The sequence below is a fragment of the Ranitomeya imitator genome, chromosome 3 (assembly GCF_032444005.1).
Source record: "Ranitomeya imitator isolate aRanImi1 chromosome 3, aRanImi1.pri, whole genome shotgun sequence".
NCBI classification, from domain to species: domain Eukaryota; kingdom Metazoa; phylum Chordata; class Amphibia; order Anura; family Dendrobatidae; genus Ranitomeya; species Ranitomeya imitator.
The window spans coordinates 415,800,513-416,088,870 of NC_091284.1; the positions used below are offsets into that span (position 1 = coordinate 415,800,513).

Sequence of the window (288,358 nt, forward strand, 5' to 3'; positions counted from 1 at the left end):
CTCACATGACTCTGTGGGCCAAAATATGGATAAATTATAGCTCTCAAAATGTGGTGATGCAAAAACTATTTTTTGCAATAAAAAGCGTCTTTTAGTGTGTGACGGCTGCCAATCATAAAAATCCGCCAAAAAAACGCTATAAAAGTAAATCAAACCCCCCTTCATCACCCCCTTAGTTAGGGAAAAATAATAAAATGTAAAAAAATGTATTTATTTCCATTTTCCCATTAGTGCTAGGGTTAGGGCTAGGGTTAGGGCTAGGGTTAGGGCTAGGGCTAGGGTTAGGGCTAGGGTTAGGGCTAGGGTTAGGGCTAGGGCTAGGGTTAGGGTTAGGGTTGGGGTTAGGGTTTCAGTTATAATTGGGGGTTTCCACTGTTTAGGCACATCAGGGGCTTTCCAAACGCGACATGGCGTCCGATCTCAATTCCAGCCAATTCTGCTTTGAAAAAGTAAAACAGGGCTCCTTCCCTTCCGAGTTCTCCTGTGTGCCCAAACAGTGGTTCCCCCCAACATATGGGGTATCAGCGTTCTCAGGACAAGTTGGACAACAACTTTTGGGGTACAATTTGTCCTGTTACCCTTGGGAAAATAAAAACATAGGGGATAAAATATCATTTTCGTGGAAAAAATTTTTTTTTTTTATTTTCACGGCTCTGCGTTATAAACTGTAGTGAAACACTTGTTGGTTCAAAGCTCTCACAACACATCTAGATAAGTTCCTTTGGGGGTCTAGTTTCCAATATGGGGTCACTTGTGGGGGGTTTCTACTGTTTAGGTACATCAGGGGCTCTGCAAATGCAACATGACGCCTGCAGACCAATCCATCTAAGTCTGCATTTCAAATGGCGCTCCTTCCCTTCCGAGCTCTGCCGTGCACCCAAACAGTGGTTCCCCCCAACATATGGGGTATCAGCGTTCTCAGGACAAGTTGGACAACAACTTTTGGGGTCCAATTTGTCCTGTTACCCTTGGGAAAGTAAAAACATAGGGGATAAAATATCATTTTCGTGGAAAAAAAAATATTTTTTATTTTCACGGCTCTGCGTTATAAACTGTAGTGAAACACTTGTTGGTTCAAAGCTCTCACAACACATCTAGATAAGTTCCTTTGGGGGTCTAATTTCCAATATGGGGTCACTTGTGGGGGGTTTCTACTGTTTAGGTACATCAGGGGCTCTGCAAATGCAACATGACGCCTGCAGACCAATCCATCTAAGTCTGCATTTCAAATGGCGCTCCTTCCCTTTCGAGCTCTGCTGTGCACCCAAACAGTGGTTCCCCCCAACATATGGGGTATCAGCGTTCTCAGGACAAGTTGGACAACAACTTTTGGGGTCCAATTTGTCCTGTTACCCTTGGGAAAATAAAAACATAGGGGATAAAATATCATTTTCGTGGAAAAAAAAATATTTTTTATTTTCACGGCTCTGCGTTATAAACTGTAGTGAAACACTTGTTGGTTCAAAGCTCTCACAACACATCTAGATAAGTTCCTTGGGGGGTCTAGTTTCCAATATGGGGTCACTTGTGGTGGGTTTCTACTGTTTAGGTACATCAGGGGCTCTGCAAATGCAACATGACACCTGCAGTCCATTCCATCTAAGTCTGCGTTTCAAACGGTGCTCCTTCCCTTCCGAGCTCTGCCATGCACTCAAACGGTGGTTCCCCCCCACATGTGGGGTATCAGCGTACTCAGGACAAATTGGACAATAACATTTGTGGTCCAATTTCTCCTGTTACCCTTGGGAAAAAAAAATTGCGGGCTAAAACATCATTTTGTGGAAAGAAAAAATGATTTTTTAATTTTCACAATGCTACATTCTAAACTTTAGTGAAACAATTGGGGGTTAAAAGTGCTCACCACACATCTAGATAAGTTCCTTAGGAGGTCTTCTTTCCAAAATGGGGTCACTTGTGGGGGGTTTCCACTGTTAAGGCACGTCAGGGGCTCTCCAAATGCGACATGGCGTCCGATCTCAATTCCAGCCAATTTTGCATTGAAAAGTCAAATGGCACTCCTTCCCTTCCGAGCTCTGCCATGCGCTCAAACAGTGGTTTATCCCCATATATGAAGTATCGACGTACTCAGGACAAATTGCACAACAACTTTTGGGGTACAATTTATCCTTTTACCCTTGGGAAAATAAAAAATTTGGGGCAAAAAGATCATTTTTTGTGAAAATTAATAAAAAATTTTTTTTTACGGCTCCACATTATAAACTTCTGTGAAGCACTTGGAGGTTCAAAGTGCTCACCACACATCTAGATTAGTTCCTTAGGGGGTCTACTTTCCAAAATGGTGTCACCTGTGGGGGTTTCCACTGTTTAGGCACATCAGGGGCTCTCCAATCGTGACATGGGCTCCGATCTCAATTCCAGCAAATCTTGCATTGAAAAGTCAAATAGCGCTCCTTCCCTTCCGAGCTCTGCCATGTGCCCAAACAGTGGTTTACCCCCACATATGGGGTATCGGCGTACTCAGGACAAATTGTACAACGACTTTTGTGGTCCAATTTCTCCTGTTACCCTTGGTAAAATGAAACAAATTGGACCTGAAGTAAAAATTTTGTGAAAAAAAAGTTAAATGTTCAATTTTTTTAAACATTCAAAAAATTCCTGTGAAGCACCTGAAGGGTTAATAAACTTTTTGAATGTGGTTTTGAGTACCTTGAGGGGTGCAGTTTTTAGAATGGTGTCACTTTTGGGCATTTTCTGTCATATAGACCCCTCAAAGTCACTTCAAGTGTGAGGTGGTCCGTAAAAAAATGGTTTTGCAAATTTTGTTGCAAAAATGAGAAATCGCTGGTCAACTTTTAACCCTTATAACGTCCTAACAAAAAAAAATTATGTTTCCAAAATTGTGCTGATGTAAAGCAGACATGTGGGAAATGTTGTTTATTAACTATATTATGTGATATAACTCTCTAATTTAAGGGCATAAAAACTAAGAGTTTGAAAATTGCTAAATTTTCATAATTTCCGACAAATTTTTGTTTTTTTCACAAATAAATGCAAGTCATATCGAAGAAGTTTTACCACTATCATGAAGTACAATATGTCACGAGAAAACAGTGTCAGAATCACCAGGATCCGTTGAAGCGTTTCAGAGTTATAACCTCATAAAGTGACAGTGGTCAGAATTGTAAAAATTGGCCCTGTCACTTAGGTGAAAACAGGCTTTGGGGTGAAGGGGTTAAGGTCAAAATAGGCTGGGTCATGAAGGGGTTAAAATTGTGAATTTATCACGTTTCAATAATACATTTTATATATATATAATATAGCACTGCGCACTTTTTTACTGTTTTTATATAACTTTATGTAGTATTTGGTTTAACACTTTGCACTTTTTTGCCAGTAATCCCTGCATGTGACCTCTACATACAATATAAAAATAGGAAGTCAGCTCCTTATTAGCATTAAGCACTTTCTGGACATATTTTTGTATTTTCTTTGGAGAATATATATATATTTTTGAGATTTATTCCAACTTTATATAAATTTGACTCTTTTATGTATATGATCTTAGCCTCTATATTTTTTAGTTTTTTTTGGGGTATCCAGTTTATATACCTATATAGTTTTTTAGACCTGCCCAATATATTTTTATTTTTATGTGCACATAAGTAAATACATATACATAGTATTTTTATCTATTTATTTTATTGATGCTTTGTTGCTGCTATACATAAATAAAAGCAATTTATTCAAATATTTCCTGTCATTATCTTCCTTTTTGGTCTAATCCAGATTCAGTGTATGCTTCCCAGGGTGCTTATAATCTGATTTACATCCGTGATGGGGACGAATGGAAGATGGTTTTTAACCCCTTCCCGACCCATGACGCCACGTAGGCGTCATGAAAGTCGGTGCCAATCCGACCCATGACGCCTATGTGGCGTCATGGAAAGATCGCGTCCTTGCAGATCGGGTGAAAGGGTTAACTCCAATTTCACCCGATCTGCAGGGACAGGGGGAGTGGTAGTACAGCCCAGGGGGGGGTGGCTTCACCCCCCCGTGGCTACGATCGCTCTGATTGGCTGTTGAAAGTGAAACATTCCAGCCATGGCCGATGCTGCAATATCATCGGCCATGGCTGGAAACACTGGTCTGCCCCCCCCCCACCGCCACCGATCCCCCCCCAGTCCTCCGATCAGTCCTGTACACTGCTCTGCTCCCCTCCATCCTCCTGTCCGCTCCCCCCGTGCTCTTGTCCGCTCCCCCCGTGCTCCAATCCCACCCCTGTGCTCCAATCCAACCCCCCTGCACTCCGATCCACCCCCCCATGCTCCGACCCCCCCCCACGCTCCGATCCACCCCCCATGCTCCAATCCACCCCCGTGCTCCCCCCACCCACCCCATCATACTTACCGAGCCTCCCGGGGTCCGTCTGTCTTCTCCATGGGCGCCACCATCTTCCAAAATGGTGGGCGCATGCGCAGTGCGCCCGCCGAATCTGCCGGCAGGCAGATTCGTTCCAATGTGCATTTTGATCACTGTGATATAACCTATCACAGTGATCAAAATAAAAAAAATAGTAAATGACCCCCCCCCCCTCTTTGTCACCCCCATAGGTAGAGACAATAATAAAATAAAGAATTTTTTTTTTTCCACTAAGGTTGGGGTTAGAACTAGGGTTAGGGTTAGGGTTTCGGTATGTGCACATGTATTCTGGTCCTCTGTGGATTTTTCCGCAGCGGATTTCATAAATCCGCAGTGTTAAACTGCTGCGTATTTATGGCGGATTTACCACGGTTTTTCTGCGCATTTCACTGCGGTTTTACAACTGCGATTTTCTATTGGAGCAGTTGTAAAACCGCTGCGGAATCCGCAGGAAGAAGTGACATGCTGCGGAATGTAAACCGCTGCGTTTCCGTGCAGTTTTTCTGCAGCATGTGTACAGCGATTTTTGTTTCCCATAGGTTTACATTGAACTGTAAATGCAGCGCCCCAGAGATCTGGTCGTTGCAGTATGACACTCTGCCGCTAAGGGGAGTGATGGTACGTCTGATGGCACTAAAGGAGTTCTGACCAGGTATCACAAACACACATGACACTTCACACTCCGGCCACCAGGGGGAGTGGTTCTATCTAGTAGGCCACTCTTCACACTCTGGTAAAACTGGGGGTTGGACAGGAAGTTAGACAGAAAGAGCCCGGGAGAGTTTGGGAGAGGACCTGTCAGGGGTGAGATCCTGACAGCGGTCTAGAAAGAGAACAGATCGTTACGGAGCCGCGCCTGCACTACTTGCGGCGGTATTCTAAGAGAGGACACGAAGCGAAGTTGATTGTGGAGAAGTGAGAAGCGGGATCACAGTGAAAAAGGAGATAGAGCCAGTAGGAGTCGTGCCGTGAGACCGAGGCAACATCCTACTGAGGCGCATAGCGGTGGCCGGAGCACCGAGAAAGTAAGAGACTTTACGCATTACTTCAACACGGCAGGACAGTTAATTATAGGTTGGCTGTCTCACCTAAAACACCTAAGCAGACAAAGGAGGCAACCGTGGGAGAGGGGCATCTCTAGGGTCCCAGAATAACTCCAGGCTTACCCGTCATACGGGTGCGTCCTAACCATATCATCTGGGGGACGAAGAGAGAGAGAGCAAGAACAACGAACACAGACATAACAGTTGTGAGGACTATCCCGTGGTGCAGGGAAGGACTACAACATACAGGCGCTATTTGGTAGGCACTGATTTCCACCTGCAAAGGGAACTCTGGATGTGCCTTCGGACCGGCCGGTCTCAGCCAGCCCTGTTAGCAGTGCTCTGGATTGAGGATCCCAAAGCCTTCAGTAAAGAGGTAAAGAGACTGCTGCAACCCTGTGTCGTTATTCATCGCGCCTCGCACCACGCATCACACTATCACCTTTCATTGGGCGCCCCTTAGCAGGGTCACGGACTGGGTCTAGCCACCGTGACGACCCCAAAAACTCGTGGCCCTGTGTCTGGGGGCGCTCCATAAACTCATGGAAAACTGCTGCGGATCCGCAGCGTTTTCCGCAATGTGTGCACATACCTTTAGAATTAGGCTATGTGCACACGGTGTGGATTTGGCTGTAGATCCGCAGCGGATTGGCCGCTGCGGATTCGCAGCAGTGTTCCATCAGGTTTACAGTACCATGTAAACCTATGGAAAACCAAATCCGCTGTGCTCATGGTGCGGAAAATACCGCGCGGAAAATACCGCGCGGAAACGCTGCGTTGTATTTTCCACAGCATGTCAATTCTTTGTGCGGATTCCGCAGCGTTTTACACCTGTTCCTCAATAGGAATCCGAAGGTGAAATCCGCACAAAAAACACTGGAAATCCGCGGTAAATCCGCAGTTAAAACGCAGTGCCTTTTACCCGCAGATTTTTCAAAAATGGTGCTGAAAAATCTCACATGAATCCGCAATGTGGGCACATAATCTTAGGGTTAGGGTTGGAATTAGGGTTGTGATTAGGGTTATGGCTACAGTTGGGATTAGGGTTAGGGGTGTGGGGGGGGGTTAGTGTTGGAGGTAGAATTGAGGGGTTTACACTGTTTAGGCACATCAGGGGTCTCCAAACGCAACATGGTGCCACCATTGATTCCAGCCAATCTTGTATTCAAAAAGTCAAATGGTGCTCCCTCACTTCCGAGCCCCGACGTGTGCACAAACAGTGGTTTACCCCCACATATGGGGTACCAGCATACTCAGGACAAACTGCGCAACAATTACTGGGGTCCAATTTCTCCTGTTACCCTTGTGAAAATAAAAAATTGCTTGCTAAAACATCATTTTTGAGGAAAGAAAAATGATTTTTTATTTTCACGGCTCTGCGTTGTAAACGTCTGTGAAGCACTTGGGGGTTCAAAGTGCTCACCACATATCTAGATAAGTTCCTTGGGGGGTCTAGTTTCCAAAATGGGGTCACTTGTGGGGGGTTTCTTCTGTTTAGGCACACCAGGGGCTCGTGACGCCCGCAGACCATTCCATCAAAGTCTGCATTTCAAAAGTCACTACTTCACTTCCGAGCCCCGGCATGTGCACAAACAGTGGTTTACCCCCACACATTGGGTATCATCGTACTCAGGAGAAACTGGACAACAACTTTGGGGTCAAATTTCTCCTGTTACCCTTGGGAAAATAAAAAATTGCGGGCTAAAAAATCATATTTGAGAAAAGAAATTTGTTTATTTTTATTTTTATGGCTCTGCGTTATAAACTTCTGTGAAGCAGTTGGGGGTTCAAAGTGCTCACAACACATTTAGATTAGTTCCTTTGGGGGTCTAGTTTCCAAAATGGGGTCATTTGTGGGGGATCTCCAATGTTTAGGCACACAGGGGCTCTCCAAACGTGACATGGTGTCCGCTAATGATTGGAGCTAATATTCCATTTAAAAAGCCAAATGGCGTGCCTTCCCTTCCGAGCCCTGCCATGCACCCAAACAGTTGTTTACCCCCACATATGGGGTATCAGCATACTCAGGACAAACTGGACACCAACATTTAGGGTCCAATTTCTCCTATTACCCTTGGCAAAATAGGAAATTCCAGGCTAAAAAATCATTTTTGAGGAAAGAAAAATTATTTTTTATTTTCATTGCTCTGCGTTATAAACTTCTGTGAAGTGCTCAATATGCATCTAGATAAGTTCCTTGGGGGGGTCTAGTTTATAAAATGGGGTCACTTGTAGGGGAGCTCCAATGTTTAGGCACACAGGGGCTCTCCAAACGTGACATGGTGTCCACTAACAATTGGAGCTAATTTTCCATTCAAAAAGTCAAATGGCGCGCCTTCCCTTCCGAGCCCTGCCGTGTGCCCAAACAGTGGTTTACCACCACATATGAGGTATCGGCGTACTCGGGAGAAATTGCCCAACAAATTTTAGGATCCATTTTATCCTATTGCCCATGTGAAAATGAAAAAATTGAGGCGAAAAGAATTTTTTTGTGAAAAAAAGTACTTTTTCATTTTTACAGATCAATTTGTGAAGCATCTGAGGGTTTAAAGTGCTCACTAGGCATGTAGATAAGTTCCTTGGGGGGTCCAGTTTCCAAAATGGGGTCACTTGTGTGGGAGCTCCAGTGTTTAGGCACACAGGGGCTCTCCAAACGCGACATGGTGTCCGCTAACGATGGAGATAATTTTTCATTCAAAAAGTCAAATGGCGCTCCTTCCCTTCCGAGCCTTACCATGTGCCCAAACAGTGGTTTACCCCCACATGTGAGGTATCGCTGTACTCAGGAGAAATTGCCCAACAAATTTTAGGATCCATTTTATCCTATTGCCCATGTGAAAATGAAAAAATTGAGGCGAAAAGAAATTTTTGGTGAAAAAAAAGTACTTTTTCATTGTTACAGATCAATTTGTGAAGCACCTGAGGGTTTAAAGTGCTCTCTAGGCATCTAGATAAGTTCCTTGGGGGGTCCAGTTTCCAAAATGGGGTCACTTGTGGGGGAGCTCCAGTGTTTAGGCACACAGGGGCTCTCCAAACTCGACATGGTGTCCGCTAACAATTGGAGCTAATTTTCCATTCAAAAAGTCAAAAGGCGCGCCTTCCCTTCCGAGCCCTGCTGTGTGCCCAAACAGTGGTTTACCCCCACATGTGAGGTATCGACGTACTCGGAAGAAATTGCCCAACAAATTTTATGATCCATTTCATCCTGTTGCCCATGTGAAAATGAAAAAATTGAGGCTAAAATTTTTTTGTGAAAAAAAAAAAAGTACTTTTTAATTATTACGGATCAATTTGTGAAGCGCCTGGGGGTTTAAAGTGCTCACTATGCATCTAGATAAGTTCCTTGGGGCGTCTAGTTTCCAAAATGGGGTTACTTGTGGGGGAGCTCCAATATTTAGGCACACGGGGCTCTCCAAACATGACATGGTGTCCACTAAAGAGTGGAGCCAATTTTTCATTCAAAAAGTCAAATGGCGCCCCTTCCCTTCCAAGCCCTGCCGTGCGCCGAAACAGTGGTTTTACCCCCATATATGAGGTATCAGCGTACTCAGGACAAACTGGACAACAACTTTCATGGTTCAGTTTCTCCTTTTACCATTAGGAAAATAAAAAAATTGTTGCTAAAAATAATTTTTGTGACTAAAAAGTTAAATGTTCATTTTTCCTTCCATGTTGCTTCTGCTGCTGTGAAGCACCTGAAAGGTTAATAACCTTGAGGGGTGCAGTTTTTAGAATGGTGTCACTTTTGGGTATTTTCAGCCATATAGACCCCTCAAACTGACTTCAAATGTGAGGTGGTCTCTAAAAAAATGGTTTTGTAAATTTCGTTGTAAAAATGAGAAATCGCTGGTCAAATTTTAACCCTTATAACTTCCTAGCAAAAAAAAAATTGTTTCCAAAATTGTGCTGATGTAAAGTATACATGTGGGAAATGTTATTTATTAACTATTTTGTGTCACATAACTCTCTGGTTTAACAGAAAAAAAAAAAAATGTGAAAATTGCAAAATTTTCAAAATTTTCGCCGAATTTCCATTTTTATCACAAATAAACGCAGAATTTATTGACCTAAATTTACCACTAACATGAAGCCCAATATGTCTCGAAAAAAAAAACTCAGAACTGCAAGGATCCGTTGAAGCGTTCCTGAGTTATTACCTCATAAAGGGACACTGGTCAGAATTGCAAAAAACGGCCAGGTCATTAAGGTCAAAATAGGCTGGGTCATGAAGGGGTTAATACCAGTAATGGGCACTATGAATGCCCTTCGGGCTCTGTAATGCCCCAGCCGTTTTCCAAGACTTTGTTAACGATTTCTTTCGGGATATGCTCTCCACCTCGGTCGTAGTCTATCTGGATGATATTCTCATCTTCTCTCCAGATATTGACTCCCACAGGAGAGATGTTTGCAGAGTTTTTGACCTCTTACGGGCAAATTCCCTCTATGCAAAGATGAAGAAGTGTATGTTTGAGCAGGAGTCTTTACCTTTCCTGGGCTATATCATCTCCACCCAGGGATTGGCTATGGATCATGCCAAACTACAGGCTGTGATGGACTGGCAAGAACCCCATTCTCTTAAAGCGGTGCAGCGCTTTATGGGGTTCATTAATTACTATCGCCAGTTCATTCCCCACTTCTCAACTTTGGTAGCTCCCTTGGTAGCCCTCACCAAGAAGGGAGCAAATCCCAAATTGTGGTCTGAAGGGGGTCTCCAAGGCTTTTACTTCTATTAAGTCTCATTTTGCTAGCGCTCCCATCTTACATCATCCCGATGTTGATAAGCTGTTTATATTGGAGGTGGATGCCTCATCCGTTGGTGCTGGAGCAGTCCCCTTCCAAAAGGATTATCAAGGTCGGAAGCATCCTTGCTTCTTCTTCTCCAAGACCTTCACACCAGCGGAGAGGAATTATTCCATCGGGGACAGGGAGTTGCTAGCAATGAAGTTGGCCTTCTCGGATTGGAGACATCTTTTGGAGGGGGCTCGCTTTCCCTTCCAAGTCTTCACTAACCACAAAAATTTGGTATACTTACAAACAGCCCAGTGGATAAATTCTCGTCAGGCCAGATGGTCCTTGTTCTTCTCCCGGTTCCTTTTCACCCTCCATTATCTCTCTGGGGAGAAGAATATTTGTGCTGACGCTCTCTCTCGCTTCGTTGTGTCTTCTGAGGAGGAGGAAGGGGAGCCTCGGCTTATAGTCCCTTCTGAGATCCTGAGAACCGTAGCTCCGGTTTTGCTAGACTCAGTGCCTCCGGGCAAGACTTTTGTACCTACTAATTTGCGACCGGAGGTTCTCTCTTGGGCTCATTCGTCCAGGGTGGGTGGACATTTTGGGACAAAGAGGACATCTGAGCTGCTGGCGAGGATATACTGGTTGCCGCATATGGTCCGTGACGTCGGAGATTATATTCGGGAGTGTGTCTCCTGCATCAAAAATAAGTCTCCTCGACAACGGCCAGCTGGGTTACTTTATCCTTTGCCGGTGGCAGACAGGCCCTGGGAGATGGTCGGGATGGACTTTGTGGTGGACTTACCCAAGTCTCGTGGCTGCACCATCATTTAGGTTATCACCGACCATTTTTCTAAAATGGTGCACTTGGTACCGCTTGGCAGCGTTGTTTATAAAACACATCTTCCGCCTACACGGTATGCCAGACAAAATTGTCAGTAACCGGGATCCCCAGTTTGGGTCTCGGTTCTGGAGAGAGCTTTGTCGTCTTCACAGCATTGAGTTGAATCTCTCTTCTGCATATCATCCCGAGACGAATGGGTTGGTAGAGAGGGCCAACCAGACCTTGGTCACATTTCTGCGACATTTTGTCTCAGCCATGCATGATGACTGGGCATCCTTGATATCATGGGCGGAGTTTGCACTGAACAACGCCGTAGCTGACTCCACTGGACAGACTCCATTTCTCCTTAACTATGGTCAGCATGCGCGGGTTCCTATGCCTATGCCCGTGTCTTCCGCCGACTCCAGGGTGGCAGACTGGGCTGTGGAGGCACGGGACATTTGGGACCGCACTCAGGATGCCATTCAGGCCTCCAAGGAGAGAATGAGGTCCTTCGCCGATGCACACTGGCGCCCCGCTCTGACCTTTGCTTCTGGCGATTTAGTGTGGCTCTCCGCTCATAACATCAGGCTGCGAGTTGAGTCCACTAAGTTTGCACCTCGCTTCTTGGGCCCTTTCAATGTCCTTGAACAGGTTAACCCTGTGGTCTACCGTCTGGCCCTTCCGCCACGCCTGGGTATCACGACACCTTTCATGTGTCCCTCTTGAAGCCCGTATACATGTCCCGGTTTTCCGAGTCATCTGCCGGGACATCGGGTTCGTCTAGGGACGATTACGAGGTGAACGCTATTTTGGGGTGCAAGGTGCTACGTGGCAAAAAAATTTATTTGGTGGACTGGAAGGATCCTGAGAGCCTACTGAGCGCATTCAGGCTCCGCAGCTCATTGTTGCCTTCGAGCGTAGCGAGGTCCAAGGGGTGGGGCCCTAGGAGGGGGCGTAATGTTAGGGATCAAGTTCCCGCCTCTGTACAGGGGGAATCTCGAGCCATCTCCGCTGCGGTTTCCCATTCTTCTCCTGCTGCAGTGGAGCCTGCTCAGCGGAGGCGTCGGTCCCAGCGTCTCGCTCAGTCTGACACTGTGCAAAGGGTTACTGTTGCCTTTCCAGCTTCTGCCATTGTAGCCAGTACTGGTCAGCGGCGAGCAGACGTCCTACTTTTCCCCTTCTGAGCATGCCCAGGGTAAGATCTCTCATTGGAGATCAAGGGTCACTGTTATGATCTGGTGGCCTAGGAGCAGCATGAGACGGACTCTGGAGAAGGTGGTCCCTTGTTGTGAATTCCGCTCTTGGGCTCCCTCCGGTGGTTGTAAGTGGCACTTTTGTGAGTTCTGCTCTTGGGCTCCCTCCGGTGGTTTTAGGTGGAATGGCTGCTCCTTGGATTTAGCAGTCTGCAGCTGCTTCCACTGATTGTCTTTCTGCTCGGCTATTTATGCCTGGCTCTTTCCTTCAGCCAGTGCCACTTGTCAATGGTTCCTGGTTGGATTTACATCTCTGCTTGGATTTCCCTGATATCCTGACCAGATCAGCAAAGATAAGTCCTTGCTTGGCTCTTTTCTGTCCACATGTTGTGGACTTAATTGTTCTGTACATTCTATGTTTTTTGTCCGGCTTGTCAGTATGGATTTATTCAGTTAAGCTGGAAGCTCTGGGAAGCAGATTTACCCTCCACAACTTTAGTCAGGTGTGGAGATTTTTGTAAACTCTGTGTCAATTTTTCTAGTTTTTTAATACTGACCGCACAGTATTCTGTCCTGTACTATCTATCTAGCTAGACTGGCCTCCTTTGCTACATCCGGTTTTCATTCTACGTATGTCATTTCCCTCTCCACTCACAGTCATTATTTGTGGGGGGCTGTCTATCCTTTGGGGATTTTCTCTGAGGCAAGATAGCTTTCCTGTTTCTATCTTTAGGGGTAGTTAGTTCTCCGGCTGTGACGAGATGTCTAGGGAGTGACAGGAACATCCCACGGCTACTGCTAGAGTTGTGTTAAGCTTAGGAACTGCGGTCAGTACAGGTACCACCTCCTTCAGAGCTTGTCCCATGTTGCTCCTAAACCACCAGTTCATAACAGTACAAGTGGCCAAACTGAGCGAACTAATCAGACCTTGGAAACCTATTTGAGATGCTTTGTGTCTGCTGATCAGGATGATTGGGTGGCTTTCTTGCCGTTGGCCGAGTTTGCCCTTAATAATAGGGCTAGTTCGGCTACTTTGGTTTCACCTTTCTTTTGTAATTTTGGTTTTCATCCTCGTTTTTCTTCGGGGCAGGTTGAGCCTTCTGATTGTCCTGGTGTGGATTCTGTGGTGGACAGGTTACAGCAGATTTGGACTCATGTGGTAGACAATTTGACGTTGTCTCAGGAAAAGGCTCAACGTTTTGCTAACCGCCGTCGGTGTGTTGGTCCCCGGCTTCGTGTGGGGGATTTGGTTTGGTTGTCTTCTCGTCATGTTCCTATGAAGGTTTCTTCCCCTAAGTTTAAGCCTCGGTTTATTGGTCCTTATAAGATTTCTGAAATTATCAATCCGGTGTCTTTTCGTTTGGTCCTTCCAGCCTCTTTTGCCATTCATAATGTTTTCCATAGATCTTTGTTACGAAGATATGTGGTGCCCGTTGTTTCCTCGGTTGATCCTCCTGCCCCGATGTTGGTTGAGGGAGAGTTGGAATATGAGGTTCAGAAAATTTTGGATTCTCATTTTTCGAGGTGGAGGCTTCAGTATCTTGTCAAGTGGAAGGGTTATGGCCAGGAGGATAATTCTTGGGTTGTTGCCTCCGATGTCCATGCCGCCGATTTGGTTCGTGCTTTTCACTTGGCTCGTCCTGATCGGCCTGGGGGCTCTGGTGAAGGTTCGGTGACCCCTCCTCAAGGGGGGGGGGGTACTGTTGTGAATTCCGCTCTTGGGCTCCCTCCGGTGGTTGTAAGTGGCACTTTTGTGAGTTCTGCTCTTGGGCTTCTCTGGTGGTTTTAAGTGGAATGGCTGCTCCTTGGATTTAGCAGTCTGCAGCTGCTTCCACTGATTGTCTTTCTGCTCGGCTATTTATGCCTGGCTCTTTCCTCCAGCCAGTGCCACTTGTCAATGGTTCCTGGTTGGATTCACATCTCTGCTTGGATTTCCCTGATATCCTGACCAGTTCAGCAAAGATAAGTCCTTGCTTTGCTCTTTTCTGTCCATATGTTGTGGACTTAATTGTTCTGTACATTCTGTTTTTTGTCCAGCTTGTCAGTATGGATTTATTCAGTTAAGCTGGAAGCTCTGGGAAGCAGATTTACCCTCCACACCTTTAGTCAGGTGTGGAGATTTTTGTAAACTCTGTGTGGATTTTTCTAGTTTTTTAATACTGACCGCACAGTATTCTGTCCTGTACTATCTATCTAGCTAGACTGGCCTCCTTTGCTACATCCTGTTTTCATTCTACGTATGTCATTTCCCTCTCCACTCACAGTCATTATTTGTGGGGGGCTGTCTATCCTTTGGGGATTTTCTCTGAGGCAAGATAGCTTTCCTGTTTCTATCTTTACGGGTAGTTAGTTCTCCGGCTGTGACGAGGTGTCTAGGGAGTGACAGGAACATCCCACGGCTACTGCTAGTGTTGTGTTAAGCTTAGGAACTGCGGTCAGTACAGGTACCACCTCCTTCAGAGCTCGTCCCATGTTGCTCCTAAACCACCAGTTCATAACAGTCCCTGTAATGACCGCAAACCCTGAACCTAGCAGCGCAACTAGAAGTAGCCGTGGGGGGTACCTAACACTCCCCAGACCCCTCGGCACAGCCTAAGATCTAACTTCCCCTAAAGACAGAAACAGGAAACCTATCTTGCCTCAGAGAAAATCCCCAAAGGATAGATAGCCCCCCACAAATATTGACTGTGAGAGGAGAGGGAAATAACATACGCAGATATAAAATCAGATTTCAGCATACGAGACCATACTAGCTAAAAAGAAAGAATAGAACAGAGTACTATGCGGTCAGTATAAAAACACTAGAAAATATCCACCACAGAAAATACGAATCACCACATCTGACTAAAGACATGGGGGGTATATCTGCATCTCCAGAGACTCAGCTTGGCTGCAAAAAATCCTTCACAGACAAAGCTGGACAAGACAAAAACATGTATATGCACAGAACTATAAGGTCCACAGCAGGTGGACAGCAAAAACAAAGCCAGGACTTATCTTTGTAGAAAAGCACAGCAAACTGGAGAGACCAGCAGGGAAGTGAATCCTCCAAAAACAATGGACAACTGGCAGGGACTAAAGAGTCCTGCAAAGCTATATACCCCAGTCAGTTTTGCAATTAGTAGATACACCTGTCCACTCCTGCAGTCCAGGCACAACTGCATTACCCTCTACAACCACCGGAGGGAGCCCAAAAGCTGAATTCACAACAGGTCACATGCTCAGGTACTGCAGCAACTCCCATTGGTCCTCTAGGAAGGTCATGAAGTTGCTCAAGTTCTGTGGCAGCCTCCCATTGGTCCTTCTGGGAAGGTCCTGTAGTTGCTGCAGCTATAAAAGGTTTGTATGACCGCACGGCAATGCGCTAGTATTAATCCTTGTTATGTGCTTTGCGCCAGTGTGGTCATGTATGCCTGTGGTCAGGGTTGGCTGTAAAAGCCATTAGAATACCGACACCTCCGGTCAGGAGTTTGGTTGCATGTATTCAGGGCCTGGCTGAAATAAGCCACTAGAATACCGGCTCCTCCGGTGAGGAATTGGTTGTGTGCTTTCCTGACTGCATGACCACTGACTGCTATCTGCTTAGCAGTTATGTGTGCTCCTGTGAGCTTAACAGGACACAGTCCTTTTCTATATCAGCGACTCTGTGAGGTAACAGACTTTGCGTATACCGCCATATAGTGCCATTTAGTAGCAGCAGGTTCCTCCTGCACGGTGGACCCCGGGCTGCAAACACACCAATAACTTCATCTATTTACTCGGTGCGTTCCGCTAGCCTTAACAGAGAATAACCTGAAACAAACCCCGGCCTGGATCATGACAATAGGTTTGGTCATTTCATTAACCCCTTTCCGACATCGGGTGTAAATGTACGTTGATGTTGGACTTCCTTGCTTTGATGTGGGTTCCGGCACTGAGCCCACATCTTTCCTGGCAGATGTCAGCTGTTTAGAACAGCTGACATGTGCCTCAACAGTTGCCGGTGGAATCATGGCAAGTCAGAAATTCTGCTATATACAGGCGATCAGATCATCGCCTGTATGTAGCAGAGCCGATCAAGTTGTGCCAGCTTCTAGTCTCCTATGGAGACTATTGAAGCATGCCAAAAGTAAAAAAAAAAAAAAAGTTTTAAAAAATATTTTTAAAAATATAAGATTTCAAATCACCCCCTTTCACCTCATTCAAAAATTAAAAAAAAAAACAATAAAAAAATCAAACATTCACATATTTGATATTGCCGGGTTCAGAATTGCCCGATCTATCAATATAAAGATAGAATTAACCCGATCGCTAAAAGGCATAACTAGAAAAAAGGTCAAAATGACAGAATGACTTCTAGGATTGTCAGCTGTTCCATGACCTCTTTTTTCTTTCTTTATTATACTTGACACTTGATTCTGAGAGCAGCTGAATTCCATAGATACCTCTTTTTGGCTTTTACCTGAGGTCACTCTCAGAATAATAAAGCTTCCTGACATCTGGTGATAAATTTGGCATTGTCTTTGCCATGTTTTAACACAAAAACAAAGAAACAAAAATTTTTTTTTGCAAAACTCGACTACCCATGACAAAATATGCAAAACATTTTGCCCAGCAAATGTTGAAAACTGACACATAAAGGAATAAAACATTGGCACAAAAACAATATTCATCCTTATAGCTGATAACCATTTGCTTCCGGTTTACTAAAATCACCAGGAAAATGGCAACACAATAACTAGACAGAAGTAATCACACTTTAAAAAAAATGCTAAACTTTTGGACGCCACTGTGTATGGAATTTCTTATGCAAATATGCAAATTATCTCTTAAGAGAGGAAGAGGACTTGCACTCTAGTGCCACCTATTGGAAGTAGCAATCCTACAAGTCATTATCAACCTAAATATGACTTAGGATAAAAGCCAAATCAGAATCTCAATTTGTAGGCACAGTGTTTTGGGGGTACTGTCCCTCGTCAGTATAAACTATGGGATCTGATTTGGCCACGTCCTCTTTCTCTCTGAAGAGACAATTTGCATATTTAATTTCCCAGAGGAGCATGCAAGGCATTTACCGTAAGTCTCCTCATACTGGTGAGCCAGACCTGACATATCACTCTTCACAAGGAGATACCTTACCCCTTATGCAAAATAGAAAAAATAATGTGACCGTGTGAACGAGCGCTGACATTTATTTGCATAACTATTGTCAATAAAATTTCAATGAAAGAACCATATCTCAATGTTAAAACCAACATCTCTATCATAGACTTTGAACAGTTTCTTTAATTTGGCTCATAGGCGACTCCCAACAATTTTTTTTCTTTTTTTTAAAACCCCTCAGAATTTCCCACATTGAATCAGATTCATCTTTGCCTTGTAGGAGGTATACTTGGGGAGCGGTTCATGGATAATTGCTAAATAATGCTATATAATGGTAGCTCTGTGTAATATTATACAGTGGAGGGTGTGGTATTGTTTTTTAGAAATAAAAAAAGTAAAATAAAACCGCTTTTTCGGATTGCTGCAGAATTTTGTACAGGGATCATTTTAATGAATGTTTAGATTGAATGACTGCTTTATTTTGTTGGAGTCCTATACATCTGCAGTTTAGTTGGTTCAGTATATTTTAGCATTGTTTATTCACAAAAGTATATTGAAATCTATATTTTCATATCTTTGGACCATGCTGCACCCTGCTGGTGTTTGGTTTAATGCACCCACTTTTAGCTGCGATAGCGAGCAGAGGATTTCATCAGACACCACCGACCAGAACAGGACATTTTATTGAATTAGATTTATAAGAGGAACCATCAGAGAGAAGCTTTAATGTCTCGCGACCCACAGAGCCCGGCAGGAGTCCTTGTAAGAGTGTCCATGTTCGTGTATTCTTTGTACTCTGACAAATGTTACATCTCGGCACGTGTAACACGAAATTACATGACTTTGATATATACAGTGTCCACACACGCACACGCACATATATATGTAGAACAGGCTGGGGGATGGCATAATCCACTATTCTACTCGATGATGGATTTTTGTGCATATTTCTGTTTTTGGTTGAAATTCTTGATCCAGGTTTAAAGACGAGGCCTTATCACCAACCAACATATTGCGAATAACATGGAAAACGCTGGACATAGTGTGCTTGTAGGTATATATACAACTCGTCATACTGCGCTGTTTATTATAGTGTGCCCAGCACTCGCAGGTCTTCCATTTGTGTCTGCTCACTGGCCATCCAACATATTGTACCTTGCTTTTAGGAAAATGATGACTCAGAGTTGTATTCATACATAGGACTATAAAGGGCTCAAAGAATAACCACAGAACTCTGTGCTGTGCGGAGGACTATGGAGGACGTAGTTGTGACATGGCTGTGGACACCAATACGAAACTTGAGATTCCTCCTTAAATTACAGTGACAGTTACTGACCCATAAATATAGATTTAGCCCTTTCGCATATGCAGCAAGGGGCAATGCATGGAGATTGTATACGTTGTAAAGCTATTGTACAGAAATAGTTGCAGATGTCTTTGCAGAACAGTAATTGACCTGTAGGGACATGGATGGCTCTGGTACTCTGTAGTAAAGTCATGAACACAGACCACAGTGAAGCACTGATAAAGGCCTTTTCAAGGATCATTGATGTTCACAACCTCACTACATTAGATGCAGGGTCAAGGCATTTGATCGATTAGGAACAGAGCCCATCTTCTCTCTTACACAGTGTTGGTGCATGGGGACACATGCAATGGCTCATTGTAGGAGAGCTCTGATCTGTTTAGATGTGGTGTCGTCATGGAGGTGACGGGTTGTATATCTAAAAAATAAACAGAAGAGTTGTCATGAAACATGGCCTTTTTATGGTCTCTAGCCAAGTTACTACTGTAAAGCCCCCATCACACTTTAGATAGCTGTTGGGTCATTTAGCTGAAAGCCCAACTCCTCATTGCATTGTCTTGCAAAGAGGACACTCCTTTGTCCTTCATGAGAGACATTTTTAGCGGCAGCTTATCTCTTAGAGAATCAAAGGATCAGCTATCTGAAATTTGGCACGCCAGATACTTGTGTCCCCCAAGATCATCTGGAAGCCTCCACCAAATCCATCAATATTGTTGGGATTGGCCGACATTAGTCTAATTGAAAAGGTCCTGTCTCCAGACCAAAAGTGGCCTTTTTTTGTTTTTATTTAATTCCCGCTGCTCCCCAGTAGATTTTTTTTCGAATCCAACATACAGTTCCATATATATGGATCTTTTCATGTAGTGATAATTTTTGTATTCTTTACAAGGGGTGTTGCTTACAAAGTAATAATGCAGAGCATCCTAAATACACGTCCCCAAGGAATACTGTGACCAACACCCTCTCGTAAAGACCGTAAAAATTTGCACTAAATAAAAATTCTTATATCTCTGGAACCATATGGCGGATTTAAAAAAAAAAAAAATGGATTACTCAGGGTAGCAGAGGGAATAAAATTAGGCAAAAACTAGACAATATTGATCTGGTGCCGAGACACTGTGCATACCTGAGAGCATTGAGTAGACCTTCTGTGCTTGTTGATGGCTGGTCTTTTAGCACCTTGATACAGCCTTTCATCTATAAACAAGATAAATGGATACGTAGATATGAGATTTATATTACCAGCCTAAATAAATTGTATGAGAATATTCACATAGTTGCATCTGAGCTTCCTATTCCATAGCTTTTTTTTTCTTGTTTTTACAACAATGTTGGACACCAATAGAGTGAAGAAAGCTAAACTTTGGCAAAAGAAACTCAAAATGGACCCAAGATATGATTTTGACAACGAACCATAAAAACTATTTATTTTCTATAGTATGTTAAAACACATAGACAGTCAATGAGCTTTACTTTACCAAAAAAATACAAAAAAAGAAAACTTTTACTTCAATTGACTCGTGTCTTTAGCAGTGAAGATCATTTTTGCATTTACGCTTTTTTTTTCTAGTTTCTGGAACTTTTCGCCTGTTTTAGTTATCTAAAGTCTATTTTCTATGTATTCACCTATTTTTTTTTTATTATGTTTGCCACTGAGAGTGAGTTTTGGGGTTTCCTGATGTTTTTAGATGATTCATCACTTGCGACTTCTCAAAAAGTCTCAAAAAAGGGACACGAATGTACTCCTGTTACCCACTGGAGTGATATTAGGTATGCCAGATATTTTTTTTTAACAAAACGTGCAATTTTTGCTCTAAAATGTAATAAAACAGTTGAAAGCCAAAAATAAAGAACATTTCTTTTTTATTTTGAGTAAAAATTCATGAACTAGGAATAAGTTAGTGTAAAAAATGTCAATGACACAAGACGAAGGACAAAAAAAGGAAAATGGACTTAAAATAACGCACAAATAATGAATCATGCCCCATGAGTTCAGCTGCAGTAAAGCGTAAAATTGAACAACGCTTAAAGTGTTAAAATAGCCTTATGTTGATAAGATCTGATCTTGAAACCCATGACTGACAGAACAGAAACCAGCGGGAGGCGACTCCTTTCCGGTCATGTGAGGACAGTCAGTAGGCACTACATGCAGCATCCTCAGATGGTGCTCATGTAGCGGGTTAGTTATTTCCATAGTGCCACTGCTGGAATGATGAATTAGTGGTAAGATGTACCAGCATCAATCACACATCTGACATCACTCACATGCTCCAGTAATTCCATTTATTAGATCCCTCACCCATATTTACTTTAGCACTGATTTCTGTGACGCCTGGTATAATAAGAAATAGTGTTTTATAATGTAAGTAATAAATATATCATTTAATTATTATTCTAGAGCTGTCAGCATCTCAGTCACATACATATTTATAATTAGTAGAGACACCTAGAGATTGATACAAATTCTTTTTACATATGTTTATCGTCATATGCACCATTTATGAAATATTAATAACATTTATATGCTTTTTGATTATTTGAGCTGGAAATACTTATATCAATTTGTGACCAGCCTTCTAATATGTTCCCTGTATAAATATCTTTCTAATTTCTTCATAGCATTAGAGCATGGGCGGACATGTAGCCTGTGCAACCTGTGGAGAAGAAGGGGGAACCTTTCCAACAATATTTTTAAAAATAAAAGATTTTTGCACTTGGGCTCCACCAGTGCATTAGGTAACTTATGACCCCAGGAAGTTAAAGTGTTTGTACCAGAGGAATAACACCCACAAGGACTCACAGCGATTTTGAGAAGGGGCTCTGAAGAATCCCCATATGGTATGAAGCAGAGGTCGAGCATGTGCACCTCTGATCTATTCATTCTCAATGAGACTGCTGGATATCATTGAGCTGTCTCCGTTAGGCCTCCTTCACTCGTCCGTGTAAAACCGGTAAAGAAAAAACAGTATTGGTGTCACCTGTATGTCATTCGTGTGTCATCAGTGTGTCATCAGTATGTCGTCTGTGTGTTGTCAATGTGTCATCAGTGTGTCGCTAGTTTGTCATCAGCGTGTCGTTAGCTTGTCATCAGTGTGATATCAGTTTGTCATCATTGTGATATCAGTTTGTCATCAGCGTGTCGTCAGTTTGTCATCAGTGTGTCATCAGTGTGACGTCAGTTTGTCGCTAGTTTGTCATCAGTGTGTCGTCAATGTGTCATCAGTGTGACGTCAGTTTGTCATCAGTGTGACATCAGTTTGTCGCCAAGTTTGTCATCGGTGTGTCACCAGTTTGTCATCAGTGTGTCGTCAATGTGTCATCAGTGTGACGTCAGTTTGTCGTCAGTGTGTCATCAGTGTGACATCAGTTTGTCGCCAAGCTTGTCATCGGTGTGTCACCAGTTTGTCATCAGTGTGTCGTCAATGTGTCATCAGTGTGACGTCAGTTTGTCGTCAGTTTGTCATCAGTGTGATATCAGTGTGTCGCTAGTTTGTCATCAGTGTGCTGTCTGTATGTCATCAGTATTTTTCTGGTATAACATGAGAAAAAGAAATTACAAAGTTTCTCCTACACTTTGCAATGTTAAACAGGTACAGCACATGGATGGCGCACGGATCCCATCCGTATGCTGTACTTGGTTTACATGGACCCAAAGACTTGTATTAGCACTTATCATCCGTGTTGCCAGTAGAAAATTGACATAACTCCGTGTAGTTTATAGAGACACATGGTCCGTGTAAAAACACGGTTATGTGCCCCACAGTAGCATTACTTACAATGGGTCCGAGAAAAAAACGGAGATACCTCATGTACTGGAAACACGGACATATGAAGGGGGCCTTAGGGTGGGGTCCTGCACACAATTCTTACACAGGGGCCCTTTTTCTCCCAATCTCCACCCCTGCAATATTATTTATAAGCATGGCCGCCCATGTGCTTTTATCTAAGATGATTAATTTAATTAGTAATGCCCAAGGAAAATGTAAAAGAAGCCTCAATTCAGTAACGAAGGTGCGAACAAATTCCCATCATTGGAAACATATGCATAGAGCTAACTTTAATTGTCGTGTCACAGCTTATACAGTGGTAAACTCATACTCAAACGATGGTTCGGGCAATTGGCAGCAGCTATAACGGCCGTCCCTCCCATACATAGAAGCACTCCCGTTTTCTCTCTCAGATATCCTATGCTAGACATCTATGGAGGCAAAAAACAAAAGAATCGGCTGTCCAAAATCCTACATGCCAGATCCTTAACTCTCCTGACATAATCTGCCTGGGACCCCATTACACTGCCTCTATCGGCATGTTCGGTTGACTGTAAGAGGGTTTACATCAGGGTTGCTGACCATCCAGAACTTTATGATTATGGTTTTACAATGAGTCTGTATATTGGCTGTCTGTCATTTTTGTATTAGTTGTCAAGAAAAAAAAATACAATAAATTTAGTAATCCTGAGTGAACTGCAAAATGTCATATACTTACATCAATTTTGGAGGTTTTTGCAAATGCTCCAACAGGATGCACATGATCATACAGAATGATAACGCCGACCATCACTCTCATACAGAACAGAAGTGTCTCAGTGCTGGTAAATCTGCTGCGGTACCCTCTGCGGTGAAGGAAAAAAATAAAATGAATAGCATCTTACACAATAATCCCATTGTGTGGTCTGGCAGCTGAAACCATGATGAAGAAAAAAAGTTTATTTCTGGGGGGTCCCTAGCTTTTAAAGGGACGTACCTAAAAGGGGGACTCTGCTTTGTGATTTTCATAGGGAATGTGAAAGCTGTTTTCTTAATAGGACAGGCCTTCTAATGTCAATTCACATCTGCTTTATATTGCCTAATAAATTATATGCACACAAGGAGGGGAGAAGCTTCCTATAAAAAAAATATTAATTTCACAATTTTTAAGATTTTTGCTTGCTGTCAGTGGATGAAAAATTTGTTCTTTTCATGGAAAGGCTGTAAACCTTTTCAGAGCTAGAATTATATGTGAGCTGCAGTAAGTCCATCAGTTCTATTTTTTATAATATGTCATTATAGACTGTACAAGTCTAGGTTGTTTTGCTGACAACAGATTGCTTTGATTGGATAAAATTGGAACAAACGCACAGTATTAGGGCTCACTCACACGATTGTATAACTTGGATGAGTGCTATCTGATGTTTTATCGGATAGCACTCAGACCGGTTATCCTATGGGGCAGTGCAGATCTACATTTTTTGTCTTATGCCAATTAGATAACAGTCGCTGCATGTTGCGAGTGGCTCTGCAAATCTGATTTTTTTTCACCCATTCAAGTCTATGGGTGCGTGTAAAACATCAGACTACACTCGGATGTCATCTGAGAGAATTGGATCACAGTAAACTGCCACTTGGCTCAAACTCTGATCATAGTTTGAGCCGAGTGTCTTTACCGTAATTGATCAGATTCTCTCGGGAGAGAGAATCATCAGTTGTTTCAGCGAGCTCAGATGTGTACTGACAATGGTGCACTTGCCAGCCTCAAAGGCATACAGTGTGGGAAATAAGTATTTGATCCCTTGCTGATTTTATAAGTTTGCCCACTGACAAAGACATGAACAGTCTATGATTTTAAGGGTAGGTTAATTTTAACATTAAGAGACAGAATTTCAAAAATAAAATCCAGAAAATCCCATTGTATAAATTATATAAATGTATTTGCATTTTTTCAGTGAGAAATAAGTATTTGATCCCTCTGGCAAACAAGACTTAATACTTGGTGGCAAAACCCTTGTTGGCAAGCACAGCAGTCAGACGTTTTTTGTATTTGATGATGAGGTTTGCGCACATGTCAGGAGGAATTTCGGTCCACTCCCCTTTGCAGATCATCTCTAAATCATTAAGATTTTGAGGCTGTCGCTTGGCAACTCGGAGCTTCAACTTCCTTCATAAGTTTTCTATGGAATTAAGGTCTGGAGACTGGCTAGGCCACGCCATGACCTTAATGTGCTTCTTTTTGAGCTACTCCTTTGTTGCCTTGAGTGTATGCTTTGGGTTATTGTCTTGCTGAAAGACCCAACCACGACCCATTTTTAATGTCCTGGCGGAGGGAAGGAAGTTGTCATTCAGGATTTTACGGTACATGGCTCCATCCATTCTCCCATTGATGCGGTAAAGTAGTCATGTGCCCTTAGCAGAGAAACATCCCCAAAACATAATGTTTCCACCTTCATGCTTGATAGTGGGGTTGATGTTCTTTGGGTCATAGACAGCATTTCTCTTCCTCCAAAGACGGTGAGTTGAGTTAATGCCATAAACCTCGATTTTTGCCTCATCTGACCACAGCACCTTCTCCCAATCACACACAGAGCCATCCAGGTGTTCAAGCTCAAACTGGCCCATAGGGTAACAGGGGAATCCCCCGGTGGGCCCCTGCACAGACCTGGGCTTCCAACCCCACTGTATGAGCAGTACTTGGCATAATTCACTTGATTCACTCTATACAGAAAAAAGCAGTATTATTATTATTATACATTTTTATAGCGCCATTTATTCCATGACGCTTTACATGTGAAAAGTATGGTATATCATCATTCCTTAAGCAAACTACCCAGTTTATTATTATATAGAGATATAGGTCAATTTGTGAATGAGAGTAGCGTAATATTTGTGTGCAGGTGAAAAGAGAGCCCCCTCAAAGTCAATGTCGCTGATCGGCTGTTGGCATCCCAGTATAATATGAAATCCACCGCACTCCCTATGTGGAATATCTTAAAGCAGAAATGTAACTTTTGAAATTTGCTAATTTATTCAAATAAAGAAATAACATTGAATCAAAACACAAGGCAATTGTCACAAATTGTGTATGCGACTCAGAATGGTGACGTTTCGACCCTCCCGGGTCTTACTCTAGGGTCGCACTAAATCCAGGTTTAAGTAGAAAATAAATAGAAAAGACGTTGTCCCTGTGATGTCCAGGGGCAGGTATTGCTTTCTAATGAGAGTAGCCTAATGAATGATACGTCTTTAGGTGCAACCTTAAAGAAAAAAGACAACGGTACAACAGCGTCTTGCTGATAGATTGATGGTGAATACGGTCCACGAGATAAACTGTATATGGATACTGCCTTAATAAGAAATAATGAAGGTGCATCTACATCTCATTGGTGGTGGGGACCATAAATATAGCCTAAAGGGGGGTCCGTATATAGGTATAGCCTTGAAAAACGGCGACGCGTCTACGTCTTGTAAACGTTTTTCAAGGCTATACCTATATACGGACCCCCCTTTAGGCTATATTTATGGTCCCACCACCAACGAGATGTAGATGCACCTTCATTATTTCTTATTAAGGCAGTATCCATATACAGTTTATCTCGTGGACCGTATTCACCATCAATCTATCAGCAAGACGCTGTTGTACCGTTGTCTTTTTTCTTTAAGGTTGCACCTAAAGACGTATCATTCATTAGGCTACTCTCATTAGAAAGCAATACCTGCCCCTGGACATCACAGGGACAACGTCTTTTCTATTTATTTTCTACTTAAACCTGGACTTAGTGCGACCCTAGAGTAAGACCCGGGAGGGTCGAAACGTCACCATTCTGAGTCGCATACACAATTTGTGACAATTGCCTTGTGTTTTGATTCAATGTTATTTCTTTATTTGAATAAATTAGCAAATTTCAAAAGTTACATTTCTGCTTTAAGATATTCCACATAGGGAGTGCGGTGGATTTCACATTATACTGATATTAGACCCGATGGTCTGTCGCACCAGCACCCCGACTCAATACAGAGTGCAGGCCAATACCTATATTTAGGCATCCCAGTATGACACTGCAGGTGTTCATTGGCAAACTTCAGACAGGCCTGCACATGTGCCTTCTTGAGCAAGAGGACCTTGCGGGCACTGCAGGATTTTAAACCTTCACGGCGTAATGTGTTACCAATGGTTTTCTTGGTGACTGTGGTCCTAACTGCCTTGAGATCATTAACAAGTTCCCCCCTGTAGTTTTAGGCTGATCTCTCACCTTCCTCATGATCAAGCATACCCCACGAGGTAAGATTTTGCATGGATACCCCAGATCGATGTCGATTGACATTTTGTCATTTTGAGGATACACTAGGAGAGAGTAGAGCTGGTTGTGTGGTGATTCAGTAGGTTGAGGAACACTGCAGGCTGCGGCTTGTCGGAAGAGGTGAGTCTTCAGGTTCTTTTTGAAGGTTTCCGTGGTAGGCGAGAGTCTGATGTGTTGGGGTAGAGAGTTCCAGAGTATAAGGGAAGCACGAGAGAAGTCTTGGATGCGGTTGTGGGAAAAAGAGATAAGAGGGCAGTAGAGAAGGAAATCTTGTGAGGATCGAAGGTTGTGTGAAGGTAAGTACCGAGAGACCATGTCATAGATGTATGGAGGAGACAGGTTGTGGATGGCTTTGTATGTAATAATAAGGGTTTTAAACTGGAGTCTCTGGACGATAGGAATCCAGTGAAGGGCTTGGCATAGGGGAGAGGCTGGGCAATAGCGGGGAGACAGGTAGATTAGTCTGGCAGCAGAATGAAGGATGGATTGGAGTGGTGCCAGAGTGCTAGAGGATAGGCCATAGAGTAGGAGGTTGCAGCAGTCAAGGTGGGTGATGATAAGGGCGTGCACTAGTGTTTTTGTGGTTTCGTGTCAAGGAATACGCGGATCTGGGAAATATGTTTCAGTTTGAGACGGCAGGAGGAAGCAAGTGCTTGGATGTGTGGCTTGAAAGAGAGGGCAGAGTCGAGGATCACCCCGAGGCACCGAGCATGTGGGACTGGGGAAAGTGAGCAGCCATTGACATTGATGGATAGGACTGGTGGAGGGGTAGAGTGAGATGGGGAAAGATGATGAATTCTGTTTTGTCCATGTTTAGTTTTAGGAAGTGAGCAGATAAGAAGGCTGAGATAGCAGACAGACAGTGTAGGATTTTGGTGAGTAAGGAGTTGAGGTCAGGTCCAAATAGGTAGATCTGCGTGTCATCGGCGTAGAGATGATACTGCAAACCGTGGGAATCTATGAGCTGTCTGAGGCCGAAGGTGTAGATGGAGAAGAGTAGGGGTATTAGAACTGAGCCTTGAGGAACACCGACAGACAAGGGGCAAGTTGAGGAGGTGGTGTGGAAGAGGGACACACTGAATGTTCAGTCTGTTAGATATGACAAGATCCAGGATAGGGCTAAGTCTGTGATGCCAAGAGATGCTAGAATCTATAGCAGGATGGAATGGTCCACAGTGTCAAAGGCAGAAGACAGGTCCAAGAGAAAGAGGGCAGAGTAGTGTCGCTTGCTCTTGGTGGTTAGTAGGTCATTGGTGACTTTAGTTAGGGCAGTTTCAGTTGAGTGAAGGGGTCGGAAGCCAGATTGTAACCGGTCAAAGAGGGAGCAGGAGGAGAGGTGGGAGGACAGTTCAAGACGGATATGCTGTTCCAGTAGTTTTGAGGCATAAGGGAGAAGAGATATCGGGTGACAGCTAGACACAGAGGATGGGTCGAGGGAGGGCTTTTTGAGAATGGGAATGATCAAGGCATGCTTGACGGATGAGGGGAGGACACCAGTTGTGAGTAGGAGGTTGAAGAGGTGTGTTTGGGTTGGGATGAAGACTGTGGCGAGGTTTGGGATAAGGTGGGACGGGAGCGGGTCGAGTGTGCAAGTGGTGAGATGTGATCTTGACAGGAGGGTGGAGAGCTGATCTTCTGTTATGGTGGAGAAGCTGGTTTTGGAGGAACAGGGTTGAGCAGCTAAGAGTGGCATTGGGTGCTGCGGGCCAAAGCTTTCTCTGATCATATCAACCTTCTGTTTAAAGAAAGAGGCAAAGTCTTCAGCAGAAATCAGAGGAGAGGGAGGAGGTGTTTGCAGACAGAGTAGAGAATTGAAAGTGTTGAAAAGCTGTTTAGGATTGTGAGACAGGGAGGATATGAGAGATGAGAAGTAAGTTTGTTTTGTGGCAGTGAGCATGGACTTGAAGCTGGCGAGGGACTGCTTGTATGCAATAAAGTGGTCGGCAGAGTGGGATCGCTTCCAACTCCGCTCAGCAACCCTGGAAGCCCGTCTCAGTTCTTTGGTCAGGCTGGTCAGCCAGGGCTGCCTGTTGATTGTACAAGTTTGGGTATGCATGAGGGGGGCAGCCGAATTGAGTGTTGCTGTTATTGTGGTGTTATAAAAGTGGCAGCAGCATCTGTGTCATGAAGGGAAGCTATGTCTGTAAGAGGGAGAAGGGACTCAGAGAGTGATTGTAAATTGAGGTGTTTGAGATTTCTTTGAGAGTGATTGAGTTTATGGAGTGGGGGTTGTGCACTAGGAGAGGAGAGGGAAGAGAATGTCAGTAGGTTGGGGTCAGATAGGGGGAGGGGTGAGTTAGTGAGATTAGTAAGGAAACTGAAGCAGGTAAAGATAAGGTCCAGTGTGTGACCATCTTTGTGAGTGGCCGCAGAGGACCATTGAGTGAGGCTGAAGGAGGCATTGAGTGATAAAAGTTTAGAGGCAGATGAGGTGGAAGTGTCAATGGGGATATTGAAGTCACCCATGATGATAGTGGGGATGTCAGCAGAGAGGAAGTGAAGTAGCCAGTTGGTGAAGTGGTCAAGAAACGTGGAGATGGCTAGTTCTGGGGGGTAGTAGATGATAGCCAGCTGGAGGTTGGAGGGGGAATAGATGCGGACGGAATGCACCTCAAACGAGGAAAGAGTAGCAGAGGGTGGTAGCGCTGCGGGATTGGGGTAAAGGAGCAGGTATCTGATAGGAGCAAGCCAACTCCTCCACCGCATTTATTGCTGGGGCGAGGGGTGTGAGAGAGGTGGAATCCGCCATAGGAAAGTGCAGCTGGAGAGGCTGAGTCAGAGGGGATGAGTCAGGTTTCAGTGATGCCAAGGAAGGAGAATTTGTTGGTGATGAAGAGGTCATGGAAAATGGACAGTTTGTTGCAGAAGGAGCGTGTGTTCTATAGTGCTCCAGGTAGAGGGACCGGGGGAAGTGGGCGCTGGATGAATGGGTATGAGGATATAATGATTGGGAAAACGTGTAGAGGATCATGGCAGGGGTATTTCTTTCATCTTCTTACTATTGCACCAACAGTTGTCTCCTTCTCACCCAGCGTCTTATGTATGGTTTTGTAGCCCATTCTAGCTCTGTGCAGGTCTATGATCTTGTCACTGACATCCTTATAAAGCTCTTTGGTCTTGCCTATGTTGTAGAGGTTAGAGTCTGACTGATTAATTGAGTCTGTGGACAGGAGTCTTTTATAAAGGTGACTATGTAAGATAGCTGTCTTTAATGCAGGTAATGAGTTGATTAGAAGCGTCTAAATGGTTTGTAGGAGCCAGAACGCTTAATGGTTGGTAGGGGATCAAATACTTATTTCTCACTGCAAAATGCAAATAAATTTATATAATTTATACAATGTGATTTTCTGACTTTTATTTTTCATATTCTACCTCTCAATATTAAAATTAACCTACCCTTAAAATTATAGACTGTTCATGTCTTTGTCAGTGGGTAAACTTACAAAATCAGCAAGGGATCAAATACATATTTCCCCCACTGTATGTGAGATAGTTGAGTTCAGAGTGGGAGACCTGTGTCAAATCAGTACATCATTGTCCATACACATGAACAGAAATGTCTTTAACCCCTCTGTGACCTTAGACGTACTATCCCGTCGAGGTGCCCTGGGCTTATCTGACCCTGGATAGTACGTCATAGCCGATCGGCCGCGCTCACGGGGGGAGCGCGGCCGATCGCGGCCGGGTGTCAGCTGCTTATCGCAGCTGACATCCGGCACTATGTGCCAGGAGTGGTCACGGACCGCCCCCGGCACATTAACCCCTGGCACACCGCGATCAAAGATGATCGCGATGTGCCGGCGGTGCAGGGAAGCACCGCGCAGGGAGGGGGCTCCCTGCGGGCTTCCCTGAGCCCCCCGCAGCAACGCGATGTGATCGCGTTGCTGCGAGGGTCTCCTCACCTCCCTCCCTGCTCGAGCCCCGGATCCAAGATGGCCGCGGATCCAGGTCCTGCAGGGAGGGAGGTGGCTTCACAGAGCCTGCTTAGAGCAGGCACTGTGAAGGCTGCAGCGCTGCATGTCAGATCAGTGATCTGACAGAGTGCTGTGCAAACTGTCAGATCACTGATCTGTGATGTCCCCCCCTGGGACAAAGTAAAAAAGTAAAAAAAAATTTTTCCAAATGTGTAAAAAAAATAAAAAAAAATATTCCAAAATAATGAAAAAAAAAAAAAATATTATTCCCATAAATACATTTCTTCATCTAAATAAAAAAAAAAAACCAATAAAAGTACACATATTTAGTATCGCCGCGTCCGTAACGACCCGACCTATAAAACTGTCCCACTAGTTAACCCCTTCAGTAAACACCGTAAGAAAAAAAAAAACGAGGCAAAAAACAACGCTTTATTATCATACCGCCGAACAAAAAGTGGAATAACACGCGATCAAAAAAACAGATATAAATAACCATGGTACCGCTGAAAGCGTCATATTGTCCCGCAAAAAAAGAGCTGCCATACAGCATCATCAGCAAAAAAATAAAAAAGTTATAGTCCTGAGAATAAAGCGATGCAAAAATAATTATTTTTTCTGTAAAATAGTTTTTATCGTATAAAAGCACCAAACCATAAAAAAATGATATAAATGAGGTATCGCTGTAATCGTACTGACCCGAAGAATAAAACTGATTTATCAATTTTAGCAAACGCGGAACGGTATAAACGCCTCCCCCAATAGAAATTCATGAATAGCTGGCTTTTGGTCATTCTTCCTCACAAAAATCGGAATAAAAAGCGATAAAAAAATGTCACGTGCCCAAAAATGTTTTCAATAAAAACGTCAACTCGTCCCGCAAAAAACAAGACCTCACATGACTCTGTGGACCAAAATATGGAAAAATTATAGCTCTCAAAATGTGGTATTGCAAAAAATATTTTTTGCAATAAAAAGGGTCTTTCAGTGTGTGATGGCTGCCAATCATAAAAATCCGCTAAAAAAACTCGCTATAAAAGTAAATCAAACCCCCCTTCATCACCCCCTTAGTTAGGGAAAAATAAAAAAAATGTATTTATTTCCATTTTCCCATTAGGGCTAGGGTTAGGGCTAGGGTTAGGGCTAGGGCTAGGGTTAGGGCTAGGGTTAGGGCTAGGGTTAGGGCTAGGGCTAGGGTTAGGGCTAGGGTTAGGGCTAGGGCTAGGGTTAGGGTTAGGGCTAGGGTTAGGGCTAGGGTTAGGGCTAGGGTTAGGGTTAGGGTTAGGGCTAGGGTTAGGGCTAGGGTTAGGGCTAGGGTTAGGGCTAGGGTTAGGGTTAGGGCTAGGGTTAGGGCTAGGGTTAGGGCTAGGGTTAGGGTTAGGGTTGGGGCTACAGTTAGGGTTGGGGCTAAAGTTAGGGTTAGGGTTTAGATTACATTTACAGTTGGGAATAGGGTTGGGATTAGGGTTAGGGGTGTGTCAGGGTTAGAGGTGTGGTTAGGGTTACCGTTGGAATTAGGGTTAGGGGTGTGTTTAGATTAGGGTTTCAGTTATAATTGGGGGGTTTCCACTGTTTCGGCACATCAGGGGCTCTCCAAACACGACATGGCGTCCGATCTCAATTCCAGCCAATTCTGCGTTGAAAAAGTAAAACAGTGCTCCTTCCCTTCCGAGCTCTCCTGTGTGCCCAAACAGGGGTTTACCCCAACATATGGGGTATCAGCGTACTCAGGACAAATTGGACAACAACTTTTGTGGACCAATTTCTCCTGTTACCCTTGGGAAAATACAAAACTGGGGGCTAAAAAATAATTTTTGTGGGAAAACAAAAAGATTTTTTATTTTCACGGCTCTGCGTTATAAACTGTAGTGAAACACTTGGGGGTTCAAAGTTCTCACAACACATCTAGATAAGTTCATTGAGGGGTCTAGTTTCCAATATGGGGTCACTTGTGGGGGGTTTCTACTGTTTAGGTACATTAGGGGCTCTGCAAACGCAATGTGACGCCTGCAGACCAATCCATCTAAGTCTGCATTCCAAATGATGCTCCTTCCCTTCCGAGCCCTCCCATGCGTCCAAACGGTGGTTCCCCCCCACATATCGGGTATCAGCGTACTCAGGACAAATTGGACAACAACATTTAGGGTCCAATTTCTCCTGCTAACCTTGGAAAAATACAAAACTGGGGGCTAAAATATAATTTTTGTGGAAAAAAAAATATTTTTTATTTGCATGGCTCTGCGTTATAAACTGTAGTGAAATACTTGGGGGTTCAAAGCTCTCACAACACATCAAGATGAGTTCCTTAGGGGGTCTACTTTCCAAAATGGTGTCACTTGTGGGGGGTTTCTACTGTTTAGGTACATTAGGGGCTCTGCAAACGCAATGTGACGCCTGCAGACCATTCCATCTAAGTCTGCATTCCAAATGGCGCTCCTTCCCTTCCGAACCCTCCCATGCGCCCAAACGGTGGTTCCCCCCCACATATGGGGTATCAGCGTACTCAGGACAAATTGGACAACAACTTTTGGGGTCCAATTTCTCCTGTTACCCTAGGGAAAATACAAAACTGGGGGCTAAAAAATAATTTTTGTGGGAAAAAAATTTTGTTTTATTTTTATGGCTCTGCATTATAAACTTCTGTGAAGCCCTTGGTGGGTCAAAGTGCTCACCACACATCCAGATAAGTTCCTTAGGGGGTCTACTTTCCAAAATGGTGTCACTTGTGGGGGGTTTCAATGTTTAGGCACATCAGTGGCTCTCCAAACGCAACATGGCGTCCCATCTCAATTCCTGTCAATTTTGCATTGAAAAGTCAAACGGCGCTCCTTCCCTTCCGAGCTCTCCCATGCGCCCAAACAGTGGTTTACTGCCACATATGGGGTATCAGCGTACTCGGGACAAATTGGACAACAACTTTTGAGGTCCAATTTCTTCTCTTACCCTTGGAAAAATAAAAAATTGGGGGCAAAAATATAATTTTTGTGAAAAAATATGATTTTTTATTTTTACGGTTCTGCATTATAAACTTCTGTGAAGCACTTGGTGGGTCAAAGTGCTCACCACACCTCTAGATAAGTTCCTTAGGGGGTCTACTTTCCAAAATGGTGTCACTTGTGGGGGGTTTCAATGTTTAGGCACATCAGTGGCTCTCCAAACGCAACATGGCGTCCCATCTCAATTTCTGTCAATTTTGCATTGAAAAGTCAAACTGCGCTCCTTCCCTTCCGAGCTCTCCCATGCGCCCAAACAGTGGTTTACTGCCACATATGGGGTATCAGCGTACTCAGGACAAATTGGACAACATTTGAGGTCCAATTTCTTCTCTTACCCTTGGAAAAATAAAAAATTGGGGGCAAAAATATAATTTTTGTGAAAAAATATGATTTTTTATTTTTACGGTTCTGCATTATAAACTTCTGTGAAGCACTTGGTGGGTCAAAGTGCTCACCACACATCCAGATAAGTTCCTTAGGGGGTCTACTTTCCAAAATGGTGTCACTTGTGGGGGGTTTCAATGTTTAGGCACATCAGTGGCTCTCCAAACGCAACATGGCGTCCCATCTCAATTCCTGTCAATTTTGCATTGAAAAGTCAAATAGCGCTCCTTCCCTTCCGAGCTCTCCCATGCGCCCAAACAGTGGTTTACTGCCACATATGGGGTATCAGCGTACTCAGGACAAATTGGACAACAACTTTTTGGGTCCAATTTCTCCTGTTACCCTTGGTAAAATAAAACAAATTGGAGCTGAAGTAAATTTTTTGTGTAAAAAAGTTAAATGTTCATTTTTATTTAAACATTCCAAAAATTCCTATTAAACACCTGAAGGGTTAATAAACTTCTTGAATGTGGTTTTGAGCACCTTGAGGGGTGCAGTTTTTAGAATGGTGTCACACTTGGGCATTTTCTATCATATAGACCCCTCAAAATGACTTCAAATGAGACGTGGTCCCTAAAAAAAAATGGTGTTGTAAAAATGAGAAATTGCTGGTCAACTTTTAACCCTTATAACTCCCTAACAAAAAAAAAAATTGGTTCCAAAATTATGCTGATGTAAAGGAGACATGTGGGAAATGTTACTTATTAAGTATTTTGTGTGACATATCTCTGTGATTTAATTGCATAAAAATTCAAAGTTTGAAAATTGCGAAATTTTCAAAATTTTCGCCAAATTTCCGTTTTTTTCACAAATAAACGCAGGTACTATCAAAGAAATTTTACCACTATCATGAAGTACAATATGTCACGAGAAAACAGTGTCAGAATCACCAGGATCCGTTGAAGCGTTTCGGAGTTATAACCTCATAAAGGGACAGTGGTCAGAATTGTAAAAATTGGCCTGGTCATTAACGTGCAAACCACCCTTGGGGGTAAAGGGGTTAATCATTGAAAGTAAAGACAAATTTTGAAAATGATGCACTGTTAAAATACAAAGTATATTTAAAAATCTGCTGAAAACTATGATTAAAATATTTAAATTTAAATTGAAAACTCCACATTTTTAACTTAGATAGAACACGTATGTGCAACTCAGACGTGTGAATGGGACCTAACATTTCTCTTATTCGTGGATCAATCAGGCTTTTGATTGCAGTGACAGGATGAGAATGTACATGCTACGTATGTGTGACTATCGGCTTTTATAACAAGATCATGTCTGAGTACTTACGGAGTCTCCAGCATGACTCTGCACACGCATGCCATTGTGCTCAGGCAGTCTGTTGTGTCCTCAATAGGCAAAGACTTGTTCTAAACGGAATTACAATAAGTATATTAAGTATCATCAGCTTATGTGTCCAGGCATCACTTGGTCCCCCAAGCAGATGTATTCCAGCTAGTATATACATCGCTCACTCTCCGGAAACCTATATATCCAATACAACCTATATATCTACTTAAAACAATTTTCTGTTTGCAAATAAGACCTGAAGATCCCAATTTACTACCATGCAATGTTAATAGTTATCGCTTTTGTACTCATTATGCTCACCTCAGAGACAAACTTAGTGGTTGCATTGCTCAGAGTTTTCAGCATAGGAGTGGCATCCGCATAAAACAGGGACATGCGATTGGCCATCTCATTGTTCACATCACAGTCAGAGTCCACCTGATAGACAAAGAAAACTCCTGAGAAATAATAACATACATATAGGAAATCTATCAAAAAATTTTTGGCACCTAATAATGTAGAGACCGAGACTCAGATTGCAGCGATGTGTCACGTGTTAGGCTGCTTGCTGTAGTTTTGATAAAATCACTGCTTTATCAGCATGACGTTATAACTAGAAGACTAGTAATCTTGCTTTATTGTAGTTCTCCATATTCATGAGCTCTATATAACATCACCCCTATCACTGATTGGCAGCTTTCTGCCTATGCACACTGTACACAGAACTCTGCCAATCAGTGGTGTGGGTGGGATTATTTAGATCTCTCAGAGAACTAGTAGAACTGCAACAGATAAAAGAGTGACTTTAGCAAAACTAAAGCAAGCAGCCAAGTAAGTGATACATCGCTGGATTCATGGCCTCTGCCCCTACATCATACTGCTCTCAGATAGGGTAGCTTAAACTGGTTACAGATTCCCTTTAAGTTGAGCAGCTCATAAACAAGGTGGACATTACCTGGAAATTGTTCAGCCGGTTGCGACTCACAGTCCTTCTATAGTAACTAAAGTCATTTTGTATTGCAGGATTTGTCATCTAAGGGAAAAGAACAGGCACATTATATGAGAGACTAGTAAATAATAAGACAAAAATACCCTAAAAGAGTAATAATGGTTAGTATTAACTGAAACATGTTGTATGGGAAATCATTTTAGGTTACAGTGATTACATTAAAGTAAGTAGCTAGAGAAGAAGGGCTCTCCTGAAAAGTCTTATGGTGCATTTACAAAAGGCTAATATGGGCAGCATGTATCAGACACTGACTGCACAATTTCATCTATATATGTTTAAAGGGACACTGTCACCTGGATTTGGAGGGAACAATCTTCAGCCATGGAGGCGGGGTTTTGGGGTTTTTGATTCACCCTTTCCTTACCCGCTGGCTGCATGCTGGCTGCAATAATGGATTGAAGTTCATTCTCTGTCCTCCGTAGTACATGCCTGCACAAGGTGCAATCTTGCCTTGCGCAGGCGTGTACTATGGAGGACAGAGAATGAACTTCAATTCAATATTGCCGCCAGCATGCAGCCAGCGGGTAAGGAAAGGGTGAATCAAAAACCCCAAAACCCCGCCTCTATGGCTGAAGATTGTTCCCTCCAAATCCAGGTGACAGTGTCCCTTTATCTCTGAAACAGTTGTGGCGTTTCAGAGAAGAACATAGTTTTAATACAGGACAAGACTGAGCAGCACGGGAGACTAGTCGGCCAGGTGGGTCCTTGGCATCTTCTCCCTGCCGGTTGCCCTGGAGTGATACATTTCAAAAACCTGACCTGCACATCCAAACATAGACTAAGTGTGAACAGGTGCTGAACCTAGAGTCGCCAACTCGTATATATAGTTAAATAAATAAGGCAGCACACTGCAGCGCTAGAACATACAAACTTGAAATACGAAATTTGAACTGCATTACTGCACTAGAAATATGAAAAATGAGAGCGTTTAGCGCATAAAAATGGCCAATTTTATGTGTACCTGGTAGCCACTTTACGGCATCTCTCTTATACCAGGTCCTACGCTTGCCCTACCTCGCTGAGGCCTAAATGAAACTCTTAGCTTCTCTTCTTTCCTTTGAATCATCAGCCCTTGTTTTTAAATTGGCTTTTTATGTGTTTTTAATTGTCTTATTTTCTACCTTCTTTTAGCCTTTCTGGATGTCAATACTCTACAGTCGCTTAGGAAATATATCTGTGTCCTTTTCAGCGGAATGAACATTTTCGATATCTTGCTTTGCACATTTTTTTGATACCTTCATGGGAGTCCGAGTTGTTTGCATGTTTTTGTATGTTATTTATTTAATTGTTCTCTGTATATTTGTATATTTATTATGTATATGTAATGTATTGTCTTTTTTTATATATATGGATATTCTTGTCTGGCTTTTGCTGATTTATGATCTGTATTTTTCTATGTACACATGCCTTTTTTTGGCACATTGCACTTTTGTGCACTCATATGGTATTTATGGCTTTTATATTGCTGTATATTTTTACTCATGCCTCTTTGGCTAGATTATATAGGTTTTTCATTATATATATTGTGTATACCCATTCTTGGTCACTGTGCACTTTTTGGTCGGCTATTCAGCCTTTACACAATATCACTCACCTGCTTCTTTCAATGCGGGTTTTATTGTTCTCGGTCCCCTCCACTAGTGCGAAGTTTGGTTCTGTTGCCGGGCAACGGTGTGGGCGTCTCCTTTGGGTCGGACGCGGGGATCCTGTTTGTGTCCGTCTCGCGCTTTTCCGGTGGGCGGGATGCGGACGATCCCCGTGCCTTCTCTTCTGACGCCTTCATCGTTTCCATGGCAGCGCTCGGACCTTTTGCGCAGGCGCTTCTGCCTGCTTGGCTGTCTGGCAGCAGTGGCCTGATTGTTTTTTTTCCGCAGCTTGCGCTCTCAGAGTTTTACTGTTTGCGCATGCGCGCTTATGGAATTAGCGTTCCAGTATGGGCTTTCTGATTGGTTCTTCTCGTTTTAAATACCTCATGATTTTTGAAGTACGCCACACCCCCGGAAGAAGGCATTGCGCCGAAACGCGCGTAGGGGCTTGTCGGCAGTGTGTTTCCAGCAGGTAAAGTTATGGTCTCTTTATGGGTTTCACTCCTCCTGTACTTCTTCTTTTTATGGAGCACTACATAATCTTGCAGGTTCAGCTTATACTTGGCACTTTGCCCTTTTGTACTAATTTCTGGACACTTGTTATTGTGATTAGCTCATACACAGTACTTTTGTATGGGAGGTAGTGTATGCCTATCTATGCACTGCGTGTTACTGCCTGTTGGTTTCCACATTGCCTGTTTTTTGGTGACCACTTGTCATCTCCTGGACTCCCTTGTGTACTACTACTTTTATGTTATTTTCAGTTTGCATTTAATAAAGATTATTTTACTTTACTGGTTCGTTTGAGTGCTATCTTTCTAGGTTCTCTATTTACCTTTGGTCGCACTGAACCCTGTGTATATCCGAGCACCCGTGGTACTTTATATTGGGGATGCATATATGGTCTGGTGTTTTTTGGTTTTGCTCTCTCTGTACAGGTACGCTACGACAGACCTGTCACTCCAAGGCAGTGGGTGGGTAGAAGCCACCAGGGACCCACCAGTCAACTTGTCTTTGGTGCGGATCAATTCTGCCTCAGTTTCAAACTATGTTTTTCTCTGAAATGCCACCGCGCTTCAGAGTTAAACATATATGTCTGAAATCCCGCAGCCGGCATCTCATACATGCTTTCCATGGATTGGGTAGCACGTATCAGCAGTCAGGTTCACTTTAATTTTTTACAAAAGTAAAAGTACCTAATATTAGTATTATTGAATAAATTCTAGTGATGAGCGAGTATACTTGTTACGCGGGTTTCCCCGAGCACGCTCGGGTGGTCTCCGAGTATTTTGGTGTGCCTGGAAATTTAGTTTTCATCGCCGCAGCTGCATGATTTGTGGCTGCCAGACAGGCTGAATACCTGTGGGAATTCCCTAACAAACAGGGAATCCCCACATGTATTCAAGCTGTCTAGCAGCCGTAAATCATGCAGCTGCGGCGAAGAAAAGTAAATCTCCGAGCACGCCAAAATGCTTGGAGCATGCTCGGGGAAACCCGAGTAACGAGTATACTTAACGAGTATACGAGTATAAAATCTTCATTGTGGCCGGTTACTTCATACCTTGAGCTCATCGAAGCTGAGGGTGAAGTGCAGGATTTCAGCAAACTGTTTGGCCAGGGCCTGCTCTCTCTCCAGGTGCTGTGTCGGAGCATATGGGGGTGATGTAAGAGCTTCTAGAAGGCTGTGCAATGCGTTTTCTGTGAAGAACAATAAGTTAATGTCAAACTTTTGAGGAAATGTTTGCATTTTAGAACATTAGTTAAGTTACAGCCATATAATACTATAACAACTTTCACTATACATTCAGATTGTTCACTTTCTTTTTGTTCCTTCTCTTTATTTCTTTACTTTAAAGGATATTACTAACTCATTTTGCTTCAGTGCATTTACATTGAAAACCAATTAACGTTGTTCGAAATAACCTGTTTAGCAGATGATGTCTCTTCCGACCGCAGGAGCAAAAGGTCCATTGCGGTAGAATCACATGACCTTCTACAATGTAGGCTAGCCTAGTGGACACAGGAACCTAAAAGATACATCAATCCTCTGTCTCCTACTCCATAAATATGTTCGGGATGGACCCGAGACTGAATCTATAAAACAATGTTTTTAGAAAATGATTATTCTGCAAACTTCTGCCCTATAATGTTAATGTTCTCAATAAATAATTGGAGGTACACTTTTAGCAATATTTTTTTGTTTTACATGAAAAAAACATGTAAATCTAACCATGTACTAACCAACTTACCAAGTCGTAGAGAAAATTCATAGAAGCGTTTTAGCTTAGCTACAAGAGGACAAACAGCTCTCCATGCTTCCTCTTGTAGGTGCACATCTGATGGATTCTGGATGGCCTAGGATAGGAGCATGATAACAGTGAGATGCCTATATGTTATCCATATTAGGCCGGGGTCACACTTGCGAGTTCAATGCGAGAAACTCGCACATCAAGTCCCTGCACTGTTGCCGGCACTCGGGAACAGAGCGTTCAGCTGCATACAAATACATGCATCCGCAAACTCCAGTCCCGAGTGCCGGCGGCAGTGCCGAGACTTGATGCGAGAGACTCGCGCGATTTTCTCGCATTGAATTCGCAAGTATGACCCCGGCCTTATCCATATAATTGCATTAACTACTATGCCAATCAATCAGAAGGAAATAGTCCTAATGATCAGCATACACAGTATTACAATGGAGAGCATAGTCATGGCACTGAGACTAAAATACATTGATCTCTCCACCTTAAGGCTTATATACACAGTGGGCACCATGCAGGGCTGGACTCTGATGCATGATGTGTGCGGTTGCGCAGGGTGAATAAGCTGCTCATGCTAAAGGGAACCATTCAGATTTCCTTCTAGACAAGGCCTGTGACACCAGAAATTGTAAACATTATATTGTATAAATTAGATTACTTTAGGTATTGAATTTTTCTTTGGTCACCAAGATTGGACAGCAATGCATGGATTGGTTGCGACTCTCCTGACCGAAGCATAACAGCTTCATGGAAATATATGAAGCTGTCATGGTAGGGTTGGGAGAGCTGTCGCCAGTCTGAATGAGCATTTAGTAGTATGGTATAATATCTTGGCAGTGTATGGTGGTGACTGCACTGGCCAATGTATCTAGCTGATATTTAAGGCAAACCTGTCAGCAGGATTTTGCTAAGTAAACTACAGGCATTGTCAGGGTGGCAGTGTTAAACTGATTTAAATGACACCTGGAGTGAAGAAATCAGTCTTGTAGTTCTTGTTCAATCTGTGTGCTTTGGGCGGGATTGTAGGCAGAGTCTTATCTTCCTGCTCTAAGCCAGAGAAACCAAGGAAAACCTGCCCACAGGCCGCCCTGAAGCACAAAGGTGTTCCTCATCATAGAGACATACTGTTTGTGTTTCGGGGGGCCTGTGGGGAGGTCTTTCCTTGGTTTCTCTGGCTTAGAGCAGGAAGATAAGACTCTGCCTACAATCCCGCCCCATAGCACGGGCATATCATTCACTGAAAATTTCTAACACTGATTACACAAGAATCAAAAAACGGATTTCTTCACCCCAGGTATCATTTTAATCATTGTGACAGCAGCAACATGACAATGCTTGTAGTTTACTTAGCACAATCCTTCTAATAGGTTTGCTTTAAGGACTGTACTGTGTGCCACTTATGGTGGGGCACTTTATGGTATGGGTATTTGAAGACTGTACGACACACAACTTATTGTAGGGGTGACACTATAAGAAGGTAGGCAGCATCCAATGTAAGGCTAGCTGGAAACAATGGATGAAATGCAAATCAGGCTATGGACACAGAGCATTTATGGCAACTGTTGGGTGCATATACTCAGGAATTACACTTAGGAAACATCAAAATATAATTTCACGTTAGGGATTTATTGTAAAAAAAAAAAATAAGTATACTGGATGTAAGGCTACGTTCACATTGGCGTTCCGCCAATGTGCGTCGCTGTTGCGCCGGCGACGCAGCGGCGACGCGCCCCTATGTTTAACATAGGGGACGCGTGCGTTTTTTGGGTGGCGTTTTTTGACACTTGCGTCGTTTACGACGCTAGCGTCGGACGCAAGAAAATGCAACAAGTTGCATTTTCTGTGCGTCCGATTCTCGTCAAAAAACGACGCACGCGTCGCAAAGCGTGCGTTTGTGCGCGTTTTTTCGTGCGTCGCGCATTGCGTCGCCGACGCAGGGCGGCGCAACGCTAGTGTGAACGTAGCCTTATGTGTGTTTTTGTGGTGGCATGCTCTACAGTGAAGCCAGTCTGCAGGTCTTTCCCATACAGCTAAACAAACAGTATGCAGATGCATATCAGTCAAACGGAGTCCAAAAGAACACACTTTTGTCCTTCTTCTGGTGAATGGATGCTTATGAGAATGGTAAAATATTAACCCCCTAACCCCCGGAGCTTTTTCGGTTTTGCGTTTTTGTTTATCACTCCTCTTTTTCACACAGCCATAACGTTTTTATTTTTACGTCAATATAGCCATGTGAGGGCTTATTTTTTTGCGGGACGAGTTGTACTTTTGAACGATACCATTGGTTTTACCATGTCTTGTACAAGAAAAAAGGAAACAAATTCTAAGTGCGGTGAAATTGCAAAAAAAGTGCAATCCCACACTTGTTTTTTGTTTGGCTTTTTTGCTAGGTTCACTAAATGCTAAAACAGACCTGATATTATGATTCTCCAGGTCATTACGAGTTCATACACCAAATATGTCTAAGTTCTTTTTTATCTTAGTGGTGAAAAAAAATTCCAAACTTTGCTAAAAAAAAAATAAACACAAAAAATTAAGCAATTTTCCGATACTCGTAGCGTCTCCATTTTTCGTGATCTGGGGTTGGTTGAGGGCTTATTTTTGGCGAGACGAGCTCACGTTTCTAATGATACCACTTTTGTGCAGATACATTGTTTTGATCGGCCGTTTTTGCATTTTAATGCAATGTCACGGTGACCAAAAAAACGTAATTCTGGTGTCTCTATTTTTTTCTCGCAACGCCATTAAGCGATCAGTTAATCTTTTTTTATTGATAGATCGGGCGATTCTGAATGCGGCGATATCAAACATGTGTGTTTGATTTTTTTTTCTTATTGTTTTATTTTGAATGGGGCAAAAGGGGGGTGATTTAAACTTTTATTTTTTTAAATTTTTTTATATTTTTATAACTATTTTTTTAAGTTTTGGCATGCTTCAATAGTCTCCATGGGAGGCTCGAAGCTGCCACAACTTGACTTGCTCTGCTACATAGAGGCGATGCTCAAATCGCCTCTATGTAGTCGAATTACAGCATTGCTATGAGCGCCGACCACAGGGTGGCGTTCATAGTGATCCAGCATCAACAACCACAGAGGTCTCCAGGAGACCTCTGGTTGTTATGCCGATGAACCAATGACCCCCGATCACGTGACAGGGTCAGCGGTGCGCGTATTTCCAGCCTGATGGCCGGAAGGATGATTTAAATGCTGCTGTCAGAGTTTGACAGCGGCATTTAACTAGCTAATAGGCGCGGGTGGATCGCGATTCCGCCCGCACCTATTGCGTGCACATGTCAGCTGTTCAAAACAGCTGACATGTCCCGTCTTTGATGCGGGCTCACCGCCGGAACCCACATCAAAGCGGGGGTACTGCCATGGGATGTACTATCCCATCCAATGGCAGTAAGGGGTTAAAAATGTTTAAATACACAGATGCATTGTGCATTTAAAGTTAGACATGATAGCACATTTTCCATTCTTTTCCACTAGTTGTAATAAATAAGACATGCTGTACTTTTATTAAAATGAATCTGTAACCAGGTTTTTGCCACACAATCTGAAAGCAGCATAACGTTGGAGCAGAGACCCTGATTTCAGCAATGTATCACATACTGGACTGCCTTGGGTAGTTCTTATAAAACTATTGTTTTATCAGCAGGTGATTATCACTGGAGGACTACTTGACCTGCTGCCAGGTAGTCTAACCCCACCCCAACTACTCATGGCAGCTTTCTCCCTATGCACAGTGTGCTGAAAAGCTGCCAATCAGTGGTGTGGGCAGGGCCGCCATCAGGGCATTACACCCGTGACTGGCGTATGGGGCCCAGTGGGCAGAGGGGGCCCGCATCGGGCCCCGTCTCATTTGCTCACCGGGCCCCTACCGGCAGCCGCAGGCTAAACCGGGCCCTTAGCGTCAGCACTGCAGCTGTTTAACGCTATTGACGTGTGGGCCCGTGCCCGCACGTCAATAGTTAACAGCCGCCAGCCAATCTGAGGCTGGCAGCTGACATCTGCCGCAGCGTGCATCTCGCCGGCATCTGACGTCATTGTCAGTCGCCGGCGAGTGCGAGCTTCACTCCGTGGAGAGAGCCAGAGCTTCGCCCACCGCAGGAGCACGGTCAGGTGAGAAGAACTTGTTTGTTTTTTTTTATTGAGAGCGGCGATGCGGGGGGGCCCAGGGCAGAACGCTGGACACAAGGGCAGTATGCTGGACACAGGGGCAGAATGCTGGACACAGGGGCAGAATGCTGGACACAGGGGCAGAAAGCTGGACACAGGGGCAGAAAGCTGGACACACGGGCAAAAAGCTGGACACAGGGGCAGAATGCTGGATATAGGGGCAGAATGCTGGACACAGGGGCAGAATGCTGGACACAGGGGCAGAATGCTGGACACTGGGGCAGAATGCGAGACACGGGCAGAATGGAGATACGGGGCATGATTGGAGACACTGGGCAGGATGAAAGATATGGGGGCATGGCTGGAGACAGATGGGGCAGGATTGGAGACAGATGGGGGAGAATGGAGACACAGGGGGCATGATTGGAGACAAGTGGCAGGATTGCAGACATGGGAGCATGATTGGAGACACTGGGGGCAGAATTGGAGACAGATGGAGCAGGACTGGAGACAGATCGTGCAGGATCATGGGGCAGGATGGATATGATGGAGACAGATGAGGCAGGATGGGGAGATCATATGGGGCAGAATGGATACTCATGAGGGCAGGATGGGAGAACATATGGCTGACACCAGGAATGAAACACACGGGGCCAGGATGGCGAATATTATTTCCATAGGGGCTAATTAAGGGATATTATTACTGCAGTGATGTATTTATTTTATTTTTTGAGTATACTGTTTTAAATGTGGGGGCGGTTCTGTTACTGTGTAGAGTGACACTATGTTGCCTTTTTTTCTTCATGTGGTGTAATGTAGAAATTGGGAAAAATTAAGTAATGTGTTCTGCAAGTGGAGCTCGAGATAACTGTGCTATTTCCTGTAGAGACGAGTCCTGGCTGGAAGAAATGATGGCGGTCTGTGCTGGATGAAAGATGAAGGACTTCACCTAGAGACGTCACTGGTGAGTCAGTGTTACCTATACACTGACACTATACACTGTATACTATATACAGAGGTCCTGTGTATAATTTCACTAGTGATCACTGTATTATCTGTACACAGACACTGCATACTAAGTACAGATCTCCTGTGTATAATGGCACTTATGGTGATAGTATGGTGCTTTTTTTTTTATTACTGATCAGTATTGTAGTATTCAGTCACTATGTGGTGGTAACATGTGGTCTGGACATGGTGCGGTGGTATTTGTTCCTCGTATGTGATATTATTCGGTCACTGGTGTCAATATGTGGTCTGGTCATGGTGTAGCGGTATTTGTTCCTTGTATGTGATATTATTCGATCACTGGTGGTAATATGCGGTCTGGTCATGGTGTAGCGGTATTTGTTCCTTGTATGTGATATTATTGGTCATTTTAAAAATTGAAAAAGAAATAAAAATATACCTAAATTGTATTGCATATTTTAACAAATATTTAGTAGGTTACAGCAGAGTAGGGCCCAGCCAAAAGTGTCTACCGTGTTATGGTGGCGGTTTAAAAAATCTTTTGGCCAAAACAAAAGCTGCCGGCTATATGTGTGATCTGGTGATGGGAACTGTTAATGTGTGATAGGTGAGAAGTGGAGATTTTCCAAGAGAGAGCGGTGGGACTGTGGACAGTTCGAGGGGTGGAGCGTGGAGGCGGGGCTGGGGTGGAGCCTGGGCGGAGTCTCAAGGGGGCCCTGAAAATTTTGCCAGTTTGGGGTCCTGAAATTTCTAGTGGCAGCCCTGGGTGTGGGGAAGGGTTATACAGAGATCAGCGCTCAGAGTACTACTAAATCTTCAGCAGATAAAAGTCTTTAATCAAAATTGCAGAAACCCGTAAAGTGAGTGAAACACCGCTCCTATCAAACGTTCCCCCTACATTATGCTGCTCTCAGATGGGGTAGCAAAATCCTGGCGACAGATTCCATTTAAGCCAGTAGTATATGTGTCAGTTTGTTAAAAGCCAGATTTTAATGAACCGTATACTGATATCATGAAAGCATTTCTGAAGGCACAAGAAAGAGGCCAACAACTCCTCCTGTCTTATGTGTAATTATGCACTGAATAAACTGTAATTAGCCACAAGCACCATAATTAAATAATTGTTTAGTATAAGGCTATTCTGGATGGAATGTAATAACTGCCACCTTCACATCACTTCCAGCTATCCACCCATACAGAAGACAGTGATCATTACAAAAGGACGTCAAGTCTCACCTGTCGTATTTCCTGCCCAGCTCCCCGGTATGACTGCAGCTCAGCCAAGATCCCCTGGGCCTCTTCCAGAACGGAGTTGACTTGGTTCCACACTACAGTCTCTGCCTCCGTAGGCTGAGCATCTGCAGGCACCAAACACAGTAAGACAATGTATACTGGTAGCAATACAGAACCTGTAGTAAAAGTAAATGTTTGTGGGTCTATGTCTCCCTCGAGTCGTAACGGTTTAGGTGCAAAGATCAGCAAATAATTTATCTTTTTGTAAATGTATAAGACAGAAAAATATCAGTTAGTGACCTTGGGAATGTCTATAAGAAAAAAGCAGATATCACCTTATCATTACTCTAAACCACTGCTTTGTCTCCAAAAATATTTAAACCACTCTTCATGTGCCTGCAGGTTAAGACCGCAAACGAAGATCCCACAGCGGCGTTACAATTACATGACCTGTGTGTTATAAGAGCATATTGTGCATATCTAAGGCTGGGTTCACATCATCCTTAATGTCCCAAGAGCAAAGTTCATTTTAATCAATAGGTCTTGGAATAATAACAAGTTCCACAATTGTGTTTAAGAAAAAATGTTCCTGTGCTGAGATAATCTTATAAATGTGCCCCTGCTGTGTACTGTGTAATGGCTGTGTCTGACCATGCAGGAACATGGTCTGATCACACCACATCTCCTGGGCAGGGGAGGAAGCAAAAGAGTATACAGGCAAGACAATATGAGATCGCAGATGATTTTTTTTTTTTAGGTAAAACATTGTATAAAAACAAGCAGGGAAATGTTTTACCTCACAAAAAGAATCATCTGTGATCCCATGCTGTCCTGTCTGTATACTCTTTTGCTTCTTCGTTTGCCCAGGAGATGTGGCATGATCAGACCGTGTTACTGTGTGGTCAGACACAGACATTACACAGTAGGGGCATATTTATAAGATTATCTCAGCACAGGAGCATTTTTTAAACACATCCAATTGTGGAAATTATTATTATTCCAAGGTCTAGTGATTAAAATGAACTTTGTTCATGGGAAAAACCCCGTTAAGTGCAATTGAGGAAGTCTGCCAAACATATGTCCTGGACATACATAAGTCTATTCCTATGCAAAGTGGCTCCTCTGTCCACCCGCCATGCTAGGGAACAGCAACACAGTGCTATTCATTCAATAGGAACATTTATTTCCAGCATCAGCAGCGTTCCACAAGCCATTCCCCAACCACCCCAAGCAAAATGCCATCGCATTTTAAGTTTAAGATATATGACTGTAGTATATATATCCTCTTTTTATGTTACTAATGGTAGGGGTATGACAAGGGTTACATGATGGTTATGAATGGTTATGATCTGGGCTAAAGCTGGACATAGACATCACAATTATTCTTATCTCTATGGCACAAAACCACTAATTGAAATGAGGCCAACAGACACAATACTTAGGGCCTGTTCACATGTCTGTTTGGACATTTTATTTTGTCTATTTAGGAACAGAAAACACAATAAGTGATTTGTTGCATTATTAGATATGCAAACAGAAGCAGAGAGGTGCCATTGACTATCATGGGGTCCTTTTGGTGTCCATTTTTTTTTTAGAAAGAATAAAAAAGTCTTCCATGTTGAACTCTCATTTTAAAAACAAGAACCCATTCCGACCCCATAATAATCTGGGGGGCTCTTCTGCTTCCATTTGTGTAATTGATGCAAGAAATCATTTGTTCCTGTACAGTCAGACAAATAGAATATCAGATGTGAACAGAGTCTTATAAGTTATGCTTTACGATTTTTCTAAAAAAAAACCTCATATCTTGGAAGAGATATTGTTTGGTGCATGTTTCTTTACAAGTGTTAAAAAAAATTGAAATAAAAATGCTGGTATCTGGCAAATAGTTTTGTTGGCAAATCTTTATGATCAGCTTTAGTTGGAAGGAAATTATTGATAAAGTGATTTTAAGGGGGTCAAAAAAATTAAATATATTTCATTGCAATTCATTTTCAGCTTTATATCTCATATTGTAAATTGTCTCTTCAGAGAGGAAGAGGACTAGAACTCTAGTGCCACCTATTGGAAGTAGCAATCCTAACAGTCAATGTCGACCCTTTACCGAGCCTTGTCACATGACTTAGGATGATAACCAAACCAGAATCTCAATTTGCAGACACTGTGTTTCGGGGTACTGCCCCTCGTCAGTGCAAAGTGGAGATCTGGTTTGGCTGATTGAGAGGCATCTGACCGGGATCCAAGAAGTATTGTTTCTCCTTGCGGAGAGTGACATGATAAGCATGTCGAGGTGAAGAGACTTAAAGCCTCAATGCTACTCTGGGAAATATGCAAATTGTCTCTTCAGAGAGGAAGAGGACTAGAACTCTAGTGCCACCTATTGGAAGTAGCAATCCTAACAGTCAATGTCGAACCTTTAACGAGCCTTGTCACATGACTTAGGATAATAGCCAAACCAGAATCTCAATTTGCAGACACTGTGTTTCAGGGTACTGCCCCTCGTCAGTGCAAAGTGGAGATCTGGTTTGGTTGATTGAGAGGCGTCTGACCGGGATCCAAGAAGTATCGTTTCATTAAAGGGTCGACATTGACTGTTAGGATTGCTACTTCCAATAGGTGGCACTAGAGTTCTAGTCCTCTTCCTCTCTGAAGAGACAATTTGCATATTTCCCAGAGGAGCATTGCGGCTTTAAGTCTCCTCACCTCGACATGCTTATCATGTCACTCTCCGCAAGGAGAAACGATATCTCATATTGTGAAATCCAAAAATGACAGTGTTGCATATATTCAAAAAAGAAAATTAGCAACACTTGCAAGTCTAGAAGTAGGAAGATATAATAATAGGCTTGCAATGAATTTTGAGCTATGCTACCAGCTTTTAGCTGCACAACCACAGATCACTTTGAGTTGAGGTTAAATGTGTCTGAATGAGTCATTCTGAAGTTGTCTTTTACTGAAAGCAGACAGACCTGTAAATGTGCCACCTCTGATTTAATGCCAAATCAAACACGTTTGGACAAAGTAAAGGAAATAAAGCTGCAACTATATAAGACAATACTGGGCAACTTGCGTTAGACTACTTGAAGAGCTAACAGCAGAAGTAGAAGTGAAATTTATGAAACTGAAATTTTATTTATTTATTTTTACTCATAGCAAGCTAATACATTGCAGTTTTGTTATTGTGCTTTAGTAAAATAAAAGCTGCCCTGTGACCGGCTTTTCTTTTAAGTTCCGTATTTTCCGGCGTATAAGATGACTTTTTAACCCCTGAAAATCGTCTCAAAAGTCAGGGGTCATCTTAAACGCCGGGTACAGCGTGTACAGCATGTGCAGGGAGCGATCCTGGATGGTTCCCATGGTCTTAAGGAGAGGAGACTCTCCTTCAGGCCCTGGGATCCATATTCATGTAAAAAATAAAGAATAAAAATAAAAAATATGGATGTACTCACCCTCTGACGGCCCCTGGTTCTCAGCGTTGCAAGCAGCAGCCTTCGTTCATAAGAATGTATTGAGCATAGGACCTGCGGTGACGTTGCGGTCACGGGACCAGTCACACGACTGCGATGTCATCGCAGGTCCTACGCTCAATGCATTCTTCTGAGAGCCAAGGACCGTCAGAGGGTGAGTACATCCATATTTTTTTGTTTTTACTCTTTATTTTTTACATGAATATGGATCCCAGGGCCTGAAGGAATGTCTGCTCTCCTCCAGACCCTGGAAACCATATGCACCGCACACGCCGTATAAGATGACTTATACGGCGGGTATATCCCAAATTCCATATTTTATATGGAAAAGTTGGGGGTCGTCTTCTACGCCCATTCATCTTATACACCAGAAAATACAGTCGTTTTCATAAATTTGCTTTTTAGACTCTCTTATGAGGTATTTAGATAATTAAGAACATTTTTGGAAATATTACCAAACAGATGCTATCTTTTGTCCCTTCCATATTCAATGGATCTCAGTCTGCATGTTTAAAGGTTGGAAGATCAAAGGATCGCTTTGGGAAATCCAACATGCCAAAGCACTCCAGGTTGGGAGGTGGTCAGTCAACCATACACTTAGGATTGGCCAACATACAGTGGGTACGGAAAGTATTCAGACCCCTTTAAATTTTTCACTCTTGTTTCATTGCAGCCATTTGGTAAATTCAAAAAAGTTCATTTTTTTTCATATTAATGTACACTCTGCACCCCATCTTGACTAAAAAAAAGAAATGTAGAAATATTTGCAAATTTAATAAAAAAGAAAAACTGAAATATCACATGTATCCTTTGCTCAGACACTCATATTTAAGTCACATGCTGTCCATTTCCTTGTGATTCTCCTTGAGATGGCTCTACTCCTTCATTGGAGTCCAGCTGTGTTTAATTAAACTGTAAGGACTTGATTTGGAAAGGCACACACCTGTCTATATAAGACCTCACAGCTCACAGTGCATGTCAGACCAAATGAAAATCATGAGGTCAAAGGAACTATCCAAGGAGCTCAGAGACAAAATTGTGGCAAGGCACAGATCTGGCCAAGGTTACAGCAGAATTTCTGCAGTACTCAAGGCTCCTAAGAGCACAGTGGCCTCCATAATTCTTAAATGGAAGAAGTTTGGGACCACCAGAAGTCTTTCTAGTGGGGGGCTGCAATATGCACAGCTAAAAGAAAGCCTGGCGACGCTGCTTGGAGCACAAGGAGCCCAGGGCACCAGGACAAGGAGAACCCGGCTACCGGAACATCTATCGCCTGAGGCAAGTACGCGTGGTAGACGCCAGCCACGGAGCCCCTCCGGGGACCCTGCAGAGGGTACAGGCTGCAATAATGGTATCCGGCCTGACCCACCCTCTGGCAGGAATCCATCGGCTGGCGCTGCTGGCGTGGGTAGGCGGCCTAGGGCTGCGGCGGTGCAGGCGCACCCTGAAGCGATGGCTGCACATGGTGTGGCCATGGAGGTGGGACACGTGGCAGCGGTGAGGAGAGGCAGCAATCAGAGGCAGGGTGCGGCACTGACGGTGGCTCCGGCGCCGACGAGGAGGAGGAGCAGGAATGGAGCGTCGGGTCAGCAGCAGCCCGGAGATGTGTGCACTGCGGTGGGTGACCCTGGAACAGACGCTGCGGGGGTACCTGGCAGGTCCGGTGCACTGAGCAGCAGATCGGCGGGCAGGCAGATTCCTGGCCCTCAGCCTGGCCCTATGCGGCCGGGGCGTACTGTGACGGCGGCGCACAGACGAAGTCAGCAGGAGGCTCAGTAGGAGGGCATGCGTGGGGACATACAGGTGGCAGACAGGTCGAGGTTGGCGAGGAGATCAAGGAATAGATCATCTTCTCCTGCTTCGGTCCCCCCCCCCCCGGTGACGAGGAGGCCGGGGGCGCGGGCCTGGAGCAACAAAGCGGCGCGGAGGATTCCGGATCCTGCAGTGACCTACGCGGCTATCGCGAACCACTGTATTCTGGAAGCACGGCTGGTGGGAACACAGCACCTACGCAGCCTCGTGTGTGTGAGTATAGTCCTTGTATGCCTATTAGTGGGGTTCGGTCGGGGGAATTAGGGGAGAACTGTGGTGAGGCTGGTAATTTTGGGATTCCCGGGGTGAGAGAGCTTTTGTCAAGTATGTCACAGATTTTGAGGAGGCTGGATGGGGGGGGGGGGCGCAGATAGTTTACGGGCATCCCCTGTGGGAGCGTGGTTACCTGCTTTGGGTCAGGGTTCAGTAGAGCCTTTGGGTTCGGACATGTTGAGTGGGGGGAGCAGTCAGCGTCGGGTGGGGTGTCAGTGGCTATACGAACTGGAAAGGATAAGGCTGATACGGTTAAATTGGATGATAGGGCAAGAGGGGAGGTTTACGTTTGTTTTGAAGGGCCTTTAGGCGCTCATTTAAAACAAGAAATAAAGGAAAAAATTTGGAAGGATGAATATGTGGAGATTTTCTCTCTCCTTCCTTTGGAAAAATTTAATCTAGAAAAGGGGAATAACGATGATAGCAGAAAAGAGGAGGAGGAAAAGCGTAGGTGGCGTTTGATTCCGCAGACATTCGTTAATTGGCAGCAGGCGTTTGCTATTCCGGCGAGTGTTATTGGTGAAAAGTTTCCGGAAAATTGTTTGTGTCTTTTTTGTTACTTGGATACTATTGGTGAAGCATATAGGGCGTACGGTGGCCTGGCGTGGCTGCGGTACGATGAGCAATTTAGGCAAAGGAAGGCGGTTAGGCCTGAGATAAAATGGGACCAGAAAGATATAGGGTTGTGGTTGAAAGTTATGGCACCAACACGGTTTGGGCAGTTCTTTCAAGGGGGTGGAGGGAGTGTTGGGCAGCATCCGGGATATGGAGGTGGGGGTCAAGGGACTCAGGGGACAAAAGACAAAACAGGGATGTGTTGGCAGTTTAATGACGGCCAATGCAAGTACGGTAGCACTTGTAAATTTAAGCATGTATGTTCCCACTGTAATGGGGCCTCACATGGAGCGGCCAAATGTTTTAGAAAAGCGAGGGGTAGACCTGCAGTGGGTTTTGGTCAAAGGGGTGACACCAGTGAATGTACAAAAGTTGGCCCCTTATCTAAATAGGTATCTGGATCGGTTAAAGGCGAAGTTACTTTTCGAAGGTTTTTATGAGGGTTTTCGGATTCTGAGAATCTGAGGTCGGCTGATTTACATGCAGACGTAGTTACGGCAAAATTAGCGAAGGAGGTGGATTTGGGGCGAATGGCAGGGCCGTTTAGTTGTTTACCTGGGGAGGGAGTGATAGTTTCGCCCTTGGGGGTTGTTCCAAAGAAGGAACCTAACAAGTTTCGTTTGATTCAACATTTGTCATACCCTAAAGGGCTATCTGTTAATGATGACATTGCTGAGGAGCTGTGCTCCGTGGTATACACATCTTTCGATGCAGCCGTGCAATGGGTACGTAGGTATGGCGCTGGTGCGTTAATGGCTAAGACAGATGTTGAATCGGCTTTCCGATTGCTTTCGGTTCACCCCGATAGCATTCCTCTTTTGGGTTGCTTTTGGAATGGGGGTTTTTATTTGGATAGGTGTTTACCCATGGGCTGTTCGATTTCTTGCTCACTATTTGAGTCTTTTAGTACTTTTTTAAGGTACCGTCACATTAAGCGACGCTGCAGCGATATAGGCAACGATGCTGATCGCTGCAGCGTCGCTGTTTCGTCGTTGTGTGGTCACTGGAGAGCTGTCACACAGACAGCTCTCCAGCGACCAACGATGCCGAAGTCCCCTGGTAACCAGGGTAATCATCGGGTTACTAAGCGCAGGGCCGCGCTTAGTAACCCGATGTTTACCCTGGTTACCATTGTAAATGTTAAAAGAAACAAACACTACATACTTACATTCCGGTGTCTGTCGCGTCCCTCGCCGTCACCTTCCCTGCACTGTGTAAGCGCCGGCCGTAAAGCAGAGCGGTGACGTCACTGCTGTGCTCTGCTCTATGGCTGGCCAGCGCTGACACAGGATGCAGGAGGAGTGCAGGGAAGAGGACGCCGGGAGACGCGACAGACACCGGAATGTAAGTATGTAGTGTTTGTTTTTTTTACATTTACAATGGTAATCAGGGTAAACATCGGGTTACTAAGAGCGGCCCTGCGCATAGTAACCCGATGTTTACTCTGGTTACAAGTGAAGACATCGCTGAATCGGCGTCACACACGCCGATTCAGCGATGTCAGCGGGTGATCCAGCGACGAAATAAAGTGCTGGCCTTCTAGCTCCGACCAACGATCTCACAGCAGGATCCTGATCGCTGCTGCATGTCAAACACAACGATATCGCTATCCAGGACGCTGCAACGTCACGGACCGCTATCGTTATCGTTCTAAAGTCGCTCAGTGTGAAGGTACCTTTAGAGTGGGTTGTGCGCGATGTTTCGCAGGTTCCTTCAGTCATCTACTACCTGGATGATTTTTTGTTTGTTGGACCGCCAGATTCATTAGTGTGTAGGAATTTGTTGGCTGCCATGGAATGGGTGTCGGGACACTTTGGTGTTCCATTAGCACAGGAAAAGACGGAGGGCCCATGCACGGTGTTGAGTTTTTTGGGAATTCTTATCAATTCTGAGAGAATGGAGTGCAGGTTGCCCGAAGATAAGTTGTTATCTCTCCAGCAGGAGGTGCTGAGAGTTGAAAAATTGCGCAAGGTTACATTGAAGGAGTAAGGGTACCGTCACACTATAACATTTCGATCGCTACGACGGTACGATTCGTGACGTTCCAGCGATATCGTTACGATATCGCTGTGTCTGACACGCAGCAGCGATCAGGGATCCTGCTGAGAATCGTCCGTCGTAGCAGATCGTTTAGAACTTTCTTTCATCGCTGGATCTCCCGCTGTCATCGCTAGATCGGTGTGTGTGACACCGATCTAGCGATCTAGCGATGCGATCCAGCGATGCGTTCACTTGTAACCAGGGTAAACATCGGGTAACTAAGCACAGGACCGCGCTTAGTTACCTGATGTTTACCCTGGTTACAAGCGTTAAACTAAAAAAAAACAAACAGCACATACTTACATTCTGGTGTCCGTCAGGTCCCTTGCAGTCTGCTTCCAGCACTGTGACTGCCGGCCGTAAAGTGAAAGCAGAGCACAGCGGCTGTGCTTTCACTTTCACTTTACGGCTGGCAGTCACTGAGTGCGGGAAGCAGACTGCAAGGGACCTGACGGACACCAGAATGTAAGTATGTGCTGTTTTTGTTTTTTTAGTTTAACGCTTGTAACCAGGGTAAACATCGGGTAACTAAGCGCGGTCCTGCGCTTAGTTACCCGATGTTTACCCTGGTTACCCAGGGACCTCGGCATCGTTGGTCGCTGGAGAGCTGTCTGTGTGACAGCTCCCCAGCGACCACACTACGATTTACCTACGATCACGGCCAGGTCATATCGCTGGTCGTGATCGTAGGTAAATCGTATAGTGTGACGGTACCCTTACAGTCGCTGTTTTTTTCGTCGTTTGAATTTTGCATGTCGTATTATGCCTATGGGTAGAATTTTTTCCAGAAGATAATCCAGAGCGAATTCTGGAGTGCGGTCGGCGCATCATTTCATTCGATTGAATAAAGAGCATAGAGAGGATTTAATTGTGTGGAGGCGTTTTTTAGAAAAATATAATGGAAGGTCTTTGATTCTACAGGAGGAACTTATTGATTTTGATTGTGAGATTTTTATGGATGCGGCGGGCAGTGTTGGTTACGGCGCCTATTGTGGAGGTAAATGGAGTGTTGGCGTTTGGCCCGATTGGTGGTGTAAAATTGATTTACAAAAAATTTGGTGTTGCTGGAATTGTTTCCAATCGTTGTATCTGTGTTTATCTGGGGCAACATGTTTAAGGATAGGCGGGTGCGTTTCCAAATTCTATTGCGGATGCTTTGTCTCGTTTGCAGTGGGAGCGTTTCCGGGAGTTGGCACCATACACAGAGGAGGCAGGAACAGGATGCCCTTCACATTTGTGGCAGATTGTTGCGGACGAGGTGGACGTTTGATACAGGATTCGGTGTCAGGACAGACTTGGTCAGGTTACGAATCGTCGTGGCATGCTTGGGAGCAATGGTTAGATCAGTTGGGTACGGTGGTGTCTGACAGTGATAAGATAATGGCGCTTTTGTTATTGATAGGGTCAGCCGAGGAATGGGGTTGCTCAGTGTCAAAGTTGAACAAATTTATAGCTGGTGTGGCTTTTGGTCTCAAGCTTCAGGGTTCTATGGATGTTACGAAAGACTTTTTGATGTGACAGGCATTAAGAGGTTTTCGTAAAGGATCCTCGATTTGCGACAAGCGCAGGCCCATAACTGTTGGGATGTTGGAACGTTTGGGGGGGCTTTGGGGGAGATTTGTAGTTCTCATTTTGAGGCCGTTCTGTTTCGCTTGGCTTTTTCTTTGGCCTTTTTGGGGGCATTGAGACTTGGGGAGCTGGTGTCCCCTACAAAGGATTTGGCCGGGGGCTTGTTAGCCGAGGATGTAGATTTTTGGGCAGGGGGTATTACCTTTTGGATTAGACGTTCAAAGACTGATCAGCTGGGGAAGGGAAAACGGGTGGTGTTAGGGAAGGTGGTGGGTGGTTTGATGTGTCCACATCGTTATTTGGAGGATTATTGGGGATTGTGGTATGGTAGGTACGGTCCACTGTTGAGGCACCGTCAAGGGGAGTATTTGTCGCGGTTTCAATTTACGGCGGTGTTAAAAAAAGTCTTAGTGTTGTTAGTTCTTGACCCCTTTTTCTTTGACTCACACTCATTTAGAATTGGGGCAGCGTCGGAGGCGGATGGCTTGGGTTTGGGTGTGGATGTAATAAGGCGTATAGGAAGATGGACGTCTAATCGATATTTGTCTTACTTGTCTTACGTTTGGCGTTGAAGGGAGTATCTTGATCGAGGGTGGACATTTGTTATTTTGAAATTAATTGTTGTTGTATCTTGCAGGTCGGACTCATCTGTTGGCTTGGAAACATGGACATTCCTTCGTTCATTGGGGAGCGATTCGGGATGGGTTTTTGCAGAGATACAGTGGTTGTTCGTTGGTTGGGATTTCGGGGCATGTTGTGGTGCAGATTGTTGTCTGAATTTGCCCGCGCTGCTCGGTTGGATCGCGCACCGGATATAGTGGTGGTACATTTGGGAGGGAATGACTTAGGGTCTAAGCCGGTGAGGGAGTTGATTCGGGATATCCGCTTTGTCTTTCTGAGATTGTGGGTATCTTTTCCTGGGATGGTGACGGTTTGGTCTGAGGAAGACTTGGAGGGCAGCACATTCTCATAAGGGTATTAATAGGGCACGGGTCAAGCTGAACAGGGCTGTAGGAAGTTTTGTTTCCTAGAATGGGGGTGTGGCGGTTCGGCATTTGGAATTGGAAGATGGGATGGGGAACTTTTGGAGGAATGACGGTGTTCATTTAAACGATATAGGTTTGGACTTGTGGGCGCTAGCCATACAGGAAGGAGTTGAGAGAGCAGTGGCGGTGGTGGGGCACTCGCGAGGCTGAGGTTGTCAGGGCTGCTCATGGTTGGCAGGGGGTTGGGTTCTTGGAGTTGATGTTTTATGGGGTTGAACTGGCTTTGGTTTACGGGCTCTGGACGGGGTGTTTACCTCGGGAGCTTTTGGAGTTGGTTTGCCCGGAAACGGGTTACATGGTGCCCTCAAACTGGTGGTTATGGCTGAGGGTAAAGAAGGTTAGGTTAAAAAAGTTTGTGGGGGGGCTTTTTGCCCATGGTATGCCAGTTTTGTTAGCTCCAAGAACCCTTGGATAATAGGGACTTACATTAGAGCCAACACTTCAGCAGTGAAATAAACACAAACAGCTGAAGTAGTGCTATAAAAGAAATCAGATGATATTTAGCCTCCCCTCAAGTTTTTTGCACAATTGTATAAATAGTGTTATTATGTTTGTTTTGTTAATAAACGGCTGCTGTGGCCAATTTATCCAAAGAAAAAATGGTCATGTGTTAATTTGTTCAGTAATAAGTTTTGGTTTTATGGAGAATGTGGTATGGTGGGATTATGATGTCATGAGAGAGAAGGGCCAATCTTGGCAATACGCAGTCAAGCGGGAGGGGGGGGCTGCAATATGCACAGCTAAATGAAAGCCCCCCATGACTATGGTGCCAAGGGAAGTGGGAACATTTAAAGGCAGTCCAGTGGGATTGGTTGAAAGGGGACAAAGGAGGGGGCAGGTGTTTAGGCTGAGGAGGGTGTGGGTATAAAGAAAAATGTGTGGTTAGGGACAGTACATGTGGCATTAGCAGGGAAAGAAGAAACCAACCCACCCTCCCTTGTTTTTGTGGGGATTAGTGATTGGTGGGGGTTGGGGCATTAGGTTTTAATGGGATTATTTTACTTCTAGGGAGTTAAGGTACCGTCACACTAAGCGACACTGCAGCTATACCGACAACGATGTCGATCGCTGCAGCGTCGCTGTTTGGTCGCTGGAGAGCTGTCACACAGACAGCTCTCCAGCGACCAACGATCCCGAGGTCCCCGGTAACCAGGGTAAACATCGGGTTACTAAGCGCAGGGCCGTGCTTAGTAACCCGATGTTTACCCTGGTTACCAGTGTAAACGTTAAAAAAACAAACATTACATACTTACATTCCGTGTCTGTCCTTCGGCGCTGTGCTCTCCTCTGCACTGTCAGCGCCGGTCAGCCGGAAAGCAGAGCGGTGACGTCACCGCTGTGCTTTCCGGCTGGCTGGCGCTGACACAGGATGCAGGAGGAGTGCAGAGAAGCAGAGCGCCGGAGACAGACAGCTGAAGGTAAGTATGTAGTGTTTTTTTTTTTTAACGTTTACGCTGGTAACCAGGGTAAACATCGGGTTACTAAGCGCGGCCCTGCGCTTAGTAATCCGATGTTTACCCTGGTTACCAGTGAAGACATCGCTGAATCGGTGTCACACACGCCAATCCAGCGATGTCAGCGGGAAGTCCAGCGACGAAATAAAGTTCTGGACTTTCCTCAGCGACCAACAATCTCCCAGCAGGGGCCTGATCGTTGGTCGCTGTCACACATAACGATTTCCTTAACGATATCGTTGCTACGTCACAAAAAGCAATGATATCGTTAACGATATCGTTATGTGTGACGGTACCTTTAGTGTTAGGTCATTGTCACAGTGGCTACGTGGGGGGGGGAGGTTGAGTTCTTGGAGTTGATGTTTTATGGGTTTGAACTGGCTTCGGTTTACGGGCTCTGGACGGGGTGTTTACCTCGGTAGCTTTTGGAGTTGGTTTGCCCGGAAACGGGTTACATGGTGCCCTCGAGCTGGTGGTTACGCCTGAGGGTAAAGAAGGTTAGGTTAAAAAAGTTTGTGGGGGGGGCTTTTTGCCCATGGTGTGCCAGTTTTGTTAGCTCCAAGAACCCTCCCCTCAAGTTTTTACACAATTGTATAAATAGTGTTATTATGTTTGTTTTGTTAATATACGGCCGCTGTGGCCAATTTATCCAAATTTATCCAAAGAAAAAATGGTCATGTGTTAATTTGTTCAGTAATAAGTTTTGGTTTTATGGAGAATTTGGTATGGTGGGATTATGATGTCATGAGAGAGAAGGACCAATCTTGGCAATACGCAGTCAAGACCTGGCCTTCCAGCCAAACTGAGCAATCATGTGAGAAGAGCCTTGGTGAGAGAGGTAAAGAAGAACCCCAATATCACTGTGGCTGAGCCCCAGAGATGCAGTAGGGAGATGGGAGAAAGTTCTACAAAGTCAACTATCACTGCTCACTGCAGCCCTCCACCAGTCAGGCCTTTATGGCAGAGTGGCCTGACAGGAGCCTCTCCTCAGTGCAAGACATATGAAAGCCCACATAGAGTTTGCTAAAAAAAAACACAGGAAGGACTCCCAGATTATGAGAAATAAGATTCTCTGGTCTGATGAGACGAAGATAGACCTTTTTGGTGATAATTCTAAGCGGTATGTATGGAGAATACCAGGCACTGCTCCTCATAACCTGCCCAATACAATCCCAACAGTGAAACATGGTGGTGGCAGCATCATGCTACGGGGGTGTTTTTCAGCTGCAGGGACAGGAAGACTGGTTGTCATTGAAGGAAACATGAATGAAGCCAAGTACAGAGATATCCTGGATGAAAACCTCTAACCAGAGTGCTCTGGACCTCAGACTTGGCCGAGGGTTCACCTTCCAACAAGACAATGACCCTAAGAACACAGCTAAAATAACAAAGGAGTGGCTTCAGAACAACTCTGTGACCATTCTTGACTGACGAAGCCAAAGCCCTGACCTAAACCCAATTGAGCCTCTCTGGAGAGACCTGAAAATGGCTGCCCACCAACGTTCACCATCCAACCTGACGGAACTGGAGAGGATCTGCATGTGAAGAATGGCAGAGGATCCCCAAATCCAGGTGTGAAAAACTTGTTGCATCATTCCCAAGAAGACTCATGGCTGTACTAACTGAAAAGGGTGGTTCTACTCAATACTGAGCAAAGGGTCTGAATACTTATGACCATGTGACATTTCAGTTTTCCTTTTTAATAAATTTGCAAAAATGACTACATTTTTGCATTTTTCAGTCAAGATGGGGTGCAGAGTGTACATTATTGAGAAAAAAATGAACTTTTTGAATTTACCAAATGGCTGCAATGAAACAAACAGTGACAAATTTAAAGGGGTATAAATACTTTCCGTACCCACTGTATATCTAAAACAGTGTATCCCAAAATGTGAGGCTCATCAGTGAGTGAGGGAGTTTGAAGTGATTATGTTCTGCATGTCATTTCAATAGTTGCAGCCACGTTTAGTTTAACAAAAATATTTGACTCATTATGTACTTATTGTAATGACTTAGTGGTTTCAGAAGAAAAAAAGAGAAATGTTTTGAATTTTATTATGGAGTTTTACTACACATGGTGAAGCCCAGATGTCATCTTGGCCTGCCTGGTGAGAACTGAGCATTATATTGTTCTGATGAGGTTGTAATATAAAAAATTGATAAGTCCTGATCGAATGTGTATGGCCAACTTATCAGGCAGCTGTGATGACCGCTATAAAAATCACAGTCTAAAATTGGCTTATAAACCTTTACTCATAATTACCCAGCAAAATATCTCAAAGGGTCCTTAATAACATGAGCTAAGGTGCATTTTAAAACAATACTTACAGTTAAAGAACCATTCCAGTGTTTTTTTTATTTTTTGTTTCAGTGCTGGAGTGGTGGTAGTAATGTAAGTTCCCTGACCCTAATGTTCTACTTACCAGCCGCTGTCTTCAGCTGTTCCCAGTGCCGCTCTGGTCCTGATTTGCCATCTTGTGACTGCAACTTCTGAGTGACCGGTAGTCAGAGGTAACGGTCATAAGCTATCAGTGTAAGTCTATGAGACCCTCATTCTGGCCTTGTTCTGGCTCTCATAGACTTACATTGAGAAGTGACCAACAGCTCACCCCCGCAAACAGTGGAGCGATCCAATAGGTCACAAACTGCAGAAGATGACTGGAGTGGCACAGAGAACAGAAGATGATGAATGGTAAGCATAATAGGGACAGGAAACTTACACTAGAGCCAACACTTCAGCAGTGAAATAAAAACAAACAGCTGGAGTAGTGCTATAAAAGAAATCAGATGATGTTTAGCTTCAAGGGATTAGTCAGATATACTGTAGATAGAGAATGCAAAGGGGCCATATTTCTGCTCTTAGGTGTTATCCAGTTACGGAAAAATTATATTTTTCTATTTTGCTTTCAAGTTCTTTTAACAGCCTATTTTACTTATGATTTGCGGAGGTATAAAGAAATGAACTATAACCACAAGAATAAAAAAAACATAATGGCATGTTAAAAATGAGACTGTATGTGTGCAATTTGTGAAATCCCTCTAGCTTTTAGTAACCCATGTTATCTTGTAGCATGGGACCATATATGTAAATAATGAAACCTTATCAAATGAATCATCACAGTATAAAACCGCAGTGCTTTATGATGACATCAAATAAAAACAACATAAAAATAAAATGAAAGCAAAATAAAAAAAAAACATGGAAAAATAAAATGATCTCACGTTCAAAGTCAAGGAAAAAAGTGGGACACTGTTCTAGGTCGCTATAAGACAAGACTTTTAGAAGGTTCCCCATCTGACACCTAGAAAAAAAGACAAAAAAAAGGAGGGAATGATGGAGGGAAACAGTGTGGTAAGCAGGGGAAAGAGTGCCTATAAATTGGTTCTCCAGGATTTGGAAATTGAGGATATTGATTTCAGCATGAAGTGTTAATGCTTTTCATGATACAAATACTTTAACTCTACAAAACCCAGAGAACGCTACAACTTACAGAGATTTTACACAATACCTATAATTTAAAGCAGATCTGTCAGCAAATTTCTGAATACAAACTACGTACATTATTAAATAAATCTCATAGATCTTTTGGAACTATTGTACTTTCTTTTGAAAATCCATGTCATAGCTGTATAATCCTGATATTAAAGCGAGCACTTTATGAAGTGCTCATAGGTCCGAGTTTATTCAGTCTCTGCCCACCCTGCCTGACTGACAGCTGCAGTTTGTACTAATCGCTGTGAGATCTCAGCAGTAGGGAGGAGAGACACTGAGGAGCTGTCCCTCAGGCCAGGTGGGCAGAGATTTTGTTTAAACATGCAAAAATGATTAGCCATTCTTATTTATTTGTTTTACTCACGTATGTACATTCTGTCGTGTATTTTCAATGTAAGTACACTATTCTGATAAAGTCTAGGCAATCAATTTAATAATGTGTGCATTTTGCATTGTGAAATCTAGTGACGATTAAATAACAGCCCTCTTACATACAACATATCACATTTATTAACTATATTTTCACACCTGAGAGCAGAAAACTTGGAGTGTAGTCTTTACCTGTTTTTTATTTATCTAAAAAAAACCTAATATCAGTATTAAATTACAGTAGCACATTTTTTTTCCTGTTCTGAGGGCCTGAGGTCAGAGTCAGACTGGCCTACCATATCAACAGAGAAACCTTGGTTGGCCCAGGCACTGACACAGGAATGGGATCACCTAGTCGAGCAGACGACAACGCCATTTAGATCTGACTTTGGAGCCAATTATTTGTCGCTAAGGTTGAACTTTTGGGGGTTGATTCACAAATAACTTATTAGATCTTACTGATGATATATCTGATCATTTTACAACTGGACATGTTCTTCATTTCAGTTGGTAGCCCATAATTTTCTTGAGCCCAAACCTGAGTATGAGTGTAATCTGTTGTGCAAGAAACCCATATAAAGACAAATGCCGGAAATAGAAACATTTTACATTTCACCTTACCAATAATTTCCTGTAGTCACCACAGCCCTGGGCCCATACACTGATTGAAGCAACGTCCTCTACATCACTTATTCATAGAATCCTAGAATGTTAGAGCTGGAAGGGACCTCAAGAGCCATCGTGTCCAACCCCCTACTCAATGCAGGATTCACTAACCCATCTCAGACAGATGTCTGTCCAGCCTCTGTTTGTAGACTTCCATTGAAGGAGAACTCACCACCTCTCGTGGCAGCCTGTTCCACTCATTGATCACCCTCACTGTCAAAAAGTTTTTTCTAATATCTTATCTGTATCTCCCTTTTATTTTCATTTTTATTTGCAATCAACCTATGTCTATGGGCTTATTCATATGTTACAGTCAAATTTCATAGTACAAATCGTGACTGAATGATGCTTACAAGTCATGTATGTGTCTACAGATGGGAAAGCGTCATTAAGCTCTTCCTACTGGGAGTCAGTCATACCCCAACCACAATTTAAAATAAGCACATTATAATATAGGGGACTTGAGACCTATAAAAGTGATACCCTCACTGTATAATCTGTCCTACATTGTGCAAAATATGTTCTTTATTCTCAAACGCTAATAGGGTACTTGGTTCTCCCTTTGTGTGGCTTTAGTACATTTTTCTGCTGCCCGCATTTGGATGCCCCACTGGAGTTTCTGGATCGCAGCATGCCACCACACAGCTCCCTCATCTCTCCTCCTTTACACTGTGTGTAGTGGAGACAGAGGTAGCCAAATTCAGGGCAGATTTTTATAGGGGATAAGTGCCTTAAAGGACTTTGGGGCTGGTTTAAATTGTGTTTTTGTGGAGACAGACTCCTTTTAAAGCTAATACACTTTTTGATTATTTTTTTCTCTCAGCCAAAGCCTATGGTAGTAGTTTTCTACTTCTCTTTTTTTTGGTGACAGACAAAATGTTTCCATCTTCCTTGACTGCCAACAGCACAGAGCATCCAAACATAGCATTTCTTTCTATACCGCATACTACCCTTTCAGAGCTGATACAAGCGCAGTAGCTGCTTCTGCTTCTTTTGGTCTGGCAAAGAAGACTGTAAATGATTATATCAACTTATGTATTGATATAACAAAATCTACAGTCAAGGAGACAGAGGATTGAGAAGTTCTTTGGCACACCCTCCTGAGCACTTAAAGCTCATTTACATATGAAATTAAAACAGCCGTTTTTTTTTTCAATCAGGAAGCAACAGATTGTATAAGAAAATGTGTGGATGACATTATCGTTCAGAGTAACATAAACATATGAGCAGTTTAGGGATGGATTGTGCTGACAGATTCCCTTTAATAGAATCAGTTGCTGTCTCTTGTGTAGGCAATGCTGTCCACACCATAGAGGCAGAACGGGGAAATACTATAAGGTCCATTGTGAAAAAAAAGCCTCATCTTCATGTTGACAACCTCTTGGGTTCCAATTACCAGAAAGAGAATTATTTATTATTATTATTATTATTATTATTATTATTATAAAGAGAAGGTAGTCAGAAGATTATGCTGTCATTTTCTCCTAAAATGGAAGAGGTAGGAGCAAACAAGGTTTCGATGGGGTATGTAGTAGAAAGGTGAGACCACAATCAAATGTTTGCTTCTACGCTATTGCTAGTGGGGATTAATAGTCTAAATTCCTTTATTTGGCACACATATACATTAATACCTATTTTAAAGAAGGCTAATGAAATTGCTAGTACATTTTGGTGTGTGGGTGACAACTACAGCACTTAGAGGAAACCCACATAAACATGTGAACTGCATGCACAAGTTAAACCAATTTAGACTCTGGACCCTAGTCCCGAAGGCCAACTATCATCTCAAACTCAGGTGAATCCTGATTTAGAATTCTCCCTTTACAAACTGAACAACACTCTTCCACATCCCCCATTAGATTCTTCTCTTGGGTCCCTTGGGTCAGAGAAAAGAGCCCCTGTATATTGCAACTCCTTTTTTGGTCATTTTGCACAATAGCACACTATGGCAATTAGATGATTGCTGGGAAACGCCATCAAAATCAATATTCCTCTGCTGCATGATTGGCACCGGTTAGCAGAAGCTGGGCGCTACTGCTAAGATTGCCTTACTGGTTCCGTCTTGTTAAATAGGTTCTGTGGTCAGCAACTTTATCAGAATGTAAGGATGAACTAGGCTGCCGGCCACTACGCAATGGTAAGAACAGTAGAAGAAAGAGGAAACAAGATGAGCATAGAAGTGTATTTTTTGGCAGATCTCTAATTAAAGGGAACCTGTCAGTTCAAAATTAGTGTAAGAACGGACCATGTTAGAGGTGATTATTAACACCCAAAACATGTGTCTGTCACAGGTGGCAGCTATTGGTGAAAGTAAAAAACAATGTTATAATTGTACTTCCTTGCCATGCTCCTTTCCACTCAATGGGATGGGTGGCAGCAAGGAGCAGTCATGTTTTTTCTTCAGTGATGCTTACTTTCAGTTGAATAACATCCCAATTATGCGATGAACATGCTGACTGGGACATCAATCAGCTGAACATTGGGAATGATTGGAGAACAGCCGTGACTGGTCATTGGAGAAGAACACAGCAAGGAGCAGTCATGGTTGTTCTCCAATTATGCCTACTGTTCAACATTGTGTGTGAGGGAACAGCAAGGAGGGGACAGAATGACGAGAAGGCAGAGTATGAGACAGGGGCACAGTATAGAAACTGGGCCATATAGAGGGAGACACAGTGTCAGAGGACAGTATGACAAGTGACACCCAGTATGAAAAGGAAAGGACAGTGTGGAGGGCATGTGCAATAAGAGGGACAGTGTGTGGGATCATATTTTTTGCAGGGAGCATAGAGAGGGACAGACATCTTTATTCAGGAGCACTATAATCACGCTGTTATTTTATTTGTTGGGATGAACTGCAGAAGACTGTAGAAGAGAGAAGTCTGTAGAGACAAGCTGTGGATGTGAAAACTCATCATGCTGTCTGGATAAAATGGAGAAGAAAAGAAGGAGAATTCGAGAAGATGTCACCTATAAGGTTCCTGGATGAAAATGTTGATTTGTGATACTGAACGTGTCTCATCAGTACTGGGGTTCCGGTATAGTCTGCAGTCGAATAAAGACTGATAACAACAACTCCCAGTATCTCCTTACCAATGTTAAAGACATACTGGGAATTGTGATCATGTAATACAATTGTATATGGGGCTGACTAGACATTACAATTGATCGCTATAGTAATTTGGTGCTGTATTCATGCACTGATGGTGGATTTGGTGATGTATTTCTGTACTGATGGTGGGTCTGGTGATGTATTTTCCGGTACTGATGTTTGTTCTGGTGATGTATTCCTGTACTGATGATGGTTCTTGTAATGTATCCATGTACTGATGGTGGTTCTGGTGATGTATTCATGTGCTGTTATTGGTTCTGATCCTGTAGACATGTAATAATCTGTCACTTCTAAGATTACATGACCCTGTTAATAAAGTATTGTGTCGTTTAACAACATAATGTTTACTACATTTGTATTTATGTTGGGAGCATTAAAGGGTTTGTCCAGGTTTGTGATGAAAGTCTGCAGTCACCATACGTAACTGCAGACGTATGAATCTTCACAGAGTGCACACTGCACGCTGATAGGATTCTTCAATGCCGGCAGCGAGAGTGAGAGGTCATATAACCCCAAGTATGTGATTTGCATACATGCGGTCCTGTGCCGGGTAGAAACATTCTGTGAATTGAGTGGGGCCATGCACATCTAGTCGGAGTATGGCCAGATGTATGCAAATTGCATACTTTCATTGAAATGACTGCCTGCTACCAGCTCGGGAGAATCCTGATAGCATGCAGTACGCAAGTTGTGAGGATTTGTAAGTCTGCAGTCACATACAGTGGGGCAAAAAAGTATTTAGTCAGTCAGCAATAGTGCAAGTTCCACCACTTAAAAAGATGAGAGGCGTCTGTAATTTACATCATAGGTAGACCTCAACTATGGGAGACAAACTGAGAAAAAAAAATCCAGAAAATCACATTGTCTGTTTTTTTAACATTTTATTTGCATATTATGGTGGAAAATAAGTATTGGGTCAGAAACAAAATTTCATCTCAATACTTTGTAATATATCCTTTGTTGGCAATGACAGAGGTCAAACGTTTTCTGTAAGTCTTCACAAGGTTGCCACACACTGTTGTTGGTATGTTGGCCCATTCCTCCATGCAGATCTCCTCTAGAGCAGTGATGTTTTTGGCTTTTCGCTTGGCAACACGGACTTTCAACTCCCTCCAAAGGTATTCTATAGGGTTGAGATCTGGAGACTGGCTAGGCCACTCCAGGACCTTGAAATGCTTCTTACGAAGCCACTCCTTCATTGCCCTGGCGGTGTGCTTTGGATCATTGTCATGTTGAAAGACCCAGCCACGTTTCATCTTCATTGCCCTTGCTGATGGAAGGAGGTTTGCACTCAAAATCTCACTATACATGGCCCCATTCATTCTTTCATGTACCCGGATCAGTCGTCCTGGCCCCTTTGCAGAGAAACAGCCCCAAAGCATGATGTTTCCACCACCATGCTTTACAGTAGGTATGGTGTTTGATGGATGCAACTCAGTATTCTTTTTCCTCCAAACACGACAAGTTGTGTTTCTACCAAACAGTTCCAGTTTGGTTTCATCAGACCATAGGACATTCTCCCAAAACTCCTCTGGATCATCCAAATGCTCTCTAGCAAACGTCAGACGGGCCCGGACATGTACTGGCTTAAGCAGTGGGACACGTCTGGCACTGCAGGATCTGAGTCCATGGTGGCGTAGTGTGTTACTTATGGTAGGCCTTGTTACATTGGTCCCAGCTCTCTGCAGTTCATTCACTAGGTCCCCCCGCGTGGTTCTGGGATTTTTGCTCACCGTTCTTGTGATCATTCTGACCCCACGGGGTGGGATTTTGCGTGGAGCCCCAGATCGAGGGAGATTATCAGTGGTCTTGTATGTCTTCCATTTTCTAATTATTGCTCCCACTGTTGATTTCTTCACTCCAAGCTGGTTGGCTATTGCAGATTCAGTCTTCCCAGCCTGGTGCAGGGCTACAATTTTGTTTCTGGTGTCCTTTGACAGCTCTTTGGTCTTCACCATAGTGGAGTTTGGAGTCAGACTGTTTGAGGGTGTGCACAGGTGTCTTTTTATACTGATAACAAGTTTAAACAGGTGCCATTACTACAGGTAATGAGTAGAGGAAAGAGGAGACTCTTAAAGAAGAAGTTACAGGTCTGTGAGAGCCAGAAATCTTGATTGTTTGTTTCTGACCAAATATTTATTTTCCACCATAATATGCAAAAAAAATGATTAAAAAAAACAGACAATGTGATTTTCTGGATTTTTTTTCTCAGTTTGTCTCCCATAGTTGAGGTCTACCTATGATGTAAATTACAGACGCCTCTCATCTTTTTAAGTGGTGGAACTTGCACTATTGCTGACTGACTAAATACTTTTTTGCCCCACTGTACAGTGACTACAGTTTTTTATCACAAACCTGGACAAACCCTTTAATTATAAAATTAAGCAATGTAGCATGCTCAATGCTAACAGAGTGTGATGTGCTCACTGTCATGATTCGGCTCTGCTTGCCAGTTCCAGCGGTCATATCATGAACACTCATATGTGACATTCATACTTAGGGCTTAGGGTCACATGCTGACTAACCTCTATCTGCTTCTCTCAATGAAGCATGGATAGCAGTGTTTCACTAAACATTGAAAGAATTATGAAGAGCAGCTAGTCAGCAAATTATTGCAAGCATGCAAATCGCATATGAGCGGTCACATGACGACTACTCAAACCACTTAAACTGAGTATAGGAGGGGGCACCAAGATTAATTTTTGCCACGGCCCGGGTGCTGGAAAACCTAGATCTGCCTCTGTCCTATAGTATGGTCTTCCTTTATGGTAGATACACCACTGCTGATTCCTTTCATATAAACAGTTTGTAAATGCATACATCTTAACATCGACTGTGGATGTAGGTCTACAAGCTAAACATTAAATATTCTGGCTAAAGACAATTTCATTTCATAGCAGCAAGTAGTATTGTAAGACGTAGAATATATCATTACAAAATTAGCATAGTAGCATTTACAGTCATGGCCAAAAGTATTGACACCCCTGCAATTCTGTCAGATAATACTCAGTTTCTTCCTGAAAATGATTGCAATCACAAATTCTTTGGTATTATCTTCATTTAATTTGTCTTAAATGAAAAAACACAAAAGAGAATGAAGCAAAATGCAAAACATTGATCATTTCACACAAAACTCCAAAAATGGGCCAGACAAAAGTATTGGCACTCTCAGCCTAATACTTGGTTGCACATCCTTTAGCCAAAATAACTGCGACCAACCGCTTCTGGTAAAAATCAATGAGTTTCTTACAATGCTCTGCTGGAATTTTAGACCATTCTTCTTTGGCAAACTGCTCCAGGTCCCTGATATTTGAAGGGTGCCTTCTCCAAACTGCCATTTTTAGATCTCTCCACAGGTGTTCTATGGGATTCAGGTCTGGACTCATTGCTGGCCACCTTAGAAATCTCCAGTGCTTTCTCTCAAACCATTTTCTAGTGCTTTTTGAAGTGTTTTGGGTCATTGTCCTGCTGGAAGACCCATGACCTCTAGGGAGACCCAGCTTACTCACACTGGGCCCTACATTATGCTGCAAAATTTGTTGGTAGTCTTCAGACTTCATAATGCCATGCACACGGTCAAGCAGTCCAGTGCCAGAGGCAGCAAAGCAACCCCAAAACTTCAGGGAACCTCCGCAATGTTTGACTGTAGGGACCGTGTTCTTTTCTTTGAAAGCTTTTTTTTTTCTCCTGTAAACTCTATGTTGATGCCTTTGCCCAAAAAGCTCTACTTTTGTCTCATCTGACCAGAGAACATTCTTCCAAAACGTTTTAGGCTTTTTCAGGTGAGTTTTGGCAAACTCCAGCCTGGCTTTTTTATGTCTCGGGGTAAGAAGTGGGGTCTTCCTGGGTCTCCTACCATACAGTCCCTTTTCATTCAGACGCCGACGGATAGTACGGGTTGACACTGTTGTACCCTTGGACTGCAGGGCGGCTTGAACTTGTTTAGATGTTAGTCAAGGTTCTTTATCCAACATCCGCATAATCTTGCGTTGAAATCTCTTGTCAATTTTTCTTTTCCGTCCATATCTAGGGAGGTTAGCCACAGTGCCATGGGCATTAAACTTCTTGATGACACTGTGCACGGTAGACACAAGAACATTCAGGTCTTAGGAGATGGACTTGTAGCCTTGAGATTGCTCATGCTTCCTCACAGTTTGGTTTCTCATGTCCTCAGACAGTTCTTTGGTCTTCTTTCTTTTCTCCATGCTCAATGTGGTACACACAAGGACACAGGACAGAGGTTGAGTCAACTTTAATCCATGTCAACTGGCTGCAAGTGTGATTTAGTTATCGCCAACACCTGTTAGGTGCCACAGGTAAGTTACAGGTGCTGCTAATTACACAAATTACAGAAGTATCACATGATTTTTCGAACAGTGACAATACTTTTGTCCACCCCTTTTTTATGTTTAATGTGGAATTATATCCAATTTGGCTTTAGGACAATTCTTTTTGTGTTTTTCATTTAAGACAAATTAAATGAAGATAATAATACTTGTGTTTGCAATCATTTTCAGGAAGAAAATGAGTATTATCTGACAGAATTGCAGGGGTGTCAATACTTTTGGGCATGACTGTATAAGCCTGGACATAGCCATCTTCTGTGATTTAATGGAGCCAAAATCAACCTGGCTATGAAATCACATGGATTGATTAGCTGCCACTAATCCAATTTATTGCTTGAAGCTCCTTTCATTTATTTTATTTCAATTTGGTGTTTGATTTTCAAACTACTGACTGCATTTCTTCAATTATCATTAATCCACATGTGTAGCCTGAATGCATAATCCTATTTACGGTTGGCAATCCTGATCCTATCATTGGATTAAAAGGGTCAGGCTTTTAACTTTTTCGTTGCTCATTTTAGGCTGAATTTTGCAATCAATGAGATGGGTTTCCCTGTCCGCTTATCACTATTAGGCTGCGGTCACACTATCAGTATTTGGTCAGTATTATACATCAGTATTTGTAAGCCAAAACCAGGAGTGGAACAAATAGAGGAAAAGTATAATAGAAACATTTGCACCACTTCTGTATTTATCACCCACTCCTGGTTTTGGCTTACAAATACTGAGGTAAAATACTGACCATATACTGCTAGTGTGACGGCAGCCTTAGGGAAGTATGCTGCAATGTCAGAAGTTTAGTCTTCTCTGTTTAACAGTGTAATAAAAAGTATAATATATAGTGTATGTAATAACAAGTGTAACGTATAGTCTATGTAATATGTGCAATTTATAGTTTATGTAATCAAACATGTAAGATACAGTTAAAGCAATAATTAGTGTAATGTATAGTCTATGTAATAACATGTGTAATGTATAGTTTATGTAATAACAAGTGTAAAACAGTTAATAAAGGCTTTGGGAAAATGGCCGCCGGAAAAGCAAGGCACTCCACTCTGCCTCACCGCCGACACTGCGCATGCAGCATCAGCTCTGCTTCACTGCTGACACTGCGCATGCAGCATCAGCTCTGCTTCACTGCGACACTGGGCATGCAGCATTGTATCGCTGGGGCACCCACTTCTCCCACCCAGGGCCTGCATTGCTCCACCATGCTTCCTGTGACCTCGCTCCACCATCGCCGCCCCCCAGGTAAGATACCTTAAATTCAGACTATAAGAGAGACCCCCATCTTATAGAAAACATTTTTTTCCTATTTTCCTCCCCAAATTGGTGTCTTATGGTCCGGTGCATCTTATAGTACGAAATATACGGTAAATATGGACATCTATGGTTTGATTTCTTTGGATGTGCGGATTAGATCGGTAGTTATCAACATCTGGTGAGAATTTCATGTCAATAAGACCTTTAGAAAAATATTTACTTAGAAAATTGGTTGCGTGATCAATACTTACTTCACCCGCTGTATATACTCTAGATAATAACAAATGTAATGTATAGCTTATGTAATAACAAGTGTAATATATAATCTACATAAAACAAGTTTAATATATAGCCTATGTAATCACATCTATAAGGTACAGTAAGTATTAATATGTGTATTGCATAGTCTATGTAGTAATTTGTGTAATACATAGTCCATCTAATAACAAGTGTAATGTATAGTTTACATAATAAAAATGTTATTATGTAGACTGTGTAATTTAATAACATGTGTAATGTACATTGTATGTAATATCAAATGTAATGTATAGTTTACGTAATAACAAGTGTAATGTATAGTCTGCATTATAACAAATATATATATATAATATATTTATTTATTTATTATGCTTTGCTTATATAGCGCTATCTTATTCCACAGCGCTTTACAGACATTATCATATACATAGTCTATGTAATAAGTGTAATATATAGTGTATATGATAACAAGTTCAATATATGTATAGCCTATGTAATAAGTGTAACATATAGTCTAGGTAAATTGGGACATGGAAAATGTGAGTAGTATAGTGTGGTAGTGTTATTATTACACATATTACTCTAATGCTTAACAGAAATAGATAACTGACCACAAATGGTGGTTATCCTATAAGTTTTACCCTGATGCCCATTTATATTCAGCTTCGTACAACATCTAAATGTTATCTACAGAACTTGTCATGTTAATGACATGTAAATGATGAATACATTTTGGTAACAACATTTTCAAAACATTTTGACTCATTCAGTATCAAGTATGAACACCATATACAGAAATACATGCACCTACCAGCCTTTGAATGCTATGAATGAGGTTATTAATGGTCTTCTGAGGAATGTTCTGCCATGCTTAATGCAGTGGGGTGCACAAATCATCAGGATGCACTGTTGGCAGCTTCTTTTTCAATTGCCAATCAATGCCTTCTATGGGAGACAAGTTCAGAGACATTGCTGTAGTAGCACGTTTAGGCCACGAATACTGCTCAAGGTAACACAAGAAACACGTGGCCTGGCATTACCATGTTGAAAAAATGATCTTGGTACACTTTGGAGTAATGTCTGTACCACTAGTTCCATGACCAAATCAGTGTAATGTTGTGCTGCTACTGTGCCTGCAGAGAAGACTATAGAAGTCTGAATGTCATACTTTAGGCATGCCCACGCCATAATCCTGGGAGTGTGATTGGTGTAACGTTCCCTTGAGAAGCCATCTTAATGGTGTTGCCCATGTGGTTTCTAGACCAATCTCTGACTATCACTGTATTCAAGGTAAAAGCAGGACTCACTGCTGAAGAGGTTAGACCTCCATTCCAGCTTCCATTGCTGTCCTGCTCTGTACCATGACAGCCTTTAGGGCGGTGTGAAAACAGTGAATGTCAGGTTTATAGCCCAGTGTTGTGCAAACACCTTCTGATGGTTTCTTTTGACACTGTTTGATGCATTAGGCTTGGTATGCAACATCCAATTTCACTTTACAGAATTAGTCAATCATAAAACCAGTGGTTCATCCATTTCTCCAAAGAGTATCAGGAGCCGTTTTTCAACACGATAATGCCACGCCGCATGTTGCCTGTGCTACTGTGAGCAGCCTACATGGCCTAAACATGCTACCATGGCCTGCCTCATCTGCGGACTTGTCTCCCATCGAGCATATCTTGGACTATCGACAATTGCAAAAAGAGCTGACAGCAGCTGCTCTTGATGATTTGTGTTCATTCACCGTGGCAGAACATTTTTCAGGCAACCATTAACAACCTCATTGATAGCATGTCACGGCATTTAAGTGTGTGTATTTCTGCGAGTGGCAAACATACTGAATAAATACTTAATAAATCAAAATACTGAATAAATAAAAAAAAAAAAAATAAATCATACTGAATAAATCAAAATGTTTTAAAAATGTTTGCTTCATTTTTTTTAAATAATTTTCACATTATTAATATGTCTATTCGTCCTGTGATTTGCATAATTCCACGACTTTTCCTTCTTCGTGTAGCAGTTTCAGTGTTGAGGAATGTAAGTGAAGCATTATCATACAATTAAATCTCATCAGTAAGTGGTAGTCTGGATGAGGTGACAATAAAATCTCAAATCTTTGGGGTCGAAGGTAGAAAAAGTGCAAGTTACTGTGGTCTTCATACTAGTTTTGTGTAATATACAAATACATAATACACAATTTGCCTGTATGAATTAGGAGAATTATCCTCATGCCCACAATGCATATTTGTGTCCATATGAGAACAGATTTGTGTTAATTGATTACTAGATCATAACACAAAACACACTTTGATCACAGTTCTATAAACTTGTTTGTACCACCCTCTCGTCCCCACCTCATATTTCAAACCCACAAAAAACAAAAACATCACATTTCTATAAAATATATACGTAAACTCATGCAAATTTTAAAAGGATTTTCCAGGATGATATTATTGATGGCCTATTCCTGGGATAGACAATCAATGTTTTATTTTGTGATTCTGACTTGCTAACCAGCTAAATGATCATTTGATCACTCGATTATTTAAATAGGCACAGTGCTGCACATTCATTTGTGGCTTTGCCAGGTACTGCACCCCAGTCTTATTGAAGTGAGGAGAGACCATCAAGTTTGAAGTACCTTACAATAAAATATACATACATTAATAAAAAATCTTGCAAGAAAAATGTAGTGGTAGAATAATCCCAATACAATTGCCGCTATAGGAGGGTTGGTCAGACGACAAAACGTAAACCTCAAAAACGTCAAAACAACAACTCCTCCATGTGAGACTGACCCAGTCTTTCTCTTCCATTATTCCACCAACTGAGATCTCTGCTCTTTTTTGTGGTACCGCTTATAACAGACCAGATTTGCTTTTCATTCCCTTTCCCTATGAATTCTCGGTATCTATGGTTCCCTATTTTTCCAGTGACTGTCCACAGTTCCTGTTTAGAATTTTTATTAGTCCTGCCTGCACTTATAATTCTACTCATTAACATGAAATATAAGCTATCCATTCTCCCTACTCTGAACGATGCATTACACTGGTATTCACCCACTATTTGTAAGGGAACTGTCTTGTCTCTGCTTTTGTCTGGTTTCTGGCAATAACAGTTAACGGCTTTTTTATTATAATGCTTAGGTTAAAATATTATTTTGCTTGCTTCTATGCTGGGAGGAAATCTCCTGTGAGCGATGACTTACACCGCTCCAATCTCCATAACACATGAGTACGTTTAAGAATATAGAGGCAGATTTATCAAAACTGTCTTACGCCAGTTTCACTCATCAGTTTTTTTTCTCCTATTAAAAATATTCCGTGTGTCAGTTTTTGCAATACTTTTGCATCTGCTTTTCTCACATGATATAAAAATTCTTAGCTTCTTCTAGCTATTAAAGGGAATATGTCACCTGAATTTAGCAGGCTATGTACCGTAAATGCCCTGTTTTCAGTCCGATGGGCGGTATTTGTTTTTTTTTCCTCCACCCCATCCTTCCCCACTGTCCGCAATATTTTCCGGAATTGGAGTAGGTCATCTCCATAGTTCGTGAGTGCGCAATGCAATCTTGTCTCACGCACGCGCAGTATGCTTTGCCCATCTGCGGGCAAAGCCGAAAAGCATTACTGCGCATGCGCCGGTGCACTATGTTCCGGAAGTATTTCTCTGTGTTCCGGGACATAGTGCGCTGGTGCATATATTGTGGACAGCGGGGAAGGATGGGGTGGAGGAAAAAAGAATAAACACCGCCCATCGGACCGAAAACAGGGCATTTACATAGCCCGCCAAATTCAGGTGACAGATTCCCTTTAAATAGTTAAAGGAAACTTGTCATCATGAAAATGAAGTCCAGTCCTCAGGCATTATGTTATAGAGCAGGACGGGCTGAGTAGATTGATATATCATTTTGTAAGATAAGATTCAGTGTAGTTTTTATTTTATCAATTTAAGCCTCTGACCTTACTAGGATTTTTGGTCCAGTGGGCGGTCCTATCTCTGTATGGACCCTTATACAAATAAGCTGTCACTCACTGATAGGACCGCCCCCTGGACCAAAAGTTCCAAAAAGAGCAGAGGTTTAAATGATTCAAATTCAGATTATGCTGAATCTTTTCTCACAAAACTATATATCAATCTGCTCAGCTCCTCCTGCTCTATAACATGGGGCCTGTAGATTGAACTGTATTTTCATGGTGACAGGTTCCCTATATATACAAACAGCACAAGGATGACATTCATACGCGATACGCTTTTGTTTCACAGCACCATTGACTTGCATTGGCCAGTTTGATCTGCAACATTGATTAAAGTAGAACTGACTTTGATTTTTTATAAGGACAGTCAGTTAACAAAAGAAAAACCAGGACATGTGCATTCACTGTACTGGGTCCAAGATATATCTGCAAAAAAATAAGAGATAGCACATGTGCCAAAATATCTGGAACCGGTCTTATTTTTACACTTTGCAAGCTCAGAATAAACAGTAAAATACATCAAACTTATGACAGTGGCTCATGCTGGTTGTTAAATTTGGTGCATCTTTAGATTACCTTGGCTATATTTACACCACTAATTAGTTGTCTTACTTAGTGCCCAAAATTTGTGGAAAAATTTGCTCCTCTTTTGGCTCAGGGTATCACATAATAGACCAGACCCTTTGCCATTAAACCATGTTCCTTGTCAGTTAAACTATGGAATGAGTCTAAAGCTCTTAATGAATGTGGTGAAAGGCTTGGATTCCGGCACATTTTACGTAGTAATTCTCCCTCACTGTCTTGCTTCTTTTGCGTTGGTCCGGTTTTACTCATTGCCTCGATTTTTGCTGGTTTCCTGACGCCATGGAGCGGTCGGCTGTGATAACTACTACAGATTGGGCTACGATGTTGGTTAGGCAACATTTCTGACATTGGAGCGGATATACACCACTTTCTGTTTACAGGAAGATCTAACAGAATTAAGAAGTTTGGAATCTGAATATGGAAACATATTGCAAATTAGATAAAAATCTAGGAATAAAACAGCATACAGGAATAGTAATCTTATTTGTAGAAATGGTCTTCTTCCTCCTGATCTTACACCAAATATCTCACAAGAGCCCTACTAGTTCTTGCATCAAAATCTTGCACTCGAACATGTAGATAAGCAAACAACTTACTTTCAAAATCCAAGAAAAAATGTGGACAATTTTCTAAGTCTTTGCCCAGAACCTTAATGAGATTTCCCATGACCCGTCGACCTACGAAAGATCATAATAAATAATTTAAAGTGACTCACATGTATAAAAGTATTCCTCTGTGTCAGTCCTAAGGTGTATGCAGGTCCTGAAATTGGCAAACTAAGGTAACCATGTAGATCTGTCAGGCTTACATGATGAGTTAGGTGTAAGTTTCTCTCATACTTTCTTCGCGGAAATGCAGCTTTTTGTCTTACCACTTCTGTTTTTGTCTATTTCTGAGCAGCAGGAGGAAGCTGGGAGTCAGTTTGTATTTTTCACACTTCCTGTGTGAGATATACTAAAATCACCGTGGTAAATTCTATATACTGATAAGTAGATTGCTATGCGCTCTATATTACATGGCTACTAATAAGTTTAGTCATTCATTCAACTGAATTGACATGGGAAGCACCAGTTAAAGGACAAATCCAGTTTATGACATACATTTTCTTAATAATTAACAAGACTTTACCATGGACATTACTTCTGCACCTATTTGATACATGTTTATTGTGTTAAAGCTTTAAACTAATGATAGTATGGTTTTGAATTAACTTTAAGGGGGCCGAACCAGGTTTGGAAGATATCCATAATATAGGAGATAACTTGCAAATCACTGAGGGTCCAATTGCTGGGACCCCCACCAAATCCAAGAACCGGAGCTTTAAAATGCCCTGTCAGAATGGAGCTCTCATGCCCCGATCATGCGCACCTCTGCTGCATTCATTCTCTATGAGACTGCTGGAGCCAAGTGCAGTATTTAGCTGGTAGATGGATAAGGGATAATTCAAAACTTGGTACAACTCCTTTAATGGCTGAGATGGTTTGGAGATATACTACTGTGGCATACTGTATGTTTGATGCTTCTAAGGCCTCTTTCACACTTCAGTTGTTTGGCGTCAGTCACTACCGACATAGTGACGGATTGACGGATCCGTCACAATTGTTGAGAAAACGGTTCTAACGGATCCGTTTTTTTGATGGATCCGTTACTTGGGGGTTGTCTGGGAAAAGTATCTACTTTTTGGAGCATGCGCAATTGAAAAAACGGATTGGGGCGACGGATCCGCCGAAAAAACGGTTGCGGCGGATCTGTCGCCCATAGGCGGCCATTCTATGGAATGGCGGACGCGACGGATCTGTCGCGATCCGCCATTTCGGCGTTGACAAAAAACGTTTCAATGTCCGTCTATTTTCAGAAAACGTCCGCCAAATTTCGACGGATCCGTCGCATGGCGGATGGAACGGACGACCATCCGTCACAATCCGTCGCTAATGCAAGTCTATGGGAAAATAACGGATCCATCAAAAAAAATTGACGGATCCGTTATTTGAGGAAAATGGCGGTTTTAGACTGACGTCAAACAACTGAAGTGTGAAAGAGGCCTTAGGCTGTAGTCACACACAACGTATAAAAATATGTCCGTTTTTTACAGACCCTGAATAGTGATCTGTATGTCATCCGTAGGCAAGGTGTGGCTGCGTATTTTGCGCATGTAAACCTCCGTATGTAATCCGTATGGCATCCGTACAGCGAGATTTTCTCGCCGGCTTGCAAAATGGACATAGAATGGATCCATGGGCTCAAATATTCGTGAAAACGTATATACAGTCTATATATATATATTTCAGTGAGACATATTTATATTTAATACAGTGCTAGAAAGCTTAAAAGCCGGTAATTCAATTACCGGCTTTTGCTATCTCCTTATCAAACCCAACAGGATATGAGACATGGTTTGCAAACAGTAAACCATTTCATATCCCTTATTTTTTACATATTCCTCACTAATAATGTTAGACGTGTCTGTGTGCAAAATTTGGGGGCTCTAGGTGTTAAAATAAAGGGTTAAATCATGGAAAAAACTGGCGTGGGCTCCCGCGCAATTTTCCCGCCAGAGTGGTAAAGCCAGTGACTGAGGGCAGATATTAATAGCCTGGAGAGGGTCCATGGTTATTGGCCCCCCCGGCTAAAAACATCTGCCCCCAGCCACCCCAGAAAAGGCACATCTGTAAGATGCGCCTATTCTGGCACTTAGCCTCTCTCTTCCCACTCCCCTGTAGCGGTGGGATATGGGGTAATAAAGGGTTACTGTCACCTAATGCTAATGTAAGATGACATTAAGCCTGGTTAATAATGGAGAGATGTCAATAAGACACCTATCCATTATTAATCTAATAGTAGTACATAGTAAAGGGTTAATAATACACACTCACATTATGAATTAAGTATTTTAATGAAATAAATACACATATGGGGTTTTAAAATCTTTATTGTACGCTCAATCCATCTGAAGACGCTCGTTCTGTAAAAAAAAAAAAAAAAGCAACAATATCCCATACCTGTCCGTCATACTGTCATGTCCTACGCTGTAAATCCATCTGAAGGGGTTAAATAATTTTGCAACCAGGAGCCTTCTAATGCAGCTGTTGTTTCTGGTTGTAAAAACTGGGAAATGAATGGAATGCAGGGGAACGTAGCTTCGTAGACATGCGGTGATGCGCCCCCTGGTGGTATAAACTCATATGAACTATAGCGTGGGAAAATATTCAGAAAAATTCAGTTCATATGAGTTTATGCCACCAGGGGGAGCGTCACCGCAAGTCTACGAAGCTACGTTCCCCTGCATTCCATTCATTCCCCAGTTTTTACAACCAGAAGCAAAAGCTGCATTAGCAGGCTCCTGGTTGTAAAATTATTTAACCCCTTCAGATGGATTTACAGTGTGGGACATGACTGTACGACGTACAGGTAAGGGATATTGTTGCTTTTTTAGTTTTATTTTTTTTACAGAACGAGGGTCTTCAGGTGGATTCAGCGTACAATAAAAATTTTAAAACCCCATGTGTGTATTTATTTAATTAAAATACTTTATTCATAATGTGTGTATGTATTATTAACCATTTACTACTATTGGATTAATAATGGATAGGTGTCTTATTAACATCTCTCCACTATTAACCAGGCTTAATGTCACCTTATATTAGCAAGGTGACATTAACCCCTTATTACCCCATATCCCACCACTACAGGGGAGTTGGAAGAAAGAGGCTAAGTGCAAGAATAGGCGCATCTTAAAGATGTGCCTTTTCTGGGGAGGCTGGGGCAGATGTTTTTAGCCAGGGGGGCCAATAACCATGGTCCCTCTCTAGGCTATTAATATCTGCCCTCAGTCACTGGCTTTCCCACTCTGGCGGAGAAAATTGCACGGGAGCCCACGCCAGTTTTTTCCGTGATTTAACCCTTTATTTTAACACCTAGAGCCCCCAAATTTTGCACACTGACACTTCTAACATTACTAGTGAGGAATATGTAAAAAAAATAAGGGCTATGAAATGGTTTACTGTATGTAAACCATGTCTCATATCCTGTCGTGTTTGATAAGGAGATAGCAAAAGCCGGCAATTGAATTACCGGCTTTTAAAGGGAACCCGTCACCCCGTTTTTTGAGATTGATATATAAATACTGTTAAATAGGGCCTGCGCTGTGCGTTACTATAGTGTATGTAGTGTACCCCGATTCCCCACCTATGCTGAGAAATACATTACCAAAGTCGCCGTTTTCGCCTGTCAATCAGGCTGGTCAGGTCGGGTGGGCGTGGTGACATCGCTCTTTTCTTCCCCAGCTTTCCGTTGGTGGCGTAGTGGTGTGCGCATGTCCAGAGTTCCGAATCCCCTGCGCGCACGTGAAGCAAAAGCGCGCGTTCTGCGCTATTGCCCCTGTCATCGGTGGGAGCGGCCATCTTCCTGGGGCCGCGCGTGCGCAGATCGAGTGCTCTGCTGCACGGGGCTTCAGGAAAATGGCCGCGGGATGCCGCGCGTGCGCATTAGAGATCGCGGCGGCCATTTTCCCAAAGCCGAGATGCAAACTCGGCTTTGGGAAAATGGCCGCCGCAATCTCTAATGCGCACGCGCGGCATCCCGCGGCCATTTTCCTGAAGCCCCGTGCAGCAGAGCACTCGATCTGCGCACGCGCGGCCTCAGGAAGATGGCCGCCCCCACCGATGACAGGGGCAATAGCGCAGATCGCGCTCTGTGTCTTCACGTGCGCGCAGGGAATTCGGAACTTGGACATGCGCACACCACTACGCCACCAACGGAAAGCTGGGGAAGAAAAGAGCGATGTCACCACGCCCACCCGACCTGACCAGCCTGATTGACAGGCGAAAACGGCGACTTTGGTAATGTATTTCTCAGCATAGGTGGGGAATCGGGGTACACTACATACACTATAGTAACGCACAGCGCAGGCCCTATTTAACAGTATTTATATCTCAATCTCAAAAAACGGGGTGACAGGTTCCCTTTAAGCTATCTAGCGCTGTATTAAATATATACAGTTAGGTCCATATTTATTTGGACAGAGACAACATTTTTCTAATTTTGGTTAAAGACATTACTACAATGAATTTTAAACAAAAAAATTCAGATGCAGTTGAAGTTCAGACTTTCAGCTTTCATTTGAGGGTATCCACATTAAAATTGGATGAAGGGTTTAGGAGTTTCAGCTCCTTAACATATGCCACCCTGTTTTTAAAGAGACCAAAAGTAATTGGACAATTGACTCCAAGGCTATTTCATGGACAGGTGTGGGCAATCTCTTCGTTATGTCATTCTCAATTGAGCAGATAAAAGGCCTGGAGTTGATTTGAGGTGTGGTGCTTGCATTTGAAAGGTTTTGATGTGAAGTAAACATGCGGTTAAAGGAGCTCTCCATGCAGGTGAAACAAGCCATCCTTAAGCTGCGAAAACAGAAAAAACCCATCCGAGAAATTGCTACAATATTAGGAGTGGCAAAATCTACAATTTGGTACATCCTGAGAAAGAAAGAAAGCACTGGTGAACTCATCAATGCAAAAAGACCTGGGCGCCCACGGAAGACAACAGTGGTGGATGATCGCAGAATAATCTCCATGGTGAAGAGAAACCCCTTCACAACAGCCAACCAAGTGAACAACACTCTCCAGGAGGCAGGCGTATCAATATCCAAATCTACCATAAAGAGAAGACTGCATGAAAGTAAATACAGAGGGTTCACTGCACGGTGCAAGCCACTCATAAGCATCAAGAATAAGAAGGCTAGACTGGACTGTGCTAAAAAACATCTAAAAAAGCCAGCACAGTTCTGGAAGAACATTCTTTGGACAGATGAAACCAAGATCAACCTCTACCAGAATGATGGAAAGAGAAAAGTATGGCCAAGGCGTGGTACAGCTCATGATCCAAAGCATACCACATCATCTGTAAAACCCAGCGGAGGCAGTGTGATGGCTTGGGCATGCATGACTGCCAGTGGCATTGGGTCACTAGTGTTTATTGATAATGTGACACAGGACAGAAGCTGCCGAATGAATTCTGAGGTATTCAGAGACATATTTTGTGCTCAGATCCAGACAAATGCAGCAAAACTGATTGGTCGTTGTTTCATACTACAGATGGACAATGACCCAAAACATAAAGCCAAAGCAACCCAGGAGTTTATTAAAGCAAAGAAGTGGAATATTCTTCAATGGCCAAGTCAGTCACCTGATCTCAACCCAATTGAGCATGCATTTCACTTGTTAAAGACTAAACGTCAGACAGAAAGGCCCACAAACAAACAGCAACTGAACACCACCATAGTGAAGGCCTGGCAGAGCATCAAAAAGGAGGAAACACAGAGTCTGGTTATGTCCATGAGTTCAAGACTTCAGGCAGTCATTGCCAACAAAGGATTTTCAACCAAGTACTAAAAATGAACATTTTATTTAAAATTATTGAATCTGTCCAATTACTATTGGTCCCTTTAAAAAGAGGGTGACACATGTTAAGGAGCTGAAACTCCTAAACCCTTCATCCAATTTTAATGTGGATACCCTCAAATGAAAGCTGAAAGTCTGAGCTTCAACTGCATCTGAATTGTTTTGTTTAAAATTCATTGTGGTAATGTCTATAACCAAAATTAGATAAATGTTGCCTCTGTCCAAATATATATGGACCTAACTGTATATATATGTGTGTCAATGACATATATATATATATATATACCTATACTATGTGTAGACATTTATTCTATCTATTCTTTTCTAACCTGTCAGTGTGATTTTACTGTACACCGCGCTGAATTGCCGGCTTTTCTATAGAACACCGCTGCGTATTTCTCGCAAGTCACACTGATGGTCCGTGTGTAATGCGTATTTTTGTCACCCCCAAAGATTTTCATTGGTGGAATTTTTGCGCAGTATGCTGACAAACGCAGCATGCTGCGATTTTCTCAGCCCGTAAAATACAGCTGCGAAATATACTGCCGATAGGATCTGCCCCATAGAGAATCATTGGTCCTTGTGCAATGCGTTGTTTTTGCGCTTCTCATACGTCCATAAAACTCTCTAGTGTGACGCCGGCCTTATTTTGTAATACAAGATATTCATTTTTATATTATTTTATTATTTTCTCACCAATAACAGCTCTAAGACCAGCAGCTGGAGAGCAGATACCTGGAATCACTTCATTAGAACAAAGATCTGAAAATGAAAAATTTGCAAAGATCAGGCAACATGTACATAGGATAAAAAGCCTTATATCTGTTTTTCAGTTTATGCTACATGAAATAAAATACTGGGGCATAACAATCAGAACCATTTACACACGGAATAACGGCAGAAAAAAAGTCAGTTTTCAAATGTATTTCTCTCTCCTCTGATATGATCTAGCAGATCAGAGGAGAGAAAAATGGGGTCCCCTCTGGCCCCTCCTGCATTCCCCGGTCCTGTCCCCCCAGCCCTCAGTCTCTTCTTCCAGGAAGAAAATGGCAGGCACATGCGCAGTGCGCCGCTGAGATCTGCTGGCCAGCACTCGGCAACAATAGATTTTTCCCATTGATTAATTTTGATTATTTTGATAGACCTTATCACAGTGGTCAAAATAAAAAAAGTTAATGAAACCCCCCTTTATCACACATTTAGTTCTATGATTTGCTGCCCACTGCATGTATAATGTGAAAGGTTCAATCTATAAATTATACTTTTTCCATCAGTCCACGGTATTGTGGCTCTTTTCCAAATATAAGCACTAGGACATATCAATATACAATGCGTATCTTACTCCTGGGTTGAGCACTGTATACGTGAAAAAAATGGCTTGTGAGACTGAAATCAATGCATTATTTAATGCTATTGCACTCCATGCATGAACAGAAAATTGCAGAGGACACTAAAGAAGGGGGGCTGTAATGGGCGCAGCTGGATGAAAGCCCCCACATGACTGCGTTGCCAAGAAGGGAGTTTTAGAGTTTTGAATAAAAAAAGGGATCTTATAGGTGATTGGTGGAAATTTTTGAATAAGGGGTGGACCTAGTGGGGAAAGGAGGCAGGGGCTGGAGAAGTGCGGGAAGGATCACTTGTGAGGTGAATCATCAGGAGAGAAGAAGTGTGCAGCTACTCACCATGGCCTCCATAGACAGCCTCGTGGAGCAGCTGCGCAGGGAATCCAGGTCCAGGAGCGATGGATGGCTGGAAGAGCAGCTCACCAGGCTGCTGGGCGACTGCGGGAGCCGGGGCAGCAGGACCAGGAGAACCCGGCCCCCAGAAAGATTGTCCCCCGACATGTCACCGCGCGGCAGGCGCAGGCCGCGGAGCCCCTCCGGGGACCCTGCGGGGGCTGCGGGACGCGGCGCGACCATCCTGCCCGTCCCCCCCTCCGGCAGGAATCCACCCGGCGGCTCTGCCGGCGCGAGGCGGCGACGTGGAGCGGCGACCAGCCAGGCACGGCCCGATGCCAGGGCCGCAGCGGAAGCCAGGGCCGCAACGGAAGTGCGGCCTAGTCCGGGAGCGAGCGGCGGTGCGGCGCCCTCTAGCGGTGCCAGAAGCAGCCGGAGCACAGCGCGGGCAGCGGCGGCAGAGTCAGGAGGAGAAGGGAGCACAGCGACGTCAGCGGTGAGGGCCGCACAGGTAGTGCGGCCTAGTCCGGGATCGAGGGGAAGTGCGGCGCCCCCCAGCGGCGCCAGGAACAGCAGACTTACAGCACAGTCAGCGGCGGCGACAACAGGAGGAGCCAGGAGTCCAGCGACGGCAGCAGTGAGGGGGAGCTATGGAGCAGCGGTGACAGCGGCGGGCTCACCTCCCCTAGGTGGGCCTGGCAGCGGCACGAGACGACAGAGTAGGGCGACGGGCAGGCTGGCATCGGTGGTTCAGCTGGGCCCGGGACGCGTTGGTCGTGGGGCAGGTGCCGGTCGGGCAAGTAGGCCAGGAGGCCGAGGTGGATTGCAAACAGCCGTCAGGTCAAGATCCGCCAGGAGGTCCAGCGACAGGAGTGTATCGCCAGTCTCGGTCCCCCCTGGTGACGTGGAGGCCAGGGGCGCGGGCCTGGGGCAATTCAGCGGCAGCGACGACCCCGGATCTGAGAGCGAACATCCAGAAGATGGCGAACAGCGGGATTCCGGAGACACGGCTGGTGGGGACACAGCACCTGCGCAGCCTCGTGAGTACATGTCTATTCCTATTTCGGTGCCGGGTACGGTGGGGTTAGTGGAGGGGGTAGGGGACGCTGGTTCTGGGCTTCCTGGCGTTAGAGAGCTTTTGGCAGGTATGTCGCATATTTTGAGGCGATTGGACGCGGGGCCAGCAAGTAATATGGGAGGGTCACCTGCTGGGGCTTGGTTGGTGGATCCTGTTAGTACAGCCGGGGGAGGGGGCTCCGGTGAATTAGTGAGGTCTGGGGCGGCCGCGTCGGCCCAGGCAGCTGGGGTGTCAGTGTCGGTTCAAACGGAGACGGGTAAGAAGGATGAGATAAAGTTGGATGATCGGGCAAAAGGGGAGGTCTTTGTGTGCTTTGAGGGTCCCCTCGGTGCCCATTTAAAGAAGGAGGTGAAGGAGAAGATCTGGAAGGATGAATTTGTCGAGATTTTCTCCCTCCTCCCTTTGGAAAAATTTAATCTGGACAAAGGGAAAAAAGATGATAGCAAAAAGGAAGAGGAGGAAAAAAGGCGTTGGCGCCTGATTCCGCAAACGTTTGTTAATTGGCAACAGGCTTTTGCTATCTTGGCCAGTGTGATAGGAGAAAAATTCCCGGAAAATTGCTCGGGTCTTTTCTGTTACTTTGATTCTATTGGTGAGGCACATCGTACGTATGGGGGCCAGGCTTGGCAGCGTTACGATGAACAATTCAGGCAGCGGAAGGCGGTTAGGCCTGAGATAAAATGGGAGCATAAGGACATTGGATTGTGGCTGAAGGTGATGGCCCCTGTGAGGTACGGGCAGTCCTTTCAAGGGGGCGCGGGGAGTAGTAGTCAGCAATCAGGACAAGGGGGAGGAGGAGGACAGGGGTATCAAGGGGCGAAGGAAAAAACGGGAACGTGCTGGCAGTTCAACGACGGCCAGTGCAAGTATGGCAATACCTGCAGGTTTAAGCACGTGTGTTCCCATTGTAGCGGAGCTTCACACGGGGCTTCAAAATGTTTCAGAAAAGCAAGGGGCAAGCCAGCAGGGGGTAGCGGTCATGGGGGTGACGCCGGTGAGGCTTCAAAAGATGGCCCCTTATCTAAGTAGATATCCGGACCGGTTGAAGGCGGTGGTGATTAGGGACGGTTTTGCTGAAGGTTTTAGGATTCCTCACCCGAATCATACGGTCCCCTTTTCTACAAAAAATCTGAGGTCAGCAAGTTTACATGCGGATGTTGTTTCGAGTAAGTTAGCAAAAGAGGTGGAGTTAGGAAGAATGGCGGGCCCGTTTAGTTCGCTGCCTATGGAAGGGGTGATCGTTTCTCCATTGGGGGTGGTGCCCAAGAAGGAGCCAAATAAGTTTCGTTTAATCCAGCACCTATCGTACCCAAAAGGTTGTTCTGTTAACGATGGCATTGCGGAGGAATTATGCTCGGTTGTATACACGTCGTTCGATGCGGCAGTGCAATGGGTTCGTATGTACGGAGCGGGGGCCTTGATGGCGAAGACAGACATCGAGTCTGCCTTTCGGCTTCTGCCGGTACATCCGGAGAGCATTCCGTTACTAGGTTGTTTTTGGAATGGAGAATTTTATTTAGACAGGTGTTTGCCGATGGGCTGTTCCATTTCTTGCTCGTTGTTTGAAACTTTCAGTACTTTTTTGGAATGGGTTGTTAGAGACGTTTCTGATGTTGCTTCGGTCATTCATTATTTGGATGACTTCATGTTTGTGGGCCCCCCGGACTCTGCGGTTTGCGGTAATTTATTGGCCACCATGGAATGGGTGTCCGGGCATTTCGGGGTCCCTTTGGCGCAGGAGAAAACAGAGGGTCCCTGTACGGTCTTAAGTTTTCTCGGGATTCTTATCGATTCTAGAAAGATGGAATGCAGGTTGCCCGACGACAAATTGTTGTTGCTGAAGCAGGAGGTGTCCAGAATCGGAAAATTGAGGAAAGTGACGTTGAAGGAGTTACAGTCGTTGCTAGGGCGCTTAAATTTTGCGTGCCGGATCATGCCTATGGGCCGGATTTTTTGCCGAAGGTTGTCCAGAGCTACGGCGGGAGTCCGTGCAGCTCATCATTTCATACGTTTGAGCCGGGAGCACAAGGACGATCTGTTGGTTTGGCAGCGTTTCTTGGAAAATTATAATGGCAGATCATTGATTCAGCAGGAGGATTTGAACGCCTTTGATTGTGAAATTTATACGGACGCAGCAGGGGGAGCCGGTTATGGCGCCTACTGTGCAGGCAAATGGAGTGTCGGAGTGTGGCCGGAAGAATGGCGGCAAAACGGGCTAACCAAAAATTTGGCATTGTTGGAGTTGTTCCCAATTGTAGTGGCAGCGTTTATTTGGGGCGAGAATTTTAAGGATCGTCGGGTACGATTCCATTGTGATAACTTGAGTGTCGTGTCAGTTATCAACAGTTTATCTTCCTCTTCTCCCCCCGTGATTAGGTTGGTTAGGGAATTGGTGTTGAGGTGTTTGGAATTGAATTCGTGAATTTCGGCGGTGCATGTACCAGGTGTCCAAAACAATATAGCTGATGCTTTATCTCGTTTTCAGTGGGACCGATTCCGGGAACTGGCGCCAGATTCGGAACCTACAGGAGCGGGATGTCCTTCGCATCTGTGGCAGATTGTTGCGGAAGGGGAGGTCGCTTGATACAGGCCTCACTGTCGAGCAGGACATGGTCGGATTATGCAGCGGCGTGGGAGATGTGGGAAGGTTGGTTGGTCCAATGCGGCCCAGTGGAATCCGACGGCGATAAGATTATGGCTCTGCTGGCTTTGATGGGTAAGGCGGCCGAATGGGGATGGTCCGTTTCGAGGTTAAACAAAGTTGTTGCGGGTCTGGCCTTTGGTTTTCGGTTGCAAGGTTCAGCTGATCTGACAAAAGATTTTTTGATAAGGCAGGCTTTGAAGGGTTTTCGGAAGGGCAATGTGTCTTTTGATAAGCGTAGGCCGATTTCTTTTGGTATGCTGGAACGGCTTGGGGAGGCTTTGGGCGGTATTTGTAGTTCGCAGTTTGAGGTTGTATTGTTTAGGTTAGCCTTCTCTTTAGCGTTCTTTGGCGCTTTGCGCCTGGGGGAGCTGGTGTCCCCAAATAAAAATAAGGTGGGTGGTCTGTTAGCGGAAGATGTTGACTTTTGGGCAGGAGGTATTGTATTTTGGATCAGGCGTTCTAAGACTGATCAGCTTGGTAGGGGTAGGCGAGTGGTGCTGGGGAGAGTTGACGGTAGCGGGATGTGCCCGCAGCACTGTTTGGAATCTTATTGGCGTCTGTCGGCACTGAGGGCAGGCCCTTTGTTACGACATCAGAACGGGGAATTTTGTCGCGCTACCAATTTACGGCGCTGTTGAAGAGGGGTTTGGGATCGTTGGGTGTTGACCCGAAGAATTTCGGGTCGCATTCATTTCGAATTGGTGCTGCGTCCGAGGCGGATGGTCTGGGCCTAGGCGTTGATGTTATCAAAAGAATAGGCAGATGGAGTTCGGATCGATATCTGTCTTATATTAGGAATTAGGTCTGTGGGGGAGAGAGCCTTGTTATGGTGTTAATCATTGTTGTGTTTTTTCAGGTCGAACCTCCCTCCTGGCATGGATTATCGGACATTCATTTGTTCATTGGGGTGCGCTTCGTGCGGATGTCAGGCGAAATGGTAGGCAATTAGGCTTTGTAAGGGATTCGGTGGTTATTAGATGGTTGGGATTCCGGGGTATGTTATGGCGGAGTTTGTTGCCGGCAGTTGCCAACGCCGCTAGATTGGATCGACCCCCGGACATTTTGGTGGTTCACCTTGGAGGAAATGATTTGGGAGTTAGGCCAGTGAGGGAGTTGATCAGAGACATTCGTTTTGATTTTTTACGGTTGTGGGTATCTTTCCCGGGTGTTGTGACGGTGTGGTCGGACATTGTACCAAGGCGGAAGTGGCGTGATGTACGGTCCCATAGAGGGATCAATAGAGCCCGGGTGAAGCTGAATAGGGCGGTGGCAGGATTTGTGTCTCGGAACGGGGGTATTGCCGTTAGACATTTGGAGCTGGAGGATGGGATTGGCAATTATTGGAGGGATGATGGAGTGCATCTTAATGATGTTGGTATGGATTTATGGGCACTCGGGCTACAGGAAGGAGTCGAGAGAGCTTTGGTGGCGGTGGGGCACTCACGAGCCTGAGGTGGTCAGGGCTGTTCGTGTGTGGCGGGGGGTGGGGTTCTTGGAGGTGGTGATGACGTTTTTACGGGGTTGATCTGGCTTTTGTTTACGGGCTCTGGACGGGGAATTTACCTCGGGAGCTTTGGGGTTTTGGTTTGCCCGAAATGGGTTACATGGTGCCCTTGAGCTGGTGGTCACGGCTGAGGGTAAAGAAGTGTTTGGTTTTAAAGTTGGTGGTGGCTTTATGCCTATTTTTGAGCCAGATTTCTTACCCCCAAGAACCCTCCCCTCCAGGTTTTTACATATGGTATATATGTTGTTATTTATGTTATTGTTTGTTTAATAAAATGGCCGCTGTGGCCAAAATTATCCAAAGAAATTTACGTGTTGGTGTTTAATTTAAATTTACAGGAGAAGGGGAGAATGGCCCCCTGGGGATGGGGTGGGGGTCAGGAAGATTGAGTACGGGAAAGACCCTGTTTTGGCGATACGCGGTCAAGAAGGGGGGCTGTAATGGGCGCAGCTGGATGAAAGCCCCCACATGACTGCGTTGCCAAGAAGGGAGTTTTAGAGTTTTGAATAAAAAAAGGGATCTTATAGGTGATTGGTGGAAATTTTTGAATAAGGGGTGGACCTAGTGGGGAAAGGAGGCAGGGGCTGGAGAAGTGCGGGAAGGATCACTTGTGAGGTGAATCATCAGGAGAGAAGCCCACCCTCCCTCCCTTTATTGTGGATTAGTTTAAGTGAACAGTTTGATGGAGGGGTAGCCGGGGAGTTGGGTTTTTTCTCATCTCGGTTTTTTAATCAGTTATTGCCAGAGGGGAGTTTTCGTTATCATTGTCACAGTGGCAGTTTTGGCGGGGGGTGGGGTTCTTGGAGGTGGTGATGACGTTTTTACGGGGTTGATCTGGCTTTTGTTTACGGGCTCTGGACGGGGAATTTACCTCGGGAGCTTTGGGGTTTTGGTTTGCCCGAAATGGGTTACATGGTGCCCTTGAGCTGGTGGTCACGGCTGAGGGTAAAGAAGTGTTTGGTTTTAAAGTTGGTGGTGGCTTTATGCCTATTTTTGAGCCAGATTTCTTACCCCCAAGAACCCTCCCCTCCAGGTTTTTACATATGGTATATATGTTGTTATTTATGTTATTGTTTGTTTAATAAAATGGCCGCTGTGGCCAAAATTATCCAAAGAAATTTACGTGTTGGTGTTTAATTTAAATTTACAGGAGAAGGGGAGAATGGCCCCCTGGGGATGGGGTGGGGGTCAGGAAGATTGAGTACGGGAAAGACCCTGTTTTGGCGATACGCGGTCATGCTTTGCACGAGGGTGCTTTGGTTGCCTCTGTAGATTGCCGTTCCTATTTGTAGCTACACTTCTTTAAATGTCACAGGACTGTAACAACACAGTGGAAGTGGCCTGAGCAGGACCAATGGCTTCTTTATTCACAACTCTCACTTCTCCTTTTTACCCAAGCAGTGCACAGTGTCTTCTCCCTTTCTTATTTGAAAACATGAATCGCATTTCTCTAATTTATATTCATTGTAAATTCTACTTTATAAAGAGGAATTAAAACCATGTAATGGAAAAATATTTAGTTACAAATCCATTCATTCTATATTTTCATCTTTCAGGCTTTCCTATCTCTATGACCCTTATTATCACAAACAATTTTTGTCACTACTAGTTACTGTTTGGTGCAGCAGGGACACTTCTATTTCAACTAATGACTTGTATTAAAGGGTTATTCTCAAGTTGTCTCTTGAGCAGCTCTCAGCTCTGCAGTCTCCTTGCTTCCTGGTTTCTGGGGGCGGACACTACTCCTTGAGTGACAGTTCTGATGAATAACAGAGCTGCTGTATTAGAACTATAAACTATAAAGCTCACCACAAGTTCTGCTGTAACACATCAAGCTGTCAGTACTTTGTTCGGAGCCTATGCTGTTTTTATTTAAATATAGAGATGAAATGGCAATTGATAAAGCACAGGAAAATAAGAGCCATGATTAAGAGACCTGCTTTGGAAACTGCCAATTGGCGGGGGCTGATCATTTTGTCAAATTTGTAGTCTTGTTGGTAATTCTGTATTAGGTTGTGATTTTAGCTCAATACTGCAATACAGTTGTGTTTCAGGTTAGAACCAACAATCAGGTGATCAAAGGTTTAAGTCCTCTATGAAGACTATAAAAAAGGAAAATTTGGTAAAAATGTTAAAGTCATTATTACTTTTTTTTATAAAGTAAAGACATTAAAAAATGTATATTCGATGTTGCTGCATATGTAAGCAGGTTGAGGGATGCAGTGACGGACAGGAGGCAGAGCAAGGGTTACCAAGTTTAAAGGGAACCTGTCACCCCCGTTTTTTGAGATTGAGATATAAATACTGTTAAATAGGGCCTGCGCTGTGTGTTACTATAGTGTATGTAGTGTACCCCGATTCCCCACCTATGCTGAGAAATACGTTACCAAAGTCGCCATTTTCGCCTGTCAATCAGGCTGGTCAGGTCGGGTGGGCGTGGTGACATCACTCTTTTCTTCCCCAGCTTTCTGTTGGTGGCGTAGTGGTGTGCGCATGTCCAGAGTTCCGAATCCCCTGCGCGCACGTGAAGCAAAAGCGCGCGTTCTGCGCTATTGCCCCTGTCATCGGTGGGAGCGGCCATCTTCCTGGGGCCGCGCGTGCGCAAATCGAGTGCTCTGCTGCACGGGGCTTCAGGAAAATGGCCGCGGGATGCCGCGCGTGCGCATTAGAGATCGCGGCGGCCATTTTCCCAAAGCCGAGATGCAAACTCGGCTTTGGGAAAATGGCCGCCGCGATCTCTAATGCGCACGCGCGGCATCCCGCGGCCATTTTCCTGAAGCCCCGTGCAGCAGAGCACTCGATCTGCGCACGCGCGGCCCCAGGAAGATGGCCACCCCCACCGATGACAGGGGCAATAGCGCAGAACGCGCGCTTTTGCTTCACGTGCGTGCAGGGGATTCGGAACTCTGGACATGCGCACACCACTACGCCACCAACGGAAAGCTGGGGAAGAAAAGAGCGATGTCACCACGCCCACCCGACCTGACCAGCCTGATTGACAGGCGAAAACGGCGACTTTGGTAATGTATTTCTCAGCATAGGTGGGGAATCGGGGTACACTACATACACTATAGTAACACACAGCGCAGGCCCTATTTAACAGTATTTATATCTCAATCTCAAAAAACGGGGTGACAGGTTCCCTTTAATAACAGGGGAATACTCCAGGCAGGGATGTAAAGGGTTAAACAGGGGATTAAACAGTTCAAATGGCAAAGGATATTGTGAATTGAAGAATAACAGTTCAGATGACAGCAGTTCCTGTGAATTACTTAACGTGACAGTAGTTACTCAGACTGTGAATTCTGCTAAGAAGTCAATGGCTTGTGCGGTGCTGGTACAAGAAGGTTCAGCTGGTAATGGTGGTCCGTCTTCTGGCGGCAGTGGTCAGTGTCCGATGCCTTCCACTGAGCCCCTAGTCGATGAACATATGCGGCCGCAGCACACAAGGCCGCAGCACAATCAGGGTCTCCCGTGGGCAGGAAAGTATATGCTGGTAAGGTGGGTTACAAAAGTTTATTCAGTACTCGGTTCTCTCTCTGCGGCACGTGCGCTGTACTCACGGTCACGAAACACACTGCACCATGATCTCTGTCAGCTACGGGATGCGCTGCACTTCTCTCTCTATGCTGCGCGCTGCCTGTTCCCACCAAGACTGTAGTGCTGACAACCACTTGTGCGCTGCTTCTCCAGCGGGGTACTGCAGGCCACGGTCCGAGAACGAGGGCAGCAGTGAACAGTCCTGAACTCTGCCCTGGCTCTTAAGCTGGCGTCCAGCACTTAGCTGAATAGGGCTTCCAACTCTTTCCTTATTACTGCGGTGAGCTCCGGCAGCATCCTCGCATCAGATCGGCCTCGCGTTGTCGCAACCTGCAAGCGCACCCCTTGAAGCCCGCTGCGAACGCACCTTGCCTCTGTCCACTGCCGGCAGGAAACTGCACCACGCTGCGCGCACTTTCACAACAGTTCCAGACCTGGTTCAATACAGTTACTTGGTCCTCCTCCTTACTCATACATAAAGGTCTGATCTATCAAAAAATGAAGTTATTTAATTCATATGATAAAACGCTGAAGGAAAACAAATCAAAACACCAGATTTTAGTTTTTTTGCTACACCTCTCCCAAATAAATAAGTGATCAAAACACATTGTACGTATGTAACGTGGCATGGGGCAGTAGCTGTCAGCGAGGTTCTCATCTCTTGCACCCCACCACAGTTCATGAAAGTGGGGGTCCTGGATTGGTGTGTGGACTTTTGCTTTGTGATCACTACACCTGTGCAAGTCATATGTTATCGATGAAATTGGTTTGCCAGGGCCAGGTGTTGGACAGTTCAAGGAGGCAAACCATTTAGAAATAAACTTTTTACTTAACTTGGTAGGGAATATTACAAGAGATATCGAGTACACTGTTTTATGGATGTTTCCTTTACAACTCAGAGCATTTTCCACACAGTTTCCTTCCCTTTTTTCTCTATCTTCAACTTTCTTCTTTACTTGTCCTCCGTATTCACTTTTTTCTCACTATTTGGCTGGTGTCACACTAGCGTGTGCAATGCGAGAAATTCGCGCGAGTCCCTCTCATCAATTCCTGGCACTGCCGCCGGCACTCGGGACCAGAGCGTTCAGCTGCATAGAAATATATGCGGCTGCACCCTGCGGTCCTGAGTGCCGGCAGCAGTGTCAGGTATTGATGCGAGAGACTCGCGCGAGTTTTTCGTATTGCACACGCAAGTGTGACCCCGGCCTTTCACCACAACCCAACTTGACACTACGGTTTTGTTTAGCAAGGATCCTTTACTCGACCCGCGGTTCTATGTCTTTTTTCCCCTCTGGGTGCCAATATGGTCGGTACTTAATGCAGCGCCCCAGAGACCTGATCGTTGCAGTATGACGCTCTGCCGCTAAGGGGAGTGATGGTACGTCTGATGGCACTAAAGGAGTTCTTCTGACCAGGTATCACCAGCACACATTACACTTCACACTCCGGCCACTAGGGGGAGAAAAAGGCTTTATTTATTGGGCCACTCCTCACACTGGTAAAACTAGGGGTTGGATAGAAAGTTAGTCAGAAGCTGACTGGGTTGGATTCAGGCAACATCCCGTGGCAGGGTGTGTTGCATGGAGAAGATTCAGGGGGGGGGGGTCCCTGTCAGGCGTGGGAACCTGGCAGGTACCTAGCGACCAGAATAGAACGTTACGGAACCGCGCCTGCACACCCCGCGGCGGTATCCTAAGAAAGAGACACAAAGCGAAGGATATTGTGGAACAGTGAGAAACGAGATCAAGCACAAAGGAGAGCCAGTAGGAGTCGTGCCCGGAGAACGGCAACATCTTACTGAGGCGCGTAGCCGGTGGCCGGAACACCGAGGAAGTAACTGACTCTATGCCTTACTTTAAACTCCGCAGGACAGTTAAAGGGACACTGTCACCTGAATTTCGAGGGAACAATCTTCAGCCATGGAGGCTGGGTTTTTGGGTGTTTGATTCACCGTTTCCTTACCCGCTGGCTGCATGCTGGCTCCAATATTGGATTGAAGTTCATTCTCTGTCCTCCGTAGTACATGCCTGTGCAAGGCAATCTTGCCTTGCGCAGGCGTGTACTATGGAGGACAGAGAATGAACTTCAATCCAATATTGCAGCCAGCATGCAGCCAGCGGGTAAGGAAAGGGTGAATCAAACACCCAAAAACCCCGCCTCCATGGCTGAAGATTGTTCCCTCCAAATTCAGGTGACAGTGTCCCTTTAATTATAGGTTGGCTGTCTACCTTAAATTTCCTACGCAGACATAGGGGGCAACGCGTGGAGAAGGGCGTCTCTAGGGTCCCGGAAGAGCTCCGAGCCTTCCCGTCATACGGGTGCGCCCTAGCCATAACATACCTGGGGGACGAGAAAGTAGAAACATCTGGAACGAAAGAGAAAGAATTAGAAAGAACTTGAACGAACGAATGAGAACAAAAGTTGTGAGGACTATTCCGAATGCTCAGCAGGGTAGCACTACAACACACAGGCGCTATTGGTAGGCAACGATTTCCACCTGCAAAGGGAACTCTGGATGTGCCATCGGACCGGCCGGTCTCAGACAGCCCTGTTAACCGTGCTCTGGATTGAGGATCCTGAAGTCTTCAGTAAAGAGGTAAAGAGACTGCAACCTTGTGTCCTCGTTATTGTCTGCACCTCACACCATCACCATCCACCTTACTGGGAAGCCCTGGGGACATACTTCACCTGTGGGAAGGTATACCATCTAGCTGCCATTCCATCACCCCAGCGGACCCCAAGCAGCGTCGGTCACCCTGACCGAACACCACAGGTGGCGTCACGAAACCTTGACAAACTGCCATCACCCCTTCTATTGGACACCCCTTAGCAGGGTCACGGACCGGGTCCAGCCACCGTGACAACCCCAGAACTGAGACAGAAAAGACCGGTACCGAGTAACCTGTGGCCCTGTGTCTGGGGATGCTCCAACTTGGCGTCACGAACAGGATCGTACTTAAGCCTGAAGAATTGGGTCATGTGTGCCTTGGAACTGTGATTGAATTGTGCTTGAACCGTGATGTATTGCAAGGACTGTGTATTGCTGATTGCCGCAAGATTCCCGCCAAAACCGCCGCCATTACAGCGCCACGAGGAGCGCAGGAGAAGAAGAAGGGCGTGGAAGTGGGTGTGAAAGAACTGAAGAGCGCGAACGACAATGACCGCCCAGTCTAAATATTTCTGTACCTTGAAGACATGTCCGTCAGCGGCCGAGATCCGCCTCCTGATTCTCAATGGATGGCAGAGACAGAGAAAACGGAACCGCCCATGAAGGAGAGAGCGGGAAAGAGACCAGGAAGCGACCCACGTGGAGGACGCCATGGCCAGTCGCTCAGACCCAGAATGCGGGGTTGAAGCAGAGGGCTCCCCCAGCTACCCGGACGAGCACAGCAGCCAGATCTCCATGGCTGGGACCGGTCTCCTGCAGGGTGAGATGGAGGATCTCATGGAGCAGCTTCTCCAGTGGAGGCTGGAGACCAAGGCCTCGTGCCAGGAGGCACTGGCGGAGGAACCCCCGACACCGGATCCTTTGCCATCACCGGAGCTGGCTGCAAGGGAGGAAGCCGCATCGGCCGGTGAGTCTGCTGACCCCGTCTCGCAAGCGGAGGACCTGCTGATAGGCCTCGTCGCGGCACCCCCTTCCCCTGGTCCCCACACCCGTCAGCGCCTTCCACACTGGGACCGGGCCACGGGCATGGAACACTTCCTAAAGGCCCCGATCTCGCCGATCACCATGCCAGGCGAGGTCTATGCCGAGCGCACAGTATGCCGCTGGGTGAACCCGGGACCTGACTTCATGGGGTTCCCCGGGGTGAAGACGCAGGAAGGGGAGGTGGTGGAGGCCCTTAGCTGGGAAGAATACCAGGCCCAGCTGGATCAGCAGTGGGTGGAGCAGGAGAGGAAGTACCAGGCCCAGCGAGAGGCCCATTATGGGCGGGACCTTGCGGTGAAGGACCGGGCCCGCAAGGACCGTACCGCCCACCAGGCCCCGCGCAGCCAGGGCACCTTTGTGGATTTCAAGCTCCATGGGGGATGGGGCTTCATCAAGGAGCTGGACCTGTATTCCGAGGTCTTCGTCAATCGGAGGGATGTGGAGTCCCACCTCAGAGAGGGCCACCCGGACTGGGATCTCTACCCAGGGGACGAGGTAACCTACACTCGACACTTTGGGGAAAGAGGGTGGTTCGCCCTGAATGTTCACAAGCGGCAGGGCCCCGAGACACCATCAGACAAAGCGTCGGAGAAGCTGTCCCCTGTGGCAAGGGTGCCCCCTTGTGACCGGACCACTGCCATCACCAAAACTACGGTGGTGACCCCCACGTGCACCATCGTTAAGACCACCACCTGCACCGTGGACACCACGACTACCGTGGTGGCGGAAAGCCCCGCCTCAGCAGTGGTTAGTACCCCGGCTGTTGCGAGGTTCAGAACAATCGCCACCCAGACCCCTGTCTGGAGCAAAGGATCTCCTGTGACCACGCCGAGTGCCCACAGGTGCCTGGGTGGGTGGCCCCGCCCACTACTGCCTGCAGAGCTACAACCACCAACATCAAAGAAATAAACCTTGAAACCCCGATAAACTGTAAATTGTTAACTGTTTGTCTTTCTACTCTTTTCCTACCTAAACCCGTAGGGGTTAGAGAGAGAGTCCTCCTGAGAACCGTAGAACGAAAGTTGGTTGCTGATAGAAGACAATGACAGTAGGCCCAGCCAAGGAGCTAGGTGGTCCTGCATTGGTGAAGCTAGAAAGAGAAGAAAATTTGAGTTTGTATTGTAGTACTTTATAGTAGGCCTTTAGTGGGTTCAGCTTATACGCCCTTAAAGGAAAAGTTAAATTATGGTTCAGAATTTGCACTTAGTAGAATACCCGGCAGGGTACCAGAAGTTATTTATAGTCAAAATGTTATTTAAAAATATTTAACCTTGTTTTGTTTGTAACGTTCAAGTGTCCTCACCTCCCATAAAGGGAAGCTTTGTTTTATTTACTTGTTTCAAGCATTCCAAAATTTTGTATGTCTTTTGCTGACATGTGTTGTTGTTCTTCTTCCCAGTCCAGGAGTACTGGATTTAACCGGGGGGAGTGCAGCGCCCCAGAGACCTGATCGTTGCAGTATGACGCTCCGCCGCTAAGGGGAGTGATGGTACGTCTGATGGCACTAAAGGAGTTCTTCTGACCAGGTATCACCAGCACACATTACACTTCACACTCCGGCCACTAGGGGGAGAAAAAGGCTTTATTTATTGGGCCACTCCCCACACTGGTAAAACTAGGGGTTGGATAGGAAGTTAGTCAGAAGCTGACTGGGTTGGATTCAGGCAACATCCCGTCGCAGGGGGTGTTGCAGGGAGAAGATTCAGGGGGGTCCCTGTCAGCGTGGGAACCTGGCAGGTACCTAGCGACCAGAATAGAACGTTACGGAACCGAGCCTGCACACCCCGCGGCGGTATCCTAAGAAAGAGACACGAAGCGAAGGATATTTTGGAACAGTGAGAAACGAGATCAAGCACAAAGGAGAGCCAGTAGGAGTCGTGCCCGGAGAATGGCAACATCTTACTGAGGCGCGTAGCCGGTGGCCGGAACACCGAGGAAGTAACTGACTCTATGCCTTACTTCAAACTCCGCAGGACAGTTAATTATAGGTTGGCTGTCTACCTTAAATTTCCTACGCAGACATAGGGGGCAACGCGTGGAGAAGGGCGTCTCTAGGGTCCCGGAAGAGCTCCGAGCCTTCCCATCATACGGGTGCGTCCTAGCCATAACATACCTGGGGGACGAGAAACTAGAAACATCTGGAACGAAAGAGAAAGAATTAGAAAGAACTAGAACGAACGAACGAGAACAAAAGTTGTGAGGACTATTCTGAATGCTCAGCAGGGTAGCACTACAACACGCAGGCGCTATTGGTAGGCAACGATTTCCACCTGCAAAGGGAACTCTGGATGTGCCATCGGACCGGCCGGTCTCAGACAGCCCTGTTAACCGTGCTCTGGATTGAGTATCCTGAAGTCTTCAGTAAAGAGGTAAAGAGACTGCAACCTTGTGTCCTCGTTATTCTCTGCACCTCACACCATCACCATCCACCTTACTGGGAAGCCCTGGGGACATACTTCACCTGTGGGAAGGTATACCATCTAGCTGCCATTCCATCACCCCAGCGGACCCCAAGCAGCGTCGGTCGCCCTGACCGAACACCACAGGTGGCGTCACAAAACCTTGACAAACTACCATCATCCCTTTTATTGGACGCCCCTTGGCAGGGTCACGGACCGGGTCCAGCCACCGTGACAACCCCAGAACTGAGACAGAAAGGACCGGTACCGAGTAAGCTGTGGCCCTGTGTCTGGGGGTGCTCCACTTAACTTCTCTAGTGCTGACGCCCTGGAACTCACGGCCAGGGCTTTCTACTCTTCTCACATACCCAGCGTTTTTTACTGTGCTGAAACGCTGCAGATCCGCAAGTGATTTACAGTACTATGTAATTCAATGAAAAAAAAAATGCTGTGATAATGGTGTGGAAAATTCCGTGCTGAAACGCTGGGGATTAAAAGAAGTAGCATGTCACTTCTTTTGTGCGGATCTGCAGCGTTTTTGTACCCATTCCATTATAGAAATCTGCAGGGGTAAAAACGCAAGAAACCCGCACAAAATCCGCAGTAAATCTGCAGCAAATCTGCACAAAATTATAGTCAGTCATATGCACCCCATTACGCCTTGGAACCCATATTCCCCAGCCTCTCCCCTATGCCAAGCCCTTCACTCGCTTCCTATCGTCCAGAGACTAAAGTTCAAAGCCCTTACTATGGCATACAAAGCCATCCACAACCTGTCTCCTCCATACATCTGTGACCTCGTCTCCCGGTACTTACCTACACGCAACCTTCGATCCTCTCAAGATCTCCTTCTCTACTCCCCTCTTATCTCTTCTTCCCACAACTACATCCAAGACTTTTCCCTTGCTTCCCCATACTCTGGAACACTCTACCCCAACACATCAGACTCTTGCCTACCATAGACACCTTCATAAAGAACCTCTTCCGACAAGCCTACAGCCTGCAGTGATCCTCAGTCTACTGAACCGCTGCACAACCAGCTCTACCCTCTCCTAGTGTATCCTCACCCATCCACTGTAGACTGTGAGCCCTCGCGGGCAGGGTCCTCCCTCCCTCTGTACCTGTTAGTGCCTTGTTTTGTTGCTCATGTTTATTGTATATGTCTATATTTGCCCCCTTTTTCACATGTAAAGCGCCATGGAATAAATGGTGCTATAAAAAATGAATTATATATATATATATATATATATATATATATATATATATATATATATATATATATATATATATACATACAGTGAAGGAAATAATTATTTGATCCCCTGCTGATTTTGTAAGTTTGCTCACTGACAAAGACATGAACAGTCTATAATTTTAATGGTAGGTTAAATTTAACATTGAGAGATAGAAAATCAAAAATAAAATCCAGAAAATCACATTGTATAAATTATATAAATTTATTTGCAGCTTGCAGTGACAAATAAGTATTTGATCCCTCTGGCAAACAAGACTTAATATCAACCCTTGTTGGCAAGCACAGCAGTCAGAGTTTTTTGTAGTTGATGATGAGGTTTGCGTACATGTCAGGAAGAATTGTGGTCCACTCCTCTTTGCAGATCATCTCTAAGATTTTGAGGCTGTCGCTTGGCAACTCGAAGCTTCAACTCCTTCCATAGGTTTTCTATTGGATTAAGGTCTGGAGACTGGCTAGGCCACTCCATGACCTTAATGTGCATTTTTTTGAGCCACTTCTTTATTGCCTTGGCTGTATGTTTTGGATCATTGTCTTGCTGGAAGACCCAGCCACAACCTATTTTTAATGTACTGGTGGAGAGAAGGAGGTTGTCACTGAGGATTTTTCTGTACATGGGTCCATTCATTCTCCCATTGGATGCGGTGAAGTAGTCCTGTACCCTTAGCAGAGAAACACCCCCAAAACATAATGTTTCCACCTCCATGCTTAACAGTAGGGGCGATGTTGTTTGGGTCATAGGCAGTATTTCTCTTAGTCCAAACATGACGAGTTGAGTTAATGCCAAAGAGTTCAATTTTTGTCTCATCACCTTCTCCCAATCACTCACACAATCATCCAGGTATTCATTGGCTAACGTCAGACAGGCCTGCACATGTGCCTTCTTGAGCAGGGGGACCTTGCGGGCACTGCAGAATTTTAAACCTTTACGGCGTAATTTGTTAGCAATGCTTTTCTTGGTGACTGTGGTCCCAGCAACCTTGAGATCATTAACAGGTTGCCAATGTATAGTTTTAGGCTGATCTTTCACCTTCCTCATGATCAAGGATACCTAACGAGCTGAGATTTTGCATGGTGCCCAAGATCAATGTCGATTGACAGTCATTTTGTATTTCTTCCATTTTCTTACTATTGCACCAACAGTTGTCTCCTCACCCAGCATCTTACGTAGGTTTTGTAGCCCATTCCAGGTTTGTGCAGGTCTATGATCTTGTCCCTGACATCCTTAGAAAACTCTTTGGTCTTGCCCATGTTGTAAAGGTTAGAGTCTGACTGATTAATTGAGTCTGTGGACAGGAGTATATTTTTCAGTAAAATGTAAATTGTTAATTTATTCTATAAACTTCTGACAACATGTCTCCGAATTTCCAAGCAAAAATTTTTTAATTTTTTTTCTGACAAAGAAAAATGGTCAAAATTGAAAAAAAAGCCCAGTGCTTTCAGACCTCAAATAATGCAAAGAAAACAAGTTCATAATAATTTAGAAACAACAATGCTAATGTTTTAACTCAGGAAAAGTTTAGAAATCAATATTTTCGGATGCCTTGGAAATTATTTGTTTCTACGGTCTCTGATAGGAGGCTGGTGGCAGCCGGAGGAATAGGAAGAGAGGTTGGAGAGCTACAGTGGAATGTAAAAGCTTGAACACCCCTGGTCAAACTTACTGTTATTGTGAACAGTTAAACAAGTTGTAGATAAAATGATCTCTAAAAGACCTAAAGTTAACTATTACACATCACCTTTGTATTTTAAGCACAAAAAAAAATATGCAGAGATGTGGGGACCACAGATTCGCCGTTTCAAAATCTTTCAGCATGTATACAGCCTCCATGGGAGGAGTCATTGCTTTATGACATCCTGCCACATGACTATGGTCACTAACCCACATGATGCAATAGAGGCACATGACCTCAATGTAGTGACATGTGATCACATGATATTCACATCAGAGCAGCAGGCATACACACAGCTGGTGTGGGAGGATGCACCCATATACTAAGCATCAATGCCTGATACACTGACATGGGGAGTTACACCTAAGTTTGAGAGATATTCCCTGATTGGTGTTTCCATAACAGGGGTCTTCCCCTTCCTTTTTGAATTATGGCACAATATACTACAGCAACATGGACATGAGCAAAGTATCAAGGTGACTTGGTACTGCACATCACTGATACTTTTCTTACTTTCCTATGTGATTTTATGTAAGTATTGTTTTTAAATTGCATTATATTTTAATGCTATATCTTTCAATTGTGTACAGACTCCATGGTAACATGGGAGGGACCTGCGGGAGAAATCAGAAGGAGTGGCCCAATAGTTCCCAGATATAACATGGATGAGGGTACATTGCTTTTATGATGCATTTTGGATGAATACAGGACTAGAATCATCTCTCTGGTGCCTTGAAAATGATTTGTCCCTGATTTTGCTGATAACTTAGGGGATAGGGGATAATATGTTTAACTGGGATAAGAACTACCTCAGTGATAGGAAACAAAGGGTGGTTATTAATGGATCACACTGGGACTGGGTAGTGGTTAGCAGTGGGGTACCACAGGGGTCAGTATTGGGCCCGCTTCTTTTTAACATATTTATTAATGACCTTGTAAGGGGCATACCAAGTAGAATTTCAATTTTTGCAGATGACACTAAACTCTGCAGGGTAATTAATACAGAGGAGGACAATTTTATATTACAGGATAATTTATGTAAACTAGAAGCTTGGGTTGATACATGGCAAATGAGCTTTAATGGGGATAAATGTAAGGTCATGCACTTGGGCAGAAGAAATAAGATGTATAATTATGTGCTTAACTGTGAAACACTGTTTGCCACGTGTTTTTTTTTTTTTTTTGCCTTCCTCTGGATCAACATGTTAGGGCATGTTAGGCTATGTGTTGAACTAGATGGACTTAAAGGGACACTGTCACCTGAATTTGGAGGGAACAATCTTCAGCCATGGAGGCGGGGTTTTTTGGTTTTTGATTCACCCTTTCCTTACCCGCTGGCTGCATGCTGGCTGCAATATTGGATTGAAGTTCATTCTCTGTTCTCCGTAGTATATGCCTGCACAAGGCAATCTTGCCTTGCCCAGGCGTGTACTATGGAGGACAGAGAATGAACTTCAATCCAATATTGCAGCCAGCATGCAGCCAGCGGGTAAGGAAAGGGTGAATCAAAAACCCCAAAACCCCGCCTCCATGGCTGAAGATTGTTCCCTCCAAATTCAGGTGACAGTGTCCCTTTAAAGTCTTCCTTCAACCTTAAAAACTATGTTACTATATAACTTGGTGTGAAGTTGCCCCAAGGAAGCACAGAGCCTGTGGAGTGGTGCAAAGGGAGCTACCATTATGGACACTGTAAGTTTTCTTATCAGTGACTGACAGGTCATTCTTCTCTGTGACCTGCTATCCCAGCTGAGATCTCACGCATGCGTCATCATTCCCAGGGGTGGCGCATGCACAGGAAGCTCCTGGTGATGTTGAGACAGTTGAAATATTGATCGGCACATGAGATCTCAGGCCGGTTTTCAAGTCACAGAGAAGAGTGACTGTTATTTACTGACAGGGCAGGAGACTAGTGACAGGACTGGAAAGAAGGAGAGAGGCCAGAAAGCTCTAAGTGAAGGTCAAGCCTCCTGCATTTAAAAGCTCATTTGCATAAATATTCACCAATGGATTTCCATAAAATGGAGAGCAGTACAATACAATGGTACAGACCTAATCAGCATTTCAGATGCTTTACATGCAGTAGATGAATTTAATTTAGGGTTTAAGGACCTTCCAACAGGTTTTCTTCAACTTTCTGCCAGTTTTCCCCATGTCTATTGAGAATATCAACCAGCTTTCCCTCTGCGCATCTCATCCAGACCAACCTCCCCCTATGTATCTTTTTCAGTTCAGGGTGTACTTGGGTATGACATTCACCTTGAAACAGAGACACCAAATGTTTGTTTGAAACACAAGTCCTTTTATAAGTTCACAATTTCAAGAGCCAGGACACAGGGCACTCTCCCAATGGGACACAATCCCTACCCATGTAATTATTGTCATGCCTGCGATTTGGACCCATCGCTCATCCTCCACCACTATACAGGTCTCCATATATATTACACCAAACTCCGCTAAACCCACTGATATAGCATGGATCGGCTAATATTCTAATCATCTAATTCTACCTGAATGAATACATGATGTTGGGGAAAAGAATTTAATTGGCCAGTCGTTTTGTTTTCCATGAGATGACCCTCTACCAGTGGAGTCTTGCAGTAGCATAGCGAACACAGAAGTACCGTACTTAACTGAGTCGAGAGGTTCCTTGTTTGGAGCAGACAGGGAAGATAATGTGTATGTGGTTGTAAGGAGCTCTAAGGACTGTTAGTCACCCTTACCCCTTTAAGAACCGACTCGGTTCTCATTTTAAGATGTGGATGATTATATAACTGTAATTGCTAATATGTTCATGTGTATGCTATGTTGTCATATTTAGATGCCATTTTATGTGCTGCTATTCATTGTGGATTACTTTGTTATAGGGAAAGAGTAGTGCCATAGTTTAGGGTAAGTGCAGTACTCCAGGGTGGACAATAGATGGGGCACGTAGCGTATAGCTAACTCATAGGAGGGGTCACTTGAGATAAGATAGTAGGACTTCCTGTTTAGAGCTCAGTGAAGACTGGGAGCTGAGACAGCTCTGAGGCCCAGGGAGCCCCAGGCGTCCCAAGGGGCTTGAGAGACCGAGACAGCACAGCAGCTACACAGCATTCTATGAAGGGGGACCAGCCGTTCAGTGCCAGTGGGTCAGAGATTTACAGTAAAAGAAGTGCAGCAGGATAAAGATGCAGGTCGCTCCAAAAATGTGGCAGCTATCTACATGGGTTGAAGTCCTTCTGTCTGGGGCAAAACAGATGAGGCAACTCCTAAGAGTAGTCATGCTGGACCGGGAGGACGCTGCAGTACTGAACGGTTCTGTACGACCTGGGGAAGCCCTGGAAGGAATAAGAGAAGACACAGGGAAAGTAAAAGATGTGAACGATGCCGTGCTCTATGTTGATACTGTAACTGATGTGGATGTGTCTCTTTGTGCTCAAGAACACCAGCAGCCGAACTTCAGCAGCTCCGATGGGACCTTGACGGTGCATCAGAAGGTATGCAAGAAAAGGGACATTGTTTATATGTGACTGGAGGCCAGGGCACGCTTAACCAGATATACTCAGCCACGACTACGGCTCTGCCTCTGCCTCTCACATGGTCATTAATCCTTTTGTAAAGAGGTGTTCTTTCACCCGCTTTCTGGTGATAGCAGCTAAAGCATGTATTCTTTTGGAAAAACAGACTGTCACTATTGTTCTTTAAAGTCAGTGACCTAATGTACATGAAAAATTTGACGTTTTCACTGCATAATTAATTTCACAGAATTTGGTATCACTGGATAAAAATGTAAAAATCTGAGGAGTGCCAGGTAATTCTTTGAGACTCATTCTGAATGCTAATTTCCCTTTGTGACAGTACTTATTTTCCCTATTTAATTGACCAATCCCCCCTATTCTTTGTTTTTCTTTTCCTACCTTTTCTGTCTTGCTTTCCTTTCTTTGTATCTGCCTTTACCCCTATCCTTCTCTTCCCTTTTCTCTCTCCTTATCCTTTGCTTCAAGCAATTTGGAGGTGGGTCATCCATGCTGTGTTTTTTTCCGCTTCTTAAAGGAAATCTGTGACCCAATTGACCTTTCAATATGGGCATACAGGTTATAGACTGCTGAAAAAAGTCCTACCTGTGTGTCTCATATCAGATGCCCTGTTGTTGTTAAATCTTCGTTTATCACTCTATATATTTATGACCTGTTCCAGGATATGGGGAGGACGGTGTCTGGAAGATAACTGTCTCGGCACTTCATCTACATATTTCTCTCCTCCCATCAGCCTTACACCATCCTTGTGATATTGGCTACTTGAGAGGAAATCTAGCACATGTGCATTACTGTTCTCTTCTTTCCTCTTCAGTCTTCTGGCCTTCTATGGACAGGTGTCGTTCCCAGTGTGATCAGACGTGCGTGTCGGAGAACATTAGGAACGTCATCTGCCTGGAAGGGGTCATATACATACACAAATAAATGTTGATTTATCAACAAAAAATGCATCTGATATAAAGCATATAGGTATCAATTGTTTCAACAGTCTACAAACTGTATGCTTATATAAATAGTTTAGATAGGTCAAATGTGGTCACAGATTCCCTTTAATATGTTCAGAATAATTCTGATTGCTATGCTTTGTCTCTCACAAGTGTTACGTTATTAAATTTATTCCTCAGTCTTTTTACATTGCGAGGATCAGATCCTATTCTGTGATACTTAATCGTTATACAAAAATAATAAAATTAAGAAAAACAGCTGTTTGGTTGTCTTTCATATTTAGCAGTTGGCTATGTTGTGATAACCCACTTAATGAGAGGGGTAGACTTGGAAGATAAAGCGTATAAAGGAGGTGAATTTTCTGATGAAAATACCCACTTCACCTACCCTTTGTCCAAAGAAAAGGAACTTAATCACATAGATGTATTCCATATATGTAAACTGGAAAAATCTAAACTCAACTCTTATCAACACACAAAAACAAAACAAGATCCAGGTTTTTTTTCTATAGCTATTGATTTGCTTGGTTTCAGATCTCATTTTGCCTTCGCATTCTTCTTTTTGCTGTGCCTACCTAGGACAGAGGCCTTGGACACACATCCAGAGCTTGAGACCGTGCTTTACACATTAGACTATCAGCCAGTTCAGGTGATATTGGTGGCTTTGGACATCTTTACTCCACTGTGTATGGTCAATTTAAGGGCTGTGCTGTAGGGGATGCGATAGTTTGGTGCCTTGTTCCCCCAACCCCCTGTTCACATGTCATGTGATACTGCTACATTGTTTAATGTATTATCACTTTTCGTATTGAGTACTGCTACACATAAAGCGTATTACTGTGCATTTATATACTTGTCTAATGTATAATATGTTTTGCCATAATTGAAAATGTACTGTTGTAAAGGAAAGTAAGTGCCCCGGGCCATATAGTGTTAGGGGAGAAGTACCCCAAGTTGGCCACTAGATGGGGGCATCATAGATATTAGGAATTGCATAGGAAATAGTTATGATAGGAGGGGCACGATGCGATAAGACAGTTACGTCTTCCTGTTTCAGTTTAGTTGGGACCTGGGTGCCCACACAGCTCACAGAGGAGCTGGCTGGCCCAGGGCACATCGTTCCCCGCAACGTTCTTCTAAGAAGTGTGGGTCCAGCAGTAGTATCCTGGGGGCCAGAACTAAAAACAGAGAGTACAACAGCTATAGAATCAGCGGAGCAGTATTAGTGGGACTGTGGCTGCTGGACAGAAGAAGGCAGAGCAAAGTGGAAGAAAGTGCCCAAAGATGTGGCAGATTTTGCGTGGGCTGCCATTCTCAGGACTGAAACGGCAAGGAATGCCCCCACAAAATGCTGAAATACTGGACATTGGGGACACTGCACTACCGCATAGTACGGACTGTCCTGAATGCAGGCTTAGCGACAGGCAAGGATCAGAGATATCGGTGCCCGATGCTGTAACATGGTGTGCCCTGGATGAAAAGTTGCTGAGTAAACATGTTGAAGTTGAAGTGAAACCGGACTTTTGCTCTTTATTCTTGCAATCGTCTGCAGAGGTAACTGTCCCGTACTGGGAAAACCCTGATGGCGCAGAGGAACAGCACCGAGGTACTCAGAAAGATATACATGTTTGTATGAAGGGGGAAGGCCAGAGAGTGATAAAGGGATTGCTATCGGCCATGACAGCAGCCCTGGCCACTCCATCCTACAGTGCTATTAGCATCAGTAAACCGTGATGAGCTCCCCTACCATACACACTAGAAGCACTTGCAAGCAGCTACTAAAGCTATAAGGAAGGGCAGTAAACCTGGTTTAGATTTTGTTCAGGAGATAACATAAAACTAGGAGAACTGTAGAGGCTTACTATAAACAGAGTCATGTTAATATACAGTGTATACAATCACTACACTGCATGTTAAACGTGCTCAGGTCTAATGACGAGATCTGTTGTTTAATGGAGCTTAGGAGCCTTGCTGCATGTCTATATGATATATCATGCTAGTGTTATGGCTATCCTATTCTTAAACTAACATATGAACACAACTGTTTCAGAGATTTACAATTCTTCATTACCATGTTTGTTATTGCTAAACTAGAAAACTAGATGAGCTTACCATTGTAGGCATCCACCAATGCCATAGGTGGATTATAATGAGGGCAATCTGGGCTACTACTCAGGGCCAGAGGCTCTGAGGAGGCCCATAGCCAGATTGCCCTCATTATAATGTTTTTGCACCACCATCAGCAGTGCACATATCCCGGCAGGAAGATTTTCTGGAGCTCCAATGCAGACGATTCAGAAAAGCAGCAGCTCCCGTCGCCTCTGCTTTGACGTACTGGCGAGATGATGTCATCAGCTGGCGCGCACCAGCATGTACGAGCCACAAGTACACGTGAAGCACCGTTGGAATGGGAGCGAAGTATGTGTTTTTTTTTTATTAATGTGTATGGCATGTGTGCCTATATAAATGGGCTTGTACTGTATATAGGCTGCTGTGTGGGGGTGCATAATGTATATAAGAGGCTATATTAGGGCTCATACTTTATATAGAAGGTTATATTGGGGCTCATACTGTATATAGACGGCTATATTGGGACTCATACTGTATATAGGAGGCTATATTAGGGCTCATACTGTATATAGGAGGTTATCTTGGGCTCATACTGTAAATAGGAAGCTATATTGTGACTTATACTGTATATAGGGAGTTATGTGCAGGCTCATATTGCATGTAGGAGACTATGCGAGCTCATACTGTATGTGGGGGCTCATACTGTATATTAGGGCCTATGTGAGCATTCATTCTGGATGTAGAGGGCTGTGTGTGGGCTTATACTGCATATAGGGGGGCTGTGTGGGGGCTCATATTGTATGTAGGGGCTATGTGGAGGCTTATAGCCTGGACCTGTGAGCTGTTATCCTCATTGTAGTAAGGCTTATAATCTCTTTCTCTTGTCCTGAAGGAATTTCCTGATGAACCCCCTGACCAAAAGAGGGGGAAAACGCATCAGAAGAAGATGCCAGTAATTTAAGTGCACAAATGTTCAGGCCATATAGAATATACTGTGTGTGTATATATATATATATATATATATATATATATATATATATATACATATATATATATGTATATATACCGTATTTTCTGGTGTATAAGACGACTGGGCGTATAAGACGACCCCCAACTTTTCCATATAAAATATGGAGTTTGGGATATACTCGCCATATAAGACGGGGGTCATCTTATACGCCCCGTCATCTTACACGGCGTGTGCGGTGCGGATGGTTCCCAGGGTCTGGAGGAGAGGAGACTCTCCTTCAGGCCCTGGGATTCATAATCATGTAAAAAAAAGAATAAAAATAAAAAATATGGGATATACTTACCCTCTGACGGCCCGCGGCTCTCAGCGGTGCAAGCGGCGGCCTCCGTTCCTAAGGATGCATTGAGCGAAGGACCTTTGATGACGTCATGGTCTGGTCAGGGTTATGGTTAGGGTTGGGATTAGGGTTAGAGGTGTGTTCGGGTTAGGGGTGTGGTTAGGGTTATGGTTGGGTTTAGGCTTAGGGGTGCGTTGGGGTTAGAATTGGGGGGGTTTCCACTGTTTAGTCACATCAGGGGCTCTACAAACACGACATGGTGTCTGATCTCAATTCCAGCCAATTCTGCGATGAAAAAGTAAAATGGTGCTCCTTCCCTTCCGAGCTCTGCCATGCACCCAAACAGTGGTTCCCCCCCACATATGGGATATCAGCGTACTCAGGACAAATTGAACAACAACTTTTGCAGTCCAATTTCTCCTGTTACCCTTGTGAAAATAAAAATTTGGGGGCTAAAATATCATTTTTGTGGAAAAAAATATATTTTTTATTTTCACGACTCTGCATTATAAACTTTAGTGAAACAATTGGGGGTTCAAAGTGCTCACCACACAGTAAGTTCCTTAGGGGGTCTACTTTCCAAAATGGTGTCACTTGTGGGCGGTTTCCACTGTTTAGGCACATCAGGGGCTCTCCAAACGCGACATGGTGTCCGATCTCAATTCCAGCCAATTTTGCATTGAAAAGTCAGACGGCGACCACACAACTACTAAACAGCGACGCTGCAGCGATCGGCATCGTTGTCTATATCGCTGCAGCGTTGCTTAATGTGACGGTACCTTTAGTGTAGTGCAGCCACAATGAACTGGGCAACATGATTTTCGACAATGCCCAGTTGGAGTTGATGGGGAGCCATCCAGTGTGAGATTTGCTGCTTGATGCAGAGGAGCAACTTGTTCACTGTATTGGTTTGGTTGGCCATGCTCATAAGGTCATAGCATTGCAGCGCTTAAACCTACAAGAACAAAAAGACTGATGGTGTGGAGTGGATGCAATATTCTACTCTTTTGCTGTTGGGGAGGATGTGGAGGAGGAAAATAATTACTGCTGAGCATTGGAACCAGATCTAGCACCTAAAAGTGATTGCCTTACCATCTGTCCTGGTTGTGGCTGCCAGTCAAAAATTGACCCAGTGGGCCATTAAACATATTTGCTGCCACTATCCATAATTGGTACTACTAGTTACTACTTAAGGATGCGGCCCAGCTACCAGAAGGAATTGTGAGCGGAGAAAGGGCAGGAGGACTTCTCACATTGTTGGTCAGCTTGTTTTTTTCCAGGAGCATGGATTGTTGCTTCATATGCTGTCAGAGAACAAAACTTACTAGTTACTCTCTTTGAGCTGAGAAGTCCACAGTTTCTTTTCTTCCTGCACAACCTGCACAATGCAAAAGATTTGTCAGCTAGCAATGTGGAAACGAGTTCCCACACTCGAGATGCCTACACACGACTCACCATGACTATGACCAGAGCTTTCAGACACTGTTGAACCTCCTTCATCCACAGCAGTTTTGGCATCACCTGCTCCTGATCTGACCTGATCTGATCTCCCCTAGATTTAGCTGGACATTAGGACTGATCTTTATCGCAAATGCTGCTACTCCCATACTCTTATGACATCACCTCCTTGTCACCCCGATCTGGTTCCCAGGTCCTGTAAACTATGCAATCACCATCATTATCATGATCTCTGTCTTGGCTGACAGTTGTTTCAGTTTGGAAACAACTACCACGTCGACTGCCATTGTCCCTACCACAGTGGCTGACAGAGTGACCAACATGGCTAGGCATCTGTGTCATGCCTGCCATCTCAACCGGCACAACTTATCTGAGACCAATGCTGACGATTTATGTCATCTTATGCACCAACTGGAAGAAGTTCATGTTGTGAAATATATTCCATAGTCCCTATTGTTATTTGGCTTAGGTGACTAAGAGGCAGAAAGTTTCACAGAGGTGTAATTGAATGAATTGAACTTTCATAATGTAAAAAATTAAGGTGGAGGAGGAGGACTTTGACTGTGTCACTGTCAAACATAACATAATCCTGCTGTGAGTGAGACCAGTGATGGACCATGTATTCCATATTGTCTTCCACTCCCTCCTCACCAATACGCTTGCCAAGGCAATAGAGGTCAATTGTGAGCTGCATTTGGTTGTACTAAATATTGCCCTAACAGCTGGTGCTTCTTGCAGCTCCTGCATTCTTATTGGCAGGTGCTGCAGTTTCTTTTTTTCTTCCTTTACATTACTCTGCCATATTTACTTCTACCACACATTTTTTACCACACTAAAATTAACTTTTGTCATTGTTTTCAACCACATTTCTGTTATGATTAGGCAATTCAGTACCACAGTGAACATAGAGGTCAGAGCACATACAGTGATCTGACAATAATCCAAAAACATAGAACGAGCTCTGAGACGTGGGAACTCTGTTGACCGCAATCCCTAATCCTATCCAACAACACTAGAGGCAGCCGTGGATTGCGCCTAATGCTACCTATGCAACTCAGCACAGCCTGAGAAACTAGCTAGCCTGAAGATAGAAAATAAGCCTACCTTACCTCAGAGAAATACCCCAAAGGAAAAGGCAGCCCCCCACATATAATGACTGTGAGTAAGATGAAAAGACAAACGTAGAGATGAAATAGATTTAGCAAAGTGAGGCCCGACTTTCTGAACAGAGCGAGGATAGGAAAGGTAACTTTGCGGTCAACACAAAACCCTAAAAACCACGCAAAGGGGGACAAAAAGACCCTCCGTACCGAACTAACGGCACGGAGGTACACCCTCTGCGTCCCAGAGCTTCCAGCAAACAAATAGATAAGCTATACAGAAGAAAAGCAAACAAAATAGCAAAGGAAAACTTAGCTATGCAGAGCAGCAGGCCACAGGAACGATCCAGGAGGAAAACAAGTCCAATACTGGAACATTGACAGGAAGCCAGGATCAAAGCACTAGGTGGAGTTAAGTAGAGCAGCACCTAACGACCTCACCACATCACCTGAGGGAGGAAACTCAGAAGCCGCAGTACCACTTCCCTCCACCAACGGAAGCTTACAGAGAGAATCAGCCGAAGTACCACTTGTGACCACAGGAGGGAGCTCTGCCACAGAATTCACAACAGTACCCCCCCCCTTGAGGAGGGGTCACCGAACCCTCACCAGAGCCCACAGGCCGACCAAGATGAGCCACATGAAAGGCACGAACAAGATCGGGAGCATGGACATCAGAGGCAAAGACCTAGGAATTATCTTCCTGAGCATAACCCTTCCACTTAACCAGATACTGGAGTTTCCGTCTTGAAACACGAGAATCCAAAATCTTCTCCACAATATACTCCAACTCCCCCTCCACCAAAACCGGGGCAGGAGGGTCAACAGAAGGAACCATAGGTGCCACGTATCTCCGCAACAATGACTTATGGAATACGTTATGTATGGAAAAAGAATCTGGAAGGGTCAGACAAAAAGACACAGGATTAAGAACCTCAGAAATCCTATACGGACCAATGAAACGAGGTTTAAACTTAGGAGAGGAAACCTTCATAGGAATATGACGAGAAGATAACCAAACCAGATCCCCAACACGAAGTCGGGGACCCACACAGCGTCTGCGATTAGCAAAACGTTGAGCCTTCTCCTGGGACAAGGTCAAATTGTCCACTACCTGAGTCCAAATCTGCTGCAACCTGTCCACCAAAGTATCCACACCAGGACAGGCCGAAGACTCAACCTGTCCTGACGAGAAACGAGGATGGAACCCAGAGTTGCAGAAAAACGGCGAAACCAAGGTAGCCGAGCTGGCCCGATTATTAAGGGCGAACTCAGCCAAAGGCAAAAAGGACACCCAGTCATCCTGATCAGCAGAAACAAAGCATCTCAGATATGTTTCCAAGGTCTGATTGGTTCGTTCGGTCTGGCCATTAGTCTGAGGATGGAAAGCCGAGGAAAAAGACAAGTCAATGCCCATCCTTGCACAAAAGGCTCGACAAAACCTTGAAACAAACTGGGAACCTCTGTCAGAAACGATATTCTCTGGAATGCCATGTAAACGAACCACATGCTGGAAGAACAATGGCACAAAATCAGAGGAGGAAGGCAATTTAGACAATGGTACCAAATGGACCATCTTAGAAAAGCGATCACAGACCACCCAAATGACTGACATCTTTTGAGAAACGGGAAGATCTGAAATAAAATCCATAGAGATATGTGTCCAAGGCCTCTTCGGGACTGGCAAGAGCAAAAGCAACCCACTGGCACGAGAACAGCAGGGCTTAGCCCGAGCACAAATCCCACAGGACTGCACAAACGAACGCACATCCCGCGACAGAGATGGCCACCAAAAGGATCTAGCCACTAACTCTCTGGCACCAAAGATTCCAGGATGACCAGCCAAGACCGAACAATGAACCTCAGAGATAACTTTATTCGTCCACCTATCAGGGACAAACAGTTTCTCCGCTGGACAACGATCAGGTTTATTAGCCTGAAATTTTTGCAGCACTCGCCGCAAATCAGGGGAGATGGCAGACACAATTACTCCCTCTTTGAGGATACCCGCCGGCTCAGATACACCCGGAGAGTCGGGCACAAAACTCCTAGACAGAGCATCCGCCTTCACATTTTTAGAGCCCGGAAGGTATGAAATCACAAAGTCAAAACGGGCAAAAAACAACGACCAACGAGCTTGTCTAGGATTCAACCGCTTGGCGGACTCGAGATAAGTCAAGTTCTTATGATCAGTCAAGACCACCACGCGATGCTTAGCTCCTTCAAGCCAATGACGCCACTCCTCGAATGCCCACTTCATGGCCAGCAACTCTCGGTTGCCCACATCATAATTTCGCTCAGCAGGCGAAAACTTCCTGGAGAAGAAGGCGCACGGTTTCATCACTGAGCAATCAGAACCTCTCTGCGACAAAACAGCCCCTGCTCCAATCTCAGAAGCATCAACCTCGACCTGGAACGGAAGCGAAACATCTGGTTGACACAACACAGGGGCAGAAGAAAAACGACGCTTCAACTCTTGAAAATCTTCCACAGCAGCAGAAGACCAATTGACCACATCAGCACCCTTCTTGGTCAAATCGGTCAATGGTTTAGCAATAGTAGAAAAATTGCCGATGAAGCGACGATAAAAATTAGCAAAGCCCAGGAACTTTTGCAGACTTTTCAGAGATGTCGGCTGAGTCCAATCATGGATGGCTTGGACATTAACAGGATCCATCTCGATAGTAGAAGGGGAAAAGATGAACCCCAAAAATGAAACCTTCTGCACACCAAAGAGACACTTTGATCCCTTCACAAACAAAGAATTAGCACGCAGGACCTGAAAAACCGTTCTGACCTGCTTCACATGAGACTCCCAATCATCCGAGAAGATCAAAATGTCATCTAAGTACACAATCAGGAATTTATCCAGGTACTCTCGGAAGATGTCATGCATAAAGGACTGAAACACTGATGGAGCATTGGCAAGTCCGAATGGCATTACTAGATACTCAAAATGACCCTCGGGCGTATTAAATGCAGTTTTCCATTCATCGCCTCGCTTAATTCGCACAAGATTATACGCACCACGAAGATCTATCTTGGTGAACCAACTAGCCCCCTTAATCCGAGCAAACAAATCAGATAACAACGGCAAGGGGTACTGAAATTTAACCGTGATCTTATTTAGAAGGCGGTAATCTATACAAGGTCTCAGCGAACCATCCTTCTTGGCTACAAAAAAGAACCCTGCTCCTAATGGCGACGATGACGGGTGAATATGCCCCTTCTCCAGGGACTCCTTCAAATAACTGCGCATAGCGGCGTGCTCAGGCACAGATAAATTAAACAATCGGCCTTTTGGGAACTTACTACCAGGAATCAAATTGATAGCACAATCACAATCCCTATGCGGAGGTAGGGCATCGGACTTGGGCTCATCAAATACATCCCGGTAATCAGACAAGAACTCTGGAACCTCAGAAGGGGTGGATGACGAAATTGACAGAAATGGAACATCACCATGTACCCCCTGACAACCCCAGCTGGACACCGACATGGATTTCCAATCTAATACTGGATTATGGACTTGTAGCCATGGCAACCCCAACACGACCACATCATGCAGATTATGCAACACCAGAAAGCGAATAACCTCCTGATGTGCAGGAGCCATGCACATGGTCAGCTGGGTCCAGTACTGAGGCTTATTCTTGGCCAAAGGCGTAGCATCAATTCCTCTCAATGGAATAGGACACTGCAAGGGCTCCAAGAAAAACCCACAATGCTTAGCATACTCCAAGTCCATCAAATTCAGGGCAGCGCCTGAATCCACAAATGCCATGACAGAATAAGATGACAAAGAGCAGATCAAGGTAACGGACAGAAGAAATTTTGACTGTACTGTACCAATGGTGGCAGACCTAGCGAACCGCTTAGTGCGCTTAGGACAATCAGAGATAGCATGAGTGGAATCACCACAGTAGAAACACAGCCCATTCAGACGTCTGTGTTCTTGCCGTTCAACTCTGGTCAAAGTCCTATCGCACTGCATAGGCTCAGGTTTAAGCTCAGGTATCAGGTAATACCGCCAAATGGTGCACAGATGTACGCTCACGCAAGCGTCGACCAATCTGAATGGCCAAAGACATAGACTCATTCAAACCAGCAGGCATAGGAAATCCCACCATGACATCCTTAAGGGCTTCAGAGAGACCCTTTCTGAACATAGCTGCCAGCGCAGATTCATTCCATCGAGTGAGCACGGACCACTTTCTAAATTTCTGACAATATACCTCTATCTCATCCTGACCCTGACAAAGAGCCAGCAAATTTTTTTCTGCCTGATCCACAGAATTAGGCTCATCGTACAGCAATCCGAGCGCCAGGAAAAACGCATCGATATTACTTAATGCAGGATCTCCTGGCGCAAGAGAAAATGCCCAGTCCTGAGGGTCGCCACGCAAAAAAGAAATAATGATCAAAACCTGTTGAACTGGATCACCAGAGGAGCGAGGTTTCAAGGCCAGAAATAGTTTACAATTATTTTTGAAACTCAGAAACTTAGTTCTATCACCAAAAAACAAATCAGGAATAGGAATTCTTGGTTCTAACATAGATTTCTGATCAATAGTGTCTTGAATCTTTTGTACTCTTGCCGAGAGCTGATCCACACATGAAGACAGACTTCTAATGTCCATTGCTACACCTGTGTCCTGAACCACCCAAATGTCTAGGGAAAAAAAAAGGCAAAACACAGTGCAGAGAAAAAAAATGGTCTCAGAACTTCTTTTTTCCCTCTATTGAGAATCATTAGTACTTTGGCTTCCTGTACTGTTATGATTAGGTAATTCAGTACCACAGTGAACATAGAGGTCAGAGCACATACAGTGATCTGACAATAATCCAAAAACATAGAACGAGCTCTGAGACGTGGGAACTCTGTTGACCGCAATCCCTAATCCTATCCAACAACACTAGAGGCAGCCGTGGATTGCGCCTAACGCTACCTATGCAACTCGGCACAGCCTGAGAAACTAGCTAGCCTGAAGATAGAAAATAAGCCTACCTTGCCTCAGAGAAATACCCCAAAGGAAAAGGCAGCCCCCCACATATAATGACTGTGAGTAAGATGAAAAGACAAACGTAGAGATGAAATAGATTTAGCAAAGTGAGGCCCGACTTTCTGAACAGAGCGAGGATAGGAAAGGTAACTTTGCGGTCAACACAAAACCCTAAAAACCACGCAAAGGGGGGCAAAAAGACCCTCCGTACCGAACTAACGGCACGGAGGTACACCCTCTGCGTCCCAGAGCTTCCAGCAAACAAATAGATAAGCTGGACAGAAGAAAAGCAAACAAAATAGCAAAGGAAAACTTAGCTATGCAGAGCAGCAGGCCACAGGAACGATCCAGGAGGAAAACAAGTCCAATACTGGAACATTGACAGGAAGCCAGGATCAAAGCACTAGGTGGAGTTAAGTAGAGCAGCACCTAACGACCTCACCACATCACCTGAGGGAGGAAACTCAGAAGCCGCAGTACCACTTCCCTCCACCAACGGAAGCTTACAGAGAGAATCAGCCGAAGTACCACTTGTGACCACATGAGGGAGCTCTGCCACAGAATTCACAACACATTTCCCTCCTTCACAAAAAAAGACTGAACAAGAAATACTTGTTGCATGTCCAAAAACAGCAGTGACAACAGACTTCACTATTGATGTGGAACGTATGGATGTCATATTTGACTTATCAAATGGGTGTGCAAAACTATTAATTTTTTACATATGTGGCGCCCCAGGGTCCTGGTTGTCACAGTAGCATTGCTCACCTCACGGGGAGAGTGATGTTACGCCGCTTGAAGGCAAGAAGGGATAACTGCAACCAGATACCACAAAAATGCAAGACATTCACACAACAGGGGGAGCTTTTAATCCTACTTGCTATATATATATATATATATATATATATATATATATATATATATATATATATATATGGTAGTCTGTAGGGAAAGTCAGTTCAGTCTTGCCAGGAAACAGACTGGACCAGTCTGAGGCAGAGGAAGGTTTTACGGAGCTGTGCCGCCGCAGTGCAGCAGTTCCTGGAAAGAGACATTTAGAGGGCCGAATTGATTGCAGCGAATGTGCAGGAGAGCAAAGCACAGGACAGAATACCAGGGGGAGACCAGCCCTGAGCAGGCTGCCTCCTTCTGAAGCGCAGAGACCGGTAGCCGGAACACCAAGGTTGTAAGGACCTCTTTGACATGCATCAGAGACCGGCAGGACAGCTGAACTCCTACCTGTCCGACCTAGCACCACCAAGGGTACTCCTAACTTGCCTTCAAGCCAGCCAGACCCTGCCTGCCCTGTGATCTGATGCTCTGGACTGTGGATGCTGAAGTCTTCAGTAAACCAAGGTAAAGAGACTGCAACCTTGTGTCCTTGTTCTTTATTGCACTCCTCACCATCTTTCATCTACACCACAGGAGCCCTGGTGATACACTTCACCTGTGGGAAGTTATACCATATAGCTGCCATAACATCACCCCAGAAGACCTCTTAAAGCAGCGTCGGTCCCCATTGACCGAACACCACAGGTGGTGTCACGAACATAAACTTTATTCCCTTTAAAGACCTTCCCCATTAACGTTGATGCCCAGGGCCACAGACCGGGTCACAGCCACCGTGACATCCCCCTCTGCAACCGGACCCGGTACCGAGTACCCCACTGCCCTGTGGGCGCATCACATACATACTGTAAGATAGACAGTCGCTGTTAAATGGCTGGATTTTTTTAAATTCTCTTTTGCATTTTTTGACACAATTATTCCCCTCTTTCTAAAAATGATTGAACAAAAAATGGGTACACATCCAAATAACAGCAGCCATAGCAGGCCGCAGATTTGTGTTAAGTGTTAGGACATCAAATTAAACTAATATAACAGGCGTGCAAAAACTTAGTACAGTAGTTTGTGACAAATACACTTTTGTCTGGCAGACACTAAGAAAACACATTGCGGTAAAAAAAGCAGCATGTTCATTAATTTTGCGGATTTTCTGCATTTTCCCGCTATTCTATGCATTTGGGAAAAAACGCACAAAAAACGTGAAAAAAAAACGCATGCGGATTTCTGGCAGAAATATCCATTTTTTGTCAGGAAATTTCTGTTAGAAAATCCTGACGTGTGCACATACCCTAATAGAATTTTCTCTCTTTCTGCAATATTTTTGGCTTGAATAATGAAAAAGATGCAAAGAATAGCAGCTACAAGCAACACTAAATCTTTGTTTGATCAAACACTGCTGCCAGTTCTCCTCATTTTCATTCTTTCTCCTTATCAACTGAATTTATGTTTTCTCTTTTTTACAGACCACTAATTTTCATCAATACTGCTATTGTACAACACACTCTCTATAGAATGTGCTTTCTATTTCATGACATTCTCTCTATTTCTATTGCTAAGCTGTGAGCTGAATGCATCCTCTAACTGTCCAGATTCACCCCAAAATGGATGCTACATTCCCTGCCTCACTTTTATACAAAGTGTGATAGTCCCTCCTGATTGGCTGTGCTATACCATGTGATGCTATAATTGTAAGGCATTATTGGGAAGTCCTCCCAGCCATGTCACAGTTCATGTGAGCTTTGTCAAGCTGATGTAATCTCCTGCGATATGTAAAATGGTAATAGCCATTTTAGGGTATTCGCGCAAAGCAAATTACAATTTTTTCTACTTCGCCAAGTTCATCAAATTCCTAAAAATGTCACAAAAATTTAGTTTGCATTGAATTGATTCGTTCATCTGGAGATGCTATGCAATTTGAAACCAATGGAAAAAACCTGATGTGATGGACATAGGAAATGTGCAAGGATATGGCAAACTAATCGCTCTGTGTTTGTCACATGAATCTCCTGTAGCATCATTGTACATTTAGAAGTTTTCCTTTCATAAACTACAGAAAATTCTGTTAGACCAATCTTGTATAATTTTTCGGTCGTTGCTTTCTGGTCACACGCACTTGTTAGATGAAATCAGCTTTTGCACCACTGACTTCCTTTCAAGATTTTTGTGGGATTTCTATACAAACCTTCTATTCTCAGAGATAAAACTGTACATAGCGCAGCCCCTTTACAAGATCTGGTTTCTATCAAGGTTTATTGAATATACTCACAAGGTTAAAATCCAAATTCTGCATAAGTCATTGAAAACAGCAGCACGTCTTACACAAGTCCAACCCAGGGTTTCGCCTTTTGGCTTCAATTGTGAATATAAATTCTGAGTTGGGTTTGTGCAATGCGTGTCAAGGTTTTTTAATGTTTTATGTTGAATTTGGATTTTAATCTTCATTGTACGGGGATGTTTCTGATTGAAGATGCTTCGGGACAGTTTCATGTGACAACATAAAACAGCGAGGTGTCTTTTTATAATTGCTGTTTTTGGAAATAATTTTAGACTTTGGTATCCAACCCCTGCCAGCTCTGTGATTATTCCAGATTCTGGCTGATATATCTTCATACACATAGAAAATCGCAAGTTTGTTTCAGTTTACTAGTGACAAATGAAGGGTGTTTTATTGGTCTTTGAAATACCCCTTAAAGCATACATTCACATTTGAACATTATTTTACATTTCTACATAAAAAAAGTTGACTAACTTTTTACATTGCTATACTACAGCCTGTATTACACCCTAAAGTTGCATTTAGAATTTGCAGACCTTAGATCATAAATCGGCTAACATACTTTGCTAGCTAAATGTACACAAATAGCTTGTCCTGGAATTTTTGTATACTACAAAGTGTAGTCTTAACAACAGGCATTTTGCAGTAATCTGGGTAATGCAGCGGTAGGACCATACACAGTGAAACTGCAGTGACCCAAGCAAGTTCAAACAAAACGTTTCTTTATTGTGCTACTTCACACAGTCTTTTAGCAATACATAGTAAATGACTTCTTCATCCAGGCCAAAGGAAAATATACAGTACACGGCTTCTTCACATAGTCTATCAGAAGTACACAGTAATCGGCTTTACCTTTGCAGTCCCCACACAGACCGGACTTCCCTCTGTCCAGTTTCCCTGGGGCGACCGTCCACCGATACCAAGTCTCTACTCACGCCATGCACATCACGCTATCCACCGGATTGCAGCCTGGCAACACAAGACAGCCTGGGACGCAGGGTGTCAGTTCCTTTTGCCCCTGTGTTGCTCCACACACAAAGAGCTCTGCAGACAACTTCTCTGCTTCCCAACCAACACTGACACACCTCCCCCTCTACTACAGGGATTTTAATCAGTCACTGCATCACTATTCTAATTACAGCCACACCTGTGTCTGCAGTAAGCTATCATGGCCTCACTACGCATTCATGCATATTCTGGAGAGCACATACAGTGCCCCCTATCTGTAACAGGGGTCACTGCCCCACATATCCTCCCCCCCTGTTCACACCTGTGGGATTGAACATTTGTTACCCAGTAAGGGCGCGAGACAGGGTATCTGTATGCCCCTGTGACATCCCCACTCGACACTGCACTAAGAAACCAAAGTAGGGACTGGAACCATCGATTGGCGCATGCATCCCTCCCCTTTGCGGTTCTCCTCCACACTTCATTACGGGACCACCCCCTTGTTCTCCATTACAGAAGCCAAGCCCTCTTTTCTGTTTAACCATAGATTTGGGCCAGTTTTGGGTGGTCTCGACCTTGTTTATTTTGGGCACACTAACCCCACGGGTCATCCTGTCACTTAAGTATCTGCTTTCGAGCCCCTGGTACCGTTTCCTCTGTACCCTTATCCGTGCCTCAGTGGCTATATCACGCTGAAATGCCATGGACCGCACTGGCAACTCTGAGCATATATCTGTACTACGCCGCACCAGAACCTGAGCCTCCCGGCAATGCTGTTTAGTGAGCGCTCTACCTAATTTACCCTGACCCCCGGCCCCATCCTTGATCGTGCCAGAGGGTTCCTCGTGCGCATGTCCCCAGTCGCCTCTGCGAACATACACTCCCGGCTCTTCTCATACCTGTGTCTTTTATATCTGCATCTCCGTGTGGGACCCAGGATCTGAGCGCTCCCAACCTTACCAGGGAACACCTCCAGCTTAGGATTCAATGGGGTCCCCACAAACTCTACTGCCACAACCTCTACAGTGAGTCTATCGGGATTACACTCTAACCCTAAATTGGTGACCCCTGTGGCATACATCTTAGGATCTTCGGGTTCTAAGCCCGAAACAACATCTTTAGTTTCTCCTGCCATTACCTTTAGGGGGAGCCTTTCGGGATTACACTCTGTCCCTAGGTTGGCGACCCCTATGGCAGGTATCTCAATATCTTTGGGTTCTGCACCCGGTACAACTTTTTCCGTGAGAGGGTTGAACCTAGTCTCCCACAGGGATCAAAACGGGCAAATCTCTCCCCAACACAGCCCCATATGGAAGGGTCTTTGCCACTCCCACCACATGTCTAATGTGCCCACACAGTGTAGAAACATTGACCTCCGCGGTCGGGTACTCCCGGATTTCCCCATGGATGCCCATCACCTTCACTTTCGGTTTGTTGGTGTTGTCCTCCCCAGCAACAAGGGAATGATGGACCAGAGTCACTTTACTCCCCGTGTCCAAGAGAGCCTCTGTTTGGCTCCCATTCACAAGTACCTGGCACAATTCTGGTTTGCTGCCAGCTGTGCCCATAGTGGTGATACAGACAGACTGGGCACACATAGACTCCTGACCAGTGTTCCCACAGTCCATGGGCTGAGATGTTCCTGAACAGTTACTAGCCCCATGCCTGGGCTCTGGTGCAACATCCTGAGTGGACTTATACCGCTCAATCAATTCTATCAGCAGTTCCAGGTGGCCTAGGTCCCTCAGCCCGACCCAACGCTGCATGGCGGCCGGCAGAGCCCTCGCCATCCAGTCAGCCACGATTCTCTCCATCATCTCATACGGAGAACAGAACTCAGGCTGGAGCCACTCCTCCACCAATTGCAACAAGTCATTTGCTTGAGACCTGGCAGACCGAGTCTCTACATAGGACCACTGGTACACCCAATGATCACCCCTTACCTTTGGGGTCTTTTCAGCACCCTGCTGTTCACCCCCCATTTTAGGGGTCTCCATTTTAACATGCTGAATCTCTGCTAGCTTCCACTGTAGTGCCTCCTGCTGCTGCTGAAACTGCAGCTCCTGCTGCTTCAGAACCTCTTGCAGCGAACGCTGAAACTGCAGCATCTCTTGCTGAAGCCTTTGCTGATTAAGCACAACCTGCTCCAAAAGTTTCTCAATTTCTCCAGCAAACTTGCACAAAAATCTGCAGCACTCTCTGGGGTATGCCTTAGTTCACATGGCCCGCATTCTTTCCACCATATGTGATGCAGCGGTAGGACCATACGCAGTGAAACGGCAATGACCCAAGCAAGCTCAAACAAAACATTTCTTTATTGTCTTACTTCACACAGTCTTTTAGCAATACATAGTAAATGGCTTCTTCATCCAGGCCAAAGGAAAATATACAGTACACGGCTTCTTCACATAGTCCATCAGCAATATAAAGTAACCGGCTTTACCTTTGCAGTCCCTACACAGGCCGGACTTCCCTCTGTACAGTTTCCCTGGGGTGTCCGCCCGCCGATACCAAGTCTCTGCTCACGCCATGCACATCACGCTATCCTCTGGATTGCAGCCTGGCAACACAAGACAGCCAGGGATGCAGGGTGTCATTTCCTTTTGCCCCTGTGTTGCTCCACACACAAAGAGCTCTGCAGACAACTTCTCTGTCTGCTTCCAAACCAACACTGACACACCTCCCACTCTACTACAGGGATTTTAGTCAGTTACTGCTTCACTATTCTAATTACAGCCACACCTGTGTCTGCAGTATGCCCTCATGGCCTCTCTACGCTTCCATGCACATTCTGGAGAGCACATACAGCGCCCCTTAGCTGTAACAGGGGTCACTGCCTCATATCTGATATAGGAAAAAGTACAGTTAGGTCCATATATATTTGGACAGAGAGAACATTTTTCTAATTTTGGTTATAGACATTACCACAATGAATTTTAAACAAAACATTTCAGATGCAGTTGACATTCCGACTTTCAACTTTCATTTGATGGTATCCACATTAAAATTGGATGAAGGGTTTAGGAGTTTCAGCTCCTTAACATGTGCCACCCTGTTTTTAAAGGGACCAAAAGTAATTGGACAGATTCAATAATTTTAAATAAAATGTTCATTTTTAGTACTTGGTTGAAAACCCTTTGTTGGCAATGACTGCCTGAAGTCTTGAACGCAAGGACATCACCAGACACTGTTTTTCCTCCTTTTTGATGCTCTGCCAGGCCTTCACTGCGGTAGTTTTCAGTTGCTGTTTGTTTGTGGGCCTTTCTGTCTGAAGTTAAGTCTTTATCAAGTGAAATGCATGCTCAATTGGGTTGAGATCAGTTGACTGACTTGGCCATTCAAGAATATTCCACTTCTTTGCTTTAATAAACTCCTGGGTTGCTTTGGCTTTATGTTTTGGGTCATTGTCCATCTGTAGTATGAAACAACGACCAATCAGTTTTGCTGAATTTGGCTGGATCTGAGCACACAGTATGTCTCTGAATACTTCAGAATTCAATCGGCTGCTTCTGTCCTGTGTCACATCATCAATAAATACAAGTGACCCAGTGCCACTGGCAGCCATGCATGCCCAAGCCATCACACTGCCTCCGCCGTGTTTTACAGATGATGTGGTATGCTTGGGATCATGAGCTGTACCACGCCTTCACCATACTTTTCTCTTTCCATCATTCTGGTAGAGGTTGATCTTGGTTTCATCTGTCCAAAGAATGCTCTTCCAGAACTGTGCTGGCTTTTTTAGATGTTTTTAAGCAAAGTCCAGTCTAGCCTTTTTATTCTTGATACTTATCAGTGGCTTGCACCATGCAGTGAACCCTCTGTATTTACTTTCATGCAGTCCTCTCTTTATGGTAGATTTGGATATTGATACGCCTACCTCCTGGAGAGTGTTCTTCATTTGGTTGGCTGTTGGGAAAGGGTTTCTCTTCACCAAGGATATTATTCTGTGATCATCCACCACTGATGTCTTCCGTGGGCGCCCAGGTCTTTTTGCATTGATGAGTTTCCAGTGCTTTCTTTCTTTCTCAGGATGTACCAAACTGTAGATTTTGCCACTCCTAAAACTGTGGCAATTTCTCGGATGGGTTTTTTCTGTTTTCGCAGCTTAAGGATGGCTTGTTTCACCTGCATAAAGAGCTCCTTTGACTGCATGTTCACTTCACAGCAAAACCTTCCAAATGCAAGCAACATACCTCAAATCAACTCCAGGCCTTTTATCTGCTTAATTGAGAATGACAGTAAAATATCGATATTTGCAGATGATACAAAACTATGTAAAGCAGTTAATACAAGAAAAGATAGTATTCTGCTACAGATGGATCTGGATAAGTTGGAAACTTGGGCTGAAAGGTGGCAGATGAGGTTTAACAATGATAAATGTAAGGTTATACACATGGGAAGAAGGAATCAATATCACCATTACACACTGAACGGGAAACCACTGGGTAAATCTGACAGGGAGAAGGACTTGGGGATCCTAGTTAATGATAAACTTACCTGGAGCAGCCAGTGCCAGGCAGCAGCTGCCAAGGCAAACAGGATCATGGGGTGCATTAAAAGAGATCTGGATGCACATGATGAGAGCATTATACTGCCTCTGTACAAATCCCTAGTTAGACCGCACATGGAGTACTGTGTCCAGTTTTGGGCACCGGTGCTCAGGAAGGATATAATGGAACTAGAGAGAGTACAAAGGAGGGCAACAAAATTAATAAAGGGGATGGGAGAACTACAATACCCAGATAGATTACTGAAATTAGGATTATTTAGTCTAGAAAAAAGACGACTGAGGGGCGATCTAATAACCATGTATAAGTATATAAGGGGACAATACAAATATCTCGCTGAGGATCTGTTTATACCAAGGAAGGTGACGGGCACAAGGGGGCATTCTTTGCGTCTGGAGGAGAGAAGGTTTTTCCACCAACATAGAAGAGGATTCTTTACTGTTAGGGCAGTGAGAATCTGGAATTGCTTGCCTGAGGAGGTGGTGATGGCGAACTCAGTCGAGGGGTTCAAGAGAGGCCTGGATGTCTTCCTGGAGCAGAACAATATTGTATCATACAATTAGGTTCTGTAGAAGGACGTAGATCTGGGGATTTATTATGATGGAATATAGGCTGAACTGGATGGACAAATGTCTTTTTTCGGCCTTACTAACTATGTTACTATGTTATTATGTTACTATATGACATAACGAAGGGATTGCCCACACCTGTCCATGAAATAGCCTTGGAGTCAATTGTCCAATTACTTTTGGTCCCTTTACAAACAGGGTGGCACATGTTAAGGATCTGAAACTCCTAAACCCTTCATCCAATTTTAATGTGGATACCCTCAAATGAAAGCTGAAAGTCTGAACTTCAACTGCATCTGAATTGTTTTGTTTAAAAGTCATTGTAGTAATGTCTATAACCAAAATTAGAAAAATGTTGTCTCTGTCCAAATATATATGGACCTAACTGTAATTCTCAATGTGCTAGTAAGCTTTTAGAGATATGTCTGTCAACAAGCTTGTTGACCATTTTGAACAGCAACTAACATACAGACTGCTACAGAGGCATACATAGAAATCATGGGACCTCATAGCAAGAGTTTGCCTTTTTCAAAGTACATAAATGCAGTCACAGAAAGGAAAATATATTCCAACCTTTAAACACAGAAGAGAGACATGTTTTGAAGCATGTGTACAAAAATTGTGCCACTGCTGAAGTCCCCATACCCAGTATGATGCTTCACAGTGAATACACCCACATAAATTGTTTCCACAGTACCACACACACAGTATGATGACCCCATTAGCAAGACCCACCAATATGATGCATCCATAGTTCTCCCCTTCAGTATGATGATTCCATAGCCCCTCCACACAAAGTATGATGGTCCCACAGCTTCCGCATACAGTATGATGCCCCTCCACAGTGCTTTCACACAGTATGATGGCCCCACAACCCTCTCCACAAAGTATTATGGTTCTCACATTATTATGCCCTCATAGCCCCACACAGCATATATATCATGGACCACCACAACTGCTCACACCATTCAATGGTCCTACAGCCCACCATACAGCGTGATGCCCCCCAAAGTGCCCTCACATAGTATGATGGCTGCACAATCCACTTCACACAGTACAATAGCCCCCACAGCCTCCAACACAGCATGATGGCCTCACAACATGAATGATGTCTCCCACAGCCCCCCACATTTTATGATGTACCCCTTAGCCCTCACAGCATGTATGATGGACCCTATAACTCCTCACACACAGTATGATGGTCCCCACTCCCCAAAGCCATATATGATAGCCCCCACAGCCCGACACACCAATATATCTCACCATACACCACTGCTTTGAATGTGAGCCTACCATCATTTTATGGACAATCATCTTGGCTATCTCATGCATAAATTTTACTTGTAAATATTTTGCATATAATTAGTTATACAGATACTTTTTTTATGTCACTGCATTTTTACTGTTTTGCTGCCAAAAATCGGAATTTTTAGTTTATTATTGTGTTTTGTATTTTGTAAATCCACCTTTGGCTTTCAACACTGCCTAAATCCTTCTGAGCATGCTCTCATCAGATTCAAGCATGTCTCAATTGAAATGTGCTGCCAGGTCCCTTCTACATGTTTCCAAAGTTATTATTATTATTATTTATTATTATAGCGCCATTTATTCCATGGCGCTTTACATGTGAGGAGGGTTATACATAATAAACAAGTACAATAATCTTGAACAATACAAGTCACAACTGGTACAGGAGGAGAGAGGACCCTGCCCGCGAGGGCTCACAATCTACAAAGTTGGTGCATACTGGTTACTTGGCTATCTAAACAGTTTTATATTAAACTCTACCCACAAGTGTTTGATTTGGTTGCAGTCTGTGGACTCTGGGGGACCAATCCAGCACCTCTATTTCATTGTCGTTGAACCATTTCTTTACCAATATAGATGTATTCTTTGGATCATTGTCCTGCTGGAACACTATGTTGTCCATTTCATACCCATAGTACTCGAGTATACAAAGTAACTCGTCTTGTAGGATACTCACATATAGCTCAGCATTGAGACCACCATCGATCCTGGTGAAGTATCCAACTCCTTTAACTGTCATACAACCTCATATCATTATGTTCCTCCACCAAACTTTACACCTCTTTCAATTTATCAATCCATTAGCCCCTTTTTCCCTTGTTCATTTGCACCCATCAGAGCCTAGTTTATTGACTTTTGTTGCATTGCTTCAAATCACCTGTTTCCAATCTTCTACTGTCCACATTTCATACTTTTTTGCAGACTCGAGCCAAAGTTTCTTATGACAATATTAATTGGAGGCTTCTTTTTTCGGGCCACTATTCCAGACTTGTGTAATGTGTGTCACACGATGCTTGCATGGACATCTGTGATCTCACTATTGCAAAACATACGAGCCACCTCCACTGCTGTGTTTGTTGCGCCAAAACTGCTAGACCTTGTGATGACCCGACTTGCCTGAATGTCCACCTCTTGGCTTTTTTTTGGATAGCTGGACATCATTTGTATTCTTCCAACTGTCATGTCACTCACATGATGTAGTTTGGCAATTTTTTTGGCAGAGTGACCGCTAACGATGAGCTGGGTGATGTTATTTCTCTTTTCTTGGGAAATCTGCTTCATGGCTGCTCCTCAATTTGAACCAGTGACCTTTCAATTGGGAATCAACCTGATAACACACTGAACTATTAAGGAATGTGAGAACAGGTTGTAATTTGTAGTATTCAGGAAGAAAAGGTTTTTTTCCCACTACCAGGAGCAACACAGTAACAATGCAGTGACATGTCAAGAATCTGCATAACTAATCACATGCTAAGCAACCATCCAGTTAACAGCTGTCTGAAAGTGGGGCATACAACTTAAAGATATGTATTGTGGTGCATGAAAAATGTAAATGTCCTTTATTTAAAGTTGCAGGACAATCGTTAGGAAAGCAGGACACTGCTCCTTCTCTTCCCCGCTCCCCCTGCTTTCCTAAGGATTGTCCAGCCACATGGAATAAAGGACGTTTACATTTTTTAAGTTATGGTGAGTGATGTTTTTTCTGCATATCTCAATTTTATGTATTAGATAACCAAGATGATTGTTTATAAAATAATGGTAGTCTCACGATCAAAGCAGTAGTGGATGGTGAGATATGGAGCTGGCATAATGTAGTAATGTCATCACGCTTGCCAAGCTGAGATGTCAGAGCTCACACACACAGGGTGAATGATGGAGTAGTGAGTGATGGCTGTTGTATTCAATGGTATTTGCATCCTGAGGATGGGGGGCAGTGTTGCTTAGCACTGGTCCTCCCAGCTCATGGGACCTACAGGTCCTTCTCAAAAAATTAGCATATAGTGTTAAATTTCATTATTTACCATAATGTAATGATTACAATTAAACTTTCATATATTATAGATTCATTATCCACCAACTGAAATTTGTCAGGTCTTTTATTGTTTTAATACTGATGATTTTGGCATACAACTCCTGATAACCCAAAAAAGCTGTCTCAATAAATTAGCATATTTCACCCATCCAATCAAATAAAAGTGTTTTTTAATAACAAACAAAAAAACCATCAAATAATAATGTTCAGTTATGCACTCAATACTTGGTCGGGAATCCTTTGGCAGAAATGACTGCTTCAATGCGGCGTGGCATGGAGGCAATCAGCCTGTGACACTGCTGAGATGTTATGGAGGCCCAGGATGCTTCAATAGCGGCCTTAAGCTCATCCAGAGTGTTGGGTCTTGCGTCTCTCAACTTTCTCTTCACAATATCCCACAGATTCTCTATGGGGTTCAGGTCAGGAGAGTTGGCAGGCCAATTGAGCACAGTAATACCATGGTCAGTAAACCATTTACCAGTGGTTTTGGCACTGTGAGCAGGTGCCAGGTCGTGCTGAAAAATGAAATCTTCATCTCCATAAAGCATTTCAGCCGATGGAAGCATGAAGTGCTCCAAAATCTCCTGATAGCTAGCTGCATTGACCCTGCCCTTGATGAAACACAGTGGACCAACACCAGCAGCTGACATGGCACCCCACACCATCACTGACTGTGGGTACTTGACACTGGACTTCAGGCATTTTGGCATTTCCTTCTCCCCAGTCTTCCTCCAGACTCTGGCACCTTGATTTCCGAATGACATGCAAAATTTGCTTTCATCAGAAAAAGTACTTGGGACCACTTAGCAACAGTCCAGTGCTGCTTCTCTGTAGCCCAGGTCAGGCGCCTCTGCCGCTGTTTATGGTTCAAAAGTGGCTTTACCTGGGGAATGCGGCACCTGTAGCCCATTTCCTGCACACACCTGTGCACGGTGGCTCTGGATGTTTCCACACCAGACTCAGTCCACTACTTCCTCAGGTTCCCCAAGGTCTGGAATCGGTCCTTCTCCACAATCTTCCTCAGGGTCCGGTCTCCTCTTCTCGTTGTACAGCGTTTTCTGCCACATTGTTTCCTTCCAACAGACTTACCATTGAGGTGCCTTGATACAGCACTCTGGGAACAGCCTATTTGTTGAGAAATTTCTTTCTGGGTCTTACCCTCTTGCTTGAGGGTGTCAATGATGGCCTTCTTGACATCTGTCAGGTCGCTAGTCTTACCCATGATGGGGGTTTTGAGTAATGAACCAGGCAGGGAGTTTATAAAAGCCTCAGGTATCTTTTGCATGTGTTTAGAGTTAATTAGTTGATTCAGAAGATTAGGGTAATAGGTCATTTAGAGAACCTTTTCTTGATATGCTAATTTATTGAGACAGGTTTTTTGGGTTATCAGGAGTTGTATGCCAAAATCATCAGTATTAAAACAATAAAAGACCTGACAAATTTCAGTTGGTGGATAATGAATCTATAATATATGAAAGTTTAATTGTAATCATTACATTATGGTAAATAATGAAATTTAACACTATATGCTAATTTTTTGAGAAGGACCTGTATAGGGGCCATTTGATCTGCCCTTATGGGAAGTACGCACCTGGGCTATTATTTGGGACCAGTGGAAGATGAATAAAAATAAATTTCTAAGAAGGTTACTCATGTATATTCAAATAAAAAATCCGGACTACCAATTTATGCTACAGTCCACATGAAAAGAAATATCTCCCCAAAATATATAAAATACAATATTTAACATCTTTGATAGTAGATCCTTCTATATTACTTCAAAACACTCTTTTTCAGTGATTACTTTGTATCTCCGTTCATACTGCACCCACACATACAAATGATACACCATTTGAATGGTAAACTTGCCCCCTTCAGCAAGAAAATAGCCAAACAAACCACACATCCATGATGTGATCACAAAATACAGTTTAAAAGTTAATTTTCATAAACCTGCAGTAAGGAAAAATGACCTGCAGGTGGCACCACACAACCCCAGAGCACACTACCACAAAGCTGCTTTCAGACATCACAAACAAATCCAAACAGATTTCACACTTCACTGCAGGTGAGTCACATATGCAAACACATTTGGAAACATGCACTGCTTATTCTATTGGAAACATGCACTACCTATTGTACATTTCAAGCTGCATTTGGAGCGCAGACCTGACATTGTTTTGGTTTGGAATTACTTTGCAGGGTGACTAGGAAGAGGTGTATAAAAAGCAGGCCTTGAAGCAGGCCAACACGAACGAGACGTCCCAAACCTCTTCAGACACCATCTCAGCGAACATCAAACAGACTACAACCTCATGAACAAAGACAACAAAGACTTGAAAATCACAGACAGGCTCAACAGAAGCACAGACAACAGATATTATATCAGCGTAGAACACTACTGCAAGAGCACTCTATTGATTTAGTTCCACCTTATTACTTCCTGCGTCTACAAGTCATCTGTGCAATGAGGTGCCAACATTCACTTCCAAAGACATACTGTTGTGCTCACTTATTACTTCCAGACAATGAAGTTAAAATCCACAGTGTTAGGAGTATGGATAAAGTATGTCCACATTGTTCAGCAAAGCTCTATTTAGGTGAAGTTGGTAGTGACCAATCTGCTTCCATCTGTTGCCTCAAGGGAAAGGTTAAATTACATGCCATGTTTGAAAAGAACTTCAGACACTTATTGAAAAGAATGATCACGTAGCTCAAAACTATTTGCAAAATATACGGCAATTTAATAATGCTCTGGCTTTTGCATCAGTTCAAGTGAACTCTGTCAATATTCCTGGCAGGGGGCCATATTGTTTCAAAATACATGGCCAGGTTTATCACATGGTGGGAAGTTTACAACCACCTGAAGGGGTTAACCCAACTTACGCAGGCCTTTTCATTCTCAATTTTGACTCTGCGTTGCAGCATCGTATTGACAATCCAGCCAATAGAAAATGTTGACAAGATTTAATGGATAAATTGCAAATAATGCTAACAAACCATAACCCTTATGCACAGATGTTCAAGTATATCAAAGATGTCTCACACGATGCTTCTCAGTTGCAATTACATATATAAATACCTGTCTGTGTTTATCATCTCATTAAATACATTTACATTTGACCAGCTTGCTTTTCCGGAAATTGCCTGCGCCCCCGATGACCAATGTGCGAAAATCTTGCAAGGGCCAACTAGTATTTAGATATTGTGTAGCAAATATTTTTTCAGGCTTAAAGGACAAGACAAAGCTAGGATATAAGAAGAACATGATAGATTTTCATGAATGTGAACGGTGTATGGAAATATGGTTGTGGACAACACAGTGTTTGACATGGTCATGAGTTTTCTGACAATAAGAAAACCCACTGGCACTCTTGCAAATGGAATAACAATTGATTGCGTATTATACTTTCAGTTTACATTCTGCTTTATAGCCCAGGTGTTTAGATTCTGGAATAATGAATTGTCATCCATAATAATATTACACCACAGGAACACAGTTGTCAATCGGTCAATCACTGGCATAAGACATTACCATTGATATGGAGCTATGCTAACAGGTACTTCACTAACTTCTTGATTTCTTTTCAAATCACATACAGTGGGGAAAAAAGTATTTAGTCAGCCACCAATTGTGCAAATTCTCACACTTAAAAAGCAACACTGACTTTCAACTCCCTCAAAAGGTTTCCTATGGGGTTGAGATCTGGAGACTGGCTAAGCCACTCCAGGACCGTCGTATGCTTCTTACGGATCCACTGCTTCATTACCCTGGTGGTGTGCTTGGGATCATTATCATGCTGAAAGACCCATTCACGTTTCATCTTCAATGCCCTTGCTGATGGAAGGTTTGCACTCAAAATCTCATGATACCTGGCCCCATTCATTATTTCATGTACACGGATCAGTCATCCTGGTCCATTTGCAGAGAAACAGCCCCAAAGCATGATGTTGCCACCCCCATGCTTCACAGTAGGTATGGTGTTCTTTGGATGCAGCTCAGCATTCTGTCTCCTCCAAATATGACGAGTTTTGTTTCTACCAAACAGTTCTACTTTGGTTTTATCAGACCATATGACATTCTCCCAATACTCTTCTGGATAATCCAAATGCTTGCTAGCAAACTTTAGATGGACCCGGACATGTACTTGATCTGAGTCGCTGGCGGCGTAGTGTGTTACTGATGGTAAAAACAAAACAAAAATACAGCAAAAAGGCAGAAATCGTTACCTGCCCAGGCCTCCAAACAAATGCACTATCCGTATGCAGTAGACCCGTATAGTTAAGATGGCAGTAACACAAGTGCAAGAATATCGATGAGGCAACACTTACAGCCTACCAATTCATGGAGGGTGCGGTTCACAACTATGTGGGTCCACTGCATCCGGATAGTGCATTTGTTTGGAGGCCTGGGCAGGTAAGGATCTCTGCCTTTTTGCTGTATTTTTGTATTTTTGGAGGATGTTCCAGTCCTCTTTTTGTGCTATTGCTGTTACTGATGGTAGCCTTTGTTACCGTGGTCCCAGCTCTATGCAGGTGATTCACTAGGTCCCCCCATGAGGTTCTGGCATTTTTGTCACCGTTCTTGTGATCATTTTGACCCCACAGGGTGAGATCTTGCGTGGAGCCTCAGATCGAGGGAGATTATCAATGGTCTTGTATGTCTTCCATTTTCTTATTATTGCTCTCACAGTTGATTTCATCACACCAAGCTGCTTGCCTATTGCAGTTTCAGTCTTCTCAGCCTAGTGCATGGCTACAATTTTGTTTCTGGTGTCCTTCAACAGCTCTTTAGACATTCCTCACCATAGTGGAGTTTGGAGTCAGACTGTTTGAGGTTGTGGACAGGTGTCTTTTATACTGATAACAAGTTCAAACAGGTGCCATTACTACAGGTAATGAGTGGAAGACAGAGGAGCCTCTTAAAGAAGAAGTTACAAGTCTGTGAGAGCCAGAAATCTTGCATGTTTTAGGTGACCAAATACTTATTTTCCACCATAATTTGAAAAATAAATCTGGCCAAATCAAAGTGATTTTCTGGATTTGTTTTCTCATTTTGACTCTCATAGTTGTGTTCTACCTATGATGTCAATTACAGGCCTCTCTCATCTCTTAAGTGTGAGAACTTGCACAATTTGTGGCTGACTAAATACTTTTTTCCCCTCTCTAGTGTAGAACCTATGGTATTACAATTTAGTAGATCCAATGTGGCTTCTTTCCGGCATGTTATTCCTGCAGTGGAAGTGGCAGTACTCTATATGGTAACACTGCTCTCCTCTCAGATAATATGTTACGTAGTTTTTTTAACAAAGCAGTTAATATATAAGAAATTACCTATTTTAAGACCCTCTTTAAACCCAAACCAGAACCATATAAGGTTTCCTTCACGCCACGTTTATGGTCAGCGTCACCTGTATATATTTAGATAGCAAAATAAAATATCCAAATGTATTCTGTAAGGTATAAACAGCTTTTTTCCTCCAAACACATGCCATAACGTAAGGTTATTTAGGTAGGTATGAAATAACTTTATGTTTTTAAGGTGCATCTTTAACAGATAAAATATCTGGACACTGTTCCTTGACAATACTGTAAAGAGTAGCCTAATATGCTATATACTACAGTATATACTATCTTATAGTGGGTCAATGGCATATATTGTACTACCAAAACCATGACTTTACATAAAAAAACAAACCTCTATGCTGTCAACCTGATGTGATTGGGGTAAAAAGCTGCCTGCCACTACAATGAACAAATATACTTAGATGGGTAAAGGCCCTAGATTTATTATTCTTTTTTATCTAGCGGCATCATATACCGCAGCAGTTTACAAACACCATCCATCTATAATGTAATTACCGTACAAATGTTTTTTTCAGCTTTGTAGCCTATTGGAAAACTATGTTTTGGTTCAGGAGAACAATGGACGTGTTGGGATGTCGCAACCACTGTGAAATCATCTGTGAAATTATAAATCGATAATACAAATGAAAATAAGCAACTTTGCCATATATCTTATCAGAGAAATTAGTTTCTTTCTATTCCTAAATTAATCTTTCATGCTCAATTCATGGATAAAATGTGTAAAATCTGCAGTCAGTGAAAACAGATTTCCCCATTGCTGATATAGGAGATGACTAGGGTTGAGCGAAACGGGTCGTTCATTTTCAAAAGTCGCCGACTTTTAGCAAAGTCGGGTTTCATGAAACCCGATCCGACCCCTGTGCGGGGTCGGCCATGCGGTACGCGACTTTCGCACCAAAGTCGCGTTTCAATGACGCGAAAAGCGCCATTTCTCAGCCAATGAAGGTAAACGCAGAGTGTGGGCAGCGTGATGACATAGGTCCTGGTCCCCACCATCTTAGAGAAGGGCATTGCAGTGATTGGCTTGCTGTCTGCGGCGTCACAGGGGCTATAAAGGGGCGTTCCCGCCGACCGCCATGTTACTGCTGCTGATCTGAGCTTAGGGAGAGGTTGCTGCCGCTTCGTCAGAAGCAGGGATAGCGTTAGGCAGGGTCCATTAACCACCAAACCGCTTGTGCTGTAGCGATTTCCACTGTCCAACACCACCTTCGGTGTGCAGGGACAGTGGAAGCTACATTTTTTTTTTTTTCCCTCAGCGCTGTAGCTCATTGGGCTGCCCTAGAAGGCTCCCTGATAGCTGCATTGCTGTGTGTACACCGCTGTGCAAACCAACTGCTTTTTTCAAAGCACAAATCCTCTTGTTCCTTCCTTTCTGCACAGCTATCTTTTTGGTTTGTACACACTTTTTATTTAATTTGTGCATCAGTCCACTCCTTATTGCTGCCTGCCATACCTGGCTGAGATTACTGCAGGGAGATAGTAATTGAAGGACACTCCCTGTTTTTTTTTTTTTTTTTTGTGGGAGATTAAGATTGACATTTCTGCTAGAGTGCCATCCCTGTCTGTGTCATCTCTCACTCAGTGGGCCATAGAAAGCCTATTTATTTTTTTGCTTGATTTTGGTTCTAAAATCTACCTGAAAAAATCACTACATCAATCAGTGGGAGAAAAATATTGGCCTCAGGGCTTGTGTGCCACTCCTGACTCCTGTGTGCATCATCACTCACTCAGTGGGCCATAGAAAGCCCATTTTTTTTTTTTTTTGCTTTATTTGGGTTCTAAATTCTACCTGAAAAAAATCAATAAATCAATCAGTGGGAGATTAATATTGGCCTTTGGGCTTGTGTGCCAGTCCTAAGCGTGCCATCTCTCTCTCTCAGATAGTGGGCCATAGAAAGCCTATTTATTTATTTTTTTTTTTATTGGGTTTATAAATTTTCCCTGGAAAAAAAAAAAAAAGTGGGAGATTAATATTGGCCTCTGGGCTTGTGTGCCAGTCCTGAGCGTGCCATCTCTCTCACAAATAGTGGGCCATAGAAAGCCTATTTATTTATTTTTTTTGGTTTTATAAATTCTCCCTTAAAAAAAAAAGGGAGATTAATATTGGCCTTTGGGCTTGTGTGCCAGTCCTAAGCGTGCCATCTTTCTCTGTCTCTCAGATAGTGGGCCATAGAAAGCCTATTTATTATTTTTTTTATTGGGTTTATAAATTTTCCCTGGAACAAAAAAAAAAAAGTGGGAGATAAATATTGGCCTCTGGGCTTGTGTGCCACTCCTGACTCCTGTGTGCGTCATCTCTCACTCAGTGGGCCATAGAAAGCCTTTTTTTGTTTTATTTGTTTTCTAAATTCTCCCTGAAAAAATCATTTTATTTTCTTTGGTTTCTAAATTCTTCCTGAAAAAATCATTTTATTCTATTTTTTTTTTCCTAAAGTCTCCCTGAAAAAAAAACAAAAACAAAACAAATCAGTGGGAGATTAATATTGCCCTTTCTGCTTGTGTGCCAGTCTTGACTCCTGGGTGTGCCATCGCTCTCTCTCTCTCCAATTGTGGGCCATAGAAAGCCTATTATTTTTTTAGCTTGATTTGGGTTCCAAAATCTACCTGAAAAAATCACTACATCAATCAGTGGGAGATAAATATTGGCCTCTGGGCTTGTGTGCCACTCCTGACTCCTGTGTGCGTCATCTCTCACTCAGTGGGCCATAGAAAGCCTTTTTTTTGTTTTATTTGTTTTCTAAATTCTCCCTGAAAAAATCATTTTATTTTATTTGGTTTCTAAATTCTTCCTGAAAAAATCATTTTATTCTATTTTTTTTTTTCCTACAATCTCCCTGAAAAAAAAACAAAAAAAAAACAAATCAGTGGGAGATTAATATTGCCCTTTCTGCTTGTGTGCCAGTCTTGACTCCTGGGTGTGCCATCTCTCTCTCTCTCTCCAATTGTGGGCCATAGAAAGCCTATTATTTTTTTAGCTTGATTTGGGTTCCAAAATCTACCTGAAAAAATCACTACATCAATTAGTGGGAGATAAATATTGGCCTCTGGGCTTGTGTGCCACTCCTGACTCCTGTGTGCGTCATCTCTCACTCAGTGGGCCATAGAAAGCCTTTTTTTGTTTTATTTGTTTTCTAAATTCTCCCTGAAAAAATCATTTTATTTTATTTGGTTTCTAAATTCTTCCTGAAAAAATCATTTCATTCTATTATTTTTTTTCCTAAAGTCTCCCTTAAAAAAAAAAAAATCAAATCAGTGGGAGATTAATATTTACATTTGTGCTTCAGTGACAGTCCTGCGTGTGTGGCATCTCTCTCATTTGTTGCCACCAACAACAGAGTGTGTAACATTGTGCCTGATTTTCGTTGTGGTCTCACTCACCTGTAAAGGGGTAGCTAAATCATACTGAAGTTATAGCTCACCGTGTAATTTGTGTGACAGCAACAAATACCGTTAGTTTGTTTACGTTTTTAAAACAATGAGGAAGTATGGTGGAAGAGGTCGTGGCCGGGGGCGTTCATTGTCAGCTGGTAATGAGGGTAGTGGTAGTGGTGGAGCATCAGCTGGTCGTGGGAAAAAAAATATTGCACCTAAGTCTGGAGCTGTGGAGCCAGGTTCGTCGTCTGGCTACACAAGGCCTCGAACGCTCCCTTTTCTGGGAGTAGGAAAACCGCTTTTAAAGCCGGAGCAGCAAGAGCAAGTTTTGGCTTATCTTGCTGACTCAGCCTCTAGCTCTTTTGCCTCCTCTCGTGAAACTGGTAAATGTCAAAGCAGCGCGTCGTTAGTGGATGTTCACGGTCAGGGACAAGTCGCTTCCTTGTCCTCTTCAGCAAAAACAACAACAGAGAAGAATGCAGCAGGCGACACAACGGGTTACTCCATGGAGCTCTTTACACATACCGTTCCTGGCTTAGAAAGTGAAGCAGTTAACAGTCCATGCCCATTACAAGTTGAATCTGACATGGAGTGCACTGATGCACAGCCACAGCCAGACTACTATGCTGGTCCTTTGACTCAGACCACAACATTGCCCTCGCAGGGTGCTGATCAAGAATCAGACCCTGATGAGACTATGTTGCCCCATCACGAACGCTATACCACCGACCGACACGGTGACACAGACGAAGTTGCACACGAGCTACAAGAAGAGGTAATAGATGACCCAGTTCTTGACCCCGATTGGCAGCCATTGGGGGAACAGGGTGCAGGCGGCAGCAGTTCTGAAGCGGAGGAGGAGGGGCCGCAGCAGGCATCAACATCGCAACAGGTTCCATCTGCCGGGCCCGTATCTTGCCCAAAACGCGTGGCAAAGCCAAAACCTGTTGGAGGACAGCGTGGCCATCCGGTTAAAGCTCAGTCTGCAATTCCTGAAAAGGTATCCGATGCTAGAAAGAGTGCAGTCTGGCATTTTTTTAAACAACATCCAATTGATCAGCGCAAAGTTATCTGTCAAAAATGTTCAACTACCTTAAGCAGAGGACAGAATCTGAAAAGTCTCAATACAAGTTGCATGCATAGACATTTAACCACCATGCATTTGCAAGCCTGGACTAACTACCAAACGTCCCTTAAGGTTGTAGCACCCTCGGCCAATGAAGCTAGTCAGCAACGCAACATCCCTTCCGGCAGTGTAGGGCCACCATTTTCCGCACCACCTGCAGTATCTGTGCAGGTTTCTTTGCCAGGCCAAAGCAGTCAGGGTCAGGGAATCACCAGTTTCGTAGTAGGAAACACTGCATCTAGGGCACCGGTGGCAACAATACCATCTCCCACCGTCTCATGTCCACCGGCACCCCCGCTAGTTCCACGATCTTCAGCTCTCCAGTCCAGCTCAGCCTACATGAGACTATGGTTAGAAAAAGGAAGTACTTAGCCTCGCATCCGCGTACACAGGGTTTGAACGCACACATAGCTAGACTAATCTCGTTAGAGATGATGCCCTACCGGTTAGTTGAAAGCGAAGCTTTCAAAGCCCTGATGGACTACGCTGTACCACGCTACGAGCTACCCAGTCAACACTTTTTTTCCAGAAAAGCCATCCCAGCCCTCCACCAGCATGTTAAAGAGCGCATCGTCCATGCACTCAGGCAATCTGTGAGCACAAAGGTGCACCTGACAACAGATGCATGGACCAGTAGGCATGGCCAGGGACGTTACGTGTCCATCATGGCACACTGGGTAAATGTGGTGGATGCAGGGTCCACAGGGGACAGCAAGTTTGGGACAGTTCTGCCTAGCCCACGGTCTAGGAAACAATTGGCTGTAGCAGTTCGCACCCCCTCCTCCTCCTCTTCGTCCTCCTGCAGAAGCGAGAGCTCGTCCACAGACCGCAGTCGCACAACCACTCCATCCGCAGCTGCCACTGTTGCACACCAGGTCTCCCATTATGGGGCAGCTACTGGCAAACGTCAGCAGGCTGTATTGGCTATGAAGTGTTTGGGCGACAACAGACACACCGCGGAAGTTCTGTCCGAGTTCTTGCAGAAAGAAACGCAGTCATGGCTGGGCACTGTAGATCTTGAGGCAGGCAAGGTAGTGAGTGATAACGGAAGGAATTTCATGGCTGCCATCTCCCTTTCCCAACTGAAACACATTCCTTCCCTGGCTCACACCTTAAACCTGGTGGTGCAGTGCTTCCTGAAAAGTTATCCGGGGTTATCCGACCTGCTCCTCAAAGTGCGTGGACTTTGCTCACATATCCGCCGTTCGCCCGTACACTCCAGCCGTATGCAGACCTATCAGCGTTCTTTGAACCTTCCCCAGCATCGCCTAATCATAGACGTTGCAACAAGGTGGAACTCAACACTGCACATGCTTCAGAGACTGTGTGAACAGAGACGGGCTGTTATGTTTTTGTGGGAGGATACACATACACGGGCAGGCAGTAGGATGGCAGACATGGAGTTGTCAGGTGTGCAGTGGTCGAAGATTCAAGACATGTGTCAAGTCCTTCAGTGTTTTGAGGAATGCACACGGCTGGTTAGTGCAGACAACGCCATAATAAGCATGAGCATCACCCTAATGCGTCTGCTGATGCAAAGTTTGACGCACATAAAGGATCAGGCGTCTGCAGCTGAGGAAGAGGAAAGCCTTGATGACAGTCAGCCATTGTCTGGCCAGGGCAGTGTACAGGACGAGGTAGCGGGCGAAGAGGAGGAGGAGGACGAGGAGGATGATGGGGATGATTATATTTTTAATGAGGAAGCTTTTCCGGGGCCACTGGAAATTGGTGGCGCGGCAAGGCCGGGTTCTGGTTTTTTGAGGGACACAAGTGACGTGGATTTGCCTGAAACTGCCCCTCAACCAAGCACAACCGCAGATTTGAGAACTGGAACTTTGGCCCACATGGCGGATTATGCCTTACGTATCCTCAAAAGGCTCAAAAGGGACACACGCATAACTAAAATGATGAATGATGACGATTACTGGTTGGCCTGCCTCCTTGATCCTCGCTATAAAGGCAAATTGCAAAATATAATGCCACATGAGAACTTGGAACTAATATTAGCAACCAAACAATCAACTCTTGTTGACCGTTTGCTTCTGGCATTCCCTGCACACAGCGCCCGTGATCGTTCTCACACGAGCTGCAGGGGCCAGCAGACCAGAGGAGTTAGAGGGGCAGAAATCAGAAGTGGCGTTGGCCAGAGGGGTTTTCTGACCAGGTTGTGGAGTGATTTTGCTATGACCGCAGACAGGACAGGTACTGCAGCATCAATTCAAAGTGACAGGAGACAACATTTGTCCAGTATGGTTACAAACTATTTTTCATCCCTTATCGATGTTCTCCCTCAACCGTCATTCCCATTTGATTACTGGGCATCAAAATTAGACACCTGGCCAGAATTGGCAGAATATGCATTGCAGGAGCTTGCTTGCCCGGCAGCTAGTGTCCTATCAGAAAGAGTATTCAGTGCTGCAGGTTCAATACTAACAGAAAAAAGGACTCGTCTGGCTACCCAAAATGTAGATGATCTAACCTTCATTAAAATGAACCACAACTGGATTTCGAAATCTTTTGCCCCACCTTGCCCGGCTGACACCTAGCTTTCCTATGAAAAGGTCTTGCCTGTGGACTATTCTGAATGCCTTTTCCAATCTCGTAATTTTCTGCACCTGATTGTCCAGCATACGACATGTTTACACCTCACTAAATGGCCAAACTCCCCACACGGGGCCGTGGTATCGACACTTGGCGACAGCACCCGTGAGAGTGCAGTTTGTCTGAAGAGGTGGGTGAGCCCGCTTTTGGTCGACGGCACTGCCACTGGGTCCCTCCTAGTACAATAAAGTGTCTCTGGCGGTGGTGGTGCGCACCCAACGTCAGACACACCGTTGTAATATGAGGGGCCCTGGGCCTGTACCGCCGGCCACAAGACAGTTTCCCCCCACCCCAGCTCAAACAGTGCTCTACCACTTGCAAAATTATCTCACAGCTCCACCAATGTTTAGTCTATGCACTGACATCCTTCAATGCCTGCCACTGACAATACCATTGTATTGACATTTTTGTTATGTTAGGCCTTCGATGCCTGTCTGTGGTCACTCCTTCCACTAGGCCTCCACTGACCACACCACTGCTGCCCGTGTACCCCTGGAACCAATTTAAAATTGCCTACAGCCATGTGTTATTATTTTAGGCCTTCGATGCCTGTCTGCGGTCACTCCTTCCACTAGGCCTCCACTGACCACACCACTGCTGCCCGTGTACCCCTGGAACCAATTTAAAATTGCCTACAGCCATGTGTTATTATTTTAGGCCTTCGATGCCTGTCTGCGGTCACTCCTTCCACTAGGCCTCCACTGACCACACCACTGCTGCCCGTGTACCCCTGGAACCAATTTAAAATTGCCTACAGCCATGTGTTATTATTTTAGGCCTTCGATGCCTGTCTGCGGTCACTCCTTCCACTAGGCCTCCACTGACCACACCACTGCTGCCCGTGTACCCCTGGAACCAATTTAAAATTGCCTACAGCCATGTGTTATTATTTTAGGCCTTCGATGCCTGTCTGCGGTCACTCCTTCCACTAGGCCTCCACTGACCACACCACTGCTGCCCGTGTACCCCTGGAACCAATTTAAAATTGCCTACAGCCATGTGTTATTATTTTAGGCCTTCGATGCCTGTCTGCGGTCACTCCTTCCACTAGGCCTCCACTGACCACACCACTGCTGCCCGTGTACCCCTGGAACCAATTTAAAATTGCCTACAGCCATGTGTTATTATTTTAGGCCTTCGATGCCTGTCTGCGGTCACTCCTTCCACTAGGCCTCCACTGACCACACCACTGCTGCCCGTGTACCCCTGGAACCAATTTAAAATTGCCTACAGCCATGTGTTATTATTTTAGGCCTTCGATGCCTGTCTGCGGTCACTCCTTCCACTAGGCCTCCACTGACCACACCACTGCTGCCCGTGTACCCCTGGAACCAACATCAGAAAACATAAAAATAAGTATTTTGCTTATAAAAAAGAAAATACTGGAGAGATATCAAATGCAGACATTTTAACATTAAAAACAAACACATACAACAAAAATCTGGTACAGTACTAAAAATGGCCACCAGCTACAATAACTTTCTCCTGCAAGTAGTTAACTGAAAGGTTTTTTCAATTTTAAACACAGATATGGCATCCACCGAGTGTTGTCCTGTCGCGTCTTCTTTATATTATTGCCAAGAAGATGCAAAACAATGAAAATAATAAAATCATTATTTACCAAAAAAATAGAGTAAGTCAAAACCACATTGCAAATAAACATTCATTACAAATAAAGAAGCAGGGCGCGTCCGAGGGTGAGTATATACCTAATAAGAATATAATCACCCTCGGACGCGCCCTGCTTCTTTCCGGCAGCCTTCCTTCCTAAGAATCAGCCCTTCCGTGGTGTAGAGAGAGGGTTTGTTACACTCCAAGGTGTTCCCCAGGTTGCCTTTCCTGAGCTTCGATCTTCCGGCTCTCGTTTAGTAGTTGTTGGAAACTACGCTGCATTAGGCCTACAAATTGGGTATGGGGTGTAGAGAGATGGTGTGTTCCACTGTAGAGAGATGGTGTGTTCCACTCCAAGGTGTTCCCCAGGTTTCCTCGCCAATGCTTCGATCATCATGCTCTCGTTTAGTAGTTGTTGGAAACTACGCTGCATTAGGCCTACAAATTGGGTATGGGGTGTAGAGAGATGGTGTGTTCCACTCCAAGGTGTTCCCCAGGTTTCCTCTCCATTGCTTCGATCTTCATGCTCTCGTTTAGTAGTTGTTGGAAACTACGCTGCATTAGGCCTACAAATTGGGTATGGGGTGTAGAGAGATGGTGTGTTACACTCCAAGGTGTTCCCCAGGTTTCCTCTCCATTGCTTCGATCTTCATGCTCTCGTTTAGTAGTTGTTGGAAACTACGCTGCATTAGGCCTACAAATTGGGTATGGGGTGTAGAGAGATGGTGTGTTACACTCCAAGGTGTTCCCCAGGTTTCCTCTCCATTGCTTCGATCTTCCGGCTCTCGTTTAGTAGTTGTTGGAAACTACGCTGCATTAGGCCTACAAATTGGGTATGGGGTGTAGAGAGATGGTGTGTTCCACTCCAAGGTGTTCCCCAGGTTGCCTTTCCTGAGCTTCGATCTTCCGGCTCTCGTTTAGTAGTTGTTGGAAACTACGCTGCATTAGGCCTACAAATTGGGTATGGGGTGTAGAGAGATGGTGTGTTCCACTGTAGAGAGATGGTGTGTTCCACTCCAAGGTGTTCCCCAGGTTTCCTCGCCAATGCTTCGATCATCGTGCTCTCGTTTAGTAGTTGTTGGAAACTACGCTGCATTAGGCCTACAAATTGGGTATGGGGTGTAGAGAGATGGTGTGTTCCACTCCAAGGTGTTCCCCAGGTTTCCTCTCCATTGCTTCGACCTTCATGCTCTCGTTTAGTAGTTGTTGGAAACTACGCTGCATTAGGCCTACAAATTGGGTATGGGGTGTAGAGAGATGGTGTGTTACACTCCAAGGTGTTCCCCAGGTTTCCTCTCCATTGCTTCGATCTTCCGGCTCTCGTTTAGTAGTTGTTGGAAACTACGCTGCATTGGGCCTACAAATTGGGTATGGGGTGTAGAGAGATGGTGTGTTCCACTCCAAGGTGTTCTCCAGGTTGCCTTTCCTGAGCTTCGATCTTCCGGCTCTCGTTTAGTAGTTGTTGGAAACTACGCTGCATTAGGCCTACAAATTGGGTATGGGGTGTAGAGAGATGGTGTGTTCCACTGTAGAGAGATGGTGTGTTCCACTCCAAGGTGTTCCCCAGGTTTCCTCGCCAATGCTTCGATCATCATGCTCTCGTTTAGTAGTTGTTGGAAACTTCGCTGCATTAGGCCTACAAATTGGGTATGGGGTGTAGAGAGATGGTGTGTTCCACTCCAAGGTGTTCCCCAGGTTTCCTCGCCAATGCTTCGATCATCATGCTCTCGTTTAGTAGTTGTTGGAAACTACGCTGCATTAGACCTACAAATTGGGTATGGGGTGTAGAGAGATGGTGTGTTCCACTCCAAGGTGTTCTCCAGGTTGCCTTTCCTGAACTTCTATCTTCAGGCTCTCATTAAATTGTGGTTAAACGGAACAACTGCATTTGGCGTACTAGTTGGTTTGGGGCCTACTATCGGTGTCTGCCGCTCCTTGCTGTTCTCCTGGTTTCCTGTCCTGAAATTCCGTTTTCAGGCGCTCGTTAAGTAGTTGTTAATGTTAGACTGCATTTGGCCTACTAGTTGGGTTGGGGCCTACTATCGGTGTCTGCCACTCCTTGCTGTTCTCCTCCACTGAACAAAGCTGTGCCGCCTGTTTACTACTGTTGCCAATTTTGAACTGCATTTCGACTACTTACTGATTTGGGCCTACTCTCTGTGTCAGCCTCTCATTCCAGTTGTCCTCCACTGCAATGCCCCCTGATTAGTCCTGTGTTACCAATTTTGAACTGCATTTAGCCCACTTTATTCTTTGGGCCTATATCTGTGTTTCCTCCTCATCCTGCCCATTGCCCAGCCAGTGATAGATGAGTCTGCTGGTACATTGACCCATAACGCAACATTTCCCGTGCACGCTACACTGCAAGATTGTGACCCTGCTGAAAGTCAGGTCCCCCTTCCCGCATACCATACCACCTTACACGGGGACAAACAGGAAGGTGCAGATGAAAGTGCAGGTTCCTTCATCAGGTGGGGGGAGGAATACTAGTTGGCGACGTCACTGGCACAGGGCCTCTCATGGTACGCAAAAGTGTTACTGCCGGTGGGAGGCGCCCCCGCCGTGCAAACACACCGCTGTACTTTGAGGGGCCCTGTGCCAGTGCCAATGCCAACGAGTGGGCCCCCCCTGCTTGCTCAGGTTCACAGCACTTGCAAAGTTGAAATACTTACCTCTCCCTGCTCCACTGCCGTGACGTGGTCCAGATTTCCTGGGCCCACTAATTACTTGAACCAGCCCTACCCACCACAACTTTAGCCAAATGACCCCCAATTTCAAATGCCTTCCAATTATTATAAGGTAAATTACGCTTGACAAGCTTCATTAAGAAGAATGGATGGTTTTGACATTAAAATGGGCACTCTAGGTGTTTTCCTGGCCCCCACTCACTGCCGACTATGCTGCCCCATTGACTTGCATTGGGTTTCGTGTTTCGGTCGATCCCGACTTTACGTCATAATCGGCCGATTTCACTCGACCCGACTTTTGAGATAGTCGGGTTTCGCAAAACCCGGCTCGACTCTAAAAAGGTCAAGGTCGCTCAACTCTAGAGATGACAGTTCGTGCTTTTAAAATTCAACGGATGGAGAGGAAAGAGGAGTGAGAGGCAGACACAGACATTCACCTGAAACGGCACGGCGGCACAGTGGTTAGCACTGCAGCCTTGCAGTGCTGGGGTCCTGGGTTCTAATCCCACCCAGGACAACATCTGCAAAGAGTTTGTATGTTCTCTCCGTGTTTGCGTGGGTTTCCTCCGGGCACTCCGGTTTCCTCCCACATTCCAAAGACATACTGATAGGGATTCTAGATTGTGAGCCCCATCGGGGACAGTGATGATAGTGTGTGCAAAACTGTAAAGCGCTGCGGAATATGTTAGCGCTATATAAAAATAAAGATTATTATTATTATTATTATTAACAGTCACATTTCTCTATAGAACTTTATGAGCACCAACTGTTATCTCCTATCTCAGTAATGGAAAAATCAGTATTCAATGAAGACACATTGAATCAAGAATTCTGAGAATGAAATGTTAATCAAGGAGGAGAAAGAAATAGATTTCTCTGATAAGTTTCTTATCTTCATGTGTACGATTGATTTATGTGGAAACAATTTAAATGACAATTGCTCTATCAGCTCACACTTTGCTTCTTAATGCAGTTTGTTTCTACCAATATTAGGACTGGATACAATAAAAAGGAACTATAGAGCGTTTTCTTTGAAGAAGGAAATATAATGAAACGCTAACTCTGGGCCGAGCTTTTTGACATAGATGTGTAAACACTATTTGGAAATGAATACTCTCTATCGATCAGTCTGTATATGCACATTCACCTCTGCATCTGCTCTTTGAACCCAGGTAACGGCATCCATTCATGTATTACGAGGCCAGGCATATGAGTGAAGAGGTATATTTCCAGATTCCAATCTTTTATCATAAAGCTCAAATGTGGAGGTACCCTTTTACATTTTTGTATAAATATTTCCTATAGCAATATATTAGATAATAATAATAATAATCTATATTTCTGTAGCGCCAACATACAATACTTATGTGCATCCAGAGGCTCTATACCTTGGTGGCTACAATACAATTGGGCCATTTGGGTTTTTTGTATCTCACATATAGCACTGTCTGAAATGCTATTGTTCAACCTCGACAAGTCACAAAATCAACCAGATTATCTTAATCAGAATATATAGATATAATATCACCCTACCTGATCAGTCTTAACTAGCTTCACACCCGTTGAAGGTTTAAGAAAAATTATATTATTTTAATGGTTTCCAAGACATTATAACGTTGTGATGGATTTCATGACACCAGTAGAAAAATATTTAGAATTGAGAGTCTTCAGTGGTTGATAATGATATCATTTACGGGTAATAGCTAATCATTTTCTATCTAACCATTAGCAGTGCATGTGCAACAAGGTAATGACAGTACCATCATCATCTTCAATTGTCATGAAACTTATTTTTACATATTCTTTAACTTCTTTAAAACACCAAGAAAAAAAAAATCACCTCCTTTGTTCCGGCATCACATACTGCAATCCTTTCCCATGCCTTAACATCCCCTTTGCTGCCCATTAGAGGGTTCCTCCACTTTGTGGATGCTATGTGCCAGTGTACCAGCTGCAGACAACTCCCAACCTTCCTCTCTACTGCCTCTCCCATTGAATCAGCTGTGCCTTTCCATAGTGCAAATCCATTATCCAGCTTCACTAGAGGGAGCGGAGACTGTAAGGAGGGGTTGAAGCACAGTGCGGCAGGAGAAGTGAAGGAGAGAAAAATGGAGGGAAAAGGCAGAGGAAAAGAAACGAAAAGAAAAAGGCTGAGGGTTAAAGCTGGAGACGACTGAGCAGGACCTTGGTGTTAGACTTGACGCCCATATCATGTTATGACATTACAAATATTTATCCTTATAGTCATTCTTCATATAGAATTCTATACTATAGACATTTTCAAGACAAAGCGTACAAGCAAGAGTAAATTATTGTGAAAATGGTGTACTTTGAACCATCTCAATCCCATTGGGCAACCATGTTCAGTGCACATCTCAGAGATTGTAGATACATCTTTGCACAAAGCTTCACCCACCCCTGATTTCTCCATATCTTGTAATGCAGATATAATACAGAATGTATGACCCCACTGACAGGTAACCTGCCATATGCAGCACATGTTACACAGCCATTATACATAACATGCATTCATCTTTACGGCACACGGCCATGTCTCCTATACAATCACATGCATATTGTCACATTATAATATCCACCTTGCACATACAATGGGTATACCGGCATATATATGTACACTTCTCAGCAAATCTCTATCTTATGTAATATTATGAATGAAAGAACCCATAAAGCCATACATCACATACAAATATGCTCATAAATGACCAATGTCCTTTCCACGCATATTCGCACACAGCACTCACCGCAAAGCCATCTGCAGGAGCGTGTGAGGATAGGAGGGTCAGCAGCACAGTGTAGCTGTGTGTGTATGTGTATGTCTCTGTACCAAGGAGTCTTGCAGCTGCTAACTGTGCAAAATACATTACAAAAGCAGACTCCCTCCCCCCAGACCCACTGTGACGTGAGCATGGGCAGATTAACCTGCTGTATGCTGACAATCGGTGGATCACCCCTATGTGGAGCATCAGCACCTTGGAGCGCTTTCTTAAAATAGCAGCGCATCAACCCGTTAACCCACTGCATGCAAACTATTACTGCAAATGAAAAATCCGCATGCTACCCTCATGTCTCATAGAAATTACATACACATACCCGACTGTCACAGGCGACATCCTATTCTTTGTCATTGACTAGCATAATAAATGAATACTATAAATTATAAATCGCTAAGATGGAAAAAAAAAATGTATGGAGAAATTAATCAAAGAGTGAGTTCACCAGAATCATGAATGAAGCAAGAATTCGCCATAGGGATTTGCAGAAAGAAATGTCAGTCACAAATGAGGATGAGCTCGCTTCTGTACCAAAAAAAGGTTTCTGTGAATAGAACCAATAGGAATCTGCCATATGCTCCCCCTGCCTAGTAACTGAATACTACAAACCCAAAGAATCTTCGGTGGAAGATGTGATCAGAAACTATATCTTTTATTAACGGCCATTTACAAATTAAATGTAATGACAGGAGTCGACTGCTCAAACAAATGGAGGGAACACTTCATCATAGTCAAGTCAATTACACTTCAGGGATATCAATCTATACAGTTAGGAAACATAAGCAGCTTTGAATAAATGTCATCTGCTTTGGAGCAAATGAAAGTGATCACAGGTGCACTGGAAAGGTAACAGTAAGACAACCCCCAAAAAGTGAATGGTTTTAAGGTGGTGGCCACAGCCAACTTCTAATTCCAAATCCTTCCTGACTGGTTCTTATCTAATTTTGCATTTTGCTACTAATAGCATAAGGTGATACCTGCAGCCCATTCAATTTGCACAGATAGTCCAGTTCGTCCAAGATGGCACTTCCACATGTGCTGTCAGAAGGAAGGTTTGCTGTGTTTTCCAGCACAGTTTCAAGAGCATTGAGAAGAAACCAGGACATGGGCCGACAAACGCGGAGAACATCAGCCCAACAACCCAACCATTATTTGTGAAGATGAATAAGATTAGTTCTTCCAGACCTCTACAAAATGAACTCCAGTGTGCAACTAGTGTGCATGTTTCTAACAAAAATGACAAAAACAGACTTCATGAAGGTGAGAAGTGGGTCCAATGTACTGTAGTGGAACCTGTGCTCACAGTCCAGCACTAAGCAGCTTGATTGGCTGTCTCCAGAGAGAACCAGAATTGAAGGACTCCTACTGGCTCCTTTTGTTATGTTCACAAATAAGAACAGGTTTCCACTGACTATATGATAGACATAAAGTTGCCATGGTTAATATTTGCTGCCTGCTTGTAATATCATAATGGAAAACTGGTTTGACTGATCTGACTGGGTGATCCGGGGGGACATATCCTTGGAGGATTGCACAAATCTCCATGTAATAGTTAGATGTAAGGGTGTGGACTGTACTGTTGGGGTTTTTGCCTCTGAAGACTAGAGTTGATCGAATTTGTTCGGATTTGGGTCCGAATACGATCGGCAGCGAATATTGTTTTTGCAACATCATTAGAGTCAATGGGAGTAGAAGTTACCGAATATGTTCAGAACCGATCATCAAACATACAGTGCTTTGAGAAAGTATTCGGCTCCCTGGAATTTTTCAACCTTTTCCCACATATCATGCTTCAAACATAAAGATACCAAATGTAAATTTTTGGTGAAGAATCAACAACAAGTGGAACACAATTGTGAAGTTGAACAAAATTTATTGGTTATTTTAAATTTTTGTGTAAATTCAAAAACTGAAAAGTGGGGCGTGCAATATTATTTGGCTCCTTTAACTTAATACTTTGTTGTGCCACCTTTTCCTGCAATTACAGCTGCAAGTCACTTGGGGTATGTATCTATCAGTTTTATACATCGAGAGACTGAAATTCTTGCCCATTCTTCCTTGGCAAACAGCTCGAGCTCAGTGAGGTTTGATGGAGATCGTTTGTGAATAGCAGTTTTCAGCTCTTTCCACAGATTCTCGATTGGATTGAGGTCTCGACTTTGACTTGGCCATTCTAACACCTGGATACGTTTATTTGTGAACCATTCCATTGTAGATATTGCTTTATGTTTGGGATCATTGTCTTGTTGGAAGACAAATCTCCATCCCAGTCTCAGGTCTTTTGCAGACTCCAACAGGTTTTCTTCAAGAATGGTCCTGTATTTGGCTCCACCCATCTTCCCATCAATTTTAACCATCTTCCCTGTCCCTGCTGAAGAAAAGCAGGCGCAAACCATGATGCTGCCACCACCATGTTTGACAGTGGGGATGGTGGGTTCAGGGTGATGAGCTGTGTTGCCTTTACGCCAAACATATCATTTGGCATTGCTGCCAAAAAGTTCGATTTTTGGTTTCATCTGACCAGAGCACCTTCTTCCACATGTTTACTGTATCTCCCAGATGGCTTGTTGCAAAATTTAAACTACACTTTTCATTTATATCTTTGAGAAATGGCTTTCTTCTTGCCACTCTTCCATAAAGGCCAGATTTGTGCAGTGTACGGCTGATTGTTGTCCTATGGACAGACTGTCCCACCTCAGCTGTGGATCTCTGCAGTTCATCCAGAGTGATCATGGGCTTCTTGGCTGCATCCCTGATCAGTCTTCTAATTTGAGAAGAAAGTTTAGAGGGACGGCCGGGTCTTGATAGATTTGCCATGGTATGAAACTCCTTTCATTTCAATATGATCGCTTGCACATAGCTCCTTGGGATGTTTAAAGTTTTGGAAATCATTTTGTATCCAAATCCAGCTTTAAACTTCTCCACAACAGTATCACGGACCTGCCTGTTGTATTCCTTGGTCTTCATGATGCTCTCTGTGCTTCAAACAGAACCCTGAGACTATCACAGAGCAGGTGCATTTATACGGAGACTTGATTACACACAGGTGGATTATATTTATCATCATTAGGCATTTAGGACAACATTGGATCATTCAGAAATCCACAATGAAATTCTGGAGTGAGTTTGTTGCACTGAAAGTAAAGGGGCTGAATAATATTGCACACCCCGCTTTTCAGTTTTTGAATTTCCACAAAAATTTAAAATAACCAATAAATTTCGTTCAACTTCACAATTGTGTTCCACTTGTTGTTGATTCTTCACCAAAAATTTATATTTGGTATCTTTATGTTTGAAGCATGATATGTGGGAAATGGTTGAAAAGTTGCAGGGAGCCGAATACTTTCGCAAGGCACTGTACATTCGGCACAAATAGGGTACCAATGTTTCAATATGGCAAATTCAGATTCGGAGACCGAATCCGAACAAGTTCGCTCAACTCTACTGAAGACAAAAATCACATGATATTTTCACATGATACTAATATATATTTATAAAGAGAGAATAAGAAACACACTGGCGGTAAGGGGAGCCCCGAAGCCGCTGATATCATGACAAGCACTGTGCCAACTATGTCAGAAATTAAAAAAAGTTTTTTTTAAAAGGATAACGGCCAATACTAGAACAGTTGTTGTCCAAAAAGCCACACTTGATTTAATGTCTCAATTATGCTACTTCCTTATGGCACAATAGAACACTAATACCGTTATGTAACAAGACTGTTACCACTGGGTGCTACCAGTCTGGTATATGTGGGTGATATTCCCACTATATCCTGTTATTGTCATTTTTAATATATTTGCAGAAACTAAATGCACTTAGTCACACCGTTAACATTGGTATATTGTCGGGCTATCAGCAGACTATTATAAACAAGACCGGGTTCTTACCTAGCTTTCATTTCCTAGATATCCCGTCATTGCAACTTCTCCCAAGAATGTGGGTGGTTGGCAAGTAATGGTGTTTGACACTACGGTGTCTGTCCAAAGGGTGCACGATACCATGCAGAGCCAGAAGCGCCCCAGCTGGCGACGTCGCTGGATGCTCAGGAAAAATGGCCCACAGTTTTCGGCAGCGTGTGACAGCGTTTGTGTAGCCCTACAATATACCAATGCTAACGGTGTGACTAAGTGCATTTAGTTTCTGCAAATATATAAAAAATTACAATAGCAAGATATAGTGGGAATATCACCCACATATACCAGACTGGTAGCACCTAGTGGTAACAGTCTTGTTGCATAACGGTATTAGTGTTCTATTGTGCCATAAGGAAGTAGCATAATTGAGGCATTTAATCAAGTGTGGCTTTTTGGACAACAACTGTTCTAGTATTGGTCGTTAGCTCTAGCGTGATATCTATATTATTCTTTTAATATATACTGTATATATATATATATATATTACATATATAGTATCATGTGAAGTGTAAACTATTTCCTGCGGTTTGGAAATATATTGGGTAATGCAAAGGTTATGCATAATAGTAGTCTACAGCGCAGAACAAGTATATGGTGAGACATAGGTTAGGAATTAGGACAGAAGATAGAGTGTGGTATGCGCTGTAAGTGTAGTATGCTTAGTGTATAGTGTTATAAGATGCATCGCGTTTTTAAGAGAGATCTGCCCAACATTGTGTCTAACACACTGATCTGCCCAACAGTGCGTCTAACACACTGTGTTAGACACAGTGACAAGGTCAAGTTCAAGGTGCAGTGGGCTGATAGCACGAAGAGTACATATTGTTCTGTGCGGTATGAGGCTGTTCAAAATTCCCTGTGGAAATTCCTGCAATGTGCAGAGCTCAAGGTTTAATACAGGAGCTATGGAGAGTACCTCAACCCCTCCCGTACAGAGGCAGATGGACTTGGAACTACGTATGGGAAAGGTAACGGATCTCAGGTGTACTGCGGATCTGGACTGGGAATCCATAGGACTGACAGGATCAGTGAGCATATGGATAGTCGAGGTAGAACGGAAAGAAAACTTGGAAATGTACTGTATTACAGAAAGAAGAAAAGGAGGCTGCTGTGCCTGATACTGCGTGTTACAATCTGATGAACTTCAGCTGTTCAGTAAACTTTTGAGTTTTCAAATAAACTGGGTGTCGTCTTATCTGTGTGTGTCAGCTGAAAACGTGGAGATGGCTGAGGCCTACGGCCTTCAAGTGAGTGTGACGCAACCCACACATAGAAGTAAAAATCTGGAGAGCAAAAAAGGCACAAATAGGGTCTTAACTGGTTAGAAACATAAGGTGCACAGGGGAGAGGTATGCTCACCTTGTTTTGTTGCAACTCAGCAACATGTAAAAAGCATGGATTAGCTGCTGCAGGACACGGGTCCAGAGACCGAGGATAATGGTGGAACAGGGTGTATGTTTCCAAATCTGCGCTGCTGATAAGGATCAATGGCAGACAATATTCTTCAAAGCTTTTTTTGAAAACAGGTTATATAGTCAACGCGTTTTGAGGTCATGCAGGACCTCTTCCTCAGGACAAAACCTTGCAAAAGTGTGTAGGCGGTTACTGGATGATGAAGGTATTGATGTTATTGTTAGACACCCATGTTCCACAGACTGGAATCCAACTGAGAGCCTCTAAAACAGAACGTATCAGTGCAAGTGCAACACAAGCTGACAAATAGGGTCACAGACCAGTTCAGAAGCTCACTGACACCCTATTACAGGTCTTGTAGGAGATCCCACAGAACACTATCCATTGCCTCATCAGAAGCATGCTCCAGAAGCTGTCAGGAGTGCAGGCATGTGGGGCAATTGACACTACTAAGTCAATGTGATGACCTTGAAACAAATTGGATCTGATTGTGATTTCAATTGTTTTATTTGCATTTTCCAGGTCACTAGAAATCTAGCCCTCGGATGGTTAATGATTTTGATTTCCATTGACTAACAGTACATCATTACGTCCATATAAATGATACAAATTATATCAGAGAACCAAAAACAAGGGAAGTGCAGAATCCCAATAAAATCTTGAATTTTTACTGATATAATTTAATTAAAATATAAAACATATAAATTTCATGTGCAGATACAGGGGAATAGCAAAACAGAGTGAAAACTGAGCAGATAATCACACTAATAACCCAGTGGTAACAGGTATACTGGTATTATACTATTATTAAAATACATAGGCAATGATCATCCATATAAACGCAGATACATAAAGTGCTAGTGCAGGTAGACCACTAAATGGTGATAATCAAAAAATGCAAAGTATGTCAAAAGAGTCAAAAAATATATAAAGTGTCAGTGTACAATATAGCAAAAAGGCTAAAAGACCATTAGTGATCCCACAATGTATTCCTGAATGGAATGTATCATCATAGTATCAAGAGTCTAGGTACTACAATAAGGTTTTTGCCTAGATTAAGTGAGTAAAACATTGTGCCAGGAACTAGTTTAGGATAAATAAAGACATGTGTGCTATACCTGGAAATAAGCTGCTCAGTGAAAAACATGCCCTGACGCGCGTTTCGCAATCGTTTCTTCAATGAGGGTTGTGAGATGAAGGTTATTAGTGTGATTACCTGCTCAGTTTTCACTCTGTTTTGCTAGTCCCCTGTAACTGCACATGATATTTATATCTGTTTTATATTTTAATTAAATTATATCAATAAAAATTCAAGATTTTATTGGGATTCTACACTTCCCTTGGTTTTGCTTCTCTAGTTAATTGGAGGTGTTTCCCACCGTTATTTATGTGGTCATTTGTTTTGGGACATACAAATTATATCAGTAGACTTTTTCAACTTGAAGCTTTTGTTCATTGAGATCTGATGAGTGACTTATGTGTGACTTTAATTTTTATTTTTTCCACAGTGTATACTTTAGTAAATGTTCCTGCATATAACTAAACACATACATTTAGAGATGAAAAAAGGTTGAGTCACATGGAATGAACTATGGCCTTGATTCACCAAGACTGACAATTTTCACGCCAATCTTGATTAAAGGGCATGGTAGAGTAAAACATCTGACAGATTCAGAGGCGCAAATCTCTTAATGTATTAGGAGAGCCTGTCAAGTGCTGTGCGCCTCACCACATTTTTTGACCCATTCAGGGACTGGAGTAAGATTTCTGGCTTAGAATATGACACAGCTTTTCATGATTTAGAGGAGCTATGGCATCATTCCTTATCCCACCCCAGTTCCGCACATTTTGATGTAGCTGGACAAAATTTCGCAAACATTTTACAGCTTTTCAGCAATTTTTACTCCAGTTTTCTGGCATAAAACATTTTATTGAATTTTATCTTATCTACTATTACAAACACAATATTTGACATGGTCGTAAAGCAAGTTCATAGTAAAGTAGCTTAAGCAATCCTGAAGGACAGAAATGATGAAGGAAGCCAAGATTAAGTTGATATATGGGAGAATCTTGACTTTGGTATTGGGAGCTATCTAGTATCCAGGTAGGTCAGAGAGTAGAGGAACTGGAGATTTTGTTAGATTGATTATTGACAAAAGGTCTAAACGTGTATCAGTTTGCAACAGTGTGAGGAGTTTGTATGTTTTCCTCGTATTTGTGTGGGTTTCCGCTCGGTTCTCAGGTTTCCTCCCACACCCCAAAGACATACTGAGAGGGAATCTAGATTGTGAGCCTCAATGGGGACAGAGATGATAATGTATGTAAAGCGCTGCGGAATAACATTGCGCTATATAAGCAAAGCATTAACATGCTTTGCTTATATAGCGCAATGTTATTCCGCTGCGCTTTACATACAATAAATATCATAAATACATAAATAAATATCATCCTAAAAGCCATGGCTACAAAAACAAATCTTGGCTATCTCTTTTTGTTGAAAATGATCCCAAAATACAGTGCCTTTTAAACGTATTCGGCTCCCTGGAACTTTTCAACCTTTTCCCACATATCATGCTTCAAACATAAAGATACCAAATGTAAATTTTTGGTGACGAATCGACAACAAGTGGAACACAATTGTGAAGTTGAACGAAATTTATTGGTTATTGTGGAATTTTTGTGGAAATTCCAAAACTCAAAAGTGGGGCGTGCAATATTATTCGGCCCCTTTAACTTAATACTTAGTTGCGCCACCTTTTGCTGTGATTACAGCTGCAAGTCGCTTGGGGTATGCCTCTATCAGTTTTGCACATCGAGAGACTGAAATTCTTGCCCATTCTTCCTTGGCAAACAGCTCGACACTGAGAGCAAACAACAGAGGCACAGAGTGAGTGCTGACAGTCCAGCAGCTCAGTGTGTGAGGGGAGAAGATCCCAGAGCTGAACCACGTCTGTGAATCAGCCAGGTTACCAGGAGATATCCACCACCGCTTGGGCTACCACAGAGAAGGATCCCACCACCACTCCATGTGTTCCCAGATAACTGAACACTGCAGCCCACAAGCTGGATCCTGGTGTGACCTGAGAGTTGCTGCATCAGAGTATGTGCACACGTCCGGATTTCTTGCAGAAATTTCCTGAAGAAAACCGGAAATTTTCTGCAAGAAATCCGCACTTTTTTTTTTGCGGTTTTTTTGCGTTTTTTTTCCGCGTTTTTCCGCGTAATTAGCTTGCAGAATGCTAAAGTTTTCCAAGCGATCTGTAGCATCGCTTGGAAAACTGACTGACAGGTTGGTCACACTTGTCAAACATAGTGTTTGACAAGTGTGACCAACTTTTTACTATAGATGCTGCCTATGCAGCATCAATAGTAAAAGATAAAATGTTTAAAAATAATAAAAAAAATAAAAAAAATGGTTATACTCACCTCAAACAGCCGATCTCCTCAGCGGCGTCCGTTCCTATAGATGGTGTGTGTGTGCAGGACCTTCAATGACGTCGCAGTCACGTGAGCGGTCACATGAGCGGTCACGCGACCAATCACAAGACGGCGACGTCATCGCAGGTCCTTCACACAGAGCATCTACAGGAACGGAAGTGGCAACGTGCACCGATGAGAGGCGGGAAGACTCCGGGGCCATCAGAGGGTGAGTATATGACTATTTTTTATTTTAATTCTTTTTTTTACCAATTATATGGTGCCCAGTCCGTGGAGGAGAGTCTCCTCTCCTCCACCCTGGGTACCAACCGCACATAATCTGCTTACTTCCCGCATGGTGTGCACAGCCCCATGCGGAAAGTAAGCAGATGAATGCATTCCTAGGTGTGCGGAATCCCAGCAATTCCGCAAATTTAATGAACATGTTGCTTTTTTTTCCGCAATGCGATTTTTTTCGCGGAAAAAAAAGCAACATTTGAACAAGAAATGCGGAATAGACTGTAAATAATAGGAGGCATATGTAAGCAGTTTTTTCGTGTTTTTATCATGTTTTTATAGCGAAAAAACGCGAAAAATACTGAACGTGTGCACATGGCCTCAAGGAGTGAATACATCCTGCACCTGTGGTTCCACTGCTAAAGCATAAATAAGAGAATGGTTGTTGAGGTGATATTACTGGGACTGTGAGTTTACTTTTAAGGGATTTTGAAGGGATTTTGCTTTAGTTATAACATTAACCCCTTCATGACCTTGGGATTTTTCGTTTTTCCGTGTTCGTTTTTCACTCCCCTCCTTCCTAGAGCCATAACTTTTTTATTTTTCCGTCAATTTGGCCATGTGGGGCTTATTTTTTGCGGGACGAGTTGTACTTTTGAACAACATCATTGGTTTTAGCATGTCGTGTACTAGGAAACGGGAAAAAAATTCCAAGTGCGGTGAAATTGCAAAAAAAGTGCAATCCCACACTTGTTTTTTGTTTGGCTTTTTTGCTAGGTTCACTAAATGCTAAAACTGACCTGACATTATGATTCTCCAGGTCATTACGAGTTCATAGACACCAAACATGTCTAGGTTATTTTTTATCTAAGTGGTGAAAAAAAATTCCAAACTTTGCTAAAAAAAAAAAAAAAAAAAATTGCGCCATTTTCCGATACTCGTAGCGTCTCCATTTTTCGTGATCTGGGGTCGGTTGAGGGCTTATTTGTTGCGGGCCGAGCTGGCGTTTTTAATGATATCATTTTGGTGCAGATACGTTCTTTTGATCGCCTGTTATTGCATTTTAATGCAATGTCGCGGCGACCTAAAAAACGTAATTCTGGCGTTTCGAATTTTTTTCTTGCTACGCCGTTTAGTGATCAGGTTAATGCTTTTTTTTAATTGATAGATCGGGCGATTCTGAGCGCGGCGATACCAAATATGTGTAGATTTGATATTTTTTTAATTTATTTATTTTGATTGGGGCGAAAGGGGGGTGATTTAAACTTTTATATTTTTTTTATTTTTTTCACATGTTTTTAAACTTTTTTTTTTTACTTTTGCCATGCTTCAATAGCCTCCATGGGAGGCTAGAAGCAGGCACAACTCGATCGCCTCTGCTACATAGCAGCGATCTGCTGATCGCTGCTATGTAGCAGAAATGGAGGTGTGCTGTGAGCGCCGACCACAGGGTGGCGCTCACAGCCACCGGTGATCAGTAACCATAGAGGTCTCTAGGACCTCTATGGTTACCATCCTGACGCATCGCCGATTATGTGACGGGGGTCGGCGATGACGTCATTTCCGGCCGCCCGGCCGGAAGCAGTAGTTAAATGCCGCTGTCTGCGTTTGACAGCGGCATTTAACTAGTTAATAGGTGCGGGCAGATCGCGATTCTGCCCGCGCCTATTACGGGCACATGTCAGCTGTTCAAAACAGCTGACAAGTCCCGACTTTGATGCGGGCTCACCGCGGAGCCCTGCATCAAAGCAGGGGATCTGACCTCGGACGTACTATCCCGTCCGAGGTCAGATAGGGGTTAAAGTGCGCCTACAAGCCCTGTTTAAGCGCCAACATCCGAGCGTAACTGGGCCCAAATGTTGCACTGCATTACTTGTATTGCTGCAGCTATTTATGGGTTATGTGTTATTGCTTATAAGTTAGAAGGAGTGTGTCTGCTGTGTCTTTCTTAACTGTGAGCCAGCAGCATAAGTAGAAGGCAGAGTTCATCTACTATATAATTGTCTAAGGGTCACTTCCGTCTTTCTGTCTGTCCTTCTGTCTATCTGTCACGAAAATCCCAAGTCGCTGATTGGTCGCGGCAAAACTGCCATGACCTATCAGCGACGGGCACAGTCCGGTGGCAAAATGGCCGCTCCTTACTCCCCGCAGTCAGCACCCACTCCATAATCCCCTCCAGTTTAAAAACACAGATACATCAAAAATTTAAAATAAATTACATTACTCGATGTGCAAATAAATATCAATAAAACACTATTGGTGTATTGTGAAAAAATAGTGACTGAACACTAAAGATAGAGAACCAACCACAACTAGAACATGAACAGCAGAGAAAGTGTACCCACGCAGAAGATATTTCTCAAATAACCTTTATTTACGGTGACAAGTGGCACAATAAAACAATTAATAAGTACGCGAATTATAACAGGACATAAAAAATATATATATATATTTGATACAAACGATCAGATATAAAAAGGTGACCCAAAAATTATATCTCTTGGGGTATGTGTCCACGTGCAGGAAACGCTGCGTGTCTGACGCTGCATAGAGTCGCAGCGTCAGACACGCAGCGTCCAGATGTTACAGCATAGTGGAGGGGATTGAATGAAATCCCGTCTCCACTATGCGTGGTAACACGCACGCGGCGGCCCTGCGACTCCGGACATGCTGCGAGTCTTTTCAGATCGCAGCATGTCCGTATATCTTGCGGCGACGCAGCGTCGCCGCAAGATATAACACAGGGCGCTATGGTGGGGAGCGATGATCCCGGATGTGTGCTATGAACACATCCGGCATCATCGCGTCCTAGAAAGGGGCGGGGCTTAGCGCAGAGCGGCTAAGCTGCTCCGGCGATACCGCCGGCCATCCTGAAAGTGGACACATACCCTTGCAGTTTTTTGGCCAAGAACTAATGGTCGGTATAACCACACAAAAAAATGAATAAAATATAATAAGGTGCATGAGTAAAAAATACCACTAGGTAGAAAAATAATTAATTAATAATTACTTGAGAATAGTGCAAAAAAATCAATCAAAATGTGTGCAATACCACAAGGCACATAAAATAAAACCAACGGAATGATGAATAATATACGGTAATTAAGGTGCAAAGTGCAAGGAACCGCAGCTGTCTACAACTACCCGCAGGGCATACACAGTACTACCAGCGGGTCAGTGAAATAACACCCATAAAGTGCAATGTGCAAAAAACTCGACCATAAAATCAAGAGGCAATTATATCTGCAGTATACCTTATAGAGGGGTCAACTAGTCCTGCTACCGCGCACCCCGATGCGCGTTTCGGAATCTCTTCCTTCGTCAGGTATACTGCAGATATAATTGCCTCTTGATTTTATGGTCGAGTTTTTTGCACATTGCACTTTATGGGTGTTATTTCACTGACCCGCTGGTAGTACTGTGTATGCCCTGCGGGTAGTTGTAGACAGCTGCGGTTCCTTGCACTTTGCACCTTAATTATATTATTCATCATTCCGTTGGTTTTATTTTATGTGCCTTGTGGTATTGCACACATTTTGATTGATTTTCTTGCACTATTCTCAAGTAATTATTAATTAATTATTTTTCTACCTCGTGGTATTTTTTACTCATGCACCTTATCATATTTTATTCATTTTTTTGTGTGGTTATACCGACTATTAGTTCTTGGCCAAAAAACTGCAAGAGATATAATTTTTGGGTCACCTTTTTATATCTGATCGTTTGTATCAAATATATATATATATTTTTTTATGTCCTGTTATAATTCGCGTACTTATTAATTGTTTTATTGTGCCACTTGTCACCGTAAATAAAGGTTATTTGAGAAATATCTTCTGCGTGGGTACACTTTCTCTGCTTTTCATGTTCTAGTTGTGGTTGGTTCTCATAATCCCCTCCAGTCAGTGCTCACAAAGGGTTAATGGCAGCGTTAACGGACCGCGTTATGCCGCGGTGTAACACACTCCGTTAAAGCTGCTATTAACCCTGTGAGAGCAACTTTTTACTATTGATGCTGCTTATGCAGCATCAATAGTAAAAAGATCTAATGTTAAAAATAATAAAAAAATTAAAAAATCATTATATACTCACCTTCCTTTGGCCCCCCCCCCCCCCCCCCGGATCCAGCCGAGGCCTTTCCCGCTCCTCGCGACACTCCGGTAACCGGTCCGGTGACCGCTACATCATTATCTTGCGAGACCGCAATGCACTCTTGGGACCGGAGCATTGCGAGAACCATCGATAAACGCCCCGGCTGGATCCGGGGGGCTGACGGAGAGTGAGTATATAACAATTTTTTATTTTAATTCTTTTTTCAACAGTGATATGGTGCCCACATTGCTATATACTACGTGTGCTGTGTTAGATACTGCATGGGCTGTGTTATATACTACATCTCTGTGCTATATACTATGTGGGCTGTGCTATATACTACGTGGCTGTGCAATATATTACGTGGCTGGGCAATATACTACATTGCTGTGCTCTATACTACATGGCTGTGCAATATATTACATGGCTGGGCAATATAGTATGTGTCTGTGTTATATACTACGTGTCTGTGCTATAAGCTATGTGTCTGTGCTATATACTACATCGCTGTGCTATATACTACGTGGCCTGTGTTATATACTGCATGGGTTGTGTTATATACTACGTCTCTGTGCTATATACTACGTGGCTGTGCAATATACTATGCGGCTGTGCAATATATTACGTGGCTGTGCTATATATTACGTGGTGTGGTATATATTACGTGGCTGGGCAATATACTACATCGCTGTGCTATATACTACATGGCCTGTGTTATACTGTATACTGCATGGGCAGTGTTATATACTATGTCTCTGTGCTATATACTACGTGGCTGTGCTATATACTATGTGGCTGCGCAATATATTACGTGGCTGGGCAATATACTACGTGTCTGTGCTATTTACTATGTGTCTGTGCTATATACTACGTGGCTGGGCAATATACTACATGGCTGGGCAATATACAATGTGGCTGGGCAATATTGCCCAATAAATGCTCGCGGCCGGCCGAATCCTGTGTGTAAATTGCATTATTCTGAAAACTTTGTAAATAAACTACATACAGATTCTAGAATACCCGATGCGTTAGAATCGGGCCACCATCTAGTATTTATATAATTGTTCTGTTTTACCCCCTAGAGATTGTCCTGTGATATCACAACATCCAGACTTACTTTAAAACACCTCCTGTACCTTTAAGGTACCGTCACACTAGACGATATCGCTAGCGATCCGTGACGTTGCAGCGTCCTCGCTAGCGATATCGTCCAGTGTGACAGGCAGCAGCGATCAGGCCCCTGCTGTGCTGTCGCTGGTCGGGGAAGAAAGTCCAGAACTTTGGTCGCTGGACTCCCCGCAGACATCGCTGAATCGGCGTGTGTGACACCGATTCAGTGATGTCTTCACTGGTAACCAGGGTAAACATCGGGTAACTAAGCGCAGGGCCGCGCTTAGTAACCCGATGTTTACCCTGGTTACCATCCTAAAAGTAAAAAAAACAAACACTACATACTTACCTACAGCCGTCTGTCCTCCAGCGCTGTGCTCTGCACTCCTCCTGTACTGGCTGTGAGCGTCGGTCAGCCGGAAAGCAGAGCGGTGACGTCACCGCTCTGCTTTCCGGCCGCTGTGCTCACACAGACAGTACAGGAGGAGTGCAGAGCACAGCGCTGGAGGACAGACGGCTGTAGGTAAGTATGTAGTGTTTGTTTTTTTTACTTTTAGGATGGTAACCAGGGTAAACATCGGGTTACTAAGCGCGGCCCTGCGCTTAGTTACCCGATGTTTACCCTGGTTACCGGCATCGTTGGTCGCTGGAGAGCGGTCTGTGTGACAGCTCTCCAGCGACCAAACAGCGACGCTGCAGCGATCCGGATCGTTGTCGGTATCGCTGCAGCGTCGCTAAGTGTGACGGTACCTTTAAAAGTGTCACATATCTGTTCTATTGGTGTGATATCATTTGTTTCCTGTTCCTTGTTATACCCCAGGCCTTTTGTAGCATTTAAACCCTGTACAACAAATCTGTTGGGTTGTTGTAATCTCATCTCTTGTGAGTGTGTACAGACCATGGACAGGGGTCTCCCGAATTGACAACTGGCAGAAAAGGAATACTCTCCTGCATTTCCCTAGAGCTCCTAGCAAGATTTGGATGGAGACACTGCGCTACAATGAGGTGAGAACTACCGGATACTCTGCTCACGGAGGTAAAACTTTATTCCTAAGTGCTAATTGTCAGAATGAATAGCAAGAGCTGGGTTGGCACCTATTACATTGGAACTAATGGTGGAAGCCAATTGCTACTTAAATACAGTCATGGCCGAAAGTGGGTTTGGGGCCATTCTTCTGCTAGAAGACCCATGACCTGGGATGCAAGCCAAGCTTTCTGACACTGGACACTACTGTACATTGTGCCACAAAATCCCTTGGTAATATTCATATTTCATGACTCCTTGCACACAGTCAAGACACCCAGTGAGAGAGGCAGCAATACAACCTCAAAACATCTTTGAACCTCCACCATATCGGATTGTAGGTAATGTGTTCTTCTCTCATTCCGTTTTCAATAAACAGGAAAATGATGTGCCTTAACAAAAAGCTTTATCTTTGTCTCATATATCCAAAGATACTGTCCTAGAAGGATTTTGGCTTACTCATGTACATTTTGGTAAACTGCAATCTAGCTTTTTTATGCCTCTTTGTCAGCTGTGGGGTCCTCCTGGGACTTCTGCCATAGCGTTTACTTTCATCAGAATGTCAGCTCGAATTTCTTTGAAAATTAATTGGGGCAGCTTATCCCCCCATCCTATCCTGTATTGAATTCTTTAATAAATTTTTCTCTGCCATTCACACCCATGGAGACTATCTACAGTGCCATGAGTTGTAAACGTTTTGATTATGTTGCGCACCATGGAAAAACACACAATTCAAGAATGGAGCCAACTTCTCCCCTTTTTATCTGGTTGCAGGTGTGATTTTCTTATTGCTCAAACCTGTTGCTTGCCACAGATGAGTTTGAACGAGCATCACATGCTTGAAGCAAAATTGTTTACCCAGAATTTTGGAAAGGTACCAACAAATTTGTCAGGCCCATTGCTGGGGTTTGTGTGAAATTATATCCAGTTTGCCTTTTTCTCTCTGTTCTTTTTTTGTTTTATTCAAATACACAGAAAGGTAATAAACATGTATAACCAAACATGAGTAATTGCAATAATTTTCTGGGGCAAATATTTCATTTTCTGGAACAATTTCAAGGATCCCAACACTTTCAGACATGACTGTATAAGGTACAATTATTGATGAAGTGATGGAATGGGGAGTAGAAAATTATATACAACCCTATTCTTAAGATACATAGAAGACAGGCTAATGGAGCGCCAGGCTGGCGGTCAGGGGAGATGTTGATTGAGCAAGGTGCGATGCAGCTCCTGCCGGGTGTCTCAGGAGAGGAATAAACATGGGTCACATGGGAGCGCACAGGACACAGATGAAAGGAATAAAGGTTTCTTTGTTTATTGAAATCCACAATGCGTTTCAATACTGTCACCTGATGAAGACGGAGCTGTTCCGTTGAAACGCGTTGTGGATTGCAATAAACAATCACATGTGACCGGAGTATCCTGCAACTCACTATTCTTAATTAAGGAACACAATGTTTATGTAATGCTGCTGCAGTGCAGTATAGTGCAACCTCCACCAGGAGATGCTGGTGAGGGAAGAGAGGTTGCACAAACAGCGTAACACCACTGAGCAGCAGCACAGGTGCCACCTGGTGGCAAAAGAGTGGTCAGATGGTCCGAGTCAGAAACAGTCAGGGCAATAAGTACCAGAGGTCACAGCAATACATGCGGTCAAATACAAGCTAGAAGTCAGCCAGACAGGAGCGGAGATTACAGAGACGAGAGACAGTAAAACAGGTCAGAAGACAAGCCAGGTCACATACCAAGGGGTCCAAGAACAGGGAGCAAATACTAAGACACGCGGGTAGGCAGGAAAGGGAAGTCACGGAAACAGACTACACCGGCAGTGTACAAAACACGGTATCAAGGAGTCAGCAGCTCTAGCCTGGGAGCATGAACTATCACTGACATTGGTCTGCAGGCCACAGCAGACTGAAATAGCCACACAGAACCCAAAACGAGGCAAAGAAGATTAACCCCCGTATAACCAGACCGGGGAGAAAATAACAAGAAACAAAACCCGATCTGGATTATGACAGTATCAATCTCTCAATGGGGGGCCAATGGACCCCCAGGTTTATCTGGATATTGAGCATGAAATGTCCGGACCAACCGATCCGCATGGACCGAATGTGCCGGCATCCATTACTGGTCCTCAGGACGATAACCCTTCCAATAGACCAAATACTGAAGAGAACGGTGGAGTATACGGGAATCTACAACCCGTTCCACTTCATACTCGGTCTGGCCATCCACAACAGGTGGCGGGTGCGAATGTGACTCACCCGAGGAAGACACAGACGGCTTCAGTAGCACCTTATGGAACACATTGGGGATCCGCAATGATGAAGGCAGGCTCAAGCGAAAGGCCACAGGATTAACGACCTCTCAAATTTCATAGGGACCAATAAACTTGGGACCAAACTTAGCAGAAGGAATCCTCAACCTTATATTCTTGGTGGAAAACCATACCTTATCCCCACCTGGAAAGCTGGACCCACTGAACGTCGTTTATCCGCAAAAAATTTGTACTTGACATGAGCCTCTCCAATGTTTCTCTGAACCACCCTCCAGTCCTTCCCCAACCGCTGAAAGGCCGAATCAGCCCCTGGACACCCCAAATCCAGGTGGGAAAACTCACCAAAGTGAGGTTGAAACCCATAGTTGCAAAAGAACGGGGAAGTATCAGTGGATTGATTGACATGATTATTGAAAGCGAATTCTGCCATGGGTACCAAAGAGCACCAATCATCCAGTCTAGACGTGGCAAGACACTGCAAAATCTGTTCCAAAGACTGAGTGGTCCTTTCAGTCTGACCATTGGTCTTGGGATGATAGGCCAGTGAAAGTCAGACTGATACTCAGCCTTTTACAAAAAGCCCTCCAGAATTTCGACACAAATTGCACTCATCTATCAGACACCACACTGACAGGCACACCATGCAATCGGACCACTTGCTCAATGAATAGTTTTGGTAGAGTCTCAGCATTAGGAAGACCCAACAATGGTACAAAATGCACCTGTTTACTGAACCTATCAACAACTACCTAGATCATGGTTTTGCCATTAGAGGGGGGAAGATCAGTGATAAAATCCATGGACAGAAGAGTCCACGGTCTATCTGGAATTGGCAGTGGCACCTCGATTCTGGGAGGTTTTTGCGTGGGCACAAGTTTTGCAGGACACAAGCCCAGTGATGTCAGAAGCCAATGAGGGCCACCAAAACAGCCTAGTGATGGATTAATGCATGGCTGAGATTCCAGGATGCCCACTCAGAGCCAAGTCATGGAACTCCCGAAGCACCCTTAACCGATACTGGACAGTCACAAAGAACTTACTATTAGGTACGGATGGAGGAGCATGAGATTGAGCCTCATGAATCTCCCACTCCAGTGCTGAGGAAACCGCAGCCACCACAACTCCGTACTGAAGAATGGAGGAAGGAGGTTCAGGGGGTGAAATTTGATCCAGGCTGCGAAATAAGGCATCAGTCTTCACATTCTTGGACCCCGACCTGAAAGTGATTGAAAACTGAAATCGAGAAAAAAAAAGTTACCACCTCCCCTGTCTTGGTGTTAAACGTTTGGCGGACTCTATGTAAGACTGGTTCTTGTGGTCCGTAATGACAGTGAAACGATGGACAGCCCCTCCAAAAAATGGCTTCTTTCTTCAAATGCCAATTTAATGGCCAATAACTCCAGGTTATCCACATCATAATTCCTTTCAACAGAGGAAAATGTTTTCAAAAAGAAGGCACAGGGTCTCAAATTAGTTAACTTGGTGAGCCCCTGGGACAACACCACCCCCACTCCCACCTCTGAGGCGTCCACCTCCACAATAAACTGTTTAAACAAATCAGGTTGAATCAGCACGGGGGCAGACATGAAACAGTTTTTTAAAGAAGAAAATGCCACTAAAGCTGGAGATGACCAATTTTTTAGATCAACCCCCTTATGAGTTAAATCAGTAGAGGGGTTTGACCACCTGAGAAAGCCCCTTGATGAATTTTCTATAGTAATGAGATCTCTGGGTTGCACCCAATCCACAATAGCCTGTACCTTTCTAGGGTCCATACGGAACCCACTCAGCAGACAAAATGAACACTTCTTTAGTTTAGCAAAGAGTGAGTTTTCTCTAAGCCTCTGGAGAACAGTACGGAGGTGACCCATGTGTCTCTGTTTATCAAAAGAATATATAAGGATATCATCCAGAAAAAGAACCATGAAGCGTCCAATAAAATCTGAGAAAACATGATTAATAAAATTCTGGAATACTGCTGGCGCGTTAATCAGGCCAAAGGGTATAACCAAATTCTCAAACAAACCCTCAGAGGTGAGAAATGCAGTTTTCCACTCATCCCCCTCCCGCATACGGATAAGATTATATGCTCCCCTGAGGTCCAACTTAGTGAACCAACTGGCTTCTGACAATTGATTGTACAAATCAGGTATAAGTGGGAGGGGATAAGGGATCCTTACAGTGATTTTATTCAATTCTCGAAAATCGAGACATGGGTGTGAACCACCATCCTTTTTCTTAACAAAAGAACCCCGCCGCCACGAGGGAAACAGATGGCCGAATGTGCCCTTTATGAAGGCTATCAGAGATATATTCCTCCTCCATAACAGCCCGCTCAGGGCCCGAGAGATTGTACAGATGGGCCTTGGGCAATTTAGGAACAAGATCAACAGCACAATCGAATGGGCTGTGTGGTGGTAGAACCTCAGCCTCCTTTTCGGAGAACACAGCCTCAAATTCCATCAGATACTCCAGAATACCCTCCAGACTGATGGATGACACAGATACAGTAGAAAGGCAACTTCTACTACAATTAGGACCCCATATAACAATGTCCTGAGATTCCCAGTCTATCACAGGATTATGTAACTGTAACCAGGGGAACTCTGACACCAGTCCCGCAGGCAGATTGTCCAGAACAAAACATGAAATACATTCTTGGTGCAAGGAACCCACTTTAAGGAGAAAGTCCTCTGAGGCTAACTTGATGACATTCTTAGCCAGTGGTGTTTTGTCAATGGCAACAATATGAATAGGAGTCTCCAGCCTAACTGTCTCTAACTTACACTTGGTCACCAAGTTAGAGTCCATAAAGTTCATGGACGATCCCCAGTCCACGAAAGCAGAAGTGGGCATGCAGCAACTCCCACAACTAAGTTCCACTTCCAACAGTACTTTAGAAAATGAAGAAAAAGGTACCTGAGAGTCTGGGTGACCTCGACGACAATCACCCAGACTCAGCCGTTTGTTAGTCGTTGGGCAGGAGGGGCACTATGTTAGGGCTGATGGAACGCACCAAATAAATATAAAGATAGTAATAAGGTGCGTTCACAGCCTGGGGTCCACCGTGCAGTGATGGAACCTGCTGCTAGGTAAAAGTGGCACTATATGGTGGTACTAAACCAGAATAGACATGGGTTCCGTCACCCGGTATGAACTGATGCGAACTCTCTTGCTTCACAGAGTCGCGGGGAAATAAAGGAAATGCTGTGCCCTGTTAGCAGCCACAGGGTGCAGCAGATGGATGCTAGTGGGATCCCTGAAACTCACCCCCACTACGCTGGTGATTGATCTCGCTCTAACCCTCATGGCTTTTCAGCCCGCGCCTGAGGACGCCCTGAGTCAGATGCTGAGATCAAGCGGGAGTTCCCACCATAAACTGACCTGTACAGATTAAAGCTTACTGCACAGAGTGCGTACAGCGCCGTTCTGGCAGACGCCACTAACCACCCTAACTAGGGCTAGGACAGTGCACTGATTGCGCACGGCGCCGCACTGGCGGTCACTGCTAACAGACACAATATCGTGTACTAGATGTGCGGGAAGGCACTGTCAGGCGCTAGGTACTTTCTACCATTCGCGAGCAGTCAACAACTCTAGGGATGGGAATGATTCGGAGCTTTCATCCATCGACAGGCATACATCCACACACACACATTTGCAAGTTTATGCTAGTGCATGGTCGAGTGGCCATGCAAAACCTTTTATAGTAGTAGCGCTCCGGGATTCATCCTAATGATCCAATAGGAGTCGCAACAGGACCTGAGCATGTGACCCCCGACCTCCAATGGGAGATCGACCCGTGGGCATGCTCAGTATGGGAACAACAGGACTTAGTCTCTGAAACACCTGCTCGCTGCTGATCAGTGCTGGCTACAAAGGCAGGACCTGGAAAGGCAGCAGTAACCAAGCGCACAGTATCAGCTAGAGCCAGACGCTGGGATCGACGTCTCTGCTGAGCAGGCTCCACTGCGGCTGGAGGAGAATGGGAGACCGCAGCGGACATGGTTCGAGATTCCCCCTGTGCAGCGGCGGGAAATTGACACCTAACATTACCCCCCTCCTCCTTGGGCCTCGCTACGTTCAAAAGCTGCAATGAGCAGCGGAGCCCGAATGTGCTCCACAGGTTCCCAGGTTCTGTCCTCTGGGTCGTGACCCTTCCAGTCCACCAGTTAGTACTTTTTGCCATGTACCACCTTGCACCCCAAGATAGAGTTCACCTCGTACTCACCCGTGGACGAACCCGATGTCCCGCAGATGACTCGGAAAACCGGGACATATAGATGGGCTTTAAGAGGGATACATGAAAAGTGTCGGTGATACCCAGGCGTGCAGGAAGAGCCAAACGGTAGACCACAGAGTTAACCTGTTCCAGAACCTTGAAAGGGCCTATGTAGTGAGGCGCAAACTTAGTGGACTCAACTCGCAGCCTGATGTTACGGGCGAAGAGGCACACTAAATCGCCAGGAGCAAAGGTCAGAGCTGGGCGCCGGGGTGCATCGGCAGAAACCCTCATTCTCTCCTTGGAGGCCCGGATGGCATCCTGTGTGCAGTCCCAAATGTCACGTGCCTCCACCGCCCAGTCTGCCACCCTAGAATCGGTGGATGACACGGGCATGGGCACAGGGACACGCGGATGCTGGCCGTAATTAAGGAGAAATGGAGTCTGCCCGGTGGAGTCAGCTATGGCGTTGTTCAAAGCAAATCCTCCAAATGATAGCAAAGATGCCCAGTCATCCTGCCTGGCGGAGACAAAATGTCGCAGGTATGTGACCGCACCTTGATAAAGCTCACGCGAAACGCGCAACGGTTGCGGAGAGGCATGTGTTCCTGCTCGAGCACCAGTATGGGTAAGCACTTTGGGGAGAGGGGATAGTACATTAAGCATAATATATGCATTTAGCAATAGGATGAGCTGCTATATACATTGATTGGTACCCCCTCGATCCATGTGTGGGAATTACTGGGCACTTGCATTTTTTATATGATACCCCTACTGGTTTTTGGTCAGGACATACTTGTCCTTTTCTACCTGATCCTTTATTGTCTGTGTCTCTTATCTAATTTTGTGACCTTGTATACTTTTTGGAATTTAAAGTTCTTTGTATTTATTGAATTGTCATTAAAAATATACATTTTTTATAATGATTGTGGACCTTATACTCAATTTTTTCTGGTTTCTGTAGGTATGTGACCAGAGTCTGGTTGGCCCTCTCTACCAACCCATTCATCTCGGGATGGTACGCAGAAGAGCGATTCAGCTCAATGCTGAGTAAACGACAGAGCTCTCTCCAAAACCGAGATGCATACTGGGGACCCCGGTCACTGACAGTATTGTCAGGCATGTTATGTAGATGGAAAACATGTTTAATAAACAACACCGCCAAGGCCTGTGCAGAAGGTAACCGTGGAAGAGGCACCAAGAGCACCATTTTAGAAAAATGGTTGGTGACTACCCAGATAACAGTGCAGCTACGAGACTTGGGTAAGCCCACCACGAAGTCCTTCCTGACCATCTCCCAGGGCCTCTCTGCCACCAGCAGGGGGTAAAGTAGCCCAGCAGGCTGTTGCCGAGGAGACCGAATCTTGGCGCAGGAAACATACGCCCGAATATAGTCCCCGACGTCACGGGCTATATGCGGCCACCAGTACGTCCTCACCAGAAGCTCAGATGTCCTCTTGGCCCCAAAATGTCCACCCACCCTGGACGAGTGAGCTCAAGAGAGAACCTCCGGTCACAAATTAGATGGAACAAAAGTCTTGCCTGGGGGCACAGACTCTATCGAAACCGGAGCCACAGTTCTCAGGCTTTCTGAAGGGACAATAAGCCGAGGCTCCTCCATCTCTGATGACACTAAGGAGCAGGAGAGAGCGTCGGCAAGAGTGTTCTCCCCAGAGAGGAAATTGAGGGTAAAGTGGAACCGGGAGAAGAACAGGGACCACCTGGCCTGGCGGGAGTTTAGCCGCTGGGCGGCTTGCAAATGCACCAAATTTTTGTAGTCGGTGAAAACTTGGAAGGGAAAGCGAGCCCCCTCCAGGAGGTGTTTCCACTCCGAAAAGGCCATCTTCATGGCTAGCAACTCCCTATCCCTGATGGAATAATTCCTCTCCGCTGGTGTGAAGGTCTTGGAGAAGAAGAAGCAAGGATGCTTCTGACCTTGAGCATCCATCTGGAATAGGACTGCTCCAGCACCGACGGAAGAGGCATCCACCTCTATGATAAAGGGTTTATCAACATCGGGGCGATGTAAAATGGGAGCGCCAGCAAAGTGTGACTTGATAGAGAGGAAGGCCTTGGAGATCTCTTCCAACCACAATTTGGCATTAGCTCCCTTCTTGGTGAGGGCATCCAGGGGAGCTACCAAAGTTGAGAAGTGGGGAATGAACTAGCGATGATAGTTGATGAACCCCATAAAGCGCTGCACCACTTTGAGAGGATAGGGTTCCTGCCAGTCCAGCACAGCTTGTATTTTGGCGGGATCCATAGCCAATCCTTGGGCCGAGATGATATAGCTCAGGAAAGGCAAAGACTCCTGCTCAATCACACACTTCTCCAACTTGGCATAGACGGAGTTTGCCCATTAGGAGGTCGAAGACTTTGCAAACATCTCTCCAGTGGGAGTTTTTATCTGGAAAGTAGATGAGAATATCATCCAGATAGACTACAACTGAGCTGGAGAGCATATCCCAGAAGATATTGTTCACAAAGTCTTGGAAAATGGCTGGGGCATTACAGAGCCCGAAGGGCATCACCAGGTACTCATAGTGTCCATCCCTAGTGTTAAAAGCCGTCTTCCATTCGTCCCACTCACGGATGCGAATCAGGTTGTAAGCACCCCGCAGATCTAGTTTAGTAAATACCCTTGCTCCCCGAAGCCTATCGAAGAGCTCAGATATCAGGGGCAGTTGGTACTTATTTTTAACGGTGATGGCGTTAAGACCCCTGTAGTCTATGCATGGACGTAGTTCTCCGTTCTTCTTCTGCACGAATAAGAACCCAGCCCCTGTGGGTGACACTGACTTCCTAATGAATCCTGTTGCCAGATTCTCCTGGATGTACAGAGACATTGCCTCCATCTCCGGGAGAGATAACGGATAGACTCGACCCCGGGGAGGCACAGCACCAGGCAAGAGATCAATAGGACAGTCATAGGGGCGATGAGGCGGAAGGAGCTCTGCAGCCGTCTTGGAGAACACGTCTGCATAGGGCCAATAGTGCTTGGGGAGAGAGGAAAGATCTGTGGGTACCTCAGTAGTAGCAACCTGAATGCACTCCCTCTGACATCTACCCTCACAAGATTTACTCCATCCCAAAATTCTGCCTGTGGACCACTCTATATGAGGGAAGTGGTACCGTAGCCAAGGTATCCCTAACAGGACCTGATCAATTCCCTCAGGAATGATAAGTAAAGAGATAATCTCCTGATGGGATGGGGACATAGAAAGAGTAAATGGGATGGTCTGGTGTGTGATCTGTGAGGGCAGTGTTGACCCATTCACCACTCATACGGTCACTGGTTTGGCGAGCATCACCAGAGGTATTGTGTGCCGTTGAGCGAAGGCAGAAGACATGAAGTTGCCCTCTGCCTCAGAATCCACGCAAAGCTCTACCGTATGAGTGGATGGGCCTAAGGTAATTGTCCCCTTGAAGGACAGTTTGGAGGAAAACGTCACTGTGTCTAGTGTACCTCCTCCTACTACCACTAGACACTGACGTTTTCCCGACCGCTGGGAACATTTCCTGGCAAAATATCTCGACTGCTGGCAGACTAGACAGATCTTGAGGGCACGAGAAGTCAGGGACTTAGACCCCTCTCGTGACACCTCCACCACCTCATATGGCTCGGACGCCTGGACAGGAGATCCCAGAGGTTTGGCGAATGTGGGAGGCAGCCGAAACTTCTGCCTACACTGTGCTTGCTCCAACCTTCGCTCGTTAAAACGAAGGTCGATGCAGGTAGATATAGTTATTAGCTCCTCCAGTGTGGCTGGAACCTCCCTAGCGGCCAAGGCATCTGTTGTGAATTCTGTTGTCGGGCTCCCTCCTGTGGTCATGAATGGTACTTCGGCTGGTTCTGTCCATGGACTTCCTCTGGTGGGTGTTTCTGAGTTTCCTTCCACAGGTGATGAGGTTAATTCGTTAGCTGCTGCTCTATTTAACTCCACTTAGATCTTTGCTCCATGCCACCTGTCAATGTTCCAGTATTGGTCTAGTTCACTCCTGGATCGTTCTTGTGACCTGTCTTCCCATCAGAAGCTAAGTTCCAGCTTGTATTTCTTTGGTTTGCTATTTTTCTGTCCAGCTTGCTATTTAATTTGTTGTCTTGCTTGCTGGAAGCTCTGGGACGCAGAGGGAGCGCCTCCGCACCGTGAGTCGGTGCGGAGGGTCTTTTTGCGCCCTCTGCGTGGTCTTTTTGTAGGTTTTTGTGCTGACCGCAAAGTAACCTTTCCTATCCTCGGTCTGTTCAGTAAGTCGGGCCTCACTTTGCTAAATCTATTTCATCTCTGTGTTTGTATTTTCATCTTTACTCACAGTCATTATATGTGGGGGGCTGCCTTTTCCTTTGGGGAATTTCTCTGAGGCAAGGTAGGCTTTATTTTTCTATCTTCAGGGCTAGCTAGTTTCTTAGGCTGTGCCGAGTTGCATAGGGAGCGTTAGGCGCAATCCACGGCTATTTCTAGTGTGTTTGATAGGTTTAGGGATTGCGGTCAGCAGAGTTCCCACGTCCCAGAGCTCGTCCTTATTATTAGTAACTATCAGGTCATTCCGTGTGCTCTTAACCACCAGGTCCATTATTGTCCTGACCACCAGGTCATAACAGTACAGGTGGCCCAAAGTACTAATGCTTCTCAATGGAGGGATAAGAGAAGTTCTGAGACCATTTTTTTTTCTTTGCAGTGTGTTTTGTCTCAATTTTCCCCGTTACCTCTGGGTGGTTCAGGACACTGGTGTAAACATGGACATTCAAGGTCTGTCCTCTTGGATGGATAATCTCACTACAAGGATACAAAACATTCAAGATTTTGTGGTTCAGAATCCGATGTCAGAGCCTAGGATTCCAATTCCTGATTTGTTTTTTGGTGATAGATCTAAGTTCTTGAATTTAAAAAATAATTGTAAATTGTTTCTTGCCTTGAAACCTCGCTCCTCAGGTGACCCTGTTCAACAAGTAAAGATCATTATTTCTTTGTTACATGGTGACCCTAAAGACTGGGCATTTTCCCTTGCGCCAGGAGATCCGGCATTGCGTGATGTTGATGCGTTTTTCCTGGCGCTTGGATTGCTTTATGACGAACCTAATTCAGTGGATCAGGCAGAGAAAATCTTGCTGGCTCTGTGTCAGGGTCGGGATGAAGCGGAGATATATTGTCAGAAGTTTAGAAAGTGGTCTGTGCTCACTCAGTGGAATGAATGTGCCCTGGCAGCAATCTTCAGAAAGGGTCTCTCTGAAGCCCTTAAGGATGTCATGGTGGGGTTTCCCATGCCTGCTGGTCTGAATGAGTCTATGTCCTTGGCCATTCAGATCGATCGACGCTTGCGTGAGCGTAAAGCTGTGCACCATTTGGCGGTACTATCTGAGCATGGGCCTGAGCCTATGCAATGTGATAGGACTTTGACCAGAGCTGAACGGCAAGAACACAGACGTCGGAATGGGCTATGTTTTTACTGTGGTGATTCCACTCATGCTATCTCCGATTGTCCTAAGCGCACTAAGCGGTTCGCTAGGTCTGCCACCATTGGTACGGTACAGTCTAAATTTATATTGTCTGTTACTCTGATTTGCTCTTTGTCATCCTATTCTGTTATGGCATTTGTGGATTCAGGCGCTGCCCTGAATTTGATGGACTTGGAGTATGCTAGGCACTGTGGTTTTTTCTTGGAGCCCTTGCAGTATCCTATTCCATTGAGAGGAATTGATGCTATGCCTTTGGCCAAGAATAAGCCTCAGTATTGGACCCAATTGACCATGTGCATGGCTCCTGCACATCAGGAGGATATCCGCTTTCTGGTGTTGCATAATCTGCATGATGTGGTCGTTTTGGGGTTGCCATGGCTACAGGTTCATAATCCAGTATTGGACTGGAAATCTATGTCTGTGTCCAGCTGGGGTTGCTAGGGGGTACATGGTGATGTTCCATTTTTGTCTATTTCGTCTTCCACTCCTTCTGAAGTTCCAGAGTTTTTGTCGGATTATCGGGATGTATTTGATGAGCCCAAAGCCAGTGCCCTACCTCCTCATAGGGATTGCGATTGTGCAATTAATTTGATTCCTGGTAGTAAGTTTCGTAAGGGCCGATTGTTCAATTTATCTGTGCCAGAACACGCCGCTATGCGGAGTTATATAAAGGAATCCTTGGAGAAAGGCCATATTCGCCCGTCGTCATCACCGTTAGGAGCAGGGTTCTTTTTTGTGGCCAAGAAGGATGGTTCTTTGAGACCTTGTATTGATTACCGCCTTCTTAATAAAATTACAGTCAAATTTCAGTGTCCTTTGCCGTTGCTGTCTGATTTGTTTGCTCGTATTAAAGGGGCTAGTTGGTTCACCAAGATAGATCTTCGAGGGGCGTATAATCTTGTGCGTATTAAACAAGGCGATGAATGGAAAACAGCATTTAATACGCCCGAGGTCCATTTTGAGTACCTGGTTATGCCATTTGGGCTTTCCAATGCTCCATCAGTATTTCAGTCCTTTATGCATGACATCTTCCGAGAGTACCTGGATAAATTCCTGATTGTGTATTTGGATGATATTTTGGTCTTTTCGGATGATTGGGAGTCTCATGTGAAGCAGGTCAGAATGGTGTTCCAGGTCCTTCTTGCAAATTCCTTGTTTGTGAAGGGGTCAAAGTATCTCTTTGGAGTTCAGAAGGTTTCATTTTTGGGGTTCATTTTTTCCCCTTCTACTATCGAGATGGACCCTGTTAAAGTCCAGGCCATTTACGATTGGACTCAGCCGACATCTGTATAAACGCCATATAGTATAATATGCCAGATAGTCCTCAATATAGCACAAGGCAGCACCCCTATAGGCAGACCCTGTAGTTTAAAGCACCCCCCATAGGCAGACCCTGTAGTATAAGGCAGCACCCCCCCATAGGCAGATCCTGCAGAATAAGGCAGCACTCCCCCATAGGCAGATCCTGTAGAATAAGGCAGCACACCCCCCCAATAGACAGATCCTGTAAATAAGGCAGCACCCCCCCAATAGACAGATCCTGTAAATAAGGCAGCACTCCACCCCCAATAGACAGACCTGTAAATAAGGCAGCACTCCCCCCCAATAGACAAACCTGTAAATTAGGCAGCACTCCCCCCCAATAGACAGACCTGTAAATAAGGCAGCACTCCCCCCCAAATAGGCAGATCCTATAAATAAACAATACTCACCTCTCTTCCTCCTTATTCCAGCGGCGCTCCCTGCTCCCGCTCATCTACTGACAGCGGGCGCAGGGCGGTGACGTCATCGCGCCCACTGTTAGTGTGGGGGATGATGGGAGAAGGAGCGCAGCGCAGCGCTCCTTCCCTCATCACTGTGGTGAGCTGTATTGGCTAGATGCCGATACAGCTCACCATGCGATAACGGGCGGGGGGCCCACTGCTGGCACCGGGCCCCCCCGCCTGCTCAGGGGCCCTATAGGGGCAGAGCAGGGAGATCGATTCTCCCTGCTCTGCCGCAGAATGTAACTGCATCGGCGCGCTGCGCGCGCCGATGCAGTTACAGTAGAGTAGTTCCGGGTGGGCCCCCTCAGAGCGCGGGGCCCGGGGCGATGGCCCCCTCTGCCCCCCTGGTAGCTACGCTACTGCCCCTTATATGCTTATACAGTGGGGAAAAAAAGTATTTAGTCAGTCAGCAATAGTGCAAGTTCCACCACTTAAAAAGATGAGAGGCGTCTGTAATTTACATCATAGGTAGACCTCAACTATGGGAGACAAACTGAGAAAAAAAAATCCAGAAAATCACATTGTCTGTTTTTTTATCATTTTTTTTGCATATTATGGTGGAAAATAAGTATTTGGTCAGAAACAAACAATCAAGATTTCTGGCTCTCACAGACCTGTAACTTCTTCTTTAAGAGTCTCCTCTTTTCTCCACTCATTACCTGTAGTAATGGCACCTGTTTAAACTTGTTATCAGTATAAAAAGACACCTGTGCACACCCTCAAACAGTCTGACTCCAAACTCCACTATGATGAAGAGCTGTCAAAGGACACCAGAAACAAAATTGTAGCCCTGAACCAGGCTGGGAAGACTGAATCTGCAATAGCCAACCAGCTTGGAGTGAAGAAATCAACAGTGGGAGCAATAATTAGAAAATGGAAGACATACAAGACAACTGATAATCTCCCTCGATCTGGGGCTCCACACAAAATCCCACCCCGTGGGGTCAGAATGATCACAAGAACGGTGAGCAAAAATCCCAGAACCACGCGGGGGGACCTAGTGAATGAACTGCAGAGAGCTGGGACCAATGTAACAAGGCCTGCCATAAGTAACACACTACGCCACCATGGACTCAGATCCTGCAGTGCCAGACGTGTCCCACTGCTTAAGCCAGTACATGTCTGCGCCCGTCTGAAGTTTGCTAGAGAGCATTTGGATGATCCAGAGGAGTTTTGGGAGAATGTCCTGTTGTCTGATGAAACCAAACTGGAACTGTTTGGTAGAAACACAACTTGTCGTGTTTGGAGGAAAAAGAATACTGAGTTGCATCCATCAAACACCATACCTATTGTAAAGCATGGTGGTGGAAACATCATGCTTTGGGGCTGTTTCTCTGCAAAGGGGCCAGGACGACTGATCCGGGTACATGAAAGAATGAATGGGGCCATGTATCGTGAGATTTTGAGTGCAAACCTCCTTCCATCAGCAAGGGCATTGAAGATAAAACGTGGCTGGGTCTTTCAACATGACAATGATCCAAAGCACACCGCCAGGGCAACGAAGGAGTAGCTTCGTAAGAAGCATTTCAAGGTCCTGGAGTGGCCTAGCCAGTCTCCAGATCTCAACCCTATAGAAAACCTTTGGAGGGAGTTGAAAGTCCGTGTTGCCAAGTGAAAAGCCAAAAACATCACTGCTCTAGAGGAGATCTGCATGGAGGAATGGGCCAACATACCAACAACAGTGTGTGGCAACCTTGTGAAGACTTACAGAAAACGTTTGATCTCTGTCATTGCCAACAAAGGATATATTACAAAGTATTGAGATGAAATTTTGTTTCTGACCAAATACTTATTTTCCACCATAATAGGCAAATAAAATGTTAAAAAAACAGACAATGTGATTTTCTGGATTTTTTTTTCTCCATTTGTCTCCCATAGTTGAGGTCTACCTATGATGTAAATTACAGACGCCTCTCATCTTTTTAAGTGGTGGAACTTGCACTATTGCTGACTGACTAAATACTTTTTTGCCCCACTGTACATGGTTATTAGATCGCCCCTCAGTCGTCTTTTTTCTAGACTAAATAATCCTAATTTCGCTAATCTATCTGAGTATTGTAGTTCTCCCATCCCCTTTATTAATTTTGATGCCCTCCTTTGTACTCTCTCTAGTTCCATTATATCCTTCCTGAGCACCGGTGCCCAAAACTGGACACAGTACTCCATGTGCGGTCTAACTAGGGATTTGTACAGAGGCAGTATAATGCTCTCATCATGTGTATCCAGACCTCTTTTAATGCACCCCATGATCCTGTTTGCCTTGGCAGCTGCTGCCTGGCACTGGCTGCTCCAGGTAAGTTTATCATTAACTAGGATCCCCAAGTCCTTCTCCCTGTCAGATTTAGCCAGTGGTTTCCCGTTCAGTGTGTAATGGTGATATTGATTCCTTCTTCCCATGTGTATAACCTTACATTTATCATTGTTAAACCTCATCTGCCACCTTTCAGCCCAAGTTTCCAACTTATCCAGATCCATCTGTAGCAGAATACTATCTTCTCTTGTATTAACTGCTTTACATAGTTTTGTATCATCTGCAAATATCGATATTTTACTGTGTAAACCTTCTACCAGATCATTAATGAATATGTTGAAGAGAACAGGTCCCAATACCGAACCCTGCGGTACCCCACTGGTCACAGCGACCCAGTTAGAGACTATACCATTTATAACCACCCTCTGCTTTCTATCACTAAGCCAGTTACTAACCTATTTACACACATTTTCCCCTAAACCAAGCATTCTCATTTTGTGTACCAACCTCTTGTGCGGCACGGTATCAAACGCTTTGGAAAAATCGAGATATACCACGTCCAATGACTCACCGTGGTCCAGCCTATAGCTTACCTCTTCATAAAAACTGATTGGTTTGACAGGAGCGATTTCTCATAAACCCATGCTGATATGGAGTTAAACAGTTATTCTCATTGAGATAATCCAGAATAACATCCCTCAGAAACCCTTCAAATATTTTACCAACAATAGAGGTTAGACTTACTGGCCTATAATTTCCAGGTTCACTTTTAGAGCCCTTTTTGAATATTTTATCTATTTCATTACTTAGTTCTCTTAGTACTCGTGGGTGTATGCCATCCGGACCCGGAGATTTATCTATTTTAATCTTATTTAGCCGGTTTCGCACCTCTTCTTGGGTTAGATTGGTGACCCTTAATATAGGGTTTTCATTGTTCCTTGGGATTTCACCTAGCATTTCATTTTCCACCGTGAATACCGTGGAGAAGAAGGTGTTTAATATGTTAGCTTTTTCCTCGTCATCTACAACCATTCTTTCCTCACTATTTTTTAAGGGGCCTACATTTTCAGTTTTTATTCTTTTACTATTGATATAGTTGAAGAACAGTTTGGGATTAGTTTTACTCTCCTTAGCAATGTGCTTCTCTGTTTCCTTTTTGGCAACTTTAATTAGTTTTTTAGATAAAGTATTTTTCTCCCTATAGTTTTTTAGAGCTTCAATGGTGCCATCCTGCTTTAGTAGTGCAAATGCTTTCTTTTTACTGTTAATTGCCTGTCTTACTTCTTTGTTTAGCCACATTGGGTTTTTCCTATTTCTAGTCCTTTTATTCCCACAAGGTATAAACCGCTTACAGTGCCTATTTAGGATGTTCTTAAACATTTTCCATTTATTATCTGTATTCTTATTTCTGAGGATATTGTCCCAGTCTACCAGATTAAGGGCATCTCTAAGCTGGTCAAACTTTGCCTTCCTAAAGTTCAGTGTTTTTGTGACTCCCTGACAAGTCCCCCTAGGGAAAGACAGGTGAAACTGTACAATATTGTGGTCGCTATTTCCTAGATGCCCGACCAGCTGCAGATTTGTTATTCTGTCAGGTCTATTAGATAGTATTAGGTCTAAAAGTGCTGCTCCTCTGGTTGGATGCTGCACCAATTGTGACAGATAATTTTTCTTGGTTATTAGCAGAAACCTGTTGCCTTTATGGGTTTCACAGGTTTCTGTTTCCCAGTTAATATCCGAGTAGTTAAAGTCCCCCATAACCAGGACCTCATTATGAGTTGCAGCTTCATCTATCTGCTTTAGAAGTAGACTTTCCATGGTTTCTGTTATATTTGGGGGTTTGTAACAGACCCCAATGAGAATTTTGTTACCATTTTTCCCTCCATGAATTTCGACCCATATGGACTCGACATCCTCATTCCCTTCGCTAATATCCTCCCTTAAAGTGGACTTTAGACAAGACTTTACATAGAGACAAACCCCTCCTCCTCTCCGATTTTTACGATCCTTTCTAAACAGACTGTAACCCTGTAAGTTAACTGCCCAGTCATAGCTTTCATCTAACCATGTCTCGGTTATTCCCACTATGTCAAAGTTACCTGTAGATATTTCTGCTTCTAGTTCTTCCATCTTGTTTGTCAGGCTTCTGGCGTTTGCGAGCATGCAGTTTAGAGGATTTTGTTTTGTTCCAATCTCCTCGCTGTGGATTGTTTTAGAAATGTTCTTACCTCCCTTCTGAGTATGTTTTCCTGGGTCTTCTTTGTTTGAGTCTAATGTTTTTCTTCCCGTCCCCTCTTCTTCTAGTTTAACACCCTCCTGATGAGTGTAGCGAGTCTTCTGGCGAATGTGTGTTTCCATGGTTTGTTGAGGTGTAGTCCGTCTCTGGCGAGGAGTCCATCGTACAAGTAATTCACACCGTGGTCCAGGAATCCGAATCCTTGTTGTCTGCACCATCGTCTTAGCCAGTTGTTCGCATCAAGGATCCTGTTCCATCTCCTGGTGCCATGCCCATCTACTGGAAGGATAGAAGAAAAAACTACCTGTGCATCCAGTTCCTTTACTTTCTTCCCCAACTCTTCAAAGTCCTTGCAGATTGTCGGTAGGTCCTTCCTTGCCGTGTCATTGGTGCCAACATGTATCAGAAGAAATGGGTGGACGTCCTTGGAGCTGAAGAGCTTTGGTATCCTATCGGTCACATCCTTGATCATCGCACCTGGAAGGCAGCATACTTCTCTTGCGGTTATGTCCGGTCTGCAGATGGCTGCTTCTGTGCCTCTCAGTAGTGAGTCTCCCACCACCACCACTCTTCGTTGATTCTTGGCTGTACTTTTTGCTGTCACTTGTTGCTGTGTGTCCTTTTCTTTTTTGCTTGCTGGTATTGCTTCATCCTTAGGTGTGCCATCTTCATCCTCTACAAAGATTTGATATCGGTTCTTTAGTTGTGTGGTTGGTGATTTCTCCATGGTCTTGCTTCTTTTGGTCACATGCTTCCACTCATCTGCTTTTGGAGGTTCTCTGACACTTTTTTCAACATCTGTGACCAGTAGAGATGCTTCTGTTCCGTCTAGGAAGTCTTCATTCTCTTTACTGAGTTTCAAAGTTGCTATTCTTTCTTCCAGACCCCGCACCTTTTCTTCTAAAAGGGCCACTAGTCTACACTTCTGACAGGTGAAATTGGATTCTTCTTCTGGTCGATCTGTGAACATGTAGCACATGCTGCAGCTCACCATGTAGGTTGTCACATCTGCCATGTTGCTCCTAGATCCTGCTGACTTGCTGTGTGTTTTCCTTCTTGTGTAATCTACTCAGCCAAGCTTTCTTGCAATAATGTCCTACAGGCAAAAATTCGGTTTGGTGATGCTTTCCAAGCAGCTGGTCCCGGCTGTACCCAACGATCTTCTTGCTGAGGGAGACTCTTCGTTTTTCCCAGAAGGCACCTGGAATATGCAAATTATCCTCCTCAAGCTTGAATCCCTGGTTTGGTGATGCTTTCCAAGCAGCTGGTCCCGGCTGTACCCAACGATCTTCGTGCTGAGGGAGACTCTTCGCTTTTCCCAGAAGGCACCTGGAATATGCAAATTATCCTCCTCAAGCTTGAATCCCTGGTTTGGTGATGCTTTCCAAGCAGCTGGTCCCGGCTGTACCCAACGATCTTCTTGCTGAGGGAGACTTCGCTTTTCCCAGAAGGCACCTGGAATATGCAAATTATCCTCCTCAAGCTTGAATCCCTGGTTTGAGTGTGACAATTGAATCCCTGGTTGAGTGTGACACTTGTAGCCCATGTTCTGGATATGTCTGTGTGTGGTGGCTCTTGAAGCAATGATTCCAGCAGCAGTCCACTCCTTGCGAATCTCCCTCAAATTTTTGAATGGCCTTTTCTTAACAATCCTTTCAAAGCTGCAGTTTTTCCGTTTGCTTCTGCACCTTTATCTACCACACTTTTTCCTTCCACTCAACTTTCCATTAATATGCTTGGATACAGCATTCTGTGAACAGCCAGCTTCTTTAGCAATAACCTTTTGTGGCTTGCCCTCCTTTTGGAGTGTGTCAATGACTGCCTTCTGAACATTTGTCAAGTCACAGCAGTCTTCCCCATGATTGTGGAGCCTACTGAAACAGACTAAGGGACCCTTTTAAATGCTTAGAAAGTATTTGCAGGTTTTTTTTGTTAATTATTCTAATTTACTGAGATAATGACTTTTGGGTTTTCTTTGGCTGTAAGCCATAGGCACCAACATTTGCAGGAATAAATAGATCATACAATTATCAGGTTCTGTAGAAGGACGTAGATCTGGGGATTTATTATGATGGAATATAGGCTGAACTGGATGGACAAATGTCTTTTTTCGGCCATACTAACTATGTTACTATATTACTAGATCACTCTGTTTGTAATGGCTCTATATAATATATGAGTTTCACTTTATGAATTGAAGAGCTGAAATAAATTAACTTTTTGATGATATTCTAATTTTGTGAGAAGCACCTATACCTGAGATATGGAGATATACCACTGGCAGAAGTTGCAGCAACTCTAAAACACATATTTTTTCATAAATTGTCTTTCATTTTTCGGATTATGGTGCTGTGTGAAGGCTTATTTTTTTGCACCCTGAGCAGATGTTTTTATTGATACAATTTTGGGGTAGTTATGATGCTTTCATTGCCTCTTATTGTATTTTATTGCAATCCTGCGGCAGCCAAAAATAGGAATAGTTTTCATTTTTTTTTTTCGTTTACTGATCAGATTAATTTAATTTATATTTTCATTGATTGGATTTTTATGAATGCAGTGATACCAAATCTGAGTGTTTTTTTTATTGTTGTTATATTCTTAATGGGACCAAAAAGGGGTGATTCGAACTTTTGTGTTTTTTACTATTCTTTTCATATTTTTAAAAACTTTAGCATTTTACTTTTTACTGTATTTAATAGTCCCCTTTGAAGGATTTGAAGCTGCGATCATCTGATCGCTTGTGCTATATATAGCAGTTCTGATGCACTACTATGTATAGTGCAAATCATGATCTTCTATGAAGGCCAGTCACGGGCTGGCTTTCAGAAGAGAATCGTAATGACAGGCGCTGATGGGAACGTGAAATGATGCGCTCCCTGTCGGTGCATATATGGAGCAGGATAACAGCTGCTCCATTCAACCCGCAATTGTTAAAGGCACATGATGGCTAATTAAATCAGAACTCATGTGCTGGGAAAGATGCAGGCTCAGTATGGGAGCCCTCATCGAAGGCAGGAACACGACTGCTGACGCACATGTATGTCAAAAGTCGTCAATAAGTTGTCCCAAAATCTATTTTTTTTTCAAACTCTTCTAAGTCAAATAATTTGTCTAAAATAACCCAGCCATTAAAATGAGCAGATCAGGCAAAATTCTAATTCACCGTTTTTTTTTTCCCCAGGAAATGTATTTAATCACCCTTATTATACTCTGGGGTCTCTTCAGATCCCCGAGCATGATAAACATGATATGTCAAAAAATCGGATTGGTGGTTGTGAGTAGCAAAGGGGATGAAGAGCTGAGCGTTGAGCTGAGTATAATAATTGATTTATTTGTTGTCTTAACCCATTGCTTGCCAATTATTGTTCAGATTAGTTATGGCCGTCGGCCACCATTTTGCTGAATCTATGCTGAAACAAATTACAAAAAATCTGCATTTTGACAGTTGCAGATTTTTCTAATATTTGAGTAAAATTCACTATAATTAGAATTTATTTGCTCCTGTCTACCAGCCATGCCTTCAGATCCTAACTGGCTACATTCTTACTCCCACAAGCACCCTGCTTCTTCAATCTCCATGCTCCCTCTTGTGTACATCTGACATTAGCTACTACTCCAATCGACTCAGTGATCTGCTATTGGCAGCAGGGCAGAGTTAAGGTACCTTCACACATAACGATATTGTTAACGATATTGTTGCTTTTTGTGACATAGCAACAATATCGTTAATGAAATCGTTATGTGTGACAGCGACCAACGATCAGGCCCCTGCTGGGAGATCGTTGGTCGCTGAATAAAGTCCAGAACTTTATTTCGTCGCTGGACTCCTGCTGACATCGCTGGATCGGCGTGTGTGACACCGATCCAGCGATGTCTTCACTGGTAACCAGGGTAAACATCGGGTAACTAAGCGCAGGGCCGCGCTTAGTAACCCGATGTTTACCCTGGTTACCATCCTAAAAGTAAAAAAAAACAAACAGTACATACTTACCTACAGCCGTCTGTCCTCCAGCGCTGTGCTCTGCACTCCTCCTGTACTGGCTGTGAGCGTCGGTCAGCCGGAAAGCAGAGCGGTGACGTCACCGCTCTGCTTTCCGGCCGCTGTGCTCACACAGACAGTACAGGAGGAGTGCAGAGCACAGCGCTGGAGGACAGACGGCTGTAGGTAAGTATGTACTGTTTGTTTTTTTTTTACTTTTAGGATGGTAACCAGGGTAAACATCGGGTTACTAAGCGCGGCCCTGCGCTTAGTTACCCGATGTTTACCCTGGTTACCGGCATCGTTGGTCGCTGGAGAGCGGTCTGTGTGACAGCTCTCCAGCGACCAAACAGCGACGCTGCAGCGATCCGGATCGTTGTCGGTATCGCTGCAGCGTCGCTTAATGTGAAGGTACCTTTAGCAGAAGGAGACATTGGTATGGCAATATATATTAATCACTTTATTTTATTAGTTATTTATTAATATTTATACAAATGAATGTAATTCTTTTCTGTTCCCACCATTTCTGTGAATAGATTTCTATTCCTCCGCCGAACAATTCTGTATGTGTTTTAGGTATATAGTCACAGCCAAAAGTGTTGGCACCCTTGAAATTGTTTCAGAAAATGCAAAAGATAAGTGGCCCAAAATTTCACTTGGGAGGTGTAAGAAGCTTACAGATGGTTATAGGAAGTGATTTATTGCAGTTATTTATTCCAAAGGGTGTGAAACTAAATATTAAATTGAAGGCGCCAACAATTTTGTCCTGCCCATTTTTAGAGTTTTGTGTGAAATTATGTCCAATTTACCTTTTTTTCTGTGTATTTTTGTGTTGTTCCAATACACACAAAGGAAATAAAAGTGTATAACAAAACCTTTGTAATTGCAATAATTTTCTGTTAGAAATACCATATTTTTCGGACTATAAGATGCACTTTTTTCCCAACATTTTTTTAGGAAAATGGGGGTATGTCTTATAGTTGGAATATACTTACAAATACTGTGGCGGCGGTCCCAGTCCAACGCCGCAGGGTGATTCAGCCTCCCCAGGCTGGTGCGGTGGTCGTTCTCTGTGGTGCAGCGGTGGTGCTTTGTGGTGCGGGGGGGCTCCACCGGCATTTTGTGAAAGCCTGGAGGCCCCCACAGATCTATTGTTGCGATACGGTGGCCGCCGGGAAAATAGCCGCCAGGGCAGCGCATGCTCAGATTGAGATCTCGGCACCGCACCTGTCGCAAAATGTCAGCGGAACCACCGAGAACCCCAGAGCACCACCGCCGCACCAGCCTGGGATGGGATTTACCGGAGGCCACTGCACCAGCCTGGACCACCGAAGAACCCCTGTGACCACTCTTTCACCTGTGCTGATCACCTCTGGTAAGATGAATTTGGACTGTAAGATGGACCCCCATTTGACACATTTTGTTATTTTTCCCTATTTTCCCTCTGAAACTTTGGGGTGCGTCTTATGGTCCGGTGCATCTTATAGCCTGTAAAATACGGTACTTCATTTCCTGGAACAATTTCAAGGGTGCTAACACTTTCGGCCATGACCCTATTTTTCCTATGTGTGCTCGTCTAGATTTAAATTGGAAAAAACAATAGTAGTTTATTGGCTTGTAGGTCTCTGCTCACTCTGCTGCATCTATCACACAGCCAAGCAGCACAGTCGGGGATGATGATATCTGTTAGGCTATGTGCACACGTTCAGGTTTTTTTGCATTTTTTTCACGTTTTTTTCATGATAAAAACGCTATAAAATCTCATTAAAAACGCATACATTATGCATCCTATCATTTAGAATGCATTCTGCATGTTTTATACACATGATGCGTTTTTTCCACGAAAAACATGCATTGGGGTAAAAAAAAAGCAGCATGTTCATTAATTTTTCCAGATTTTCTGCGTTTTTCCCATTATTCTATGCATTTGGGAAAAAATGCACCAAAAACGCACCAAAAACGCATCAAAAAACGGGAAAAAAACGCATGCGGATTTCTGGCAGAAATCTCCATTTTTTGTCAGGAAAATTTCTGCAAGAAATCCTGACGTGTGCACATACCCTTACACCTTTGATATAAGCAAGCTCATAGCGCCCATGTCTACACTGTGCAATGACATCATCAGTATCTACTGAGCATGTATAACCTGTCATAAAAGAACTACAGGACTTATCCATGGGAAATCAGGTAAGCAACACCTCTGACATTCAGATTTTCTGGGGTTGGAGAGGCCATAGCAGGAGTAATGAGCATTTTTGTAAACTGATTGAAGAAGTTCATCTATTTTAGGATTTAAAGCCACCAAGCTATGATTGATATTGTCAAAATAACACTTTAATAAAAATGACTTGTACAATAATTGAAGTCTCACATTTTTAAATTTTAGTTTGCATACATTAAGCATTGCACATCTTTACAGCCATTATTAGGCTGGAGTATGCTGTTTTAGTGGCTTTTTTCCATGCTTTGCTGATTCTTTTCTTTTCTTCTTCTTATTATTATTATTATACATTTTTATAGCGCCATTTCTTCCATGGCGCTTTACATGTGAAAAGGGGCATATATAGACAAATACAATTAAACATAAGCAAAAAAACAAACAAGGCACACAGGTAAATAAGGAAGGAGGATCCTGCCCGCGTGGGTTCACAGTCTGCTCTCATCTCTTCTTCCCACAACCGCATCCAAGACTTCTCCCGTTCTTCCCCCATACTCTGGATCTCTCTACCACAACACATCAGACTCTCGAGTACCATAGAAACCTTCAAAAAGAACCTGAAGACCCACCTCTTCCGACAAGCCTACAGCCTACAGTGATCCTCAACCTACTGAACCGCAGCACAACCAGCTCTACCCTCTCCTAGTGTATCCTCACCCATCCCCTGCAGACTGTGAGCCCTCGCGGGCAGGGTCCTCCTTCATACATATGCAACCTTTTTGTTCATTCCCTGCTGTTATAAAAAATGCACACAACTAAAACTGAAAAAATGCATGTGTAGATTTAGCCTTACAGTGGGTGAAAAATCTGTATATGTATAGGTCATACAAATTAAATTTTAGGGGTTGTGCAAGATTTGTGAAATGCCACACCCAAAACAATTTGACTTTTGGCCTTACAATATATGAACCAAGACCACTAATGCCAGTGATTAGCTGCAGATGTCATGTGGGGTTTATGGGGCTTTTTGTTTGCAGTCAATGTAAACAATTTACCAATAGGTAGTAGCAGGGATCTACCACTGGAACTAAGGGTGAGTATTATTTTTACACTACTGCTGCCTATGAGCTGCATTTTACATATCTCAAACAACCCTGTTAAAGGGGTTGTCCAGTCTAAAATAAAAATTGTGCAGTCATACAGAGTGACTGCAGAATTATGAATTCCCACAGAGTACACAATGTGCTGTTCAGCGATTTCTGAGCCATGACTGGCGGGTACGTATGTGTTATGCATAGTCCCGGGCAGAACCCATCTAGTGGTAGCAAACCTCATTCCATATACTTGTATTGATTGAGGCTGTGCCCTCCAGTGGGCATGGCCTTCTGGTAGGCATGGCCTTGCTCAATACAAGTGTATGGAGAAAATCTGCACCCACTAGTCACGCCCTGACCGGGCATATGCATATGGCTTATATTACCACCATTCCTGACTCAGAAACCAGCGAATCCTCGCAGCGCACAGTGCTTGTGCTGGGGGGGATTCATAAGTCTCCAGTCACACAGAGTGACTGCAGGCTTCTCACTTTAGACTGGACAACTCTTTTAAGTAGTCTTTTTTATGAGGTCAACAGCTAAACATCCACAGCGGGTGAAATAAGTATTGAACATGTAACCAATTTTCTAAGTAATATATGTAATATATATATATATATATATATATATATATATATATATATATATATATATATATATATATATATATATATGTAATATATATACAGTTAGGGCCAGAAATATTTGGACAGTGACACAAGTTTTGTTATTTTAGCTGTTTACAAAAACATGTTCAGAAATACAATTATATATATAATATGGGCTGAAAGTGCATACTCCCAGCTGCAATATGATAGTTTCCACATCCAAATCGGAGAAAGGGTTTAGGAATCATAGCTCTGTAATGCATAGCGTCCTCTTTTTCAAGGGACCAAAAGTAATTGGACAATGGACTCTAAGGGCTGCAATTAACTCTGAAGGCGTCTCCCTCGTTAACCTGTAATCAATGAAGTAGTTAAAAGGTCAGGGGTGGATTCCAGGTGCGTGGTTTTGCATTTGGAAGCTGTTGCTGTGAGCAGACAACATGCGGTCAAAGGAACTCTCAATTGAGGTGAAGCAGAACATCCTGAGGCTGAAAAAAAAGAAAAAATCCATCAGAGAGATAGCAGACATGCTTGGAGTAGCAAAATCAACAGTTGGGTACATTCTGAGAAAAAAGGAATTGACTGGTGAGCTTGGGCGTCCACGGATGACAACAGTGGTGGATGATCGCCGCATACTTAATTTGGTGAAGAAGAACCCGTTCACAACATCAACTGAAGTCCAGAACACTCTCAGTGAAGTAGGTGTATCTGTCTCTAAGTCAACAGTAAAGAGAAGACTCCATGACAGTAAATACAAAGGGTTCACATCTAGATGCAAACCATTCATCAATACCAAAAATAGACAGGCCAGAGTTAAATTTGCAGAAAAACACCTCAAGAAGCCAGCTCAGTTCTGGAAAAGTATTCTATGGACAGATGAGACAAAGATCAACCTGTACCAGAATGATGGGAAGAAAAAAGTTTGGAGAAGAAAGGGAACGGCACATGATCCAAGGCACACCACATCCTCTGTAAAACATGGTGGAGGCAACGTGATGGCATGGGCATGCATGGCTTTCAATGGCACTGGGTCACTTGTGTTTATTGATGACATAAGAGCAGACAAGAGTAGCTGGATGAATTATGAAGTGTACCGGGATATACTTTCAGCCCAGATTCAGCCAAATGCTGCAAAGTTGATTGGACGGCGCTTCATAGTACAGATGGACAATGACCCCAAGCATACAGCCAAAGCTACCCAGGAGTTCATGAGTGCCAAAAAGTGGAACATTCTGCAATGGCCAAGTCAATCTCCAGATCTAAACCCAATTGAGCATGCATTTCAGTTGCTCAAATCCAGACTTAAGACGGAAAGACCCACAAACAAGCAAGACCTGAAGGCTGCGGCTGTAAAGGCCTGGCAAAGCATTAAGAAGGAGGAAACCCAGCGTTTGGTGATGTCCATGGGTTCCAGACTTAAGGCAGTGATTGCCTCCAAAGGATTTGCAACAAAATATTGAAAATAAAAATATTTTGTTTGGGTTATGTTTATTTGTCCAATTACTTTTGACCTCCTAAAATGTGGAGTGTTTGTAAAGAAATGTGTACAATTCCTACATTTTCTATCAGATATTTTTGTTCAACCCTTCAAATTAAACGTTACAATCTGCACTTGAATTCTGTTGTAGAGGTTTCATTTCAAATCCAATGTGGTGGCATGCAGAGCCCAACTCGCGAAAATTGTGTCACTGTCCAAATATTTCTGGCCCTAACTGTATATATATATATATATATATATATATATATATATAATATTTCTAAAGGTGCTATTGACAAGAAATTCTCACCAGACATCGGCAACAACCCATCCAATCCACACAGGCAAAGAAATGAAACCATAGATCTCCTTAAATTTAGTTATGTGTAATAATGAGAATTCACCCAGGAAAAAAAGTATTGAACACATGAAGAAATAGAGGTAGATGGAAAAGGCATGTAAAGTCTATTAGTAATTAGAAAGCAATCATGCCCTTAGTGTAAAATAACATTAGCTGGTTCAACTGATACAAAGTCAAAAAGGTGTCTCATTACCAAGGTGTCACACAAGAAACATCTCATGATAGGTAAAACCAGTGAGATGTCTAAGGACCTTTGCAACCTTATTGTTGCAAAACATACTGATGGCATTGGTTACAAAAGAATTTCTAAACTAACGAAGGTTTCAGTGAGCACTGTTGGGGTCATAATCTGAAAGTGGAAGGAAAATCATTTTACCATAACCAGGTGCTCCCCGAAAGGTTTCAGACATAAGAGTGAAAAAAAATTATTAGAAGGGTTGTCCAAGAGCCAAGGACCACCTGTGGAGACCCACAGAAATACCTGGAATCATCAGGTACAATTGCTTCAAAGGAAAGTGTAAGTAATGCACTGTTATGATAGTGTAGCAACTCCCTCAGGAAAATAGGTAACACACTAAGAACTGCAACTGACCCTGCCGGTTGTTATACAGATTAGAGATCCTGACCCCACAGTCCCTAGTGGTTCTTGCATAAGCTGAGAAGCAGTAACCACAGACTAGATGACGGAAACTTTGACCTATGCTACCTGAAAGACTGTTGAGCATTTCACGTTCCTCCTAAAGAACTGGAGGGCTGAGCAGAGTGAAAATTACTTACAGAATGGAAAGTGTGCTGAAATAGAGATCCCAGAGTGAGTAAAACAAACCAGTAAATACAAAATAAAGGATAAATATGTACTGATAGAGAATATACCGCTTTCTTCTTAAAAAGAAACAGTATATATATGTACAGGATAAAGAACATAAACAGCAGAGAGATAAACACTAGCTGGTCTTTCTCTGACTGGATTAAACTACAGCAGTATGGCTGGGCATCCAAATGAGACTATCACCAGCAGGAAATACACTTGTTATCCTAAAAAGACTGAAGCAAGGATAACAGAAACTAAACATCCAGAGAAAAAGTGTACTGTATCTGCTGTGGCTTGGCGGCAGTGAAGCTGACCACAAAGCACTGTCTTAAGGGTTCATACCCAGATAAATAACAGTATACCCTCCCTTTTACGAGGGGCCACTGAACCCACTGTGATCCCCAACTGCTGACGCCGCCAACAAAACCCCCTCACTAGGCAATCCACACGCAAATCGCATTATGAGCTGTGGCTCATTGGTAGAGCAACAGCATGCAAATACAGAGACATGAGTTTGAGTCCTGGGGAGATCAGATTACAGGATGGAGAAGCTGCATTTAACTAGTTTACAGCTGACATGTGCCGGGAAAGATGTGGGCTCAGCGCCGGAGCCCACAATAAAGGGAGGGATTTTGACGTGGGCCGTACTATTATGCCCAACGTTGGAAAGGGGATAATGTTGGACTTCAGATTTTAATAGATTCAGAAACAAGATAGGAAAGGTCCAATGGCTGGATGTTCTAAAGGGCAGAAATGTACAAGAAGGATGAAAGGATTTTACTAAATTAAATTCTCACTGCACAATCAGAAATAATTTCAAAAAGAAAGAACAATTGGAAACATTTAAAAAGGCAAGGATGGATGAACACAGAACTAAACCCCTTTACCCCCAAGGGTGGTTTGCACGTTAATGACCAGGCCAATTTTTACAATTCTGACCACTGTCCCTTTATGAGGTTATAACTCTGGAACGCTTCAACGGATCCTGGTGATTCTGAAATTGTTTTCTCGAGACATATTGTACTTCATGATATTACCTGCGTTTATTTGTGAAAAAAATGTAAATTTGGTGAAAATTTTGAAAATTTCGCATTTTTCCAACTTTGAATTTTTATGCAATTAAATCACAGAGATATCTCACACAAAATACTTAATAGGTAACATTTCCCACATGTCTACTTTACATCAGCACAATTTTGGAACCAAAATTTTTTTTGTTAGGGAGTTGGAAGGGTTAAAAGTTGACCAGCAATTTCTCATTTTTACAACACCATTTTTTTTTTAGGGACCACATCTCATTTGAAGTCATTTTGAGGGGTCTATATGATAGAAAATAACCAAGCGTGATGCCATTATAAAAACTGCACCCCTCAAGGTGCTCAAAACCACATTCAAGAAGTTTATTAACCCTTCAGGTGTTTCACAGGAATTTTTGGAATGTTTAAATAAAAATGAACATTTAACTTTTTTTCACAAAAAATTTACTTCAGCTCCAATTTGTTTTATTTTACCAAGGGTAACAGGAGAAAATGGACCCCAAAATTTGTTGTACAATTTGTCCTGAGTACGCTGATATCCCATATGTGGGGGTAAACAACTGTTTGGGCACATGGCAGAGCTCGGAAGCGAAGGAGCGCCATTTGACTTTTCAATGCAAAATTTACTGGAATTGAGATGGGATGCCATGTTGCGTTTGGAGAGCCCCTGATGTGCCTAAACATTGAAACCCTCCACAAGTGACACCATTTTGGAAATAGACCCCCTCAGGAACTTATCTAGATGTGTGGTGAGCACTTTGACCCATTAAGTGATTCACAGAAGTTTATAATGCAGAGCCTTAAAAATAAAAAATCATATTTTTTCACAAAAATGATCTTTTCGCACCCAGTTTTGCATTTTCCCAAGGGTAACAGGAGAAATTGGCCCCAAAGGTTGTTGTCCAATCACATAGCGTTGCTCCGGGGGTCTCAGGGAAGCCCGCAGGGAGACCCCCCGCGTGATGCTTCCATCTACCGCCGGAACACTGCGATCATCTTTGATCGCAGTGTGCTGGGGGTTAATTTGCCGGGGGCGGTCCGTGACCATGCCTGGCACATTGTGCTGGATGTCAGCTGCGATAGTCAGCTGACACCCGGCAGTGATCGGCCACGCTTTCCCCGTGAGCGCGGCCGATCGCTATGACGTACTATCCCGTCAGTGATCATACAGGCCCACCCCACCTCGACGGGATAGTACGTCCGATGTCAGAAAGGGGTTAAACACTTGCTGAAAAGGAAAAAAGAAATGTGTATCAAATAGAAAGAGGGAGCCATATCTAAAGAAGAATATAATGCTGTCTGCAGAGAATACAGGGCAATCGTTAGAAGAGCTAAAGCCAGTAATGAAGTGAGGCATGCAGGCAGACTGTTGTGAATTCTGTTGTCGAACTCCCTCCTGTGGTCGTGAATGGTACTTCGGCGAGTTCTGTCTATGGGCTCCCTCTGGTGGCTATGAGTGAAGCTGCTGCTTCTGAGGTTCCTTACACAGGTGACGTGGTTTATCCTTTGGTTGGATTCTCTATTTAACTCCTCTTAGATCGTTACTCCATGCCAGGTGTCAATGTTTTTGCATTCGTTCAGTTCGCTCCTGGATCTCTCTGGTGACCTGCCTTCTCCTGCAGAAGCTAAGTTCCTTATAGTCTTATTTTGTTCTCTGTTTTCTTGTCCAGCTGGTTTTCATGATTTTGTCTTGCTAGCTGGAAGCTCTGGGATGCAGAGTGGCCCCTCCGCACCGTGAGTCGGTGCGGAGGTCTTTTTTGCACACTCTGCGTGGTCTTTTGTAGGTTTTTGTGCTGATCGCAAAGTTACCTTTCCTATCCTCTGTCTATTTAGTAAGTCTGGCCTCCCTTTGCTGAAACCTGTTTCATTTCTGCGTTTGTGACTTTCATCTTTACTCACAGTCAATATATGTGGGGGGCTTCCTTTACCTTTGGGGAATTTCTCTGAGGCAAGGTAGGCTTTTTTTTCTCTCTCTAGGGCTAGATAGTTCTTAGGCTGTGACGAGGTGCCTAGGTCTGGTCAGGAGCGCTCCACGGCTATTTTTAGTGTGTGTGATAGGATTAGGGCTTGCGGTCAGCAGAGCTCCCACATCCCAGAGCTCGTCTTGTATGAGGTTTAATTATCAGGTCATTCCGGGTGCTCCTAACCACCAGGTCATAACAGGAGACTAATAGCAATAAAAAAGGATTTGGGGGGTATGTCTAACACAAAAGAAAAGTCAAAGATATAAAGACAAAAGAAAAGTCAAAGATATAAAGAATATAGGACTTTTACAAGATAAAAATGGTGAAGTGGTCAAAAATGATGTTGAGAAGGTTGAACTGTGAAATTACTATTTTGCATCTGTGTTCTCTCAGAAAGCAAATGTAACTTTAACTGATCTTCACTGTGCTATTGAAGGAATAAAAGTATCCCCACTATATATAAACAGAGAGATGGTGAGAGTATACTTAACTAATTTAAATGAATTTAAATTTCCTGGTCTAGATGAATTACTGAGATGCTAAAAAAGATAGCAAAGGAAATTGCAGAACTACTAGCCATAGTCCATGAAAATTCATGGAGAACTGGAGAAGTCCCAGAAGATTAGAGAAGGGCAAATGTTGTCCCTATCTTCAAAAAATGAAAGAAGATGGAGCCAAGAAATAACAGGCCAGTGAGCCTTAATTCTAAACCAGGAACGATCTTTGAACAAATTATTAAACAGCTTGTATGTAAGTACTTAGACAAGAATACAGTAATTACAGCTTGGGTTCCTAGAAAACAAGTCATCCTAGACTAATCTAATTTCCTTCTATGATGGAATCACTGACTGGGTTGAACAGGGAAATGCGATAGATATACTACATCTTAAGTTCAACAAAGCATATAATAAAGTATCTCATACTATCCTTTTTGAAATAATGACCATGTATGGGATCGACAAGGCTATGGTTTGGTGGATTTATAGCTGGCTTGAGTGTTTCAAGAAGGGTACCCCCAAGGCTCTGTCTTGGCCTCAGTGATGTTCAACATTTTTATAAATGATCTCTATAAGGGAATTGAAGATATATTAATCAAATTTGCAGATGATGAAAAGATAGAAGCCAACACTAGAGAACACAGAGAAAGGATTCAGAAGGATCTAGATAAGCTTGAACAATACGCAGCTACTAATAGAATTGTATTTAACAGGGAGAAATGCATGATTCTATATCTGTGCAACAAAAATGAAAATGACATGTACAGAATTGGAGGAATAGAACTAAGCAACAGCACATGTGAAAAAATGGGTATACTAATAGATCACAGACTGTACATGAGTCAACAGTGTGATGCAGCAGCAAAAAAAAGGTAAACACAGTTCTGGGATGCATGAAGCAAAGCATAGAGTCTATCATGTGAAGTAATTGGTCAGACATTAACTGCACTACTGATTCCAGTTCTGGGCATCACATTTTTAACCCTGCTGTTTTGTTCGCATTTACTATACACTTGTAGTGTTCCGGGTCACTATGACCCGGCTTATTAAACCTTGATTTTAGACACTCTAACTCCATTTTTTTTATACATTTTGCTTACTAGACTGTTTGTGAACATGTTTGGTAGTAAAAAAAAAGAAAAATGAACTAGAAATCTTTTTTGTTTGTTTTTATTCTGAAAAAACAGATCCATCCAATGAGCAAAACGAAAATAGAAAACTACACATATTTTGTATGTATTATACTCCTTGTCCTCCTCAGTGATGTCCTGAGGACCCGGCGACCTCTCAAACTTTTTAAGAAGAAAGGAATGGAAGGAATTATTAATCCTCCACGCAACCGGGAGTTGGAGCTTGATCGTCACAAAATGAATTATCTTAATTACTTTATTCGGACAAACAAATAAAGGAGCAAATTTTATTAATGGAACTTTAAGATGAAAATTTTTTGAGGATGGCCAAGCAAAATCTTCCACCATAATGACAGGGGTCCTCCTACATCTGCGGTTCGCAGTTCTCTTGGTCAGATCAAAAGTTATCAAAAGACATTTTTCAACTTCTTCCATAACCTTAATCAAGCGAGAATAATATCTTTTCTCCTCTGGGACCGCAGATTACAAACCAGAAAAATCTCAAAAACTGGATGAAAACCCCAACAGCAATAATAAAAAAAAAAGCCGGATACCGGTAGTAGTAGAGTTGCGATTATTGAGAGCAAACTCAGCCAGAGGAAGAAAATCCACACAGTCATCTTGATTTAGATGAAACAAAACATCTTAATTATTGTTCTAATTCTTGGTTAATTCTCTCAGTCTGACAATTAATCTCAAGATGATAAAATAATGAGAATGAAAGCTTAATTTCCAATCTGGAGCTAAAATTAAACCAAAGCTAGCCATAAACTGAATCCCTCTATTATAATGGTTTTAGGAACACTTTGTAACTTAACAACATGAGAGATAAACAATGTAGTTAAACTCTTAGCAGTAGGCAATTTTAGGAGAGGAACCAAGTGAACCATCTTGCTGAAATGATCCACTACCACCCATACTACAGTATTACTACCAGAATTAGGTAAGTAGATGATGAAATCCATGGACAAATTAGTTCAAGGTTGAAACGGAACTTCATTGGGGAAAAGAAACCCTGTTGGGGCCTAGCGAGAGGCTTTAGACTATGCACAAACTATGCACCTATGGACATACTTATCAACTTCCTTCTGAGCACTCTGCCACCAAAAGGACCTGGAAACATCTCTCCAGGTGGCAGAGGAACCAGGATATCCGGCCAACACAGAGTCATGAACTTAGTTAAGAAAATCAATGCGAAGCAAGGATGCCACAAAAAGCTTGCTGAGTGGAAACCCCTTATTGCACCAACCTGAGTTTCCACAATGTGCTGTCTGAGATCAATTCCCAGATCACCCACCACCACCCCTTCACTAAAAAGTTTGACCTGATGTTTGTCCCTCAACTCCAGAACAAAAGTACCGTACATGATAACGCATCAGCTTTAACATTCTTAGTACCGGATAGATCAAACCTAGAGAAAAAGAAGGCCCACTGGGCTGGTCTAGTATTCAAGCACTTAGTGGCATCAATAAACAGTACATTTTTGTGATCGGTAAAGAATATTACTCTATATGTAGCCTCCCCCCCCCAACAAATGCCTGTATTACTCAAATGCAATTTAAACAGCATAGTTTCCAATCACCTATATCATAAGAAGATTCATCTACCTCAACCATAAAAGTATGAAACATATAGATCATATTGTAGTTGTCCATATTTGGATCAAGAAGTGTTTCTGAACCACAATATGTTTCTATGTCTCCCATATTTATTATACTAGCAACACAGATGGATACAGTTGCAAATACTGGATAATCATCTTTTGATTGAGAATAAGCAACATTTCTGTTTATTATACATGTACCCCAACATTACCAAGAGACTCTATTTTGACACAGTGGATTGATCTCACCATTTAGGAATTTTTGTGTCTTCCTACATTATGCTGGCCTCTATTTGCTTGGTCTGAGGCACCAATCTATTTTATTCGTCTTGTAATACATATTGATTTTGAATAAATAAATTTATTATTTTAAATATTGTGGTTCAGAAACATTTCTTGATCCAAATATGGATAATTACAATAGGATCTATATGTTTCATACATGTTATGGAGTGTTGCCTATCCTCATGTAGGATTTATGGGCATGGGTAGTGTGCTTATCTCAACCATAAAAGGCAAGTCAACATCGGGTTGACTGAGGACAGGAGCTTTAAAAAAAAGCTGTCTTGAGAGCAGCAAAAACATCAACCTCAATAGACCAGCCTCAAGCCTCAATAGACCAAGATGAAAAGTACCCTTCTTGGTCATATCAGTAAGAGGTTTGATTATGACTGAGAAGTAGGGTTGAGCGAAACGGGTCGAACATTTTCAAAAGTCGCCGACTTTTGGCGAAGTCGAGTTTCATGAAACCCGATCCGACCCCTGTGCGTGGTCGGCCATGCGGTACGCGACTTTCGCGCCAAAGTCGCGTTTCAATGACACGAAAAGCGCCATTTCTCAGCCAATGAAGGTGAACGCAGAGTGTGGGCAGCGTGATGACATAGGTCCTGGTCCCCACCATCTTAGAGAAGGGCATTGCAGTGATTGGCTTGCTGTCTGCGGCGTCACAGGGGCTATAAAGAGGCATTCCCGCCGACCGCCATCTTACTGCTGCTGATCTGAGCTTAGGGAGAGGTTGCTGCCGCTTCGTCAGAAGCAGGGATAGCGTTAGGCAGGGTCCATTAACCACCAAACCGCTTGTGCTGTAGCGATTTCCACTGCCCAACACCACCTTCGGTGTGCAGGGACAGTGGAAGCTATATTTTTTTTTTTTCCTCAGCGCTGTAGCTCATTGGGCTGCCCTAGAAGGCTCCCTGATAGCTGCATTGCTGTGTGTACGCCGCTGTGCAAACCAACTGCTTTTTTCAAAGCACAAATCCTCTTGTTCCTTCCTTTCTGCACAGCTATCTTTTTTGTTTGTCCACACTTTTTATTTAATTTGTGCATCAGTCCACTCCTTATTGCTGCCTGCCATACCTGGCTGAGATTACTGCAGGAAGATAGTAATTGTAGGACAGTCCCTGTTTTTTTTTTTTTTTTTGTGGGAGATTAAGATTGGCATTTCTGCTAGAGTGCCATCCCTGTGCGTGCCATCTCTCAGTCAGTGGGCCATAGAAAGCCTATTTATTTTTTTGCTTGATTTGGGTTCTAAAATCTACCTGAAAAAATCACTACATCAATCAGTGGGAGAAAAATATTGGCCTCAGGGCTTGTGTGCCACTCCTGACTCCTGTGTGTGCCATCTCTCAGTCAGTGGGCCATAGAAAGCCTATTTATTTTTTTGCTTGATTTGGGTTCTAAAATCTACCTGTAAAAATCACTACATCAATCAGTGGGAGAAAAATATTGGCCTCAGGGCTTGTGTGCCACTTCTGACTCCTGTGTGTGCCATCTCTCACTCAGTGGGGCATAGAAAGCCTTTTTTTATTTTTTTCTATTTGGTTTCTAAATTGTCATTGAAAAAATCATTTTATTTTATTTTGTTTATAAAGTCTCCCTGAAAAAAAAAAAAATAGGTGGGAGATTCATATTGCCCTTTCTGCTTGTGTGCCAGTCTTGACTCCTGGGTGTGCCATCTCTCTCTCTCTCTCTCTCTCAAATTGTGGGCCATAGAAAGCCTATTAATTTTTTTGCTTGATTTGGGTTCTAAATTATACCTGAAAAAATCACTACATCAATCAGTGGGAGAAAAATATTGGCCTCTGGGCTTGTGGGCCACTCCTGACTCCTGTGTGTGCCATCTCTCACTCAGTGGGGCATAGAAAGCCTTTTTTTTTTATTTGGTTTCTAAATTGTCATTGAAAAAATCATTTTATTTTATTTGGTTTCTAAATTATTCCTAAAAAATCATTTTATTTTATTTTGTTTATAAAGTCTCCCTGAAAAAAAAAAATAGGTGGGAGATTAATATTGACCTTTCTGCTTGTGTGCCAGTCTTGACTCCTGGGTGTGCCATCTCTCTCTCTCTCAAATTGTGGGCCATAGAAAGCCTATTAATTTTTTTGCTTGATTTGGGTTTTAAAATCTACCTGAAAAAATCACTACATCAATCAGTGGGAGAAAAATATTGGCCTCTGGGCTTGTGGGCCACTCCTGACTCCTGTGTGTGCCATCTCTCAGTCAGTGGGCCATAGAAAGCCTATTTATTTATTTGCTTGATTTGGGTTCTAAAATCTACCTGTAAAAATCACTACATCAATCAGTGGGAGAAAAATATTGGCCTCAGGGCTTGTGTGCCACTCCTCACTCCTGTGTGTGCCATCTCTCACTCAGTGGGGCATAGAAAGCCTTTTTTTATTTTTTTTTATTTGGTTTCTAAATTGTCATTGAAAAAATCATTTTATTTTATTTGGTTTCTAAATTATTCCTGAAAAAATCATTTTATTTTATTTTGTTTATAAAGTCTCCCTGAAAAAAAAAAAAATAGGTGGGAGATTAATATTGACCTTTCTGCTTGTGTGCCAGTCTTGACTCCTGGGTGTGCCATCTCCCTCTCTCTCTCAAATTATGGGCCATAGAAAGCCTATTAATTTTTTTGCTTGATTTGTGTTCTAAAATATACCTGAAAAAATCACTACATCAATCAGTGGGAGAAAAATATTGGCCTCTGGGCTTGTGGGCCACTCCTGACTTCTGTGTGTGCCATCTCTCAGTCAGTGGGCCATAGAAAGCCTATTAATTTTTTTGCTTGATTTGTGTTCTAAAATATACCTGAAAAAATCACTACATCAATCAGTGGGAGAAAAATATTGGCCTCAGGGCTTGTGTGCCACTTCTGACTCCTGTGTGTGCCATCTGTTATGAAAGGTAATTCAGTACCACAATAGACATAGAGGTCAGTGCACATACAGTGACCTAGCAATAACCCAAAAAACAAGAATGAGCTCTGAGACGTGGGAACTCTGTTGACCGCAGTCCCTAATCCTAACCAACCACACTAGAGGCAGCCGTGGATTGCGCCTAACGCTACCTATGCAACTCGGCACGGCCTGAGAAACTGGCTAGCCTGAAGATAGAAAATAAGCCTACCTTGCCTCAGAGAAATACCCCAAAGGAAAAGGCAGCCCCCACATATAATGACTGTGAGTAAAGATGAAAAGACAAACGTAGAGATGAAATAGACTTAGCAAAGTGAGGCCCAACTTTCTGAACAGAGCGAGGATAGGAAAGGTAACTTTGCGGTCAACACAAAACCCTACAAATCCACGCAAATGGGGCAAAAAGACCCTCCATACCGAACTAACGGCACGGAGGTACACCCTCTGCGTCCCAGAGCTTCCAGCAAGCAGAAAAAACAAATAGACAAGCTGGACAGAAAAAAAACAGCAAACAAAAAGCAAAGAGGAACTTAGCTATGCAGAGCAGCAGGCCACAGGAACGATCCAGGAGGAAACAGGTCCAATACTAGAACATCGACTGGAAGCCAGGATCAAAGCACTAGGTGGAGTTAAATAAGGTAGCACCTAACGACTTCACCATATCACCTGAGGAAGGAAACTCAGAAGCCGCAGTACCACTTTCCTCCACCAACGGAGGCTCACAGAGAGAATCAGCTGGAGTACCACTTGTGACCACAAGAGGGAGCTCTGCCACAGAATTCACAACAGTACCCCCCCCTTGAGGAGGGGTCACCGAACCCTCACCAGAGCTCCCAGGACGACCAGGATGAGCCATATGAAAGGCACGAACAAGATCGGGAGCATGGACATCAGAGGCAAAGACCCAGGAATTATCTTCCTGAGCATAACCCTTCCACTTAACCAGATACTGGAGTTTCCGTCTAGAAACACAAAAATCCAAAATCTTCTCCACAATATACTCCAACTCCCCCTCCACCAAAACCGGGGCAGGAGGATCAACAGATGGAATCACGGGTGCCACGTATCTCCGCAACAATGACCTATGGAATACGTTATGTATGGAAAAAGAATCTGGAAGGGTCAGACGAAAAGACACAGGATTAAGAACCTCAGAAATCCTATACGGACCAATAAAACGAGGTTTAAACTTAGGAGAGGAAACCTTCATAGGAATATGACGAGAAGATAACCAAACCAAGTCCCCAACCCGAAGTCGGGGACCCACACAGCGTCTGCGATTAGCGAAACGTTGAGCCTTCTCCTGGGACAAGGTCAAATTATCCACTACATGAGTCCAAATCTGCTGCAACCTGTCCACCACAGTATCCACACCAGGACAGTCCGAAGACTCAACCTGCCCTGAAGAGAAACGAGGATGGAACCCAGAGTTGCAGAAAAATGGTGAAACCAAGGTAGCCGAGCTGGCCCGATTATTAAGGGCGAACTCAGCCAAAGGCAAAAAGGACACCCAGTCATCCTGATCAGCAGAAACAAAGCATCTCAGATATGTTTCCAAGGTCTGATTGGTTCGTTCGGTCTGGCCATTAGTCTGAGGATGGAAAGCCGAGGAAAAAGATAGGTCAATGCCCATCCTACCACAAAAGGCTCGCCAAAACCTCGAAACAAACTGGGAACCTCTGTCAGAAACTATATTCTCTGGAATGCCATGTAAACAAACCACATGCTGGAAAAACAATGGCACCAAATCAGAGGAGGAAGGCAAATTAGACAAGGGTACCAAATGGACCATCTTAGAGAAGCGATCACAGACCACCCAAATGACTGACATCTTTTGAGAGACGGGAAGATCTGAAATAAAATCCATAGAGATATGTGTCCAAGGTCTCTTCGGGACCGGCAAGGGCAAAAGCAACCCACTGGCACGAGAACAGCAGGGCTTAGCCCGAGCACAAATCCCACAGGACTGCACAAAAGTACGCACATCCCGCGACAGAGATGGCCACCAAAAGGATCTAGCCACTAACTCTCTGGTACCAAAGATTCCAGGATGACCAGCCAACACCGAACAATGAACCTCAGAGATAACTTTATTCGTCCACCTATCAGGGACAAACAGTTTCTCCACTGGGCAACGATCAGGTTTATCAGCCTGAAATTTTTGCAGCACCCGCCGCAAATCAGGGAAGATAGACACAATTACTCCCTCCTTGAGGATACCCACCGGCTCAGATACACCCGGAGAGTCGGGCACAAAACTCCTAGACAGGGCATCCGCCTTCACATTTTTAGAGCCCGGAAGATATGAAATCACAAAGTCAAAACGGGCAAAAAACAACGACCAACGAGCTTGTCTAGGATTCAAGCGCTTGGCGGATTCGAGATAAGTCAAGTTCTTATGATCAGTCAAGACCACCACACGATGCTTAGCTCCTTCAAGCCAATGACGCCACTCCTCGAATGCCCACTTCATGGCCAGCAACTCTCGATTGCCCACATCATAATTTCACTCAGCAGGCGAAAACTTCCTGGAAAAGAAGGCGCATGGTTTCATCACCGAGCAATCAGAACTTCTCTGCGACAAATCGGCCCCTGCTCCAATCTCAGAAGCATCAACCTCGACCTGGAACGGAAGCGAAACATCTGGTTGACACAACACAGGGGCAGAAGAAAAACGATGCTTCAACTCTTGAAAAGCTTCCACAGCAGCAGAAGACCAATTGACCACATCAGCACCTTTCTTGGTCAAATCGGTCAATGGTTTAGCAATAATAGAAAAATTATAGATGAAGCGACGATAAAAATTAGCAAAGCCCAGGAACTTTTGCAGACTTTTCAGAGATGTCGGCTGAGTCCAATTATGGATGGCTTGGACCTTAACAGGGTCCATCTCGATAGTAGAAGGGGAAAAGATGAACCCCAAAAATGAAACCTTCTGGACACCAAAGAGACACTTTGATCCCTTCACAAACAAAGAATTAGCACGCAGGACCTGAAACACCGTTCTGACCTGCTTCACATGAGACTCCCAATCATCCGAGAAGATCAAAATGTCATCTAAGTACACAATCAGGAATTTATCCAGGTACTCTCGGAAGATGTCATGCATAAAGGACTGAAACACTGATGGAGCATTGGCAAGTCCGAATGGCATTACAAGATACTCAAAATGGCCCTCGGGCGTATTAAATGCAGTTTTCCACTCATCGCCTCGCTTAATACGCACAAGATTATACGCACCACGAAGATCTATCTTGGTGAACCAACTAGCCCCCTTAATGCGAGCAAACAAATCAGATAATAATGGCAAAGGGTACTGAAATTTAATCGTAATCTTATTTAGAAGGCGGTAATCTATACAAGGTCTCAGTGAACCATCCTTCTTGGCTACAAAAAAGAACCCTGCTCCTAATGGCGACGATGACGGGCGAATATGCCCCTTCTCCAAAGACTCCTTCACATAACTCCGCATAGCGGCGTGCTCAGGCACAGATAAATTAAACAGTCGACCTTTTGTGAATTTACTACCAGGAATCAAATCGATAGCACAATCACAATCCCTATGCGGAGGTAGGGTATCGGACTTGGGCTCATCAAATATATCCCGGTAATCAGACAAGAACTCAGGAACCTCAGAAGGGGTGGATGACGAAATAGTCAGAAATGGGACATCACCATGTACCCCCTGACAACCCCAGCTGGACACAGACATGGATTTCCAATCTAATACTGGATTATGGACTTGTAGCCATGGCAACCCCAACACGACCACATCATGCAAATTATGCAACACCAGAAAGCGAATAACCTCCTGATGTGCAGGAGCCATGCACATGGTCAGCTGGGTCCAGTACTGAGGCTTATTCTTGGCCAAAGGCGTAGCATCAATTCCTCTCAATGGAATAGGACACTGCAAGGGCTCCAAGAAAAACCCACAACGCCTAGCGTACTCCAAGTCCATCAAATTCAGAGCAGCGCTTGAGTCCACAAATGCCATGACAGAATACGATGACAAAGAGCAGATCAAGGTAACGGACAGAAGAAATTTTGACTGTACCATACCAATGGTGGCAGACCTAGCGAACCGCTTAGTGCGCTTAGGACAATCAGAGATAGCATGAGTGGAATCACCACAGTAGAAACACAGCCCATTCAGACGTCTATGTTCTTGCCGTGCAACTCTGGTCCAAGTCCTATCGCACTGCATAGGCTCAGATTTAAGCTCAGGTAATACCGCCAAATGGTGCACAGATTTACGCTCGCGCAAGCGTCGACCGATCTGAATGGCCAAAGACATAGACTCATTCAGACCAGCAGGCATAGGAAATCCCACCATGACATCCTTAAGGGCTTCAGAGAGACCTCTTCTGAAAATAGCTGCGAGCGCACCTTCATTCCACTGAGTAAGTACAGACCACTTTCTAAATTTCTGACAATATACCTCTATCTCATCCTGACCCTGACACAGAGCCAGCAAATTCTTCTCTGCCTGATCCACTGAATTAGGCTCATCGTACAGCAATCCGAGCGCCAGAAAAAACGCATCAACATTACTCATTGCAGGATCCCCTAGCGCAAGGGAAAATGCTCAGTCCTGAGGATCGCCACGCAAAAAAGAAATAACAATTCTCACTTGTTGAACTGGATCACCAGAGGAGCGAGGTTTCAAGGCCAGAAACAGTTTGCAATTATTTTTGAAATTCACAAACTTCGCTCTATCACCATAAAACAAATCAGGAATAGGAATTCTTGGTTCTAACATAGGCTTCTGAACCACCAAATCTTGAATCTTTTGTACATTTATAACGAGATTATCCAATGAAGAGCACAGACCCTGAATATCCATGTCCACACCTGTGTCCTGAACTACCCAAATGTCTAGGGGAAAAAAAAGGCAAAACACAGTGCAAAGAAAAAAAAATGGTCTCAGAACTTCTTTTTTCCCTCTATTGAGAATCATTAGTACTTTTGGCTTCCAGTACTGTTATGAAAGGTAATTCAGTACCACAATGGACATAGAGGTCAGTGCACATACAGTGACCTAGCAATAACCCAAAAAACAAGAACGAGCTCTGAGACGTGGGAACTCTGTTGACCGCAATCCCTAATCCTAACCAATCACACTAGAGGCAGCCGTGGATTGCGCCTAACGCTACCTATGCAACTCGGCAGGGCCTGAGAAACTGGCTAGCCTGAAGATAGAAAATAAGCCTACCTTGCCTCAGAGAAATACCCCAAAGGAAAAGGCAGCCCCCACATATAATGACTGTGAGTAAAGATGAAAAGACAAACGTAGAGATGAAATAGACTTAGCAAAGTGAGGCCCAACTTTCTGAACAGATCGAGGATAGGAAAGGTAACTTTGCGGTCAACACAAAACCCTACAAAAACCACGCAAAGGGGGCAAAAGACCCTCCGTACCGAACTAACGGCACGGAGGTACACCCTCTGCGTCCCAGAGCTTCCAGCAAGCAGAAAAAACAAATAGACAAGCTGGACAGAAAAAAAACAGCAAACAAAAAGCAAAGAGGAACTTAGCTATGCAGAGCAGCAGGCCACAGGAACGATCCAGGAGGAAACAGGTCCAATACTAGAACATCGACTGGAAGCCAGGATCAAAGCACTAGGTGGAATTAAATAAGGTAGCACCTAACGACTTCACCATATCACCTGAGGAAGGAAACTCAGAAGCCGGAGTACCACTTGTGACCACAAGAGGGAGCTCTGCCACAGAATTCACAACAGCCATCTCTCACTCAGTGGGGCATAGAAAGCCTTTTTTTATTTTTTTTATTTGGTTTCTAAATTGTCATTGAAAAAATCATTTTATTTTATTTGGTTTCTAAATTATTCCTGAAAAAAATCATTTTATTTTATTTTGTTTATAAAGTCTCCCTGAAAAAAAAAAAAATAGGTGGGAGATTAATATTGACCTTTCTGCTTGTGTGCCAGTCTTGACTCCTGGGTGTGCCATCTCTCTCTCTCTCTCTCTCAAATTGTGGGCCATAGAAAGCCTATTAATTTTTTTGCTTGATTTGGGTTTTAAAATCTACCTGAAAAAATCACTACATCAATCAGTGGGAGAAAAATATTGGCCTCTGGGCTTGTGGGCCACTCCTGACTCCTGTGTGTGCCATCTCTCACTCAGTGGGGCATAGAAAGCCTTTTTTTTTTTTTTTTTTTGGTTTCTAAATTGTCATTGAAAATATCATTTTATTTTATTTGGTTTCTAAATTATTCCTGAAAAAATCATTTTATTTTATTTTGTTTATAAAGTCTCCCTGAAAAAAAAAAAATAAATAGGTGGGAGATTAATATTGCCCTTTCTGCTTGTGTGCCAGTCTTGACTCCTGGGTGTGCCATCTCTCTCTCTCTCTCAAATTGTGGGCCATAGAAAGCCTATTAATTTTTTGGCTTGATTTGGGTTCCAAAATCTACCTGAAAAAATCACAACATCAATCAGTGGGAGAAAAATATTGGCCTCAGGGCTTGTGTGCCACTCCTGACTCCTGTGTGTGCCATCTGTCACTCAGTGGGCCATAGAAAGCCTATTAATTTTTTTGCTTGATTTGGGTTCTAAAATCTACCTGAAAAAATCACTACATCAATCAGTGGGAGAAAAATATTGGCCTCTGGGCTTGTGTGCCACTCCTGACTCCTGTGTGTGCCATCTCTCACTCAGTGGGCCATAGAAAGCCTATTTTTTTTTTGGTTTCTAAATTGTCCCTGAAAAATCATTTTATTTTATTTGGTTTCTAAATTCTTCCTGAAAAAATCATTTTATTTTATTTTGTTTATAAAGTCTTCCTTAAAAAAAAAAAAAAAAAATTGGGAGATTTATATTGACATTTGTGCTTGAGTGACAGTCCTGCGTGTGTGGCATCTCTGTGATTTGGTGCCACAGAAAACAGAGTGTGTAACATTGTGCCTGATTTTCCTTGTGGTCTCACCAACCTGTAAAGGGATATTGAAATCAAACAGAAGTTATAGCTCACCGTGTAAGTTGTTTGACAGCAACAAATAAAGTTACTTTGGTTAAGTTTTTAAAACAATGAGGAAGTCTGGTGCAAGAGGTCGTGGCCGTGGGCGTTCATTGTCAGCTGGTAATGATGGTAGTGGTAGTGGAGCATCAGGTGGTTGTGGGAAAAAAAATATTTCACCTAAGTCTGGAGCTGTGGAGCCAGGTTCGTCGTCTGGCTACACAAGGCCTCGAACGCTCTCTTTTCTGGGAGTAGGAAAACCGCTTTTAAAGCCAGAGCAGCAACAGCAAGTTTTGGCTTACCTTGCAGACTCAGCCTCTAGCTCTTTTGCCTCCTCTTCTGAAACTGGTAAATGTAAAAGCAGCGCATCGTTTGTGGATGTTCACGGTCAGGGACAAGTCGCTTCCTTGTCCTCTTCAGCAAAAACAACAACAAGAGAGAAGGATGCAGCAGGCGACACAACGGGTTACTCCATGGAGCTCTTTACACATACCGTCCCTGGCTTAGAATGTGAAACAGTTAACAGGCCATGCCCATTACAAGTAGATTCTGACATGGAGTGCACTGATGCACAGCCACAGCCAGACTACTATGCTGGTCCTTTGACTCAGACCACAACATTGCCCTCTCAGGGTACTGATCCACAATCAAACCCTGATGAGACTATGTTGCCCCATCACGAACGCTATACCACCGACCGACACGGTGACACAGACGAAGTTGCACACGAGGTAGAAGAGGAGGTAATAGATGACCCTGTTGTTGACCCCGATTGGCAGCCATTGGGGGAACAGGGTGCAGGCGGCAGTAGTTCTGAAGCGGAGGAGGAGGGGCCGCAGCAGGCATCAACATCGCAACAGGTTCCATCTGCCAGGCCCGTATCTGGCCCAAAACGTGTGGCAAAGCAAAAAACTGTTGGAGGACAGCGTGTCCATCCGGTTAAAGCTCAGTCTGCAATTCCTGAAAAGGGATCCGATGCTAGGAAGAGTGCAGTCTGGCATTTTTTTAAACAACATCCAATTGATCAGCGCAAAGTCATCTGTCAAAAATGTTCAACTAGCTTAAGCAGAGGTCAGAATCTGAAAAGTCTCAATACAAGTTGCATGCATAGACATTTAACCACCATGCATTTGCAAGCCTGGACTAACTACCAAACATCCCTTAAGGTTGTAGCACCCTCGGCCAATGAAGCTAGTCAGCAACGCAACATCCCTTCCGTCACTGTAAGGCCACCATTTTCCGCACCACCGGCAGTATCTGTGCAGGTTTCTTTGCCAGCCCAAAGCAGTCAGGGTCAGGGAATCACCAGTTTTGTAGGAGGAAATACTGCATCTAGGGCACCGGCGGAAACAATACCGTCTCCAACAGTCTCTCAGTCTGCCATGGCCACCGGCACACCCGCTAGTTCCACGATCTCCAGCTCTCCAGTCCATCTCACCCTACATGAGACTCTGGTTAGAAAAAGGAAGTACTTATCCTCGCATCCGCGTACACAGGGTTTGAACGCCCACATAGCTAGACTAATCTCGTTAGAGATGATGCCCTACCGGTTAGTTGAAAGCGAAGCTTTCAAAGCCCTGATGGAGTACGCTGAACCACGCTACAAGCTACCCAGTCGACACTTTTTTTCCAGAAAAGCCATCCCAGCCCTGCACCAGCATGTTAAACAGCGCATCGTCCATGCACTCAGGCAATCTGTGAGTACAAAGGTGCACCTGACTACAGATGCATGGACCAGTAGGCATGGCCAGGGACGTTACGTGTCCATCACGGCACACTGGGTGAATGTGGTGGATGCAGGGTCCACAGGGGACATCAATTTCGGGATAGTTGTGCCTAGCCCACGGTCTAGGAAACAGTTGGCTGTAGGCGTTCGCACCCCCTCCTCCTCCTCCTCGTCCTCCTGCAGAAGCGAGAGCTCTTCCACAGACCGCAGTCGCCAAACCACTCCATCGTCAGCTGTCACTGTTGCACACCAGTTGTCCCATTATGGGGCAGCTACTGGCAAGCGTCAGCAGGCTGTATTGGCTATGAAGTGTTTGGGCGACAACAGACACACCGCGGAAGTTCTGTCCGAGTTCTTGCAGGAAGAAACGCAGTCGTGGCTGGGCACAGTAGATCTTGAGGCAGGCAAGGTAGTGAGTGATAATGGAAGGAATTTCATGGCTGCCATCTCCCTTTCCCAACTGAAACACATTCCTTGCCTGGCTCACACCTTAAACCTGGTGGTGCAGTGCTTATTGAAAACTTATCCTGGTTTCTCCGACCTGCTCCTCAAAGTGCGTGGACTTTGCTCACATATCCGCCGTTCGCCTGTACACTCCAGCCGTATGCAGACCTATCAGCGGTCTTTGAACCTTCCCCAGCATCGCCTAATCATAGACGTTGCAACAAGGTGGAACTCAACACTGCACATGCTTCAGAGACTGTGCGAACAGAGGCGGGCTGTTATGTTTTTGTGGGAGGATACACATACACGGGCAGGCAGTAGGATGGCAGACATGGAGTTGTCGGGTGTGCAGTGGTCGAAGATACAAGACATGTGTCAAGTCCTTCAGTGTTTTGAGGAATGCACACGGCTGGTTAGTGCAGACAACGCCATAACAAGCATGAGCATCCCCCTAATGCGTCTGCTGATGCAAAGTTTGACGCACATAAAGGATCAGGCGTCTGCACCAGAGGAAGAGCAAAGCCTTGATGACAGTCAGCCATTGTCTGGTCAGGGCAGTGTACAGGACGAGGTAGCGGGCGAAGAGGACGAGGAGGATGATGGGGATGAGTATATTTTTAATGAGGAAGCTTTCCCGGGGGCACTGGAAATTGGTGGCGTGGCAAGGCCGGGTTCTGGTTTTTTGAGGGACACAAGTGACGTAGATTTGCCTGCAACTGCACCTCAACCAAGCACAACCGCAGATTTGACAACTGGAACTTTGGCCCACATGGCGGATTATGCCTTGCGTATCCTCAAAAGGGACACACGCATTACTAAAATGATGAACGATGACGATTACTGGTTGGCCTGCCTCCTTGATCCTCGCTATAAAGGCAAATTGCAAAATATTATGCCACATGAGAACTTGGAACTAATATTAGCAACAAAACAATCAACTCTTGTTGACCGTTTGCTTCAGGCATTCCCAGCACACAGCGCCCGTGATCGTTCTCACACGAGCTCCAGGGGGCAGCAGACCAGGAGTGTTAGGGGTGCACACATCAGAAGTGGCGTTGGACAGAGGGGTTTTCGGACCAGGTTGTGGAGTGATTTTGCTATGACCGCAGACAGGACAGGTACTGCTGCATCAATTGAAAGTGACAGGAGACAACATTTGTCCAGTATGGTAACAAACTATTTTTCATCCCTTATCGATGTTCTCCCTCAACCGTCATTCCCATTTGATTACTGGGCATCAAAATTAGACACCTGGCCAGAATTGGCTGAATATGCATTGCAGGAGCTTGCTTGCCCGGCAGCTAGTGTCCTATCAGAAAGAGTATTCAGTGCTGCAGGTTCAATATTAACCGAAAAAAGGACTCGTCTGGCTACACAAAATGTTGATGATCTAACATTCATTAAAATGAACCACAACTGGATTTTGAATTCTTTTGCCCCACCTTGCCCGGGCGACACCTAGCTTACCTATGAAAAGCTCTTGCCTGTGGACTACTGTGAATGACTTTTCAAATGTCTTAATTTGCAGCAGCTGATTGTCCAGCATACGACATGTTTACACCTCCCTAAATGGCCAAACTCCCCACACGGGGCCGTGGTATCGCGACTTGAGAGTGCTGTTTGTCTGAAGAGGTGGGTGTGCCCGCTTTTGGTCGACAGCACTGCCACTGGGTCCCTCATAGTACAATAAACTGTCTCTGGTGGTGGTGGTGCGCACCCAACGTCAGACACACTGTTGTAACATGAGGGGCCCTGGGCCTCTACCGCCGTCCACAAGAGAGTTCACCCACCCCCAGGTCAAACATTGCTCTGCCACTTCCACAATTATCTCTCACACTTCCACCAATGTTTAGACTATGCGCTGACATCCTTCCATTCCTGCCACTGACAATACCATTGTGTTGACATGTATAATGGTACTTAACATAGTCAGGGGCAGTGTCCTCTATTTACCAAAGTAAAAACTTTGCGCCAAATTAGTAGGTCAGAAACAACGCAGAGGATCCCACCCCTGTACCTAAAGATTGCACCCTTTAGTGTTTTCGCTGGATTTTAATGTGAGACATTCACATTTATGTATTGTTTTGGACTACTAACTGGCAGACACTCATTACAATCATCCTCCGCTGACCAGGCCACTGCTGGCCGTGTTCACCTGGAACCAATTTAAAATTGCCTACAGCCATATGTTATTATGTTTGGCCTTTGATGCCTGTCTGCGGTCACTCCTTCCACTAGGCCTCCACTGACCACACCACTGCTGCCCGTGTACCCCTGGAACCAATTTAAAATTGCCTACAGCCAGCCCAATTTTTTTATGTTAGGCCTTCGAAGCCTGTCTGCGGTCCGTTCTTTCAACTACTACTACACTGACCAGGCCACTGCTGCCCGTGTTCCCCTGGAACCAATTTAAAATTGCCTACAGCCATCTGTTATTATGTTAGGCCTTCGATGCCTGTCTGCGGTCACTCCTTCCACTAGGCCTCCACTGACCAGGCCACTGCTGCCCGTGTTCCCCTGGAACCAATTTAAAATTGCCTACAGCCATCTGTTATTATGTTAGGCCTTCGATGCCTGTCTGCAGTCACTCCTTCCACTAGGCCTCCACTGACCACACCACTGCTGCCCGTGTACCCCTGGAACCAATTTAAAATTGCCTACAGCCAGCCCAATTTTTTTATGTTACGCCTTCGAAGCCTGTCTGCGGTCCGTTCTTTCAACTACTACTACACTGACCAGGCCACTGCTGCCCGTGTTCCCCTGGAACCAATTTAAAATTGCCTACAGCCATCTGTTATTATGTTAGGCCTTCGATGCCTGTCTGCGGTCACTCCTTCCACTAGGCCTCCACTGACCACACCACTGCTGCCCGTGTACCCCTGGAACCAATTTAAAATTGCCTACAGCCAGCCCAATTTTTTTATGTTACGCCTTCGAAGCCTGTCTGCGGTCCGTTCTTTCAACTACTACTACACTGACCAGGCCACTGCTGCCCGTGTTCCCCTGGAACCAATTTAAAATTGCCTACAGCCATCTGTTATTATGTTAGGCCTTCGATGCCTGTCTGCGGTCACTCCTTCCACTAGGCCTCCACTGACCACACCACTGCTGCCCGTGTACCCCTGGAACCAATTTAAAATTGCCTACAGCCAGCCCAATTTTTTTATGTTAGGCCTTCGAAGCCTGTCTGCGGTCCTTCCTTCCAATAGTTCTCCACTGACCAGACCAATGCTGGCCGTGTACCCCTGGAACCCAGCTGAAAGTGCATGGAGCCTCCTTTTTTTCTTTGTTTTATATTTAGAAAGCCCAGATGAACTACGCTGTACCACGGTTCAAGCTACCCAGTCGACATTTCTTTTGCGAGAAAAGCCATCCCGGCCCTCCAGCGGCATGAAAAAGTCTGCATTGTCATAGCACTCAGGCATTCAAACAGTAGAAAGGTGCACCTGACAAGAGACGCATGGACCAGTAGGCATGTCCACAAAAAGTTAAGTGTCCATTACGGCGCACTGGGTTAATGTGTTGGATGCATGGTCCACAGGGGACAGCCTACAAAGTCTGTCTGCAGTCCCTAATTCAAATTTTCCTCCGCTGACCACACCACTGCTGCCCGTGTACCCCTGGAACCAATTTTAAAGTGTCTACAGCCTAATTTTGTTATGTTAGGCCTACTACGCCTGTCTGCGGTCCCTCCTTCCAATACTCATCCACTGACCAGACCACTGCTGCCCGTGGACCCCTGGAACCTATTTTTAATTGCATAGAGCATCCTTTTTTTAATAGTAGGCGTACAAAGTCTGTCTGCGGTCCACTATTGAAATTGTCCTCCACTGCCCAGAGCAATGCTGCCTGTGTACCCCTGTAACTTTTTTAAGCTGCAGTGAGCCACATTTTTGGTTTAAGGCCTACTACCTGTGTCTGTCTGCGCCACTCAATTCAGCTGTGTTCCTTTGAAAAAAGCTGAGCGTCAATAGTCTTGTTTTCAGCCTCTAGGAATGTTAAAACTGCATTGGGGGTACAACTTTGGTAGGGCCTACTAACGGTGTCTGCCGCCCCAAGGTGTGCCCCAGGTTTCGTCCACATTGCTTCGGTCTTCCGACTCTCGTTTAGTAGTTGTAGAAAACTACACTGCATTAGGCCTACAAATTGGGTATGGGGTGTAGAGAGATGGTGTGTTCCACTCCAAGGTGTTCCCCAGGTTTCCTCTCCATTGCTTCGATCTTCATGCTCTCGTTTAGTAGTTGTTGGAAACTACACTGCATTAGGCCTACAAATTGGGTATGGGGTGTAGAGAGATGGTGTGTTACACTCCAAGGTGTTCTCCAGGTTGCCTTTCCTGAGCTTCTATCTTCAGGCTCTCATTTAGTAGTTGTTGGAAACTCCACTGCATTAGGCCTACAAATTGGGTATGGGGTGTAGAGAGATGGTGTGTTACACTCCAAGGTGTTCCCCAGGTTTCCTCTCCATTGCTTCGATCTTCATGCTCTCGTTTAGTAGTTGTTGGAAACTACGCTGCATTAGGTCTACAAATTGGGTATGGGGTGTAGAGAGATGGTGTGTTACACTCCAAGGTGTTCTCCAGGTTGCCTTTCCTGAGCTTCTATCTTCAGGCTCTCGTTTAGTAGTTGTTGGGAACTACACTGCATTAGGCCTACAAAATGGGTATGGGGTGTAGAGAGATGGTGTGTTGCACTCCAAGGTGTTCCCCAGGTTTCCTCTCCATTGCTTCTATCTTCATGCTCTCGTTTAGTAGTTGTTGGAAACTACACTGCATTAGGCCTACAAATTGGGTATGGGGTGTAGAGAGATGGTGTGTTCCACTCCAAAGTGTTCCCCAGGTTTCCTCTCTATTGCTTCGATCTTCATGCTCTCGTTTAGTAGTTGTTGGAAACTACACTGCATTAGGCCTACAAAATGGGTATGGGGTGTAGAGAGATGGTGTGTTCCACTCCAAGGTGTTCCCCAGGTTTCCTCTCCATTGCTTTGATCTTCATGCTCTCGTTTAGTACTTGTTGGAAACTACGCTGCATTAGGCCTACAAATTGGGTATGGGGTGTAGAGAGATGGTGTGTTCCACTCCAAGGTGTTCCCCAGGTTTCCTCGCCATTGCTTCGATCTTCATGCTCTCGTTTAATAGTTGTTGGAAACTACACTGCATTAGGCCTACAAAATGGGTATGGGGTGTAGAGAGATGGTGTGTTCCACTCCAAGGTGTTCCCCAGGTTTCCTCTCCATTGCTTTGATCTTCATGCTCTCGTTTAGTACTTGTTGGAAACTACGCTGCATTAGGCCTACAAATTGGGTATGGGGTGTAGAGAGATGGTGTGTTCCACTCCAAGGTGTTCCCCAGGTTTCCTCGCCATTGCTTCGATCTTCATGCTCTCGTTTAGTAGTTGTTGGAAACTACACTGCATTAGGCCTACAAATTGGGTATGGGGTGTAGAGAGATGGTGTGTTACACTCCAAGGTGTTCCCCAGGTTTCCTCGCCAATGCTTCGATCTTCATGCTCTCGTTTAGTAGTTGTTGGAAACTACACTGCATTAGGCCTACAAATTGGGTGTGGGGTGTAGAGAGATGGTGTGTTACACTCCAAGGTGTTCCCCAGGTTTCCTCTCCATTGCTTCGATCTTCATGCTCTCGTTTAGTAGTTGTTGGAAACTACACTGCATTAGGCCTACAAATTGGGTATGGGGTGTAGAGAGATGGTGTGTTACACTCCAAAGTGTTCTCCAGGTTGCCTTTCCTGAGCTTCTATCTTCAGGCTCTCGTTTAGTAGTTGTTGGAAACTACGCTGCATTAGGCCTACAAATTGGGTATGGGGTGTAGAGAGATGGTGTGTTCCACTCCAAGGTGTTCCCCAGGTTTCCTCTCCATTGCTTCGATCTTCATGCTCTCGTTTAGTAGTTGTTGGAAACTACACTGCATTAGGCCTACAAAATGGGTATGGGGTGTAGAGAGATGGTGTGTTCCACTCCAAGGTGTTCCCCAGGTTTCCTCTCCATTGCTTCGATCTTCATGCTCTCGTTTAGTACTTGTTGGAAACTACGCTGCATTAGGCCTACAAATTGGGTATGGGGTGTAGAGAGACGGTGTGTTCCACTCCAAGGTGTTCTCCAGGTTGCCTTTCCTGAGCTTCTATCTTCAGGCTCTCGTTTAGTAGTTGTTGGAAACTACGCTGCATTAGGCCTACAAATTGGGTACGGGGTGTAGAGAGATGGTGTGTTCCACTCCAAGGTGTTCCCCAGGTTTCCTCACCAATGCTTCGATCTTCATGCTCTCGTTTAGTAGTTGTTGGAAACTACACTGCATTAGGCCTACAAATTGGGTATGGGGTGTAGAGAGATGGTGTGTTACACTCCAAGGTGTTCTCCAGGTTGCCTTTCCTGAGCTTCTATCTTCAGGCTCTCGTTTAGTAGTTGTTGGGAACTACACTGCATTAGGCCTACAAAATGGGTATGGGGTGTAGAGAGATGGTGTGTTACACTCCAAGGTGTTCCCCAGGTTTCCTCTCCATTGCTTCGATCTTCATGCTCTCGTTTAGTAGTTGTTGGAAACTACACTGCATTAGGCCTACAAATTGGGTATGGGGTGTAGAGAGATGGTGTGTTACACTCCAAGGTGTTCCCCAGGTTTCCTCTCCATTGCTTCGATCTTCATGCTCTCGTTTAGTAGTTGTTGGAAACTACACTGCATTAGGCCTACAAATTGGGTATGGGGTGTAGAGACGGTGTGTTCCACTCCAAGGTGTTCTCCAGGTTGCCTTTCCTGAGCTTCTATCTTCAGGCTCTTGTTAAATAGTGGTTAAATGGAACAACTGCATTTGGCGTACTAGTTGGTTTGGGGCCTACTAACAGTGTCTGCCGCTCCTTGCTGTTCTCCTCCACTGAACAAAGCTGTGCCGCCTGCTTACTACGGTTGCCAATTTTGAACTGCATTTCGACTACTTACTGATTTGGGCCTACTCTCTGTGTCAGCCTCTCATTCCAGTTGTCCTCCACTGCAATGCCCCCTGGTTAGTCCTGTGTTACCAATTTTGAACTGCATTTAGCCCACTTTATTCTTTGGGCCTATATCTGTGTTTCCTCCTCATCCTGCCCATTGCCCAGCCAGTGATAGATGAGTCTGCTGGTACATTGACCCATAACGCAAAATTCCCTGTGCACGCTACACAGCAAGATTGTGACCCTGCTGAAAGTCAGGTTCCTCTTCCCGCATACCATACCACCTTACACGGGGACAAAGAGGAAGGTGCAGATGAAAGTGCAGGTTCCTTCATCAGGTGGGGGGAGGAATACTAGTTGGCGACGTCACTGGCACAGGGCCTCTCATAGTACGCAAAAGTGTTGCTGCCGGTGGGAGGCGGCCCCGCCGTGCAAACACACCGCTTTACTTTGAGGGGCCCTGTGCCAGTGCCAATGCCAACTAGTGGGCCCCCCCTGCTTGCTCAGGATCACAGCACTTGCAAAGTTGAAATACTTACCTCTCCCTGCTCCACTGCCGTGACGTGTTCCAGATTTCCTGGGCCCACTAATTACTTGAACCAGCCCTACCCCCCACAACTTTAGCCAAATGACCCCCAATTTCAAATGCCTTCCAATTATTATAAGCTAAATTACGATTGACAAGCTTCAGTAACAAGAATGGATGTTTTTGCCATTAAAATGGGCAGTGTAGATGTTTTCCTGGCCTCCACTCACTGCCGACTATGCTCCCCCATTGACTTGCATTGGGTTTCGTGTTTCGGGCGATACCCGACTTTTCGCGATAATCGGCCGATTCCACTCGACTCGACTTCTAAGATAGTCGGGTTTCGCGAAACACGGCTCGACTCCAAAAAGGTCAAGGTTGCTCAACCCTACTGAGAAGTTCTTAATGAGCTTACGATAATAATTAGCGAAACCTAAGAACCTCTGTAAAGCTTTAAGATTAGTAGATTGGACATCCAGCAGGAAATACCAGCATGGGGAAAGAATATAAAACTGCACTCGAAAGGTAATAGGACAGTCAAATGGTTAAATAAAAACACCTGTTACCATATAAAGTCTAAAGCAAGGATAACAAAAACTAAACACATGGAGAAAAAGTGTATCTGCCGTGGCTTTGTGGACAGAGAATACAACCACAAAGCACAGGCTCAAAGGCTTAAACTCAGACACATAACATGCACTCAACCTCCAAGCCATGAAGCAGGGTAGTCAAACAGATACCTAAAGAGCACGCTGTAAACTAAAGGAAAAGATAGATATGTAGGTAGGTACTGGTCCAAGGCAAGAATACTAGAAATATAGCAGATCAGAGCAAAGGGGCTAGGCAAATGGATGGTTTGAACAAGGTCCAAGGTCAGGCAAGAGTAGATCAACAAACAAATCACAGGAATACAAGGCAAACATGCACCACCGAGTAAATACTACAATTGGCAGAGATCTGGGACTTTAGGTACCGTCACACTGAACGATATCGCTAGCGATCCGTGACGTTGCAGCGTCCTGGCTAAGCGATATCGTTCAGTTTGACAGGCAGCAGCGATCAGGATCCTGCTGTGCCATCGTTGGTCGGAGCAGAAAGTCCAGCAGACATCGCATGTGTGACGCCGATTCAGCGATGTCTTCACTGGTAACCAGGGTAAACATCGGGTTACTAGGCGCAGGGCCGCGCTTAGTAACCCGATGTTTACCCTGGTTACCAGCGTAAACGTAAAAAAAAAAAAAACACTACATACCTTCCGCTGTCTGTCCTCCGGCGCTGTGCTTCTCTGCACTGTGAGCGCCGGCCTGCCGGAAAGCAGAGCACAGCGGTGACGTCACCGCTGTGCTTTCCGGCTGGTGGTCACAGTCAGTGCAGGAAAGCACAGCGCCGGGGGACAGACACCGGAAGGTAAGTATGTAGTGTGTGTTTGTTTTTTACATTTACGCTGGTAACCAGGGTAAACATCGGGTTACTAAGCGCGGCCCTGCGCTTAGTAACCCGATGTTTACCCTGGTTACCAGAGGACCGGCATCGTTGGTCGCTGGAGAGCTGTCTGTGTGACAGCTCTTCAGCGACCACACAGTGACGCTGCAGTGATCGGGATCGTTGTCTGGATCGCTGCAGCGTCGCTTAATGTGACGGTACCTTTACATCTAAGTAGCTGAGTAAACAGGAAACACTTGAAGGGAAGTATCCAGGGGTGTAATGTTTGAAGTTGCAGAGGGTGCAATTATGATAGTGCCTTTGTGGGAGAGGGCCTGCTGACACCAGCACCTATTTCAGCTGAAGCATGGTGGTTCAGTGGTTAGCACTGCAGCCTTGCAGCACTGGAGTCCTGGGTTTAAATCCCACCAAGGAGAACATCTGCAAAGAGTTTGTATGCTCTCCCCATGTTTCCTCCAGTTTCCTCCCACACTCCAAAGACAAACTGATAGGGAGTAGATTGTGATCCCCAATGGAGACAGTGGTTATAATGTCTGTAAAAGCACTGTGGAATTAATTTAAAGTGAGTAAATTGCATTAATTTTAAGTGAGTAAAATAAATACATACAAATAAATAAATGAATTGTAGTGCAGAGACACGCTGGCTCCCTGCACAGCAATACTTGTTGCAGGCCAATCAGAGGCCTGCAGCTGATGTCATTGTGCCCCTCACATTTGATGCTTGACATCATGCGCCGTGCCAGGCAATCCGAACTCAGTTGCCTGCTCCTGTACCGGCTCCTGCACCAGCTATAGACCACATGTTGTACGAATGGAGGAAAGCCATTCTTTTAAAGAGAACCTGTCATGTAAAAAAATAAAATGCTATTAACCTGCAGATATGATGTTAACCTGTAGGTTAATAGTGTTCTGAAGCTGCCCAATGCCTTCACTGAGAGCCATGCTACCAGGAGGAAATGAGCTTTATTCCTCCTGGCAGCATCAGGCTTTCAGTCATAGGGGCATGACATTGTTACTAGACAGGGCTCAGGATGGGGGGCATTATAAGCAGCAAAGGGCACGGGATGGGGGACATTAGTGGTAAGGGCTCAGAATGGGAGACATTATACAAGAAAAGGACTCAGGATGGGGGATGTTATACCAGAAAGGGGCCCAGAATGGGTTACATTATTACAGGAAGGTGCCAGGATGTGGGACATCATTATATAAGGGGTGAACCTATATATCCTTTTAGGATTTAGAACGCTAAAAGGGCCCATACATCTGACCAACATGCAAGTGGGGGCCGGCCCAGGTCCAAATTTTGCACAGGGGCCCATCAGACTCTACTTACACCACTGCCAGTATAATACCGAAGTGGGATGTGCAGAGGGGGCAACCGCCACTCTCAACTGTGAGAAAAATTACACACTGAGCACAGCAATCAAGAATATTAATATGTGCTTTCTAAGATGACCACTGCTGTAGAAAGAAAGCCTATACTAGCGTGCTTATTTATGGAGTAAATGGCAAACCATTTGGATATAGATATAAACACTTAAGGAAAAAAAATTCGTTTTTTTCAATCTGTGTTAGCATTTATTGGTCCTATGTGTATTTTGCATTTAATTATTTATAACCACTGGGTTGCACCATTATTGATTTGACCATATGAGTTCGGCTTTTCCTTCAGTGTTTATGTTCACTCTCAACTGTGTGAGGACGAAAAGCATGTCATTACACTTAAATTCCGCAGTAGAACAGGGAGCAATAACACTCTCCGTTCTGTATTTCACAGGTCGCATTAGGCCTGTGGACTAAAAAACAGCAGGAGCATGCACAGGATATCAGAGTCCTGGTGTAGGTGTCCCAATGATGTCACCACGCATCTCCACCTGTGCTAAGATGCTAACTGAACAGACTCCACAGGATCTGGGGCTAGGTGAGTTTATTGGGTTTACGTTTTGCATTTTATGAGTTAGTACTGTGTGGGGCTGTGGGGCCATCATACTGTTTGTGGGGATGTGGGGAGCATCTTATGATGTGGGGGCCATAATTCTGTGTGAGGGAGGGGCTGTTATGGCAGCACACTATATGAGGGGCTTGGAAGACCATCATACTGTGTGAGGGGCTGAGCCGAGGTGTCATTAAACTCTGTGTGGTGAAGCTGTGGTGATTATCACACTTTGTTCGAGACTGTGGTGGCCATCGTACTGTGTGGTGGGTTGCAGGGACATCACACTGTTTGCAGGGCTATGTGGGTATCATAATGTGTGAGGTGGCATATCGGACTTTGATAGATATCATACTGTGTGTGTTGTATGGGATACAGCATACTGTGTGGAGATTTGTGGAGTCATCATACTGTCTGTGGGGCTTTGGGGGGTCATCATATTGTGTGGAGAGCTTGGTGTCTATGTATTTTATGTATTCATTTTTATTAATTTTCTGATGCATTACTTTTTTTGGGGGGTAACTCAGGGGACACTGTTAGTAGATATGGGATGCAGATTTAGGAGTGGTGGAGGTGATGTTTTACCACCTGACACCTCAAGTGGTTAAATATATTAATGTATGTAGTAAATAGAGCGGGGGCACCACAGAAGGAACAGGGATCCAACCTGGTCTATATTAGAATGAACCATAAACAGACAACACAAGAAATAGACCCAAAAAAAGGGGATCACCCAAGGCAATGGATTACATGTAAAAAAAAAAATACAAATTTTATTGATAAACACCAATGGACACAGAAAAAACCTCATGGAGCACACAATTAAAAACATTTAAAATTGGTCACACATGTGACCTACACACAATAACAAGTGGCCCATAATGGAGCCCTCCCCCTTAACACAAACACTCCCCAGACAAAATACAAAGGCTAGTTTTAATGAGCACAGTAGAGATGTCTGCATGAACAGCAATCCTGAGCTATCAGGTGACGTGTCACTGCCTTGAAGATATAGTTATATCTGTTAAATATCAGTACATGAATGATTATCACTGGCAGGCTTAACTAAATACCATAGCAGATCAAATATAAGCAACCAAAACCTATTGCAATCAAGCCTGACCAAAAAAAAGGCTTGTGGGAACCCATATACTGTGTTAGATTAAATTCCCTTCAGACCAACAAAAATAACAAGTAAGTGTGCTCTCAGAAGGTACACAATGACATATTATGCTGGTTTGATCAAATAAAGGTTCCACTAAGCTAGTTAAACAGGGTATAGAAACCATTGTGCTACAATACAGAGAATCCCCATGATGAGGAGTATATTGAGACCTGCTGAGGAGTGAAAACCCAGGTTACCATATGACCAAATCTAGTATGCAAACCTAGGTGCTGTTCACAGCCTGTGCTGAGCCCTGGGGAGTATTGGCAGGAGGAGCAGAGACCCAACGCGTGTCGCCACAGCAGTGGCTTCGTCAGGGTTAACTCCTGTAGTGTTCCTGCGTCCTTATCTAGTGAAATAATTGCAGTTTAAGCAGCTGCAGCTGTGCCGCTTACCAGAGACAGACATGTGTTCCACCAACCAGGGATTCCAGTGGGAGCGTCTTAGTGAGCTCAGCAACATGTGAGCCTGTAAAACTACACCCCTAATACGTCATTGTATCTTGCGAGCAGCTGCCATGGCACCAAGTGAATGTGGCGGTCGTTGGATTGCTCTGTGTGCACGCACCAGGAGACTCCTCCTGTGCTGTGTCGTCACACTTTTGGTTCCGTTGCCCTGGATACCGATCGTGTGCGGCAGATAGAGTCTCTACCATTATGTGTTGCCGTATCTAATCGCTCCAGTGTGAACCGCACCGCTGGGCATTTGGCGGCACATAAATATTAAAGAACTTTCCACATTGACCGTCACACTGTTTATAGCAACATTGCCATAGTGATCACCCAACATGACACAGCATACCACATATGGCCATATTGGGGAAGACTCCACTACTTATGGACACTGGTCAGCGAGTGATGTATCTACACCAACCTGGAGCAACATTAACCCTATTACCTCCGTACCATAGCATGTTAGGAGCCACCTATACCTTTTAGGGTTTTTTTTTCTTTTCCCCCATCGCTGACCCCAAGTCACAGAGTCTTAGATCAGACGGAATATTAATGTATGTTGTCAAAGGTAAAACCCTTTGGGGTTGCCTTCTGGCCTAGATATGTGGAGCGCCCCCAGACACAGGGCCACACGTTCTCCGTTCCCGGCCTCTCTCCTTCGGTTCCGAGGCTGTCACGGTGGCTAGACCCGGTCCGCGACCCTGCTAAGGGGCGTCCAATAAAGGTGGTACAGTCTGTCAGGAGTTCGTGACGCCACCTGTGGTTTTCGGTTAGGGTGACCGACGCTGCTATGGGGTCCGCTGGGGTGATGGAATGGCAGCTGGATGGTATACCTTCCCACAGGTAAAGTATGTCCCCAGGGCTTCCCAGTGGTGTAGGTGGCGATGGTGTAAAGCACAGTCAATAATGAGGACACAAGGTTGCAGTCTCTTTACCTCTTTACTGAAGGCTTCAGGATCCACAATCCAGAGTACGTTTAACAGGGCTCTCTGAGACCGGCCGGTCCGATGGGCACATCCAGAGTTTCCTTCGCAGATGGAAATCGTTGCCTACCAATAGCGCCTGTGTGTTGTAGTCCTACCCTGCTGAGCATTCGGAATAGTCCTCACAACTGCTGTTCTCATTCGTTCGTTCTCTACAGCTCTCTCTCTCTTTCTCTTTAGTTCCAGATGTTACTAGTTTCTTGTTCCCCAGATATATTTTGGCTAGGACGCACCCGTATGACGGGAAGGCTTGGAGTTCTTCCGGGACCCTAGAGACGCCCCTCTCCCAATGTTGTCCCCTATGTCTTCTTAGGAAATTTAAGGTAGTCAGCCAACCTATAATTAACTGTCCGGCGGAGTTTGAAGTAAGGCCTGAAGTCAGTTACTCCTACGGTGTCCCGGCCACCGACTACGCGCCTCAGTAAGATGTTGCTTCTCTCTCTCTCGGCACGACTCTTACTGGCTCTCCTTTGTGCTTGATCTCGTTTACACTGTTCCACAATATCCTTCCCTTCGTGTCTCTGTCTTAGGATACCGCCGCAGGGTGTGCAGGCGAGGTTCCTTTACGTTCTGTTCTGTTCGCTAGGCACCTGCCAGGTTCCCACGCCTGACAGGGACCCCCCTATGCATTCTCCCTGCAACACCCCCTGCCACGGGATGTTGCCTGAATCCAACCCAGTCAGCTTCTGACTAACTTCCTCCCCAGCCCCTAGTTTTACCAGTGTGAGGAGTGGCCCAATAAATAAAGCCTTTTTCTCCCCCTAGTGGCCGGAGTGTGAAGTGTAATGTGTTCTGGAGATACCTGGTCAGGAGAACTCCTTAGTGCCATCAGACGTACCGCCACTCCCCTTAGCGGCAGAGTGCCATACTGCAACGACCAGGTCTCTGGGGCGCTGCATATGGAAAACTGGAATTGCTGACTCACTTCTGGGAGACGGAACTGAGAGTTAGTGCCAAGCTCAGGAAGTGTCAAGGGCAGTTAGAGGAAGTGTGGTGAAGAGACAGAGTGGTCATAGGCAATAGGCTGCTAGGGACATTGTGAGCATGTTACTCGAGGCAGTAGATTGCTATAGAACCCTTCTACGCATATCCATCTGTCGTTCTGGGAACCTCAAGAGAAGCCTGCGAAGCTTCAGGGAAAGATGGACTCAGACTCTCAGAGGTGGGAGGGGATGCAATCTAGTTTCACTGCTTGTCAGGGTAAGTGGACGCTTGGGTGATCACGCAAACTCTGGATACCACTTACTTCTCGTCACATGGTAAAATTGCACACAGCACTTTTATTATTTTATATATACTGTATACATTTCTCGTCTATTGCCTGGGTGGTCAACCTCTCCTGAGGGACAGTTGTTTTCAATAATCTAGGGGACTCTGCACTATCAACAGGCTGTTACATACAAGCAATACACAGTATTTATTTCTTTGTGCATAACTTAATACCAAACTTGGGAGTTAGTAATTTTTGACTATAATAAGCCAGGTGTACTATAAGGATATTTAGAGACATGGAATGTCACAGTACTGTCACCTTGTCACCTTGTTTTGTTACTGATTTTTAGTAATTTGTGATTTAATATAAATATCTTTTTATCATGGATCACTTCTCTGCTCACTCCTTACATTTGGTTAGAGTTTTGTTCTTGGTTCCTTTTCTGCCTGAGTGTACTGTTAATGGAGAAGGGTGGGAACTCAACGGAGATTACTTTCTAGAGGCCAAAATGGGAGAAATATCACTTTCTATGGCACTTGCATTATCATTTTCTAGAGGTCAATTTACCATTTAGAGGGGGGGCATTGTACTATGTAAAGGTAACAGTGGTTGGCATTATTATATGAGGCAATAAGAGGAGGTCTGTTAACCATGCCACACAGCATAGTAACATAGTAACATAGTTAGTAAGGCCGAAAAAAGACATTTGTCCATCCAGTTCAGCCTATATTCCATCATAATAAATCCCCAGATCTACGTCCTTCTACAGAACCTAATTGTATGATACAATATTGTTCTGCTCCAGGAAGACATCCAGGCCTCTCTTGAACCCCTCGACTGAGTTCGCCATCACCACCTCCTCAGGCAAGCAATTCCAGATTCTCACTGCCCTAACAGTAAAGAATCCTCTTCTATGTTGGTGGAAAAACCTTCTCTCCTCCAGACGCAAAGAATGCCCCCACTGACGCAGAATCAGTAATGGGGACAGAAACAGAAGCAGCAGGCTTCGCATTTGGTTACCAGCAGAATGGGGAGTTTGTGCAGGTTGGGAAAAGATGGAGATGGTGTTGGAAATATGAACTTTGCAGATGAGGCGTTGCTGGTGATATTGTAACATTTCAGTCCGGGCCTGATGGAAAAGCCATGAAAAGACGGATACGCTGGGGAACAGATGAAAAAAATGTTTTGGTGCCTTAGATATTAGGCTTGATTTTGGGTATATTCGGTTCTCTGAATCAAAATATGTGATTCATTTTTCTGTAACAGCTCTACTTTTTGAGATAATGTAAAGTTGTCCACACATAAATTTAGGATTTTTCACTCGACATGGGGTATTAATTATAGAGTGAAAGATAGTCTGTAAGGTATGTGACAAATACTTGAATTCTTATTAAATGAAATGCGCATTTAAATAAGTATTAAGGTATTAGTCAAGCACAAAACTGACCATCTGTGATTATACACTTATTCTGTCCTCGGTGTGTTCCACAGAAATGTGTGACGACCCAGTAGAGCATTTGACAACCTCGGTAACGTCTTTTCTCTTCAAGTTAGTGTCAGTGTGCTCCTGGCTTTGAGAGTGAAAGGTTGGTATGAACTACAGGCTGTACGTTCCTTCCCAGAATACTTAAGAATTCAAAGATGTGATGCTTACTGATTCAGGAGAAGACCAGTCTTAAATTAATTTTTTATGTTGTCTAACCCTTGCAGGTGATAACATGGCCTCCTCACGAAGACTATATTTGAACAATCCTGATTGCTTTTGTTACATTTGTGGAGAATATACATTGAGGGAATCAAAGAAAATCCATTTCTGATTTTGTGAAAAGGGCTTACTTAAGGTATTTTAGAATAAAACTTGGGGACCAAGATAAGACATGGGCTCCGCTCCACACATTGTCAGTAAAACTTATATTGGCAGTGGACAAATGGTAATGATTAAAATTTGGCATGCCTATGGTTTGGAGAGAACAGAGGAATCGCAGTGATGATTGTTACTTGTGTGTGGCTACCATAAAGGGCATTAATGGACGTAATTGGAGTAAATGGATGTATTTTGACCTAGGAAAACGACCTGTTTTACATTCAGATGAATTACAAGTCCCATCATTCAATAAGCTAGAAGAGCTCCCCAAAGATGAAGAGGAGTATGTGTAGCTGATACATACCCTCCGGTCCTCGCTCAGAAATCGGCAAATACCTGCAGATCACAGTGCTTGTACTGGGGGGATTCATACATCTGCAGTCACCCCCTTTAGTAAGGTGCATTACTTACATAGCTGAAGGGGGGAACAGCGTCGGTTTGCTGTGGGCTGAAAATGAGTTCAAGTTGCCCTGAAACTCGTCCTTTAAATAGGAGTCAGTCATGAGTGTGTGGTGTGGTGGAGTTCCTTCAGGAGTAAGGCTAGGTTCACATTGCGTTAGTGCAATCCGTTTAGCGGATACGCTAACGGAATGCGCTAACGCAATGTGCAAAAAGGGATTGCGTTTGGCAATCCCGCTAGCGCAGATGCTCGATCTGCGCTAGCGAAGAACGGACCCTGAACGCTGCAAGCAGCGTTCGAGGTCCATCCGAAAATAACGGGACATCGCTGACGCATGCCAAAAATGGCATACGTTAACGATGCGTTAGCGATCCGTTAGCACATTGCAGTCAATTGGTGCGCTAACGGATCCGTTACATAGCGTTAATTGCAACAATTGCGCCATGTAACGGATTCCGTTAGCGGACACCCACTAGCTAACCTAGCTTAACTTCAACCTCCCATGGGATCGGGTCCGGCTGCAGCTTCAAACAAGACAAGAGACCTTGTGTTCGGATTAACAGGTTCAGCTTTACTGTGCAATTTGGTTACAAATGGCTGCAGCATTCAGAATAAGACATAGTCTCATTTTAGTGAGGTTTACTTTGTTTCCTGGCCTGTCAGGCAGGCCTTTCTGCCCAATTTGTCCCTAGCCCAACTGTCTTAGTTGACCCTTGGGGCTCTCCTCCATAGCATAACAGCTTCCCTGAAGGTCACCATCTTTTTCTTTCTGTGCGACCCTGCTGACATCTTCCTTACAGAGGGGACAGAGGCATGGCCCTCAATACCATTCAGGGGCTTAAGCCCAAGACTGTCCTGGCATCCAGACAAACCTCAGAATGTGTCCTTATGCTGTGCAGAAACTCGACCTGACAACAGTCAGTTAGCTCTGCTGCATCTGCCTCTTCTTGCACCTGTGAGAACTGTCTTGCTCAGCTTTGCTCTCCATTCTATTCTCCTTTTGAACTTGCATTTGACTGAGTCACTGACTGAACTCCCATAACCCAGAAAAAACAATTTTTTATAAAACTGGTCTAACCCCTCCCAAAATGTGGGCTAATCCCGACTCTACTAAGTATCTAATCCCTAGTGCAGTGCAACTGTATCCCTATCTACTGTATGGTTCCCTGAGTGGACAGACTTCCTGCATTCCCAGGGACAGCCTTAGGCATAGAATATACGAGAACTGAACAAACAACACTGGCCATAGGGATAACACATAACATTACTTTTATCACGCACATATATGCATCAATACATAGAACTACCAACATCGTAACAACCCCTTTGTTGCGACGATGTCTGTCATTCCAGCCTCCCCCTACACAGCCAATTGGATCATTTCCCAGAAAATATTGGTGACCTAAGTGAAGAGCATTGTGAACGATTCCACCAAGATTTAGGAACTACAGCAGAAAAATATCGAGGATAATGGGATACCCAAATGATGGAAAATTACTGCTGGTCTATTCAAAGGGATTGTCCTTGCACAACTCACTGCAAAAAGTCTTTAAAGCGCCACTTTTGCGTGGTACAGTATCTCAGTTAATGATTAGTGTATCAATGACAACTTTTTATGCATGCTTAATTCTTATTCTGTGATGTAAATTCTTCATGAATAAAACAAATCTACATGTATGAATCTGTTTTAATAACCAAGAAGGCAAAAATAATAATAATGTTTAGCAGTTATCAGTCCTAGTTTTTGATTAGACGTATCCATATACATAGGGTATATCACATCTACTTCACTAGAGCTGATGGAAGAAAAATAAGGGTAGATTTCTAATCAGTGACAAAAAGTGATCTAAAAATAGGTTAAATATCTCAGGCACCAATTTTTTTTGTTCCTCAGTAATATGTTCTGCATTACTGGCATCTACCATTATATGGTTACCATATGGAGGTAATATTGGTCTTTGAATAGTGTTTTTTTCCCAGTAGCAGCATTATTGAAGTTGAAGTTCCCCTTCAGTGTGCGCCACTGTTGTCATCATGGTTACCTAGGTTAAGGGTCCACCCGTATGTATTTAGCCCCACTGTTATGAACTTTTAGCTACACCAAAAGAATGACCCGTGTGTAGAAGGTTAATAACCAAAATTATTTCAAATTTTGCCAAAAGGCACATGAAAAACTAATCCCCACACCACTAATCCTTCTATATTATTTCAAAACACTCTTTTTCGGTGATTACTTTGTATCGCCGTTCATACTGCACCCACACACACAAGTGATACACCATTTGAAAGGTAAACTTGCCCTCTTCAGCAAGAAAATAGCCAAACAAACCACACATCCACTGTGTTATCACAAAATACATTTTAAACATGAATTTTCATAAAACTGCAGTAAGGAAAAATGACCTACAGGTGGCACCACACTACCCCAAAGCACAATACCACAAGGCTGAAACAAATCCTAACATTTGCCTTGGGGGCTTTCCGGCTTGCCGAACTCCTTGCCCAGCCGATTTCAGCCAGGTACATATAAAATATTTGTTACATATGTGGAAGTAGAATAAACATAAAACTTTACCTGTTTAAGACTTCAGCTTTCAAACTGAAGATATAAATGAATGCAGCCCAAAAGGGGCGTGCCCCCTGAAGAAGGCTAACACCAAAACGCGCGTTGGGGTGGGTTAAGGTCAGCGTGGTTCCCGGCATATACTGGTATGTGTATAACGTGTCTCCATACGGCATGTGCCTTATTTATTTGCACTGTCTTTTCCATTAGTGTCGATATGGTTTCATACATACTTTTAGCCTAATGTGCTCTACTTGATACATATCCAGATTATGTGTTAAGTTTCCACCTGTCTCATTGCCATGTGTATGTTGTCTTGTACCCCCCATTTTAAGCCCAAATGCTTTGTTGTTTCCCCTTACTAAACTCTTCATTATTTGCATTACTTTGGACTATGGCACTAATTTTATTTAGTGGTTTTTCTTAGGTTCTAAACCATCAGATTTTCCATATTATTGGACAGTCATTGAAAAGTCTATCTTCCTTCTAAGGTTGCAGCTTATTGGTGACCTGGTGTTAGGACTGGCGGAGCGCACCAAGTATAAGGTGAAATAATATTGGTGCGTTCGCAGTCCGGGGTCCACCGTGCAGGTGAAAACCTGCTGCTAGTAAATGGCAGCGCTATATGGCTGTGGAAGCGAACACTGTAAAGCCACAGGACCGCAATACTGCACTAATGAGTGCAAACATATTAGTCCATATATAATATATACAAGAACACATTCAAAATTCATGAGCACATAAGAAACCCTCACATAACAATAAGAGAGATCACATGAATGTATAGTTCGAAAAACATGAAAATTTTTATTGAAACACATACAATATAAAAATCCTCAACCAAATAAATAGGTCATAAAGTTAAAAATACCTCCGATCTATAGAAACAGCAAGTCTCATGAAATGATATAGACAAATACCTAAAACATTGCTTATAAATGGCCCGCCTAAATGGTAATTGGCCTAAGTAATAGCATGATGATTGTGGTAAGTACAAAAACCTACGTTCGGGAAGAATTACTAAAAATATGTATATGTAAAAAAGCACACTGTTGCTACCAAAGTACCCAAAAAAGGAGTGTATAAACACTAATATATAATATCTATATAAGTACTAAGATAGTATAATAATAACTGTGCAAGATGGCGCTGCAAATGTGCCAATAAGTCGCCATTGGAGCTGCATATTTGTACAAAACATACTAACTATATGCATAGGGGAGGAGAAAAGTAACTATTTAATAATCAAGCAATATCGCTGGATGGTGACAATAGCATAGGCAAACCCTATAAATGTGCTACGATGCAAAAAATGCTACCGCCGCTGCAAAAGAGCGGAGTATATATATCAGGTAAAACCTATGCTGAATAACCCCGATATCTACTCATACAAATTGTGTAGTGTCAAACCCATATTATGACTACAAACACTCCCCTTAAGTGCCCCAACGGCCACCAAAAATAAATCCCAAGCAGGAGATAGAATTATAATTACCACATGAATCAGAGCACAGGACAAGCTGACTGCCCTATCTGGGTAGATTGTTAGCACAGACTGAGAGTCGTTGGATATACAGGTTGGGCACCATGACCCCGCAGGGTCTGAATGAAAACTTGGGATTTGGTGCCTTTTTATAGTTCTGTGGCGCTGCCAGGTCCATCTTTTCATTCTAATTTTCCCTATCTGACACAGTTTTATGGGCTTTGGGTTGTTTTTAACATCACCTTTCTTAATATCGTTATTGTTTGTTTTTATAGAGCATCTCAGCTATATCATCCATCTCAGATTGATCACCTATGGCTGTTCATCATGATTACATCGCATTATGGATTTTGGGATCGGCACTGCTCCAACTGCCTTGCCAGATTACCATCTGATATTGCCAATAAGGACTATACTCGCAGCGGTAATGCTGTAAGAATTTTTATACAGACTATCAGCCTGGATACATGGACTCTCTGGCCTTGGATGTTTCATTATCACTTTCTTTATTATTACAAATGTTTTTGTTTTGTCATTTGTATTTTTACATCTATGTTATATCTATGGTATTTATTGCCCATTCAGGCACTCACACTTATTCACTGGTAGCGCGCATGCGCCTTGTGGTCCCCGCTGGACTCTCCCCCTGTCGGCACAGGGCTCCTCGGCGCTCTCGCTCGGCTTACGCTGGGTCAGTGTGCCGGGTTGCTCACCGCCGCCGGAGGGTGGATCCTTGTGGTGTGTGGATCACGACAGCGCATGCGCCGTTTACACCAGTTTAACTCCCACATATATTTTAGTTCTGCAGCCCATATAGAGGATGCGGATTCCCATCACAGCCGCACAACATGTGCACATTTATATTTCAATTGTGGCGTCTTATTACGTGTTTACACAGCGTACGCTTGCGCACTAAAGCACTGAGCCTTTGTAGTTCGGCCATGACGCGTCCTGGTATCCAGGCTACAACCCCATGTGGGTATAATGCGGTCATTCCCCCTTTCTCCAATTCCCGTGAGCAGCATTCTAACTTCTGATTGGGTGGTATTAGGTTAAATACATGCCCATCTCCTGCCTGTATACACGCCCCCGGAAGAAGATATTCTATCGAAACGCGCGTCGGGCAGTCAGCTTGTCCTGTGCTCTGATTCATGTGGTAATTATAATTCTATCTCCTGCTTGGGATTTATTTTTGGTGGCCGTTGGGGCACTTAAGGGGAGTGTTTGTAGTCATAATATGGGTTTGACACTACACAATTTGTATGAGTAGATATCGGGGTTATTCAGCATAGGTTTTACCTGATATATATACTCCGCTCTTTTGCAGCGGCGGTAGCATTTTTTGCATCGTAGCACATTTATAGGGTTTGCCTATGCTATTGTCACCATCCAGCGATATTGCTTGATTATTAAATAGTTACTTTTCTCCTCCCCTATGCATATAGTTAGTATGTTTTGTACAAATATGCAGCTCCAATGGCGACTTATTGGCACATTTGCAGCGCCATCTTGCACAGTTATTATTATACTATCTTAGTACTTATATAGATATTATATATTAGTGTTTATACACTCCTTTTTTGGGTACTTTGGTAGCAACAGTGTGCTTTTTTACATATACATATTTTTAGTAATTCTTCCCGAACGTAGGTTTTTGTACTTACCACAATCATCATGCTATTACTTAGGCCAATTACCATTTAGGCGGGCCATTTATAAGCAATGTTTTAGGTATTTGTCTATATCATTTCATGAGACTTGCTGTTTCTATAGATCGGAGGTATTTTTAACTTTATGACCTATTTATTTGGTTGAGGATTTTTATATTGTATGTGTTTCAATAAAAATTTTCATGTTTTTCGAACTATACATTCATGTGATCTCTCTTATTGTTATGTGAGGGGTCCTTATGTGCTCACTAATGAGTGCAAGCAAGGAGTCAGCGAACTCAATCCCAAGACTCAGGGTTCAAGTCCGTTCAGACTACTTGCGCACAACACCACAACTGGGTGTATTAGGTAACTGATAGAAATTCCACAATCCATAGAGAGAAAAATTGTGACCGGCACTCCCCTGCTCCCTCGTATACTCCTGCCGATGCCGCATCATGTTTGTGAAGGCTTAAGTGCTAAATAAAGGACATTTTTAGCTGAAGACAGATGGTGAGTGCCGCATTTATTTCTTATGCCTGCTAAAACTGATAGAAATAGTTAGAGCACCGAAGTGCGCACTGTGCCATGCTGGCAGACACCACTAAGCACCCGGACGTGGGTTAGGAAGCGCACTACTGGCGCATGGTGCCGCACTGGCGGTCACAGCAATAGACGCTGATTCGTGTGTAACATGTTGAGAGGATAGTCCGGCGCTAGATAGCAGCCATACACCTTACGTGAATAGTCATACAATAGGGTTTAAAGAACGACTTGCACTCATCAACAATCACACATATACAATTGTACACTAGCGCATGGCCGTGCGGTCATGCGAAGCTTATATAGCTGCAGCACGTTCAGGACCTTCCAATAAAGGACCAATGGGAAGCTGCCACAGAAGTTAGCACCTTCAGGACCTTCCAGGAGGACCAATGGAAACCGCTGCAGCATCTGAGCATGTGACCCTCGATCTCCAAAGGGAGATCTCACCCTGGGCATGCTCAGAAGGGAAAAAGCAGGACTGAGCCAGACGCAAGGACCGACGTCTCCGCTGAGCAGGTTCCACTGCGGCAGGAGAAGAATGGGAGACTGCAGCAGAAACGGCCTGAGATTCCCCCTGTGCAGAAGCGGGAACTCGACCCCTGACATCACCCCCCCCTCAGGGTCTCCCCTCCCTGGACCTCTCTACACTCGGCAGGCAATGAGCTGCGGAGCCCGAATGTGCTCAGCAGACTCCCACGACCTGTCCTCAGGGCCACAGCCCTTCCAATCCACCAGATAAAATTTTTTGCCACGTACCACCTTGTACCCCAGAATGACATTCACCTCGTAATCATCCGTAGACGAACCCGATGTCCCAGCAGATGACTCGGAAAACCGGGACATGTATACAGGCTTCAAAAGGGACACATGAAAGGTGTCGGTGATACCTAGGTGAGGTGGAAGGGCTAAACGGTAGTCCACAGGATTAACCTGTTCGAGGACCTTAAAAAGACCCAAGTAGCGAGGTGCAAACTTAGTGGACTCAACTTGCAGCTTGATGTTACGGGCGGGAGCCACACTAAGTCGCCAGGAGCAAAGGTCGGAGCGGGGCGCCGATGTGCATCGGTGGAGGACCTCATTCTCTCCTTGGATGCCCGAATGGCATCCTGAGTGCGATCCCAAATGTCCCGTGCCTCCACAGCCCAGTCTGCCACCCTGGAATCGGCAGAAGACACGGGCATGGGCACAGGTACCCGCGGATGCTGACCATAGTTAAGGAGGAATGGAGTCTGTCCAGTGGAGTCGGCTACAGCGTTGTTCAGAGCAAACTCCGCCCATGATAGCAAAGATGCCCAGTCATCTTGCCTAGCAGAGACAAAATGTCGCAGATATGTGACCAAGGTCTGGTTGGCTCTCTCTACCAACCCATTCGTCTCAGGATGATAGGCAGAAGAGAGATTTAACTCAATACTGAGAAGATGACAAAGCTCTCTCTAGAACCGAGACGCAAACTGGGGACCCCGATCACTGACAATTTTGTCCGGCATACCGTGAAGGCGGAAAATATGTTTAATAAACAACGCTGCCAAGGCCCGTGCAGAAGGTAGACGAGGAAGCGGCACCAAATGCACCATTTTAGAAAAATGGTCGGTGATTACCCAAATGACGGTACAGCCACGTGACTTGGGCAAACCCACCACAAAGTCCATCCCGACCATCTCCCAGGGCCTGTCTGCCACCGGCAGAGGATATAACAATGCAGCTGGCCGTTGTCGGAGAGACTTATTTTTGGCACAGGAGACACATGCCTGAACATAGTCTCCGATGTCACGAACCATATGTGGCCACCAGTACATTCTCACCAGCAACTCAGATGTCCTATTTGCCCCAAAGTGTCCACCCACTCTGGACGAATGAGCCCAAGAGAGAACCTCTGGTCGCAAATTGATGGGAACAAAAGTCTTACCCGGAGGCACAGACTCTAGCGAAACCGGGGCTACGGTTCTCAGACTCTCTGAAGGGACAATAAGCCGAGGCTCCTCTTCCTCCTCCTCAGTTGACACAAGGGAGCGAGAGAGAATGTCAGCACGAATGTTCTTCTCCCCGGCGAGATAATGGAGAGTGAAGTGGAACCGGGAGAAGAACAAGGACCATCTGGCCTGACGAGAATTCAGCCGCTGAGCTGTACGCAAATAGACTCAGGGTTGAAGTCCGTTCAGACTACTTGCGCACAACACCGCAACTGGGTGTATTAGGTAACTGATAGAAATAGTTAGAGCACCGAAGTGCGCACTGTGCCATGCTGGCAGACACCACTAAGCACCCGGACGTGGGTTAGGAAGCGCACTACTGGCGCGTGGTGCCGAACTGGCGGTCACAGCAATAGACGCTGATTCGCGTGTAACACGTTGAGAGGATAGTCGGGCGCTAGATAGCAGCCATACACCTTACGCGAACAGTCATACAATAGGGTAGGGGTATTTAAAGAACGACTTGCACTCATCGACAAACACACGTATACAATTGTGCACTAGCGCATGGCCGTGCGGTCATGCGAAGCTTATATAGCTGCAGCACGTTCAGGACCTTCCAATAAAGGACCAATGGGAAGCTGCCACAGAAGTTAGCACCTTCAGGACCTTCCAGGAGGACCAATGGGAACCGCTGCAGCATCTGAGCATGTGACCCTTGATCTCCACCGGGAGATCTCACCCTGGGCATGCTCAGAAGGGAAAAAGCAGGACTTAGTCCCAAAAGCGTCCGCTCGCTGCTGCCCAGCACTGGCTTTAATGGCAAAAGCTGGAAAAGCAACAGCAAGCCTAAGCACAGAGTGAGACTGAGCAAGACGCAAGGACTGACGTCTCCGCTGAGCAGGCTCCACTGCGGCAGGAGAAGAATGGGAGACCACAGCAGAAATGGCCCGAGATTCTAACACCTGGAGTCACCTCTGAGTTCCAAGTAAAAAACTGCAGCATTGACATAACTTAGACTGTACATTGTTTCCCGATGGGAGAGATTGGAGGAAACCTTGCAAAAATTGAAAAAAAAATCCAACCATTAGGAAAACAAAAAGGTAAAATAATCTGCAGATACTACTTTTTTTAAAAAAAGGATATTCCCAATTATTATACAAGGGTGTAAATACGCTCAGTTATGGGGTCAATTCTCCTTCATCATTTTTACTGTTAAAGTGGCACTGCTGTACAGGGAGCTGCTCCGTTCACATACATAGGGCTGTGTTGCACTTCCCTACACTGCAGATAGATGGCAGTGCTGCTGTGGAGGGGAAAAAAATGCTGCTGCCCCTGTTCTTTTGCAAGGTCCTGACAATCAGACTCCTTCTGATCAGTAAGTAAAATACCATTATGTTTATTGTTGGCGGATCTCCTTTAGGCTGGAGTCACACACAATGTATAAAAAATCAGTCAGTTTTACACGGACGAGAATCGCAGAAATGTTCCCTGAACAGTGATCCATATGTCATCCGTGTGCAGTGTGAGGATGGGAATTTCTCGCATGTAAGCATCCGTGTGACATCCATATGATATCCGTATGGTCAGATTTTCTCGCCGCCTTGCAAAATGGACAAGTAATGGATGCATGGGCTCAAATATTCGTGAAAACATATATACAGTCTCTCTCTCTCTCTATACATATATACAATGCTCTAAAAATAAAGTGAACACTAAAATCCCACATCCTAGATATCACTGAATGAAATATTCCAGTTGTAAATCTGTATTCATTACATGGTGGAATATGTTGAGAACAATAAAACCTAAAAATGATCAACGTAAATCACAACTAATATCCCACGGAGGTCTGGAGTTGGAATGATGCTCAAAATCAAAGTGGAAAATGAAGTTACAGGCTGATCCATCTTCAGTAGAAATTCCTCAAGATAAGGAAATGATTCTCAGTAGTGTGTGTGGCCTCCACGTGCCTGTATGATCTCCCTACAACACCTGGGCATGCTACTGATGAGGCGGTGGATGGTCTCCTGAGGATTTTCCTCCCAGACCTGGACTAAAGCATCCGCCAACTCCTGGACAGTCTGTGGTGCAACGTGACGTTGGTGGATTGTACGAGACATGATGTCCCAGATGTGTTCAATCGGATTCAGGTCTGGGGAATGGATGGGATAGTCCATAGCTTCAATGCCTTTATCTTGCAGGAATTGCTGACACACTTCAGCCACATGAGGTCTGGCATTGTCCTGCATTAGGAGGAACCCAGGGCAAACCACACCAACATGTGGTCTCACAAGGGGTCTGAGGATCTCATCTCGGTACCTAATGGCAGTCAGGCTACCTCTGGTGAGCTTTATCACAAGCCCAAAGACAGTGTTGTGCACACCTCAAAATAGACATATTTAACTATTTAGTATAACTTCATTAAAAAAATCTTTTTAATAGGAAAATAATTTAAAAAACCAGTAATATTCAACAGGAGAATCCTCTTAATAAAAAGCAGCTGGGAACAACATCAGAGTAAGGTAATATACCAATATAGCAACAATAATACGGACTGTGTCACAATATAAAAAGGCAGCACCATGATATTCAATAACCTATAGTCAATATCTAGCTAAAAAAGTATATTCAATATATCTAATTGTCATGGAACATACGTTCCTATGATTGTAAAGTAACTATGAATGTACTCTGTAACCTTTGGTGGTGTGCTCAGCCTAAATAAAGTGCATCGTGCATATCAAATAAATTGCACACAGTAACGTTGTTTAAATTTGTAAACTTACAGGAATAAGACTTCAAGTGAAGAGTGTTCCACAGCGACCCCGACAGCGCCGTTTCGCCTGACTTTGTCACATGTGCTCAGTGTGAACTTGCTTTCATCCATGAAGAGCACAGGGCGCCAGTGGCGAATTTGCCAATCCTGGTGTTCTGTGGCAAATGCCAAGCGTCCTGCATTGTGTTGGGCTGTGAGCACAACCCCCACTCAGACCATCCTCATGGAGTCGGTTTCTAACCATTTGTGCAGACACATTCACGTTTGTGGCCTGCTGGAGATCATTTTGCAGGGCTCTGGCAGTGCTCCTCCTGTTCCTCCGTGCACAAAGACTGAGGCTGCGGTCCTGCTGCTGGGTTGTTGCCCTCCTACACCCCCCTCCACATCTCTTGGTGTACTGACCTGTCTCCTGGTAGCGCCTCCAGCCTCTGAACACCACACTGACAGACACAGCAAACCTTCTTGCCACAGCTCGCATCGCATTGATGTGCCATCCTGGATCAGCTGCACTACCTGAGCCACTTGTGTGGGTTGTAGAGTCCACCTCAAGCTACCACGAGTATGAAAGCACAATCAACTTTCAAAAGTGACTAAAACATCAGCCAGAAAGCATTGGTACTGAGATGTGGTCTGTGGTCCTCACCTGCAGAACCACTCCTTTATTCAGTGTGTCTTGATAATTGCCAATAATTTCCATCTGTTGTCTATTCCAATTGCACAACAGCCTGTGAAATTGATTGTCAAACAGTGTTGCTTCCTAAGTGGACAGTTTGATTTCACACCGGTTACCTGGGGTGTTACACTCACTTCCCCCCGTTAACTCCAGTACTCACGGACTGGGAAAAGAAAAACAACAATACTGGTTAAAGATGTAAACATTTTTGGACATGCATGTCAACTGGTTTAAACAAGTAAAACTTAGGCTTCCCTTTATGGGAGGTACTGTTTCATGAACGTTGCATAACAAGAAATTTACATAAGTGCACACAGGTGAAAATTGCAAACATTTTTGCAAATCAAGTGCGAACATTTTAATAATAGGGTGTCATTGTGCACCAAAAATAACAATAATGCGGGGACCCGTCATAAACGCCCAACGTTGGCCTTGAGCGGGCTTCAAGGCATATTAACCAGACCTGGTCTTGAGCCGCACCAGACGGTTTTTCTTCGGGCTGTAAAACAACAAGGTAAACAGAGGTTCTACATACGCTACTGGCGCGTGGTAAAACCAATAAGGGGCACCTTAAGAGGTGCCAACTATATACAAGGGAACGTTCTCAGGTAAGCACTGTCCATTACCCTACTGCCTCTTTAAACTGTAAGAAAACATCAAATAAACATAATCAAAACATAATCAACAATACTTTCAAGCAGGTAAATGTCTCTTTACTTTCTTTTCCAGAGCAGGTCCTGGTGTCCAGTCCACAGCTTCCTGACTGGGGAAGTTCTTTGGTATATGTCACAACAGGTGACTCGGTAGGAAACAGTCCATCAACAGGGGTTTGTGTAGCCTGGTTATGTGCTCCACTTTCAGTGGCTATACGGGTTGTTAGCATGTTTCTCTGTGCACCATTTAACATGCAGGGCATTATATCCCCTTTCACCATGGTGCCGGGTAAAGGTCACTTTATCTCCTAGGTACAGGTCACAGTCAGGGTGTCCCTTTAAGAGGTGTGACTCAACATCTCTGCGATTCACAAACAGTTCAGTAGTTTCACCATATTCTTTTATGAATCCCCATCCTCTGTCCAGGTTAAAGGTGACAACAGCTCCTGATCTTATTGGTCCTCTATCCACAGGTCTAGCTTTGCAGGATCGGCTTTAGCTAATATGTTTCTTTCCTCCATAGCCTCCCATTTAGCTCTACTCTGTTTTTCTTCTGCTGCAAGTTTTAGGATTTGTTGTTTACAGTACTCCTCTTTTTCTATCATTTGCACATAGTTAGGCTACGTTCACATTTGCGTTGTGCTGCGCAGCGTCGGCGACGCAACGCACAACGCATGCAAAACGCAAGCACAACGCAGGGTTTTGTGACGCATGCGTTCATTTTTTGCATGATTTTTGGCGCAGAAAAAACTGCATCATGCAGCATCCTCTGCGCCCTGACAGTTGCGCCAAAATGACGCATGCGTCACAAAACACAAGACAACGCATGTCCATGCGTCCCCCATGTTAAATATAGGGGCGCATGACGCATGCGTCGCCACGGCTGCGCCCGAGGCTGCGCCGCATAACGCTAATGTGAACGTAGCCTTACCTGCTGCTTGGGCCTCTGCTGGGAATCCCATTAGTTCAGTTTTAGGATATGTGCACACGCTGCGGATTTTGCTGCGGATTGGCAGCAGTTTTCCATGAGTTTACAGTGCCATGTAAACCTATGGAAAACAAAATCCGCAGTGCACATGCTGCGGAAAAAAACGCGCAGAAACACTGCGGTGTTTATTCCGCAGCATGTCAATTCTTTGTGTGGATTCCACAGCGGTTTACACCTGCTCCTCAATAGGAATCTGCAGGTGTAAAACCGCAGGTGGAATCCACACAAAAACCATGGGAAAACCACAGTAATTCTGCTGTAATTATCAAAATCAGTGCGGAAAAATCCGCACAACATTCCGCAACATGTGCACATACCCTTAGGGTGCCTCCAGCGCATGGTTTCTTTTGGCCTGCACACCTTCAGGGGTGAGGGTTCAGGTACATTGAGTCAGTAAGCTTATCCCCCAGATCTGTCATGCGGTCCCAGGTTACTGTAGTGGTAACTACTTGGCCAGGCGTTAAGGATGGCGGGGGTGCTAGGGGTCCCACCAGGGTTTCCTCAGCTACCTGGGCAGTTTGCGTACCAGTCTCTCTGGTGCCGGTATCCTTCTCCGCCTCCTCTGGGGTCAAGTGTGCTGGTTGCAGGGCCTGGTGCTGCGGTGTTATCGTCTCCTTCGGCAGCGTCTTGCTTTCCGGCTCTGCTGGGATTAAAGGTTTGGGCTCCAGGTCTTTCATCGGCACCGCCATCGTTTTCAGCAGCGCCTCTCTTTCTGGCTCCGCCGGGGTTGTGAGCGCTGGTGGTATGTTTTGTTGCTGTGCGGTCGTCATCCTCCGGATCAGGGACTCCTTTCATGCGTGCGGCCACCGCTGTCATCTGGGTCTGCAGAAGTCGTCGGGCCAGCTCCTCCATCTCTGCGCCGAGGAGCTCCGGATCCCAGGTGGTCTTCAGGTCCAAGGTTTCTTGTTTCTGACAGGGGACATCCTCTTTGGTGTCGGCAGGTCCTGGCGGCTCTCCACTGCTGTCCGCCATCGCTCTCACCGTGTAGCGTGCAGCCATGCTGCAGCTACGCTTTCCCGCGTCTTCCTCCTTCTTTTCACTTCGTGGGCGGTCTCTGCTTCACTTTCCCACTGGCCATCTCCAGGGGCAGATCCGTCCTCTTGACGGACATGTCAAGTCTCTGTAGGAGGTGGATCCAGCTTTCGCTTTTGTGTCGTGTGACAACAAGCGGTGGATGCCGCGTTGGAGAGATCATCACGCCGCCCACTGAATCACCACTGGGCGAACCCGTTACATAGAGAAACCTTGGGGCCTTATAGCGTACATCTATACTCCCTAACAGACGGATGGTGGGAGTGCACCCACTATTACACATGGAGGGAGCGCATTCACCCAGTCACCAGATCTCTACCAGTTTCTCGGGACACATTATAAAGTAATACGGTGACCTTTTGCCTTACCTGGGAGTTTTCAGCTCTATACACGGTCAGGGACCCACTATAGTACTCGCAAGTACACAGTGGTTATTCCCACCATAGCAACGTTCCTGATGAAGGTCCGGTGAGGACCAAAACGTTGTTTATTTTTGCTGGACTGCATTAAAAAGCCCTTTTTCGTTTTTGCGTTTTCATTTTTCGCTTCCATCCTTCCCAGAGCCATAACTTTTTTATTTTTCCATCAATATGGTCATGTTAGGGCTTATTTTTTGCGGGACGAGTTGTACTTTTGAACAACACCATTGGTTTTACCATGTCTTTTACTAGAAAACGGGAAAAAAATTCCAAGTGCGGTGAAATTGCAAAAAAAGTGCAATCCCACACTTGTTTTTTGTTTGGCTTTTTTGATAGGTTCATTAAATGCTAAAACTAACTTGCCATTGTGATTCTCTAGGTCATTACGAGTTCATAGACATCTAACATGTCTAGGTTATTATTTATCCAAGTAGTGAAAAAAAATTCAAACCTTTCCTTAAAAAAAAAAAAGCGCCATTTTCCAATACTCGTAGCGTCTCCATTTTTCGTGATCTAGGGTCGGGTGAGGGCTTATTTTTTGCGTGCCGAGCTGACGTTTTTAATGATACCATTCCGGTGCAGATACGTTCTTTTGATCGCCTGTTATTGCATTTTAATGCAATGTCACGGCGACCCAAAAAAACGTAATTCTGGCGTTTTGGATTTTTTTCTCGCTACGCTGTTTAGCGATCAGGTTAATGCTTTTTTTCATTGATAGATCGGGCGATTCTGAACGTGGCGATACCAAATACGTGTAGGTTTTTTTTTTTTATTTGTTTTATTTAGGATGGGGCGAAAGGGGGGTGATTTAAACTTTTATATTTTTTTCATATTTTTAAAAACATTTTTTTTTTACTTGTGCCATGCTTCAATAGCCTCCATGGGAGGCTAGAAGCTGGCATAGCCTGATCGGCTCTGCTACATAGCAGCGATCATCAGATCGCTGCTATGTAGCTGAAATGCAGGTGTGCTGTGAGCGCCGACCACAGGGGGGCGCTCACAGCAGGCCGGCATCAGTAACCATAGAGGTCTCAAGGACCTCTATGGTTACCTTCCTGATGCATCGCCGACCCCCGATCATGTGACGGGGGTCGGCGATGACATCATTTCCGGCCGCCCAGCCGGAAGCGCCAGTTAAATGCCGCTGTCTGCGTTTGACAGCGGCATTTAACAGGTTAATAGCGGCGGGTGAATAGCGATTTCACCCGCCGCTATTGCGCGCACATGTCAGCTGTACAAAACAGCTGACATGTCGCGACTTTGATGTGGGCTCACCGCCGGAGCCCACATCAAAAGGGGAGACACGACATGCGCAGTAATAGTACGGCGCATGTCGTGAAAGGGTTAAACAAAAGTTGAGTGCCAAGTTATATATTTATATTATTCAAGGGTTGGGCTCCCACTTGTGCTCCACTTTTCAGCTGTGCAACGATATATTCACAAAAGCAAATAAATGAAGGACACAGGGTTGTAACTTCTTTACCTGGTTTACTGGTTGCAAGCAGCCGCAGTCCAGGGTACCAGCAACAGGTGGTTATGTGGTTCGGGTGGCCTGGAGGCAATGGAGAGTCCCTCTCCCAGGTGAGGTCTTTAAGCCTTCCTGCTAGCACTCATATACGAGGTCCTTGCTGCCTGTGGCTTCCTGACAAAGTCCTCTCCTGTCCTCGGACAGTTACCCGTATGGTGGGCAGAGCATGCCTTTTTATAGAGTCTCATTATAGTATCTGAAGAACTATGGGGTCCAATATACTATGGGAAGTAAATTGTACTATATGGATGACTATGGTGGTGCATTATACTATATGAAGCACTATGAGAAGTGTATTATGCTATATGAAGGACTGAGCAGTGTATTTTAATATATGGAGTACTATGAGGAGTGTATTAAATTATATGGAGGACTGAGGAGTGTATTATACTATATGGAGGACTGAGGAGTGTATTTGTTATACTATATGGAGGACTGAGTGTATTTTAATATATGGAGGACTATGAGGAGTGTATTATACTATATGGAGGACTATGAGGAGTGTATTATAGTATATGGAGGACTGAAGAGTGTGTTATACTATATGGAGGGCTGAGTGTATTTGAATATATGGAGGACTATGAGGAGTGTGTTCTACTATATGGAGGACTATGTAGAGTGTATTATACTATATGGAGGACTGAGGAGTGTATTATACTATATGGAGGACTGAGGAGTGTATTATACTATATGGAGGACTATGGGGAGTGTATAATACTATATGGAGCACTATGAGGCAAATATTATACTATATAGAGGATTGAGCAGTGTATTTTAATATATGGAGTACTATGAGAAGTGTCTTTTAAAATATGGAGGACTATAGAGAGTGTATTATACTAAATGGAGGACTATGTGGATGTATTATACTATATGGAGGACTATGGGGAGTGTATTATACTATATGGAGGACTATGGGGAGTGTATTATACTATATGGAGGACTGAGGAGTGTTTTATACTACATGGAGGGCTATGGGGAGTGTATAATACTATATGGAGGACTGAGCAGTGTATTTTAATATATGGAGGACTATCAGGAGTGTATTATGCTATGTGGAGGAGTGAGGACTGTATTATGCTATATGGAGGACTATGGGTGGTGTATAATACTATATGGAGGACTGAGGAGTGTATTTTAATATCTGGATGACTATAGGGGGTGTATTATACTATATGGAGGACTATGGGGCACATTATAATATATGGAGGACTATGGGGTGTATTATACTAAACAAGTAAAATTCTGTATATTCATCGAGTGATTGGATTGTTTAATGTGGGAACAAAAATCATTGTTCTCAGCAGCACATCGCCAGTGTAAACTGTAGATGTGCTGCTGATAACATGATACTGTGTGGAGACAGATTGATCTAATAGTGATTGCTCTGTTCCCATCATTCTTTCTCGGTGTAAAGAGGCTGGGAAACAAGCGAATGACTTCAATATTGTTGATCACACTTGTTTAGCGGCCTGAACACAGCACACGAAAATACAACATAAATGCTTCTGTGTGATGTGCAATAAGTTAGCATTTGATGCCCCATTTTAAACTTTTGCCTAGGGCCCCGCTTTGCCTAAAACCGGCCCTGCCTGTGGCCTTGGACCACATGGAAAACCCGGACCGGGAATGAAATGAACTGCACCTCTACCATCCTGTAGTCCGTTTCAAAATACAACAGCCCAGAGCAGGTTTTCTTAAATCTGCGTTGGACAAATAGCTTGCCAAGACTAACACTTACTTTTATTCTGCATTGCAATCACAGCAACGCCTATGACTGAAATGCACTCCCATGCAGGGGTTGGATTCAAATTTTTAACAACAGGTTCTGTGTTTGTGTGTAGGAAAACCACCCATTTTTTAAGCCACACCCATTTACACACGCCTTTTCCTCAAACATATACAAGTAGGGGCGCAGTCAAACCATACTTCCCAACTTTTGAAGAAGGGAAAGTGTTGTGAATTCTGCTCTTGGGTTCCCTCCAGTGGTTGTAGGTGGGAATGCAGTTGTCTTTGAGTCACAGTCCTGGCCAGGTGTATCTGCTGATTGCTGTTCTGACTGGGATATTTAAGTGTGCAGGATTCATTAGCCCTTGCCAATGTTTCTTCTGAAGTGTTGGATCACTTTCTGGCTTCTCCTGCTCAGCTGTCAATTCAGCAAAGATAAGTGTCTGGTTTTTGTTCCTGTGGCACACATGCAGTGTGCTTATATTCTGTGCTATTCATTTGTTTTTCTCTTGTCCAGCTTAGACTGTGTCAGTGTTTTCTCGGTCTTGTTGGATTCTCTGGAGATGCAGATATAGACTCCACATCTTTAGTTAGATGGTGGAGTTTTTGTATTTTCTGCTGTGGATATTTTTGGAAGGATTTTTAATACTGACCGCTTAGTATCCTGTCCTATCCTTTCCTATTTAGCTAGTGTGTGCCTCATTTGCTAAATCCTGTTTTCTGCCTACGTGTGTCTTTTCCTCTACTACTCACAGTCAATATTTGTGGGGGGCTGCCTATCCTTTGGGGTTCTGCTCTGAGGCAAGGTAGAAATTCCTATTTCCATCTATAGGAGTATTTAGTCCTCCGGCTGTGTCGAGGTGTCTAGGTTTTGTTAGGTACACCCCACGGCTACTTTTAGTTGTGGTGATAAGATCAGGGTTTGCGGTCAGTATAGTTACGACCTACTCCAGTGAAAGTTTTCATGCTGCTCCAAGGTCACCTGATCATAACAGGAAAGGGGCAAATTTTAGGCCATGCCTCTGAACACACCCATTTCACAACTGGTCACACCCATATCCACGTCCCAACCACACCAATTTAGCACTGCTGATCACACTGTTTCATAAACAATAATTATAAACAAAAAATATGGCCCCACATGATGCTCAATACTGTATAATGGCCCCACATGATGCTCAATACAATACTGTATAATGGCCACACATGATGCTCAATACTGTATAATTGCCCCACGTGATACTCAATCCTGTATAATGGCCCCACATGATGCTCAGTACTGTATAATGGCCCTACATGATGCTCAATACTTAAAACCTACAAGAGAAAAAAGTAAATGAAAACCCTGAAATAACTAAGTAAAAAAAGCAAAAATGCATTTAAATAACACAGAGTTTTTAGTAATACTGTTTTTTGATCAAAAAATAGCACAAAAGCCATCCCACCTCGTCACGGTAACTCTGATCGGGACAGTCCTAAACTATCTAATATTAAAACCTTACCATGTGTCAATGTGGACCTCAGTGTGAATAAGGGCAGATGAAAGGACTGCGCCCAAACAGTGAAACACTAGACTAGGGAAGGTGTGGCCTCCCTGTTTCTGAGCTAAAAACTATATAAGGCTTCCCTAGTCTAGTGTTTCACTGTTTGGGCGCAGTCCTTTCATCTGCCCTTATTCACACTGAGGTCCACATTGACACATAGTAAGGTTTTAATATTAGATAGTTTAGGACTGTCCCGATCAGAGTTACCGTGACGAGGTGGGATGGCTTTTGTGCTATTTTTTGATCAAAAAACAGTATTACTAAAAACTCTGTGTTATTTAAATGCATTTTTGCTTTTTTTACTTAGTTATTTCAGGGTTTTCATTTACTTTTTTCTCTTGTAGGTTTTATGTTTTGTGGCCATTTTTAACATGCGTTTTACCTCTGCATGTATACCAACTTAAGTTAAGCTCAATTTTGTGTTTTTTTTTTTTTTCTGTGTATTGTTGCATTCTGTGCAATCCGGGGTGTGGCCTCCCTGTTTCTGAGCTAAAAACTATATAAGGCTTCCCTAGTCTAGTGTTTCACTGTTTGGGCGCAGTCCTTTCATCTGCCCTTATTCACACTGAGGTCCACATTGACACATGGTAAGGTTTTAATATTAGATAGTTTAGGACTGTCCCGATCAGAGTTACCGTGACGAGGTGGGATGGCTTTTGTGCTATTTTTTGATCAAAAAACAGTATTACTAAAAACACTGTGTTATTTAAATGCATTTTTGCTTTTTTTACTTAGTTATTTCAGGGTTTTCAGTTACTTTTTTCTCTTGTAGGTTTTATGTTTTGTGGCCATTTTTAACATGTGTTTTACCTCTGCATGTATACCAACTTAAGTTAAGCTCAATTTTGTGTTTTTTTTTTTCTTTCTGTGTAATGATGCTCAATACTGTATAATGGACCCACATGATGCTCCGTACACCTCACACACACACGGCTCCACTCCACTGCCATAATGCAACGTTTCGACCCCAAAAGGTCTTTATCAAGCATACATAATACACATAATGGCGGCCTTATATAGTGTGGAGGCACATGCTCTCCAATCACTATCAAAGTACCGCCCATTGTCAAATACATACAATATACATACAAAAAATAAACTAATATCACAAATGAAATATGCATAATAAAACACCAATTGCAAAATCAAAGAAAAAAAAGACAAAAACAAACAATAAATACAGAAAGAACTAATGTGTATTAACTCCCTATATATCGACCCACCTATCCTAGCCAGGCATCACAGTAGTCATAGAAACCTAAAACCTGTCATGTCATTATAATCCAAATCATTCAAGGCGCTAAAACCACCTAATGTAGAGCCAATCACGGATACTCACTCAATCCAGTGTAAAAAGATGTAAAAAACAGGGTATTTGGTTGATAAGTTTTTTGCAAAAAATGTATACTAAGGTGCTCCACTAAACGTCAAGGAATACCCATACAGAGCAGTCCTAACTGATGTATGCAATCCCTGATGTATTTAAAAACCGGATCATCTGTATATTACCTGTGTGAACAGGGTTCAGAGAGGAAACGCTGAGTGGAACAGCTTTTGTGCAGATAGCCAACAAGGAGTGGTGGGTAACTCCTTGGAGTGTGCATCCCATTATTGATGTGCTGTGGACAGCTTCTTTAAACATTGGAAGGCTGTTGAGTGTCATCATAAAGAAAGGTGGCTGTATTGGTCACTAATTTTTTGGGGTTTGGTTTTTGCATGTCAGAAATGTTTATTTCTAAATTTTGTGCAGTTATATTGCTTTACCTGGTGAAAATAAACAAGTGAGATGGGAATATATTTGATTTTTATTAAGTTGCTTAATAATTCTGCACTGTAATAGTTATCTGCACAAACAGATATCCTCCTAAGATAGTCAAATCTAAAAAAAAAAACACTCCAACTTCCAAAAATATTAAACTTTGATATTTATGAGTCTTTTGGGTTGATTGAGAACATATAAGTAATATACAATAGGTATTTGGTGGCGCAAAATATCCGTATGTTACAACGTCCCTGCAGCGACACCAACAAACCTCCACAAATGGTTTGTGAAAATAAATACTAAAAGACAATGTATACACCTAAATGCATACAGGTACGCGCTGGGTAATAACATTAATAAGATGACCTATGTATCACACTAGACTAGTGCAACAAGAGTAATATGCTGGAAGAATAAAACAAATAAAATAACGCTGTAACAATAATGATAGTCCACTGAAAGAGTCCAAAAATATATAGATATATATGTGTGTGCGTCTTCCTACCTCCAATACTGGGTCCTTGATATACAGCAGCGTTGAGGTATTGCCGAGGTATTGCCGAAGTAGTTCCAGAAGGTCTCCCAATGTCGTCCCAAACAGCAGGGAAAAGTCCAAGACAAGTGGCTGCTCCGGCCGGTAGCAGCCACCTCAAGCCGATCTCTGGGTGGGAGCGTGGTCTGGTGAAGCCGAACGCCGCCGCATGTAGTGAAAGCGGTGCGCAGGACCTTCGTGACGTAACCAGTCACGTGACCGCCTCCCCGAACCCGAGAGTGAGAAAAAAAAATACGGAGTGCAGAGAAATCAATCTTACCGACGCGTTTCGGAGACGACTGTCTCCTTCTTCAGGGTTGATCTCAGCTCCGTAGTCTACGTTCTTATATAGTCTCTCTCTGCACATTGCTCATTGGAAGCCAAAAAGTTCCGTGCCAATGTTCAAACCTCTTGGTACAATCGTATCCAAAGTGAAGATGCATTCTGTTTCCGTTCTGGACATCGCTTTAATATAATCACCTCCCCTCCAGTGGCGGTGTACAGTGGCTATGCCCGAGACTTTCATCAGATGCGTTAATCCTTTATGGTATTCTATGAAATGCTGGGAAAGTGGGTGCCCCAGAAATTGGTTTTTAATGTTTCTCACATGTTCACTAATCCTAGTTTTTAAAGGACGTTTAGTCCTACCCACATATCGTTTCCCACAGGGGCACTCTATAATATAGATTACCCCTGTGGTGGAGCATGTAATAAAGTCCTTAATTTGGATCCTCCTGTCTCCGTTCTTAATATCAGTGCATTTTTGTGTGATGGTGTTTTTGCACATGTTGCATTTATGGCACGGGAAGAATCCTTTGAGTTTGGCATGACAAATAGAGGATTGTACCATGGGGAAAGACTGTTTTTGTACCGTAGGGGCAATTATATTTCCCAAATTTTTTGATTTTCTATATACAAAACGAGGCTTATGAGTGACGACCTCACCCAGGATCTTGTCATTTTTTAAGATATGCCAGTGTTTACTGACTATCTTTCTCAGGAAATTTGAGTTAGTATTATACCTCGTAATGATAGGAATAAAGTCCACATTTTTCATATTTCTAGGGGTTGAATTGATCAGTTCTTGTCTAGATCTGATCACAGCCATTTCTTTAGATTTTTTCAACATTCCTTTATCGTAGCCTTTTTCTAGAAATTTTTTTGTTAAGGTTAATGACTCTACTTCAAAATCCTGAGGTCTCGAGCAGTTGCGATGGATCCTGGTAAACTGGCTGTTCGGAATATTAAGCAGCCAGCTCGGTAGATGACAACTATCTAATGGGATGTAGCTGTTAGTGTCCGTGGGTTTAGTAAACGTGCATGTTTGAATTCTAAAATCCTCAATAAAAATCTTCAAGTCTAAAAAATTGATCTTAGTGGTACTGGTGGTGGAAGTGAACTTTAAAAAATACTGATTTTTATTTATATCCGTTAAAAACTGGTTAAGGGTATCCCGACCACCAGACCATATAAAAACAATATCATCAATAAAACGCTTCCAGAGGACCAGGTTCGCGCGCAGGAAACCACCTGGGTATATAAACTCTTCTTCCCACCTCCCCACATAGAGGTTTGCATAACTGGGCGCGAACCTGGTATTTATGGTTTTATTGATGATATTGTTTATTGATGATATGCGTTCGGCTTCACCAGACCACGCTCCCACCCAGAGATCGGCTTGAGGTGGCTGCTACCGGCCGGAGCAGCCACTTGTCTTGGACTTTTCCCTGCTGTTTGGGACGACATTGGGAGACCTTTTGGAACTACTTCGGGAATACCTCGGCAATATCTCAACGCTGCTGTATATCAAGGACCCAGTATTGGAGGTAGGAAGACGCACACACATATATATCTATATATTTTTGGACTCTTTCAGTGGACTATCATAATTGTTACAGCGTTATTTTATTTGTTTTATTCTTCCAGCATATTACTCTTGTTGCACTAGTCTAGTGTGATACATAGGTCATCTTATTATTGATTGAGAACATAGTTGTTGATCAATAATAAAAATAATCCTCTAAAATACAACTTGCCTAATAATTCTGCACACGGTGTGTATGTATATATATATATATATATATATACTAGCTGAAGAGCCCGGCGTTGCCTGGGCATAGTAAATATCTGTGGTTAGTTATAGCACCTCACTTCTCTTATTTTCCCATCACGCCTCTCATTTTCCCAATCACATCTTTCATTTTCCCCCTCACATCTCTCATTTTCTCCCGCACATCTCTCATTTTCTCCCTCACTCCTCTCATTCCCCCCTAACACTTGTCATTTCAACCTCACATCTGTCATTTTCTGATCACTCCATTATTTTTCCTCACTCCTCTCATTTTGCACTCACACCTTTTCATTTTCACCTCACACCTCTCATTTTCACCTCATCACCTCAGTATATACATGTTTGTCATCTCCCTTATATATAGTATACATCTGTATGTCATCTCCTGTATATAGTATATACCTGTATGTCATCTCCCCTGTATATATTATACACCTGCTGTGTGTCATCTCCCTATATATAGTATATACCTGAATGTCATCTCCTTCTATATATAGTATATACCTGTATGTCATCTCCTCCTGTATATAGTATATACCTGTGTGTCATCTCCCCTGTATATAGTATATATCTGTGTGTCATCTCTGTTGTGAATTCTGTGGCAGAGTTCACTCCTGTGGTCACAAGTGGTACTTCGGCTGATTCTCTCTGGGATCTTCCGTTTGTGGAGGAAAGTGGTACTGCAGCTTCTGAGTTTCCTCCCTCAGGTGATCTGGTGAGCTCATTAGCTTCTTCTCTACTTAACTCCACCTGATGCTTTGATCTATGCTTCCTGTCAATGTTTCAGTGTGGGACTTGTTTTTTCCCTGGATCATTCCTGTGGCCTGCTGCTCTGCAAAGCTAAGTTTTGCTTATGTTATTTTGTTGCTATTTTTCTGTCCAGCTTGCTTTATTGGTTTTTCTCGCCTGCTGGAAGCTCTGAGACGCAGAGGGACCACCTCCGTACCGTTAGTCGGTGCGGAGGGTCTTTTTGGTCCCCTCTGCGTGGTTTTTTATAGGTTTTTGTGCTGACCACAAAGTTATCTTCCCTATCCTCGTTCTGTTCAGCTAGTCGGGCCTCACTTTGCTAAATCTGTTTCATCTCTATGTTTGTGTTTTCATCTTACTCACAGTCATTATATGTGGGGGGCTGCCTTTTCCTTTGGGGAATTTCTCTGAGGCAAGGTAGGCTTATTTTTCTATCTTCAGGATTAGCTAGTTTCTCAGGCTGTGACGAGGCGCCTAGGTTCTGGTCAGGAGCGCTCCACGGCTACCTTTTGTGTGGTTTGATAGGCTTAGGGATTGCGGTCTGCAGAGTTCCCACGTCTCAGAGCTCGTTCTATTATTTTGGGTTATTGTCAGTTCACTGTATGTGCTCTGACCTCCATGTCCATTGTGATTCTGAATTGCCTTTCATAACACATCTCCTCCTGTATATAGTATATACCTGCATGTCATCTTCTATATATAGCATATACCTGTATGTCATCTCCTCCTGTATATAGTATATACCTGTAGGTCATCTGCTCCTGTATATAGTATATACCTGTGTGTCATCTCCTCCTGTATATAGAATATACCTGTATGTCATCTCCTCCTGTATATATATGTACCTGTATGTCATCTCCTCCTCTATATAGTATATACCTGTGTGTCATCTCTCCTGTATATAGTATATATCTGTGTGTCATCTCCCCTGTATATAGTATATACCTGTGTGTCATCTCCTCCTGTATTAGACCTCATTCACACGTTATTTGCTCAGTATTTTTACCTCAGTATTTGTAAGCTAAATTGGCAGCCTGATAAATCCCCAGCCAACAGGAAGCCCTCCCCCTGGCAGTATATATTAGCTCACACATACACATAATAGACAGGTCATGTGACTGACAGCTGCCGTATTTCCTATATGGTACATTTGTTGTAGTTTGTCTGCTTATTAATCAGATTTTTATTTTTGAAGGATAAGACCAGACTTGTGTGTGTTTTAGGGCGAGTTTCGTTTGTCAAGTTGTGTGTGTTGAGTTGCGTGTGGCGACATGCATGTAGCGACTTTTGTGAGATGAGTTTTGTGTGGCAACATGCGTGTAGCAACTTTTTGTGTGTCGAGTTGCATGTGACAGGTTAGTGTAGCAACTTGTGTGCAGCAAGTTTTGCGCATGGCGAGTTTTGCGCGTGGCGAGTTTTGTGTGGTGCCTTTTGAGTATGTGCAAGTTTTGTGTGAGGCAAATTTTGCATGTGTTGCAACTTTTGTGCATGTGGCAATTTTTCCGCGTGTGCAAGTTTTGCGTGTGGCGAGTTTTCCATGAGGTGAGTTTTGCACTTGTGGCGAGTTTTGCAAGAGCCTAGTTTTTGCATGTGGCGAGTTCTGCGCGTGGCGAGTTTTGGGCGGCGACTTTTGTGTTTCGACTTTTATGTGGCGAGGTTGGAGAATGTGTGGTGAAATGTGTGCTGAGGGTGATATGTGTTCAAGCACGTGGTAGTGTGTGGCGCATTTTGTGTGTGTGTTCATATCCCCGTGTGTGGTGAGTATCCCATGTCGGGGCCCCACCTTAGCAACTGTACGGTATATACTCTTTGGCGCCATCGCTCTCACTCTTTACGTCCCCCTTGTTCACATCTGGCAGCTGTCAATTTGCCTCCAACACTTTTCCTTTCATTTTTTCCCATTATGTAGATAAGGGCAAAATTGTTTGGTGAATTGGAAAGCACGGGGTTAAAATTTCACCTCACAACATAGCCTATGACGCTCTCAGGGTCCGGACGTGTGACTGTGCAAAATTTTGTGGCTGTAGCTGCGACGCCTCCAACACTTTTCCTTTCACTTTTTCCCCATTATGTAGATAGGGGCAAAATAGTTTGGTGAATTGGAAAGCGCGGGGTTAAAATTTCACCTCACAACATAGCCTATGACGCTCTCAGGGTCCAGACGTGTGACTGTGCAAGATTTGGTGGCTGTAGCTTCGACGCCTCCAACACTTTTCCTTTCACTTTTTTCCCCATTATGTAGATAGGGGCAAAATTGTTTGGTGAATTGGAATGCGCGGGGTTAAAATTTCGCCTCACAACATAGCCTATGACGCTCTCGGGGTCAAGACATGTGACTGTGCAAAATTTTGTGGCTGTAGCTTCGACGCCTCCAACACTTTTCCTTTCACTTTTTTCCCCATTATGTAGATAGGGGCAAAATTGTTTGGTGAATTGGAACGCGCGGGGTTAAAATTTCACCTCACAACATAGCCTATGACGCTCTCGGGGTCCAGACATGTGACTGTGCAAAATTTTGTTGCTGTAGCTGCGACGCCTCCAACACTTTTCCTTTCACTTTTTTCCCCATTATGTAGATAGGGGCAAAATTGTTTGGTGAATTGGAACGCGCGGGGTTAAAATTTCACCTCACAATATAGCCTATGACGCTCTCGGGGTCCAGACGTGTGACTGTGCAAAATTTTGTGGCTGTAGCTGCGACGGTGCAGATGCCAATCCCGGACATACATACACACATACACACACACATACACACATTCAGCTTTATATATTATATATATATATATATATATATATATATACATATATATATATATGTATATATATATGTATATATATATATGTATATGATAGTAGAGATAAAGAAACTCATATATGTAGGGAAGTCTTCTGCTCTGATTGTTTTTTAATTGATAAAGGTTCTAGAGAATCTTATATATAATTGTCTAAGGGTCACTTCCGTCTGTCTGTCTGTCTGTCCTTCTGTCACGGTTATTCATTCGCTGATTGGTCTCGCCAGCTGCCTGTCATGGCTGCTGCGACCAATCAGCGACGGGCACAGTTCGGAAGAAAATGGCCGCTCCTTACTCCCCGCAGTCAGTGCCTGTCGCCCGCATACTCCCCCCCGGTCACCGCTAACACAGGGTTAATGCCTGCGGTAACGGACCACGTTATGCCGAGGGTAACGCACTCCGTTACCGCCACTATTAACCCTGTGTGTCCCCAACTTTTTACTATTGACGCTGCCTATGCGGCATCAATAGTAAAAAATGTAATGTTAAAAATAATAATAATAAAAAAAACCTGCTATACTCACCCTCCGTAGTCGCTCGCGCCGGCCGTCATCTTCTGTTACAAGTTCCGGTGGCAAAGATGGTATGGGAGAAGGACCTGCCATGACATCACGGTCATGTGACCGCGACGTCATCACAGGCCCTGCGCGCCTGCGCGAGAAGGACCTGCCATGATGTCACGGTCATGTGACCGCGACGTCATCACAGGTCCTGCGCTCATACCAACCCTGGGACCGGAAGCTGCCGTGGACTACAAGGGGCCCTCGGAAAGGTGAGTATATGTTTATTTTTTATTTTGCAACCTGTGACAAACCTCTCTAGGCAATATACTACATAGCTGGGCAATATACTACGTGACTGGCCAATATACTACGTGGCTCTGTGCTGTATACTACTTTGCTGTGCAATATACTACGTGGCTCTGTGCTTGATTACTACATCAATGGTAGTATATAGCACAGCCACGTAGTATATAACACAGCCACGTAGTATATAGCACAGTCACATAGTATATAGCACAGCCACGTAGTATATAATACAGTCCACGTAATATATAACACAGCCCACGTAATATATAGCAGCCACATACAGTAGTATGTAACACAGCCCAAGTACTATGTAGCAGTGTGGGCACCATATCCCTGTTAAAAAAAAAAAAAATTTAAATAAAAAATAGTTATATACTCACCTTCCGTCGGCCCCCGGATCCAGGCGAGGCGTTCAGCGTTGCTCCTCGTGACGTTCCGGTCACAAGAATGCATTGCGGTCTCGCAAGATGATGATGTAGCGGTCTCGTGAGAGCGCTATGTCATCATTTTGCGAGACCGCAATGCATGGCCCGGAGCGTCGTGAGGAGCGGGAGAGGCCCCGGAAGGTGAGTATATCACGATTTTATTTTTTATTATTATTTCGATTATTTGGATCTTTTTACTATTGATGCTGCATAGGCACAGTGTTAATAGCAGCGTTAACAGACTGCGTTACACCGCGTTATGCTGCAGTGTAACGCAGTCGGTTTAACGGACTGCTACAACGCTATGTGGGCGGCGGGCGCTGACTGGGGGGAGTATGGAGCGGGCACTGACGGCAGGGGAGTATAGAGCAGCCATTTCACGGCCGGACTGTGCCCATCGCTCATTGGTCGCGGCCCCTGGCCGCGACCAATCAGCGACTTGGGATTTCCGTGACAGACAGACAGACAGAAAGACGGAAGTGACCCTTAGACAATTATATAGTAGACACATAGATGTTTCTATCCATATATCTATCTGGCTAATTTCACACATCACAAGCAAGTTTTGAAAAAAAAACATCCTTTTTTTTCTGCTGGATCCATTTTTTCTCATAGAGTTGTATTAGCGCCGGATTGCTCCTGATGGCCTCACGTTTCATCCGTTTTTTGCTGGATCCGTAAAAAATGCTGTTTCCGCCGGACGGAAAACACATACAGAGGAACGGTTTTTCTGTCCAGCAAAAAACGCACAGCGACAGATCCGGCGAAAAACGTATGAAACTGAGATGTTCAATGATGAATCCGGCCTCTGAATCTGTTTTTTCATGCATGTTTCCATTAAAATCATGCACATTTTCCGTTCGCTCTCTTTTTTTAAAAAAAAAAACCCGGATCAGTTGCATCAGTTTTTCACTATTTGCAACGGATCCGTTTTTTCAAAAATTCACAGGATCCTGCCTGACGGAAACAAACTGATGTGTGAAAATAGCCTAACTATCCATATATCTATCTACATCTATCCATCTCATTCCTTCTCTCTCTCTATCTGTCTATCTATCTATCTATCTATCTATCCATCCCATATCTATCTATCTATCTATCTATCTATCTATCTATCTATCTATCTATCTATCTATCTATCTATCTATCTATCTATCTATCTATCGTCCAGAAAAATGAAGGCAGCACTCCAGTAGAAAAAATAAAAGTGGTTAATTGGCCCATGTGCGACGTTTCAGTCCAGAGTGTGGGCTTGAGAAAGGTCCACACTCTGGACTGAAACGTCACACATTGGCCAATAAACCACTTTTATTTTTTCTACTGGAGTGCTGCCTTCATTTTTCTGGACAATAGCATGAGGTTTGGTACATACCTGGAAGGATTTTTTGCACCCTTTGTTTTCTTTTGGTGCTGCTTTTTGTTTTCTTTTTCTATCTATCTATCTATCTATCTATCTATCTATCTATCTATCTATCTATCTATCTATCTATCTATCTATCTAATCTATCTCAGGCTGGCTTCACACTTGGCATAGGAAATTTTACTGGCGCAATACGCAGAAATATTCCCAAAACAGTGCTTTGTATGTAATCCGTTGGCAAGGTTGGCAAGACTTTCATTGGTGGAATTTTTGCTCAATACGCTGACAAACGCAGCATGCTGCGATTTTCTACGCCCGTAAAATGCGGCTGCAAAATATACGGCGATCTATCTATCGCATTCTTTCTATCTACGTAGCTGTCTGTCTATCTTTGTGTAATGGAATGTGGGTTGGACAAATGTAAAAGAGGAGGTTGGACAAGAAATGGCATCAGAAATCTTTTTTTTTCTTGTCAATAATAGATCTTTATTTAGCTTTCAAAAACGCATACAAAACCGCATGGAAAAAACGTATCAAAAACGCATCAAAAACCGCAGCAAAAATGCAACAAAACCGCACCTGCGTTTTCTGGCAAGAGAGGGAAGAATCTGCAGCAGAAATTCCTAAGGCAAATCCGCAACGTGTGCACATAGCCTAATGAATGAGAATATCTAGCTATGCCTCTGGTGCAGAGAGATTTATTTTCTAGGAAAGCCCTGTAAGTGTGAGGAAATGGTAACGGCCTTGCCATATATGTTTTATTCCATTGCTATGTGCAGCATAAATTCAAATATCTAGGTATAGGGCGTCCACTATCAGGTTAAAAACAGAATAGATTTACATAATAGCCATTGCATTTTAGCAACGTAAGCAGTACTCATACATACTGTATGTACAAACTGCTCTACATATTTACAGTGAGGTGTTGCAAAATTTATAACTGGTGGCCTGATTCACTATATGATAAATTATTCCTGAAAAGTCCTCAGTAATGAAAAGACTTTGTTGTCCGCCATATGCTGGTAATTTATATTACTACACCTACATAGCCCTACAAACTGCTAAGTACCTGAAGCCCTCACAAATTAACTACTTGCTTAGATTTTAGATAAAATCTATTATCCATTCTTTAAAACTGATGTCCATTCTACCATGACTGAGCTGCTGCTTCACATCTCCCCACCACTTTACAGGAAAATCGTGTCCCTGTCTCAATGTGCTGCCCAGTGTGGGGTGCATCACACTCACATGTAGGCCACAGGCCTCCGCTGTTTCCATCTTCCGGAGCTGCCACACATAACTCAGGGGACACACAGTTTGTATTAACCAACAACAATTTACTGGACAGTTCAAGGTGATCAGTATTGGGCACAACACCTCTTGTTCCTGCTTTCCTTAACACAGTCCATTTCCTTATAATCTGTTTCCACCATTACTATCCATTCCTCCTGGACTATCCCTACATTGGCCATTCCTGTCTGCCACTGGCAGGCTCGGACTGGCCCACAGGATGACCAGTAAAACCCCCAGTGGACCCCCCATAATCCTAAATGAGCATTATTTGCAACAGTTCCCTTTTTTGCAACATGTACATGTACAAGAATCTCATCATTCATTTATAATTTTCCCAGCTTATTATTATATACAAGAATAGGCAAATTTGTGAAAAAGGATCAGAAAATATGCCATGTAGTTGAATGGTGGGCCCCTCAGAATCAATGTCACTAGTGGGCCCATGACATCCCAGTCCGATACTGGACACTGGGATTTCCTGTCCAGTCCCTCAGTGCACCCAGGATCCGTTACCTTCCCCTTTTGTGGTTCTGCATCCATTGTCCCCGTTATGCTAGTACCTATACCGATCCCTGAGCTCCAAACGTTGCAGGAATGTCCTCAAGGGTTTCTAGTAAGGCTACCCACTGCCATCAATGATAGTTTCATGCTGCTGCCAGCAACTCACTGCACTTGAACTTGATCTTGGTCGCTGTCCTGACCTATCTGACTCATATCAGGAGGTGGTCTGCTTTACACTAGCATTAGCCCCATCCCATTGTGGATTAGTCCCAAATATTATCTGTATCTTATCCTTCGTTCCCAGCTAACTACAGTTATACCAGTACATACTAAAGGTACCTTCACACATAACGATATTGTTAACGATATCGTTGCTTTTTGTGACGTAGCAACGATATCGTTAATGAAATCGTTATGTGTGACAGCGACCAACGATCAGGCCCCTGCTGGGAGATCGTTGGTCGCTGAATAAAGTCCAGAACATTATTTTATCGCTGGACTCCTGCTGACATCGCTGGATCGGCGTGTGTGGCACCGATCCAGCGATGTCTTCACTGGTAACCAGGGTAAACATCGGGTAACTAAGCGCAGGGCCACGCTTAGTAACCCGATGTTTACCCTGGTTACCATCCTAAAAGTAAAAACAAACAAACACTACATACTTACCTACCGCTGTCTGTCCCCGGCGCTGTGCTCTGCACTCCTCCTGTACTGGCTGTGAGCGTCGGTCAGCCGGAAAGCAGAGCGGTGACGTCACCGCTCTGCTTTCCGGCCGCTGTGCTCACAGCCAGTACAGGAGGAGTGCAGAGCACAGCGCCGGAGACAGACAGACAGCGGTAGATAAGTATGTACTGTTTGGTTTTTTTTACTATTAGGATGGTAACCAGGGTAAACATCGGGTTACTAAGCGCGGCCCTGCGCTTAGTTACCCGATGTTTACCCTGGTTACCGGCATCGTTGGTCGCTGGAGAGCTGTCTGTGTGACAGCTCTCCAGCGACCAAACAGCGACGCTGCAGCGATCCGGATCGTTGTCGGTATCGCTGCAGCATCGCTTAATGTGAAGTGGCCTTAAGCCTATTGTCCTTATCTTATGTCCTAATTAGTGATGAGCGAGTGTACTTGTTGCTCGGGTGACCTCCGAGTATTTGTTATTGCTCGAAGATATAGTTTTCATCGCCTCAGTTGCATGATTTACGGCTTTCAGATACGCTGAATACATGTGGGAATTCCCTAACAAACAGGCGTTCCTCACATGTATTCAGCATATCTGGAAGCCGTAAATCATGCAACTGAGGTGATGAAAACTATATCTCCGAGCAATAACAAATACTCTGAGGTCACCCGAGCAACGAGTACACTCGCTCATCACTAGTCCTAATCTATAATTTACCCTGTGCTGTACACTACCATTACACAGTCTATTCACAGTATACATTTTCACTTGTGTATTACCTCTACATTACTTATGCACTATACATTACCAAGATATAAAAAAGACTCGCAACACTATACACATGACGCGATTGGCGACTTCACATTAGGACGGTCCACCACTCTTACAAATGCTTCTCTTAACATCTAGAAATTAGAACTGCAATAGAAAAAGTATTCAGTGATGTCAGTTGTCTCATGGAATAGATGAAAGAAAATCTAAACTTTCTTTTAGTATTTATTTTCTGACCCAAACACTATTTTTATATATTTTTTAATAATCAATATTTATGAATTCATTTTCTCACCTAAGCACAATGATGGTAATGTTGACACGTGTACCATTTGTAATCCATGAAGGGGAGAACTTGGAGTTCTACAAGGACTCATACAAATCGTCCGAAGTATAGATTCAGAGGGGGAAAAAATTTGCTTAAGGAAAGTGATGACTCCTTATCTTATGGTATAGATATCAGAACTGTATTTTGTCAGGTATCAAGATAGATTTTTATCTACTGGAAACTAAATATTGAAGGTTCCTAATGAAAGACTGCAATCAGAGCTCAAGATAACTATGAAATATTGAAAAAAAACCTATATTGGAGGTTGGTATTACTTTTCTTTACAAGGTGAATAAACATTATTTGCTGAAACTATCATAAACCGTGCAAAATATAACTTTTGCAGGGTAATTCTACAGTTTCATACCCAGTGCTTTTAGATAACTGCATTTGTTTTCTTAATGCATCAGTCGTCTTCTCAGAAGGGGCTGAGCATGTACTAGTAGTGGCAACACCTGCGCAAGATTTCCAGAAGGGATGAGCAAGCCACTCAGACTAAGGCCGGCGTCACACTTGGCGTAAAACAATACGGTCCGTATATTACGGCCGTAATACGCTGAAAAGTCCCCAAAAAAGTGGTTCGTAGCTCCTCCGTAGGCAGGGTGTGTCAGCGTATTTTGCGCATGGCATCCTCCGTATGTAATCCGTATGGCATCCGTACTGCGTGTTTTTCTCGCAGGCTTGCCAAACCAACATACGGCTATACAAGGGATCCATGTGTAAAAAAAAAATATATACAGTTAGGTCCATATTTATTTGGACAGAGAGAACATTTTTCTAATTTTGGTTATAGACATTACCACAATGAATTTTAAACAAAACAATTCAGATGCAGTTGAAGATCAGACTTTCAGCTTTCATTTAAAGGTATCCACATTAACATTGGATGAAGGGTTTAGGAGTTTCAGCTCCCTAACATGTGCCACCCTGTTTTTTAAAGGGACCAAAAGTAATTGGACAGATTCAATAATTTTAAATAAAATGTTCATTTTTAGTACTTGGTTGAAAACCCTTTGTTGGCAATGACTGCCTGAAGTCTTGAACTCATGGACATCACCTGTCATGATCCCAATGGCAGGGGATCACAAAAGGACAAGCAGAAAAACAAAAACAAGCTCTAGGGTGATGGAACCTGAGCTGACCGCGATCCTGAACCTACACACACAACTAGCAGTAGCCAGGGAACGTGCCTACGATGATTCCTAGACGTCTCGCACCAGCCGAAGGACTAGCTTCCCCTATAAGAAGAAACACAGACCTCACTTGCCTCCAGAGAAACACCCCACAGAAATAGCAGCCCCCCACATGTAATAACGGTGAAATGAGAGGAAAGCACAAACGTAGAAATGAAAACAGAATCAGCAAAATGAGGCCCGCTAAAGCTAGATAGCAGAGGATACAAAAGTGAACTGCGCGGTCAGCGAAAAACCCTTCAAAAAACCATCCTGAAATTACTTGAACTCATGTGCCAACTCATGGAACATGAGGAGTAATTTCAGCCCACTAGAGCAACCAGCAGCAAGGAGTCACATAACAGCAAGCTGGACTAAGACAAAAAGTAAGCAAAACATAGAACAGGAAAATCAAAACTTAGCTCGTCCAGAAGATAACAGACGCAGGGAGCAAAGGCAAACAGACACGCTGATTACATTGATAGCCGGCGAGGAAATGACAAAACAGCCAGGTTAAATAGGAAACACCCATAACCTGATGGAACAGGTGGACACCAGAGACCGCAGAGAACACAAGTCACCCAGTACCATCAGTACCACCAGAGGGAGCCCAAAAACAGAACCCACAACAGTACCCCCCCCTTGAGGAGGGGTCACCGAACCCTCACGAGAACCACCAGGGCGACCAGGATGAGCCCTATGAAACGCACGGACCAAATCGGCAGCATGAACATCAGAGGCAATCACCCAAGAATTATCCTCCTGACCATAACCCTTCCACTTGACCAAATACTGGAGTTTCCATCTGGAAACACGAGAATCCAATATCTTCTCCACAACATACTCCAATTCACCCTCTACCAGCACCGGAGCAGGAGGCTCAAGCGAAGGAACGACAGGTACCTCATACTTCCGCAACAACGATCGATGGAACACATTATGAATAGCAAACGATGCCGGGAGATCCAAACGAAACGACACAGGGTTAAGAATTTCCAAGATCTTATAGGGACCGATGAACCGAGGCTTGAACTTAGGAGAAGAGACCTTCATAGGAACAAAACGAGAAGACAACCACACCAAGTCCCCAACAAGAAGTCGAGGACCCACGCGGCGACGGCGATTAGCAAACTGCTGAGCCTTCTCCTAGGACAACTTCAAATTGTCCACCACATGACTCCAAATCCGATGTAACCTATCCACCACCATGTCCACTCCAGGACAATCAGAAGGCTCCACCTGACCAGAGGAAAAACGAGGATGAAACCCCGAATTACAAAAGAAAGGAGAAACCAAGGTAGCAGAACTAGCCCGATTATTAAGGGCAAACTCGGCAAGCGGCAAAAAGGAAACCCAGTCATCCTGATCAGCCGAAACAAAACACCTTAAATAAGTTTCTAAAGTCTGATTAGTTCGTTCCGTCTGGCCATTCGTCTGGGGATGGAATGCAGACGAAAAGGACAAATCAATGCCCATCTTAGCACAGAACGTCCGCCAAAATCTAGACACAAACTGGGATCCCCTGTCAGAAACGATGTTCTCCAGAATGCCAACGGACCACGTTTTGAAAAAACAGAGGGACCAACTCAGAGGTTGAAGGTAACTTAGGCAAGGGTACCAGATGAACCATCTTAGAAAAGCGGTCACACACAACCCATATGACGGACATTTTTTGAGAGACAGGGAGATCCGAAATAAAGTCCATGGAAATGTGCGTCCAAGGCCTCTTCGGAATAGGCAAAGGTAACAACAATCCACTGGCCCGAGAGCAGCAAGGCTTAGCCCGAGCACAAACTCCACAAGACTGCACGAAAGAACGCACATCCCTCGACAAGGAAGGCCACCAAAAAGACCTGGCCACCAAGTCTCTAGTACCAAATATTCCAGGATGACCTGCCAACACAGAAGAATGGACCTCGGAGATGACTCTACTGGTCCAATTATCCGGAACAAACAGTCTTTCCGGCGGACAACGATCAGGTCTATCCGCCTGAAACTCCTGCAAAGCACGTCGCAAGTCTGGGGAGACAGCCGACAAAATCACCCCATCCCTAAGGATACCAGTGGGCTCAGAATTTCCAGGGGAGTCAGGCACCAAACTCCTAGAAAGAGCATCCGCCTTCACATTCTTTGAACCTGGCAGGTAGGAAACCACAAAATTGAAACGGGAGAAAAACAGTGACCAACGAGCCTGTCTAGGATTCAGACGCTTGGCAGACTCAAGATACATCAGATTTTTGTGATCAGTCAAGACCACCACACGATGTCTAGCACCCTCATGCCAATGACGCCACTCCTCAAATGCCCACTTCATGGCCAAAAGCTCCCGATTACCAACATCATAATTCCGTTCAGCGGGCGAAAATTTTCTAGAAAAGAACGCACATGGCTTCATCACTGAGCCATCGGAGCTTCTCTGTGACAAAACCGCCCCCGCTCCGATCTCGGAAGCATCAACCTCAACCTGAAAAGGAAGCGACGTATCTGGCTGACGCAACACAGTAGCAGAAGAAAACCGGCGCTTAAGTTCCTGAAAGGCCTCCACAGCCGCAGGAGACCAATCAGTAACATCAGCACCCTTTTTAGTCAAATCCGTCAAAGGTTTAGCAACACTAGAAAAATTAGTTATGAAGCGACGATAAAAATTAGCAAAGCCCAAGAACTTCTGTAGACTCTTAAGAGATGTAGGCTGCGTCCAGTCACAAATAGCCTGAACCTTGACGGGATCCATCTCAATAGTAGAAGGGGAAAAAATATACCCCAAAAAAGAAATCTTCTGGACTCCAAAGAGACATTTAGAACCCTTTACAAACAAAGAATTGGCCCGCAGGACCTGAAACACCCTCCTGACCTGCTGAACATGAGACTCCCAGTCATCAGAAAAAAACAAAACATCATCCAGATACACGATAATAAATTTATCCAGATATTCACGGAAAATATCGTGCATAAAGGACTGGAAGACCAAAGGAGCATTAGAAAGTCCAAAAGGCATCACCAAATACTCGAAATGGCCCTCAGGCGTATTAAATGTGGTTTTCCACTCATCACCCTGTCTTATCCGCACAAGATTATACGCACCCCTAAGATCAATCTTAGTGAACCATTTAGCCCCCTTAATGCGAGCAAATAAATCAGTCAACAATGGCAAAGGATACTGATATTTGACTGTAATCTTATTCAAAAGACGATAATCTATGCAAGGCCTCAAGGAACCATCTTTTTTAGCCACAAAAAAAAACCTGCTCCCAAAGGGGACGAAGATGGACGGATATGTCCCTTTTCCAAGGACTCCTTAATATAATTCCGCATAGCAGTATGCTCTGGCACTGACAGATTGAACAAACGACCTTTCGGGAACTTACTGCCAGGAATCAAATCTATAGCACAATCGCAATCCCTGTGAGGAGGAAGCGAACTGAGCTTAGGCTCCTCAAAAACATCCCGATAATCAGACAAAAATACCGGAACCTCAGAAGGAGTAGATGAAGCGATAGAAATCGAAGATGCATCATCATGAACCCCCTGACATCCCCAGCTTAACACAGACATTGTTTTCCAGTCCAGGACTGGGTTATGAGTTTGTAACCATGGCAGACCAAGCACTAAGACATCATGTAAATTATACAGCACCAGGAAGCGAATCACCTCCTGATGAACGGGAGTCATACGCATGGTCACTTGTGTCCAGTACTGAGGTTTATTCATAGCCAAAGGTGTAGAGTCAATTCCTTTTAAAGGAATAGGAACTTCCAGAGGTTCCAGACTAAACCCACAGCGATTGGCAAATGACCAATCCATAAGACTCAGGGCAGCGCCTGAATCCACATAGGCATCGACGGAAATGGATGATAATGAACAAATCAGCGTCACAGACAGAATGAACTTAGACTGTAAAGTACCAATGGCAACAGACTTATCAAACTTTTTTGTGCGTTTAGAGCATGCTGATATAACATGAGCTGAATCACCACAATAAAAACACAAAACATTTTTCCGCCTATAATTTTGCCGTTCACTTCTGGACTGAATTCTATCACATTGCATTATCTCAGGTACCTGTTCAGAAGACACCGCCAAATGGTGCACAGGTTTGCGCTCCCGTAAACGCCGATCAATCTGAATAGCCATAGTCATGGACTCATTCAGACCTGTAGGCGCCGGGAACCCCACCATAACATCTTTAATGGCCTCAGAAAGACCATCTCTGAATTTTGCAGCCAGAGCGCACTCATTCCACTGAGTAAGGACCGACCATTTCCGAAATTTCTGACAATATATTTCTGCTTCATCTTGCCCCTGAGAAAGAGCCAATAAAGCTTTTTCAGCCTGAATCTCTAAGTTAGGTTCCTCATAGAGCAAACCCAATGCCAGAAAAAATGCATCCACATTGAGCAACGCAGGATCCCCTGGTGCCAATGCAAATGCCCAATTCTGAGGATCACCCCGCAGGAAAGATATAACAATCTTGACCTGCTGAGCAGGGTCTCCAGAGGAGCGAGATTTCAAGGAAAGAAACAACTTACAATTATTCCTAAAATTCAGAAAACTAGATCTATCTCCAGAAAAAAACTCTGGGACAGGAATTCTAGGTTCAGACATAGGCGTATGTACAACAAAATCATGTATATTTTGAATATTAGCAGCAAGATTATTCAGGCTGGAAGCCAAACTCTGGACGTCCATGATTAACAGCTAAAGTCAGAGCCATTCAAGGATTAAGAGGAGGAAAAAAGCAATCAAGCTGCAATTAAGGCTAGGCAGCACACACTGAGGATGAAAGAAAAAAAAAAAAAATAACCTCAGACTACTTTTCCTCCTACTTCAGCCAAAACGATGACCAATTTTTATTTTTTATGGCCGGCTATACTGTCATGATCCCAATGACCGCGATCCTGAACCTACACACACAACTAGCAGTAGCCGGGGAACGTGCCTACGATGATTCCTAGACGTCTCGCACCAGCCGAAGGACTAGCTTCCCCTATAAGAAGAAACACAGACCTCACTTGCCTCCAGAGAAACACCCCACAGAAATAGCAGCCCCCCACATGTAATAACGGTGAAATGAGAGGAAAGCACAAACGTAGAAATGAAAACAGAATCAGCAAAATGAGGCCCGCTAAAGCTAGATAGCAGAGGATACAAAAGTGAACTGCGCGGTCAGCGAAAAACCCTTCAAAAAACCATCCTGAAATTACTTGAACTCATGTGCCAACTCATGGAACATGAGGAGTAATTTCAGCCCACTAGAGCAACCAGCAGCAAGGAGTCACGTAACAGCAAGCTGGACTAAGACAAAAAGTAAGCAAAACATAGAACAGGAAAATCAAAACTTAGCTCGTCCAGAAGATAACAGACGCAGGGAGCAAAGGCAAACAGACACGCTGATTACATTGATAGCCGGCGAGGAAATGACAAAACAGCCAGGTTAAATAGGAAACACCCATAACCTGATGGAACAGGTGGACACCAGAGACCGCAGAGAACACAAGTCACCCAGTACCATCAGTAACCACCAGAGGGAGCCCAAAAACAGAACCCACAACAATCACCAGACACTGTGTTTCCTCCTTTGTGATGCTCTGCCAGGCCTTCACTGCGGTGGTTTTCAGTTGCTGTTTGTTTGTGGGCCTTTCTGTCTGAAGTTTAGTCTTTAACAAGTGAAATGCATGCTCAATTGGGTTGAGATCAGGTGACTGACTTGGCCATTCAAGAATATTCCACTTCTTTGCTAAACTCCTGGGTTGCTTTGGCTTTATGTTTTGGGTCATTGTCCATCTGTAGTATGAAAAGACGACCAATCAGTTTTGCTGCATTTGACTGGATCTGAGCACACAGTATGGCTCTGAATACCTCAGAATTCATTCGGCTGCTTTTGTCCTGTGTCACATCATCAATAAACACTAGTGACCCAGTGCCACTGGCAGCCATACATGCCCAAGCCATCACACTGCCTCTGCCGAGTTTTACAGATGATGTGGTATGCTTTGGATCATGAGCTGTACCACGCCTTCGCCAAACTTTTCTCTTTCCATCATTCTGGTAGAGGTTGATCTTGGTTTCATCTGTCCAAAGAATGTTCTTCCAGAACTGTGCTGGATTTTTTAGATGTTTTTTAGCAAAGTCCAGTCTAGCCTTTTTATTCTTGATGCTTATGAGTGACTTGCACCGTGCAGTGAACCCTCTGTATTTACTTTCATGCAGTCTTCTCTTTATGGTAGATTTGAATATTGATACGCCGACCTCCTGGAGAGTGTTGTTCACTTGGTTGGCTGTTGTGAAGGGGTTTCTCTTCACCATGGAGATTATTCTGCGATCATCCACCACTGTTGTCTTCCGTGGGCGCCCAGGTCTTTTTGCATTGATGAGATCACCAGTGCTTTCTTTCTTTCTCAGGATGTACCAAATTGTAGATTTTGCCACTCCTAATATTGTAGCAATTTCTCGGATGGGTTTTTTTCTGTTTTCGCAGCTTAAGGATGGCTTGTGTCACCTGCATGGAGAGCTCCTTTGACCGCATGTTTACTTCACAGCAAAACCTTCCAAATGCAAGCACCACACCTCAAATCAACTCCAGGCCTTTTATCTGCTTAATTGAGAATGACATAACGAAGGGATTGCCCACACCTGTCCATGAAATAGCCTTGGAGTCAATTGGCCAATTAATTTTGGTCCCTTTAAAAACAGGGTGGCACATGTTAAGGAGCTGAAGCTCCTAAACCCTTCATCCAATTTTAATGTGGATACCCTCAAATGAAAGCTGAAAGTCTGAACTTCGACTGTATCTGAATTGTTTTGTTTAAAATTCCTTGTGGTAATGTCTATAACCAAAATTAGAAAAACGTTGTCTCTGTACAAATATATATGGACCTAACTGTATATATATACTGTCTATATATATATATATATATATGTGTGTGTCATTAGACACATACATGTATATATATTATTACTTCATACAGCGCTAGATAGCTTTAAAGCCGGTAATTCAATTACCGGCTTTTGCTATCTCCTTCCTAAACCCGACATGATTTGTGACATGGTTTACATACAGTAAACCATCTCATATTCCCATTTTGTAGTAGTGTGTATGTTAGTATGTTAATGTTAGTAGTGTGTATGTGCAAAATTTGGCCGTTCTATCTACTAAATTAAAGGGTTAAATGGCGGAAAAAATTGGCGTGGGCTCCCGCACAATTTTCTCCGCCAGAGTAGTAAAGCCAGTGACTGAGGGCAGATATTAATAGCCTGGAGAGGGTCCACGGTTATTGCCCCCCCCCCCCTGGCTAAAAACATCTGCCCCAGCCACCCCAGAAAAGGCACATCTGGAAGATGCGCCTATTCTGGCACTTGGCCACTCTCTTCCCATTCCCGTGTAGCGGTGGGATATGGGGTAATGAAGGGTTAATGCCACCTTGCTATTGTAAGGTGACATTAAGCCAAATTAATAATGGAGAGGCATCAATTATGACACCTATCCATTATTAATCCAATACTAGTAAAGGGTTAAAAAAACACAAACACATTATTAAAAATTATTTTAATGAAATAAACACAAAGGTTGTTGTAATATTTTATTCAACGCCCAATCCAGTCACTGAAGACCCTCTTTCTGTAACAAAAAAAAAAAACCAACAATATCCTTACCTTCCGAAGATCTGTAATGTCCAACGATGTAAATCCATCCATCCATCCCCCAAAAAATGGGGATATGAGATGGTTTACTGTATGTAAACCAGGTCTCATATCATGTCGGGTTTAGGAAGGAGATAGCAAAAGCCGGTAATTGAATTACTGGCTTTAAAGCTATCTAGCGCTGTATGAAGTAATAATATATATACATATACGTGTCTCACTGACATATATATATATATATATATACCTATTCTATGTGTACACATTTATTCTACCTATTCTACTGTAAGCTGTCAGTGTGATTTTACTGTACACCGCAATGAATTACTGGCTTTTCTCTCTAACACCGCTGCGTATTTCTCGCAAGTCACACTGCTGGTCCGTGTGTAATCCGTATTTTTGGGGCTTCCATAGACTTTCATTGGCGATTTTTTTTGCGCAATACGGTGACAAACGCAGCATGCTGCGATTTTCTACGGCCGTAGAAAGCCGTATAATACTGATCAGTAAAATACGGCAGATAGGAGCAGGGGCATAGAGAATAATTGTGCCGTTTGTTTTGCGAGTTTTACGGACGTATTTTCTGCGCTCTTACGTCCGTAAAACTCGCAAGTGTGACGGCGGCCTTAAAGTGACCTGTCAATCAGGGAGGAAAGAATGGCAGCAGCCGGGGAAATCTGGAAAGAGGATGGAAAGCTGTAAGCACAGAACCATCCTCCTGCACTTGCAACTACTGAATAGTGGATTACTTTGAAATACAAAGAAAGATTACAAAAACAAAGGTACAGATTTATTCAGGATTACTGCGACCTAACTTAGACGTGTTTGGTTTGTGGCAGTAAAATGTGCTGACAGGTTCCCTTTAAAAAAGTAGCTCTAAGAAATGACCTAAAACAACTTTGATGGAAAAATGCATTGTGATACCACGATCTGAGTTTTTACAAGAGTTTTTAGTGTAATGTCTTTTTCTCAATAAAGACAATGGGGAATGTCATGAACACGGTGTGGAATAGTGATAAGCATGTCGTGGTCTCAAAAGCAACCAACATATCTCAGAAACCAAATCCTGTGCTTGATTAGGACTTTTATCATTTCCATACAAACTGTGAATAAAAAAACATGCAGAGAAAAACAGCCTGAGCTCAAGAATACTTTGTTCTGTTTGTATTTTTATGTATTAACCCCTTTACCTCCAAGGGTGGTTTGCACGTTAATGACCAGGCCAATTTTTACAATCCTGACCACTGTCCCTTTATGAGGTTATAACTCTGGAACACTTCAATGGATCCTGGTGATTCTGACAATGTTTTCTCGAGACATATTGTACTTCATGATAGTGGTAAAAATTCTTTGATATTACCTGCGTTTATGTGTGAAAAAAGCGGAAATTTGGCGAAAATTTACAAAATTTTGCAATTTTCCAAATTTGAATTTTTATGCAATTAAATCACAGAGATATCTCAGAATTTACAAGAAAGAAAAAAGCACATGCCCACTATGGTTGGAACTCCACAAAAGAATTTTTGTTTGTAATAAAGTATCAAATTTTATTTCTACAAGGAAATGCTACACACAATTTAAAAACAGTTAAAATAACTCCAACGAGTAAAAAACTCCATGGTTACAAAAACCACCATTACATGTGAAATACATTTATGTAAACATATATTCTGGCATTACAAAATATTTTTGCACCGATTTATGCCTACTAATAGTGCTGCATTGAGATAACATATACCAATATTGTCTATATAGCCTGGGGCCTCTAGACTGATGATTCCAGATGTAGAAAGAGGAGCTAGGTCCAGTATACTGCAGTGTATATTCACTTGTACCCACTAGTGTTTAAACAAGGCAAATGTGCATACAAAAATAATAAAATCTATAGCTATACCCAGGATTAGATCTCCAGAGATGTTCATACAGGCACAGCCCCAATTTTGAATCAATAGTATCTATATAGAGTGCACAGTTGGTTGGCCGAGAGCCACTTAGTGGGAGAAAAAAGCATATACTTATCCCCAGACAGTCCTCTACAGTCACTTAGCGGTCGCCCCCTGGTCCCTTACAGCAGCGGTGCAGCCAGTATATGAAGGAGTGTGGAAGCCCACGCGTTCCGACACACAGAGGTGTCTTTCTCAAGGTGAGTATGTTCCTTGTATGATATCCGCGCTATTTAAGCCATTTCTATTTTGTTTACCTGGGTCTCAGGTGTGAGAAGCCGGAAGCAGGAGCAGCTTCGGCGTGTGATGTCACACACCGGAAGCATTGGTGCGGGGTTGAATGCGCCTGTGCGATAGATCAATGCGTCTCATTACTGCTTGTGCGCAGGCGCGGACAAAGTCCGGCGGCAAAATTGGATCAATGCGCCTCGTTGCTGCATGTGCGCAAGCGCGGACAGATCCGGCGGCGGGGATGTATCTTGCCACCTGGTGACACATAGGGGGAGCCTGCGCCTGCGTACCAGATACTTTCCAAGGTGCAGAAACGGAACCTGCCCCATGATTATGCTTTTACACAGGCAGAGCATTCTGCTTAGTCTCTACGTATGCGCAGGCGCAAACGGGCTCAACGGCCAACCTGTGGCCTTTCCCCTTGTCAGTGTATAATCATACTTGTGTTGACGCACTGGGCGCCCGAGTTATGCACCCGGTGCTAGTACCGCAGAACACCATATCATAACACTACTTAGACGCTGGCGCTTTTGGGTCCAATGGTAAATCTCCATCTTGCCCCAAATTAACATGAAAACAAAACTTATGTAAACGTATTAAAGGCTCCAATTGTATATCCCACCCCAAGGGTACAAACCAAAAAATAAATAAACAACCTCTTTTTACTCCTGCAAGACACATTTCCCAACAGATACAGGTTCTATTTACAGAAGTTTTAAATTTGTAACAGGCGGGGTCATGATCTATTAACAAATATAAAACATATATACTGCCTATTGCGTTTATAGGTCTCTGGACCACTCTGGAATTGAAAAACCGATGGAGCGCAAATAATTCTGCCACCCTGATACCAAAAGAACGAGATGTAGTATATTGTCCATATTATTTTCCTTTCTTCTTATTTTCGTAATGGGTAGGTATTTTCCCAAATTCCATCGAACCTATTAGGAAAGGTAAATCACTGTAAAGAAAAAAGAAGAAAAAAGGAATAAATAAATAAGAAAGCAAGGAAAAAAAAAGGAAAAAAAGGAAAAGAGAGGGAGGGGGAGGGGGGGGGGGGGAAGAATAGGGGTTGAATATGTCATGTGTGGAAGCTCCTCACCCAAGGTCAGAAAGAGGAGCCGTGGAGGTCATCTCTTTTTATAGAAGCCAGAATATAACAGCTCCTCGTTCAGACCATTGGGTGCCAAGCTGTCTAGAACAAAGATCCATCTGGCTTCTCGACGTAAAAGTTCTTCTGTTATGTTGCCACCCCTGATATTGGTGTTGACTTTTTCCAAACCCATAACCTTTAGAGAGTCCCCTGAGCCCGCATGGGCTTCCAAAAAATGTGCCGCCACTGATGTTAAGTTTTTACCTTTTGCTTTATCCGATCTTGCAGTGGCTATATTGGACAGATGTTGCTGTGTCCTACGTCGTATCTCCTGTGTTGTCTGACCGACGTAGATTTTTTCACAACTACAGACCAAGGCATAAACAACATTACGTGAGCGGCAATTAAAGTATGTCTTAGACTGTATTTGTTGTTGTTTAACTGTAATCCCCATACTAGCAATCATCTTGGGGCAGACTGAGCAGCTCCCACACGGGAAAGAGCCTCTATTCAAATGGTTAGTTCTTTTGTGCAGTTCCAACCATAGTGGGCATGTGCTTTTTTCTTTCTTGTAAATTCTGAGGTACATTTTTACATGCCCGGTAGTGAACCCATTTGATTCATATGTGTTATTCTGGATGGTGCCCACTGAACTAGGTGTGTTTTTGTAAATCACAGAGATATGTCACACAAAATACTTAATAAGTAACATTTCCCACATGTCTACTTTACATCAGCACAATTTTGGAACCAAAATTTTTTTTTATTAGGGAGTTAAAAGGATTAACAGTTAACCAGCAATTTCTCATTTTTACAACACCATTTTTTTACCACATCTCATTTGAAGTAATTTTGAGGGGTCTATATGAAAATAACCAAGTGTGACAGCATTCTAAAAACTGCACCCCTCAAGGTGCTCAAAACCACATTCAAGAAGTTTATTAACCCTTCAGGTGTTTCACAGGAATGTTTGGAATGTTTAACCCCTTCTTGACCCAGCCTATTTTGACCTTAAAGACCTTGCCGTTTTTTGCAATTCTGACCAGTGTCCCTTTATGAGGTAATAACTCAGGAACGCTTCAACGGATCCTAGCGGTTCTGAGATTGTTTTTTCGTGACATATTGGGCTTAATGTTAGTGGTAAATTTAGGTCAATAAATTCTGCGTTTATTTGTGATAAAAACGGAAATTTGGCGAAAATTTTGAAAATTTCGCAATTTTCACATTTTGAATTTTTATTCTGTTAAACCAGAGAGATATGTGACACAAAATAATTAATAAATAACATTTCCCACATGTTTACTTTACATCAGCACAATTTTGGAAACAAAATTTTTTTTTGTTAGGAAGTTATAAGGGTTAAAATTTGACCAGCGATTTGTCATTTTTACAACGAAATTTACAAAACCATTTTTTTAGGGACCACCTCACATTTGAAGTCAGTTTGAGGGGTCTATATGGCTGAAAATACCCCAAAGTGACACCATTCTAAAAACTGCACCCCTCAAGGTACTCAAAACCACATTCAAGAAGTTTATTAACCCTTCAGGTGCTTCACAGCAGCAGAAGCAACATGGAAGGAAAAAATGAACATTTAACTTTTTAGTCACAAAAATGATCTTTCAGCAACAATTTTTGTATTTTCCCAATGGTAAAAGGAGAAACTGAACCATGAAAGTTGTTGTCCAATTTGTCCTGAGTACGCTGATACCTCATATGTGGGGGTAAACCACTGTTTGGGCGCACGGCAGGGCTTGGAAGGGAAGGAGCGCCATTTGACTTTTTGAATCAAAAATTGGCTCCACTCTTTAGCGGACACCATGTCACGTTTGGAGAGCACCCGTGTGCCTAAAAATTGGAGCTCCCCCACAAGTGACCCCATTTTGGAAACTAGACGCCCCAAGGAACTTATCTAGATGCATAGTGAGCACTTTGAACCCCCAGGTGCTTCACAAATTGATCCGTAAAAATGAAAAAGTACTTTTTTTTCACAAAAAAATTCTTTTAGCCTCAATTTTTTCATTTTCACATGGGCAACAGGCTAAAATGGATCCTAAAATGTGTTGGGCAATTTCTCCTGAGTACACCAATACCTCACATGTGGGGGTAAACCACTGTTTGGGCACATGGTAAGGCTCGGAAGGGAAGGAGCGCCATTTGACTTTTTGAATGAAAAATTATTTCCATCGTTAGCGGACACCATGTCGCGTTTGGATAGCTCCTGTGTGCCTAAACATTGGCGCTCCCCCACAAGTGACCCCATTTTGGAAACTAGACCCCCCAAGGAACATATTTAGATGCCTAGTGAGCACTTTAAACCCTCAGGTGCTTCACAAATTGATCTGTAAAAATGAAAAAGTACTTTTTTTTCACAAAAAAATTATTTTCGCCTCAATTTTTTCATTTTCACATGGGCAGTAGGATAAAATGGATCATAAAATTTGTTGGGCAATTTCTCCCGAGTACGCCGATACCTCATATGTGGGGGTAAACCACTGTTTGGGCACTCGGCAGGGCTCGGAAGGGAAGGCGCGCCATTTGACTATTTGAATGGAAAATTAGCTCCAATTGTTAGCGGACACCATGTCGCGTTTGGAGAGCCCCTGTGTGCCTAAACATTGGAGCTCCCCCACAAGTGACCCCATTTTGGAAACTAGACCCCCCAAGGAACTTATCTAGATGCATATTGAGCACTTTAAACCCCCAGGTGCTTCACAGAAGTTTATAACGCAGAGCCATGAAAATAAAAAATAATTTTTCTTTCCTCAAAAATGATTTTTTAGCCTGGAATTTCCTATTTTGCCAAGGATAATAGGAGAAATTGGACCCCAAATATTGTTGTCCTGTTTGTCCTGAGTACGCTGATACCCCATATGTGGGGGTAAACCACTGTTTGGGCGCACGGCAGGGCTCGGAAGGGATGGCACGCCATTTGGCTTTTTAAATGGAAAATTAGCTCCAATCATTAGCGGACACCATGTCACGTTTGGAGAGCCCCTGTGTGCCTAAACATTGGAGATCCCCCAGAAATGACCCCATTTTGGAAACTAGACCCCCAAAGGAACTAATCTAGATGTGTGGTGAGGACTTTGAACCCCCAAGTGCTTCACAGAAGTTTATAACGCAGAGCCATGAAAATAAAATAAAAAAATTATTTTCTCAAAAATGATCTTTTAGCCTGCAATTTTTTATTTTCCCAAGGGTAACAGGAGAAATTTGACCCCAAAAGTTGTTGTCCAGTTTCTCCTGAGTACGTTGATACCCCATATGTGGGGGTAAATCACTGTTTGGGCACATGCCGAGGCTCGAAAGTGAAGTAGTGATGTTTTGAAATGCAGACTTTGATGGAATGCTCTGTGGGCGTCACGTTGCGTTTGCAGAGCCCCTGATGTGGCTTAACAGTAGAAACCCCCCACAAGTGACCCCATTTTGGAAACTAGACCCCGAAAGGAACTTATCTAGATGTGTGGTGAGCACTTTGAACCCCCAAGTGCTTCATAGAAGTTTATAATGCAGAGCCGTGAAAATAATAAATACGTTTTCTTTCCTCAAAAATAATTATTTAGCCCAGAATTTTTTAATTTTCCCAAGGGTAACAGGAGAAATTTGACCCCAATATTTGTTGTCCAGTTTCTCCGGAGGACGGTGATACCCCATATGTGGGGGTAAACCACTGTTTGGGCACACGTTGGGGCTCGGAAGTGAAGTAGTGACGTTTTGAAATGCAGACTTTGATGGAATGCTCTGCGGGCGTCACGTTGCGTTTGCAGAGCCCCTGATGTGCCTAAACAGTAGAAACCCCCCACAAGTGACCCCATTTTGGAAACTAGACCCCGAAAGGAACTTATCTAGATGTGTGGTGAGCACTTTGAACCCCCAAGTGCTTCATAGAAGTTTATAATGCAGAGCCGTGAAAATAATAAATACGTTTTCTTTCCTCAAAAATAATTATTTAGCCCAGAATTTTTTAATTTTCCCAAGGGTAACAGGAGAAATTTGACCCCAATATTTGTTGTCCAGTTTCTCCGGAGTACGGTGATACCCCATATGTGGGGGTAAACCACTGTTTGGGCACACGTTGGGGCTCGGAAGTGAAGTAGTGACGTTTTGAAATGCAGACTTTGATGGAATGCTCTGCGGGCGTCACGTTGCGTTTGCAGAGCCCCTGATGTGCCTAAACAGTAGAAACCCCCCACAAGTGACCCCATTTTGGAAACTAGACCCCGAAAGGAACTTATCTAGATGTGTGGTGAGCACTTTGAACCCCCAAGTGCTTCATAGAAGTTTATAATGCAGAGCCATGAAAATAATAAATACGTTTTCTTTCCTCAAAAATAATTATTTAGCCCAGAATTTTTTATTTTCCCAAGGGTTACAGGAGAAATTGGACCCCATAAGTTGTTGTCCAGTTTCTCCTGAGTACGCTGATACCCCATATGTGGGGGTAAACCACTGTTTGGGCACACGTCGGGGCTCAGAAGGGAAGTAGTGACTTTTGAAATGCAGACTTTGATGGAATGGTCTGCGGGCGTCACATTGCGTTTGCAGAGCCCCTGGTGTGCCTAAACAGTAGAAACCCCCCACAAGTGACCCCATTTTAGAAACTAGACCCCCCAAGGAACTTATCTAGATATGTGGTGAGCACTTTGAACCCCCAAGTGCTTCACAGACGTTTACAACGCAGAGCTGTGAAAATAAAAAATCATTTTTCTTTCCTCAAAAATGATGTTTTAGCAAGCATTTTTTAAGATTCACAAGGGTAACAGGAGAAATTGGACCCCAGTAATTGTTGCGCAGTTTATCCTGAGTACACCGATACCCCATATGTGGGGGTAAACCACTGTTTGGGCACACGTCAGGGCTCGGAAGTGAGGGAGCACCATTTGACTTTTTGAATACGAGATTGGCTGGAATCAATGGTGGCGCCATGTTGCGTTTGGAGACCCCTGATGTGCCTAAACAGTGGTAACCCCTCAATTCTACCTCCAACACTAACCCCCCCCACACCCCTAACCCTAATCCCAACTGTAGCCATAACCCTAATCACAACCCTAACCCCAACACACCCCTAACCCTAACCACAACCCTAATTCCAACCCTAACCCTAAGGCTATGTGCCCACGTTGCGGATTCGTGTGAGATATTTCCGCACCATTTTTGAAAAATCCGCGGGTAAAAGGCACTGCGTTTTACCTGCGGATTTTCCGCGGATTTCCAGTGTTTTTTGTGCGGATTTCACCTGCGGATTCCTATTGAGGAACAGGTGTAAAATGCCGCGGAATCCGCACAAAGAATTGACATGCTGCGGAAAATACAACGCAGCGTTTCCGCGCGGTATTTTCTGCACCATGGGCACAGCGGATTTGTTTTTTCATATGTTTACATGGTACTGTAAACCTGATGGAATACTGCTGCGAATCCGCAGCGACCAATCCGCAGCCAAATCCGCACCGTGTGCACATAGCCTAATTCTAAAGGTATGTGCACACTGCGGAAAACGCTGCAGATCCGCAGCAGTTTCCCATGAGTTTACAGTTCAATGTAGACCTATGGGAAACAAAAATCGCTGTACACATGCTGCGGAAAAACTGCACGGAAACGCAGCGGTTTACATTCCGCAGCATGTCACTTCTTTGTGTGGATTCCGCAGCGGTTTTACAACTGCTCAAATAGAAAATCGCAATTGTAAAACCGCAGTGAAATGCGCAGAAAAAAACGCGGTAAATCCGCCATAAATCCGCAGCGGTTTAGCACTGCGGATTTATCAAATCCGCAGCGGAAAAATCCACAGAGGACCAGAATACGTGTGCACATACCGAAACCCTAACCCTAGCCCTAACCCTACCCCTAACCCTACCCCTAGCCCTAGCCCTAACCCTACCCCTAACCCTAACCCTAGCCCTAACCCTACCCCTAACCCTAACCCTAGCCCTAACCCTACCCCTAACCCTACCCCTAACCCTAACCCTACCCCTAACCCTACCCCTAACCCTATTCTAACATTAGTGGAAAAAAAAAATTTCTTTATTTTTTTATTGTCCCTACCTATGGGGGTGACAAAGGGGGGGGGGGGGTCATTTATTATTTTTTTATTTTGATCACTGAGATATAATCTATCTCAGTGATCAAAATGCACTTTGGAACGAATCTGCCGGCCGGCAGATTCAGCGGGCGCACTGCGCATGCGCCCGCCATTTTGGAAGATGGCGGCGCACAGGGAGAAGACGGACGGGACCCCGGCAGGATCGGTAAGTATGATGGGGTGGGGGGGACCACGGGGGGGGGGGGGATCGGAGCATGGGGGGGGGAATCGGAGCGCGGCAGGCGTGGAACGGAGCACGGGGGGGCGTGGAACGGAGCACGGGGGGGGCTGGAACAGAGCACGAGGGGGTGGAACGGAGCACGGGGGGGTGGATCGGAATGCAGGGGGGGTGATTGGAGCACGGGGGGGGTGATTGGAGCACGGGGGGAGCGGACAAGAGCACGGGGGGAGCGGAGCACTGGATGGAGGGGAGCCGGAGCAATGTACCGGCCAGATCGGGGGGCTAAGGGGGCCATCGGTGGGGTGGGGTGGGGGCACATTAGTATTTCCAGCCATGGCCGATGATATTGCAGCATCGGCCATGGCTGGATTGTAATATTTCACCCGTTATAATAGGTGAAATATTACAAATCGCTCTGATTGGCAGTTTCACTTTCAACAGCCAATCAGAGCGATCGTAGCCACGAGGGGGTGAAGCCACCCCCCCTGGGCTAAACTACCACTCCCCCTGTCCCTGCAGATCGGGTGAAATGGGAGTTAACCCTTTCACCCGATCTGCAGGGACGCTATCTTTCCATGACGCCACATAGGCGTCATGGGTCGGATTGGCACCGACTTTCATGACGCCTACGTGGCGTCATGGGTCGGGAAGGGGTTAAATAAAAATGAACATTTAACTTTTTTATACAAAAAATTTACTTCAGCTCCAATTTGTTTTATTTTACCAAGGGTAACAGAAGAAAATGGACCCCAAAAGTTGTTGTACAATTTGTCCTGAATACGCCGATACCCCATATGTGGGGGTAAACCACTATTTGGGCGCATGGCAGAGCTCGGAAGCGAAAGAGCGCCATTTGACTTTTCAATGCAAAATTGACAGGAATTGAGATGGGACGCCATGTTGCGTTTGGAGAGCTGTTATGACCAGGTGGTCAGGACAATAATGGACCTAGTGGTTAAGAGCACACGGAATGACCTGATAGTTACTGATAATAAAGGACGAGCTCTGGGACGTGGGAACTCTGCTGACCGCAATCCCTAAACCTATCAACCACACTAGAAATAGCCGTGGATTGCGCCTAACGCTCCCTATGCAACTCGGCACAGCCTAAGAAACTAGCTAGCCCTGAAGATAGAAAAATAAAGCCTACCTTGCCTCAGAGAAATTCCCCAAAGGAAAAGGCAGCCCCCCACATATAATGACTATGAGTAAAGATGAAAATACAAACACAGAGATGAAATAGATTAAGCAAAGTGAGGCCCGACTTACAGAACAGACCGAGGATAGGAAAGGTTACTTTGCGGTCAGCACAAAACCCTACAAAAAGACCACGCAGAGGGCGCAAAAAGACCCTCCGCACCGACTCACGGTGCGGAAGCGCTCCCTCTGCGTCCCAGAGCTTCCAGCAAGCAAGAAAACAAATTAAATAGCAAGCTGGACAGAAAAATAGCAAACCAAAGAAATACAAGCTGGAACTTAGCTTCAGATGGGAAGACAGGTCACAAGAACGATCCAGGAGTGAACTAGACCAATACTGGAACATTGACAGGTGGCATGGAGCAAAGATCTAAGTGGAGTTAAATAGAGCAGCAGCTAACGAATTAACCTCGTCACCTGTGAAAGGAAACTCAGAAACACCCACCAGAGGAAGTCCATGGACAGAACCAGCCGAAGTACCATTCATGACCACTGGAGGGAGCCCGACAACAGAATTCACAACAGAGAGCCCCCGATGTGCCTAAACATTGAAACCCCCCACAAGTGACACCATTTTGGAAAGTAGACCCCCTAATGAATTTATCTAGATGTGTGGTGAGCACTTTGACCCATTAAAGTGCTTCACAGAAGTTTCTAATGCAGAGCCGTAAAAATAAAAAATCACATTTTTTCACAAAAATAATCTTTTCGGGCCACATTTTTTATTTTCTCAAGGGTAGCAATGCTCACCTGTTTATGCTGAAAACATGTCAGTTCCCCCCTGATGAATATAACTATGAAACGCGTAGGGAGACATCAGCTCTAAAGGGATTAAGGGACGGAGTGCTACGCTGCACCTACCAAATATAAAGATCCCTGGTACTCTGAAAAGGCACCGCTGGGAGATCCGGTCCTATGGATGAGTATAAACTTTCAAACATTTTGATACATATCCATTTGATACACTAACTGAACATATACCTATAAATGTAACCCTGTGAGGGGGGTATATATGTATTCTGGGAGTATCTATGGTTTAAAGCATAAGAGAGGCTATTCCTCTGTTATACTGTGGAGCTTGCGTTTTATGTGTAAACACCATATGCAGAATTGAGTGACAGAAGCGAGATCCGCTGTTTTTTTTGGCATATGTCAACATTTGAAAGAATTTTTGTTGGTTTAAATCAGACGGACTTCGGTCACACTATCAAGTGAATTGTGGGGTGAAATTTATAGTATCTTTTCCGTGTACAGGGAAGGTGCTGAAAAAACGCCCCACAGAGATGATAAGCAATAATAAAGGGGATTGAAGCAAAATCTCTACTAGCTGCTACACCCAGTAAGGGGCTAAAATTTGACTGTCCCAGATAGGAGGCATATGTGTGGTTTGCCAATATCGTCCTTTGGTTTTATTTTTGCACTATGTTGTTAGCACCTACACTTTGTATTTATGTGGTAATATAGTTGTTTTAGCATATAGCAATAAAAGCTAAGTTTTAAATAGTACTTTCTAACCAGCTGTAAATATTTCTCAAGGGTAAGAGAAGAAATTGGACCCCAAAAGTTGTTGTACAATTGGTCCTGAGTACGCTGATACCCCATATGTGGGGGGAAACCACTGTTTGGGCGCATGGCAGAGCTCTGAAGGGAAGGAGGGCCATTTGACTTTTCAATGCAAAATTGACTGGAATTGAGATGGGACGCCATGTTGGGTTTGGAGAGCCACTGATGTGCCTAAATATTGAAACCTCCCACAAGTGACACCATTTTGGAAAGTAGACCCCCTAAGGAACTCATTTAGATGTGTTGTGAGAGCTTTGAACCCCCAAGTGTTTCACTACAGTTTATAACGCAGAGCCATGAAAATAAAAATTATTTTTCTCCTACAAAAATTATTTTTTAGCCACCAGTTTTGTATTTTCCCAAGGGTAACAGGAGAAATTGGACCCCAAAAGTTGTTGTCCAATTTGTCCTGAGTACGCTGATACCCCATATGTGGGGGAACCACCGTTTGGGTGCATAGGAGAGCTCGGAAGGGAAGGAGCGCCATTTGTATTGCAGACTTAGATGGAATGGTCTGCAGGCATCACATTGCATTTGCAGAGCCCCTAATGTACCTAAACAGTAGAAACCCCCACAAGTGACCCCATATTGGAAACTAGACCCCCCAGGGAACTTATCTAGATGTGTTGTGAGAACTTTGAACTGCCCCAAGTGTTTCACTACAGTTTATAACGCAGAGCCGTGAAAATAAAAAATCCTTTTTTTTCCACAAAAATTATTTTTTAGTCCCCAGTTTTGTATTTTTCCAAGAGTAACAGGTGTAATTGAACCCGAATAGTTGTTGTCCAATTTGTCCTGAGTACACTGATACCCAATATGTGGGGGTAAACCCCTGTTTGGGCGCACGGGAGAGCTCGGAAGGGAAGGAGCCCTGTTTTACTTTTTCAACGCAGAATTGGCTGGAATTGAGATTGGACGCCACGTCCTTTGGAGAGCCCCTGATGTGCCTAAACAGTGGAAACCCCCCAATTATAACTGAAACCCTAATCCAAACACACCCCTAACCCTAATCCCAACGGTAACCCTAGCCACACCCCTAACCCTGACACACCCCTAATCCCAACCCTAATCCCAACCGTAAATGTAATCCAAACCCTAACCCTAACATAGCCCCAACCCTAACCCTAACTTTAGCCCCAACCCTAACCCTAACTTTAGCCCCAACCCTAACTGTAGCCCTAACCCTAGCCCCAACCCTAGCCCTAACACTAACCCTAGCCCCAACCCTAACCCGAGCCCCAACCCTAGCCCCAATCCTAGCCCTAACCTTAGCCCCAATCCTAACCCTAAACCTCGCTCCAGCCCTAACCCTAGCCCCAACGCTAACTTTAGCCCCAACCCTATCCCTAACCCTAACCCTAATTGGAAAATGGAAATAAATACATTTTTTTAATTTTATTATTTTTCCCTAACTAAGGGGGCGATGAAGGGGGGTTTGATTTACTATTTATAGCGGGTATTTTAGCGGATTTTTATGATTCGCAGCGGTCACACACTAAAAGACACTTTTTATTGCAAAAAATAGTTTTTGCGTCTCCACATTTTGAGAGCTATAATTTTTCCATATTTTGGTCCACAGAGTCATGTGAGGTCTTGTTTTTTGCGGGACGAGTTGATGTTTTTATTGGAACCATTTTTGGGCACGTGACATTTTTTAATCACTTTTTATTCCGATTTACGTGAGGCAAAATGACCAAAAACCAGCTATTCATGAATTTCTTTTTTTTTTGGGGGGGGAAGGCGTTTATACCGTTACGCGTTTGGTAAAATGGTAAAGCAGTTTTATTCTTTGGGTCAGTACGATTACAGTGATACCTCATTTATATCTTTTATGTTTTGCCGCTTTTATACGATAAAAACTATTTTATATAAAAACTAATTATTTTTGTATCGCTTTATTCTGAGGACTATAACTTTTTATTTTTTCACTAATGACGCTGTATGGTGACTCATTTTTTGCAGGACAAGATGACGTTTTCAGTGGTACCAAGGTTATTTATATCCTTCTTCTTGATCGCATGTTATTCCACTTTTTGTTTGGCGGTATGATAATAAAGCGTTGTTTTTTGCCTCATTTTTTTGTGACAGTGTTCACTGAAGGGGTTAACTAGTGAGACAGTTTTATAGGTGGGGTTGTTACGGACGCGGCGATTCTAAATATGTGTACTTTTATTGTTTTTTTATTTAGATAAAGAAATGTATTTATTGGAACAGGTTTTTTTCTTTATTTAGGAATTTATTTATTTTTTTACACGTGTGAATTTTTTTTTTTTTGCATTGTCCGGGGGGGGTGGGGGGGAACATGATACTATAGGGTCAGATAAATGATCTGACACTTTGCAGTGCACTGAGCAGGCGCTGGTAAGCCACCTCCCTGAACGACCCGGAAGTAGCCCCACGGCCATTTTGGATCCGGGCCTGCAGGGAGGAGGAGGTAGGAGATCCTCAGAGCAATGCAATGTGATCGCGTCTTAGGGAAGCACGCAGGGAGCCCCCTCCCTGCACGATGCTTCCCTATGCCGCCGGAACGCTGCGATCATCTTTGATCGCAGTGTGTAGGAGGTTAATGTGCCAGGAGTAGTGTTGAGCATTCCGATACTGCAAATATCGGGTATTGGCCGATATTCGCTGTATAGGAATTCCGATACCGAGTTCCGATACTTTTGCGATATTGTATACCGGAATCGGAAGTTCCCATAGTGCAATGATGCACTATAATGGAGTGTGGGTGGTGCGTGGGCGGAGGCTGCGTGTGTGTGTGTGTGTGTGTGTGGGCGGGGTCTGTGTGTGACCGTGGGGGGTCTGTGCGGGCCTGCCAGGAGTCTGCGTGCCTGCCGGGGGTCTGTGCGGGCTGCGGGGGGTCTGTACGGGCTGCTGGGGGCCTGTGCTGGCCTGCCGGGGCTCTGTGCGGGCTTTTTTTGCTGTTTTTGCCGTCAGGCACAATCTGGCGAGTTTTGAAAAAACGGATTCGTTTTTTTCCGCCGGATCTGTTATTTTACACCGGATTTGTTTTTTCCACAGGATCCGATTTATTTTTTTTCGCCGGATCCGTTTTTTACACCGAATCCGTTTTTTTCCGCAGGATCCGTTTTTTCCGCCAGATCCATTTTTTTCTACTGGATCCATTTTTTCCGCAGGATCCGTTTTTTCAGCCAGATCTGTTTTTTCAGCCGGATCCATTTTTTTTCACCGGATCCGTTTTTTTCCCGCAGGATCAGTTTTTTTTCGTCCGGATCTGTTTTTTTCAAAACTCGCCGGATTGTGCATGACGGCAAAAACCTGATGTGTGAAAGCAGCCAGATATATGGATAGATACATCTATGTATCTATAGATATATCTATCTATAAATATATCTATAGATAGATATATCCATATATATATATATATATATATATATATATATATATAATAGAAAGGCCGATGCTTCTAAGGCTACTTTCACACTTGCCTTTTTAGCAATCCGTCGCAATCTGTCGTTTTGGGAAAAAAATGGATCCTGCAAATGTGCTCGCAGGATGCGTTTTTTACCCATAGACTTGTATTAGCGACGGATCGCGATGGATGGCCACACGTCGCGCCCATCGTGCAAAGGATCCGTTGTGTTTTGGCGGTCTGTCGGCACGAAAAAACATTCAAGTGAACTTTTTGTCCGTCGCGTCCACCATTTTCTACTGCGCATGTGCGGCCGTATCTCCGCCCCCTCCTCCCCGGACTTCAGAAGGGGCAGCGGATGCGTTGAAAAACTGCATCCGCTGCCCACATCGGGCACAAATTTCACAACGTGCGTCGGTACGTCGGCCCGACGCATAGCGACAGACCCGTACCGACGCAAGTGTGAAAGAGGCCTTAACGAGCGTTTAATTTAAAAAAGAACTGAAAAAAACGTTGTGGGCTCCCGCGCAATTTTTTGCACCAGAAGGGGAAAGCCGACGGCCGGGGGCCAATATTTGTAGCCTGCTATGAATATCAGCCCGCAGCTGTCTGTGTAGCTTTTACTGGCTATTAAAATAGGGGTACCCCCCAAAAAAATGACGTGGGGTCCCCCTATATTTTATAGCCAGAAAGGCTACGCAGACAGCTGCGGGCTGATATTCATAGCCTAGAGAGGGGCCATGGATATTGCCCCCCCCCCCCGGCTACAAATTCCAGTCCGCAGTCGCCCCAGAAATGGCGCATCTGTAAGATGCACCAATTCCGGCACTTAGCCCCTCTCTTCCCACTCCCGTGTACCGGTGGGATATGGTGTAATAAGGGGTTAATGTCAGCTTGCTATTGTAAGGTGACATTAAGCCGGGTTAATAACGAAGAGGCGTCAATAGGA

The 288,358-nt window shown here is 44.1% G+C and overlaps 1 protein-coding gene across 11 annotated transcripts; it reads right to left on the bottom strand.

Moving 5' to 3' along the window:
- Positions 1 to 17,916: 17,916 nt before the first annotated feature.
- Positions 17,917 to 150,500, bottom strand: LOC138670121 (CYFIP-related Rac1 interactor A-like). 11 transcript variants are annotated; one of them, XM_069757165.1, is made up of 14 exons: positions 149,939 to 150,067; positions 149,017 to 149,232; positions 83,808 to 83,873; positions 77,310 to 77,390; positions 61,867 to 61,946; positions 46,372 to 46,493; positions 40,037 to 40,142; positions 39,349 to 39,485; positions 36,148 to 36,225; positions 35,514 to 35,630; positions 35,193 to 35,272; positions 23,044 to 23,170; positions 19,685 to 19,755; positions 17,917 to 18,976 (listed from the first exon to the last, which is right to left on the bottom strand). In XM_069757165.1, exons 5-14 carry the CDS (start codon positions 61,937 to 61,939, stop codon positions 18,913 to 18,915), a joined length of 975 nt encoding a protein of 324 aa, XP_069613266.1. In that variant the 5' UTR covers positions 61,940 to 61,946; positions 77,310 to 77,390; positions 83,808 to 83,873; positions 149,017 to 149,232; positions 149,939 to 150,067; the 3' UTR covers positions 17,917 to 18,912. The 11 variants fall into 11 exon arrangements, with proteins under 11 accessions (XP_069613266.1, XP_069613267.1, XP_069613269.1 ...); XM_069757166.1 differs by lacking the exons at positions 149,017 to 149,232; positions 149,939 to 150,067 and adding an exon at positions 150,288 to 150,500; XM_069757168.1 differs by lacking the exon at positions 61,867 to 61,946 and having other exon boundaries at positions 149,939 to 150,078.
- Positions 150,501 to 288,358: the final 137,858 nt, after the last annotated feature.

What these genes read in the sequence shown, in the direction of transcription:
- LOC138670121 (XM_069757161.1), bottom strand. Translation starts at nt 150,104, where the DNA reads ATGCTCACGTCACAGTGGGTCTGGGGGGAGGGAGTCTGCTTTTGTAAT. An exon ending in CTCCTGCAGATGGCTTTGCG is followed by an intron (nt 83,874 to 149,938) that starts GTGAGTGCTGTG and finishes TTTCATTTTCAG; the next exon opens with ATCTTTGTTCTAATGAAGTG. An exon ending in AGAGTCATGCTGGAGACTCC is followed by an intron (nt 23,171 to 35,192) that starts GTAAGTACTCAG and finishes CCTTCACCGCAG; the next exon opens with AGGGTACCGCAGCAGATTTA.